This window comes from Homalodisca vitripennis, chromosome 2 (genome assembly GCF_021130785.1).
Source record: "Homalodisca vitripennis isolate AUS2020 chromosome 2, UT_GWSS_2.1, whole genome shotgun sequence".
In the NCBI taxonomy this organism is placed as follows: domain Eukaryota; kingdom Metazoa; phylum Arthropoda; class Insecta; order Hemiptera; family Cicadellidae; genus Homalodisca; species Homalodisca vitripennis.
Genome location: NC_060208.1, coordinates 152196180 through 152484537, shown reverse-complemented (window position 1 = coordinate 152484537; position 288358 = coordinate 152196180). Strand labels below are relative to the sequence as shown.

Genomic DNA, 288358 nt, shown 5'->3' with positions numbered 1-288358 from the left:
TTCAGTCCTACAATCTCACACTGGCTCTTTATGTATTGTTTAATGTTTTGACTGCCTAAGTGAGCCAGATAAGCTTGACACTAACTGGAAATGGAATGCTTTCAACTTGAGATTATATATATATATATATATATATATATATATATATATATATATATATATTACAACATTTTTGTTTATACAGCTCAAACGTGTAACCATGGATTTCGTATGTATTTTTGTACTTGATCTGTATAGCATATACCTTTAGTGTAAGCTTCATTTCGTCATGCGATTGTTAATTGGTTGTATAACGATACATGTACGTTTTTATTTATCTTATTCGATTCGTTTAACTCGAGAATTTGGTTAATCGAGGTACGGTTAAACGAGACTGGCCATCTTTCCTCCATTTTCCATACTTCAACGCTCCAGATTGTGAGAATGTTTTTCATTGCGATCTGCAGGACCGAGGACGCAAGAAGGAGTCGATGATTGTGGCCCCGGTTAATCGAGACTGACCACCTCTCCTCCACTCCCATAGTTGTACACCAGTGACTGTGAGAACTTTCTCCATTATGATCCTGAGGTCCGAGGACTCCGGAAGGAGTCAATGATTATGGCCGCGGTTAATCGAGACTGACCACCTCTCCTCCACTCCCATAGTTGTACACCAGTGACTGTGAGAACTTTCTCCATTATGATCCTGAGGACCGAGGACTCCGGAAGGAGTCAATGATTGTGGCCGCGGTTAATCGAGACTGACCACCTCTCCTCCACTCCCATAGTTGTACACCAGTGACTGTGAGAACTTTCTCCATTATGATCCTGAGGACCGAGGACTCCGGAAGGAGTCAATGATTGTGGCCACGGTTAATCGAGACTGACCACCTCTCCTCCACTCCCATAGTTGTACACCAGTGACTGTGAGAACTTTCTCCATTATGATCCTGAGGACCGAGGACTCCGGAAGGAGTCAATGATTGTGGCCGCGGTTAATCGAGACTGACCACCTCTCCTCCACTCCCATAGTTGTACGCCAGGGACTGTGAGAACTTTCTCCATTATGATCCTGAGGACCGAGGACTCCGGAAGGAGTCAATGATTGTGGCCGCGGTTAATCGAGACTGACCACCTCTCCTCCACTCCCATAGTTGTACGCCAGGGACTGTGAGAACTTTCTCCATTATGATCCTGAGGACCGAGGACTCCGGAGAGGGTCGATGATTGTGGCCGCGGTTAATCGAGACTGACCACCTCTCCTCCACTCCCATAGTTGTACGCCAGGGACTGTGAGAACTTTCTCCATTATGATCCTGAGGACCGAGGACTCCGGAGGGAGTCGATGATTGTGGCCGCGGTCAGACACGTGCCGCCTCACATCCGTCAGCGGCTGACAATTTGTCACGAGTAGCCGTGCGCCTCCCGCCGCCGGTCGCGTGCCGACCTCATGAATAACGGCCTCGGCTCCGTCCGACCTCACACAATTAGCTCGAACAATCCCAACTGTAATGATGCTATTGATATCTCCCTCTGTTTATCGCACTGTGCTACTTTCACCGTCCACCAGGATGTATAAAATAGCGACCTTTGCCACACGGAGTATTGTTGCGGTACGAGAGCGTGCGCCGCGCCGCATAGTGCGCAGTATATCGAACAAAGGCACTCGATACGGTTGTTTGTTGCGTTTTCTGAATAGACTGGCGGCGGTGAATGCCACTCGATACGGTTGTTTGTTGCGTTTTCTGAATAGACTGGCGGCGGTGAATGCCACTCGATACGGTTGTTTGTTGCGTTTTCTGAATAGACTGGCGGCGGTGAATGCCACTCGATACGGTTGTTTGTTGCGTTTTCTGAATAGACTGGCGGCGGTGAATGCCACTCGATACGGTTGTTTGTTGCGTTTTCTGAATAGACTGGCGGCGGTGAATGCCACTCGATACGGTTGTTTGTTGCGTTTTCTGAATAGACTGGCGGCGGTGAATGCCACTCGATACGCGGCAATGCCACTCGATACGGTTGTTTGTTGCGTTTTCTGAATAGACTGGCGGCGGTGAATGCCACTCGATACGGTTGTTTGTTGCGTTTTCTGAATAGACTGGCGGCGGTGAATGCCACTCGATACGGTTGTTTGTTGCGTTTTCTGAATAGACTGGCGGCGGTGAATGCCACTCGATACGGTTGTTTGTTGCGTTTTCTGAATAGACTGGCGGCGGTGAATGCCACTCGATACGGTTGTTTGTTGCGTTTTCTGAATAGACTGGCGGCGGTGAATGCCACTCGATACGGTTGTTTGTTGCGTTTTCTGAATAGACTGGCGGCGGTGAATGCCACTCGATACGGTTGTTTGTTGCGTTTTCTGAATAGACTGGCGGCGGTGAATGCCACTCGATACGGTTGTTTGTTGCGTTTTCTGAATAGACTGGCGGCGGTGAATGCCACTCGATACGGTTGTTTGTTGCGTTTTCTGAATAGACTGGCGGCGGTGAATGCCACTCGATACGGTTTGTTTGTTGCGTTTTCTGAATAGACTGGCGGCGGTGAATGCCACTCGATACGGTTGTTTGTTGCGTTTTCTGAATAGACTGGCGGCGGTGAATGCCACTCGATACGGTTGTTTGTTGCGTTTTCTGAATAGACTGGCGGCGGTGAATGCCACTCGATACGGTTGTTTGTTGCGTTTTCTGAATAGACTGGCGGCGGTGAATGCCACTCGATACGGTTGTTTGTTGCGTTTTCTGAATAGACTGGCGGCGGTGAATGCCACTCGATACGGTTGTTTGTTGCGTTTTCTGAATAGACTGGCGGCGGTGAATGCCACTCGATACGGTTGTTTGTTGCGTTTTCTGAATAGACTGGCGGCGGTGAATGCCACTCGATACGGTTGTTTGTTGCGTTTTCTGAATAGACTGGCGGCGGTGAATGCCACTCGATACGGTTGTTTGTTGCGTTTTCTGAATAGACTGGCGGCGGTGAATGCCACTCGATACGGTTGTTTGTTGCGTTTTCTGAATAGACTGGCGGCGGTGAATGCCACTCGATACGGTTGTTTGTTGCGTTTTCTGAATAGACTGGCGGCGGTGAATGCCACTCGATACGGTTGTTTGTTGCGTTTTCTGAATAGACTGGCGGCGGTGAATGCCACTCGAGCTTGTCATCCAAATAAAGTATGGGATGGATATTGACATATTCGAATATCAATAAATTGATATTCATAGATATCAGAATTATAAATAATATTCGTTTAAATTGTTATAATTATGATATCAAAGTTTTTTTTTACTTAACAGTGGGAAAAAGCTAATACATCTATCACATAATATTCCTATCATGATTAGAGGCAAACAGGTGTAAGTCTCAGAGATTTTACAATCTTCGAAGGACTCTTCGATAAGATTCTTCATTGTTTTCGTATCTCGAGTTACTTGACTCTCTGGCTTTTGTGTTTCTATGTTCTTGGTTCTGTCTCTCTCTAAGCCACTTACATTTCCTAGTCGCTATGTGAACACATAGTTAAAGAAGTGTTTATCTCTATTTCCCTGACTAGGTATCTAATTATGCACTGAATTTCAATCTCTACATCCATATTTTCGATTGTTTATATCTCTCAGATAATTACAACATTAATCGAATCTTTGCATCACCCGAGAGTTAGGACACAATCGCTCATTAAATCTCAAAGCTAAAGTTCTAATGTTATGGATCTATTGACTTGTCTTGTTCTTCTCTCTGAAACTTGCTTGCATATTATTCCTGTCCTGTTTGAAATGATGTATCAGTTTGATTGATGGACGTGATCACCTTGCTTCTTGTAGTTGGGATTCTTGTACTTCATTATTCTGTATCCATGACATTAGACATTTCAATGGGAACAACTTCATTTACCTTGACAATGAAACATTGTATATGTATTAGGTAACCAACAAAATATGATCAATTAGTCATTTTCTTCTGAATAGAAAATATTTAATACTTATATTGTAGCTTCTAGATGTAGCATATTCAATTCGTACAAGTGATAGTTTCAAAATCTCTAAAATTATACAAATTATGATTTAAAAAATTATTTTCAAATATTTTAAAGTAAGTAATATATTTTTGACATAATTAATTCAACTATATCGTTTGAAAAATTCCAATTTAGCCATTTAAACGAAAATACACAACCCAATATTTACCATTGCTTGTGAATGTTCAAAGGCCACAAAGGAAAATAAAACCGAAAAAGACATCTTCGTTTATCGAAACCGCCCTTTCAATCAGCAGGCGTTTGAATAATTAATTCAATCAGTAGCTGACCAGTGACGAGTATGGCACGTGGATGTCTATAGCGAATGGTGGGGGGGGGGGGGTAAGGTTCAGTTCCGCTTCTAGTCTCCTAGGGTCAAATAAGTTTAATACTTCTAGGGCTGTGTTGGTCAAAACCAACCAAATCCGACTCGAATTTGTTACATTAAAACTCAACTGTGTTTGGTTGTCACTGCAATAATAGATTAAGAGCAAATGTGGAAAAGTAGGAAAATGTGTTTTTAAATTTAAATATTGTAAGTTATTTTAAATATTACACAATTTAAAATATTACTAGCGTAACTTAATTTTCAATCTATATAAATTAAAATGTTAAAATAATTCTCAATAATTTAATTGCATTTTAAGTTTCCGTGAATGTTTTAATTTGCGAGGGGATCGCCATAGTATATCCTAAAGTACCTCCTCTAGAAAATGGTTTGAAAATGAAGAGAAGAAAAAACAAAATGTAAACTGGTGTTTGATGAAATTTTGAATACCATTCTTAACTCTGTAGAAACAAAACAGGGTTCCAGCATAGTAAGGAGTCTGTGTTTTATTATTAATCGACATTACACCACAGAAGTCTCTTTTAAGAACTCTATTACATGAACTTATTAATTGTTCATATTAAGTTCTATTATTAGAACTTAATACGAAGTAGTCATACAACTCCTACTTCAGACGCGTCGCTGGGGTCTACATGGTTACGTCTTTAAATATTGTAACAAAATTTGCTAAACACTAAAATGTAATTTACTTAGATCTTGATTGTTTCCCATTTTATAAAGTTGTGAAATCTCTCCCAATATTTGGGGGAGGGGGAGGGATTAAATGAAATGCTCTTTATTTTTTTTAAAACGAAGTTAGGGTTACATAATCCTTTACCTGAAGGTACACTTAACCTGAAGTACAAGTACAGGTATAAATACAAACCATTGGTAATCTGCTATACAAAATCACATTAAATTAAATAAACAGCATTTAAAGAATAAAATTAATATTGCTATGCATTCTCAAACTAAGAACAAAATGCTTAATAAAAACAAAGTGCACTCTTAAGTTTATAATGCAGGCTATATAACATTAATAGTATATTGCAAAATAAAATATTGATTATATTTTTATAAACAATAATGTTTAATTCGACATATAAAAATAAAATAAACATTTAAATAGGGGGGAAGACATGAGCTTGTTACGTTTTAAAATCCAAATTGATGGTTGTACCTGTTAATTGTGTAATTTTTACAATTTCTGTGCAGCATTAAAATACGAACAAACAATATATCCAGATTTTATAGTGGACAGCTTCTAAAACAACCCTATCTATCAGTGTTCCCAGTTCCACTTTCGTCTTAACCTGCTGTACGATTGCCCCACATGCCCTCCCCCCTCCCCACCATTACTACGGCCCTGCCAGAGGCGAAGCCAATCAGTACGGAGCAGTCACCGCACCGTACCACACCAGGGCAAACACTCACTCCGCAAACATTCTTGTGTTGATTTTCACTTTAATTGAATCATGTCGATTCTCGATTATAAAGCGACTGAGGCTGTTAGCAAACAATCCCTCCTCACCCCCTCCCCTCATACGTAACCGCACCCCTACAGGTCCTGGTTAGCTATGCGGCAATCGGTTGAGCGCAACAAAGGAAATTTGTTCAGAGTTGTCAGTTATGGATATGACTACTGAAGAGGATTTCTTGGTTTAATTTCCCTGTCCATCTCAACAACTGAGGTCTATTCTTACATTTGTGTCTCGGGTATTCTACTTTTAAACGTGCGATATAAATTACATTTACCGAATAAAAAAAAATTGGTAGGTTGTTTTAGAATAACTTATACTGTCCCAATACAGGATTTAAAAAGTTGACTACAGCAAAAATGTAATCATTAATTACATAACAATAGATACTGTAATAAGTTTAGCTATAATAAAAGTATAATATGCCTTATACAAAAATAATGATTGCCTTATTTGAAAATTGTTGTAAGTTTTTTTGTGGTAACTATAAGCTACTCCAAAACGAAACAGTTTCTCTTGTATGAGAAGTGTACCTACCATTTTTGTTTTGTGGGCACAATGCCACTTCAGAATTTTGTCCAATGGCCTAAAGATTGTGTACAATAATTCATCCATACAAGAAAATATGCAATAAACCAATCTTAAATAGTTGCGGACTTCGCATAGAACTAATAATTAAAAATACCCACAAGTCTGGCAGAAAATATGATGATAAATAGCTAATAAATGTGTCATAATTATGTTGCAAACTTATACGAGATAGGATAAATATCAAACTCGTCAACCCGAACCAAAATCCTCTGTTAGTGCGGTTGATAACAGCTTTATAACTTCCCCTCTTTTGGAGGTAAGAAAGTAATTGGAGCCTAAACTTGTTTGGTTGTACTGTTATGAAGGAATATGTATTAAACTTATAAATCCATTGATTTTGTTCAATTGGTGCTTTATATGATTGCAGGTTTTGTATTTTGCACTTTTTGATAGAATGGTGTTTGGGAATACAAAACAAAGATTAGCAAGATTAAAATCAGTAGTAGAAACACATTGAATTATGTTTAAGTCAACCAAATAATGACCAACTTAAAACTGTATTAACGAGTATAGAGTATACAAATTTTATGATCTTTTGATGAACGGAAATGTCTAGTATACAAAAACTCCTTTGTTAAGCGTTAGTTTAAAGTAACGTATATACACGTCATTTACATTAATTTTACATACACGCCCAATAAATGAAAGATTTTTTTGAACGTTTATACTTCACATGATGGAACTAAAAGCTCCTCTCCGATACAAATCTAATGCACTCACAATCTAAACATTATTATACATTTCATTACATCAAATGAATATAAACAGTCGTAACTTACCTCTATTCTTCTGCAGTTATATTACTTTTTCTGAGTATGTCGAATTAGATATCAGGAATATACAAAATGGAAACAATAGACACGGCAATAACGGTTTTGTACTACTTCCCTACCGTTATAAACTTCGACACTCACCATTGCAATGATGTGTTGTTGAGTCATGTTTGAAAAATAAAAACACATAGATCTATCGACCTACAGTACATATAAGGAATCTCTATATAAAATTTTACGATATTTCTCAATGAAACTAATGTTGTGATGCAGAAGAAATTCCAAACTCGTTGAAACAAATCAGAATAATTCAATTACAGGGAAATACCAAATGTGATACTTCTAGTTAAGCCCCCCGTGTTCAAAGTTCACGCTATCACGCTATGGAACTAAAAATGATGTTTTCTTGTGATGTTGCCTGATGGTGGAATCATTGAATCCGAAAGGCCTCTCAAGAATAAAATTAATATTGTAAATTGTGTACCGTATTCATTTACCAGTTATATTGAATTAAACTTTTTCCAATGCTCCAAGATTCTTCATCCTAAAGACCTTTCCATGTTTAAAAATGTGTAATACTTAAAACGGTAATACTTAATGTTAAATCATAGAAAAGGTAACATTTTGTGATCTTTTGTAAACTTAGCACTCATTATTCGGCACGTAACTTATTGCAGTTTTATTTATCAATGTAAACGTATAACTTTCATTTTCTACCGTATTACTGTACCCCTAAGTGACTGAAGCACTAATAGGTTAAGTGCCAGAGACGTGTCGCTGCAGAATACTATCGATTGATGAGGAGACAATGGATATCCCCTACACAGTAGTTGGACATAACTCTCAATGAGGGGGTGGGGGTGGTGGTGAGAGGGGTCGGACATCATAATCAGGTGGTTTGCTGAGGGTCGGGGGTCCCCAGGGGGTAGTCGCTGTGCTGCCGGCTGGGCTCATCCCCCCGCTGGGCTTGTTTAGCAGCTACACCAATAATTACATTTGCTAAGTGTATACTTTGGGGCTACGCGGAGACTTACCGCCAGCTGGGCAAGGATGATCTTAGTTGTTATGTGCTTTTTGGGGAATGTTGATAGCTCCCTTTACTCATGATAACGTTCATAAAGTTATACTGAGACCGTGCTACTCGTTCTACTCAGATGTTTTGGTGTTATGGAAATAGATATTTAAAATGTTGACCTTCGCCGCAATTTAAGGATAAGTTTGAGGCTCAACAGGTTGGCGGTCATGAGTTCAATTCCATGGGTAGTCAATCATAATTTTCAAATTGGTTAAGACAGCTTTGCTTTAAAACACTTAGTACTGATGAAACGTCATTGGCACGTGGTTACGAACGTCACTGATTCATGCATTTGAGCTTAAGTCCACAAGTTAACGACAATGCAGTTGAAATATTTTGAATGTAGCCTAAGACGTGAAAAATGTTTTAATTATTATTAAATCAACCTGGAGATTACATAAAAACAAGCAGACAATTTTTAATACAAACCGAAATAATCGATCTTAAAACAAAAGGAATATATAATAAACTTCTGTCACAAAATGCCACTGCAATTAATTGGTGTAGCGAGTTCAAGATTGGGTTCCAAGTTCTCCGGTTCAGAGTGTTTTGAGAACCTTTCCTTGAGCTTTATCTTGAGCTTTGCTTTTGTCTTGATGTTAGCAGACAGCCAGTTCAACAAATTTTGCCCTCATTTAGGATAGTTTCTCTTCAAATCAGGCTTTATGACATTCCAGTAGAAGCTAAATTTTGCATATCAAGTGTTTCTGCAGAAGGAAGTTGATCCATGTCCCCTAGTATAATGTTTCTCTTTTAATCGTATTTTATGTTTTCTTCCAGATTATTTTACTATGGTTTCTATTTATCATGTTCTCAGAGCCATATTGCATACAGCCATGTTGCAAAATATATTGTAAATTCAAGTCAATCTGTAGCATGTGTTTATCACTGAAAACAAGAATATAATACTATACAAAGTAATGATTTAATTATTCTCTTAGGTGAAGTAAAAGATCATTTGGTCCAGAAAAGAACCTTGAGGGGCACTGATGAACCTCATAGTCAAATAATACGATTTTCTGTAGGCGTATGTCTCCTTATAACCTGCCAAGTAGCAAGTAAATAACGTCAGACATGTGTCTGGTATACTTACAGCGATTGTTTTTGCGGTCAAGATAATCAAAGTCGAATAAATTGGACGTGATTGTGTTGCCGCTCTCACACTTTATTTGAATTAGTAACTGTTTAAGGTCGGAATTAATGATATTGGACGGTAATTGTTTTCCTCAAAAGTATGATAGCCCTCTGCTTCAAGACGTTTATCACTTTGGCGAATTTCAGTCGTGATGTTTTTTTTATTGACAATATTTTTGTTTGACAAGGTCCTACTGGCTACTCATTACGATTGTTTCTTTGAATAAAATTCGCCTAATTGTCGCTTCTGTTCTAAGGTAAGCTATAACAAGTTTTATCTCGTTAACTGTGACAAGTTCTAATATAAAATAATTAACATGTAAAATTTTAATCATTAATTTGATAAGAATATTAAAATAATTTACAAACAATATAGCGCTTTCTTCAAGTAAATATTGATGACAAAAAATGTCAAAATCCTGCAATAGGGGAACAGATGAAAACGTTAAATCAAAGCTGTAACCACGTTCGTTTCATTTGACCAAAGGCATAAAAGAACAAAGCAGGTAATTTTGCCGGGATGGCGGCCCTTCAAGCAGGGGTGATTCGGCTTTATGTTTCCGTAAATAAATAAAGAGTCCAACAAGCCGGCAGCTGCGCCTACGCGTAATCCGATTGTCGGCGCGCCACCGCCAAGTAGGCAGCGCTCCGGCTCCCATATTTTGCCGCGTAATGGCCGGATTTGCGCGCAACTTCACGCACTCTGTTTGTCTAAAATTAAGTGAGAGATTAAGAAATATCGGAAACTCGCAAAGAGGATTTCCCGCTGATTATGGGACCACCTGTTCTTGTCAGCCAGTAAAACAAACGTGGCAGTGATGAAAGCTAAACACAGAGCCTGTGGTTAGGCGTAGGCTTCGGTTAAGTGGTCCACGCGTATAAAAATGTTCTGGTGTCAAAAACATGGGGATATGGATCGGCCCAAAATTATCTTGCATATTTTAATCTTTGGTCATTTTCATTTACCTTTATAAACGTTTGCAAAATATAAGTGATAATTGTATACAGTTCGGGTCAATGGAACTTAAAGGAATTTTATGCAGTTTATAAAAGAGATTCTTTATTTAATACAGCGTTGTATTTAATTTGGTTGAATAAATGTTTATGCATAGATGTACACACCCATCTGCATAGACGACTTTTAATTCTAACTGAACTCTGAATACTATAACTACAAACCGACCTCAACACGTATAGAATCAAAATGATCAAAAAATCGACTCAATAGTTTCTAACAGGACCCGTTTACTTACAAAAACCTATTAGTGTCTGGATAATAACAATTCAAATTATTTTAGCTCTTAAATTAATCATTTCTTCCTTCATAAAATACTTCCAAATTCATTACAATACTACTATTTAGAAATAAAAATATTTTTAAAGAAATCTGTATAAGGCCTCAATTAAACTATTATTAGTAAATTCTCGGCGTTATTCCATTAAAAGTTGAATTTAAAGCGATTGGAACATGAAAATAGAAAGCAGTCGTGAGATTGACCGACACAAGTGACTACTTTTTATAACGGTCTGTGAATATATATCTAGAAAAAGTACGTTTCATAATTTTTAAATAGTTATTTTTACATTTTAAAAAATATGAGCCAAAAAATTCATTAACATAAAAATATTTTTATTTTCTATTATTTGTATACATATTTTGGTCATCCTTTTTACATTTCATTTATTATAATGATCACTGGCTTCTAAATATTAAAGTAATAAATATTTATACATTTTCTTTACTGACTCAAGAACTTTGTTCTTACGTACTTTTTAATAATTGTAATTTTTAATTTATTTATTTATGGATAGCTGCCTTTGTCCCCCATACGATATATATATATATATATATATATATATATATATATATATAAAACGTTAGACCTATATATATATATATATATATATATATATATATATATATATATATATATATATATTTTTTTTTCTTTACTATCGTTTATATCACTTTCTATAATTTTGTCAGTATCCTTTTTACTACAATATTGTATTTCCAAAATAATTACTTCATTTTCATTGTTTTATTTTATTGTTTTATATTTATATTCTAAAATGGAAGTTACAGGCTTATGATAACTGAAATAAGGAATAAAAATTCTTGATTAAAATCTTGCTAAATATATTGTAAGCACAGCATCTATTGTTGTTCCATACCTCGTTGTTTGTTAAATTGCGTTTATCTTTTAAAAAGTCAATTAAAGGTTTTGAAGTTTCTTCAGCAAAATTTGTATTAAAATCTGTTTTTACGTAATTTATTTTAAGTGAATGTAAGGTAAGGCCTAATGTCATTGAGTAAAGGATAAAATTTTTATCAATAGGAAGACTAATATTTTTCCAAGGATTAATTACATTAGGGCTTTGTTAGCTAGAAAAGATCTAATTAATTCATTTTTAATCCTTCAAACTTACATACATAGCCTGCCAAAAGAAGTAGTCACTTCAACAAGGAGCGACAGTAACCTCTCAGTAGCACGTCTGGAAAAGCCACTGAACGGATAAAGGCAATTACATTAAAATGGCCGCGATAGTCACGCCCCTAGCAGCTACAGAGCGAAGATGCGTGATGCGTGACGTTCCGTGACGCGAAACAAAGGTGGTTTCCTCGTGCAAAACATACATCCATAGAAGCAGTCACTTCAATAAACTATGAGTATTGTTGAAGCAGAGGTGGCATTTGAGAAGAAGTTCTCTTCTGAGATGTCAAATGTATAAGTTTTGTTTGTGTGGCATAAACTGCCTTTTACGAGTTGGCAGTAGCTGATCAACCACCAGTTGTTTCTTATTTTAAAATGAGACTTTAAGATATTCAGTTCCTTTGTTTATTAACAACTTATTTTCTTCTCCTGTTGCCTGTCATTTGTGAGCAAGTATGTATATATATATATATATATATATATATATATATATATATATATATATATAATATATATATATAATACATCTATACTTATTAAACAGTATCCATATTGTACTCTAAATGAAATAAACCGATACGCCGGAGTATCGATTAACGAAACAATTATAGCACATAAGGACAGACAGGTTGACTAACTGATTTGTCCTTATAAAATAAATAATCGATAGGATTCTTTCTTGGACCAAGAGAAATGTACGTACTAAACTTCAAATATATATTATTTTTTTATCTTACACATACACAGGCAGACGGACAAAGGCACCCCTAATAAAGGTGGAGACACGTTGTAGTGCGGTAATTATGGGGAAGTTTCCATATTTCAGAGTATGCAACACCTTTCTTCAAAAACTCTTCGTCATCCCTCGCAGTCTGCCTTCAGTCTGGACCCTTCAGTTATGTTACATACACCATTCACACACTCGAAGTCAATAATTCATTACCTGGCCGCCCACACGGCCCTACAAGGTTACTTCATAAGCGTACCTCCAAACACTTCATTTTATAAGGGAAAATAATTTGCACACGATGAAATTTTTTACGCCCTCTTTTGTGAACAACTTCGTTTGAAGCCTACCATGCAGCAGTATTAGACGTTTAAGATTAATTTATTTGCGGGTGCCGAGGGCCTATTAAAATCATAATTACGCCAGAATTTACTCACATTTTGAAAGTATTTGCATAAAGACCATTCTGTTGGGAATGAGTAAGTGGTCAAAGTTAATTATGAAAATGCCACCGTTAACAATGTGCTGTCCACGTTGCAAAGTTACATTTACATAAAGCAAATGCATTTACTCGCCTGTGTTTGAGGGTCACGCTCGTAGCAGAATGTTGTAATTCAATTGTGACTTCGGTATCATTAGTAAATGATTGTAATGTGAATTGTACATACGATGAGTGCTGTTAAGTACGTGGAAATATCTGTTCAGTTAACAAGCGTAAAGAGCTGTTTATTAGTAACTAGCAACTGAAAACAATTCCAACTAACAGTCGTAATTAACGTGATTGTGCAATATTTAGTGTCCCATCAATTAGATGATGCAATTTTGAGATGGCGTAAGTGCACTATAAAAGTATATATGAACAATAAGCACATATGGATTACTACCACTTACTTGAAATACGTAAAGATTAATTCATATATAACGCCTAATAAACACCTTTAATACAATAATTAAAATCTTTCAATATAAGTACAGTCAAGTACTTCGTTTGTACTTCAAGACGTATGTCATCTTTACATTCCTATACATTAATACTTCTTTATTAATCAATGTAGCCTAATCACTATAGTTAGTTATATTTCGTAAATAATCCCTCTATTCGGAAAAAGAGTAAAGAACCTCTTTTTCAATTTAGGCAATTCTCACAAATTTAATATAAAGTTAAATTTTGACCTCGTTGTCACTTCAAAGTCAACAACAATGCAACCCTGCCATCCCCATTTCTATTCCTAAAATCATCAGAGTAGCCTAATCACTACAGTCAGGAAGATTTCGTATTATTAATATCCCATCATCGGTAAGAAATACACAAAACCTTTTTTTGATTTCAGTAGTTCTAACAAATTAAATAGAAAGTTACAAATCGCTATTATTTTGCCTTATAAATAATAATGATGGGAGGGATGGAAACATGCAGAGTATGGGCAGTCAGATAAATTTCATATGATTTCCCATGCACAAACACAGCTGGGTGTTTATCACCACCCCTTGACTCGCGTCTGTTACCCAAACAAGCCGATCAGGAGGAAATCGACCGCAGATCTCCGAAGGGCTCTCGATGAAATCATGAATGGTAAGAGAAATATGGGCCCGTGCTGCGAGCCGCCCGCTAGGCTAATGTATGCTTTATACTTCCTGCGGTGATCATAAATATCACTTAGCCGGGAGAGGGAGGGATTCTCGTCAATCACGTATGACATCACACCCTCCCCGCCCCTCCCACAGTACAGCACCGTCCGCTAGACTGGGTACATCTGTGCTGACCGCACGGTCACGGGGATGGGCGGGTCGTTAAACTGATAGCCGTCACTGATAAGGTGGCAAGGGCGTGGAGGTTCCTATAATGGATTTTAAGTGAAATCCTTGCGTTGAGATGATTCTATAAAATGCTCTACGGCGGAACGGATTGGTGTGGTGAATGCCTTAGAATGTTATCCAGATTTATTGACAATACGACATTCCCAGATATGCGATCGATTGCGATCTGTACAACGAATATGTCATGTTCCACGGTTGAATGCATGAGTTTTATCAAATAAAAAGTCAAGGCCAATCAAATACTGAATACCATTAAAACAGACTTCCGTATTTTTGTTTATACATAGTAAACTTTTCAATACCTTTCAAAACAAGAATTTTTTGCTTTGATATATTATGTATTTTTATGACGACTTCGCTGAAAAGTAAATTTAGGAATATTGTTGTAAATTAGTTGCATACTATTTTACAATCCTTTCTTTATTTTTATTCATATTTCACTCTAAAGATTTAGCAAAACCCAATGTTGATTTGAAACGCGATGCACAAAGTACCATGTAAAGTTATTCCCAATAATGTTAAAGGTGCTTTAGCCAAATAGCTCACTAACCCTTAAAACTATATATAAACTCTATTTTCTCGCACATTCCATCCAATCACCCAATAAGGTTACATTAGCTCCGTTTAGCTTTTACCTCTGTAGAGTGCTTTATTTGGGAATGCTGCAGGGACATCTTTCAACTCCATTCCGCATTGCATTAACGTATTTCAGGTAAAGGTCCAAAAGTACATTTATAATGACTCTAGTGTAGGCCATCCATGCGCTCCAACAAAGTAATCTCAGTCTACACTGCTTCAACAGAGTATAATATAATAAAGTCTTGTTCCCTTAAGCAGTCTTACATAAGAAGTAAGCTGGAACTTCACCTCAAATTATACACTTAACTATAAAAAAATAAGTTTCATGTTTTTACGCCTTTTAATAAGCAGGTCTATGATTTATTTGATGAAGTTCTTGAAATTCTTTTGTTGTTAAGAAATATTATGATTATGTGTTGGGATTAAAAGAGACACCAACAGTTTTTCAATATTAGCAATTTCTTCTTTAGAAAGACTTCAAACAAACAGAAGAAACCCCAGAGGATTGCCCTTGTCTGCAGCTTGTAATGAACGAGAGGTTCTCAAATAAAGGTTTGATTGTGGCTCCAATAATTGGACAAGATCAAAACAGATGCCGCGACGTAACCGGGCAAATACGGGGTGTAGTGGGCCTACTGTGCTGAGCTAGTAGCCCTGGAGTCTGTGCTGATATTGACTGGGGCATGTCTCTACTACCCTCGTCCCTGGGGCATCAGTGTCAGTGTTGTCGGTGTGCACAACTATCGCATCAGAGCAGACAGCTTCAATGTTTGTGGAATATGTTAAAAAAACAGTCACACTATGTGGTGTAAATTGTATGTAAAAAAATATCTGTTGATTATCATTTTTCTTTGACATATTAGAAAGATTTTGTTTAGTTTGGAAAGACAATATTTTTTCAAACTCATATAAAAAAGAAACATTATAAAAAAAAAATTGATGGTTAGTATAATATTTGTGTTTTTTTAACAACCTCTTTATACCACCACCAAATATGTTAAACTGTATCATACCAATATCAACCAAACCAGAGGTTTCCTAATATTTCCTCTTGTCCAACAGAAATTGATGTTTTTATGCAAAGTATATAGTTTTTTAAAAGTGTCTGTGTAAAATTAGTCATTTCCTTAAACATTTAAACTATCCTCTTTATGTAGTAATATTTTCCCTTAATTATGTTTTAACGAGGTCCGACAAAAACAACTAGTAAGCTAGCACTAGCACTTTACTGAGCACACACATACACAAAAGTCACACCTTTAATGTCGCAGAATAAAACAACGTAATTTAACGGTTAGGGAGTTCTATTACTGGTCCTATATATGAAGGACTACTAATGTATGTCTAAGTTTCTATTGTCTTTGGTCTTGAGTTTGAAAAACTCTAAACTTTTACTCTTCCATGAGCTAGCAAAGATGCAAAAGTAGACTGTAGACACGTTTTGGATCCAACGGTTTGGTCCAACATAACCATAAAATTCCCGAGGATTAAAAACGTATCTGGGAAAAAAAGTTTTTTCCTATATGGACATGAAATGTAAAAATATAAATAATATTTGCATTTGTAAATTATTTGTACACACAAATATTTAACACATCTACTATCACTTGATCTGATTTATCCTGAATTTTACTACATTGTACACTTCGTAATTTAGATTATTTAGCAGGTGCTTGTTAATATTTTAAGTGAAGCCGACGTTTTCCAAACTATTACTGTCCACGTCGGGAATCGAACCTGTGATCTCTCGGTCACAGTTACAGTGAATGTATTATTTATGAAAATTGCAACCACCATTACATAATAACAATATACGCAATGCTTGTCTCGTTTGCAGTGACACAAAGAAAAAAAGGTCCAGCAATCCCTCCCCCTCTTTATATGGATAATCCACCTTTTTAATGAAGTTTGAAAATATACAGACTTCTTATATCAAAGCTTTGTTAGATTCAAGTTATTATATGGAATAAATTAAAGCGCAAACTTTGTTAAAATATACACATGTAAGTATTTTGTTCATACGTTCATCACATATATGTTCTGAGTGTATATGGTTAAGTTGGAACAGTTCTACTACATTCTAATTTCTCTCCATGTATAATTAAAAAGAAATTATTAAAGAGTAGGCCTATACAAGAAAGTTCAAAAATAATTTTGCTTTAAATGAAAATATTTGTTTTTCCCTTTCAAATGTATTTGTGTGTAGCATAAGCCAAAATTTGTATTCAATTTGTACCCACTACTATACATCTAAACTTCTGCCAAAGCTGAAATAACTTTTTTGTTATTTATAGTCGATTGGATTCATTGAGAAAATGACAAAACTAAATCTTTCCAATGATTTTCTGCCATATATTCAATATTAAATTTGGGCTTGTAACTAATTTATAAATAAAAAAATAAGAAGTGCTATAAAACAGGTTTTAATTGTAGTTTTTAAAATTCAATAAATAAGTGGTAGCCTAAGCGAAGACAAATTTTACTTTCAAAACATTTTATCTTTAATGCAGGAAAGTTTTAGTTATCTAGAGAAAATTAAATAGTTATAAATTATATATTATATTAACTATATTTCTCAGTTCTCACAAAAGACATTAAAGTAATTTTGTATAAAAAAATACCATATAAACTAATGTGATTCAATCCAAAAGTACTTAAAGTCTCTTTTAGTAGTGTGATTTGTTCTAGTTCAATCTGTTTTTTATTTTTTTAATAAGCTCTGATAAATGAGAAGGAAGCGGAAATCTGACAGTTTTTACTGCAGTAAGTGAACGAATCATTAGTTTTTAGAAATCACGTAAAATTAATTGCTTACGTGCAAATTCTAACGATATGTAATCAAATTTACGTTTGGTTAATTAAGCACTAATTTCTTAAATATATTAACATGACCAAAACTGTTATACAAGTGAAATTTAATACTTTAAATCGCACAAGTATTTATACTTGAATGTATTATCAACATTGGCTCCAACTTTTGAAACATTATGCACTAACATAATAATGTTAAACTCAGCAAAATAGAAACAAGCACTATCGTCAAAGTGTGAATAAATAAATTATGACTGATAGTTTTGATAAATGGAGCGCAGTTTAATCGCGGTAAACACATAATTATTTCTAGTTTTGCACATTACAATGTGTTTTACTAGTGCTAAGTGTTATTTTTTTATTACCATCCCAAAACATTCAATAGTTTGAATAAAATAAAATCATTGAAAATAATAATTATTCGATTTTAACTAAATAAAATAGTTTATTTGTATTAACGCACATATTAAATAAATATATTTTCTAACGCGATTTTTCTGTGGAATCTCAAGCCTGGAAACGTTAAAAATATTAATTCCGACTAGACTGAGGTGATTATTGTGACAATGGAGATCCCGGGTTCCTGGGAGTGATAAGCTGAGAGGCTGAACTCTTCAGAGTAAATAAATTGCCTCCATAGAGTAAGCAATACTACGTATGTCATACACCATACAACATTATAACAGTTAAATGTTCTTTTTCTGTTATGTTATTTATTTTATAATCTAACCGTTATAATTTTGACCGTGTGAAAAACTTTACTTACTCATAGAGCGTGCAAATACATTATTCCGATTACATGGCACAAATCTGTAAGAAGACATGTGGGACGATTTTCTCATAACTGGGTGATTATGTGAAGAAAATCGTGAAGGAAAAACTAAACGTGTTTGTGATATTAGTAGAAAGACTTGTGATCATTGGAATGATACCAATCAATAATCACCGAATATCGATACTCTTTAATCGTGAATGATCTAGCTGCCCTCCTCGCTGGATATAGGTCTGCTTGGTTTCTTTCGAAGTCATATGTTAAGTCTTGAGTATAATTGGTTTCATATAGTCAAGTAATCCAATAACTTGGCACATCGTATTTTGAGATGGTTCAAGACTGTAGTGTTTTGAAATTGATCCTAATTGCTTTCGAACGGAGTGTTGCTAATGGATCCCCAAACGCTGTCTTTTATGGGTCGGATATGTCATGTAGATGACATAATAATTTGGAGATGCTCTATTAGGAAATGTAAAAGTCTTTACCCCATATTCTTACCGAATTTATTCTTAACTGGTTCTTATCCTTTCAGCCTATGATGAGTTTGAGTTCCTTAAAATAACTATGAACATTTTCTTCGGTGATCTTTATTCGAAGATCGGTTTGGTGCTCTCTGTTAACAGGGACATCGATATTAGAGGAATAAGAATATTCTTCTCCTAAAGAAGAACTAAGTGAGTATGAGCTCTGTAGGGAGTTAGGTTTGATGGTGTGGGTAGTATGTTGCCTTTTAGATCGAAATCTAAGTGCAATCTGTATTAAATGATCTCGTACGTCGATATAGCAATTCGGGAACTTTCAGGATGCCTCTTTAGACATTTTTTCTCCATCATCATCATCCGATTGTTTTAGGAACTCGTTGTCGTCCCATCTCATATCCACCGAGCTATTTGATTGGAATGCATGTACAAGGATTGTTATAAGGTGTTTATTACTTTGACCATTCGTTTGCTGAATACTAAAATAAGAATTTATAAAGATAGAAATATTAAACGAAAAATTATAAAAAACCCCTTTATGAAGAGCTGTAAGAGAGGTAGGTAAGTTAATGGTGAAACCAGATATAAGGAAATTCCTCCTGTAGTTACCACTACGGAGGTATTGGTGTCCATTTAAATGATAATAACCACATCCTATGGATACCTTGAAAGTATGCATTATCCTTCGGATACGGGTTTTTGTGAGGATGTTGTTGTCGATAAAACCTCTCTTTCGACTATACCATGGCTCAGTACCGTTGCCTCTAAGCAGCAAATTGCAGTTCCAGCGCCTGACGTAGTTCTTTAATTGGACTTCTTTTATGTACACATAGGTGGTTTCCACGACAATCTTGGTTAATCAGCGCATTTCCATTGCTAAAGGCTATTCGATTCTGTTAAGCCTGTCGCCTTTCACCTATCAGTATTACTTCAACGGTAAACATGCTTATGCATTACATCTGCATAATACTTTTCGAATGTTAATATAACATTCTAGCATTGCTTTGATTAAGGCTATGCTGAAAATGTTTCAGACCTTATCAGAAGGTCAATGTTATGTCAGCTCTATAGTGCATCTCTAAATGTCGGTAAGGCATTTAGCATTATGCGCCACTTTCCCGGTATTAACGTGTTGATAAAGATGGGGGAGCTAAATAGATTCCACGAGTATGTAGCAAGCCTCTATGAGTGAACATTGTGTGGTGTTTGAACTGGCACTAAGACCTCGCAAGTTTATTATGCAAGTTCTGTCATGTATTCACAGGACGTCATAGATTCCATTGGCTTTATGGGAGTTATGCCTCAGCTGTGGAATGGGATTTAAGAAGTTAATAATCAGAGAACGCATGTGGAGACAGCAAAGGTATAGTGGGCTACAGTATAATAAGAGGCCACCACCACAATAGAATCATATTTATGATTACCTAAACTATAGAAAAAATGTTGACACGAATTACGTTATATAAAACCTATCTATGTTGTGTATCTATAAAATGCAATAAACAAAACAGTTTAACTTTTAGTTACTTTTTACTGTTTTTAGGGATATACTATGATTCTATTGTGGTGGTGGCCTCTTGATATACTGCAGCCGTATAGTGTTTAAAAGCGTTAACAAAATTATTTATGCCTTAAAAATTCGGAAAATTTACAAATACCTGTATGGTGGCAATATTTATGGTCATATTTGGAGAGAATGTTTTTATTCTCTTTTTTGGGGAGTAGTGGTGCGTAGTGGACCGAGGAAATTGGGTGAGAGGGTGTATTGAAAAGATCTGAGCACGGTTTCAAATTTTTGCAACCTTTAAAAACAAAGTAACAAAGTAAAAAAGCTGAAGTAATCACACTCTACCCGTTCTTGCTTTGGTTGAGTAATCGATGCTGCTCAAAGATGGGTCTAATAGGCCTTTGGTGTACTAAAGAGGGCTATCTATATATTGTCTATTTTGTTTTTTTCACTATCCCTGATTTTATAATCAGAACATTAACAACCATCCGAGGCATATCAATCAGATTACAATCATCCAATGTATGTCGTGCATATTGTATTTATCCCAGCATGTCAAGCAGAAGAAACGTCTGAGTTTGTTGCCGCAATATAACGCATAGCAGTATCACTCAGCGTCAGGAGTGATAGCAGTACACGAGTGTACGAGTCTACTCTCAATACGCTTGTTCGAAAGTAGAGGGACCCTATATTTTTCTGAAGATGCATTCAGATAGGAGGTTGTTTTCACATTGAGTGATTTGTACCAAGAGTATCCCGATAACCCAGTCACTGAGCCTGAGTGCATCCAGAGTTATACGGTATTAAAGCTCTGTTTTAACATATAGTTTCCGTAGTGCATGATTGTTTGAGGTGGTCATCTTCGATCGCAGAGTTCTCAATGTATTTGGGCTCTCATTTCAGCTTAAGAATATTTCCAACAGGATTTCTATGGCACCCGTATGAGATTTATTACATGGAAAAACAATTCCAGAACGGCAAGAGCGGTTCGAGGCCAGGTATTCTCTTACCTGTAGATGGATTATTTTAAAATAGGCAATACTATGTGAGTATCCACCGTCCTTCGTATGGTCAATTTCCTTGTTTATTTTTACCAACTATCCTGCTTATTTCCATCAATTTACTTGCTTGTTTTCATTCATTTATGTTTATTTCATATATGTGGCTGGCTAAAGAAAGGCCCTAAAAGGATTTCCTAGCCATATATTCAAGCACTAATATTCTTCCAGAATTGATATACCCTAATATAATTTTGCATTGAAATCTCATTTTAGTAGCAATTCAATACAGATAAGCTCAATTGTAATGGCTGGAAACACGTAATAATTTGTCTCAGGAATAATGTTTAATGGCGTTAAGGAACAATCAGTTATAAGTTGAAACAAGTGAACTCTTTTATTTTTTATTATTATTATTATATTATACTATGTAACAGGATTTCAGGTTTATTTCAGTTAAAATGTGTAGGACGGTATTTTAAGTTAAAATGTGTAGGACGGTATTTTAAGTTAAAATGTGTAGGACGGTATTTTAAGTTAAAATGTGTAGGACGGTATTTTAAGCTAAAATGTGTAGGACGGTATTTTAAGTTAAAATGTGTAGGACGGTATTTTAAGTTAAAATGTGTAGGACGGTATTTTAAGTTAAAATGTGTAGGACGGTATCACAAATATGATTCCCAGCTAATTTAGAGTTTTAAGATTTGAGTATTGGACTAAATTTCGTAAACCTTTTACTTGAGCTACATTACAATAGTCTATTAATAAAGATGAATAATTGTATTTAAAATTTTATTGTAATGGAATGAACAAACGAAAACCTAATGTTATCTAGTTTTACAATAACATAAATAAAATAAAGTTTATACTAAGTAGTTTATATATAGTACTTTGTTTATCAGTATGAAAATTTATTTTGATTTCAATGATTTCATTTGGTTCTTACAAAACAATGTAATCGCATTATTTCTTACAGAAACTCAATTCAAAACAAGCAAGAGGAAACGAGATAAAATCTTGTTCTCTTAAATCCTAACCTAAAGAGAATTTTGCACGGGTGGCCTGTATCCTCCCAAAAGAGTGAATCACAAACGCTTGTGCCCATAACGTTTTCTGAGAAACCTCGACAAAAAACCCACTTTGATATCCAAATGTAAGAGAATTGTTTGCTTGCGCCTTTGTGCATGAGGGATGGCCAGACGGAAGTCGTCTACTTCATTATGACAACCTGCTCATGTATTATGCCCCCTTGTCATTTATTGTTCCTCCCTTTGTCGAAAAGATTCACATATTTGCTTTACTCTCCTCTCCCGACTTTATTTTGTGGCCTCTCTAAATCCTTTTCGTCAAAGGACATAATCAAGTGCTTTACTAATATTCCATACCCTGAATTACCCACACTTTGAGCCCGTTTATTCCTAATGCTTGTTATTCTTAATGAATAAAAAATAAGAGATAAATAAATATATAAATGGCAACACAAGATTTTTCTTTGAACAGCCCTCTAATGCTGGTTGCTCTAAAAATGAAGCGAAGCAAGTTGTATTAGTATCTTGTTTTATATTTCGTTCCAAACATAAGACTAATGTATTAAAATGTGTATTATTGAATTGCTCTCAAATAAGTAATATTGACTGATTTGTTTCGAAAATACCAATTACATACTTTTCACTCCCCTGGGTTCTACACAAAAAAAGTAGTTTGTAGTTTCCGTTTCAGCTGAGTTCGTTAGGAATTTCATGATTCTTTCAAGATTGGAACCAAACATGTGATATATATTATAATTGGATACCATTGAATACTCTCATGTTGCGTATTCGTTCTACAACTGTTGTTTAATTTACAACAGATAACCTTTGAAGGTTTCGAAATACTCTTGAACTCTGAATTGAAAGGCAATTCCCTGTCTAAGAAGCTGGCCTTGGTCAGGACTTGTCTGGTTATATAGTCCTCAAACACCATATTTGGATACAGATTTAAAAAAGTTTCTTAACATAGTACCTTTCAGTATTTAATCAGGGAAGGGTTCTTTGTTCCTGTTGAAAGTATACTGTATTTTACTTCTCTAAAAATCAACAATGAATCCCTTTTGTCATTACTGAAGATACAAACAATTTATTCATGTTCTCCTTAGAGAAGCATATGGAAAAGATTATACTCTAGAATTCAAAAAAATATCTTGATAGAGATTGATTTTTATAGGAATATTTGATATAGAGTGATAAATTACAATATTAACTGTTAGACCTACATCCGGTAAAACAGTTGGCGTCCACATTGTCATCAGACAGGAAGTTATAAGTTTAGCTGAGTGCCTCACAGACATGGTTAAAAAGATTAAAAATTACAAGAAAACGGTAGTATTTAACAAATTAGGAAGCAAACCTCTTAGATCTATGTTAGATCTATTATAATCTCAATTTAAAATATTTTGATATGAAATTATATATTGCAATAATATAAGAAATCTATTAATCACATGATATAGATAATAAGCCATGGAAGATCCATAGTTTAAACTATGGATCTTCCATGGCTTATTATTTATACCCTTAGGGGTTCACGATTCTTTTAAATATATTAGAAGATTCAGGCTTCTAGATTACAAAAATAAATACTTAAGCATTTTGTGGCTTAGGAGTTGAGTAGCTTTTACTCGAAGCCCCCGCAAAAAAACAAAAACAAAAAACTTGTAATAACTTGTAACAATAATTTATAATAATAAACTTATAATAAACTTGTAATAAATATATTAATACTACCAGTGTTTGGAAATATATGCTACCCCCATGCTACCATCACTGTCATTGTATACTTTATTATGTTATTTGGTCAATTTGGAGCTCTAGTCTATTATAGTCTACCTGTACTTTTGGTAGTTGTTTCAACAATTATTGTTATTTCCATTGAAAAAAATACATTAAAATTAGCATCCCTTGCTAAGCTGAGCTGAATGACCGTGTTCAGCCAAATTGTATCTGTTTTATACATTTTAAATTTATATTTGTTCAGTTTAATTCAAATATACAGCTAGGCCTAGACGAATTTCAACACTGTGATATAGGACATTGCCAATTACAATATTATGTTTTAGAAAATGTGTCAGGCAATTTCTCATAATTTGATAGGGTTATATATATTTAGTGTAACTACTTACCCGATAAATGGAAATCTCAAGGGATAAGGTCAAGTGAGCGTGATGGACAAGCCTTCCACCACCTCTAAGTATCCAACTTCCAAGGAATTTCTTTTTTTTAATCACGAACAATTTTGCCATAGTGGGGAGACTCTATCGTTGTTACTGAAAAATCACATTTCAATTTTTAATTTGTGGAAGAGCCGTTTTCTAGTATATCAAACCACATCAATCTGTTAATACTATTTGTTACCAGCAAAGGAAAATATCCAATAGGAGTCTCAGAAAAGAACACAACAAACGTTTATGTTAGGTAAATCACACTGATGTTACAAAATACCTTAACCACACATTACTACTAGATGATGACAATCTCGAACTACTTCTTCTTTCTTCTTGTTTGCTGAGTTTCAGCAGGTTCTACTTTACTTTGAGCATGGAACCTCGATAAACATTCTTGTATGTAAACGTCACTTTCAAGACTTATGTTATGTTAGTTTGTGTTTATATTTTTGTTATATTACCTTATTTATAGATTTAAGAAAACTTACAATTTCCAATATTATTTCCATATCAAAGCTTGTTAAAAGATCTTTCAATATATAAGGTGGATCTATTTTCTTCGCTTTCAGTTTAGTGAGCAATTCATGTCTGAAGTCGTTATATTGCACACAATCAAAGATTAAATGTTGAAGACTTTCTATGGAACCTGCATTGCATTTGAGGCATAACGGAGTGAAAATAAAAATTTATCTTAAATAGGGTTTCATTAACCCAAGCATGTCCAATTCTAGTCTATTTATCGTTACTATTTTATTTCCACTCAGTTTTGTAATTATTATACCATGGGGAGGGGCTATCAGGGGCAAGTAGTGATTGTTTAATTGTGCCAACAAAATCTTCCAATGACACTTTAAAATCTGTTGGTTCTTCACCTGCTTGGGTTGCCTCTTTTGCCAGCCTATCTACATGTTCATTGGGACCTATCCCCCACATGACTTGGTACCCATTGAAAAGTGAAGTATTTATTACCTCTCATCATGCAGATTGTAATGCTGATGCCAGATTTTTCTTCATAATCTGCTGAACTTGCTGCCTTTATGGCTAGTATAGCAGCTTTTGAGTCAGAACATACTACAATGTTATCATAATTTTGTTCGTTTGCTATTTCAACAGCTTTCTTTATGGATACAGTTCTGCGGAATAGCTGGATGCCTGGGTTTGGAAGTTTATATTTGTATTCTATTTTTAAGTCCTGTATATACACGGCAGAGCCTGCGCCATCCTTGCTTCGTGAGCCATCAGTGTAAATTCTTAGATAGTTTTCATATATTTTTTCTCATTAATTCTAGAAATAATGCTTTAATGGCTTCTGGTGGGAGTAATGATTTTTTCCCAACTGTGTCATCAATCTGTAGTTCAAATGATATTTTTAAGTTCTTAAAGCAGTAGGGGGCTATCAACGAATTCCAAAAGATTTGAATCACTTACTGCAATATTGTTTAGATTCGCCAGATTATCTACTGTGTTCACCAGTTCCATGTATAGAGGTTTGGTTTTTTTGACCCAGTACTTATGATGATAAGCTACTGCATGTAAATATCTTATATTCACATAGCATGGGTGTTGTGGATTACTTAGTGTTTTAAACAATATTTTCTCTGTTAAGAATTCTCTCCTTATATGTAAGGGAGGTAATGCTGCCTCTGCATGCAGAGTATTAGTTGGGGAAGATTTCATAGCTCCGAGAATGCATCTTAAAGCATGGTTTTGGACTATTTGTAGGGCTTTTAAGGTTGACTTTTGGGGCATGACCAAAAATAAAGCAACCATAACTCCAGCTTAGATCTAATTACACTTTTATATACCTTTGTTAGAAGCTGCGGGTGGACACCTAGCCTCCCACAAGCCAGTGACCTCAAGATGTCAAGGGTCTTTTAGGGATTTGCTTACCAGTGATTGGATGTGCTCCTTAAAGTTTAATTTATTATCGATTATAATACCTAAGATCTTATGGCTATTGACTACAGGAATGACTTGATTGTCAACAGTCAATGTGGGATTTATGATTTCTCTTTCCTTCTACTTATTACGATAATTTTACACTTTCTTGGATTTATATTAAAGTGATACCTTTAACAGGTATTGTTCAAGGCTGGACAAGGCTTCTTGGATCCCAGCTGCACTAATGTCTAGCTCTTTATGACTATAGATTAGGGTTATGTCATCTGCGTACAGTAGAGGTTGTACCTGTTTTGGCATATACCTACCGATGTCTGCAGTATACAGTGAAAATAATATTGGACTGAGCACACACCCCTGGGGAAGGCCTCTATATGCAGTTCTGATGGAAGGTACCCCTGATTGCTGATGAAGGTCAACCTTCTACAACTAAAACCATTTAAAAATGTGCATTATAAATTTTGCTGGGATTCCTAAAACATATAACTTACTTACAAGTGTTGGTATGGAGACTGAGTCATAGGCGCTACTTAAGTAAGTCCAGGGATGCAACAACTGCAGTTCTATCGTTTGTAAGGCTTACCTGAGCTTCGGTTATCAGGGTCAGCAGGAAGTCATTGCTTCCACTCTTCTTTTTGAAACCAAATTGGTTGTCAGGAATAAGTTTGTTCTTAGTGGTAAAACCATTCTAGGCGGTATTTAATCATTAAATTGAATATTTTCATCAATACAGGATATTAATGAGATAGGCCTATATGAGTTTTCAGATGTTCTATCTTTTGTTGGTTTTAATATACCTATTACCTTTATGTTTTTCAGGTATTCCGGGATGCTCTTTCCCTGCCAAATGTTGTTAAGGACAATTAGCAGAAGGGTTTTGGCTGAAGGGGGCAACATTCTTAAGATTAAATAGTTAATACCATCCAATTCCAGGGGCGGTGGACTTGGACCTAGACTTGATGGCATGTTCCAGTTCGATTTCTTTGAATTTCTTGAATTCACCCTCAAGTTGGTGATTATTACTATTTTTCATGAAGATGGGGAGGTCAATTTTCTGATTTTTCTGGAACATAATCTGGGGAGATAGTTTTCATGAAATTTATAGCTTAGGGTCCTTGTCATTTGCTAAATACTTTTCAAAACTATTTGAAGCATTCTTTCCTTGCTTTAGTCCATTTATCATTTGCCATATTTGAGAGTTATTATTATAATTTAATCTTTCGCATAGTGAATGCCATGCAGATTGTTTAGCTTTGACTATGATTTGTTTTGCTTCATAATGAGCTTTTTTGTAGTGGCTATAGTTAACAGGTGTCATCTCCTTCGTAAATTGGCTAAAATACCTTCTTCTGATGGCAACTGCCCTGGAACACTCTGGTGTCCACCAGGATTTTGAGTTTAAAACCAATACCTTTTGGGCCATTGTGATATTTTGGCACTGCATTTATAATTGATTCTTTCAGAACTTTCATAAAATCCTCATATTCTATGTCACCTTTGGCCTTGACAGTTAGAATTTGTACAGAGGCTTTCTCGGCAGTATTGGAGAATGCACACCAGTCTGCTTTTTTGAAGTTTCTATCCTGGAAACTTGCCTGGTCTAAAAATGGTTGTGGGATTATTTTGGTTTTTGAACATTCATATCTATAACAATAGGGTAGTGGTCACTACCCATCGAGTCCTTCATCACTTTCCAAGAAAGGATCCTCTGTTTCAGTTGAAATGTTGCAAAGGTAAGATCAATGGTAGAGGGTCTCCTACCAGGGGATCCTACTGTGGTACTGGATTTATCATTGAGGAGAATATAATGTGAATCATAGTAAGTATTGAAAATTTGAATTCCCTCTATAATCCTTCCGCCCCATCACTGGACCAGTAGGGGTGTTTAGCGTTTAAAGTCCCCACATAAGATTGAGAATTCTTTTTGCAAAAGAAATAATTTGTTCCATAGAGTTTGATCTAATTTGTTTGGAGCGCAATAGCAGTTGTATATAAATAAGGATTTTTCTAAGTTTAATATTTCAATACCTGTAAACTGGATTGGATAGTTTTCCAGGCCTGGAACTGGTACCACTTTCCATTCTAGAGATTTGTTGTACTAGGATTGCTGTACCACCATACCCATCATATCTGTCATTCCTTACCGTGCTGAAGTTTTTTTAAAGGTAAAATTTTTCTTCTGGATATAACCAGGTCTCCTGAAGTACAATGAGTTTTATGTTATTAATTGTAACAAAATGTTCTAATTCAGCCCGTTTTGACTTAAGAGACTGAATATTCCATTGTATAATCCTAAGAGGTGGATTGTTTGTCATTACTGACGATGTCAATACCCACTGACAAGCCTACGAGAATCTGTTTAATATTTTTTCTAGAACTATATTGACAGCTTGCATCGGGTTGCCAGCATTATCGGCAGCTGCATTTATCATTAGCTTTTCAAAATATAATTTTGCCTGGGAATTCTCCATCGATTTTTTTGAGGTGGGCTCTTTCATCCTCAGTAAACTCACCTGACCTACTTTGCTTAGGACTAGGCCTATAACCTTCAGCAATTTTTCCTTTTGTAGGGATATTTGATGAGGGTTTTAAATTTCTGTTTCTAGACACAGTTGTGTTCTTGTTGTTAAAAGGTGCTCGTCTGTCCTTTGGCTTTCTAGTGAGATGTTGCCATCCACTTTCTTCCGTTATCTCACCCTCATCTTCGCTGCCAATTAAAGTGTTATAGTAATTATCTGCGAGAATCGGTTTTTGAATAGGCCTAATAGAGTTAAGTTGAGGGAAGTCTTTATGACTTGTGACGTTATGACTGACCACTGATGAGAAAGATTTGTGAGGTTTAACTTGTGTGCCTGGTGTGTGGCTCTTTGTATTAATTGCTTGAGAGGCAGTGAAGAAATCTACATTATATTCTGACATTCTGACCCTAATAGCTACTTGTTTCTTAAACTCTGGACATGACTTGGAAAAGCTGGGGTGTTTTCCCCTTTACAATTGACACATTTGGCAGCTTTCTGGCAGTGCTCACCATTAGATTCGCCATGGGCGGGTTCACCACAGTTGCCACATAGGTTGGTGTTCTTACATGGTGCGCTTGCAACATGATTTAAATGAATAACATCTGTAACACTGTCTTACAGGTTGTGTGTATTTTTCAACAGACATCATTACATAATCTAGTTTGATTTTATTTGGAAGCTCAGTACCTTCAAATATTACTTTCATAAAGTGAGTATTATACACTCCATCCTTCCCCTTTTTAGTGATACGGTAAGCCTCTAATATAGGGATGGGCTTAGGGCCCGCGTTACTAGCTCATTTGGGAGTACATCTGGTTCAACAAAAACTACTCCGGTTACCTGTACCCTATAACTAGGGATAAACACATGGTAGTTAACAAGGTTAGAAGGATTCTCACTTACGAGAGAGTTTGCTGCCTCGTGGTTTTTACAAAAGATGGAGACATTCTTACCCTTTCTAATAATATGGTCTATCTTACCTTCATACTTACAGAGGAGTTTACCAACAGCAAAAGGATTAACCCTTGTTTTATTTACAGAACTTACAACAACCTCATATGGCCCAGCTGAGTCTGCATTATACCATCTTTGTATGAATGATTTTTTGGGTAACTTGGCGGGATTCATTTGATCATTTTTTACTCCTTGATTCTGACTTTCTGTTCAGTAAACTTTCTTTTATGGCTAGCATTTGATTCTAATTTCTCATTATGGTGTAGCTCGTTCAGAGAAATTCTGTCTCCATAATACTCAAAACCGCTTTTTTTTCGGTTTCTAGAACATACTCTGGCGTGGCCATGGTGGCTGGATCCGTTATGACGGGTCCACCCCTACTAAACCTTACTTAGTTTCTTTGGATCGAGCCTGATAGTCTGAAAATAACTTAAACACTGACACAGATAACAAATAAATAAATAAATATAACAGCCCCAACATAAAATTACATTTGAGCAACAATGAACAAAAATTAACTAATTATTACCGACACCAAATGGAGAATAAGTTAGTTAAAATGGTAAGAGAGAGAGGTTAACTTTACAACACGCTGTCTGGTCAACAAAAATGTCCTATAAATGTTCTAACACAGTTCACGTTTGTACACCACAAAGTAAATAATGATGAAAACGAGTTTATAAATTTAAAAGACGATTTCCATCATAATACCAAATATGATTATGTAAACCAAATTCAAATAAGCGTACTAGTGTGTTGAACGTAAACAAACAATGTGTGATCTCGAACTAAATTGATGAAAACAAACCTTTATAAACAACTGATTAAATTTACATCTGTTTCATAGATCTGTGCTCTATAATTTAGTAGTTATAATTAATTAAACGTCTGACATGACTCTGTGGTGACGCTGTATTATAAAATGTTTCCAAGAATATAATTAAATCTATAAATTTAGAAAAGCTATAAATCTAGACGTGCTCACTGCTGGTTTCAGTACTACTTTAGCCATTTTCAACTAACCCGCTGACATTCCAAATAAAAAGTAAGGGTTTACTGACTAGAGTTCAATTTCTATGGCTTAATAGATTGTGTTTACAGAAAAATCTTACAAAGGGGTGGGTTGCTGTCCCTTATGGACAAAAATCAGGAACTGTTAAGGACATCAGATCTTATGGAGCGCTCCTTAAAACTTCGAATAGATCCATGTTTTGTATATTTTGAAGTAGGCTATAGATTTCTTGTTAACATTGATATTATTCTCGCTGTACTTTAATAAATCATTTCGTTTGTTATGCTATTATTGTCTACTACGACGTGACGGATTGCTCTAGTTGTCTATGACGACATGTCTCTTGGAGGTTGCTGACAGTGTGTAATTCTGCAGATGCGTCACGTGGTTTTTATTCTTGTCTCAACTGATTTTTAATTCATCATGTTAATAATTTAACTCCAAAATAGTAAAATAATTCACATACAAAACAAAGTTTCTTTGCCTTGGCGAGTTTTAAAATCGTACATTTTAAATTACACATACTGTAACTATAAAAATAACAAGAGACTCAGTTTAAACCCCGAGTGGATGTAAGAGGAAACCACACAAAGCAAGTTTTCTATTTCACAATCGTCCGTCTCTGAGTGCAGCTAGCTGCATTTCAACCCAAAGTTAAAGCACAAATCCTATTCAACATTCTTTCCAAAGCCCTTTGTTCGCGGTTGAGTGTCTCAACGTTCTTGATAAAGGGCAATTTGTGGCACAGTGGCCGATGTGAAGCAGTGCTCCCACAATGGAAAGCTCCACAATCGCGAGTCGTTGTATTGAGCACCAAACAAATTGTGCTCTCGGCTTTGTTTCGAGAGTCGAGGTTGCTTTCAGTCTTCGGCACGACTTTCAGATAAATGTGCAAATTGCTCTTCGAGAGGCCTCGTGTTACAATTAAAAAGAGGGTTGTTTATGGCAAATTGGGAACTTAAATCATGAGCACTTCATGAATCGCTAAAATGTCACGAAATATCGTAGACCATAAAGTGAAACCATTGATAATACATTTTGTAAGGCGTAGCTCAATCTAAAAAATCACTCCAACCGAGAACATTAAATATTTTGATTTAGTCCTCCTGTTAAAAAGATGTTTACCTGCTCAAAAAAAACGGACTGCATATCACAAGTATGTTAGAATTTATAAATGTATGTATAATCTAAACGTATTAATTGTAAATAGATAATGGCGAACTTATCCATTCCTAAACTGTAACGGAACTAGTTTCTATAAAAATTGTTTAAACAATGGCTCTTTCTATTATTAAATAAATCGACGTTATATTTTGTTTATGTTATTGTTTGTTTTTACGTGTAAGTCATAGGAATTTATAATTTTTTTGGAGTGTTAGAATATTTAATTTCATAGTGTTACTTTTAAACCCCTTTTTCCTTCAAGTTTTAGACAAAAAAGTTTATTTTTAAGGTCTCTCTGAAACTATAATAGACTACGAAATTCCACAAAGGTAAAAATACTTTTAAATTCTGATAAATAATGTAAACACGCTGTCGAGTTTTATGAATAATTAGGTCATAATAACTAATTATTTGTTTAAGATAAATGTCAACATAAATGAAAAAAGAAACATTTTTTTATACATGAAAAACATAGTTTATGACAATATTCCACTGGAAAATTACAATCTGGTGTCACTTTATGTTATTTCATTAAGAAAACAATTACAATGAAGGTCCTTTCGTGTCCATGAAGGATCGATAGATGAGTATAACCTGGCCAGTCTTGCTAAATCTTCACGAGGCTCCAATATAAGGAGCAGCTGGAAAACTACAAGTTAGAGTGTAAAGATTAGGAAGAAAACAATTAATATATTCTGGTTTTAAGGCCTTTGCTCTGTTATTATATTTTTTTAGAACTCGCTTTTCGCGATCTGGCATTTCGTCATCTTCTAGTTTCAAAACGATTACTTTTGACGTAATGATAGAACAATGCACTGTACTCCAGACGATGCATTGCTCTATGCTAAAGCTATGTTGTCCACGAAATAAACATTCACAAACAAAACTTGCGCTATCATTCAATACATTACTGGGGCTGTCTCATAAAGAGTTTAAATTAAATGTTTGTGTTATAAATCCATCGACAGTTCCTTTTGCCTGATTGATTTTTCTAATTGTGTATTAAATTTAAAAAATGTAATAGTGTAGATATGCTAAAATATATGATAAATGAATTGTTTGGAAGATTTTGATATTGTGTCTGCCTTGAAGTATGAAACGCATGAGTTTTTAAAGCGTATCATCGTTTAGACATTCACTCCATAAATTGCCCATTTAATAAAACATACACTATCATAAACTGAATTAATGAATTCATGTAACAATATATGATCATTGCTTAACGTCATATGTTAGTTATCCAGCAGTTTCTTTCAGCATAGTTATACAAATGAACAGCAGACTATTTTAAATGACTAGTTCTTCGTGGAATGATTTAATTCTTTTTTGTTTTCTCTGTCTTAAAGGAATGTATTTTGACAACTGTGATTATGAAATTAAGAAATAATAACTCAAAACCCATGTTGCATATCTGAGTTGTAAAACACTTAAAACAAAAAGAAAACACATTTTCTAAGTAATAAGAATATATGTAATACATAATATATGTTCTTTGTATTAATGTAGAATAAACCTCATCATATATAAGGTCTGTTTTGTATATTTATATTTATATTTGGTTTATTTCACTTTATTTAACATAAGTAATAAATAACAAAGTATAATATGTGTTAAGATATTTATTGTACATGTTAAACTGCCTTTGACATTTGACTTGCGCTTTTGACAAGTTTTTACAAAACGTGGAAATTGCATGTCAATTATGACTTTATGACTAATTTTCTCACTTATCTTCTTTTAAAACTCAAATTCCAATTTAAAACTATTTCAGTATCCGTGCTGTTTCGGACACTGGTTCATGATTATACACTAGTCGTTATGGTTTACATAAGTAGGAGTCTTACTATAAGTATATTAAATTCTCATTTGTAAAAAAGTTTATACATTAATGTTGTTCTCATTCTGTAAATATATTCATGTTCTTCTTAAAACAGATAGCCTAATCGGTTAAATCACTCGGAAATAAAATAATAATGAAATAATACCAATGAGAGCTAAACACGTACGGTATATTATTTTATTAAATATATGGAATTATACGTAACACGGGTTCTATGAAAGTACATTAAAAACAAAACTAAATAGTTTTGAACGGGTAGTCTATCGACATTTAGTATAGTTAGACGCTAGTTTTCGTATATATTGATATAGGCTATTACAGCCATATAACCCAATCACGTCTCTATTGGTGATATGATAGATTCGTTATCAGAAACTAGAAGAGCGAATACGGTGGGAGTGATTGCAGCTTCTACTATAGCATCTAGTATTATAATCTTAAAGTGTTTAAAAAAATCATTGTATTAAATGAGTAGTTTCTATAAATTGGAAATAATGAAACAAAATAATATGCTATTTGTATAGTGCAACCAGTGGTAAAATATTTTTAAACTGTTCGAACCCTAAATGAATAGAAGCGTTAATTCAAATGACAATCCAAATTTTTGTTGCACTTTGGTTTACTCTGACATCACAAGCAAGTTGATGAAATCCAGAAATAAAATTAAAAATCAAACACAACTGCTACATTTATACAAAATGAAAACAGTAAAGCACAAAACGCAAACAAGACGGTATCTGATCAACAATCGGAAATGGAAAGCCAATCACAAACAACCAACATGATTTGAATTGGTAATAATATTGAAAGCTACGAACAAACAGGGAGCAATATCGCGTCACAATATCATAATGCAAAACACAACAGAGCAAAGGCAGCCGGTAAATACATCAACACATCACAGGCTAATGGTGGACTAACAGAGCCCTTCCAAACCAAGCATCACTACAACTGCAATAATTACGTTACCAAACAAATCACTGATAGGAGTCGATTGTGCAGCCATTCGTCACATTTAATCTGCGGTAGATGGCGCGCTAATGGATTGATATTATTGGAATGTGAGAAATTGATCGAAAAATAATGTACGTTTGAGTGTGAAAGTGGCAGCTTATTTCTAATGGAATAATATATGTGTACTTACTAGTAATCTAAACATCATCGCATAAATAACTGTAACTCAACTTGAAGGCATTCCCTCTATCTTCCAAATAAGAAACAGTTTTTATTAAGAGACATGATTAACTGTTTCAAAAACTTTCCAGGAAGTCCATCTTCCCGGATGGAGAAAAATTAGATAACTTGCTACCGTTACCAAATACAGAAGACCAACTTTATTATTGCGCAATGAATCACATAATTAATTCACTTTTTCTGAGATATCATTACAGGCAGAAGATTAATCCTAATTTTGTTAATGAGGGAATTCTAAATCGACTCGAATCATTGGACTTCACTCAATAGTTTTAAATTTAGATATTGAATATACGTAGCATTTGAAGAAGAGACTACTTTTATCTCGTCTGTTGAGAGAAACCCACTTTTTCATACTATTGTTCATAACATATAAGTCTCACTGCATAGAAGTGTTCACAGCACCATCCGGCGACCAGACCTAGTAGTTACAATTGGCGGGACATTTAGCATTATTAGCGAGTTCTACTGACTGGCCTTAGCTACTAATCTCTGTGAGACGTTTGGGTTACGTGGTACGTTCCAATTTAACTTTCCTTGATGGAAAAAGGCTATAAACTGGCCTCGCCTCTCAGTGAGAGCCAATAACAAGAAACATTTCCTACGCGTAACATTTGTAACTATCCAAATTCTCTTTTAAGTAAAGAAGCTTATGGTCTAAAAATTAACTTTTGAGACCTATGATAGCAAGCAGTGTTTCAGGGTTATGTCTTAGAGAGCATTAAATAATTCATACACATATAGCAAGTAATTATCTTAGCTCAACCAAAGCATTAGAAGAACCAGAGATCAGGTTTACGAGGTTGGAGGCTGTCCTAAGTATTTACTTGATTTCATGCTTTTAAGAGACAGTTACATTAAGCTGAGGTAAAAATGAATCGTCATTCAATTCTCAATGCATTTCTTCTATGTACGTTAAGTAAAATTTATCGTTTTCCAAACTAAGTTTTTTCTAAACGCAATTATATTAAACAGCTCTTCAAGAAGAAGTCCACTTGAATTCTACTTGAAATCGTCTTACACATAACCTTATATAACAACATTAGACATTGTTTCTTAAACAAAAGCATTATTATTTAAAAAACAATATTGTTAATTAATATATAAGAAATTCGGTTATATTTTGTGCATAGATATAGGCAAAGTAAAATAATTTAATTTAACTAACACCGCATGTCCACTACCAATATCCCGTAAGCCTGCAGACGCACTCCTAGAATTGAATCATATGGACAACTCGATGCAGGAGGACGTTTCACGCTTGTGGCTGCCGCCAGAGAGGTCAAACAACCATATAAATAGAGTATTGCTATAAAGTCTTTCAAACCAACGAAATATTGAAAGGCTTGGGAATTTTCATTACTTCTGAATTATAATGATATGCCCCAGTTGTTACTTTGATCGAGGTTTGACATGGAATGTTCACATTGATTCAGTTTGTTCAAAATTAGCATCTGGCGTTTATGTTTTAAGATCTTTAGCCAAATACTGCCCAAGTCAGGTTCTGACGGCGGCGTATTATGGCCTGATCCACCCATATCTTTCCTACGGAGTGATTTTGTGGAGAGATTGTTTAAACAATCACATTTTGAGAGTTTTCAGGCTTCAAAAGAAAGGGATCAGAACAATCGCCAACATGAACTTCAGAGAGTCGTGCAGACCAGCTTTCATAAAATTGCAGCTGTTGACTCTGCCATCGCCATGTCTCTATGTCTAGGATGCAGTTTTATTCTATAAGTCAAAATGTGCCCTGACTAGGGGCCGAGACGTACATGAATATGAAACGAGAGGCAGAGACAACTACCGTTCTGGGCGACACAGAACGTTGGTTTATGAATACCTACCCTCGCAGGCAGGTGTCCGTTTCAACAACAGATTGCTAAATTCTATGAAAAACGTACTACAAACGCCCAAGGCGTTAAAAACTCGTCTGAAGCGCTTTTTAGCATCTAAAGCATTATATAGTGTCGACGAGTTTTTGGATTATAGTTGGGAGACCTCCAATCTAGAAGACTGACACTGGTGTTGGCAAGTGATTGGTATGGATCAATGTAAAGATTGTATATCTGAATGTAATATTATGAACGAATGTCAAAATTATAGATTTACTAGCTGTTACCCGCGGCTTCGCACGCAATTTTTAGAACCGAAGTCCTTCTAAAAAGCAATTATGATGTAATATGATGGAAGTCCTACAAACATTTTAAAATGTAAGTAGGCATACATCAGGTAGATATTATTAAGTTCATGGTAAATAGTATCAGAGTTTAACTTAATTATTATATCATGTTTGGCACGTGCAGGAGCGTTTCTGGTTCTAATTAATTATATACATAACGTCACAGCTGAATCTGCCTTGTAACCCCGATCAAGAAAACAGAAATCTCGGATCACACAGGTCTCGGAAACTTACTTTGGTTAAAAAGCGTATATTTCCAGTCCTTGTAACATATTTCAGGTCTAAGATATTTTCCAGTTCCATAGTAGAGTTTGCCTTGTTGTTCTGACGAAGAAAAAATATATATACTTACATAGGACCGAGATGCCTACTTGGTTAAAAAGTGCCTACTTCTTATGTACTTCCGGTATAAGGGGGAAATCCTTATTAAGGTTATGTAACATTCCAAAATAATCGTTATTAAAGTTTTGCATTACACTTGTTTTTTGGACTGTAGCCAGGGAAAGAATGAATCGTTAAGGTATGTTAGTATTCATTTCTCTGTTTTTCCGTAAGCCATTGTTAAAATGTAATATTATAATTTCAAGGAAGCCCACCAGTTTAAAGTAACTTATGTGAAAACATTCATAACTTTGTTCATTAAGGTTAGTTTTATAACAGTATTTAATGCATTAGATGATTTTAATTCGTCATTGGCGCAATCTGGAGTAGAATTTATATATTAATGTTTTATTTACTATCTGTATTACACTGCCGATCAAGCACTGTTTACTTATTATTGATAAAATTTAAATGTAAACATATGTTTCAGAAAGTTTGTCGAATTAATAGCTGTCAACAGCTGTTTAGTGCCAGTTTAATTTGAATTATGAAACGTTATTACGTTTCGTTCTTATCATAACATTCGAATGTAAACAAACTAATTTTTCAATTTGAATTCGACTTTATTTGGTGAAATGAATGTGTTATGGGTGGTAAAAATCACTCTAAATGTTAATTCAGACCAAAAGCTATACCTGTTCCAAATTTCAGCACAATCCGTATAGCAGTTTCATCGTGATTCGAGGACAAACCTCCAAACATCTAAACATCCAAAAATTCAAACTTTCGCATTTATAATATTAGTGGGATCCAGTATGACTTTTGCCATAATTTTTATATTGTACACGGCAATAAAAGGTTTGACTTTGCCTTTCCTTCTCGTATTCAGCACGAATACAGCTGAAGGAACACAATCCTTTGCACGCTTGCTGTGGTAAAATCAAAACATCGTTCTAATAATACAGAGAGGAACAATAACAGCAGAACCGGGTCGCTAAGACCGGAAGATTAGTTCCACCGGCTGATCTCTCCCCCGACCTCCAATACCGGAATTGGCTGCCGGGAGCACAGGAGAGGACAACACAGTAATCTTGAGATGAGGAAGATTGGACCCCCGGGGCGCCGCGCCGGAGTCAACCGTAGATTAACACTGCGAGTGACGACAATAGCACGGCAAACAATCGCTGAGCGTAGCGTCACCCGAACGTGCATTGTCCGCTGGCACCCCGGACACGGTCGATGGAGTGATTGACAGTTGAGGGGAGCTCTGATTAATTGTTCCTAACAGTTTTAATGACTTTTTAATCTTGCCAGTGCGCGTTAGGAGTTGCTTTACTAATTGGTGTCGTCCCCCGATTTGGCTGGGCTGAAGCGGTCGTAGGAATTTGGTAGCATGAGGGTATGGCATGGAAATATCTCACCAACTGGATTACACATTAGATAGTTGGTCTTAAACGTAAAATTTCTGGATGTCCTTTTATTATTATAACCAATACCTCAGTATAACAAGCCAATCATTATTTTATTCAAGTACATGTTCCTAACCAGAGCAGAATTATTTCATTCGACTTCATTTTTGTACTGACTACTGACACTTCAAACACATGTCTGAATGTGAACGTTTCTATAAACGTTCACATTCAGACATGTGTTCAATGAGTTCAAACGAGTTAACTGTTATTAAATAATTAGATTCTATTATTTAAATTTGATCTTAATGCGCAATTCCCTGCATTTTTAGGTCCCTTTATATTTTCCGAGATTGCTTTGTTTGCCGTTTTTAATGGGAAGTGTGTTGGAGTTTCTTAGTTTTTTTTTTTTTTTTTTTTTTTTTTTTTTAATAAAGTTACAAATTTTAAATTTTATCGAAATTTATTAAACCTTTAAACTGAAGTTAGGGAGAGCTGATTGCCAATTGGTCTAAGACGTCAGACTTTGGATCATATTTAGAGATAGGGCAGGTTGAAATCCTAGCTGTGATGTTGCGCTTTTTATCAGTACGATTGACTTTGCACTGCATCCCCCATATTCTGTTTTTGATAAGATCCTTACTAGGCCAGTGGCTCATGAGGACGGTCAGAAAAGGGCTAAAAGGGGGTCAGCCTAAAAGAAAGCCTTTGAGACATTTTGAAAACTCATGCAAACCGATATTACCGTATTATTATTTTTATCAACCAACCCATGACTAAGCTAAAAGAAAATATTTAATTATTTACTAAAATATAAAGACAAATCGCGTTGTGAGAGAAATAGTATCTACAATAACGATTACTACTAATATCATTTGGAGTTATTGCTGATTTTATTACTATTCATAGCAGTTTAAGTGTATAACAGTCATATTGCGCTGGAGGTTATGCATGCGCGGGCATGGTGCTCTTTCGTTACTCCATTATAGTGGAAGTGTGAAGAATCAGTGAACATAAGAAGTTGTAATAAACTGTACCAAAAACATAAAGCTTATTTTTAAATTAACGTTAGTTTTATAATGGTATAAGTTACAAATTTCATTCGCTCAAAGCTATAATCAAACGGTATAAAAAATTGAAATAAAGTTTTTGAATAAAGGGCTTTATAGCCCTTATGGATATAATACTTGCTGTTTTCAAAAGATACAAAACAGTTGTGAAATTCAAAAACAATAAACACACATTTCGCATAATGACATTTTACATTCTATCGTTTTTCAAAGTGTGTTGAATTAGGCTAATATGGCATGTATCAATCCATTCAGATTCTATCAACAACCAAGCTCCTACCCTCAGTACGGCACGGATTGGCCACCCTAAGCAAGAAGATTAAAAAGCAATGAGGCGGCCTAACCAAAGACAGCAGCAGGTGTGCGGATCGGCTTATCTTCGTCTATTGGCATATTAGTTTCCAATGGATGCGCCAGCGCTGGCGGGCAGGAGCTAGGGCTACGGCGTGTTTGCGGGGGCTACACCAGATAATGTCAACTCATCCCCTGATTGATTGGGAGCTGATAAGGGGACCATACGGTGCGCTACCAGCGCCATCTGCCACCCACCTGGTCAACTTGGCCTTGTTTTACGCCCGATAATAGGCTACAGGTAATCATCACATCGCATCGATCCGTTCCATCCCGCGGGCAGATGTCGCCACCGACCAACACTGTGAAATTACTCCGGCGGTAAATCAACTTGATGCCCAATTTACTAGAAGCTGACAGACAGTTAAAAAAACTCGTCTGTCTCGAAAGAATTTGCCAAAGGATTAAAAAGGTCCAAATTTTTCACATTTACATACGTTTCTTAATAACAATTATTCGGTATCATACTTCGTCCAAATAAAAGCTGACAGCAATAAAAAGCATACCAATTATATTTTTCCAGGAAATCGAGAATTGAAAAACATAATATATCTTTTATTGCAAACCATTTTCAACCCTTATGTTTGATGTGTATGAAGTGCTTTACGTAGTAGTTTTTCTATTTAAGTCATGAGGCATACAGTATATGTGCCAAATGTAAACTTTACGGAATATAGGAAAGTTGGAAAATTAGTGATGGGTGTGTGAGGGCTGTGCCTTTTATACAGAGTGAGTTTTATGTCCTGGCACACCTGGATATAATTTAAACGGCCAGAGATATCTATGTGAAACCTTGACTCTACCTATTATATTATATTTTTTTAATTTTTCAAGTTGTTGAAAATTTTGCCCACCTTTTATAAAGGGGGTAAAGGGGAGCAACTAAACATTTTCAATTACAAACCCCTATCATGTGACCCCTCATTTTAAAGGGAATAAAAAAAGAAATCAAATAATGCAAACTAGAGGTCTCTACGTTCATTTTAACAGATTTTATGACAAATTAAAATAATAAAATCAGTAACTGTCTTGTCCTGTTTATCATAACATGAGTCAACACTAACGCAAATTCTAAAAACAGTTAGGCCTACCTCTTTAATGTAGCAGGTGTTCAAACTGTTCACCTTCGGCTGTTTGACAGTGTGCTAGACGTGTGTAAAAACTTGAGACATGATAGGGGTTTGTATTTGAAAATGTTCAGTTGCCCCCCTTTACTCAATTGTAAATTTGTCATAAAATCTGTTAAAATAAACGTAGAGACCTCTAGTTTGCATTATTGGATTTCCTTTTTTATTCCCTTTAAAATGAGGGGTCACATGATATTGGTTTGTATTTGAAAATGTTTAGTTGCCCCCCTTTACCCCCCTTTAGAAAAGGGGGGCAAAATTTTCAACAACTTGAAAAAACATTTATGATAGGTAGGGTCAAGGTTTCACATAGATATCTTGGGCCGTTTAAATTATATCCAGGTGTGCCAGGACATAAAACTCACTCTGTATATAAAGATACTAGGTTTTTTTTACAAATATGTTTATCCTACTATTTTCTCTTGCCATTATGGTTATCCTTAGGAGAATGTAAAATTATTAGAATTTTGATTTTACCTTTAACTTCAACTTTTGGGCCAAAAAATAGAGTTCGTCCTTGGATAAAGAGGAACCTGTATAAACCAAGTTTCAAGTCTCTAGCGCCTTTTTATCAAGAGTTATTGCACGGGCGGAGAGTCGAATAGACACACAATTAAAAGAAAAGCCTTTGTAGTGTCCTGAAAAAATAACAGATTGTTCAGATTGTTGCCACCTTGCATAAATGCAAAAAATGGGAAAATAATGTAAATAGAAAGAAAAGAAATTCTGGCAAATATACTCATAATACTTGTCCTTTTAAATTAAGCAAACTCCTACATGTGATGTAGTATAGCCAGATAGAATGTGTGATACGACAAAATACAGCTTTTGGTGATAATGTTTTCCACCTAGTTATATTACGTTTTCTAGCTGGAACTAAAACATATGAAGGTATGGGAACTCAACTGGTTTATGTTGCCCATCCATTTGTCTCCCGTTTGGGTATATAGAACATTTGCATATTGTAAGTATGAGCGTCTTTCCAATCAATCCTTTACCGTACTATCCCCTTTCCTATTTGTTTCCATTTATGTTGCTGAAAATGTCAAAAAACTGGCTTCAGAGAATCCTAATAGTGATTTCGATTAACCCTTTCCGGGCCAGACGGCAATATATTGCCGCCATAGATCGTGTCTGAAAAGTGCCAGGCGGCAATATATTGATATTCGTCGTTTTCTTAAATAAATACGACGTCAAATGATTGAAATTTTATGTTTTTTTTATTCCCTGGTATATTTTTAGATAGTTAATATGAATATAATTTTTATTTTGGAGGTCTATGCATTTTTATTTCGTAATTGTCACGTGACATTATCAGGTGACTCGATCTATTGTTGTTAATTCTTTATGCTTTAGTGTAATCGTACTATTGTATGCTGGATTCTTCTTCATTATTTATTTTATTTTGTGGTTGTAAATATTAGTAGTGTTACCTGCTTAGCTATTGTAGTGTGTAGTAGTTACAATGACTGACAATTTGCGATCTCACGGGAGTGAAATTGTAAGTAGCATATTTGTAAATAGAAAAAGTGTAAATAAATTTCAAATAAAATTGTGTAAATATTTCTTGGTAAATAGTGTTTTTAACTGTATTGAAACTGCTTATGGATCCTACAATCATCTGTTTACCGGTACATCCATAATGTGAATAGTTATTTTAAGTTTCTTGCAGTGTAAGAGTCAGTTGCTTTATCACTTGTTGCGAAGTACAATTATGCGTATTTATACAAAATGTGTCATAAAAAATTTATTTATGAGAGGAATAACACAAAATTTTGTATGGTTGTTCCTTTATAAATTTAAAATATAATAACATAGCTTCCTACGGTAAAATTATTTTTCCTTTTTTAGTTATTTACAAAAAAAATAAAAAAATAAAATCTTTTTTATGTAATCCATTAAAACATTATTTTTTTTAAATTTTAAATTACTTAAAACTACATCCGTATATTTTTTTGTTGATAGTATATATCTATACGAGTATTTTGGTGCAACTTTTAGGTCATTCTCTAATGTTTATGAAAAAATTATAAATTTTAATCTAAGAGACTGCAAAATCGCCAATTTTAGCCTGGCACTTTTGACTAGTCACAAGGGGATATGATATGTGAAAAAAATTTTGCAACATCTCATATTTGGTCCTGGCCCTGAAAGGGTTAAGCAGAATTAATACTTATTAAGTACAAACTGCCATCACAGATATGTGACTTTTCTGTGTATTCTTACTCTTCAAACACATAAATGAGCTTGCCGTCATGAGGGTTAATAAATTATATACATTATAGTTAATATTCTTACAAATAAAACAATAACTGCCTCTGTACAAATAAGGACAACACAGTTACAAAACTCGATGATGCAAGTGCTGAGTTTAGCTCCATTTCACCTTCTGCTTAGTCCAGCGTCCGGGATGTGACGCTGTAAAAGGCATGAGTCCACGTCCAACTGAGGGGAACCAACAAGACTGAATCAGTACTTGGCAATACTACTTATACTTATACTTGCCATGATTTCAGTATTCAAAACGTTATCTCAGAAAACGATGAGTTTTTAGTTGTTTTCATGTTGTATAGTTTCGACCCTTCCCACCGTAGTTGTGTTAATGTACATTCGATGATAGTTCTGACCAATCAATATGTTTAAAACGAGAATATGTTACATACCCGATAACAATACATATGAAAAGTAGGTTTTATACAATAACTTATGATGTAACTTATATAAAATGTTTGAAAAAGTGCAACTGCCTTAATAAAATTTGAATTGAATACATTTAGTATTATTTACAAAATATTTTCGAAATTTTCGAATTTTCAGCAAGTTTCTTATGTTATATTAAAACAAATATAAATACAGGTATTTTAAAAGATATGCTCTTAGAATTACAAATTGTGAGAAGGATATTTTACTCGTCGAGGTATTACGGTGTTATCATGGTGTGTATGTAAAATTACAAATCAGTAACATAAATTCGTAGTTTATTATTGGTTATCTATGGTTTGAAAAAATAACAGTTTTTCGTACATTCTCAATCGTTACGCTCGTAAGTTAAAAAAATAGAACACTACTTTTAAAGTTTTACATCTTATATCTTCATCAAAAGTCAGAAATCTTAGAGACATTAATTTAAATATCGACAAAAACTGGAAAAATAATCAGAGTATGACGATGAACTATAATTAAATAGATCATATAATGTAACTTCATAAAATAATTAATAATACATACCTAACTTATGTAATTAATAAAAGTAAGTTATTAATTGATTTCAATCCCTGAAGTTTAATCGAAAGTAATTCATAAGTAATTTAAGACTATTCACCTCAATATACTGGTAAGTTTAATGGAATTCCTGTGTATCCAGAAGGTCGAGAAAATCGGTTATGATTTACGGGAATGAGTGATACAGGAGATTTACTCAGCTTGTGCTGATGATCAGGTGAATATTGTTTTTCAGACGATGTTCGTTTCTGCAAAAAATATAAACAATTCATTACAAAGGTTTTTTCAATAAATTAAAATTATTTTGTGTTCTAACGTTTTTGAGAAACAGAGAACAGAACAACTACTGATCCTACGGATTGACTGCAAAACGTTTGAGGAAAGGTTCTGCGTGGTTATCAGTCTCTCAAACTAGAGTTGTAGATAGTTACTTGTCCAGAGTAAATTTCTAGTAGGTTGAGACTGTGACTAACCTTGGCTTGGAAATATCTATGTTAAACCTAATAATGTTGTTGTAACTTAATTATCGGGCTAATGTGGCCTACATAATTGTAGTGGACTTGCTAAGTCGTTTAGCACGACTAAAGGTCAATTCACACACATCAAACAAGCCTGATGTATGTGAAAGAAATTACAATGTGAAGGTAACCCACTCATGGTTTCAGATTAATTTTCCGCCGAGTTAACGCATATCTTACATTCTCATCATCGTGTTATTGGTCTTTACGTAATCTTGGCCCACCATGTTCTTGAACCAAAAAAGCCTGTTGTTTTCAGGCAGTTAACGAAACCTTTAGCATTACCAACTGTGAGAAGTAAATGAAACCTTTTAACTCCATGTCATTAGGAAGTAATCAAAACATCTTGGCGTCAGCATCTTCTGGAAGGAAACAAAACTTTTTGGCATCAAGGTCTCGGGAAGGAAACGAACTCTTTTTGGCGTCAGCGTCTTCAGGAAGTAAACAAAACCATTGGCTCACCGTCTTTGGAAAGTAAACGAAACTTTTAGCTGAACGTGCTTGGGTAGTGCACGAAACCACGTGGAATCAGCGTTGAGTTTGATTATTGCTATTTCAAAGGCACGCTCGAGATAAACTATGTCATGTTTCCTTAGATGTTGCTGCGCCGTTTTGTGTATGCTACATTGGCATTGTTAGTATTTTGCTGAGTTACAAGTTCCAAATATGTTCTTATAGTCGTGTGTCAATTTTATAGTCAAGTTTCCATTTGCATCGCTTACAATGAGAAAATATTCTTCTTCCAAAGTATAAATTCTGGAAAACGAAACTGTTTACACTTTTATCAATTCTACCTTTGCCAGGGTATAGTTGTAAAGGGTTGATAGACCGAGATGGGGTGGTGCTAAGTAGGGGTAATCTCGCGCTCCCGCTGGGTGATTCACCGTGATTGATGACCGAGGTCGGTGTGCAGATGCCGCTGCCGCTGCCGCCACCTTGCCGCCCCCAGCACCCCTGCACCCCCCATCCACCTACTACAGATCATCGCACTCTGCTGTAAGGTCACGCTAGAACTGATATACTCATTTCTGGTTTCAGTTATGAGGTAGTAGTGATATATCGATACAATGAATTATGATTTATGTAAAAATATTCACACTTCATCAGTAGTTAGGTTTGATTTAAAGAAAGTATGAATTAATACTTAGCGTCTGTATAACGAATGTAAAGAGGCATCACAGCAGTAAGTGAAAATAGCATAGGAAATTAAGATTAATTTAGAGTCTCGCTCACTTAATCTCTCTTAGGAATTACTTCCCATTCAGGGAGAGGCTAAGCAAGTAACCAATCTCATTATGAGGACCGAAGAACCAAATCGGTTAATAAGTGTATTAACAAATGACGTTGGCTAAGAAGTATGAGACGCTAGCCGCATGGAACACAATATGGGCGAAATAATTTGATTCAATGACGCCGACAAACTCTATCAACAAATAAATAAAACACAAATCTTAACTGAATTATTGTGTAAATAGTTAATAAGTTTTATTAAAAGATTGCTAACAAAATGAACGGTTTCCTAACTGTATTTATCATTTTACATGCCACATAAAATCTTTAGAATGATAATTTTCAAGATCGTAAAACAATGTTGGCTGTTATTTTTTTAACTGCCTTTGAATAGCAAACATGTCCTAGCACCTGTATGTCACCCTAGTCAAATTAATCAAGTAAGCAACGACTAGAAGATATAAATCTACCTAGTCTTAGGATTAGCACATGGAGGTATTCTAATAATTACATGTAATAAATATGTGACTGCTTTGAGTTTAATCGAGAGCCGGTTTGCCTCACGGTCTAAGCCACTGGCTTTGGGTCTGAATTAGAGATAGCACAGGTTCAAATCTTGTGTGTGACCGTTGTACTTTTTTCAATACTGTCGACCTTTTACTGTACCAACTCCCCTCCTTATTCTGTTTGATAAGATCCTCGCACAGGCCACTAGTCTAAGAAGACGGGTAGAATAAGGCTGAATAAGGGATCGTTCTCACCTCTTTATAAAAACTATAATCGTTATAGACTGAGATCCCAGGCCCCCCAGACCTTACTGATTTTCTAACTCCCAAAATTTTGAGAAATGTGTAGGTAGGGTAATGTATGCTTAAGCACCTATGCATACTCGCTAGCTTCATTAACCGCCCGTTTACAGGTAATATGTAAGAAAGGTACATAAAAATAAAGCTTACTTTACTTAAATTCTAACAGCTGATTTTTTGGATATGTTTCACAAAATATTGTAAGAAATCATAATCCAATATTGCCAGACACCTCTTGTGGGCGGTAACTCCCGCCAGAACGCTTTAAATTGGCGTAAAAAATTACTGCACTTTACTTATATTCTAACTTCCAATTTTTATATATAACATTCATGTGGCTATTTTAATACCTTTTGTAGGCAGCCAGACCAACCCCATGGGCCAATCATCCCCCCAGAGACGCATTAAAGCTATCCTGTAAGTGTAAGCGCGACAGCATTATCTATGCGCTTGAGTGCGAGTGAGATGAATTCTGTAGATTGCTTTCTCACTCTTAAACACATGGTCAATTTTTTTTGTGTATACGCATGCTTGTAAGCATATATTTTTGCGTTTTTTTAGATTGAATTGCTATGTTATTTTTTTGGTTTTGATGAGTTTCGATATAATTATAAAATATTTTTATAAAAAATTAATTAATTATAAATTCGATGAAACTCAAATTATAAGAATTTGATCTCCTAACAAATTTTTTTTTTAAAATATAAATTGGGAAAAAGGAATGTATTTTGTAAATGCAGAAATGATACGCTTTTTTTTTAATTAATATTTATAATAAATTTTTTTCACAGCTATTAATTTTATCAAATGATATTTTATTTATGTTCTCTAACAATAACAATATAAAAATAATTATTACAAACATCTTTTATTTTTAAAGTATTTTTTATTTTTATTTTCAATATACTTTCATTATTTTTATTTCTAAACAATGAGGTGTAAAATTTACTGTCTGTCCTGCACCATTTTCTTCATCACTTTCTTCGAGCATCTGTATATAATGTTGATGAAGATAAGTAAAAAAATAACATCGTCCTTTTTTCAATCACATTCTCTATTATAAAAGCACACATATTATCGAAAACAATTTTATGATGCTCGCGTACATCATGCCACGAACTTTTAGCTTTTTTTATTCGGTGACATTTCATTAAAAAAAATCCAATTTACAAATATTATGATAAAAAACTTTTGAATGTGAAGTATTGTTTAATTTGTTAATTAGCTCATTAGAATTTTCAGTTTCTCCTTTTACTTTATCTAAAAACTTATTTTGTCAGAGGAAAGTAACGATTGTCTTTTTGATTGATGTTTTTTTAGTCTTTTGATCACAAATAATACATATATGGCATTTTTTGTCTCAATATTTACATCACATTCAATCAAAAACATTACTTTTTAGAGAGTGAATTTACATCATCTGACAGTAAATGTTTGTCCATTAACAGTTAATGCAACTTTATCTTCTAAATCACGTATAATAGCTGGCTCAATTGTGGATGATAAATTTGAAGATTCCGGTAAAGTAGATGTTGAAGTCGAAGGTTGTGGAGAAGATGGTTGTGAATTCACTACGCTGCGTAGGTAAATTGGGCATCGATGAAGATGTTGTACCTATATTCTCTGCAAACATTTGACAACTTGTCTGTAAAAGTATTAGATTCTGCTGTAGTTGTAGATTTTATCACATAATATTCTTTCATTAAGCCAGTGAATGATTTGTAGCAATGTCTGTGATAAGCACTTTCAAATAATTAATCTGGCAAAATAACATTTTTGTACTTGAGGTTATGTTCCTTCCTACATTTTAAAATTTGTTGACTCTTTTTTAAATGTTTCTTTAGTGAGCAATATTAAATTTACATCAGTTCCACCACAAAAAAAACAAATTTTAATAATACAGCCTTGGTATTGTACTGAACACTGCAAATAAATTTATTATATTCACTTACATTTTCAAAACAATAACATAGCAATTCAATCTAACAATTCCTGCGCGAATAAAAACACGAAAACATATGCTACAAGCATGCGTATACACAAAAAAATTGACCATGTGTTTAAGAGTGAGAAAGCAATCTACAGAATACATCTCACTCGCACTCAAGCGCATAGATAATGCTGTCGCGCTTACACTTACAGGATAGCTGTAATGTCGTCTGGGGGGATGATTGGCCCATGGGTTGGTCTGGCTGCCTACAAAAGGTATTAAAATAGCCACATGAATGTTATATATACAAATTGGAAGTTAGAATATAAGTAAAGTGCAGTAATTTTTTTACGCCAATTTAAAGCGTCTGGCGGGAGTTACCGCCCACAAGAGGTGTCTGGCAATATTGGATTATGATTTCTTACAATATTTTGTGAAACATATCCAAAAACCAGCTGTTAGAATTTAATTAAAGTAGGCTTTATTTTTATGTAGCTTTCTTACATATTACCTGTAAACGGGCCGGTTTAATGAAGCTAGCGAGTATGCATAGGTGCTTAAGCATACATTACCCCACACATTTCTCATAATTTTGGGAGTTAGAAAATAAGTAAGGTCTGGGGAGCCTGGGATCTTGGACTATAGTGAATTCCATCTAAATGACTACAATGGTTATACGTTTTACATGACCATGGTCGCACACTCATTTAACACACATTTTAATCCTATATATTTCTTGAGTTCTTCTTCTATAGTGAGGAAAAGTGGTGTATATTAGATATTCTATTTGAATAGTCTACAAAAAGTATATGAATTTTTTATGTAAATTTTATTGTTTCACTTTGTCTTAGCACTCGTAATAAATCGAAATGGATTTAACAAATGAAAAATAAATATTAAATGGTTTGCTTACCAATACCTATTGACCATGGGACTCGTATGCTCGTTAAAGTACCACAAGATGCAAATGTACTTTCAAAATTACCGGTATGTTCGTTTGTGAATTGTTAGTTAACGTGATTGCGCTTATTGTGCGCATTTGACTCTACGCTGAACTAAATATACTCTCCCAACAAGTTATTTTCTAATGAAGCTTTATATAAACCATTTTTAAATTTAGTAATATTCCAAAATATATCTTGAAAAATGTTTAACTATGTCTTAACTGAATTAATGTTCTAACTGCAGGGGATAATGTTTAGGGCTACTTAACACGAGGGTTCAATAGCAGCCAGAAATTGTGAAATAATCTGGCGTGACGTTTCTGCATATTTGACAAGATGTTGATATAAATATTTAAAGTGAGAGGATGAAAAGCTAGCGGAGGTTTGGATAAATCATTACACGCATGGCACGTTTGTTCTCTGTCGCTGTATTGTAATGGAACAGGTTTTATACACATTTTAACTCAGAGAATACTCGTTAGTGTTGACTGATTTGTAAGTTTGTAATAATAGTTTCACAACCTGGATGAGAAATTTAATATGACGTACATTTAAGAGGTATTCGGAACAGGTTAAAGATTTTTATTATTCTTCAAAGCAGTTCCCTCCTGATGCTACAAACTTCCACCAGCGTCGTTTCAATTTCTGGAAGCAGGCTTTGAAGCAGCTTTTTGAAACCACGAAAAGTTGCTGTTACATTTTGTTGGATCTCCCCTACACTTAATATCAGCATCTTTTCAGCTGATATTTTATCATTGGGAACAAAAAAATCAAGTCCTTCCAGATGACAGATTTTAGAAAAATTCATGTCATTTCAGAGCACTGGACAAGATCTTGAAAGGCCATGATGCGAGCTTCTTTTTATCGAGGATTCGAGGTAAAACCAATTTCGGGACAAACTTTGTGTGGCAAAATATGTTTAAAATCCAAGCAATCCGTCAAAATTTGTGAACTGAACTAACACTCATTCCTAAATCTTCTCTGATTTCTTCAACAATTTAATCTTTTGACTTCCGTCACATTCCTGTTCTTTTTTCAATGCTTTTATAACTTCGAGTCGATGCGTCGAGGGCATTTCCATCGCTCTTCACTTTCGATACTTTTACAACCTTTATTGAAACACGTTCAAACCACACAAAAACTTGTGTACTGCTCTTGCAGTTTATTACTAAAACCAAGTAATAACTTCTTGTGAGTTGGTTTACAAAACATCTTCAACGGTTTAACAAACGAATACAAACATTCTCCGATTGATTTTTTTCCGACAAATTAAAATATTTAGATAAAAACCTCAATAGCTTGAAAACAAACTTATACTGCCATGGAGATAATCAACGCAGATTCACCAAACCTTGTAAATGTCAGATAAAGCATAAAATTAAACTATGCTAAGTTTCAGTCTCCTATATTGCCTATCAACGAAGTTATGAGATATATTACCAATATGGATATATTTTCAGTGGACCTCGTATTCACGGCAAAGGTACGTTACAAAGATTAAAGAGACAGTATTTCAGTTAACAAATGAAAACCATAAAATTAAGCAATATTCAGGGTTGTCTAATACTGAGATTGGTGAAACATTGTGACTGCTCTATATGAAACAAATTAGGCTATATCAACTACATAACAATATAAGCTTATAAACTTACCCAGCGCTACATAGGTCTGTTAGTAAAGGAACTTATCAAACAGTAAAACCAAACATTAACACTCATGCCGAACCTGTAAAAATGAATATTCATTACTACGAGGCCGCGATGCCGATTACAGCAGGAATCAGTTCATTGTACCGGCTGTGAATAATTCGATTCCCTGCAGAATGTGTCTGTAAAAAGCAGAGGTGTCGGATAACACAATTAGCCTAATGGAAAGGTACCCTGTACACCTGGACTTGGGCCGGGCGCGGCGCAGCCGATGGTTATTTGTTGTAATCACCCCCCCCCCCCCGTCCCAGCACAGACTGCATTTGTAAAGAAAGGGATCAAATCCCCCCCCGGCCCGGGTTAAAAGCAGAAATTGTCTTGATCACAGTTTAATGAAGTCCAAATTAAATTAGTAGTCCTAAAATTACAATTTGGAGCTAAGTACAAGTGATTTTCCAAACATTTGAGTTAGACTTCAAATGTTTAACTTTTGTGTTCCATATCCTTTACAGTTAATCCTCTCTCCAGAGGTTGTCAGCCAGGACGTTATTACTGCAAGTGAACAGTATTTTTCAATGTTTTTTATTAATAACTAATTTTCAATATTTATGGAACATACATGTTGAGTTATCAACAACCAGTACCAAAGGAGAGGACATTAAACATAACACATGACTCCTCTAAGTTTGTTGAAGGACTGTTGAAAATCAGTGATAGTGATATGAACTTCAGCTGGAATAACCATCCACGGTGTAATAATCTTTTAAATACTAATAGTAGCTTATTGCAAGGTTCGACAGTATTTGTATGAGTTAACATTAAACTTGATATTTAAAAAATCTTTATTTTTATTTCAGAAAGTAAGATCTACGAGGATTGCGTTAATTTTTTTGTTTAAGATGAGTGAACACGTTCAAGATAAAAGCGCCAAGATGTGATTCAATAAACAGAGTCTACCTCTGTTTATTTTGTTTCATTTGTGTATCAAATTATTTATGCCATACGATTATGCATTGTGGAAAGTAATTATATATCTATACGCTCAAGCTTAACGTTTAAATGTCATATTCACCACTATGAGACTGACATATTTTAAAATTATACCTAGACTGTATGCTTTCTCTCTTTCTCTCTCTCATTACGGTTCCTTTTGCAAATTGTAAAAATTAAGCCATTTTACAACAAATAATGATCTACGTTAAGCTTTTGCTCAAAGAGTTCAGTACAGCCACGGAAATCTTGAAAGAGAGTGGAATGTGGAATTTAAAGCAATACAAAACATCTTGCAATCATACAAATTTTTACATGGACTGTGTCAAAGAGTAAGCAGAATTTAAGAGTGCAATAAATATATATAGAATGTTTTAGACAAGGTATTCCAAATCAGTTATCAGGGAGCAGCAGATTATACTGAAATAGTCAACTAAACGGTTATTTAACAAAATGAAGCCTTAATAATTTACTTTAAATTTAAACTTAACGAGTGTGCCAAAATCCGATCTATTGGAGCAGTGTGTAATTTAGTAACAGTAATTCAGAATAGTTATGATTTTTTTTGACACAGAGTATTTAGTCCTTCTGTCAAGTAGGACACACTCAATAACAGCCATATTGTTAAATTTTATAATTTTTACATAACACAAGCACAATTAATTATTGTTATAAAAGACATAATTAACTACACGTAGCTGAAAAAGATAACAATTATATCTTGTTATAGTTAATTTTATCTCGCATCTAAATAAAGCGCTATGAAACTATGTGACAATAAACCAAAGTAGATTTCCACTCATCAACTTGGTGTCGTCCAAATGTCGCCTTTATCTCAACATGCATAAGTCTGTTAATGGATGACAAACTGAACACAACGTCGTATTCAAGATTTCAAGAGAAACATAATCCACTCATACAGTTGAAGCAATGTCACCGGCGTAGAACTAAATTGTTTTGTTCATATCAGGACCTTAGTATTAAAATTTTCAAAAAATGTTAAAGATAAAAAAAAATCAATTCACTTCTCACAACTGGAGGTGCATGTGACTTGAAATTAAGAACGTCGTAGAACACTCTGCCACTAAAATCATAATTTTGCAATTATTTAATATTTATGTTTCACCTCACAGTGTATACATACTGAGTATGTACAAAGAGCATAACGTACCTTTTGAAAAAATATCTTGACAGTCATTACTGTCTCAATGACCGTATAATAAACCGTAACCAGCGTCAGCTGTTGGTAGCGTGTACAGCTCGACCACGTCATCTGTAACCACAACTAGATGCGATCTCATCTGATCTAGGAAGTCATGCGATGGGGTAATAATAATTGGTTACTGCAAATATAATTTGCAATATTAGTTCAGAGAGTTCCGTAGAAGGCCACATAATATTTGTACAGAGCTTGTTATTTTATTTTAATTTTTTGGGTGAGTAATTTTTAAGATTTTTTAATATACTAAACAAATTTAAACATGTCGTTTCAAGAAGTTAATTCTGTTTTATTTTGCAGTCACGAAATTCTAGATTAGGTTTCAGTATACTAGAAGGTTGCCAATAAATATATACCAACACGTGCCACCTTTACTGCTAAGCCATTTATTCTAAACCAAACAAGAGACAATACTTTGTGGTTTTATTTTGTGTTTTGTGAGCTTGAATTTTGTTTTTATTTAATATTTTCTTGCTTGATTCCAGATTAATGTTTTAGAAAACAAGTTACCTTTTGTTAGTTTTGACTAAATTCCATGTTTCTTTATTTGTTAACTCGCATCCCTAAACTGTAAGTTTAGGTTCATATCTGAAACAGAGAGCACATGACAGCTGTCGAATGTAGTGTTTAATTGTTTTAGTTTTTGTTACACACATAAATTGAAAAGCCCGTAATTGTTTCAGAAGGATTGTATTTGTATAAGCCTGAGAATGAAGTACAGCAAACATACTTGAAAAAATCATAGCATTTATATGTAATACATTAAATTGTGGTCTTAACAAATAGTACTACACGTGTAAATGTTTTGATGAAATAATTGAAACAATAAGCTCTGTATTGAACTCAATTTAAAGAACTGATTTGTAGGAAAAGCGTGGACATTATAAGGATTTTTGTTGTTTCTCTCATGGAGACAATGAAACGAGTTTTTTCCCACATATGGGTATATAGCATTTCTTCTTTAATAGCATAGCCATTAAGGTAGAAGAAGAAAGAAACATTTCTTCCATGAATTGCTTATCCCTTGTTTGATAAAGAATACGCTGCGAAAGAGTTGATTTAAATGAATATGAGCTTGCTGCGAGGAGAATGGATAGTCTCATTCAAAAAAGATAAAGAAACAACTAAGAAACACCATGAGTTTGAAAAAACAACAAATGATAAAAATGTCTAATGTGCCGGAAAAAATCTAACATTTGGAGAAGTACAAAATTGGATTTGTTAAAAAAGAAACTCCTAACATACCACACAGAGCTGTAGAAATGCACTTATTATAGGCTAGTAGAACAGGTAAAAAAGTGCACCACACTGCTGACCTGCTGACCTGAAAATAATTATAAAAAGTGGGGTGAAGTTATCATAGTATACAGGAGAGATAATTTTGACAGAATAGACTGAACAACCTCTATATTGTGTTAGTTCCTGTGTCCAGTTAATTTCCCAAAAACTGGTGATATGAGTTATAAAATTTACCTTGTTGGTCAAAATGGTGTATTTTGATCTGAATTAATTCTAGACAACAAGAATAGCAATAGCTCTCAAGTCAAAACAATACTTGTATTAATTAGCTCTGTTCCTTACTAAACAATTCGGATCATTGCACCTATCGTACTACTCTATTCTCTTCAATTACTTAATATTTTAGTTTTAACCACTTTTTTAGGGGACCACATCTGACAAGGAAAATGAATAGGTTATACAAACATTATTATTATAAATTCCATGCCGACCATTCAGTTGGGTATAATTATTCAGCCTCTACCAGACTGACCTATCACACTGCTTTTAATTAGCCCTTTTCTTCTTAATAAAAAAAGAATTAATAAAACAAATCAAATTACACTAAAACTGTAGAGAAACGTATGGAAGAATTCCTTGCTAATAATATTGATTCTTTTGAGTCATATATCTTCCCATTTCGTAATAGAATATTTGTAAATATTTCTAAGCCATTTTTGTAAATATTCAATAAACTTCTTCAAAATAGTTTTCTTAAACATAGATTTAATGATTTTTTTAATCCTCTTAGTCTACAAGTCAATTAAAAACTGTAATAAACTATATCGTTATAAAAATTTTTGATCAAACGAATAAAAAACATCGAATTTCAGGTTTGAGTAAAATCCAATTTGGGTCATAAATGAGATTAAAATGCCATCATTTATGCAATATTATATGATGTTGAACTAACGTTGTATAACTTAATAATTCAAGATTACCGCTGTATCCTCAATTCTGTGATGAGGTAGGCGAGATACTGTTTGATGTAGAAGCCTTCAAGACCACATGTCGTTAGAGTGTTGTAGTTGAAAAATTGAAAGTTGGTATTATTTCAAATTCATTATAGTAACATAGGTGAGAAAGGTCATTGGTGAATTTCCAATACTACGACGAAGCAAAAGTAATGTGACAAAGAAGCAGTGATGTGACAATGTGCTCGCAATAACTAATGCATTACAAACAATTATTTTGAGGATGTAAAAGGTTATTGAAGAATGTGTAATACTCTGCAGCACAACAGATATTGAATTACATGTTATTTTTAATGACTTATGTATTTTAAATGTTACTTTGTAACATTGTTTCAGCGAGGTCTAAAAACAACACAAATTATTTAAACTAAACTACATAATACTGGTCACAATAGATCTGCATTCCTCGACAAACCACCTACAACTGAGTTTTTTATTAAGTGCATGTTATATGGTTAGTGAAGTTGACACACACAACATGGCGAATCCTTACTTACGCATGTCACAACGCTCTGGTATGATTGGTTTATTTTAACCTAGTTTGTAATTATGTGTTGGATTAGTTATTTACCTAAAGAAGAGATCAGATTGCAGATATCGAAACGTAGTGTTACTGCTCTTTTGTATCACTGAACGATAGCAAGTGTCCGGAAAAAATGCTGTTTCCTTCGCAAACCTTCCATCGTCAAAAACAAACTTCAAACAAAATAAACGTAATGTTCGCATGTAGAATAGTAGACTTTGGTAAAGTTCTCCTCTTCCCGAGCCGAGGAAGCTCCCCCACAATCTGTGCTCGGCCATTAGAAGTAATAAAACAAAGTCAGGAAGTGTTCAGGAGTCGAACGTGTGCAGAGTGCGTGTGTGATTGCGTGCGTGCGTGCGTAATGGGCAGTGACACTCACGCGATACGTACCGGGGGATATCCACACGCTTGGCGCAACAGTCAGCTACATCCACGTACCTACCCGTCATTCTAGCCAGCCAAGGGTAGAAAAATAAGCGAATACTTTTTAATATGGTATTAATATTCTTTTTTCACTCAAGATTTATTTGTTCGAATTAACACTTCTTCAACGTATTAGAAGTATAATTTATTTAAGATATATTAATATGGAGATACGAGTATGTTATGAAAATATTAATAATAATGATTTCTTTATTGCAGTAAGACAATTGTACATTGTATTGCAAGCGTTATATTATAAATATAAAAATAACAGTCCCTGTTACATTCAGTCATACATGATACACTATCCGCTCAATCATTATGTCTTTATTGGATCCAGATTGTATGTCGACTTCTAACTGTCTCAGCAGCGTGTTAGGAACTCTTCAACAGAATAAAACACACCAAAAGGCGTTCTAAACGAGCTTTAAAATGAGAGAAATATTGAATTTTTTATGAATTTCAGGAAGCCCGTTTATTAGCTTGGCACCGAATCGTTTTGGGAGCCGAGAAAAAGCTGTTGTTCTGTGTTGCTATAGTAGAGAGTTGTTCCTACCCCTTCTCTAGTAATTGTGAACCTCCATACCCCACATCAAAGAACACTTCGAGAATCAGTACAGAATCATCTCGAGAATATATAGTCTGGGTAAAGTCAGCAACCGAGCTTTCTCAAAGCACCTCTAGACGGTTCTCTAAAATGTAATCTTGAAATGATTGTAATGGATTTCTTTTAGAAGTCTAAACACTCTCAATAACTGTTTTTGGGAACAACATTCCAAGAGGTGAATTCCATATGAGAAATGAGGTGAAATAAAGCCAAAATAGAATGTTTTTGAAAGATTCCTTAATGCGTGGATGCCTAATGTTACCTTTGTACAACCCTTGTCAATCTGGCTATTCCAGTTAAGAAAGGTGTTAATTCCCAAGAATGTATTATTTTAAGAAGTACATCGTCCACAAATATACAATATTCTACTATGTATTGTGCTGGTTCAGAAAGAATTTAATCACATTTGATTTTGTTTCGTTTGTTCTCAAATTTATTTCAGAAAATAACTGAACGCAGGTATTCAAAGCTAAGAAAGATTTCATTTCCAAATCTGTTTTTGAGGAAATATAGAGAGACGTGTCATCGCCATACTGGATTACTTGTCCATGAAAAGTGATAATGTGCGTAGGCCTATTACTTATCGAAGAATTAGCTTTTGTATCCTGTATTACAACACATTTTTCACTTTGAGCGGATAATGTGTAAAAGGTACAGAAATCATAATTTGTTTGAACACACATCCAACCACATTGAATTTAAGGCATATCAAGATGTTTGTACAAGTAAAAAATATACAAGAAAATCTGTTGACTTCAAAAAGTCAACAGGTCTAAGGACAGCACAGTTGCTATAATCCGGTATCTATAAAAATGTAGGAGTACCCACACCATGTTTCACGTAACAGGCTTCGCTAAAGTTGAATAAAAACTCAAGCCTATAGCTCATTTCATTGTCGAGATGTGCTGTTGTCAGTAGACAAACATGTATAATTTAGAACAGTGTAGCTTATCGGTAGGCAGAAAAAGAAATTATTTTAGGCTTCAATGACTGTTAGGCAAAATTCCATGGTTACACATGAATGAACCATGACAAAATAGACTATAGACGAAATTTCTCCATATATCTTGTCACATAATACGATCACATTTTTGTTCATTTAGGTTTAAATAATGAAAGCTACGGTGAGGTAGGCAGAGTACTGCAACACAAAACAGTGTGCTGAAATCAGATCTTGTCACCTACTTTTAATATGCACTTTCACTCTATTTATTTCCATTTTACTGTATGAATATAACCTACGATTGAAAATACGTCACATGTTAAAATGTCATGTGGTTGTACTCAGCTTGTTTATTTATCCTCTAGCAAATCAGCAAATTTATTTATTTATATAGCATCGTTGCCATCGATTTTACCCATAAGATCAATGTAAAAACATTTGCTAACAATCAGCCATTTCCATATTCATAAGATGAAGGAGTGACATACACCATCATCTTATTAATATCTAAAGGATGCTTCATGCAAAATTTCAATCTGTAGCTCAGTTCGTTAATGAGTTATCGCGCGGACAGACAGGCAGACAGACAGATATAAATTCCATTTTTCCAGCTTCACGAGTGAGAAGCTTCTTTAACGCTCAACCAAAAAGGTTAAAGTTAGTTCTGTGAAGAATCAATACGTTCTGTTTTGTCGGGTCCATCGACAATGCGCTCTATTGGTTTATTATTCGTGAAGGCACAATCTTAGTGTAAGATATATCGTTGTCATGGCAACAGACGCCGGTATTACCTGAGTGATGGGAACATTAAGGCAAAATGTCGCCGTGTCCCAGACAGTAATTGTTCCACAAATCACAAGAAATACATCTGACTCTTTCCTTTCGGGTTACTACTGCAGATTATCACTGTTACTTCAATTCTAACTCTGTTGGTAAGGTAGATGGTTGTTCATAGTATTTGCGATAAAATTAAAGTATGAAAATAATGCAATGTAGTTGTCTTAATCATGCATTTATGATCGGGATGAACACCAAACACAGTATAATTAAACATCCTAACCTCAATAGTGAAATAATTTACGATTCTATGTGGTAATCGTTGAACGTCTCAACGTTAGACAAAATCGACTGACAAAAGCAAATTGACTAGTTTTTTTCTCGCAATATTCTCCGATGCTTCAAATATACACACACTAAGATCTGGTGTTCTAATACTCAATAATTTCTTATACACCGAAAGCAGTGTAAAAGGTAGATGAGGAATATGAGTACAGTAAGCACCAGCAAAGAAGTCCATTGAGGGAGGAGACTGTCGGTGACGTGTTCTTCAACTAGCTAATAAGCATCATACGGCGTTGCCTTGTTGTTTCCTTGCTTTGAGGCATAGTCAATACCTACTAGAATAAGAGGTCGGAGTGCCGAATATATTATCATAGGAGGTAACCAAACAACATTCTTATATTCTGCAGTTCGACAGAAATCGTTAAAAATGCCGCGTGGTTCTTACTTTTAACAGATGTAGAATGTCAGCAATAAATATTTTGAAACAGTCCCTGATAAATGTAAACAAGCAATATAACAACTATTTAGAATTTATATCGAGTAATAGATTATTGAATACACTTGTGTGTACGACAAAGAGGAATACATATGTAACTAGCTTTAACAAAGAATATAATTTTTTTACACACACATCTTACCATTATGACGAAGATGGAATATTCTGTAACTATTATGAAGAGTCAATACATAGAGAATTTCCCTTGAAAATAATTGCATACCTTTTAAGATTATAATTTAATTATAAATATTGTTAGTGGTTTTAACGAAACAGGCTTATTTTGTGATATGATATAAAAAGCCTAATAACTATGAAACTGTAAATAAAATAAATTGTAAATCAATCTTCAGTAAACTTTAATGAGACATCGAAGTTCTCAGGTTTACATGGCAGTTGTCATAACTAATCATGTAAGTCTTTCGCTCCACACATCACATGGAAAGATAGCCAACAAAATATCTCAGGATTAGAAATGTGTTAATATTGCTTTAACGCTGTGTAAACAGGAAAACTTAGAATTCATAAATAACTGAAGTTCATTATTATCGAGCTAGGATCAAAATGTAACGATCGCAACTCAATATCCCAATCTGGAATCAAAACATCGCTTGAGCTTAGCTGAGATGAGTATAATTACAGCCTTAATTCTGATAGGTATTGTTTCTGAATTAAGTATTTTGAACATATTTTGACAGTAGTCATCAGCTGTTCCATGTCTTTGATGATTATTGATATAGGTAGTCATGATATAAAGGTGATAATACTCATAATACTACTGCCTTTTTCAAATCACCTGATTTCCAACAATGTGGTTGTTGGACGGACTATTGCCAGTGCATTTCTAGCTAACATCTCCCCCCCCCCCAACACCGAAATTACCACTGCTTCCACAAAGGACAATCGTGACTGTCCTAAGCAACGGAGATGAAAATCCAAAACACAAAAACAAATTCAATGTTCTGAGAGGATCATATCATGTGATGGAAGTTTTACATTAAGATATGATTATGTTACTGCTGCAGGTAATGTAGTATTGATACAGAACCAACCTTTTTGTCTTGTTATCTGGTTAAGTGGTTTTCTACTACCAATTTATTTAATATAGACGCACCAATGTCACAAAGGTCACAAAGGTGCCTATTTTACACAATATTTTGGATTTACCACATCCCTCCTCAGTGTTAAAGAAGTCAGGAAAGATATTTTGATTTATCACTGTTATGTTTAGACAAGGGTTTTAAATCTGAGCGCTGTTTATTAGTGAGGTTTTGTCGGAAAGTGTTGACTACTCAATTTGATACCTACTATACCAAATTGCCTAAGTTAATATGACATACTATGCTGTTTTTTTACGTAATCACGAATAAATATTATTATTATTTTTGCATTATTTAGTACGAAATAAACTTAACAGTGATAAGGGTACTTGTCTTATAACAGTGTAGCCTACTTATTTAAAGACCGAATATAATAAATGTTAATACCCTCGATTATACTACTCTGTATAAATAAATAGAGTACAAACTGTGGTACAACCGTTCTAACGTTACCACAGCAGAGCGCCCTACTTGTCAACTCTAAAGGGAAGTAGATCAGATCATTCCTGTTTTACATGCACTCTTCTATTTCTATATTATTCACTCGGTGGTTTAACTAAAGCTAAAAGAATTAATAACAGTAACTATGTACCTTCGTAGAACAGTTCAAACTGTAATCATACACTACTATAGTTACACCTTTTAATATGTCATCTTCTTGTGTCGGTGTCAATAAATATTAAAAGCGAGGATTATAGAGGATACTGTTCGACGAATGTTATTGTTGTTAGTCAATCCGCAGTTCAGAGCTATATGTATAATATGGAAATTACTAAAAGAATTGTATTCGTTGTCAGATATATTCGGAAAATGACATGTCAAACTATGGGGTCTTACATAAAGAAACATTTCTGAAATTCCAAGGAGTTTTGGACAATCAAATTGAATATTTCCACTGTCACTCGAGTGGTTGGCAAAATTAATTTATGTCTGTCTGTCCGTCTATGTGACTGAATGTCAACGAACAGATATACTTTATACTATATAATTTAAATGGTACATGAAGATATTTCTATATAAACAACATCAAGTTCGATGATAGTACATTTCATTACATAGGATTTCCTAGTGTTAGCGAACATTTTTATATTGGTCCATAACGGCAACAAAAAATCACAGAATAAATCAATTTGTTACCAAGCTGAGTAAAATCATTTGGTATTTTAACATTAGACATATTAACATATATAGCATGATGAAATGAGCTATAGACTTGAAATTTTGACAGTACTTTGTTATTTTCCGGAGACCACCATTTTTGGAAGAGTTTTCTTATTGAAGACCAAAATAAACTGGCGTATAAAAAATAACGGGCTTTATTTAAACTATTTTCAAATGTTTCAAGTCATTGTAACGAACGGTTATCGTATTCTGCTTTCTATCAGGAAGTGATGTCGACAAGAACTGAGTTAAATGCATCGCCACCAGTCATGGCTACTCCTGATTGCCGTGTATTCTACCAATAGAAAAACATTCCTCTTCGGTTCGAGGTAAACCCCTGAGGCGAAGATAATTTTTCATGATGAAAATTACAAGTTAATCAAGCGCACGACAATCGATGAAAACACAAAAATAAAAGAATAACAGGTAATGACAGGCGAATCACGTATCTAGGTCTACTTGAAGGGTTGCTCGTCTAGGCCTATTTGGAGACGATTTGGCGACAGGGAGCATGACTCATCGGGTAGGCCTATTTGTCGATTCATTGTGAAACAAGGAAAACACTAATAATATATAATTAAGTTTATTTTGGTCCCCGATAAAAAACTCGTCCAAAAATAATGGCCTTCAGATAATACTGAAGTACCTTTTTGACAAGAACCTCAGTAAAACCTGAAATGCGTGGTTTGGTGTACTCATAGATTTTTCATACCACGACGTTCAACCTAACGGAACAATTCAAATCGCGTCACTGTTAAAACGTGAAGCCCCCAAGAATGTCCATGATAAAAAAATGGTTTCGATACTAAAAGCAACTCTCACTCTTTGACCACATTCCAACAGTATATACTCACTTTTCCAACAATGCAATACACATAAGATACAGTAATTAACACACTGTCTTCATGGACAATTCCATCTCATCAGTCTCATTCCAAGATATATTGCTTTCTCGACCCCTCTGTGACACCATCCTCGGGACGTACTACATAGTGGACATACTGGATTCCGTGGTAACGTAATAGTATCAGTCTTGGTAGTAACAATGTGTCAGGCGTAGGACTTTAATATATCTGAGTTAGAGATGGTGCAGTTTCAAATCCTTTTTTTGACCCTTGACATTTTTAATAATTTTCCATTTTTAATTTTTTAATAAAGACCAGCCTTTCTTTTCACTTAAATATCCTTTTCCAACTTGTATATCACCAATACCAGAGGCATATACAATCTGCCTTCCTTGATAATCCTATCTTTCGTTCTGTATTGGAAACAAACTAGCGTTTCCAGGAACCTTATCTAACCAGTGGTTTTCGGGAGAAGAAATGTTATCTCCCTTGTCTTAATGCAATCATCAGGAATCAGCCAACAACGCCAAAAATTATTCCTCAATAGAATGAAAGTGGTATTGTTGCCACGTCTTACACAATTATTTTCTTAAAATATTCTGTTTAAACCCCTTCATGAAACTACACTCATTATAAGTAGTCAACGAAAGAACATTTGGGAGTAGAACACCGAACGTTGTTCACCTGGGCACTGAAATATATCCTTGTAATAGGTAACTATTAGGTATGTCTAGATATTTAAAGACTTTCTAGAGCATTGCTAAACAATTCATAGTATCAATATACCTGATATAAAAGATGTAGGAATTTAATATTTACTTAATGCATCTCCTAAATCCAAAACATTTTTTGACCAGCATAGTTAACTGTACTTATTACTGCAACTAGAAAACATTTTAAAAGCAACTAATGTCTATAATATAATGTAAAAAGGGTTTTCTATGGGCGTTGTCTTACTTTTGACCTTTTTTTGTCAGAGTTACGTTTCCAATCAGTTTGTATTTGACACTATCATCAACATGTAAATAAAGTCTGCAGTAGAAATCTATCCAAATCAGCAGATACCGTAAAAAATGCACGAGCCATCAACTAGAAAGCTGCACACGCCCTTTTAAAAACCCAGTTAATAAATCTGTGATCAGAAAAAACCTCCAACGAAGTTAATATTTATCGCCACTATCGCCGACTCAAATATGCAACAAACGGGGAACAAACCGGTGCGAATAGGTGGTAAAGCCGCCAGATCTATGCGATCACCGATCGAGCCTGCGAGTTGAACCCTATAAATTTACGCAAATGGCTGGACCAGTAATTGAGCGCATGGTCGCTGTATGGCCAGATGCGGCAATCACTCAATCTGCGGTGTTTACCTTGCGGCTTACGTCGGCTGACAGCCACAAATCAGCTGACGGATTATTGCCTTTGTCAGCCGGCATTGTTTGTCTCATGTAGCCCTACTGTACAATAAGTGGGGTGTTAACACTGCAACCTATCGAGTCAAAATTGTTGATTGTATTATCCGAACAGATTCTTATCCGACAGATAACATTAATAGCGTCACGGCCATTTAAATCTCATTAAAATGGTTGAGTGTATTTTAAACAAATAAATTACAAAAGAATGTATTTACTTTGAGATAGTTCTGTGTACGGATTTATTTAAAATTTTCTTTCGCAGACTGATGTTTTTATTGAACAGTTTTATAAATACGAGACGGTATTTTCTCAGTAAATATTTTTAAAATTATTCGAAACTGCGGTTTTACGAAGATCGTTTCCAACTTCTTCTGAACAATGGTGGATTCAAATTTTGTTTTTTAATGAGCAAGAAACCAAAATAAAAGAGCTTTTTAGTAAGTAAATTCCTCATTAAGATTTCTACCTCTTCAAGTTGAAAAGACATGGACCACAGAAGAAATTAATTCATATTTGTAAAAAACTAACAATAAATTTACAGCAAAATTTTTTGAAATAGTCGCTAGTTTTTGGATTTCTATCGTATTGATGGCTACTCGTATGGTTTTTGAATTAGCATCTGATTTTTACTTATTTCTAAAAATTGTTTACTGTACTAAAAACGCGTCGTTTTAAAAGATTTCAACATTTTTCAAATTTATATTCGATATACTTAATAACTATAGAATGTAACCTAAGAATGAACAAGAAACCAAAATAAAAGAGCTTTTTTAGTAAGTAAATTCATAATTCAGATTTTTACCTCTTCAAGTTGAAAAGACATGGACCACAGAAAAAATTAATTCATTTTTGAAAAAAAAAACTATCAATAAATTTACAGCATCATTTTTTGGAATATCTCTAGTTTTTGGATTTCTATCGTATTGATGGTTACTCGTATGGTTTTTGAATGAGCATCTTATTTCTACACATTTCTAAAAATTGTTTACTGTACTAAAAACTCGTCGTTTTAAAAGATTGAAATATTTTTCAAATGTTGTGTACTTAATAACTGGAGAATGTAAACTAAGATCCTATTATTGCACCAACACGCAGATTAGAATCAGTTCAGTTATGAAATACTCTCCTAAGCAAATTGTGATTGAACCGTGACAGACAGCCGCAGCCTAGCCCTGATTAGACCAGTTCTGCCCTGAGCAAACACCGGCTAATGAAATGATAACAGGGCCGACTGCCAATGTTGGACTATTCAAATTTGAATCAACAGCTGTCCACTTGATCTGTTGTGCTCTTCTAGCGCCCTCTATTGTTTTAGACCCGCCGCGATGCTGCGCTGCGTATCCGACGTTTGGCATCAAGTAGCCTACTGTAGTTGTCTCAACTCTAAATTCCAAATTTTTCCGGGTTAAACTATCACTAGCTTGTCAAGGGTCTTGCAGAACAGAATGCACTATAAATTCTGATGGGTGCAAACTCTAACATTTTGATACAATTCGGTACTATTTATTCTATAAGTATCAACTCATAAAGGATACACAGTATTAGTAAAGTAGGTTATTTCTAGCCTAAATTATAGTTCGTGAGATCAATGATAGAATGAGATTAGCTGACTTATACTGTATATCGATGAAAGGTGTGAATTCCTTTTTTCATTAAGTCTTTCTCTCCTATTATATTTTGGGGCGCTTGTGTGAGACAACATGAAGGAGGAGGGTTAACACCCGTGACCCCATCACCTTGGTTACGCTACTGCTTTGGATGAATATAATTAATTGGGCAGTGGTCACTAATTGGCCGTATCTTCTCAGCTGTTACCAATCCCGGGGTACGGTACAGTGCCCACTGCAAAGCAACCATATTTATAATACATAAATTACGTCACAATTACTTTTTAGATACGTTTAATAAAATCACATTTTAGGATTCTATTTATAAGTTATTATCACAGAGCAGTGTTTAAAATGGATCTTATTGACACCATAGCCTAATTGTGTTTCCTTTGTTCCAAAATACATTGATTAAGATTTAGTTTAGGAATCTATGGAACATAGATACAAAAGAAATCGTTTATTCACAAAAGATTACAATATGCATATATCGTATCATTATTGTTGAAAAAAGTACGGCATATCCCTACATGAGGCGTTATCTGAAAGAGTAAGTAGCTACAATAAGAACAAGAGCTGGAAGCATTAACATTCCTCTGTCAAGGTCCTGTTGATAGTAAACCTTCAGAGATATCCTAGGCTTTTCACATCTTTACAGGTTACAGGTATGCACGTTTAGAACAACCCTTAAGTAAGCCTGCTTATCGGTGATTTCAGATAAATCAGTCATAAAACATATGTCTCATTCGAGAAGAGAAGTGATTTGGAGAGATATAAAATAAAATACGACGACGAGGTTAGTAGGCCTACTGCCTATGCTACGTGTTAAAGTTATAATGGTTGACAAGTCACATTGCAATAAAACTGCAATGATTGATCGTATCTTTTTAAAAGGTATTCTAGTTTATAGTCAAATATCCATAAGTTTAGTCAGTTTGAACACATGTAAATTGTTCTACGTAAAATGTTTAGTGATCAAGTCACTCTTGAATGAAAATCGTTTTATTACGAATTGTGCTTTTAACGTTATATTACTTTCCCCATCTGGTATGTAATGTTAATATGTAATTTCCCTGTGCCTTGCTAAACAAGTAAAGTATGACTATTTCTGTTCATTATGACTACAATTATTTGCGCAAATATGGAAGTTTGCACTATGAGAATTGACGACTATCTGATGAGATTTTTGACTATATTCACAATTAAGCTAAATATAACGACAAAACTCGATATGGAAGAAACATTTCATATCTGGAATAATATAAATTCCAATTTGTAATCAATTGACAGTACTAGACAGTCTACAAAGAAAATCTAACTAGGCTACATTTAATTGATTCCACGTTTATTTCCCACTGGCTAAAAGTTGGCTAGCGAAATCGGAAGAATGAGCACAAATTCAAATGTTCAATTTTTATTACACTAAAAAAGAAAATTGAAAACTATTTTGACTCAACAATCTGGTATTCATGTTGGGATCAGTAACGCCTGTGGTCACAAGCCCAATTATGGTAAAAGATTCCAAGAATGTTGAAGAACGTAAACCCGAAGAGCCAATCAAACCCCACGCTTTTAACTAACAACCGTAATTCTTCCAGGGATTTTGACTTGAGCGCTTTTTGGAACGTCGAACCAGGTCCAGCGAGAGATGGGGACCATTGCCGCAAATTACAACCGTGATGATTACAGGCTGAGTCCATTTTGTGTGCGGCGGGCGGAGCGAGCTCCTCGGCCAATCGCTGCAGCCGGCGCGTCGTGTCTTGCCGTGATTATGTCGTTTTATGCCGCTCGCCGAGGATAAATTATCACCTGAGGCATGCCGTCGCCAGACCGCCAGGGCCGCAGCCACAGCACAGAGCCGCGAGTTAGGCTGTGTCTGCGGCGCACAGAATATCTTACTGTTCTGTGCGGATGAAGCAATGGGGACTACGAGGATACGAACAATCAAAGCACACGCTTTGTTGAAGATACTTTGATAATTGTAGCCTACTATCAGAATTGCAAATAAAAGAACAACTAGGATTTGCAAGATAAGGATTCGATCACTAAATCCTCCGCTCAGTTAACTGCCGCAGTCAGTGGATGAATGAATGACCTTCTCATGTTAAGGATGTGCAATTCGTGTTTTTAAGCATCTTATAATTAGGTCCACACAAATAATATTAGGATATTTTTACAGTAGTTTGTGTAATGTAATATGAAGTTAATTTCTTTATTGAAAATAATTAGTTAATTGAAAAAGTGTTTTCTTAAATTATATTTTATTAAAAAGCCATCTTCTTATGTTGTATCAATTATAAATGTGTATACATATACAAATATGTGTACATGTCACTCCCTAGGCTACATTGTAAAAAAATAATTTATATCTTCTGTTTTTACTTAGACATAGTTACAAAATGTCCTAATTAAAATCACTATAATTCCACGTGCATTAATCAATATTTATATTTTTTCTGTTTTAAAGAAAGTTATAGTAAAAGTTTTGACTTTTAATTTACAAAAAATAACCTAATTTGAAACCAACTTAATGTTTCAAAACTGGTGTGAAAATTATGATTCACTCAGTTCAGCCAACTAGAAAATAGCCAGGGTTATATTTGAATATTTGTTGTAAACATATTTATTTGCCTTACACAAGCAAAGAGTAAGTTTAAACTTTTAACCAGTTTTAATAGTTTAGTCTGTGGTACTGGACAATAAATGTAAATATTTTTTGTATTTTGTTGCGTTGTATTTTATGTTAAGTTTTAAGTCCAACATCGACACGATTTTAGTAGTCTACCTAATTTTATTATGACCGGGATAGTTTCAGTAGTAGGAGAGCAATTGGTTAACAATGCCAAACAAGGAATAAATAAGACAATTTTTGGGGAAGGATAAAATTGAGTAAATTTGCTTATTTTGAAAAAAAAAACTTGTACGTCCAACAATTGTATACGAAAAAAACACGTTTTTTGTTAATTATTTGCATTGACTCAAAAGCAATTAACAAATAACTCATATTAAAAAGAGCTACTAAATGTTTATGTTATGTACAGTAAGTTACTTGTATATTTGTAACAAAAGTTATTTTAAATTTCCTTACACACTTCTATTTACATAATAAGAGTGTTACAACATTAAAAAAACTACAAATTAATGTTGTGTAGTGAAGGTAGTTAGATGGTAAAATACTTGGAGATGTGAATTTTTCTTACAACATCGTATAGCTGGAATAATTTGTTATAAATCCAGAGAATTATTTTTACATCACAAAGCTTTCATCTACGACGTGTGTTGTAAAAATGTTTACGAAATCAAAAGGATGTCAGCACCACTTTCCATATTACATTTTTAAGCATTGATTTTTCGAACATCCTGTTACAAATTTACGAATATGGCACTATAAATGTATTGTAAGGTACTATCTAGTGGTATCTAAATTTGATCTAATTCACTGCAAACATGTTTCAGAGTTATATCAAATTTATACGTATAAATATTCAATTGTAAAGTAAAAAATCTTTGACTAGCGTACAATTGATTCTTGAATCAATATTTGCAGCTTAAATTAAAAATGGCCATTTAAAGTTAACAGTTGTACGTACCAAAATAATAATTAATTGAATAGGTAAAGCTTTGTTTCTGTATAATTTTCAAACGGTTAATCAAAGTAGTCAATTGATTATGATTAATGACATTTAAAGAGCGCTTTACATATTTTGTATTATGATTTTATTTTTTTAATTTCTCTAGTCAAAAAGCTTGTCATGCACATTTTTTTTTTTAATTCTACGTACTTATTTATAGCCACTCATTACAAATGTAACGTACTCGAATGTCCACAGCCATCGCTTTTACTACAGAAGTATAAAAAATTTTACTATTGGCCTACTTTACTTTATTTTTTACTTTCTACCAAAAAAGTCTTCCATAAGTTTTCCTGATCTCTTAATACGTAAGTTTAAGACAATTTCCATCAGATTTAACATTTACATGCTAATTTATCTAAGCACATATGATATTTATACATCATTGATATTTTACATTAGGCCTTTTCTTTTTTAAAGAGTAGGCCTACCAATGGGAAGACATTAAAAATTTGGCAATTTAAATCACACAAAACCACCATTCTACACTAAAATAGGAAAAATTAAGGAAAATGTTCGCGATCCACATAATTAAGTAACTTACAAGAAGTCAAGCCTGTTTCAATTTTAAACTTTATTGTCAGGTGGTTTCCAATCCCATACAATAATCTGATGTACGTTGCGATGTATATTCATTTTTAGAAACCCTGGGCTAGCCTCACCTGTATCCGCATCAGAAAATGTGGCAAACTGAAATATATAAATTCAAAATTCCAGTCCGAGGTACTGATGCATAATTTTTTCCATTGAATAATGAATAGGAAAAAATATGTTTATTTTATAAAAATTAGGATTTAATGCAACAAAACAGCTAAGAACATGTTATAAGTTCATATTTCAAGCGTAGTAGATTACTGTCCAATGAATAATGAATGTGAATAATATTTCAGTAAAATATGCCCGCATCTTTTGTACAACAGTTTACTATTGTATATTTGGACCACCACTTGTTTACATTTTATTCCTTTTTGGTGGGACTATAACATTTTCTCCCATTCGATCTTAATTCAACTTTGACATTAGTTGCTGTCTGTGGTTTATTTAGAATTTGAGTATAAACTTCATTAAGAGATTTAATGTATTTAGTTTGTAGCATTTTAAAATTAAATGTTAGAAGAGCCGTACTGAATATACTTTAGTAACGAATTTCTTATGGATTTTAAAAAAATCCGGGTGAAGTAAAGTGAATCTTATAATTAATAAGTAAAATATATTTTCTAACACCATACCACATTGTTTTCCATACATTCGTAAGGCAAAAGTGTTATTGATCACAATTTACCTTGATGTTAACATGTAACTAGAGTACACCCTTGTCCGCTTCACGAATGAAATCATACTTTTGCATTTTTAACGCATACAGGAGTGACAATTTGAATGAGGTTATTAGCATTTATGGCATTAGTTTCATTCCTGAATTTGCGAACTAGCCACAGAGTCGTATATGCAGTTGAGAACTTTCCTTGTCAATTACAAAAGATAAAAATAGCAATTGACTGGTTTTAGAGACATGTCAATGAAAAGTGGCAAATCTACTTGAGTTTCCCATAAGAACAACGTTAAAGCTAAAACATTTTCGTTCTGATTTATATTTATAGAATTGTGGGAGATTTAAAAATTATGATTAATAACCATCCAAACGCTGTTTAAGTTTTGTGTTAAATTTGTACTTTTTCAGTATCTAAACAATAGCAAAAAGTTTCCATTATTTTCCGAATATACAATTTTAAAATGGTTTTAATTTGAATGGCCCCCAGTCAATCAGGTTCTTAAAGTTAAAACGAACACAGCTTTGTATGTCAAGGTTAGCTTAATAGTTATGATCTACCTTAAAATAGTTTTAATTTGAATGGCCTCCAGTCAATCAGGTTCTTAAAGTTAAAACGAACACAGCTTTGTATGTCAAGGTTAGCTTAATAGTTATGATCTACCTTAAAATAGTTTTCATTTGAATGGCCTCCAGTCAATCAGGTTCTTAAAGTTAAAACGAACACAGCTTTGTATGTCAAGGTTAGCTTAATAGTTATGATCTACCTTAAAATAGTTTTAATTTGAATGGCCTCCAGTCAATCAGGTTCTTAAAGTTAAAACGAACACAGCTTTGTATGTCAAGGTTAGCTTAATAGTTATGATCTACCTTAAAATAGTTTTCATTTGAATGGCCCCCAGTCAATCAGGTTCTTAAAGTTAAAACGAACACAGCTTTGTATGTCAAGGTTAGCTTAATAGTTATGATCTACCTTAAAATAGTTTTAATTTGAATGGCCCCCAGTCAATCAGGTTCTTAAAGTTAAAACGAACACAGCTTTGTATGTCAAGGTTAGCTTAATAGTTATGATCTACCTTAAAATAGTTTTAATTTGAATGGCCTCCAGTCAATCAGGTTCTTAAAGTTAAAACGAACACAGCTTTGTATGTCAAGGTTAGCTTAATAGTTATGATCTACCTTAAAATAGTTTTCATTTGAATAAATGTATTTCAGAATTTATTACTGAGAAGTATGGGAGTCTGAATGTCTGAGGTTTGATTTTTACATAAAATCAACGAATGATGTTAACCGAGTAAACGGTTCTCCACAGTTATGTGGGAGTCGCTCAACGACTCGGTCGAGCAGACAGACTCAATTAATTGTGTTTTTTTACCTGGCCAGGATCAGGATGAGGTTGAGGATAGTGGCGGCTCGGACTGTTGTAATGGCGAAGATAAGACGAGCGCCGAGGTATGTGTCTCTGGCGCCAGGACCTCTTCCTGCGGCCCACTGAGAGTCTGGGGAACCCGCAAAGGTCATATAATTGTTGCTTTAATGATGCAATACGTATTTAATACTATCACTCGCTCATAAGCTTCTTGAGAGTATGTGGTTCTAAGGTACTCCAATCCTTTGTTTGAAGTCTATTTTTGACGATGGAAGGATTGTGAAGACAGGATTTTCCGGACATTTGCCATCGTTCAGTGAGACAAAAAATTTGTAACACTACGTTCGAGATCTGTAATCTAATCTCATCTTCAAGTAAATAACTAACACATACTCTAATCCATTATCAGTTGCGTTTTAAAAATGATATAGCCACAGTCCTTATATATACTATATTACTTTTTGTGATTCAATGTTTGAAATTATATATATATATATGTATATATATATATTATATTATATATGTCCATAAACAAAATCAGATAGAAAATTGCTACACCATCAAAGGCATAAATAAGATCCCTGAAGATTCAAACGAAAGCCCTAATAGATTTAAATTGAAAAAAGTGAAACTGCACACCAATTGATGCTTTAGACAAGACATCCAAGGGGTCTTAATTTAAGATAAATTTATTTTTCGTCAACTTATTCACACACGTCATGTCATGGCCCATCAGCTGCTTGTCTACTGTATTTATTTATAATGTTTGTTTTTCTTGTTTGAGTTCTAACCTAATTTTTTGTCACAATTTATGTAAATATTTATACATGTATATTTATCTGAAGAAGTGTACCTAGATACACGAAAATTTATAAATGTTTCAAACCAATATACCGTGGTTTATTTGTTAAGAAGAGAATAACCTGTTTCTGTAAATATATATATGTGAGTCAGAAATATGGTAAAATATTTTAAAACGTGATTGTAGAGATAAAAATAAGAAAAAACTGTTATATAAAGGTACAAATAAAACCACTCTAGAGGTTGTAGTGTAAACAGTTTTTGAGAAAAAGTATGAAATTTGCCAAAAATCTAATAACAAAAATTAAATGTTTGATGTCCAATAACATTGTTAAATGACCAATAAATAAATAGTTTTTCCTAATAGGGATTGTAAAAAATTTAATTCTGAAAACAACCGTAATAAGCAAAGTTAACTAAATGTGTAAAAAAGTCATGAAATTGACTCCTCATGTATTACACTACACACAGCAAACTTTTGCTGTTTTATAATAAGGAATGAGTATCTGATTGGTAACAGTTGGTAATAATTAATAATTTAAACAACAACTGTTTAAACATTTGTAAATAATAAATAATCAGCTGCGCATTTATTATTAGATGACATATGTCACCTCATTGTTGAACAAAACAACAAACTGTAAAGATACTGTGTGTTTGTGTTAAGTATTTTAACCAGTTATTTTCATCCATTTTATTAGTGATTTTGTGTGTATAGTTTGGGACGCTGCAATAGTACTGCAACAAGACGTCTGTATCAAGAGAACTTTCCTAACCGCAGGTGTCCAAGCGCTTTTATGCCACTTATCATCAACGGCTATCTGAAACAGGTTCTTTGAAGTCTTCGGAGCATAGTAATGCAGGCATCGCCCGATCATGTAGGACTGTTGAACTAGAGGTGTTGGTTCTTAATTAAATTTCTGATTATCCTGAAAAGAGCACTAGAGAATTGTCACTACAGTTCAATGTCAGCTAATCTAGTATTCGGAGAATACTACACGAGTACTTGTTACACCCATACTACTTCCAGCATGTCCAAGCAACTCCATGTTCCAGCAACTCTTTTGCCACAAGACTACGCTCCCCGTGTTGCTTTTTGTCGATGGCTTCTGGGAAAATGTGCTGATCAAAACTTTTTAAATACAATTTTGTTTACCGATGAGGCTCACTTTACGAGAACAGCTATCATTAACTTCCATAACAACCACACTTGGGCAGACAGAAATCCTCATGCTATCAAACCTAATCGCCCACAATATCAGTTTTCAGTAAATAGATCATTTAGTCGTATTCGTGCTTCCTCCCAGGCTTAATGGCGTGGTGTACTTGAACTTTTTAAGAGCTGCCTAACCTGCTTGATGGTGTACCTCTGCATTTGCGCCAAAACATGTGGTTTATGCATGACGGGGCACCTGCGCACTACTCTCTGGCTGTTCATGGACACCTAAATGAGAGTTTCACAAATCAATGGATAGGCCGAGGTGGACCAGTTTCATGGCCAGCAAGATCACCGACATAAATCCTTTGGACTTTTACCTTTGGGGACATTTAAAAACAATAGTTTACTCTTCCCCAATGGATACCATTGAAGAACTCCGATTAAACATTTCTAATGGAATAGAAACCATTAAGCAGACACCTGGAGGTTTTGAACGGGTCCAAAACTCAATGAGAAAAACGCCTAAACGCGTGCATTTTGAACAACGGACGTCGTTTTGAGCATCATATTTAATTTTCCGGTGAGACATAAAGCGATTATAGATATGTTTATTGTATTTAAAAATACAATTTTTAGCTAAAAATATGTTTGTTTTTCACCAGCTGTTACTTTTTTCACTAACTGTTCACACTACAACCTCTAGAGTGGTTTCATTTGATTTTTCAGGTGATTTTCCTTATAAATCCACCTTATTTGAGTTAAAAAGTAAGAACAAAACATTTCAGAATCACTTAATTTCACCAGGTAAACTGAAAACAAATCAAAATCTTTCGCCAGCCATTACTCACTAATAGAGCGTTTCCGGACCTACCTTTATACAACATTTTTTTCTTATTTTTAGATCTAAAATCACGTCTTAAAATATTTTACCATATTTCTGACTCACCCTGTATATATATATATATATATATATATATATATATATATATATATATATATATATATATATTCGATGATTTGATCATTCTATAAATGGTAGATTTTTAAGGAATTCATCTAAACCAATTTGAAATCAATCCTACGGGAACCTGCTAAAGATAACGATATAAGACTTTTGTATTATATTACTCATGGAATATGGCTGAAAGGAATTTTGTATACGTATACATCATTCTATAATTTTTAAACATAGCCTACTGTACTATCAAAATTCATATCTCACTGTAGCTATTTTATTTGGTTCTAGTTAAAAAATTGGCAACAATTTCAATTTTTTGTTTGGGAAATACATTATAAAGATTGTTTTCTGACATTAAAATAATAACACAGCAAAACCCGATCTTAAAGTAAATTTTTGGATCCAAAATAATAACGCTTATCAGATAAGAAATAAAAATCGCTTAAGAATGGCTGTGTTCAGTTCCTTAACATACTCCGCTGATTATAAAGTTTTCTAAGGTAAACGGGTTTGAAATATAACTAAAATGACTCAATTTTAAAATGTGTTCATTTTGAAGGCAACATGAGATTTTGCTATTCTGATAGATTTACTTTTTGTTAACACAAAACATATATCAAATAAACAAGAGTTTCATGAACGCATTGCACAATGTACAGAAAATTTATGAGTACAAAATTATATTACTTACAAAATCTCTAGGTAAATTTAAGAAATTTTCTTAAGTTGTTATTAGGATAATTATGAAGGCAGTAAAAAGACGAGATCTCACAACAGTAGAAGACTTTTGATAAAATGCAACAATTTTGTATTGAGAACATATTATGTATCACAATTTTACCCATTAAAACCCATAATGGATTTTTCATTTCTTATTTGTTTTTCTTTTGTTGAATAAAATAATATATATCCTAAAAATAATACAAACTGTAATAATACAAACAACAAATGTGTGGAAAATTTTGGTAGCTCCAACGTGCTTTGAGATCATGTCGGAAACATCGTATTGCACTCAATTGTGTACCCGATGAAACAATGAGACTGCCACTTGAGCTACAAGTAGGTGTTGCTGATGTAGAAGCGACTTAAAGGTTCGATTAGAGCTTCTTCGTCGCCGAATTTCTTTGGATCTCTTCAGGCTAATATGACTCCAGATTCCAGAAGTCAAGTTTGTGACAGCGTCATCAGATACCATACGCTGCAATAAAAGGAAGTAAAACTGGAGCTAAACTTATCATTCAAACTAAAATAGTTACCGGACTGAAAATCCTAATAGCCCTCTCTTTTACTTCAAGTAACGGAATACATTTAAATCTTAGCCGTAGTTTAGCCTTAATAAGAGGACATTTCATAATCGAAATATTTTGAAAGCACAAGTCTAGTTTCAATGTGTACAAGAGATGTTTAAAGTAGTTTTGTTGTATTCATCTTCTACAACCCAGAAAATGGCAGATTCTATAAACTAAAAGATTATTCGTATATTTATTTGAGCTTTACTAACAAGTAACCCTTTTGACTGAACATATTTCTAGACGGTCCCACGCCCTCGCCCTGGGCCAATATTGACGCCGCGTGGCCAGGTGTCCGGCCGGCATCAGACCAAACACGGAAGCCTCCACAATATCCGGTCGCACGACCGCGTCACAATTTAATTGTGGCGAGAAATTAGAATAGAAGTTGTCAACTCACCTGTTGGTCACGTGGCTGCCGATGTTTATCTGACGTCATGGCCCTCCCCTCCCCCTACCATGGTTTATGGCGCGGAAACAATCACAGTCGCAACAGCTGTTCCCGTAGCCACTGCCACACCGCGATCGCAACAGCTGTAAATCAGAAACGGCGATAAACGTCAGTAGTGCGGGATAATACTATAATCAGGTTAAATTTTCCGCAATGGCGGCTGTTAGACTGCATGTGTGTTTTTCCTGTTAAACATACGAAAGCGTTTGTTCAAACTCGAAAAACCTTTCGATTCTCCAGGAATGCACTACAAAATGTAATAGAGACAATGTGGGCTATACTTAGAGTTGCTTGTCTGAAATCCAAATTTCGTTTAGAAGTATCTCATTAAAACGATTCCTTGGCTTCTCCTGAGTTTTCGCATAGCTGCTCGCTGCTCCCTTGATATCACCTACACCGACCCTACACACTACATACCGTCGTGTCACTGATACACAGCACCGTGTACTAGCCTATGCAATGTTTGTCAGAAAAGAATTGTTAATACCTGCTCTATTGATTAAAAAATTTAATTCAAAGAGACAAATAATAGGTATTTAATATTTTTATTAGAAAGAAACAACGCGTCTTAATATACATTATAACCAAATTATTTAAACGTTTATACTTAAAAATACGAAATAATCATTGTGAAGAATTAAAGTGTGATCTCCATCAAACTAAATACAAAGTTGTGGTTCGTTTAGCCCCCACACCACGACTATGAGAATTGAAGTTCTTTTCTTGACTTAATTAAAAACAACTTAATGTTACTTATTAAATGATTTTGTCAGTATACACTACATAAATATAGTACAAAATAGTGTCTGCTAATGTTTCTGAAAATGTCATGTATTTTAAAAGGCATATTATAATAAATTAGAACAAAAATATTAATCCTCTTTTCCATAGACAATTAAAAGGATTTAATCATTTTACAGAGATTAATATACAACGTGATAGTATTACTGAAAAATTGAGAATTGGTGCTTTTTCTTCTCGTGTAACGATCAACATGCCTTCTTGGCCTAACAGTCACTCGTTATGTGTGTGGGGAGCCTTCAAATGTGAAGATTTTCAGACATTTACCTTCTGAGAATATATAAAAATAAAAAAAATTCTGAGACATTCAGATTTTGAGAGTGATGAAAAGAAATCAATAGATTTAATTTCAAGAACTTCCTAAGAGTGAAACGTTATTGTTCATATTAAAAAAATAAATATTAATTAATAACTGCAAAGAAAACCAAAATTTACTTATCACCTGCTTACTTTTGGACAACTGTTCGTCCCACACGCTCGTCTAACGCCCGTCAAGCAAACGATTTAAATTAAACTATTTTCAGATCAAAAAGTTTAGATACACTAGTTTAAATAGTAACCACAAACTAACCAGTATATTATTACGGGAGGTTCATGAAAATGTAGCAGGTTTATTTCAGAATTTATCCATATAAAGCAAATTATACTATTGACAATTAAATTGTTAAATTATAGTTTACAAAATTACAAGTTTTTAGACCGCGCCCACTCAGGAATAACACTTAAAATGATAATTTGATAACAACTTTTATTCACATAATAATAAGTTCTAAAATTATGTACTCCAAAACACTACACTTGTACCTATTTTGCATAAAAAGTGGTCTTAATAGTATCACAGGTTTCCTAGTTATGATATTTCAAAGTTGCAGTTCGGTTGCTAAAAACCGGTACGTTTATCGTTGTTACCGAAGTAACAATTTAAAGTTTTTAAGTGATATTATTTATATGTCTAAACGCAGAAATAAACAATCTAAATATTAATGTAAGTGTCGTAATTTCGGCTCTACTACTGATTAGTTCGTAGCTAATAGTAAAGCTCGGGGGTATTTATTTATAATTTACAGACAACCACACAGTGCACCTTATAGCTCACAAATGAATGATATTATCATGCAACTTTACTTGACTACTACACTAAAATTAAAGTTGACGACACAAGTACTCTATACTAATATACTGAGAATACACATATCATTATCATATGCTAGGTTTAAGATGTTACGTTAATAACTATTAAGAAAGATGTTATATTAAGTTTAAGCAAACTTAATATAAATGGTTTGATTTATTCTTTGGTAACGTGTAAATATTCTCGAATACGTATAATGCTCGATCTGGTTCTTGAAATTGCTTTTTCAAAGTTGTAATGGTGGGATTCATACGGATGTTTTGGTCATAGATTTTAATTCAAAGAGACAAATTTAATATTTTTATCAGAAAGAAACAACGCGTCTTAAAATACATAATGACCAAATTATTTAAACATTAGCAAGCACTTTTTTCAAAAACGGGATAATCATTGTGAAGTTTTACATTGAGATGTCCATAAAACGAAATACGAGGTTGTGTTTCGTTATGACCCACGCCCCGACAATGAGAGTTGATGTTTTTTTGGAAGACCCACTTAATATTTTAAAAATTAATGATTTTATCAGTATACACTACATAAACATAACATAAAATAGTGTGTGCTAATGTTTCTGTTTTATTTTAAAAGACATATTATAACAAATTAGAAGCACACATATTAATCCACTTTTCTGCTAACAGACCAAATGATTTAATCATTTTACAGAGATTATAAAATAAAAGTAGCTAATTGTTATTTCAAATTCTGAAGCATATACGCGAGATAGTTAATAATTAATATTAATTTAATAGTAGGTTTCAGACCATGGTTGCGTGCTTAGGCCGCGTAGCCTGGATGCTACCATTAAGGAGACATTAAGGGGAATTATTGTACATTACGACTCTGTGCACTATCTACCCCCTCACCCCCCAACCCTATGTCTGTCACTAAAATTGATCCGCACTTATGATCTGTTATGTAACACTACATACCTGGCACTTACACGATAAACACAAACACAGTCTTTACTGTGATTTTTTATCCCGAATGATTCTTACTCACTAAATTGTTGAGAATATTTCACATATTTCACATTTGTTATGTAACACTACATACCTGGCACTTACACGATAAACACAAACACAGTCTTTATTGTGATTTTTTATCCCGAATGATTCTTACTCACTAAATTGTTGAGAATATTTCACATTTGTTATGTAACACTCCATACGTGGCACTTACACGATAAACACAAACACAGTCTTTATTGTGATTTTTTATCCCGAATGATTCTTACTCACTAAATTGTTGAGAATATTTCACATTTGTTATGTAACACTACATACCTGGCACTTACACGATAAACACAAACACAGTCTTTATTGTGATTTTTTATCCCGAACGATTCTTACTCACTAAATTGTTGAGAATATTTCACATTTGTTATGTAACACTACATACCTGGCACTTACACGATAAACACAAGCACAGTATTTATTGTGATTTTTTATCCCGAATGATTCTTACTCACTAAATTGTTGAGAACATTTCACATTTGTATGAACTGTTTGTATGTTATTGTTAGCACTGTGCAAACATGTGCAGTGTGTAATGTAAATCATGTCTCACTCTTTGTAACTTGAATAGTTAACAAAGGCCTTTTTAATCCTCTGTACGGTAACACGGAGAATTAAAGTATACATTAAAAATAATCACGGAGTATTTATTTATTAACGTTGATAATATGAAATCGTCCAGTTTATTTGATCTACAATCGTTTTTTATAATCAATGTTTTCTATAACGTGCAGCGTGAACCCAAACAACCCAGATCATTGCTATTTGGTCTGAAATCGTTAAAATTAGTAATTATTTGGTTGTAAACGTCATCAAAAATGGATATTTTATAACCACTCTTTAAGGTTTAATGTGATTACGCTTTACATGTATACTAAAATGAAATGTATACTAAATTTATTTTATGATTGAATCCTACATTGTTACCATAAAATGTACACTGAATCGATAATTAAATCATAGTTTTAATTATATTAGCACCCACAAACTTGCAACGACAACTAAACCCGATGATTCGCAAACTCGCTACAGTGAAAAGATACCTTGGACCAATAAACCCCTTTTGAATTTTATTGAGCAATGGTGCACTGTTTTCATGACACCTGTCTAAATTAATAAAATCGGATTTAACCTCTCCTGGCCCAAAAAGCCAGACGATGTTAACGTATCCCGTCCACCTGTGTATTAATTAATGCCCCTGCCTATTTGCATGATACACAGTGTACGAATATGACAATCTTGTACACAATGCAAAGGAAAGTCCAAAGTCAAGTTCTCAAAGCATGGATATCCCTTGGTAAGGTGTATTCCTATCAACTTTACATTTCTGAGTTCATATATGATATTGTCCTTCAATGCAGCCACCGAGCTAAACTCACAAAGCACACTATTCGTTCTTAACAAATAAACGCAGTACGATTTCACACTATTAGTTTCTACGTTAATTTTTATAGGTTGCAGGCAAGAAGATAAATTTTCACATGGGCATTAAAGTGATTTTTTATATTTACCTTGGAAACACAGAATCATGTCATCCACATACTGAGGCAAACTTATTTTACCAGATGATTACGGTTGAAAATAATTAACATATATTTTCGTAAAAGTACATTAACAAGAATATTCATCACTGTAAAATTCCAATTTATATTCCCTTATTACTGAGGCTCTATGGGGCATGTTGAAAGCGGATGATGAGGTACAATGAGCTACATAAATGGAGTTTATCGTTTTTAACATATATGGAATATTTATATGAGTATTTTATGCGTGCAGACGACTGTCTTTGTCGGTTAAAGCAACTTGTCAAAGAAACTTGTCGGTTAAAGTATTTGATCGTTTGAAGCTTTCAAGACGATGTTTATTAAATGCGTGAATTTGTTCCATGTTGATTCTAGAAACGAAACTTTTCTTGAGTTTTTTTACTGAGTGTATTTTGAAACGAGGAAAAACACTCGGGAGAGTTCCATAAAACTCATTAAAGACTCTAACATTCGATTAAAAAACTGATTGATGAATCTACTCAGCTTTTAGTATAGGCCTTTTCCAACAAGGGATCTCTCTTTTTACTGAAGAAGATAATTTCAAGAAACACTTGCACACTTTAAAATTCACCACCGAAGAAATATACTCTGAGTAATCAGTCTGCGTGACTGCCGAACACATCATTGTGGATTGTGAGACTCTTGAGGTTCAGAGAAAGACGCTGTTTTGAAACTATATTGGTCCGAACCTGTAGACGTCATTTAAGGTATGGAGGTAAAAATGTCCTATTAACAATGTAGTGTTCGCAATAAGCATATGTTGAGGTGAGTAGGAACCCTTAGGTTTCCTTCTAAATATAATCTTCTGTGGACATTCAATTTCACAAAATAGGTGTTAGTTGGAGGTATCTGTAGTAGGGGAAATTTAGACCAGGATTGATCTTGAAGTTTCCAGTCATCTTGGAAGTTGCCCAATTCGAAATAGATATGCCAATGATGCCATGCTGATATTTCAGAATTATGTGAAAGCATTATTTGAGAAGTTATCTAGATATATTTATTAGTAGAATGCTAAAGCTTGAATACTCCCTTTAACTGCAATAAGCTTTCAATGTTATTCAGTACCTCAGCAGTCAAGGAATAGTGGGCTTCATCCATTCTCTAATACGCCTATAAATTTTATATTCAATTCGAATGCTTTAACTGATTTTAATACATTTGTAACTATCGACAAATGTTTAAAAATTGTCATTTGTTATTGGATCAAAAAAATATTGTTCGTATTCTTTAAATGTATGTTTTCTCTAAATTTTATAATTTCTGGATTTCGTGGCCGTTACGTCATCTGACATTAAATTCATCTTATAGTAATAAAAATATCCATTCTTGAGAAAATGGATCTGTAAGAGGTAGTTGTTTTGTTGATATGAAAATGATACGATTGTCGAAAGTGCTTTAAACAATTTACTATTAAAGTTATTTATTTATCTATTTTTTCGCTCTTATCAATATGCATAAAACATAATAATTAATTTGGAAATAATCTAAATTACACCTACTATCATATTTAATTCATTATTTTATGAAAAAGCAACATTTCCACACCATTAACTATTGGCATCAGGCAAAGTTAATGTTTTCCATCCACTTGTTTTCCAGGTAAATCTGGTGAATGATGTTGATATTGAAGTTATGGTAATTTTTATCATTTGGCTTTCAACTTCAATACTTAAAGTACCAATTTTATATCTTGTGGCGACCGGGATTCGGTGCAAATTAAAATATATCTCTATTTAATAGCCATTTGTTATTCTCAACTGAACATTTCCGAGATGGATTGTCTATAGTTGAATGACTTTTATGTCTAACTTTAAAATTTTGCCATCTAAAGTTTCTTGTATGGATGAAGAGGTTTTACGTCGATGGTAAACTGTAAGTCTCACTCAAGCCGGCTGTTATGGCATAGTGGCCGTCTTGTCTTTAGCCCCATAACAACGCTAAACCTCATAATATTTTACGACTTATCGAAATACATTTTTCTTTATTTCTAAAAACTTTTATTGGTCATTCAGAATAATCGTCAAACCTGTATTTATCATGCAAATATTAAAACATATCAACTTAACAAGAAAACTAAAAAGCATTTTGATGCGTATTAGTATAATTCTCTAAATGAGATAAGATAAAAAGGGACGTAAAATTACATGAGATTTAAGATTGTTCATAAGAGAAAAACTCAAGATCGTTTAAATACAGCCGCCTATTCATTTCTCCTTGGTCATGCTCCAAAGCCACCCTCTGCGGTGTGAACCGCCGGTATATGTACAAAGAGTATATTTTAATATATCTTTGTAAAAGGTCCTAATTCATGCGCCCTAATTGGTGGTGTTGGGTTCACTTGTATAAGGGGGGGGGGAATTGTATCACTTTAAAAACCAGCACTCGATGCGTCAGTCGCTTGTCCAGATTGACATATTGTTGAAGGTCCAATTTTATTTTTTAAATAAAATATTTGATTCTTACGAAGAAATTTATAATTCCCTCGTGTCATATTTCTAAACATATTATAAAAACTTATATTCTCTATTCAGCCGTTGCACTCTGCGTATAATGACAAGATGTCACTAAATTCTACTTTGAAACCAAAAACTCCTCATGGAATGAGCAGAAGAATTTTACTTTATATTTTTTTACCTAAAACAGCTGTGAAAACTAACAGTTCATGGAAAAGTGAAAGTACTTTTTACAGTATCGTTTTTCATTTTTTTACATTTTTCATTTGATAACACATATTTCAAGGTTAGTCTTAATACATATGTTTTGATTGTTTTCTAGAACCGCACTGCAGTCCAAAGAAAAGGACATTCAAGTGACAAGTTAATATCACCTAAATAGAATTAAAAAAATGCATCTCATAATTACTGGATTTAACAAAAAGTGTTAAAGTTTTAATTTAGTCGGATTGAATTTGTTAGCCTATCCAAGCGAATATACTAAATAGCATAATTAATTTACTTTGTATATTAAACAGATAGCCGGCAAATATATGTTGTGTTTGAAAAAATGTATATTGAAAACAATTTAAAACAATTGTATTGAACATTTTTTACCTTTTTGAAGGAATAACGCTTGTAATAATATTCAATTTAACTTATTTGATTAGCTACTTTAACTTTGATTGGTTTAAAACCTGTTATGAATATGACTTCGTATTAAACTTAAATAAAAGTTCCTAGTATAAAGGATAAAATAAGAGAACGATTCTAATTTACGTAGTTAGACACTAAAACTATAAACAATTAGGTGCGCCTTCAACAATTTAGTCGTAGAATTGCACCACGATAACGTACACCAATTGCATTTCTCAAGGGGTTCTGTCTGCACACCAAACACCGACTGTAATATAAACTAATAGATTTAGACTTAATTTTAAATTGGTGATAGTTAAAAACTTAAAATTTTAAAACTGTCCCGAAATACCCAAATATTCTTTTCAATAACCGAAATTCAATACTCAAAGTGCAATATTTTTGGATAACCATTCCTAACAGCTTTATCCTACTACATGGCTGCCGTTTAAAAGTTCAGTATTGATATTATTTCATCAGCTGTCATTTTTAAATTAATAAAAACTCATGACGTGTGGTTTACTGAATTATGTTCTGATCATAAATACCTTTTTAAATTATGTGCGTATTGACCTAGGCTTGTATTTAAGATCTCCATGATACTTGCCACACCCTCCCATGTAGGAATTTTAATATGTTAATGGTTATGGATACTATATACAAATTTTTAAATCGTTAATTATTTTAAAGTAATTTAATCGTTTGAAAGGTTTCATTTTAAAGTATATTTCTTGGTAAAGGAAATATTAGATTTTTATACTTAAAATAAATTACAAGAATACCTTTAAATAATTGCACAGAAAATATGTATATACGTTTATGGATAGGATATGTCTAGTAATATCATGATTTTCATCTTGCTAGGATTTAGCCTACACTCAATAAAAATTTATAAAACCGCATATTATCATCCATTTTCTCAATATATAGAACCCTCCACCGGAATCAAATGGCTTAGGTTGGTTTTCTGTAATTTGTTACTGACGAATGAGTGCCACAGCAGTTTAACACACTTCATAAAATATTCGTATTTGACGGATTAAAATTTGTATACTTTTCTTTTCATAAGTAGCTACACAGTTGTTTTATGAATATATTTTGTTTCTATCAGTCTCCTATAACTTTAAAATTTAGAATCATTAGTGACATTTAATCTTTTCAATAATTATGGTTTTAGTTTCAAAGTTAATATTTTGTTTTGCCAAACATTTAAATAATTTATGTAGTTTAACTATTTGAATATTTCAGGTAAATAATGTTAATTTAAGTAATTCATTGTTTTTAATTTGGATTATATGAGGCATTTTTGAGGCAAAAAGTTGGCCTCAACACATACATTTAATCAACACGTCTTGCTTGTTGAAAGATATCGTCTATGTCTATATTTTAGTTCAAGCATTCTACACTTTTTACTTCTGGTGTACTACCCAAGAATATATATTTAATGAGATTTTATTATGAAGACGGGTGATTAAAAAATCTGTTTTTTCCAATACATTGTACTTTAAGAATTATTGGATATATCTCTAAATTAAATAAATGTTTTGTATTTTATATTTTATTTAGTTACGTTATTAGTTAACTATAAATCACTTTATAGCTGCTGAAATACCTAATCATACTGTTAACCCACCTCAAAAGGTGAACGAAAAAGAACTGGGAGAATGTTTATTTTGTTGAGAGTGACAGTTGAGATCGTGATCGCGCGTGTCCAGCAGGCGACAGGCAGTGGTCAGCAGAACTATCAGCAACCCTATCAGTAGACACGACACTCAGATGTCCCCTGACCACACCTCCGCCTTGTCACTGGCTCTGATCAGACCTTCCAGGAAACTGATTTATTAATGTGTATCGCCATTACCGACCATGACGAGTCCATTAGTCACTTCGGACTTCTGCGTAAACTATTTTCGTGTACCTTAAGGCGTTACCAGTCTATATGGAATTTTTTTTATTTCATTCGTCAAGTAAAATTTCTTAAGGCAAATTTGGTTTGCAGGAAATAAAATTGTCTGATTTTTATGTAAAGAAGTAAATTCCCATTTTATATAATTTATTACAGAGTAATATAATTATATAGCACTTCTCCTCCAACTACATAGTAAACTGTGCAAACCCTTTCACTGCTACTAGTTGGTATTGTAAGTATGTATATAGTGTTCCTTCCACTGCTACGTAACAATCTACATTGGTGCTGAAATCTCTCTATAGAATATACAACGAATGTATTATATCTAAACACATTATGTATTAACTTCACAGTTGTTAGTAGCAGTGAATTTAAATACTAATTGCTAATTGTTTGTGTCTTACGCTTTATATTGTAAATCTTTACGCTAAAATTAAAATAACTTAAATAATGTTGATAAATAGTCTTAACTTATGTATTTTTAATTGGTTCTGAGCTTGATAGCAATTTCTAAAGTAAATAAACTTCTTTATTTTCGTTAAATTCTCAAACACACCACGTAAGACAAAAAAATTATAACTATCGTGTTAATTTTTCTTCAACAGGTTTGTCACGGTACAGTTATTTCTTATAAATATATTCCTATAACTAGTTTGTCGTTTGTCGAAACTAGTTCGTGTCACCAAATTAGCATCTCCAAATTTTATTTATTCAAGATTCAATACATAATTGTTTCTAAAAAGACCTTACCCCAGATGACTTGATGGGCTGATGTGATAACAATTTAATACACGTATACGAGGGTATACTTGTACATAAAACTCGTAATATAGGGTAGGTTGTGTCGCGATCACGGTGTAGGCTGGTGCGGTGGCCGACTTACGCTTGGTCCAAGATCTACAGCCGATATCATTATAGCCAAACTACACAGTTTTAAAAAATATATGAAAAAAAAAACAATATTTGTATTGTAACTTTCTTCCTGACAAAATCATCTGACCTATTTATTTAAATCTTTCACACTTCTCTCTTATAATACAATTTTGGTGCTTTGTATGTAATAGAAGTTTTGTGTTAATGTTTACAATTTGTCCTAATATAATTGAAAAACAAAAATGGACTTTCTATATTCCTTATCGCTATACCAACATATGTCTGTGAACGAGTTCAAAATTTCAGAATGTTAATACAACGTTACTGTACATGTGCTTTGTGGCAGTGTTAATAAAATATGGAGAATTAAAACCGGGCGCCAATTTTGGACATAGGTTCAATGAAGTCGCCAATCAGGGTGCGTACTTCGTCTTTAACTTCTGTAATGGTCCTTATATGAGAATGTTCGGTCTATTCTTTTCTTTAGTCTCACATGCCAATGACTTATGACTGACCAAGAAATGCTGGACCGGTTACCCGTACCATCTATATTTCTCAGTCACTTTTCTTTGTTACTTCGTAGTCGCACTGGGGAGTGATTTTACAACTGACTTCAGAAACCAGGTGCTCTGATCTCTAAAGTATAAACGTAAAATACTAATATCCATAATATCCAAGAAACTATCAAAAATACAAATATCACGTTTTGAACCATTGCGTGTAACCTCAATGTGGTCTCAAAAACGGACACTCTCTCTAGTTTCAGGCCTCGTTCTGCTAACCAATACAGTTTAATTAAAAACTCATAAAATACCAACATATTAGATTTTTTAATCTTATGAATATACATTTAAATGATATATGTTTATGCTTTTAATGCCAAAAACATATATTCTTGAAGGGATTTGTTTCCCAGTTTACAGTTGAAATGAATTGCCTGTAACAGTTTCAATATGGCGGAAAGTTAAGAATACACTAGGAATATGGGACTCAGTGGCCCAGTTTAAAGTTATTTTCAATCGGGTACTTCAAGAGAGAGTGTTTGCTGAGGGCGGGGCTTCACATTTCTTTGATATAGAAACTTTCCCTAAATTACATTGCTATATTTCTTTAAACTTTTGTTATCTTGTGTAATGAATCATTTTCTCCCAACATATTAAGCCATTTGAAATGGAGGAACAAACATAATCAAAATGTTAGCAAAAAGCGTAAATTTATGTGTTTTAAAAATAAAATAATAAAACTACTACTTTCTTAATCAGCAATAATCTTCTATTAAAATGTCGTCACACGACCACGTCACCAAGAGGTTCCTACTCTTGTACAATGAATATTTATAAAACATTAAATAGCCGTAACTAAATTAAAAATGATAATTTATAAATATATAATTACATACTTATTTGAAATATCTTTGAAAATGTAATGTTTGTTACGTTTTTAACTATGCTCATGTATAACGTTTTTGCGAAAAATCTTATTTTATTGTAGGAAAATAAAATGTGTACAGTATAGGGACTAAAAATCGTTACATTTTAAACTATTTCAAATGCATTTCAGTAGCAACAAATATTCAGAACAGAGACTGTGGTTTTGAGTTTTTTGTTTTTAAAAACAAATCAGGTTAATTTCTTTTGCATATGACGAGTATTTTTTGCCTTTAGTGCAATCATATATACTGAAGTGAAAAATGTATCTTGTGCAGAAAGTAGCGTTCTAGAAACATTTTCTTTAAGCCTTCTTCACGGAGTCCAGGTAAGTTAAATTTAAAGCTTAACCAGTTGGTGTAACCTCATCTGCCAGTCCATGTTGCACTAAATTATGTTGGTAGAATTTGATGAATGTCTATTACTATGACTTTTATGTGATGATAACATTCAAGATAAGTCAAGATATGATAAGCCGTGCTTTCGATAAGTTTTCATAAATGCTATTAAAGGTCTTCAAAATGAAAGAGTGCTAATTTAACAATTGTTATATTGTTAAAGTATATTTGTAATACTTATAACGGATGTAAAAATGTACGTTTGAACCCCAAAACAAGTTTGTTGGATTCAAAGACTGTGTCTTTCCACAGAAAAACAAATAGTAAAGTATTACTGCCCATGGAACATTGTACTAATGTGCAGTTATTAATGTTAACTGGTGTGTGTAATTTGAAATTGGTTTACGTGCTAAAAATCCAGTTGTTTTATTGGATAGACACAGATAACTAAAATATATTCTTGAAGCTCTTTTCTTATTGGAAATTATATATTAATTTGAACAAACTCTCCAATAATACAAGTTTTTATTTTTGTGAAGCTTTTCGTACTCAATGAGAACATCTTCGGACCCACTTTTTTCTTTTTTTTAATCGAGAAATGGTAGTTGATTGTCATTTTCTATTTTACAAGTGAATTTAATAGAAGGATAAAAGGTAATATCCACTTTTATCTAAGATAACGATTGTGTTAGTTTTATCTGTTTTTAAGTAGAAAACTTCTTTGATTTTTAATGATTTTATTATATTATTTTTATTTCTAAATGGTTCTTGAGGAAGTTTTGAAATGCTTTGTGTACATTGTTTCGTTTTAACTTTAAGAAGAGATGAATTTACGCAATTTCTAATAGCATGTCTTTGGTCATTATTTAAGAATTTGATGTTTGATTCAACATCAACAAATACATCTTACTGCTCATTAAATGGTTTTATGCTAAAGTTTAAACCTTTATTCAAGATGGATAACTCTGCAACTGAAAATGTGCATGAAGGATAAATTAATATATAAGTACAATATGTTTAGGTGCTTTACCTATAGCTAACAATTTAAAAAAATTTAAAAAAATTTGTACACCCATTTTGTATAGTTAATTAAATAAAATAAATAAATAAATAATGTCTTTATTTGGCAAGCGTTCATCAAAGTTGCAACTTTGCTTTTCATGACAACTCCTGTTAAATATACAAATTCAGGATATTAAAATTAGAAAATTTAATACATTTACAAATCAAAATAACTAAAATTTTACCTAGACAAACATTTTAAAACACTTTTTTTTTAAACCTAACAAGGCTGAGATTTTTCAACTCAGAGGGCAAAGCATTGTACTTAGCAGGTCCAAAATATCTAAACGCTTTTTTTCCCCGTCTCCAATCTTGTCCTTGGCAGGTGCAGTAGGCCATCCTGTCGAGTACTGCGCTTATTGACTTCATGTCTAAAAACCAGTTTTTTTTCTTAGATATTCAGGTTTTCCCGTCTGAATAGTTTTGTGCACCAGCTTGACCGTCTGCAGATTATAGTAATCTTGTTACTGATAGTACCTTAGCACGTAATCTGTGTTCACTGATATGATCAAATTTTTTTAGTCCGTAAACAAATCTTAGAGCCCTATTCTGCAGACGGGTAAGAACCATCACATTCTCTCTGCTTAAGCAACTAGCAAAAGTTGGAAGAGCATAATTTATTGAAGGGAAAATAACTGATCTGACGATTTCTAATTTTGAAGCAACCGGCAAAATTGTACACAGCTTAGACAGACACTTCAGTTTGAATATAAAACCTTTGCATATGGATTCTACATGGTAAGAAAAATCGAGTTGGGAGTCAAAAGTGACACCAAAGAATCCTTAGAGTACTGCATGCAGTCAAAACCCTACCGTTAACGAATATTCTATTATTTACACCACTACCTCTCAACTGACCATTCAAAGACGAGCTATTTAGATGCAAAAAAGAACATTTATCAGAGTTCAGTAGAAGGCCATGATCATCAGACCATATCTTAACTCTGTCTAAGTCATTATTGACTTTTTGAACCGCTTCGGCTATCTCAGATGGGCGGAAAGACAACAACAATCGTCAGCATAAGAATTCAATAAGCAGTGTCTCAACTGATCCTTCAAGTCTGCGGTGTATAAAAGGAAGAGAATCGGTCCCAGGCAGCTGCCCTGGGGAACTCCAACAGATCTAGGAAGAGCAGATGACAGCTGCCCGTTGACCCTAGTTCGCTGAGTTCGTCCAGACAAATACGATGAGAACCATCCAACTGAAGCTTCACTAAATCTATAAAACTGTAGCTTTGCCAGGAAGCAACTCAAAGTTTACCGAGTCAAAGGCCTGCGAGAAATCCAGCGCAGTCATCAAGCTCTTCAAACCCTTATCTTTAGCTGAAAGTATATCATCAGCCACATTGAGTAGGGCTGAACAAGTGCTAAACCCTTGCCGAAAACCTGACTGAGACTCCGGCAGCAATCCCTCATGCTCCAAAAACGAAACTAACTGTTCTGAAACGACTTTTTCCAAAATTTTGGAGATGACAGGTTAGGATTGATATTGGCCGGAAATTTGAGGTTGAAGAAGGATTCTGGGTTTTTGGAAGAGGAATAACAATGCCCTGCTTCCAGCCTGTTGGAAAAGTGCCAGTTCTCAACGACACATTAATCAGGTGAGTAATAGCACCAATGCAATAAGGACCAAGACCACGAACCATATTTATAGAGATTCCATCAACGCCAAATGCGGCACTTGTCACGCCATTCATCAACTCCTTGACTTTACCTTCTGACACAGGTGAGAAACTAAAGGGAGAACTTATTCCTCTGCATGTATTACTCTTGAAAAAATTCGGGTTTATCTGTGCTTACCTTCATGCTACCACCCATAGATGAAAATGTAGTTATTCAAATCTTCAGGCCCAAAAGAATGATTCTTTACTTCTTGTGGACCGATGACACCACCAGCTTTCAATATATCCCAGAATTTTTTAGGATTTTTCATATCTAAATTATCTCTAAAATACTTTCTCTTCGCTGCTCTTATCGCCACATTTAGTTCATTACGAGCCTTGCAGTAAGCGTTTTCTAGAGGTAGGAGTTTTGAAAGAGAGATAATCATTTCTGAGTTTGTTCTTTCTTCGTGTCAAGTGTTCAACATGTAAGTCCCTCCAAGGAGATTTCTTTTTTGTAAGCCTTTTCTTTACCATAGGCGCACATTCATCAAAGACATGGAGTATGTTAGCTGTTAATATATTGTTAATATCATCCACGTCATGGTGCATGACTACAGCATCCCAAGGTATATTTGAAGCGACCTTTATAAATTTCTCGCTGTCGAAATTCCTAAAATTTCTATACGAGATGAACTTTGCCTTTGCTTTTGGTTTTTCAATTGGCACATCACAGAAAGTAAGTTTGTGGTCAGTTATACCCTTTCCTTTATGATTGAGAATATCACAAGTATCAATTAGTCCAACCTCAAGATCCTGAGTTTTGGTCCACAACAATGACATCTATGAGAGAAGATGTAACTCTCAGTGATACGTGTAGGTTCTTGAATGATCTGTACAAGCCCAATTGACTGAAGAATTCTTTTAAAATATCTCACATCTGTCCTTTCTTGTTCTAACAGATTTAACATTCAGGTCGCCGAGTAAAATCGCAGTGTCCACTTTCGGCGACTCGTCAATGAATAAAGCTTGTATTAAGGAGCTTAGGATGGAATAGGGAACATCGGGAGGCCCTATAAGCGATGCAGACAAGCAACTTATATCCCCTTAGGTTGGCGACGCCGCAGATGTACTCAATACGACTATCAACATTGAGAAGATGAAGACGAACAAACCTAATCTCGTCCTTAACATACAGAGCAACGCCACCTCCACTCCTTCCCAGCTCCACAGGTCTGTCGCAACGAACAAGTGAATATGAGGGCACATTAAAAACTTGTGATGGAATATCTGGAGTGAGCCAAGATTCTGTGACTCCAATCAAGTCAAACTGGAAATCTCCTATAACAGAACACAGCTCCTCAAATCCAGTATTCAGTGATCTAAAATTCACATGTGCTACCCTACAACTTCCGGCAATACGTTGATCTCGTTTCCCGACTTATTATGAATTGAAGAACAACTCAACTCGATAAATTTAGCAACTGCGCTAACTGAGGACCAGGGCCATTGGCATCTGACTCCTCCGACAACTGAAGCCTAGGACTCACATTTGGTTCCTCTGTCACCCCGAGAGTGGGACAAACGACACTTGACTCTTCCAGCGCCTTGGAACATGGGCTCACAACAGTAGATTCCTCAGAAACCTGGAAACTGGGGGCACATAGCATTTGACACAGCCTCATTAATTATTCTCAATGAATGAAAAATAAGATTTCCAAACCACTCATTACCCTTTCGGTTCAAATGTGTCCCGTCTCGTGCAAGATGATAATGCCGTATTACGTCAGTGGTATCAAGAAATTCAGCGCTAAAGTTGTTACACATTAACATTAATTGTTCATTAAAATGAAAAAGAGCTTCCTTACTTATATCCTGCCTTGTGAGAACACTATTTACAACTATAACAGAGTTTGGGAAGATCTTCTTTGCCGTACTCAACAAGTCAGCCATACTGTGAAGCGCCTCCCGCTTCCCCCAACCCCCGTTATATCCAGGACCACCGTTGTAAACCACGGACAAGATTGTTAGTACCAACAAGAAGGTATATTATGTCCGGCTGGGCAGATTCATAATTGATTTTAAGTTTGTCCCTTAATGTGACAAATTTTTTGCCCCCCGGGTTTACGTCTACGACAGCTCCGCTTTTTTCCACTCTTTTTCCAGAGTGACGCAAGAGTGAGTCTCCAATTAAACAAGACATTCGACATCGAACTTGTCTGTGGTTCATTCAAAGACTGTTTCAGACACTTTGGACCGCTTTTGCCATTAGAAACCCTTCCTCTAACATTTGAATGCAACACATTGCTGTGAGAACGGGTTTCCTTGGCTTCCCTTGAGTCCCTTTGACCTGATATATTTACATTAGATCTAGGTCTGTTTGTTGAACGTTTGCATAACTTACTTTGCCATTTCCCTGATGCATTACATACAATGTTTAAGGTTATGCCACTCACTACTATACTAGGCGTCCAAAATAATATCAAAATAGCTCTATATGGAAGACACAGAAAGAAGACTTAATTGTACAGCAAAAATTAAACAGTTTTAAGCTGTAATCAAATCTTCACCTCCTATTAGGAGTATTAATATTAAACAAGAACATAGGTTAAAATACGCATAAACTTAAAGGTATTTTGATTAAAAAAACTTTAACTTTAACTTTGTCACACAAAATTTGATTCGCTCTAAAATAATGATTCGCTCAGTAATTGCAGCTGCTTAAAATGTTTTGTACATGATGGTAGCCATCAAATTATTCCGGAATCATTCCAAAAATTATAAATAGTTTTATTGCAGAAGTAACTGTGCACATAAACAATGTATGTGGAACCCTTTTTTATACCTTCAGAGATATTTTACCTTCTCAAAAGGACGGAATTAGATGAGTAAGAAGGAAGATCTTAGAAGTAAAATTCTAATTCCTTAACTGTATCTAATACATTTAAAGTTCTTGACGATGACATGGCATGAAATTAATTTTAATAATGCTGAGAACAATGGCAGTTATTTATTATTGTTGAAATCTGGTTATTAAATGCAATTTCGTGAAAAGCAAAAATGTTGGATCCTAATGGGCAACAAATCGTGTAAAAAATGGGTTTCCTTAAAAAATATAAAAAAAGAGTACAGTTTGTTAAATTTGACACAATACAAAAGATATGCTCATTTTAATGGCTTAGATCTATTTTTACTTTTTTTGCATAGTGATTTTCCAGATAACACAAAGTTATAGTTTCTTGTATTTATTTACTAGCTTGGGTGGCTATAGCGTATTTATACCTAATGACTTCCCTGTATTTACTGCATATTAAGATGATACACCTGCATCTAGATGATACAAAGAGTATTGTATGGCTGTATATTAATTGCAGGGGAGAGGGGTTTTGGATGGTGAGGGGAAGCGATATTCATCCAAGATCGAAGTCCCCTACACGGCTTTTTGGCCAAGGCCGTCATATCCATGTCTCTGCCCGCATCGTATTTCAATGTTAGTTATTTACAAACCTTCAATGTAATATTATTCTGACAATATATATACATTGGTAGGAATAATTTTGCAAATGTAACTAGTGATAAAATATTTGTAATTAAAAATGTCATTGTATAGAGAAATTCGAATGGTAGTTTTATTTTACTTTATAAAATTAAAATTGAGTATGTTTAGTTTAAATTGCAGTAAAATACATGTGAAGTGAAACTGAGTCAAATGTTTATCAGTATAACGTGAAAGGTCGTTTTTCAAACTCACAGTTAAAAGTTAACACGCAATCAATCCAGAAACAACAACTGCAACAGAGTTGCACCTATGTTAGCTTTTACTTATTTCCGCACATTACACATACATTTCTAATCTCAAAATTTGATTGGTTCAAGTGATTCTAATTTGAAAGAAAACTTTATCCATTTATGACAGTTTTATCCAAAATATAGACAATTTTCGACCTAAAATAAAATTTTAATGAATTTGAATGTGAATGTATTTTTTAAGAAATCTTGGGATTATTCTAAATAGATGTCTCACATGGAGTACACACAAACTATACTGGGAATAAATTACTATTGTGTGCAGAACGTTTTAAACCGTAAGTCTGGACGTTTTATGCCTAAGAATTTCAGTTACGAAAAACTGTAAAAAAATTTGAACACTATTAAACCCATCCAAAATCATTTTTGAAGATATTTTTATCTCGTTGGTTCATTACGGTAGACACATACGTAGATATTTTAGCTGCACAACATTGCAAATACTTGGATCTAGCAGACACCGAGACAGCCTTTTAGATAGAAAAGAAACTACTTTCTAGAGTACTCATTCTTGCAATAAAATTACCTTTGGCATTATTACTATACTAGTTAGTGTTTTTTTCACTCATGTTAGGTTTAACATAAATTAATCATTCTTAATGAATGCACCAAATGTGCTGATTGATTTGATTTGATGATGTGAAATTAAATCAAAGTATTTTACACATAATAAACTTGTTAAATGTACTTTAAGTTTTAAAGGATGAACAGTCACATATTATGTTTTAAAAGCATACATGCCCGAAAAACCACTATTGGAACTATTGTCACAAAATTAATTGTAAAACTGAGAGTGATTACCTGTATGAGAAACAGTTATTATGCCTTTTTTTTATAAAACTCGTTTACGCACTGTAATACTTATTACGCTCAACATATTGTACAAAATATAGCAATAAAATTAATTGGACATATTTGAAACATTTATTATATCAAAACTGGATTCTGCAAATTTTTTTATTTTTAACACATTTCAACACTACACAGATTTTGGCTTTATCATTATGAAGATACAAAGCCTTCCTATCTATAAGGGGGGGGGGGGAGGGTTGCTGTGTCTACTGTACATTGTCACATCAACTTGGATTACACGAATAAATTAGTACTTGTGGCAAGATACCACAAAAGTGATGATTGTCTCTTTGGGATCTCGACTGAAAGGAGATTCCGTAAGGCTCTGAGGGTGAGTAAAGCTAGCCAATTACCAAGAGACAATTGCTGACTGATGACTCCCCGACCGTATCCAATCGTCCGCCCAGACGAGGCGAGATTGGCCCCAATCGGCAGGTAATTAACAGCTAAGTCGGTTCCCCTGTAGCGGAAGTGTCCCTGAAGCTACAAGGGTTCGCCATTTCCGTCAAGACGGCTTGTTGCGTCACTGTCACAGTCAGACTCGGTGTGGGCGCCTCGGGTTCGAGACAACGGAGGATGCACTTTCGGTTAGTGATAACCGATACTGTCCCTACTTCCCATTGTGTTACGTACCGTACAGAATACGTAACGTTAATAAATACTGGACAGAAGGCACATTCACGCGTTTAATAATTCTATTGATTGAATCAATACAATGTTTTAATATCAACAAAATAGTTTATAAAACGTTGCCATTACCATTCTAGGATAGTTTAAGAATACGCAAATAATAAAACATTAAAATCTTAAACAATTAATGATAAAAATACCAGGTGTATGAGCAGTATATCAAAAATTCTTTCAGGAAATCAAAATAATGAAAAAATAAAATGAAACATATGTTCGACAATGCTTTATATTCTGTCTGCCTGAAGGAAGGGAAGAGGGGGCAGAAAAATATTTTTACTTTAGTAACTGTTTAAGCTCTATCACTGCAATTTTGTAACCAAGGTGTGAGTATCCTTAATTATAGTAGTGTGTAACAATAAAAGTTATTTACAATTTCATTTCGGTGTATACATAAGTTACATGTTTTATTTTTTCTCATTGGGTGAACGCTTTTACACCACGAGACTATGTACATTTTTTTAATAACACAGATAAAAATATCAATTTACTGCCTTAAAATTAAAGTTTGCTAGATAAAAATTATTGTCTAAGCCATAGCATGCCCTAATTATCAATTAGATGATAACGTATCGCCATTCGGTTATAATGTGGTCAACATTTAAAGATATTTAAACGTACATATCCATATAAAATAATAAAAGTATTTAACCTTGACATAATTTAAAAAATTTAGTGTTATTAATGATTATATAATTTCATTAATTTTTTATGTATTGGTACAAACCGTTAATTTCCATGAATAATTAATTTTTGAGAACAAAACACTTTCAAACTTTAATTTGATTTCTAATTTTGATGCCTTAAACCGATTTCTGAAATATTTGTCACTTGTTGTGGGACACTAACGAGATCCATAATCTAGTTGGGTTATAATAGTATAAAAGTGTTGAAGTGTTTTCTCTAAAGAGATTAATGTCACTTTTACAGTTTGTCCCCACTTACATCCATTTACAAACACTGTGTCAAACATGCAAAGTGTTACCTACCATAGTCATTTAACCTAAATAATTTTTTAATTAATTTAAGGTTAGATACTTTACATTCCTACATTCGCTTCTCAGTAATCTATTCCATTTAATTTTTGCATTGACTTTTATTATCTGGAGAATCGCTTCTTAGCCACTTTGACTTATTCACAACGTTGCATGAAATGTTAGGAAGGAATATACTAAGTGCTAGTATAGTCATGTAGCCTACATGTTGTTATATGTATTTCAAAGCACAAGAAAAGACAAGTAACTCATTCACGTAATATATATTACCAGTAACTCACCTCGTTCATATATTACGTGCTGCTAAATATGTTTTAATATCTATGCCGCATGTAAATGCAGTTTTGGAATGTTTTTGTATATTGCTTGAAATCACGGTTTTTGTTTTAGATTCTTTTTCGTTGTCCATTTTAAGAAGTAAATTAATAAATGTGAAATATTGTAAAACGTAAATGAAGAAATCAAAATAAACAATATTCTCGGAACCGAACATGCTACATTTGAATAAAACGTTTCCTTTAAAGAATCTCAGTGTGAGTTGGTAATTAATACTGAAATTAATGCTATGCCGACTCTTTTAAATCATATTTACAAAGTAAGCTGTGAGGTCCATAATCAAAAATTTTGCTTTTTCTACTTTTTGAGCTAATGAATTAATGGCATTTTCCTGTTAAGTTTAGCCTATCCGTTAGACAATAAATTAGACGTCTTACCCATATGTCTACAGGTTTGTCCCTGTTAATGTTGCGTAATTGGCAAAGGTAAAAAGCCGTAACCCAGCTTATAAGTTTTAAACCAGAACTATTAGTAAAAATTACTACTACGTTATATTGCTCTTCAGTTCAGTTAAATATTAAAATTTGACATCTGGCTTGTAAATGAGCGTTGCTAAAAGACCTTGATCCTTTTGGTGATGTAAATTTCTTTTATTTAGGTACATCAATATTTCTGCTTAGTGTCCATTCGTAGGTGAGTATTCATTCAAGAATATTGTATAATATTCTTGTAATATTCTGCATGTCCAGCTTTGACATTACGTCCGGATTAATGGAAGTCTCTGGACGACCAGAAAACTGAAGGAATCATACTAGTGCGTAAATTACTCCAAAGGAAATTTTAATGAGATATATTGACATTTAGCATTGAATTTTTAAGGGGATTCTTTCTGTACCAATGACGTTTTACTTTATTGCCCTAAACGTTTTTTTTTAAGAAAAATGGTGCAAATCGATTTTAAAAACTGTATTTACCTCCCTGAGTATACGCTCTGAACTCTCTGTTTTAAAGTTGAAGCGTTACCCGACACTATGGTGAGGGTAAAGTCACAACTATTCATCGATGCAGTATATTATTATTGAAGATCAGTGTGATGCAAATAGAACATTTTGTGAGCACTTAGATGGTGAAACTTCATTCAACTATTCAGACAGCCCTCTGTACTCCAGTAAGTACAGATAAGTACTTTATTCAGAAAATGTTTGGGAAAACCCAAATTGCTTTAAATTATTAAATGGGCTAATAGCCATGAAAATGGCTAAGATATCGTTAAGGTCAAACAAATTTTAGAACCCCTCGCGGGAGGCTAAATCTAAAAACAAATGGGGAATGGTTAAACAGACTAATTATTCTCCAGTCTACAACTATTTCTACTCTTCTTACGAGACTATTTTTCTTCTTCTTTAACAATTATATATTTAAATGTATTTCAGGGTTGTCGTAAAAATGTCATACTGTTAAATTCACTTCTACGGCCATAATTACTTCCAAACCACCCACACAAACGGTGTTCTAAAATCAAGAACTTGGCCTGTGATGCACCTTGGACTGTGTGTACTACACCTTTCTGCTACAAAGCCTTATCTGAAAGTACAGTACGGTACAACACTAATTATTCTAATTAGAACAGAAAAGCATTTGTTGTTAGCATAGCGGACAACAAGTTCAGGTAGTAAAGTTCGCGTGCTCTCGCTCCACTCTTTGTTACACGAGACACGGTATAATCTCACCTTCAGCATAATCCTACCCGTCAGGCGTCATTCCCCATTTGTTGTAAGCATAGCGGACGACAAGTTCAGGTAGTGTAGTTCGTGTGCTCTCGCTCCACTCTTTGTTACACGGGACACGGTATAATCTCACCTTCAGCATAATCCTACCCGTCAGGCGTCATTCCACATTTGTTGTAAGCATAGCGGACGACAAGTTCAGGTAGTGTAGTTCGTGTGCTCTCGCTCCACTCTTTGTTACACGGGACACGGTATAATCTCACCTGTAGCATAATCCTACCCGTCAGGCGTCATTCCACATTTGTTGTAAGCATAGCGGACGACAAGTTCAGGTAGTGTAGTTCGTGTGCTCTCGCTCCACTCTTTGTTACACGGGACACGGTATAATCTCACCTGTAGCATAATCCTACCCGTCAGGCGTCATTCCACATTTGTTGTTAGCATAGCGGACGACAAGTTCAGGTAGTGTAAGTTCGTGTGCTCTCGCTCCACTCTTTGTTACACGGGACACGGTATAATCTCACCTGTAGCATAATCCTACCCGTCAGGCGTCATTCCACATTTGTTGTTAGCATAGCGGACGACAAGTTCAGGTAGTGTAGTTCGTGTGCTCTCGCTCCACTCTTTGTTACACGGGACACGGTATAATCTCACCTGTAGCATAATCCTACCCGTCAGGCGTCATTCCACATTTGTTGTAAGCATAGCGGACGACAAGTTCAGGTAGTGTAGTTCGTGTGCTCTCGCTCCACTCTTTGTTACACGGGACACGGTATAATCTCGCCTGTAGCATAATCCTACCCGTCAGGCGTCATTCCACATTTGTTGTAAGCATAGCGGACGACAAGTTCAGGTAGTGTAGTTCGTGTGCTCTCGCTCCACTCTTTGTTACACGGGACACGGTATAATCTCGCCTGTAGCATAATCCTACCCGTCAGGCGTCATTCCACATTTGTTGTAAGCATAGCGGACGACAAGTTCAGGTAGTGTAGTTCGTGTGCTCTCGCTCCACTCTTTGTTACACGGGACACGGTATAATCTCGCCTGTAGCATAATCCTACCCGTCAGGCGTCATTCCACATTTGTTGTTAGCATAGCGGACGACAAGTTCAGGTAGTGTAGTTCGTGTGCTCTCGCTCCACTCTTTGTTACACGGGACACGGTATAATCTCACCTGTAGCATAATCCTACCCGTCAGGCGTCATTCCACATTTGTTGTTAGCATAGCGGACGACAAGTTCAGGTAGTGTAGTTCGTGTGCTCTCGCTCCACTCTTTGTTACACGGGACACGGTATAATCTCGCCTGTAGCATAATCCTACCCGTCAGGCGTCATTCCACATTTGTTGTTAGCATAGCGGACGACAAGTTCAGGTAGTGTAGTTCGTGTGCTCTCGCTCCACTCTTTGTTACACGGGACACGGTATAATCTCGCCTGTAGCATAATCCTACCCGTCAGGCGTCATTCCACATTTGTTGTAAGCATAGCGGACGACAAGTTCAGGTAGTGTAGTTCGTGTGCTCTCGCTCCACTCTTTGTTACACGGGACACGGTATAATCTCGCCTGTAGCATAATCCTACCCGTCAGGCGTCATTCCACATTTGTTGTAAGCATAGCGGACGACAAGTTCAGGTAGTGTAGTTCGTGTGCTCTCGCTCCACTCTTTGTTAGACGGGACACGGTATAATCTCGCCTGTAGCATAACCTGTAGCATAATCCTACCCGTCAGGCGTCATTCCACATTTGTTGTAAGCATAGCGGACGACAAGTTCAGGTAGTGTAGTTCGTGTGCTCTCGCTCCACTCTTTGTTACTCGGGACACGGTATAATCTCGCCTGTAGCATAATCCTACCCGTCAGGCGTCATTCCACATTTGTTGTAAGCATAGCGGACGACAAGTTCAGGTAGTGTAGTTCGTGTGCTCTCGCTCCACTCTTTGTTACACGGGACACGGTATAATCTCGCCTGTAGCATAATCCTACCCGTCAGGCGTCATTCCCCATTTGATATTCCGTTTTGTCGATATTTTTTGCCCTATCTCACTTTCAGCCATCAGTAAAGAAGATCAGGTGACGGCTTTACCTAATCTCCAGTAACGGGTATAGCCGGCTTTCCGCTCGGAAACAACTCTGTTTTACCTTTACACATTTACAGCGACACCAACACTAACGTACCGCACCGTGCCGGCTGGCAGAATTGTTAATTTTAATGGCCAAATCCCATTTCATCGCCATTACATCGCTAATAACAAAGAGGAAAAATCGGACTGGCAAAAAATTAATGAACGGATTAATCACAGCTCGCTCTTGTTCTCCTGTACGGGGATTACGGAGTAAAAATGCGCGTTTCATAAATATTTAAGCCGCCACTAATTTGACATTGCTAAGCTTCAATTTTTGGCAATTAAAGAGTAATCTTGGTGATTTTGTTTGTTTTTTCAAGTAGCCGACAATATCTCTCTGTAATATAATCGATGTGTGTAACAAAACAACATATCAATAATTACATATTTACATAGTTTTATTAATATTTTAGTTGTTTGATGTTTCTATTAACAAACTGAAGCTATCATGGCTATCGTGGTGTACTATTAAAGCTGGGAATAGCATATTTACAAGTTTACTACACAATTGTATAAAAACTAATATGTAATATAAATAACTTAACATAAAGCGAATTGTTTCATGATTGCTATATAGTTACTCTTGATAGGTCTTACTAAAAAACAAACTTTTAAACAGAATTTGTATGTACTTAATATAATAATAATAATATGTATTTAATATAATTTTTTATTGTTTTGGCTCGAAATATTATTTATTCACGAAAATCAATTTAAATTTTAATAACTTTTTAAATGCTAATTTATACATTATTTTGAGTACTGAACGCCTCACATACAATAACGGCTGGGTGAGAGTAGTTACGTGGTTATTGTCGCCTTCCGCTTGATATATCTCGGAAGTGGGCGTTCCTAGTTAATATTCTCGTTAATTGAATTGTAAAGTTTTAATTACATGCAGATTGATAAAAAAACTACTTTAAGTAGCAGTTCACTCTCTCATCCTTTTCACCATTATGTCTACAATAAAAATACTGAGAATCTTTCATAATTTTAAGCAAAATCTCGTACCTCAGGTGGATATTTAAATTATTTAAAAATTACCATAAAATTTGTTCTTAATTTACATTATATTTCTTCAATGACTGCTCTCCCTAAAAAATCCGCACCTTAAGTAAAATATAGTAACAAAATATATCAATATATATCTTAACATAAATATTTAAAAATTTACGTTATTACAAGAATAACTCAAAAGCGTACTAAGCATATCTTAAAAACGAGGCTACCTAACATAAGGCCTTAAAAATGTTTCAGGTTTAAAATTTATCTTATGAGTTTCACTACAGTCCACGAAAAATATATTATATTGAACTATACCGATATTGAGACAACACGAGGTTGTTTACGATCAGCTGATGTACAGTCGGTAAGCATGGTTGAACATGCTATTATTATGTCAAACAATATATTGTATGTACTCATATACGAAGCATATTATCATACAATTAAATTTCAGTTGAAGCTAAGAACAAGAAATGGGGTGATACGAGAACAAAATCAGTATTTTTTTCTTTGAAAGTGTACTTAATAGTAAACAAGATTTGTATTATGTAATCGTTAAAAAACCGCGAAATTCTTTCTAGAAGACTAGTGTCAATATAAAACACGAAAAGGCGTTTGGAGCGTATATGTTTCAAATGTAACATCTTCCATAATTCTATAGAAAAAAATAAAAAAAATTGTTTGAGATTTAATAATATTCTTATTGGGCTAAGAAACCGACTCTTCCTGCTCCACCTTCTTTAAAATAAAGGTGTGACTTTGCTATTTGGGTCTAAATATTGAGTTATTGATATCAAAGCCTCAAAAATGTAAGATAATGTAAAGGCTAAATATGCTAAATAAAATTACTACATTCTTAGACTTCTTAGTTGGCATTATAACTGTTTACAAATAAAAAAAATACTTTTGACCAAATAAAACCGTTTCGCAATTGATATTCAATATACTCACACTGTTGCCCAAGCATAATACAGAGATATTTCCTGAATATCATACAAACGTGTCCTGAACAAAGCTCAAACTTGATGTTTTGTTTAAATATGTTTATGATACTGGATTATTGTGAAACAGAGAAGAATAAATAGAGTTAAAGGAATTTCCCAAAAGACAATCTTTTGATTCGGGATGTCTCTAAGCGAATATTTCCCCTGAAAACAAAAATTACATTTGATTCACCATTACTATACTATATCAATCATTATGCATTACGATAGAAAAAAATAATCATTTTAGTTTACACTAATTGTGTCATTAAACTGCACTGGCGATGTAAATTGTTTTATTTTCGTCTTGTTTTTATTTAAAATTGGATCTCCTTCAATTTTTTAAACACTAAGTACATATTATTTAAGTGTGGATTGCGGCAGTGAATAAAACTTCAATACATAATTTCAAGACATAAACAAACCTTTAGACTTAACTGTCAGTTGCGTAAATCATACCTGTGGTACAGTTTGGCATCTATCAGCTTACTTCAGTTGTACACAAGGTATGAAAAAATCATAATTTATTTATTATAATACACTGTTTGCTGACCTTCAAATATTTTACGGTTATATACGTTCCAAAAGTGGAAGCCTCATTTTACCAGTTCAAGTTTGGGTACAGAAGCCCTCTCAACTACGCAGCTTAAATACAAATGGTTTAAAGTTAACATACGAACCTCCACCAACGTGGCTCAGGCCGGCTGTTTACTGTAGTACAGGATCGTTCAGCGGTCAGCCACCCAGAAAGCAGTCAGGGTCAATGTTTCTCTTTGAGATAACGACTATAACCATAGACCAAGCCATTGGCAATCATGATTCACGTAAATAGCAAATTTGCGTGCCTGTGTTCGTCTCGTATTGATGTCTACTACGAATAAATAAAGATTACCAACGATGGTTTTGCTGGAATATACGAGTTCCTGGAAAATTTCAGAGACGGCATTGAACACAAAATGGGTATTAGAGGAAGAATTGATTTCCAAGACCATCACTGACAAAGGAATACGTTGAAATGTTTTGCTTCCTAGCTGAATGAAAGAAAGAAAGAAAGAAATTTATTTCTCAAACAACACCTTACATACATACATTTAATAAGTATATCGTGAGAAATATTTAATCCTCCAAGGCTTAGCCTGATTGGAGGCTTTACTGCAATCCTAAATATCACCGTTCATATGGCAACTAAATTATATAAACAAAAATAAAGTAATTATACTTAAATCTATAATACACAATCAAATATACAATAAATACTACTCTTCTAAACTACTACAATTTATAATACGAACACTTACAAAATCATTAGACAAAACAACTTAAATACTTATTGAGAGAATTTATTATTTAATAACTATAATACTTATCATAACTATAATAATTATAATACACGGCAATATACAGTAAGTAAAGCAAAGTACAGTGGAGTAAAGTAGGAGGGAAAACTAAAACAGCTAATTACAAATATAAAACAATAAATCTTGCTGAAGTGATCGAATTAACTTTAATGCATTTTAAAATTCGTTTAAGAATTGTGTTTCTTCTGTTTACGTGGCCTCTAAGTTATCTGGTTCACATAGCGTCAAAACATTGCTATAACGCGAGACATATTAAAAAGCCTGGTTTTATTATTTAGTAATAAGGTAAAGAGATCTCAGTTAATAACTTCAATTCTAGTGTTATCGCAATAAATCAGTCTTCTATACCTATGCGTAGTTTAAACAAAATATGTCTGGCCTAAGTGCATTAAACAATAGTATATTAGCCACAATTCATGTGCATCTTTAGTCAAGTTGCTGGTTAGTTGCTCTACGTTTGAGTAGGTTTTTCTTTTAACTGAAGATGCCTTTCCACAGCGAAGTTGAAATATTTTATGAGTGTAATTATGTTAGCGATATTAAGACGCGGCATTGCGTGAACCGTGAAGAATAAGTAACGAACGTTAATTAAAATTCAGATTCGGTTTCATGCTACAAAATATCTACGGTACGATCTCTTGACAGTATAAAAATAGGACTTTTACAGGAGAACAAGCCGTGGAGCTCCAACACCACCTACGCTGCGGTATCAAGGTTTCGAGCACCTTGCATACACCACCTGCCCGTCCAAGGAGCTTTGACTTCTGGCGGAAGTTGTAATTAAAACAGCCCGTATCCGAGTTCCGGCTTCGGTTCTCACGATGCACGTGTACGTACCGGACAAATTGTAACGTAAAGTGTAATGTCGCCATTCCCATGGGTTTGGCTCTCCTTTCCGCCCAAGTGGCTAATTGCCGAACTGAACACTACCGAGGACGTGTAGCCGGCGAGGCGCTGCGATATAATCTGTAATGGAGTGAGAAATTAGGATATTATGCGGCTCATCGGAGAATAGCGGCACTAACAGCGATGTTATCGTTGCTATAATAAAGCCAATTGACACAGCGAAGTTGTTTCGCATAAACTTTTTTATTGTAGGAGGAAAATATTAACAATTAGGGCAATTAACATTGTTTTACTGTAGTATTGAAAACTGAACAAAATTTTTGCCAGAAATAGTTTTACTTCTCCTATTTATTAGTTATGGGGGTGCAGATGGCCGTCGAACTTTAGACCTTAATAAGACATAGCGGGGGTTCAAATCCTGTCTATGGCAATAGCACTTTTTATCAGTTCCATCGACCTCTTCTTATTTTATTTGGTAAGATTCTCACACAGGCCATTGGCCCATGAGGACGGGCAGAATAAGACAAAAAAGATAGTGTTTTGATTAATACTCAACGGATTAGTTGCTTTTTATTATAGATAGCAGAATTATTTTTATAAATTTAACTTTTGCTTGTATTGTCTATTTTTATAGATAAATAGCAATATATAAAGAAATTGCAAGAACATATAAATAAACAATATATAGAAGAAATTATTGAGCAAATGAGGAAAAAGGATAAATCGGAAGCAATAAACATCAACATCCTTATATGTTTATGCTATACTGATGCTATACTGCTATGCTATACATTTAATCTGAACAAATTTAATGCAGGAGTAAAATTAGTTTATAGTTAGACATTCGGACAAAGAGCCTATTTTGAAGTACATAGAAGGTACAGTATTTAAAATTAATACTACTGAAAAGTCAAAATAAGTAAAAAATGTACTTACAAAGTAAAACTTGAAATTCTTCTTTAATGTTTTATAGGAGTATGGTATTTTAATTTTTTTTGTATTGACTCAAAAGTAACATGTGACCACATATAATATACGATTTATTATTATCAAATTTGCATTCACAAAGCAAATACGATTAAGACTAAATTAAAAACGAATATCACTCATATTAAAAATAATATATAATGTTATATATCAAACACACAAATAAACGTAAAACTAACCATGTGTAATTATACTATGACATTTCGCATATGGTGTTTAGATATTTTGTTGTAAAAAATCATCTCACCAGATTTGGTTGAATGATTCGTGGACAGTCTGTATATATAATCTTTCCGAAACGTATCCACTGGGTAACACTGTACGTTAACCTAAATGAATGAAAAATATATATGTTAATATATCTTATTTCTTAAAATGTTACGCAAAATGATGTGAAAACATTAAAAAATAATCATTTATAAAAACATTTGCTAAAGGAATCCGAAACGGTAATTTTTTGCTGCAGACGGTATGATGTTATATAGGTTACGAAATTGCGTTAAAGTGTTCCACGTGCCTTATAAATAGAATTTATTAAATTATTTACTATATAAAATACATTTTTGGTAACTTTCCATTTACGTCACTAGGTATGGTTATCAAACACACACAGCCCAATAAAAGTGAGGCGATAACGAGTTACAGGAAGCAAAGATGACGGGGTAGTCACCAGGTGTTCGGTTATCACTATCAGTCCGTGTCTGTTATCAGCGATTAATTACTTATCTGCCGCCGTATGTCGTGTGATAGCGCCGCGTGCCGTCCCCACAATACACACGCGACTGTGCGGTAAATACAGGACACGGTCGTAAATTGACATCGATCACTGTGGCAAAAACATCACGAATACATGATTGTTATTTATGATTTTTTGTTTGATAATTTTTAGCTAATACTTACCTTTATAAATGTTAATGAACTAAAATATTAAGGTAAATATAACAACATATTAACACTATATAGCTATTTGCAGTTTTATATAATGTTTAAATCAGAGCAGTCCTAATTCTGGTGGTTTTTTGGGACGCAAGTACAATAGAGCGTTTACTGAAATCCTAATTAATTCGGACCCGACCCCGTTCGGACTTTTGAAGCACTCGGATTTTAGAAAAGAATCAAAAAAAGAGTTAATGACAAAAAGCTAATGAAAAGCTAAAGTGCAATTTATCATCAATCACGTTCTTGTTAACGTAAGTGGAGCGGATAGATATAACTCTATTCATTATAGTATTTTACAGAAAAAATACAGTAGGAATGTTTTGTGTAAGGTACATATAGGCTATATAAAACCAAAATATGTATACTCCGTACTCTGGGATAGCGAGTGTTTTAAACTGGTATTGTACATGTATAAAAATCATTTCGTCAGAATTGAATCAGGACTGTAATGGCGTCAAAAATTCGGATTTTTGACGCTCAACTGTAGTATAGTATAACCAGAGAGCGTTGTGATTTATCAATTCTTAATGTTAACAAGCTTATCGATCATTAATTAATTTAACTGAAGTTTTTAAAATGAGCTATATTTTACTATATTCTCAAGTGTTTTGCTTGCAAATTAAGCAATTTAGAGAGTAAGAGGTGAACAATAAAAAAAAGAAAACTGAAAAACTTATATTGTAGTGTAATCGTGGATAATTTTTGACATAGTCACACTAGATAGACAAGTTTACACGAAATGTATGTTACGCCAATTCTCCATAATTTTCTATTCATGGATCTGATGAGAAAATGAGAATACCTGTTCACCTAGATTACACTATTTTTGTAGTCAGGTGTCTCTGAAGTCGAAACGATGCACAGTTCGTGTTGAGCTACTTCGTCACCGCCATTTTTTGGATGTCTTCAGAACATGTCTCCATATTCTAAGAGTCAAGTCTGTGACAGCGTCAGATTACGGACGTTGCACTAAGAGGAATGTAAACTGGAGCTATAAACTTAAAATTCATATTGAATCAACCCTTCCAACCATAGCACTACGTTACGCGAAGTCAGGTTTAATATTATGACCACCAGTGTGCAATGGATTTATAACTTCTTGTTTAGTAATGGCTGGTATAGGAATCACAACACAAAAGTCTCTTCCACACTTAAATTGTAAAACCTTGATTTGTTGATATGTTCACACTGTTTGTAAGGATTCGAATGGACATCCAACCATAAAAAGATAAACTACCATCATATGCTAAACGCATTACTTCGTATAGTTTCATTTGTGTCACAAAATCACTGCACGATAACAATTAAACTCAATAATAAATCTGTAAAACCATCAAGAAATGAATTCAACAAAACAATCAGTGATTACCACTATCAAGTCAAGAAATCAACACACTATTCAGTCAGTAATAGTATCAAGATGATAAATCAATCATTATCATTATCAAACTTTCAGATCATCATAGTAATCCATCAGTACCAATGTAAACATGACAAATCATCACATTCTTCACTAATATCAACACGATGACCAAATAAAAATACTGCATTACAATTTAAAAACTGTTTTAAGTGAAGATCATCAGTTCTTGCGTTTCAAGCGGGTTATGCCAACGGTTGAGCTATATACTACGTCCATACTAACTCGCTAATACGTTGTAAAAACCCTTCATTACGTCACTGAGGTATACCAATGTATAAGAAGAGAAATAATGGCGGGATTTAATATTTCTGTAGTAATTATGGTTCTGTTTCTTTTCCTAACAAAATATGGACTCACTTCTCTTTTTCCTAACTCTCAATTAGAACCATAATTCATCCAATTACTGCCACTAATTGAAACGACTTGTGTTACTAATTACCATCAACACCCTATTGTATATTTTAACGTCATTGAAGGCTCAGTCTTTAACGAGTATTTTAACTGTCTCTCTGACCAAAACTAATGTGATAATTGGGTTTAGAAGGTATCAGGCAGATTTTTATCAAAGGATAAAAGGGAAGTCTATTTTGGCCGATATCACGCTCATCACAGAGGGGTACTCGGTTGTAGTAGACTGTATACAAACAAGCTGCGGCGCTGTGATTCCTGACAGTTCAGGAGGAATGTCCCAGCAGATGCCTGCTATCCTGTCCTGCTGTTTGTGCGGCTAAGTGGCGGCTGAGCCTTTACATCTCTAGACCTTCTGTGGTCCTGCCGCGCCACGCAAACATTCAACACCGGTCCTTCTGTGATCGACACGCCAACACGCGTCTGTCGAGAGCCGGCGAGAGCTGTTGGTCTGGCCCTAAAGGGCGTGGTACAACTGCAACAGTTTCAGCTATAACAAGACGTTACAAATCCTTGGTATTTATTTTAAATAATTTACAATCGATAACGTGTGGTTCAAAATAATTACAAGATTATTTTAGGCAAGGCTCACAAATTAATAACACGACTGATGATTTTACTTTGGGATTACCTTGAGTTTTGAACGTATTGTAAGATAGAAAAATATTCCAAAAGGGGAAAAAAAGAAAAGAAAGTGGAGAAGTAAAAATGTATAGTGCTAAATTTAAATGTGTGATACATTTTTACGTGTAGAATGATACATCGACTAATGCATAAAATTAAACTATAAAGTAAGAGTTTCTGGGAGGTGCATTAACGATAGTGCGTGAGGATGGGACAAAGTGAGAATAAAGCCATGGTAAAAATTTAGTACATTACGTCAGCTATACTTTTACAACCTGTTCAAGTAGGAAAGGTACGTAGCAGATTCACCCATCCCATTGGTATTATATTACATACTTGAATATTACATTAAACGCGCTTTTAAGGCATACAGAAATATATTATAATGTACATTTCAATATGAGAACTTTGTGGGACTCTAGAGATTTGAATAAAGGTAGGCTATCAGAAACAGCAGTTGAAAGCTTGAATATTATTGAACATCAATGAAAATATAAAATTTGAAAATATAACATAAATAGTGTAAAATCGCCGTTATATTTTGTACCACATAAAACGTTTACATAGTATTTCAAATTTTGTAGAACTGATGTGTCAGATTATGACGATAAGAAAAATAAAAATATGAAATTCAATTAAAACGTTATTTATTTCAAACGTTTTGAATTATGTAGTAAATGTAAAAGTACATTAAGTGATCACGTAATAGATATATTTGTTTAATGTTTGTGAATACGTTGTCCTAAAATCTTACAACTAAACTCTAAAATACTCCTGCTTAATTACATGTATATTTGACGTGCTTCAACTTTTTGCGATCTATATGAGACTGGACTTTAACTAGTCTACTCCTTATTTTACTCATAAGTGTAATAAAAATAATTTATACAATAATTGTAGGTTATTTGCACAGTAAGTAACCTTCATAATGAGCGTTTACGAGATAATTTGTCTTTCCAAACATCTTATAATTTTACTAGTTACTTTTCTGAAGCATTAATTACTGATTAGTTCTTTCTGAATGCATTATAATACGTTACCCAATGTAATGATAAGGGGAACTCCTTATATTCTAATTGGTTAATGCAATAATGCGACTTCCTGTATAAGTCACGCGATGGTGTGGACTCCAATTCGCTAGTCAACATCTCGAGAGGTCGTTTTTATTGTTAAATTTGTGTTAAATACAATTGTTTTTAAGTCATTGACTTCCCATATTCCGTGAAGTACACAATAAATAAAATGTAAAGGTTCTTATGCACAAAATTGTTTTTTATTAGATTGTCCTAACACAAGATTGTCCTAACTTAGGACCAAGTTTATGGTGTACAGGTATTAGGTGAGGTCATCTAACCCCTCACGAATTATGTTACAGTTGAAGTTCACGACCCATTTCACCATATATCTATTCAACTTTAATTGCAGTTCAAATTGGAGTCAAAGTAATGGGGACAACAACAGTTCGAGTGTGATAAGTTACTTAGTGAGTTACAGTTGAAGTTCACGACCCATTTCACCATATATCTATTCAACTTTAATTGCAGTTCAAATTGGAGTCAAAGTAATGGGGACAACAACAGTTCGAGTGTGATAAGTTACTTAGTGAGTTACAGTTGAAGTTCACGACCCATTTCACCATATATCTATTCAACTTTAATTGCAGTTCAAATTGGAGTCAAAGTAATGGGGACAACAACAGTTCGAGTGTGATAAGTTACTTAGTGAGTTACAGTTGAAGTTCACGACCCATTTCACCATATATCTATTCAACTTTAATTGCAGTTCAAATTGGAGTCAAAGTAATGGGGACAACAACAGTTCGAGTGTGATAAGTTACTTAGTGAGTTTATATTGTTAAAGCAATCATCCGGAACACCAGAGAAGTGATTATATTTAAATTATCTATTTATTTCAAGAAAGATTTTCATGAAGAATATGGGCAATAAGTTAGAGGTTAGGAAGTTGAGTATAAGTTTGTCTATGCCCTATGAAATTGTATTGCAAATTTCAGGCTAAAACTCATTAAGAGCTTTGATCAACTAAACTTGTTCACTGATTTAAAACCCTTTAAACTTATAGCCATACGATAATTACATTTAATAAAATGTATTTCAAAACAAAAATAATCTTAGCTTTAATCTTTTTTCAGTCCAATTGTTACGCTTTATACTTTGTTCTCCAACTGACATATTGACTATGACAGACAAAATATAGGTTAAATTATTTCCAATAAGCGTTATTGTTACTATTAATTACTTTATTTGATACTAGCAGGAACGTAGGGCGTCGTACGCATAACAGGAACTCCTTATGCGTACCCTTTTGAAATAACATAATACACACCTAACAAGTGTTGGTCAATTAATGATATTCAAACCTTATGTTAGACTAGTGGGAAGGAATTAAAAAGTCGAAGCCCGGAGTTTTTGTTTGTTTGTATTTATGATGTAATATGATGAAGCCCTATGATTATATTCGGAAGTAGGAATATTTAAGACACATGATATGTCAGTGCTCATGGTAAAACAGTTATTAAAGTTTAAAAAAAAATTATTGGCACTTAATTTTCTGTTTTTCGCGTCTATGAGTACTTCTGGTTTGAATTAATTATATTTCAGACACCATATTAACTTGTCATGATCAAAATAATATATCTATGTAGGTCTAAGAAGCGTACTTGGACAATTTTGGGCACATAATTCTAGTCCAAGGTATTTCCGGTGCAGTAGTATTGTTTGCTAACAATACTTTATTTAACATGATATATCTAACAAGATAATTTCGGTAAAAAAGCGTCTGCATCTCTCTTACGATTATAATCAATTTTCTTTCATTATACCATAAAGTTATGATATAACTTGTGTTAAAATATAATAATAATAATTAATCAGTAAGATTAGATTTGTTTAATTTTCTTGTTGTAGGAATATTCAAACACAAATATTTAATTTTTCTAGGAGTTGCACTCTATTCAACCCCTATTGATTTTTCATTTAAACGAAAAAACTATGTTGCTATCTAAGTCATGAGACAAATATCATTATTTATATGATATCGGGATGTTAAAAACTAATGTCTGGGAATATATCTCCCCTAAGAGCTGAATGGAACACACACGTTAACTCCTCCATAGCAATAGAATACCATTCAAGTATTCTGCAGACATCTTCAAACTAGTGACTAACGTCAGTTCCTACATCTGCTAATAGATATGCAACTGTATTTGGAGACAAGCTGAGTGAAGTTGGAGGACATAACTCCTCAGTGCAAGGTTTTGCTAACTCATTGTAATAAAAATACATTAATATTATATTTAGGAATATTCTCGAGCAGTCTTGTTTTGATGTTTACTCTAAGTAAAAATTTCCCATTGAGACAGCATATATTTTTTAAACATGCCACTTTTACTCTCGAGAGTGGCGTATAATGTTAGGATACAATCTTGTTTTGTAATGTCTACAAATATTATACTACTGCACCATGGTTTTTTTTTCAACAATGGTGTATATACCGTTTTCAATCACGAACCATATTCCACTTATCATTAAATGCATTAACGTTTCTCTTCTGGAACAAAAACGTAACTGAACTGAGTATTACAAACCACACGCTTAACATTGAAGATTAGGCGCTTAGTCACCGTTAACATCTAAGTCAAAACCTATAATAAGTGTGAGAAAGTAAAGCTAGGATACAACATCGGTGTTTATTTGTCGCCAATAACTTACTCGTTCTACTAACGAACCACCTAGCTCAAACCACCTAGCGCATGCATCCCCACTCTTCCTTCTCCACGGCACATTCCACATTACAGCATGTAGTACAGCCCCTGCCAAACGTAATATTGTCACTTTCCTACGCTTTTTCAAGGCACTGTATTGTTCAGTGACGCTTCTACTGTGGAGTAGCTTACACTCTCTTGAGCCACGAGAGGAGTAGACAGATTATCCCTCTTCAGATTTTACGCTGTCTGGTGTGGTCTGTACAAGGAACGTTGGGTGCGTGCGGGAACAGGAATTTCGTTTCCTAACCTAGCGCTCTGATAGGCTTTAGAATCTAATCATTACACTGCTTTCATTCTTTTACATGAATGGAGCCCAATTTCTCACCATAACGCTGTGAACCAGTTGCACGTGAAACTAAATACTAAGAAGGCTTAATTTTGCAAGTTTGAGCATTTGGCCTTGACCAATATTTAATTGAAATATACTTTTATAATTTCATAATATAATAACGTATTTAAGAAATATTGTTATAAATATTATACTAAAAAATAAGCTCATACTTGCAAAGTGTTGTCAGCCCAGCTGGCACGAATCTCTCACTGGAGTACTGGAGAACTATCGCGGGTCAAATTTGGGCCTAGGGCCGTCAGTAGATCGGAGACCACTGGTCTATATAGCATTGGGCATGCTATAGAACAGCCAACATTCATGTAGGTAATAATATTTATTTTTATACAAGATGTTTCACAATTAACCATACATTATTTTCTCATTCAGCAGTTATTTTTATTTCTGCTTTTCATCGAACAATTCTATCTTTGGTCACATTACTCTATATAATGTATAATTTTCTCCTTTGGAAATAGCACTAGAATTTCGAGAATGTGCTAGCTCTAGGAATAATTACAAAAATGAGGCGCTTCAAGGTTGACGTCCCACTTAGACAAGAGTGCCTTTACAGTAGTACAGTAACTCTCTAATTTCCAACCTCCATATCAGCTGCCACGTAATGCCTGTAATCAGCTGTTCTCTCGATGTCATTGGTCCACTCCAGTCAGCTGATGTGCCACTCAGGCTACTCCATATAATAGCCTGTGCCTGCAGCTAATAACACCACCTGTAATCCTGCCACCGCTGCCGCCAAATTGGCCACTCCAATCTTCCTTCAATGTCTATTAGGCTGCCATTGCTACCGGCCAGTCCTGGTGCTGGAATTCTGATAGAAGTAGCATGGATTAGATTCCAGTTTAAAGTAAAATACCTTCATGCGATTACTTCAAACAGTAATGTGATAATACAAGTTTAGTTTTTTAAAACATAATTTTGTCATGTCAAGAATTCATTATGTAAAATCCACAAAAATCATTATATTTTATGATACACTGTTAAACCCGATCCCCTTTTTGGCCTTATTCCACCGTCCTCATGGGCCACTATTTGTACGAAAATCGTATCAAGCAGAATGAAGAGAGAATTCGCTGCAATTAAAGTGCTGGGCACATACAGGACTTCAACCTGCACTACTTGTAACTTAGATCCAAAGTCTGAAGTCTTAGACCGTTGTGAACTGAATTTGTTTCAGGCGTAAAGTAACAGAAGTAGAAATGCATCTTGAGTATTCAAAATAAATTCGACACCGACTAAATAAATGATTCTTCAATTTGGTTCTCTCTGGTACTCGTGGGTTTCAGCCTGTGCGAGGATCTTCTTAAATGGAATAAGTACAACATCTATCCAAAACACAACTGGGGTAGTTGGTATAAATAAAAATAATTTCTTGTAGACCAAAAACTATATTTTTATAAAGTTGTTTCGAAAGGGAAATTCATATTTCTAGTAATGCCAGAAATTTTGGAAAAGCGATTTATAAGTGAAATGGTGAACAGGCCGACGATGTAGCAGGATGTGGCATCTCTAACAAGGAGAAAGAGCCTTAAACTAAGTTAAATAAGTGAAATCATTTAGGTTTAAATATTTGTAAGTATAAGTGATAATGTATTACCAAGTTAAAATACAAACAAAGGAATTTCCTTTGAGAGTAGAAAAATATACTTGCGGGTCTACATAACGTAAGTATATGTTTTACAAACATTAAGTTTATTCATAAATAGAGTTAGATAATAAAAGTTTCCAATAACCATGAACTATTTCACTCCTATGAATAAACCTGTCATGAAAAATAGTTTTTTATCTTTCAAATTATGAAATACCACACTGACTTTTCTGTGGTATGCTTTAAAGGAATATAAAGGCATTAAACGCCATATTTATAGTTATTTATAAATAAACTAATACACATATTTTCTAAGCATTAGTTTTGTAAGAAAAATCCATGGAAGATATTTTTCTCTTTCAAACGTCCAGAGTTGGTATGAACTGACATATAACTCAAAGTAACACTGATTAATCCAGTGCTGCCAACCGACACCGCTCATTTCTCCCATCCGTGACTGACCCAATCATACTGACATCCGCTCGGTGTAAAACTGGTTATGGCGTTGTTCGGTGTAACAATTATCTTTATTTGTTTGTACCTTTCCAATTACTTTGGAAAGGCCGCCATAAATCACAATTACTGCCGCGTCGCGTCTGTTGTCCGACACCTCTCCTCGTCGCATTCATTTGTACCATTAAATTTGAATGTGAGCACGAGTCAGATGGTATCGTGTGTGGGGGTGCGGCGCGGTGTGGCGGGGTGCGTTACGCTAGGGCACGCGTCCGCACGCACGCGACCTACGCACATCACATAATTATCGTATTCAAAGTTTGAAAACGCCCAGTGGAGCGGACAACGCGAAAATAAAATTCATCGTCGTCTATGAAGCCCGTTCTCATGAACTCCACCCTCCTCACCCTACCTGGGGTCGGGGGTGTCCCTAGCAGGATCGGTTACACGGGGTTAATGTTTTATGTAAAACCCGCCGAGATGTTCCGACCCGGCAAGATCTTGTTACCTCTGTTTTATAAACAGACGTTGCTGTTTTTACATTCGCGGCAGGGCGGGGGAGGAGTTCTTCAATTCCTACCTCCACTTCTCTTGGAGTTATATTTATTCTATTAGCTGCTGCACGGAGGAAATACATGCTGTTTTACGTTCAAATACATCGTTTAGAGTGAGTTTATCAACACTAGTATATACTTATAATTATGTTTACTGCACCTCAATAAAATAAAATAAAATTTTTGTTTGTTGAGAACCAATTTCGTTCTATTCATTTAAAACCCATTACGTATGTTCTGGAAATAATTACTTAATATTTCCGTTCCCATAATTTTATTCATAAACATATATTTTGAATTTACTACATACTGATTGTCTTGTGTACCTTTGTAAGTTAATTATGAATTGGAAACAGTTTTTAAGTTATATACGTAAAACTTAGTAGTTCTCTGTTACAAAATTCTTAATACATTCCTCCTGGATTTATTTTTACATGTTCACAACGATTGGCAACTCATTCCCAGTTTTCGACAGGGATGAATAAGGAATTCCCGTTTATGAACGTGGACTGGAGGGTTTCAAATTTATAGTTTGAAAATACACAATCATTGCGGCATTTCAGGATTCTCAGAATTACTTAGAGAAATGTCCCTCTGAGGCTTTTACCTTAAAAGGAATCTAAGTGAAATTTTGGAAAGCGGTGTTTCGCAGGGTATAATTTTGCGACTCCGGGACATTAGCGTGGATGTGTTCATCCCCTTTTAACCGCGGGGTGGTGGCGAGACGAGGAGAGGCGAGAAGCGCGGCACGGTGAGCAGACTGCCGGGACACTATCGGCCCATCTCCGCCTAAAAGCCCCAGATATGTATCGACAAATTAGCTTGTCAGAGTGAGGGCAACAATACTGGCAGCTTCCTCGTCATCGCCAAGGTCATCTCAGGATAAACAAGGTTCACTTCTACTGACAATCTTCCACGCACATTCTAGTCATTCCCCGAGTGGTGTTGGTCTTTCGGTTCAGTTGACATGATGAAAAATATGTCAGGTGACATTCATGAGTTGCTGCGCCATATGCATTGATTGATTTATTCCAAATGTATTCATCTTCAAATCTAGGTTACAATCATTTTAGAATTATTTTGAGAATGCAACTTCTGTAGTATTCTAAGAGCTTTCTTTTCCAGGAAAACATTTCCTAAAATCTTGGGCTATAGTTTCCTGGTATCTCGGCCCTCCTCCACATTTCCCGGATGACACGAGATCTGCAATGATGGATGTTAAGTTTGTTTTCACTACTATCCTCTTTAATATATATATATATATATATATATATATATATATCTTCAATAAGAATAGAAAAGAATAGAAGAAAAGAACATAAAAATTCTCTATATTTCGTCATAAGACATTTTCAAGAGATATACAGAAGGTAAATAAGCAAATATATCAACAAAAAATAATAAACAAAAGAAACATCATATGTTAATAAAACTAATTTTGAATTACGTACAAAGAGTAAATAATTTTGCTTATTACAAGGAATATAAAGTTATAAATTAAAATTGTAACATGTAATTTATACATACTGCTATCCGTATCTCAAATTTAGACCATCCGGATGTTTAGTTTGTAGCACCCTCTGATGAGCTATTTCTAAATAATTTATTTTAAGTTTATGGGGGTTCTGAATTTTGTTAATACTTTTTAGAGAAAAGCATTCATCAATTTTTTTTTTTTTTTTTTTTTTTTTTTTTTTTTTTTTTTTTCCAGGATTTTGATTTAATTTCAAGATTTGTATCGCTGCGATTTTTGTTCATTCTAATGTGCAATGGAGTTATAGTCTGACCAATGTAGTCCTTCGGACAGTCTTTACATGACAATTGGTAAATAACATTGCTGGATTCACAAGTCATTTTACCAATTATCGGATAATTCCTTTTCGTTGTGCTGCTACAGAAATGTTTTGAACTTATTATTAAATTACATGTTTTGCAGCGAGGCTTAAAACAGGGTTGACAGCCAAAAGGTTTGTTTAAATTTTGAGTTAGCTCATCAGAGGGTAGTTTTGGTCTTACTAATATGTTTTTCAAATTTTGAGGCTTTTTAAAAATTACTTTAGGTGGATTAGTGAATATATTTTTGGTTACAGGTGAAGCCTGTAGAATATTGTGTGCAGTTTTTATTATACCATTAATTTTATATAGCCCTGGATGATAGGTGGTAATAAATTTTCCTTGGTTTTTATAATTCCTAGGAGTAGAGTTTTTTAATTTTTGCATGTTATCATTTACAATTTTGTTAGGATACCCTCTATTTCTAAAAACATTTTTTAATTTTTCAGTGTGACAATAATAATCATGTTTATTAGAGCAGAGTCTGTTTGCTCTAATAGTTAGACTTTTTGGAATAGATTTTTTAACGTAACCAGGATGGCAGCTTGAGTAGTGTAAATATTGCATTGGATTTGTATCTTTGACATGGATTTTTGTTTTTAGGTGTCCCTGGTCTAAAAACACATCGACATCTAAAAACGTAACAAGATTTTTAGAAATATTGAAAGTGAATTTTAAAACTGAAAATGAATTTAATTGTTGAATAAAATGTGTTAAACTATCCATGCCATGTTGCCAAATAATAAAAAATGTCGTCAATAAATCGGAACCAAACTAACGGTTTTAAATTTTGAGATGTTAAAAATGATGAATATATATATATATATATATATATATAATATATATATATATTCATCCACCGTACAATTTCTATTTCTATTTCAATGTCTCTACAAGTGACCAGATTGCTTGTTTTTTCCGCCTAGATTGCCTTTTCTTCCAGTTACATTTTTCCTTTAATTTTCAGTTCATCATTATTTATCAACAACATGCTACTATCGAAAACCAACGTTTGTTATTTTAATCTTTTAGTTGTTGAAGCTCTCCCAGTCTTTATAATAAACGTTTTAGAAAAGATGAGTCATTAGTTAATTATAATGGGTTACTGTATATATTGATTGTTTGTATGATTTTGATAATATCAGTATAAAACATTGGTGTTACGACACGACATGACATTGTAAAAAAGTAATTTAAAAGCATTTGTTTGGAGGCATAGTCTAGGATAATTTTAATACGTTTCTGCCGTGGAAAGAGATAAATTCAACAAGCTTCAGAGGAAATACCACAATTTTGAATAATGTAAATAAAAGGAACGAGTTCTATGTGGATGTAACATATAATTAATGGTGATGTATGTAGTAGTAGTATAACAACAAACTAAAAGCCAGTTTCATTCAATTTTTTCCATTTTTAGATATAGTTACCGTAATAGATGCAAAGAAACGCCATAAACTAACTTTTTGTAAACCATAGCAGCCCTCGAGCTCAAAGATATCAGATACGGTACCTTCAAAACTAATAATAACCAATAAATAATTTTGTTATGTTAATTAAATATTATTATGCCAAGTATTAAGAAAGATTAGAGAAATATTACTAAAAATCAGTAAAGACTAAATGGTTTATGAAGATTTTTGGAGCATTGGAAATATTTTCATTGAATACCACATATTCCAACATTAGTTTAATTTTGCGAGGCCTTCACAGAATCGAGAATTCCATCGTCATTCTGACGCAAAATTAACCTAATATTGGAATATTTAATACTATTCACTAGTGATATGATATAGTTTATGTTTCGGTGATACGAGTTGACGCGAATCAATGAATTATTTTTATAATGAAATCATCCTTCTAGTTTACAGAATCTGTTATTGTGATTCATTCAAGTGGACAGCGTCAAGCGTCAGCGCATATGACAACGGTTGCAGAGCAAATATCAAACAGGTACAACGAAGTATCGAAGGATTGTACAGAACGCAACGAAAGAGTTGGCGCACTGTGACAGGATCTTCCCTTTGGTGGATGGACTATCTCTTAACTATTTGGTCCCGAAATCTATAGAGCCCTCGATCTTCCATGAACCAAGAGCAACCTCACACACACACACACACACACACACACACACACACACACACACACACACTTTAATAAACAGGCAGACTGTCCTATGATATATTGACTTTAAAGTCAATAACATTTTTCCTTGGTCGAAAAGGAACCTATGTTGCAAATTTCAAGTCTCTAGGATCTTTCTATCAATAGTTATCGCATAAACGGACAGAACGACACGATTTCAAAAAGGCCTTACCGAGTGGCTGTCTAGTTGGGTGTAGCAAACTCCCTTCGTCCACTACTGAGCAACGTGAGAAGATATTGCGACACTACAATTAAGTGCGTAGCATTACGATAAATTGCTTTCATTGTTGGGAAGAAACATGCAAAATGTATTTATAAAGCTATTTATAATATTACATATAAATATAATCGTAATAAGTATATAATTATATATTATTTGTAATGATTTAAAATGTACATTCTGTACATTTGCGTCCAAAGGTGCACGAAATATGCCTAATTAGTTTCAAGAGCACTCTGTCATGAATTGTTATGTGTAGCATTTGAGAATCTGACAATATGGAAAACTGTTTCGAAATTTTGCCATATGAGAGATTAGAATAAACCTCTTTCTTTGACATCTAAAATAGTCTGGTATTAATGTGTCTAACACATGTGTAATCCTATTATCAATACAACTTATTAGTAAGCAGATGAACTTACTAAATAGCTTATATTTGCATGTTTCCTACGTTTTAAAACTATCAGCGTTTTAAAAAGTCTGCATATACATATCATTTACTTAGCTTCACTTTTAGAGCTTTACTTGATAATTTTAGTTCTTTGTCACTAAGAATTACCTTTCAAGTTTAATGTAAATTTGAAATAGGTTGTCATAATTTAGTGTAATTAAAATAAAATCCTACTACTTTTGCTGCTTTTTCACTGAGCTAATAAAACGTGTAAAACTTATATACAAAGAACAAAAGTAGGCATATTAAGTATGCCAATATTATTAAAAACACCAATATGCATAGCAAGCAGAAAATTTCCAATTTCACGCTTGACTTGACGCTTAGAAATAACCTAGTATATGGTAATGGTGCCGGACATGTGTGCGAAAACAACAAAACATTGCCAGCAGTTGCTGTGTTACAGGGAGCCATTGAGTATGGAAGCAGCTATCCGGGTCTTCCGCACGATTAATCGTTCACCACGGCCACTAGGGGCGGTAGTGTCGGCGATAATGTTCCTCTCAGCAGCTCGGCGCGGGCTCTCCTCGTTTTAGTACTTTGCGCTGTCGTTAAAACACCCGAGAAAGTGTGAAGTACCATCACGACGCGCATCTAGCACCGACTTGAATGTTGTATGTAAAATTGTCTGTGTACGAAATGGAGTAAAACATATAACTTAAACAATTATCTAATATAAAATAATTGTCAAACCCAATCACAAGGTAGTCGGAAACGACGTTAAGTGAACGATTGTCGCGCAGGAAAGCTCAGCATTTCACTCTACAAGAGAACAGACCTCGCATTCTTGCGTGAACCTCAAAACGTGACAAAATCTAGAGGCAGCTCAACATACACACTTAACCGATCGAGTACTGATACACTTCACACCAAACAGAGATCCGATCATAAGGAACTGTAAACATGACAGAGATAGAATCCCGATACATTGCACACCAGACAGAGATAGAATCCCGATACACTGCACACCAGACAGAGATCCGATCATGAGGAACTGTACACTTGACAGAAATAGAATCCCGATACACTGCACACCAGGCAGGGATCCGATCAAGAGGAACTGTACACTTGACAGAGATAGAACCCCGATACACTGCACACCAGACAGAGATTCGATCATGAGGAACTGTACACTTGACAGAGATAGAATCCCGATACACTGCACACCAGACAGAGATAGAATCCCGATACACTGCACACCAGACAGAGATCCGATCATGAGGAACTGTACACTTGACAGAAATAGAATCCCGATACACTGCACACCAGGCAGAGATCCGATCAAGAGGAACTGTACACTTGACAGAGATAGAACCCCGATACACTGCACACCAGACAGAGATTCGATCATAAGGAACTGTAAACATGACAGAGATAGAATCCCGATACATTGCACACCAGACAGAGATAGAATCCCGATACACTGCACACCAGACAGAGATCCGATCATGAGGAACTGTAAACATGACAGAGATAGAATCCCGATACATTGCACACCAGACAGAGATAGAATCCCGATACACTGCACACCAGACAGAGATTCGATCATAAGGAACTGTAAACATGACAGAGATAGAATCCCGATACATTGCACACCAGACAGAGATAGAATCCCGATACACTGCACACCAGACAGAGATCCGATCATAAGGAACTGTAAACATGACAGAGATAGAATCCCGATACATTGCACACCAGACAGAGATATAATCCCGATACACTGCACACCAGACAGAGATTCGATCATAAGGAACTGTAAACATGACAGAGATAGAATCCCGATACATTGCACACCAGACAGAGATAGAATCCCGATACACTGCACACCAGACAGAGATCCGATCATGAGGAACTGTACACTTGACAGAAATAGAATCCCGATACACTGCACACCAGGCAGGGATCCGATCAAGAGGAACTGTACACTTGACAGAGATAGAACCCCGATACACTGCACACCAGACAGAGATTCGATCATGAGGAACTGTACACTTGACAGAGATAGAATCCCGATACACTGCACACCAGACAGAGATAGAATCCCGATACACTGCACACCAGACAGAGATCCGATCATGAGGAACTGTACACTTGACAGAAATCGAATCCCGATACACTGCACACCAGGCAGAGATCCGATCATGAGGAACTGTACGCTTGACAGAGATAGAATCCCGATACACTGCACACCAGACAGAGATCCGATCATGAGGAACTGTACACTTGACAGAGATAGAACCCCGATACATTGCACACCAGACAGAGATCCGATCATGAAGAACTGTACACTTGACAGAGATAGAATCCCGATACATTGCACACCAGGCAGAGATCCGATCATGAGGAACTGTACGCTTGACAGAGATAGAATCCCGATACACTGCACACCAGACAGAGATTCGATCATGAGGAACTGTACACTTGACAGAGATAGAACCCCGATACACTGCACACCAGACAGAGATTCGATCATGAGGAACTGTACACTTGACAGAGATAGAACCCCGATACACTGCACACCAGACAGAGATCCGATCATGAGGAACTGTACACTTGACAGAGATATAATCCCGATACACTGCACACCAGACAGATATAGAATCCCGATACACTGCACACCAGACAGAGATTCGATCATGAGGAACTGTACACTTGACAGAGATAGAACCCCGATACACTGCACACCAGACAGAGATTCGATCATGAGGAACTGTACACTTGACAGAAATCGAATCCCGATACACTGCACACCAGGCAGAGATCCGATCATGAGGAACTGTACGCCTGACAGAGATAGAATCCCGATACACTGCACACCAGGCAGGGATCCGATCAAGAGGAACTGTACACTTGACAGAGATAGAACCCCGATACACTGCACACCAGACAGAGATTCGATCATGAGGAACTGTACACTTGACAGGAATAAAACCCCGATACACTGCACACCAGACAGAGATCCGATCATGAGGAACTGTACACTTGACAGAGATAGAATCCCGATACACTGCACACCAGACAGAGATTCGATCATGAGGAACTGTACACTTGACAGAGATAGAACCCCGATACACTGCACACCAGACAGAGATTCGATCATGAGGAACTGTACACTTGACAGAGAATAGAACCCCGATACACTGCACACCAGACAGAGATCCGATCATGAGGAACTGTACACTTGACAGAGATAGAATCCCGATACACTGCACACCAGACAGAGATAGAATCCCGATACACTGCACACCAGACAGAGATTCGATCATGAGGAACTGTACACTTGACAGAGATAGAACCCCGATACACTGCACACCAGACAGAGATTCGATCATGAGGAACTGTACACTTGACAGAGATAGAACCCGATACACTGCACACCAGACAGAGATTCGATCATGAGGAACTGTACACTTGACAGAGATAGAACCCCGATACACTGCACACCAGACAGAGATCCGATCATGAGGAACTGTACACTTGACAGAGATAGAATCCCGATACACTGCACACCAGACAGAGATCCGATCATGAGGAACTGTACACTTGACAGAGATAGAATCCCGATACACTGCACACCAGACAGAGATTCGATCATGAGGAACTGTACACTTGACAGAGATAGAACCCCCGATACACTGCACACCAGACAGAGATTCGATCATGAGGAACTGTACACTTGACAGGAATAAAACCCGATACACTGCACACCAGACAGAGATCCGATCATGAGGAACTGTACACTTGACAGAGATAGAATCCCGATACACTGCACATCAGACAGAGATTCGATCATGAGTAACTGTACTCTTGACAGAGAGAGATACTGTATGTCTACATTGTGAAACTATCCTTCTTTGTCACTTGTATACCTTCACAGTGAAATAATCCTTTTATACTGATACTTGGGAATCCAACATCACTCATTGAAAATATTGTTCAAATCATAATTTACGTATTATATAAAACTATGTAAGTAAACCCCTGATAAAATAAAGTACACTTATTGGGGAATTTTAAAAAAGTCATCAATTATTATTCACTTTTATGCGAAATAGTAGTGACTTCATAGCAATATACGAATAGAAATTATTATGAGATATTATTGACAGTACATCACAGGCAAAGAATAAGGAAGTGGTACATAAGGGAAATATGTAAGTGTAAACACACGGAAGAAGAGTGTATACGTCTCCCAATTACTGCTACTGGCCGTATAACGATATCAAGGGTAAACTTACTGGATTATAAAGCCCTTAAGGAATACATTCACTTAATGATAATTACTGTCTGCGTAGGTGACTGGAATATCTAGGTATGCCTAATCACAACCCTGTAAAAAGTTAGGAACTTTCAGTCGTATTGTAATGGAACGGTATTACACCACATCTCGTACTAACCTATTACCATCTCATAATAATCTAAGTTGACTGATAATCGAAAAGTTTTGCATTAAAATGCGTATTAAAACTATTACATCATTTATTTATCATCACATGTGTCTATTTTCTCTTTGTCTGCCTGATTTTGGTAACTAAACTCTTCTTAAAAGAAAAGAAATTAAATATTTTTAATTGTAATGTTTTAATTTCTGCATTTGAATCGAAGAATACAACTTTATTTAAACGTTATGTTTCATAGTACAAAACATAACAAGAGTAGAAAATATCACATGAGGAGTTAATACTAACAATATTGAATAAAACCACAATACACTTGAGTAAATTAATTATATGTTTTATAGTGATTGAGATGTAACAGACAGCTAATGTAACCTGTTAACTACAAATGCATTGGTAAACAAAATAATATTTTAACGAAGAAAATTAAAGCTAATATTTTCCATTATGAGCTGACAAAACGAAAAATCAACCAAATTGTACAAGAACAGTTATGTATATATACACAACATAAAAATAACAAAAAGAAAATACTGTATAAAAAAGGTGCAAACATTCGCAGTTCATCCAACAAATAAATAACATTAGTTGTAGTACAGGTTTATATCCATACCAGTAACTTAAACATACTAGAGAATACAATGTTTTAACATACTATGGTAGAAATTCTCTGAAATTCAACTTACAATGAATAATGACGGGCTAAGTGAAAATCATGAACATAATTAACTTACTACTTCAATTACGTTTATGTCAAGCATTATACCAAATCGCATGTTCGCTATTAACGAGAAATATGGAGAATACAACACGTCCTAACTTTATTAATCAAATCATTCAATATATTTCACAACTTGCAGCTTTTTGGCAATTTGGCAAGCGAACAAAACATATCTTTGACAACGCGCAAGTAAGTAAAGAGAAGAGAAGGTTTTAAAAAAAATCACATACCAGCACACTGACGCCTTGACAAAATATGTATCATTCTATACACATAAAATGAATACAACAATGTGATTAGTTTTAAACTGTGCTACTTTCTAAATATAACTTAACTCAGAAACAAATCGATGTTTTTCATAACTAGACAACCACAGGTCACATATTTTTGCTCCTTCCGGAAAAAAACAGTTCGTCTGTATATTCAGTAGCAAATATACTAAAAATTTGTATTGTATACATCACTTAGTAACTTTTTACAATGCCTTAATATTGCAATCGAGTTAGACGTCAAAAGTTTCTGTTTAATATTTTTTTGATATCGTGGGCATTAGTCGTATCAACGGTAAATAATCTATATACGTCAGTAAACCAATTTTAAAATCCTGTTATACTGTTTCTTTGTTTAAAGTTTGTTATTGACGATGGAAGGTTTGACAGGATAACAGGACTTTGGACATCTGCCATTGTTAAGGTTACAAAAGGTATAACACAACGTTTCGAGGATTGGAATCTATCCTCTTCATCAGGTGGGGTAGGTATTAGTACATACAAAAATAAAGAACAGAAAGAAGAAGAGAAGGGAAAGTAAAGGACGCAAACATACACAAAAGCTGATGGAGTCTAGTCCAGGCGTTGTCACTTCAGAGAATGCAAGTCCCGAGCACAAGTCACGAGTACGAGAAACACAATCGTACATTTCTTTCCCTTCTTTCTGTTCTTTATTTTTGTATGTACTAATACCTACCCCACCTGACGAAGAGGATAGATTCCAATCCTCGAATCGTTGTGTTATACCTTTTGTAACCATAACGATGGCAAATGCCCGAAATCCTGTTATCCTATCCTGTTTCAAAGACGCTCTTTTCTATCAATTAACCTTCGCATTTGTCCTGCTTTGACCTATACGGTATATGTGCGTCCTTTAAATTAAGGAGTATAATAAATGCAAGTGAGTTAAAATATAAAATATTTTCGCCAAATAATGTACATAATTATAAATAGTGAATAATGAAGACGATCGACTGATGTATTACAAATTAGTGGTTACTTCTGTGCAACTGAATATTCTTAAACTACTCAAATACCTCGAGCAATGAGACAATCTTTACAATAAAACTTAAAAGTATTTTATATACGGGCATTACTCAAAAGCTTACTAGTGGAAGTACGTGTAGCGTATTGATAACAACTATAATGTTTGGTACTTTCCTACATTTTTATAAGATTATTTGAAATTAAGGCATTTTCTTGTTTTAATAAAAATGCCGTCCCTCTAGTCCCAAAAACTCCACACGTTAAAAATGGTTTACATATTTCAGCCAAATGTGAGCTGTAATATGTAACACGTTTTGCAAAAATCTGTCTTTGCAATAGTCAAGATACTACGAATAGTTTCCTTGGAATTTGGAAAAAGAAGCACTGGTTTACTTGGTGTGAAGAAGACGTTGCTGAGACAACCGCGGAGGGGGCGTGTTGTACAATCTAGGTCAGAGGAAATTTTGTACATCTTTTGATACAAGACTATTATTCGGGGCGCGTCACAAGGCGTAATCGTAATATGCGATAAATTTTGAATGACGAATATAAGCACCTCTAAGGTAACATATGATCTATTAGAAGAACCCGATTCTTAGTTATAAAGTACAAAAGGAAAAGTGTGTGTGTGTGTGTGTGTGTGTGTGTGTGTGTGTGTGTGTGTGTGTGTGTGTGTGTGTGTGTGTGTGTGTGTGTGTGTGTGTGTGTGTGTGTGTGTGTGTGTGTGTGTGTGTGTGTGTGTGTGTGTGTGTGTGTGTGTGTGTGTGTGTGTGTGTGTGTGTGTGTGTGTGTGTGTGTGTGTGTGTGTGTGTGTGTGTGTGTGTGTGTGTGTGTGTGTGTGTGTGTGTGTGTGTGTGTGTGTGTGTGTGTGTGTGTGTGTGTGTGTGTGTGTGTGTGTGTGTGTGTGTGTGTGTGTGTGTGTGTGTGTGTGTGTGTGTGTGTGTGAAAAACTTTACGAGATTTTTGAAGTTTATGAGAGTTCAACAGTTGCTATTGAACCTTTTAAGATAATAATGGGGAAGTCGTAAAGTCTTAAAAGATAAAATATTTTTAAGTTAATCTTTAGTCGTTTTTGAATCATATAAATCGAAACACCACACAAAAATTAACAGAACTATTTAATATTTTTGAAGGATACATGCAACATATTAATTTTTGTGCATTTGTTACTCGAAAAAGTGTTATTATATATAAAAACATTGATTTCTACACTGTTTGAAATATACAAATGAATATAGAAACGAAAGTTAGGAATTCCTACGAATGAACATGCATTTAAGATAAATTTTAAACTATTGTGTTTTTTTAGGGACGATTTCAAATGTTGGTAGACTAATAATAAAGAAAATATTACAATTGACATTATTTTAAATAATGTTTGTGAAAATAATCACACACCGCTTAGTTTAATGGAATGGCTTTCACGCGGAAGCAGAACGGTGCAATATAGAGCGTAGCGTAGGGTGTACTCCAGGACATAGGGCAAGGGTCTGTGAGGCACGAGAGAGGGAGCCACGCTCCACTGCAGTCTGGAGGACCTGGGAACCCTCACAACACTTCGACAGCCGTCATATGAATTTCAAAATGTGCTCTGGACCAGTAAATTTGCCACTGTTTTGACCAACATATTAACTGGAGGGGTTGCCAGATACTTTTGTCGAGTCTGACCTGTTTTGTGCGCTTGGGAACTGGATTGACTGACGGGCTTATGTAGTTTCACTCTAGCAATCAGCGGTCAAGAGGTCGAGATTGTTTCTTGCCCGACGATCAAGGAACATGGAATGACTGGTTAACCGACCGTGCAGCTGTTATTGTTATTGGTTTGTGAACTCACGGAGTGACAGAGTCGCAAGACTGTTTAAAGGTGTAGTGGTAATTGTGCCATACCGATATTAAAGTACTTCAGAAACTAGAATAGGTAGTTCTAGAGGGACAGATTTAGTTAGGTGTTGTTACTAGGTGTGTTTTAGCAAATAAATAAGTAATTGTTAGTAAAAATTAAGTTTTCAAAGGGTGACAATGACTTATCATCTAAAGAAATGTCATTTCCTCCGAAGTTTTAGTCTATGACTACCCAGTATAGTTGTTATTTCACGGTATTTCAAGGAGACGAGTGTACCCGTCACTGGAATTAAACCCATTATACTTTCAATAAACCATTATCCTTATAAAAGTAGAACACATCCAGTAATCTACTGTCCTTGACGATGGATACAAGTAGGAATGGTGTAGGGCCTACAGTTGGAGTATCTACGAGTACCTTAACCCGTCACAGCCTCGTTTAACCATAATATGGATACAGGGATTTTATGAGTTCTCGCACAGAGTGATCATTTCTCTCTTCATTATCCGGCCTGATACGGGTAAAAGTCAAAATCTGTACTACATTGTAGTCTAATGTTTTCACCCTGAAATACTCTTGATAATATTTTACCGGACAGCGAGTTACTTTAAAATACTTATAGAAACCTACTTGGCCTTGGTCAATTTCCATTCCACTGAACATCACCCGTATAACATCAATGGATTCTTCAGTATGCCACGTTGCAGGTGCTATAAAATGTCTCCAGTTTAAAAGAACAGGAAATCCTGTAACTGACCGGATGAGCAAATACTATAGGGGTCCCTGACTTAGAATTATAAACTGTGGACCCGCATGTCATGTGTAAAATGACAGATGTATATCCTTTAGACATTTCAACAAGGTATATTTTAGGAGGTGTAAAAATATTGTTCTCGTCCACTAATAATACCATCGTTTTACTGACTTATTCGAGTTTGATATCATCTACCATACCTTTAAAGAGATGACGAAATAGAACGAAATTCAATAGTAATGTAACTGACTGAACGTTAGGGTTGGTTCTTTGATTATTCGAATTCTACCATCAAGTCAAGAACTCACCAATTTTCCCACACTACAGCATCCAGATTCTTACCAGACACACTAGTTATGACTGATCGATGCCGTTCTCCCACTATCAGAGCTCGGCTCTCGGCCACACTGAGGTCGATTTATCATGCCAGAACTTACCAATGTTCCCACACCACAGCATCTAGACCCTTGCCAGACACACTAGTTACGACTGATCGATGCCGTTCTCCCGCTATCAGAGCTCGGCTCTCGGCCACACTGAGGTCGATTTATCATGCCAGAACTTACCAATGTTCCCACACCACAGCATCTAGACCCTTGCCAGACACACTAGTTACGACTGATTGATGCCGTTCTCCCACTATCAGAGCTCGGCTCTCGGCCACACTGAGGTCGATTTATCATGCCAGAACTTACCAATGTTTCCCACACCACAGCATCTAGACCCTTGCCAGATACACTAGTTACGACTGATCGATGCCGTTCTCCCGCTATCAGTTCTCGGCCACACTGAGGTCGATTTATCATGCCAGAACTTACCAATGTTCCCACACCACAGCATCTAGACCCTTGCCAGACACACTAGTTACGACTGATCGATGCCGTTCTCCCGCTATCAGAGCTCGGTTCTCAGACACACAGAGGTCGGTTTTCCATGCTAGAACTCACCAATGTTTCCACACCACAGGATCTAGACCCTTGCCAGACACACTAGTTACGACTGATCGATGCCTTTCTCCCGCTATTAGAGCTTGGTTCTCGGCCACACAGAGGTCGGTTTACCATGCCAGAACTCACCAATGTTCCCACACCACAGCATCCAGACCCCTGCCAGACACACTAGTTACGACTGATCGATGCTGTTTCTCCCCCGCTATCAGAGCTCGGCTCTCGGCCGCACAGCCCATTACTCTGATAGATCATCGTCTCTCCGTGCCCAAACTCCTGATTTATGTCCCACATTTGGAGACCGCGGTCGTGAAATGTCGCCAGATAGTAGACAGATCATGACGTCACCCGCCGGTTCTTACAAGCCTTCCGTCACGATTTTGGCCCTTACCTTGACTGTCACAGGGTCACCTTCACTGCCGGATATTGTTTATCCGTTGTTCACTGTTAAAAGCCAGCTGAGTAAAATGACCTTTAGTGTTTCCCCTTACAAGAACAATGTTAAACCTCATCTAGTTTTATACTCTTATTTTTTATCGTAGCGTTGAGGAATATGTCTCAGTTTAAAATTATATTTAAAAAACATCTAAACTCTTTTTACTTTTTTGTAAAGAGAATGTATTTTAATATTTAAATGATAAAGTACAAAAAGGTTTGAATTTATTTTATGAATAACCCTTGAAAATATAAAAAAACACCCAAATTATTCAAATTTGTATATTACATTGTTAAAGTGAAAACATCTCCCATGATTTTACAACTAAAAAAGAGGTCGTAAAAGTGCGTGAACTTTGTTCTTGTCGTGCTAAAATCAAGATGGCCGTCAATACAGCTGGCTCCTACACGTTAAAGTGGTTCCTAAAATTAGTTCAACAATAATGGTACAATTGATACAGCGAATATGTGTCTAACTATGAATGCTAAAATCGTTTTGGTCCAAATATAAAACAACTGTAGGCTATATTGGTATATTATGTTACGGATGCAACATGAATTCGTGTTGATAATAAAAGCACTTTACATTTTTGCCAAAGAAGTGCCCACAACTTGATGGAGCTTTTAAAGCCACATTTGTAGTGCAAATGCAATACATCTTCACATCATACTCTGAAATTTGACGACGATGTTAAACAAAATACTTTGTTGGATTATTGACTATAAACCAAATACCTTCTACAAAAATGATCACTAATCAAGTCAATTGTTAAAATTTTAAGCCCTAAATTGAAAAAAAATACTATTCTTGAATAAAACATTTTTAAGTAATTAAGTATACAATCATATTTTAACACATAAATTACGCTTATTGTCTTAAAGTCGTGCATTACTTTTCTTCGCAACGATAATTCAATTGTTCACTCTGAAAATTTGTCCAAATGAGATTTGCAGCAACCAGGCCTGGCGGCCACCACCAGGACAGTAACTCGCCATCTGCCACTCCACTGGCTGTCCTGTCACACCCTCGCTTTTTAATCAGCACTCCCAGGCCAAGGACGCGATTGTCGAGTGTTTTGGTAGCGCCAGATTGCCGCTGCTCGCGCGCGCTCTGCCGGAAACATCGCTATTCATTGGCTCTCATCTGGCCCGTGACTGGTCCCGCAATTGTGTCATTATTGGAGTGCGCCAGCCCGAAATGTGCCGGTCATGTTTTCATCGCGCCGCGCCGCACCGCGCCGATTGATTCCGGCTCGGAATCGACAAATGTTTGATGGAATTAATTACACGGGGGATGTAATTACAGTATATACGCAGGAAATCATTTCTAGCCCGGTCGTAATTTCAAATCATTCTAAAAACTCAACACCTGTCATGATATTTAAAAGCGTGAAACGGAATAATTATTTCAAAACTGGAAAGCCAAAAAATGTTAGTGCATGTCATTTTGTCCATATGTATTTATTTATTTACGACAATATATCGTGTCACAAACTAGTTACAATACAGTACCTACATATTGTTTGCACGTACTCTGTATATTGTACCATGTGTATAAATCTGGTGGTGAAATATAATTCTACTACGGTGAAATTGAATATTTTGACGTCTCTACTATAATAATTTGAGTAATAGAACCTTTCATTTACACATCAGAACAGTAAGCGAAGGCACCCTCTCATTGTACTTACTCCTAAGTAGACATTTACACTGCTCCCGGAGAGGTAGGATATTCAGGACAAGCACGGGCCACTACCTGCTTAGATTCCTGTTTCCTGCGCGGAGAAGGGGTTGCAGCCTCTATCTAGTCATGTGGAAAAGCACGGGCCACTACTTGCTTAGATTCATGTTTCCTGGGCGGAGAAGGGGCTGCAGCCTCTATCTAGTCATGTGGACAAACACGGGCCACTACCTGCTTAGATTCCTGTTTCCTGCGCGGAGAAGGGGTTGCAGCCTTTATCTAGTCATGTGGAAAAGCACGGGCCACTACCTGCTTAGATTCCTGTTTCCTCCGCGGAGAAGGGGTTGCAGCCTCTATCTAGTCATGTGGACAAACACGGGCCACTACCTGCTTAGATTCCTGTTTCCTGCGCGGAGAAGGGGTTGCAGCCTCTATCTAGTCATGTGGAAAAACACGGGCCACTACCTGCTTAGATTCCTGTTTCCTGCGCGGAGAAGGGGTTGCAGCCTTTATCTAGTCATGTGGAAAAGCACGGGCCACTACCTGCTTAGATTCCTGTTTCCTCCGCGGAGAAGGGGTTGCAGCCTCTATCTAGTCATGTGGACAAACACGGGCCACTACCTGCTTAGATTCCTGTTTCCTGCGCGGAGAAGGGGTTGCAGCCTCTATCTAGTCATGTGGACAAACACGGGCCACTACCTGCTTAGATTCCTGTTTCCTGCGCGGAGAAGGGGTTGCAGCCTTTATCTAGTCATGTGGAAAAGCACGGGCCACTACCTGCTTAGATTCCTGTTTCCTCCGCGGAGAAGGGGTTGCAGCCTCTATCTAGTCATGTGGACAAACACGGGCCACTACCTGCTTAGATTCCTGTTTCCTGCGCGGAGAAGGGGTTGCAGGTTTTATCTAGTCATGTGGAAAAGCACGGGCCACTACCTACTTGGATTCCTGTTTCTCCGCGGAGAAGGGGTTGCAGCCTCTATCTAGTCTAGTCATGTGGACAAACACGGGCCACTACCTGCTTAGATTCCTGTTTCCTGCGCGGAGAAGGGGTTGCAGCCTTTATCTAGTTATGTGGAAAAGCACGGGCCACTACCTGCTTGGATTCCTGTTTCTCCGCGGAGAAGGGGTTGCAGCCTCTATCTAGTCATGTGGACAAACACGGGCCACTACCTGTTTAGATTCCTGTTTCCTGCGCGGAGAAGGGGTTGCAGCCTTTATCTAGTCATGTGGACAAACACGGGCCACTACCTGCTTAGATTCCTGTTTCCTGCGCGGAGAAGGGGTTGCAGCCTTTATCTAGTCATGTGGAAAAGCACGGGCCACTACCTGCTTAGATTCCTGTTTCCTCCGCGGAGAAGGGGTTGCAGCCTTTATCTAGTCATGTGGAAAAGCACGGGCCACCACCTGTTTAGATTCCTGTTTCCTGCGCGGAGAAGGGGTTGCAGCCTCTATCTAGTCATGACATCTTAGAATATACCTCAGAAGATGAGGTTAAAAAACTGTTCGAACCAGTCAAAAGAGGCTTTAGGGTAATTCTCCCTCATGTTTACGACTACACATCCGTTTTACAGTAACAATTGAAGACTCAGCTAGCAGGTTTAAAGCAGCCTGAAGCAACCCTTTTCCCCAATGTCTGCATATTTGCAGTGTGTGAACAGCCGCTCTTGAACATCCCATTCGACTCCCCAGACGTAATTGACATAAATCGGTTTTTGCTGTATTAAATGTAGACTCAAATGGCTGCCTGTAGATGTAAACCAGCCATGAAGTAAACCTTCCTGAATAATTGTAATACATTCGCAAACGGAACCAATCGGGAAAAAGTATAGAAATAGAAGATTATATAATTTGATTACAGGGCATCTACAACGCCAGCCCATTTTACTCAACAACTTTTACTCATATAGTGGAAATGTAAAAGTCCTGGTATTGTTTTTGTACCCTCACATGTGTGTAAATCTCTCTGCAGTGTAGTATAGTATCGAAATCATGGATGTAGCCAGCGAGAGGGTTTAGGGGTCCGGATCCCCCCAAATGGTTTTGTTTCTTAGTTACATTTTTAGCAAACCATTATTACTGTTTAAATAATTCAGTATTACTGATATATACTACTGAAAGATCGTTCTCAACATTTAAACTTTTTAAGGAACAACATGGGGAATGAGCGGTGTGCGCATTTGGCTTACTTACTGTCTGTCCACTACAGAAATTTTTTTCTGATCCAGACCCTAAGATATCAACCTGTCATGTTTCTAAGGCTCTGAATTTTGATACTCATTCTGAATGGTACACTTGTTATGCATGTCATTTAGCGGATTAGAAGAATCTTCGTATTTACGGCTTGATGGCAAACCATCTACAATACTTTGTTTGAAGGTTATTTTTGAGGTTATTTTTTATGTCCGGAAAATCCTGTTTCCTTAATCTACAATAGATACATCCAGTTCCTTGCCTACAACAATAACAGAACAGATAAAATTGATTCAGTATTAAATTTAGTTTTTTCCCAAATCATATTATTGTTGTCTATTTGATAATTTATAAGTAGATTGATAATTACTACGTTACACGTTGAAGACCCGATAAAAAACTAAGTAGGTTGTTTCCAATTCATTAATTGGAATTTGTTCCAGTTTAATTGGAAGAGTGCGCAAGGCTCGGTTACTACTCAATCATGACATACGTATAATGGACTATTATACACAGCGTATACATATGGAAAATATACATGGTAAATACATAAAATCAATTAGGTTTATTGATGCTCTTCCTTGTGTAATTTTCTAGACTTTTTAAAGCCTAGTGTATGTTATAAATGTATTTATATTTAAACTGTTACATTTGTATAACACGTGACATCACTTAGGGAAATCGTTTCGTGTATTTTTGTGTTATATATAAAGTTCGTATAAATATTTCTTAAAAATAATTACAGTGTATAGAAACAAAAAATATGTGGAATACTAAATATTAAAAATTGTAATGAGCCGTTGTGTTGGTACCTGTGTTGCCAGTGAAGGGACAGACTCGGATTTCCCTAACAGCGTAGAAACACGTACGGGCGTGAGCGAAGGGCTTCCTAATCCGTCAGCCTTACCTGGCCTTAAGCAAATAATATCTTTCTCTAGGCCTACATCGCTGACTCATCACGACAAGGGTACTTCTGAACAATAAGTTCCTTCTGAATCACTAGGCCTCTGAACATGTAACTCAAAATCAGAGTTTACGAGTTAACTAAAATAAAAGATTATTAGAGTGATCTCGTTGTAGTAAAGACAGAAAACTATTTCCAAAATATCAATGTTTGTAAATAAATTACTTAGGACTTCCCTTACCCTAATTGAAGTTAAATAGTGATAGGCTACTATCCAAAGTAATCGGAGAGAAAATGCACCGGATTCGAATGATATCAAATGAAAAAAGGTTTCTAGAATGAATTAATATATATTTATATACACATAGATATATACACTTATTTTTTAATGGGTTTAGGATTACTAAGAACTACTGTGTTGTTTACCTGTAGTACCTCAATTTCACCATGGAAATTCGGCAGCATTTTTTCAATTTCAAATTATTGACAGTTATTTTTTTGAATATTTCATTATTTTTACCTTAAATATTAAATGTTAATTGTTCAGGATTATTTTTTTTATTATTCGTTATTTTTGCCTTAAATATATGTGAGTCTACCATTAAAAAAGATTAAATGTGTTTCCCTTTGATAACTTCCCTTTGACACAAAAAAACTTATCGAGGTGTACAGTAACCTTTACACTTTTGTATCCCAAAGTATGATTTAGATTTACTTTATTTCTTATCAGGTGTGAAATGGAGACCATCTAGATCAGCTGGAATGTGATGCAATCCTTGGAAGCAAGACTATTTATATTTTCGTATGAATTTATGGGTAACATTTTGTTGTATAGGCCTTTTTTACCTTAGCTTAGTCACACAATTAATTATCCTGAGTGTGTTGAGTGACAAAAGTAGCAGTTCATTATGTGTATTTCAAGTGGTATAAATCTTACGACCAGGTTGGCAAAAAAATACCTTAACTTCTACAAAAGAATTCGCCGGAAACCGAAACCTTGACAATCGCGGGGACACACAAGGATCCAAACAACTGTATCCATTCCTTCCTCACCGCTCCTGTTAAATTGAAACCTCCTACACGCATCTTTCACAGTCGGGCCCTTGAAATGCGATCTGTATTGTGACAATTCCGCGACAAATGCGGAGTGCCGACATCGATACATCGACAGCGACAATCGATAGTGGGACCGTCAGTGGATTAGCGCTACAACAGTGGCCGCGGGGAGTGGACAAAGAGAGCAAACAGTCGGGATAAAAGGCCTGGAGCACAAAGGGACAACAGCCACTTACACACGTAGTCTACTAGGTAGAGTTACCGGGCTTGTGGAGACAGACCAACGAGTGCCTGGTATTTGCTGTTATGTTGGCACAACTGATTGCCACCTCTGTCTAGTTGTGGCATTTTCACTATATTTCTGCAATTTGTCAGTTTTCAGTACTGTTCTGTTTATAAATTAAGAGTGTACCTAATACCTCATAGCAGATGTAGAAATTTCGTTTGAAAAAAGTCACATGCGTTTGATTTACACAAATATATATATTTCGGCATTTATATGGAGTCAGATTGTTATCTAAAAACATGCACATAATTTAGAAGCTTCACACGAACTGAAATCGTATTAAAATGGCCTGAACGTTCATAATATGTGTAAATCATTTGACTATACTAGGTTGTGACTACTAGGTGTATGATCTGACAGAGAAAATTATGTAAAATTATTTATTTTCATTAAAAAATGAAATGTTCAAAATTTAAGCTATTTTATTCAAGTTTTTAACATTTTGTATCCCAATAATAAGTACTTGTAATTTAATGTAAGTAATTTGTACTTATTAGAGCTAATGCCTTCTGAAAACCTTGAATAAATCTAATTAATTCCAATGCACATGGGCCTTAATACGTCTGTATTTTCACATTCGGTAACGATCGAAAAATGTCAGTTAAATACATAAGTAATTGTTCTTAGATTAAACACTACATGTTTATTGCACTTATACCAAGCATAATATTTATAAATAAATATGTATATATATATATATAATATATATATATATATATATATAATATATATATATATATATATATATATATATATATAACATTATATATTACAATATATTGTATATACATATAATATATTTATGTTATATTTATATTTTGTTATTAAAATTAAAAATTTGATTTTCTTCTATTCCTGAAAACTATATCCCTCAAATTATATTCGAAACGCGAAGTTGCTGTTTACAACAGTCACAACAGAAATTTCTAGGCTACTTCAAAACATACCAGAACGTTTATCGTTTACACTCTTCATTTATTTCGGATCTAAGCTTACTTTATGTTAAACAACCTTTTCTCCACTCTTTATTTACTAACTTTTGTTACTAAATTATTACTTTTTCCTGAGCATACTATTTGAACATAACTTTTTGATGACAATGTGGTCGTGTATTGTACTCTCTTATTCCATTCGATAAGTTGATGTTTTGATACTTTGCTACAACGGTAGGTAAAAAAGAGCCCAGAACGCTATGTGCTGTAACAACTTACATTTACAGGTTGCTCTTGGATGAGTATGCAGCAGGCTACTAGGTTACATACAGTAAGAAGCCTCACATATACTTAGTCACTGTTCAAAAAATGTTCCATACAGGCAAAATAGTACTTTATAAACACGTGATTTTTATTTGATGCTTTTGTATGTTGATCTAGATACCACCATATATAGTAAATCTCATATGTACACAGGGTGTAAATTAAGTCCTGATACGCCTGGATATATTCCAAACGGATTGAGATATCGATGTTATACAACCTTCACCATACTTATTAAAATACTTTTTTGCATTTTTTGAAGGATAAAAAATCCCCCCTTTTCGAAGAGGGTTACAGGAACTATACAATTAATTTAAAGGGGGTAACTTTAAATTTTCAAATTGCTATCCCTATTTTGCGATATATCACTTTAATGGTCTATTTAATAGAAACACAATGGCATGAATAAAACATTTCTACAACGTTCATAGCAGTAGTTATGGACAAATAATCTCTTTACATTTTAGGTTTTCACTTCCTCCTTTATCTTTTCAGTTGCATTTGAGCTGTTGTCTACAAAACATTTTACTCACGTTTACTTTATCGCAGTTCCTAAACCAACGATTTAAATACACCGGAATATCAATTGGTAACGACATTTATTCAATACCACTTTGAAACACAACACATTACAAAAAGATTGCAATCGCAAGCACTGCCAACGTACGCTCTGCTGTGCAACAATGTTTAGCTGTTTATATTAGCTGCCTCGATCGAGCTGCCAATAAACGCTCAGCTGTCCAACAATTCTCACCTCTTTATATTACACATTACAACACAACAACAAGTTTTGGATCCTAATAATAACGTACCTACGTCAATTTAGGCCTATTTATTGTACGTGTTGTTTTTTTTTCTATCAACATGGAACTATCAAAGTTTGATAGGTTAAATGTTTTGATGATGAGAAATTATGGCGATCGTTTAAGATCATACAGTGATGTAAACCTATTCAATGATGAGTTTCCAGACCGCATCAATCCTATTATGTCGAGGATAGTACAACGCTACAATGAGATACATGGTGTAAAGAACGGGCCAAGGTCAAGTAGCTCTCCCCCCACAATTGATGAAAATAAAAGATTAGATGTAATGGAATATTTCGAAAAAAAACACCATTTACCTTTGAGAACAGCTGCTTTGCAGCATAACATTGCCCATACCTCAAAAAAAGTATTCGTTTAGAATAAACACAAACCTTTTTAAGTTCAATTAGTAGTATAAGAGCTTTGTAACATCATGATGAGTAAGTACCATTACTACTAGACACGGAACCGGAACTACTAAAAAATAATTTATCGAGAGTCAATTTCTAGTGCTGTCTCAGCCAAAAGGCTAGCCCAATGCCAGACTGCTGAAGGTCAACTATTTCAGCACTTATTACATTGAAGCAGGTAACAGGTGCATAGCTCATCCCTTTACTTAGTAGCTATAGTTTTAATAAGAGGTGTTCTATGTGTATAGAGGTACTATGGACGTGAAACCTGGCACATAGGGTACTATTCAGCGACCAAAGAAGAACAGAATGTCGCTGGTACTATTGCCCTATTATTTTGGAATATCTCTTGGAATAACGCTCAAGTCCAATAAAGTTATAATAGACACACCTGAAAGCGTATGGGTATTTAGTTCCATATTTGAATATAGTTTGATTTTATCCAACCTTGCAGTACTCTGCTATATTTATGTATTATCGTTAACATTGAAGCTATGGTCCTATAAAGCATAGACCATTGTCCAGAGTAATCAAACCTCTATTTACAAGTATCAGCTACCAGACATCTGTCGGTGGTGGCGCGGCGCGGCGGTCCCGGGTGACAATCAGTTTGTTTGCGGCCGCGGAAGGGCTTGAGTCGCTAATCCCGCGACAAAAGGATCTCTACTTAGGCTACCGTTGCGTAAGACAAAATCCGATGATGAGACCGGCTGGTGCTCAGTTGCCCGGAAACGTGTCAGAGCAAATGTTTATACACGCGACAATGCTCTGTCACGGCCTAGTAGGCAGCAATGGTTGGTCTTCCTCGCGGACTCGGCAGGTCAGCCTTCTCCTGTCTTATATACAACAGTTATATTTTTAAATAATTAAAACGCATTTTTTCTATCTTGCAATTGATTTTTTAGTTTAAAATTCACTCTGGTATCATATCCATCTTACTAAGAATTATTATACACTAGAGCGTAGGATGAAATAGTCTATTACACTAATAGTAGGCCTAGTAGTACTGCGGTTTGACACGCAAATTAATTTGGAAAAATAGTGAAACCATGAGAATATTCTTTTTAAATTGCATTCAAAACTGTTTTGAGATAAGTGATAAGAAATACATTCCAATTTCTTAATCCTGAAAATCGGAGAGTGAAGCTGATTTTATAAGCCACTCTGAAATTTCTGGAATGTCTCTCCAATACTACATAATATTTTAAATAGCGCCAACGTTTCAGTATCGATTGAACTATTTTACGAAATAATGGATAAATCCAAATTCTAAAAAGAGACTAAAGTCGCGGTCCCTAGTTTTTCTGATGTAATAAATTATGGCATTTTAATGTAGTTTATTAAAATACCAATAAAAATAAACCCATACAAAGAAAAGTTCTGCATGTTAAAATGATTATTTTATAAGCGTAACTGACTTTTCCAGATGAATAACAACAAACATTTACTCCCACCTGTGTAAATGTGTGTATTATACTTATTATTCTTGAGTCTGACAGGTGATTAAAAACACCCTTACTATCTGCTGCTACAGCCCAGTTTTTAAATATAATGGATAAAGAAGTGTTAAGACAGTTTTCAAGATTAGTGGGGCGTAGCCAAGAGGGGTTTTGAAATAGGAGTAAGCCTATATATTAACCAGGGACCCTAAGAATGTCCATATAAAATTTCCAAAACAATCAACCCAGTAGTTTATACATGATGAACACATACAAGAAAACATACACAGACACCATTAGATGTTTATATAACAGAATAGATTACTACTTCCTGTTTAATGCCTAATGAGGGATTGCCGGAATTTAATTACAGGAGAAACACTGTGGGTGACACTACGACCAGTAAACAACACAAAGCCAAAGTGTTTTTGAATGCTAGTAATAAGATTATTAAGTTTAAAACAAATTAATACAAAATTTCCTATAAATAAGTAGTGAGATGTCTCGTTATTTACTTTGTGTGTGTGTGTGTGTGTGTGTGTGTGTGTGTGTGTGTGTGTGTGTGTGTGTGTGTGTGTGTGTGTGTGTGTGTGTGTGTGTGTGTGTTTGTGTGTGCGCGCGTGTGTGGGTAATGTTATCTATCCGTAATACGAATATTATAAACTGATTTTCTGTTATATTATATTAATACTCAAGGGAATTTTTATGTAGAAAAATACTCTGATTTCTTAATCGATTCAATGTTAGATGTGTCACTTAAAAGAGCTTACAAAGAACAAGTGCCATTTTTAATAAACATTAGGGCTCCGCTCGACTAACTTTAAATCTCGTGTATGGCAAAGTGAACAATAACACTAGCAATAGCTTCAAATAAATACAAAAATCACTAAAGCCAGTTGAATAACAAAGAGTACTTTATATGTCACTTATGCTGTGGAATGTGTAGTAGCGTAAAAAAACTAATGCAAGTGTTTACAATACTTTTTGGAGTAACTTAAAATGATAAGATGTGTATGTAAACGTATACATACTTTTAACCATCATTAACCAAGAAAAAATTTTCTGTGATGAAAAATTACTATTTTTAACCCAAAAAGAATATTTCTCCCCTTTTAGAGAAGCATTGTGGGGCAGAAAACAGGGAGAGTGATGGCAGCAATTACCAAGTGAAATCATTTAATGCATTAAACTTACATGAGATTTAAAAAAACGTACTGTACATGTTGGAATAGAAGGCTTGGAAAAAGCCAGGAAAAATTTGGGGGGAGGGGATAAAAAACTGATATTTTCCAGAAGTGAACTGAGTAAGGCCAGTACTAAGGCCACATTATTTTCTTTTAAAAACCTTGACCCGTTTATTTGTTGAGAACTGCCAGCAGTACATTTCAGTAATAGTGAATTATTTAAATAATAATAATAATTTACTATTAAAGTAACTAAATAATAGAACATTTGGGGGGAGGGGGATGAGCACCCCTTGTACTCTCGCTGCCTACGTCCTAGGACTGAATTGACACACAAAATGTACAAATGGTATTATAACAGTCACAACGAACCTGTTTTCATTGCTAATACAATATACAGATTTTGATCAGTATTGTACTACAAATAATAATTATAAAGTACTGTATAACTTGTATTACAGATGGTGCTAATTAGGAAATAAAATGATTTAATGAATTAAGAATACTATATAAACATATAAACATAAATTATATTCGACAAAAAACTGTGCATGTGCTTAAGACACTATAAATTGGCTTGTCCACGGTTTAATAAACACTGTTACTTATTTTGTTCGTTGCTTTATTTTACGTACTGATTACGTGGGTGTATACTATTGTATTAAGCTATTTACTGTACTTCATCTTATATATGTATATTTAGAAAAATTGGAGTTTGGGGAAACTAGTTTCAGATTTACTGAAAATTGCGGGTCATCTAAGTCTCTATAAAGTGGTAAAAGATTGCTCGCAATTTTTAAAATTAAAATACATACCCTAGTTTAGTCACAGCACTTATGATGTACTTAATATGATAGTTCCGTATGCTATTTATGTTCAAACGTAAGTAGGCATACGATCAGGTAGTATTATTTCAGTGTTAATGGTTGGAAGATCAGAGGTTGAGCGACAAACTCTTTATTGAATTTAGCGCGTATAGGAGCGTTTCTCATTCAAATATATTATATTTGCGATGCCAAACCTTGATTGTTTGTTTCCCCAATAAATATCATGTATGCGTAGGTCTCAATAACCTATTTTGGTAAAAAAATAGTTTTGCAGCTTTTGTGATCTACATCCGGCTTTAATATATTTTCAGTTGTCATCGTTGAGTTTGCCTCTAAATCTACTTCGGCCAAAAGGAGTCTACTTAAGGTAGTTTAATTTAACTACCGATCTAATGTATTGACGTTGTCAAATTTGAGTTTTTTATTGTTCCGACCAAGAAAATATATGCATATATATAGGTCTCAGGTAGTATGATTTCAGTGTTAATGGTTGGAAGATCAGAGGTTGAGCGACTAACTCTTTATTGAATTTTGCGCGTATAGGAGCGTTTCTCATTCAAATATATTATATTTGCGATGCCAAACCTTGATTTGTCTTGTTTCCCCAATAAATATCATGTATGCGTAGATCTCAATAACCTATTTTGGTAAAAAAATAGTTTTGCAGCTTTTGTGATCTACATCCGGTTTAATATATTTTCAGTTGTCATCGTTGAGTTTGCCTCTAAATCTACTTCGGCCAAAAGGAAAAGGAGTCTACTTAAGGTCGTTTAATTTAACTACCGATCTAATGTATTGACGTTGTCAAATTTGAGTTTTTTATTGTTCCGACCAAGAAAATATATGCATATATATAGGTCTCAGAAACCTACTTCTGTTAAAAAGGGTCTACTTTCGTATCTTGCAATCTCCTTTGGGTCTAAGATATTTTCAGTGCCATAGTTGAGTTTCCCTTATCACAAACAAGAAAATATACACAGACATTTAGGACTGAGAATTATACTATGGCTATGAAAAATTTACTCCCGGTGTAAAGGGATATCCTTAAGAAATGTATGCAACATTTCAGTAATAATTTATTAAAGTTTTTCTGAGTGTAGAAGTCCTTTTTTCGGACTATAGTCTGGGAAAGAATGGCTCGTTGAAGCATGATTCTATACTTCTATGACAATTCTCGGTTAATTATGGTAGTGTGAAAATAAGTTTAAAAGTTTGTAGTAGTTTTTGTTTAGAAGTATTATTTTGGACTATAGTTTAGGAAATAGTAGCTTGTTGAAGAATGTCAGTTGACACATCACAATGTCAAGGAAGCCAATCAGTCTTGAATATGTAGACGGTCTTGCACAAAAACATTTACAGTTTTTTTTCATTAAGGTGGGTCTTATAATAGTGTTTTAATAGTATTTTTCAACTAACTTTAATCTAAGTATTCCCAAATTCATTACATGTTTTTATTTGTGTATAGGCAGCACTGAGTTCGACAAGGGTGAATGTCCCTCATGGAATTTCGCTGAGCGTTAGTGAATACATACATTTCGCAAAAAATCTCAAAAACTAGCTGAGCTAAAAACTTAACATTCTGTCTATTTTGCTACTGCAAGAGTTCTGGCTATCTGCCTATATGTTTGTTTCCCCCTAAATATCTCAATAATAAGTTGAGCTACGGACTTGAAATGTTGCATGTAACTTCATGTGTACATAGGTAATACCCGTTTGATGATGGGCAATGTTCCTGTATGAGATTTGGCTGAGTGCTCACGTAGTCTAAATAGCCATACGATATCTCGAGAATGATTTCATATAGAGACGTTCAATTCTGCATGAAACTTCATTTGTCTGTAGACAAGAATGAGTTTGATGATGGCTCCATTGTATTTTACTGAGCGTCATTAAAGGGTATCCACTCAATAGTACACATCTGCCTGGGCGCTGTAAAATTTATTTTCTCACTGATTGTCTGTCTTGAGGACATCTAAAGAAGTAAAATAGCTATAGAACTTTTGCATTCAACTGTAATATATCGTAGGCCTTAACTGTAATATGTGTTCAAAGTGTGCATATACATTCTATTGAAGCCTATAGGTTTCTTTTGATTAAATAAAAATGAGAAAATAAAAATTTGCATAGTCTTGGCGATTGAATTAACCTCTTAGTACACCTTACCATAATTTCAGGAAGACCTCGTTTTACATGGTGACCTGAAATCCGGACGAAATCTTTTGCTAGCCTAACTCGCCAACGAAGCATTTCCGGACGCATGTTTATATAAACTGTTTACATTATTTTTACATTTGGACTGAGCTTACATAGTTTCTGTATATCTTAGTGAATCATAAACAATAGAACAATACGCCCAAGGATTAGCAATGTTTTAACCAGATATTTGTGTGTTTATATTGTTCAGGAATATGTTTAAGTGTGACTGAGTTTTATATTACACTAATTCTTCAGTTTACTTTCTGGCTGTAGATATAGTTACGACAATTTGTGATGGACTTAAATAATAAAAACATTGATATATAACCAGTTATTAAACTAGACTTGTTTGCTGTTCTGTTAGAGTATAAACAATACCAAGAAGTTCTACCTGACCTTAATGTCAATAGTTTGAAAGTGCCAGAGTTCCGAAGCCAGGACTCCAGGCCTGAGGCTCGGGTATCAAGGCTGCACGGTAGCGCGAGGGTAAGGGCTGGGGATGTTACGCCCCGTCACCCCCGGCTCTCTAAGCTTCACATTCGCTAATCTCTTAATGCCTTCCACATCGGTCTGGTCCAGCGTTCTTGGAGACACAAGCTTTCGAACTCTTGGATAGACGTTTTCAACCTTTTTGGACTTGAAAAACTATTCGTAGTTTCAAAAACTGAAAACAGTACCTAAAGTAAATTACATGATTGAAAACAAATAGAAGCCTGAAGTAAGTGACATTGTTATTGTAGTACGCCGATTGGTCAAACCTACAATAATAATAAAATAATAAAATTGTCACGAGAACTATATATTTCAATCAAGTGCAAATATTTAATATAAAATCAGGACTCTTGCAAAAATTATTTTATCCAAAGCCTGTAAAAATACAAAAAGCGTAGATTTAAAATCATTTTAAAACGTTTATTTTAAGTTGACTCTTATTAGAAAACGCTATTTCAATTTTAACATAGTGTCTTATAAGATCTTACGTTGAAAGGAAATATATATAACAATGAAAATAAATTTGAGATGTTCTGATTACTTTAAATTAAAAGGTGGATTTAGGCTCCGCTAAGATTCCACCTAAAATTTCAAGGTTATAGCACATTTCATTTAGATACTTAGTGATTGTATTCATTTTTTTCCAATTTTTTTTATGTTTTCAATTTTCTTGTTGCCATCAAGGTTACTCATAAGACCAATGTAAAAATGTTCGCTATTGTCCAGCCTAATCCCATGGAGTAACATGCGCCACCACCGAACTCGATATTTGCTATTTATAAACAAGGTTGAAAATATAAGTAACACGAGTCCGAGTAACAGACTTCTCTGAGGTTGCTTGAAAAGTTTCAAATCTAAATCTCATTGCCTTCTCAAGATGTCCTGCGGACAAATAGACTGTCGTACAGAAAATAAATGTTGACTACTGATTGATGGACTTCAATACCGCTCAGCCAAATTCCATGGTTGGATGTGCACCATCAGAGAACTCATTCTTGTCTATGTAGAAATGAAGTTTCGTCCAAAATTTAAAGTTTACAGATGACATCTCGAGATACCTTGCCACATGATAAATTCGCATTTTTGTTCATTAAGTTATGTCTCAAAGTAGTGTTCGAACAATAAACGATCTGTTGAACTAAGGAGAGTAATATAACACACGACTGAGCTGAAATAAAATTTTGTCACTTACTTTATACAATGATTTTTCACTTTGTTATTGTTTTACTCTATGAATACAAATGTCACACCTTAAAATCTCATATGATCGCACTCAGTTTGTTTCAACATTTATTTATTCTGTAATGTCTCGTTGCCTTCGTGGTTACCTGTCAGACTAAAGTAAAAATATTCTCTGACGTTCAGGCAAATCCTATTGAGTGAAATACACCATCATCTATGTCAGTATTGACTATATAGAAGAGAAGCTTCATGCAAAGTTTCAAATCTGTGCACCAGTTCGTTCTCAAGATATCAAACGGATATATCCGTCTTATGGGTTCGCTGAGACGAGAAGACAGACATAAATTAAACTTTTCAAAACCCTCGAGTGAAATGATTCGCTAACGCTCAGCCAATGAAAACAAATATATTAAAATGGATTTCCAAACAAGTTATAATTAAAATTTATAATACTGCACATTTTTATTTAACACAGCTATCACTAATAATTTAACTTTAAATTTAAAAAATTTTCGAATATTTTCCATTGTTATATAGTAACAAAATTTAAAACATACTTTTTGTTCAGGATAGGTACTTGTCCACTTCTTCAGGTATCAAAAACCCAAGATATATGAGCTTAAAATAGCAAACAAGAGGTTTTTGTAACCCACAAGTTTGTGGCAACCTGACTCTTTTGTGGGATATAAAAATGCATTGTTCACTACATACACGACATGCGATGACTTTTGTTAAACAACATAAACAATGAGTGAAAATGAGGGTTATTCTCGTGATAAATACGATCCTTAGAGGCAGCAACGGCTAGAATTCTCGGAATGGCAGAGAACATTGGAAGTTTGAAGATGCGGTTCCTTTTGAGGTCACTACAATTCATGAGTCGTTAATTACTAGAAGTTTGAAGATGAGGTCCTCGTGTGATCAATATGATACTTAGACGAAGAATACTAGAAATCTAAAGATGTGATTCCTTTCCATATCAGTACGATCCATGAGGCGGTAAGGATTGGAAGACAGGATGATGTAATCCTTACTATCTTTAAAGTTCCTCGTTATCCACATAAGTATATATATAATAAAGTTTTTTCAGAATAAAAGTACAAACCGCTCTCTAAAGAGAAGCGAGAATTGTGCTGTTACTTTCAACACTCCGAAGCTTTACATCTTACACAAACATTTACGTTCATTCATACGAGCTCGTAAAGAAAATGTTGTTTTCTCCATGCGTCATAATAATTTATGTCATACCGTAGTTTTCAGTTACAAATTCTTTAAATTTCAATTTTATTTGATCTAATGTAAGTCAGAACCTAATGCTATGGAAAACTATCTCAGATATTCATAATCTTCGTTCTCACGCCATTGACCTCGTAAGTTTAAACGTTTAATACTAACTAGGTAGGTAATTTACGATACTTTTTGAGACGGTACTCACTACAAAACTGGGTTCTTCACATTCCAAACAAACATCCTTAAATTCAGTAATTATAAATTGGAAGTAGTTCCAAAAACGAAAATATATTCAAATGACCTCAGTAAGCTTAAATCCATTTAAAACAGATTACACCAACACCCGTATTATAAGTACTGTGGGTAAAAACATCCGAAGTGGCGGGAAAACTAGTAAATGTTTAAAAAAACGTTAAGACATGATTCTGCACACATATTCATGATTAGTACGAATTATAGTCCTCAGATTTGTTGCATGTATATCATATGTAACTACCAATACATTTCTTGATAATTTTCTTTAATATAATCTTTCTCTCGGTTCGTAACTTATGTAGAGGGTCTTAATTGAAAATGTACTTTGTAAAGATTGTAACGCTATACTTTATTCATATATATTTAGCGGTGTCCTTACGATAAAACTTTATAGTTACCTCGAGAATCTGCTGCGGTCCTTACACTGTGCACAATATTATATTTTACTATTGTTAATAACTACAAGCAAGTCTATATCTAGATATCGCTACACTGTTATTGCAGTAACCTATTTGAACCATATCACGCTGAAGGGTTGCACTATTTGTCACCATGACATTAATTGGACCAAAGAACGCAGACGTTGTGGTGTTATCGTGGCCAGGTCGTTACTACTATCTAGGGACAGACCGAGGCGCCAGCACACCTTTGTCCGGTCATTTCACCCGTCTCCGTCGTGCGTCGTCCGGACCAGGATAATATGTTCTTTTAAGCAGACCTGTGTAATGTAACTCCAGGAGTATAAAAACCTACACAATTAGTAGCCTGTTTTAGTAATTCCAAACGATTATAGTAAACAACGATTTGCTTTAAATGGTCATATTCAATAAATAGTTTTGTTTCCAATAGTAATATTAGAGTTCACTTCTTTTTGGATAGGTTTCATCGTACATCGGCTGTATAAATAATTCTGTATGAATGGCTTAAAAAGTGTTTTAAACATATTTCCGTTTTTTTTATTTTATCTTAAAATGGTATTAAAATTTATTACGATGGATCGTAATTAACATTAGATAGGTTAATATCAATATTACTAGTTTTATGTTAAAAATATATATTTTTATATATGCGGATTTCACCTACCTCTAAGGTAGGTGAATCTTGGAAAATCTGTCATTAATAAATTTTTTTTTACAATTAAAGTCCTTTCCACGAAAGCACATCATTCAATACTGAAAATATGCGGGCTGTATTGTACAAATCTTAGCACGATTTTATGACCGGTTCAATATGATCTATCCTCTTGTTTTCCAAAAAGAGTCACGAATAAAATTCCTTACTTCCTGCAAACAGCAATTATTTATTTATTGTGTTAGCAATTAAACAATTCTAACGAATAAACAGCTTCATTCTAAAATCCAAAGTAAATATACAATAACTATAAAGTTTGAGCCCATTATTAGCATTTTCTGTGTTTAAACTTCTTTAATAATCCTTTAGTCTTACTAAAGAAGGATTAGAAGTTTCCTTGAGTAACAACGTCGGTATTAAAACAAACTAAATTAAACACGCTAATACATGCAACACGTTGTACGTAACACTTGAAACATTTCTAGGAAATTATCAGTAAAAGTAGTGTAAACATGCAATTTTTAGATTAACTTAGTCATATCATTATATTTTCTTATTGTTGTGTAGATCAGTATGATACTTAGACCTATGGACTGAACTGTCCCTGTATGGCATGACGTTCATATTATCTACTAAGCTATCACTTATTATCCAGCAATAATCTTGGTTGTTTGACTGTTACATTAATAATAACATTTTTATTATATAAGAATAATAGAGGTAGCCTACCTAATGGAATAATTCATAATATGTAATAATTCATATCTATGTAAATAATTCTAACCTTCTTTCCACAACGAGGCTACAGTGTTCTGTTTTATGATATTTAAATTGGTCCCTACATCACTCATTTAATGTGTTATGTGACACATTGCCAACTCTAAAAAAGCCGTGAATAATTAATTACATTACTTTTTTCAACAAATTGGTTTCAGTGTGCCAATACCTACATGTATTAGACAACTTTTTCAAACATATCCGGCTTTGCGGGCAGTTCGGTGATTTCGTGATCGCATTGTTCGATAAATGAATACTGTGATATACACACTTTCACTGTCAAATACATAAAATGGCCGCCCAATATTATTGAGATAAATAATGATCTCTGGAAACACTTCAGCACCATTGAATACCTAATTTTAAATGCCAATAGTTCAGAATTCTAAAGATTGAGAGCTAAACAATAACGTAGTGAACACTTGGAAACAAGTTTCTGAATGCAAAATATCATGGAGATTTATAAAACTAGTTATTAAGATACTACTAATTGTTATTGATATATTTAAGGCCAGAGGAGGCCACTGAATTCGGAAACCACATCCACTTCCATTTCTTAATCCGCAATTCTAGGATATCACGAACTGCTTTGAACATTTTCACAAATTTATGAGAATTCAGAAACTTATAACTTTAGTTTCCAAAGGAACAGAGACACGAAATCGCAAGCAAAGCGGGCGGAGTTACTGTGTTACTAGTAAGAGGTAACGTGGTGTCTACGAAACATCCATTTTGAATAGTAGTTTTACTACAGGGTAAGTTAAGTTCTAATACGCCTGGATATATTCCAAACAGATTGATATATCGATGTACAACCTTCACTATACTTATTAAATTAGGTACTTTTTTGGAATGTATAAAAATTTAACCCCCCTTTTAAAGACGGTTAAAGGGGGATAACTTTAGATTTTCAAATTGCAACCCCTTTCTTGTGACATGTCATTTTAAAGGTCCATTAAATGGATAAACAATGTCATAAACAAAATATCTCTACGACAATCCTAGCAAAATTTGTGTGTAAATAACCCCTTACATTGTAATGCCACCTAGAAAAAGACACCTCTTACCAAAACTATGCACACCAGAAACATTAGCTACTACGTAAAGGGATAAGCTGGGCACCTCAAAGTCTTGCTTTAAGATATCACGCATGTATTTTGTTGATTATGTGCAAGACATTGGCATTGTCTTTACAGATTAATGGCTTTTTGCCCATAACTTCTGCTAGAAACGGCGTATAGGTTGTCTTCTTCGTGCCATTGTGTTTCTTTTCAGTTTACCTTTCAATATTCCATAACAATACATACTGAATAGATCATAGACATTTAAATTCCTTTCTCAAAAAATATGTGTAGGGCCTATAACAGCGTAAAATGTATCGATATTCACCTATCTATTGAATACGGTAGGCTATAAATGTTGGAATGTGTCCATATCGGTATTGCACTACAAGAATAGACGAACAATTTATTATTTTCGTCAACATTTTCTTTAGTTTTAATTTTGACACTTAATCCTACTGACACATAAAAAACAATGACACCAACCTATTTGGTTTGTACGAATGCATGAGTAATTAAGGAATGTTTTTGTAAATTTCAATAAACATATAGACGTAGTAGATGTGGAATTCCACACCAAATATTTTTCATCTTTATTAATTCATTCGAAACTCATGGTGCATACAGACAGATACAGACACAAAAATACAGAAATCAGATTTCACTGACCACTAGTTACTACAGGGTAAGTTAAGTTCTAATACGCCTGGATATATTCCAAACAGATTCCAAACAGAAGATCCATGATCTTTCCATTCCTTTTTTCAATCACTCTATTAGATTAAATCCACTTACAGTTTATCTTGGTACAAAGGTGACATTGCAGGTATATTTTTGTATGAAACCACCCGATCAACAAAACTTCATAAGTTACTGAAATGTCATATAGTCTAGTTAAACCTTCGTGCTATAATCTGTTTTTGTTGTTTTATTTGATTAATCTGAAATGTTCTTGTTGCCAACACGGCTCGCCATAAGAACAATATGGTCAGAATTCTTTGGACGACATGAATCGGAACTCTTAGTACACTGATATTCACCATTTTTAATATTTACATAAAAGTGGTGAGATGAAGTTTCAAACAAATATAAACCCTCTAGGTCAAGTTGTTTGACAATTATCGTACGTACTGGCAGAAATTGGATTTCGTCCATCAGCAACTGATTGGAGAGGCTTCGCTAAATGCTCCGGCAAAAGTGGTAATACAGACAATGTATGCATCAAATGTCAATTCACTGACAACTTCTATGTGTACTTCCTTTGTTATAAAACATTTCACTGCTTGTACACTTTTAGTTGTAATCATTTAACAATAAATAGACCAGCATAATAAGTGCCGCAATTAACGAATACGAACAGGTTTAAAACGACTATGAGGTAAGTCGCCCATCAGAGGAATGTTAAATGCTGGCTTTGCTTTAAAACACTTCATACATTTAAAAACTCTTGTCCTTATAAAACCTAACCGATAAAATCCGACTATGCCGGGAAATTTGGTAGATGAGAGCCGTAGTGTTTTTTTGGATTTTGGAAGGATGATCGGGCTGTTTTTCCTCATACGAATGCTCACTATGTCTCAACTTACCCCCTACTCTCAATATGTCCTTTTCATCAATGAAAGGTCAAAGTGTGGTTAACCACATACCACAGGGCGTATTATATTTTATGATGTGACAGTTCGTTTGGGATTGGGCTAATTGACATATCTTTTTGGTGGAAGTATCTTTAAGTGAATTTTTTGGTTTCATATTAAAAACTGTCTGAAGTAACTTTGCCCATTTATAGAGTAATTGTTGAATATTTGCCAATAATCTTCTAATGAGATACCTAAATTAGTTTAAGAAAACTTCATCACATCAGATATGGTTTCTTTATCTATAACTCTGAGTCCGACATAGGCCACCGTTTCAACCAGTCAAGACCAGTCCACCATAGAATGTGGTCTTTCAGAGTTGAGATAAAACACCTTGCGAGTCTGCGGGTCTATCATGAGGTCTTACGTGTCTCTAGAGAAAAGGTGACGTTAGTTCTTGGATTTGAGAAACTCTGTTAGCAACATAAACTTTTAATCTGCAGGGATGTGTTTGTAACCAAGAAAGAATGGTAGTTGAGTTAGACCAGAGACCTTCATTGTCTATTTTAACATGAGGTGGGAGTATTTTTAAAGAATGATTGACACGTTTAGACAGTAAATAGGTTGCACATAGTTCTAGTCTGGCAATGAAATACATTTCAGATTAGCAAGTTCTGTCTTAGCTAACAGCTGTGTTATTTTAGAGTCACAAGTCTTGTGTTCTGTCTTTAAATAGACACAAGCAGCAAAACCACTATCAGTAGCGTCGCAGAATCCAAGGAGTTAAACAGATGCAGCTTTTGATGTTTTTAAGAGTCAGCATTTAATGTTTTCAACTATATTAGAGCTGTTTTACAACGTTGTAAGTTGCTTTTCTTCGGTAGTGTGATGGGTGGGATGAATCAAAGTTTTAGTCCAAAATGCCAAGCGTAAAACCCATTCACATGGGTCATAGATACTAGCAATACAGGGCAAAATAGAACGTTGTGGTGCCTTTTCTAAGGGAGGCTGCTCTGAATTAAAGAACTCCTCATGTTCTGGTTGCCACTTTAAGCCAAGCATGCTGAAAAGAGGATGTTGTGTTGAACTGAGAGTTAAAGGTGTCCCCTATCTGCTAATAATATCCTTTTTAATAATTCTTCATGATTGGATGGCCATTTTCTCAAGAAAATCCTCCTTTACTGAAAAATTTGATTAAATCTTCTCGAAGGTCTAAGGTTTAATAAGGTTAGTTGTCGGCACCCAGAAAAATATCGTCAACATATATTTGATCTTGCAATGAAGCAGTAGAAAATCCGTTTGATGAGACCGTAAAATGTGTTAAGTTGTTGCACATTCGTTTGGTATGGTAGGGAGAGCAAGTCGTTTAATAAGTAACAGTTGCTGGATAATATGTTTTGTGAGGTAGAGAGGGATCGTCTCGCCAATATATCAATTGATATTTTTGGTCATCAGGATGAACCAAGAATTATTTCGAAACATTTTACGTATTTCATATGTGAACACAAAATCATGTCTGTGAAAATTTAAAATTATATCAACTTTATTATTCTGTAATGTTGGGCTTACGTGCTGGTTAAGAGATACAAGAAAAGTATTAGAGAAACTAACATTAAAAACAACACATACTTTGTTTTGTTTAAATACTCCATGATGAGACAGATAGCAATTTTATTAAGTGTCATGTGCCCTGATGTAAGATAATTTTCAATATACATTATGTATGATCTATATTTGTAAATTTGATTTGGTTTAAGTTGAGCAAGTAGTTTTCTTTCAATAGTAGCAAACAAACGTCTGGCAGCCAATCATCAGTCACATAGTTCATTAGGAGAATTTACCTGAATAATCTCTAGTAATAGTAGAGGAGAAGAATGTTTTAGATTTTCCCTCTACTCTTGTCAGTTTGGATTGATAAGGGGGTTCTTCTGAGGTCCAGAATTTCTGAAAAGAATCATGCAGACTGATATCATTCGTTGATAGAAGTACTAACAGTGCATTAGAGAGAGTTTCCATAAGTTGACAACTGCAATTGTCGGATACAGGAGAGCTGTCCATTAGAAAAAACCCCAAAATAGTATTTATTGTTCTTGACTTATTTTGTCTCCGAATCATATTTTTCATATATTAATTAAATATTAATTAAGCACATATTAAGCAAATAATTCAGCACCAAGTAACATATCAATAAGGCCAGGTAAATCAAATGAGGGATCAGTCGAAATCTAAAATGTTGACCTTAGTTTTTTACTTCAGGAGATAGGGCTGTATGGGGAACTCAGAGTTAATACGGTCAAGCACTATGGCAGGGTGAGACGTAACTAAAGAAGTATCATTAATAAAACTTATATTAACCTTGTTTTGTTTTGTTTCTGGTATTAGTTCAAACTTGTTTCATAATATCCCTTTTAAGTTGTAAAACCTGACAAGCATTGCTAGGAAAATAAATAACGCTAAAGCACAACTATCCAAGAGGGCCCGAAGAATAACGGACTGGCCTTGTGGAGAAATTTCTTTAATTTAGTTGGTTGCCAGAATAATTGTTTTATCTTGTTGGCGTGAAGTCCAACAAAATTTCACTGGATTAATGGGTTTTGTGCTATTTTGAGACTAGGTGTTACCCAGATAAAAATACGTGATTTTGTCTATTTAAATACATAAAGTGTGGTGTTCCTTGTCACAGAGAGACCAAACATGGTTGGAACTTCAGTTCTTCAATGTGGTACCCAAACAGTTTACACAATGTTGTTGGAATTTAATATATTTAAACCTGTCATCAGGTGACATTTTGTGTAATTTTTCATTTTAATATTATGGTACGGTTTTTTGCAGCAGGAACGTACTAACACAATTTGAGAAGTAGACGCAAGTCAAATCATGTTATTAACTTACAGACAGATACTCAGTGGATTTGCACTAGAACTGTGTTTAAGTTGATTGTGCACTTCAGGGTAGGCTCTATGTGAGTGAAGATAACGTATTGGCAGCTTCCATCTGAGAGCACTCTTCATCCAGGAAGTTTATAGAGGGTATAGTATCAATCATGAGTATCATGAGCTGAAGGACTGGATTGTTCAAAGTGTTTTCCCATATCTACGTCTACCTTACGTAGCATTAGTGCAACAAGGACAGCACTTTCCTTGGCAACATCAGTCCTCAACAGAATAAGAGCTTGCGCTTGTTGGTTATATGCTGAGATGAAGCTTCTTAGCGTCTTAACTGGCATGTTGGAAATGGTAGGGAGATCAATTATCTGATTAATAACGGTGAGAAACCGACCTTCTTTTGTTGTGTTATTTTTTAAATCATTTATTTCAAATAATAACATATTTTTCATTAGCCTATATATTGGTAATGATTTGATTTAATTTAAAACATCAAATTATATGCCAGACAACAAAAATTGTAACTTTATTACGTTAGTCAGAGAAGTTTTGTTATGTATCTTGGTCTCAAATAAATTGTGAAATCTTACCTAATTACTAATATTACCACTGAATTAATGGAGAGATATCTTAGGTAATTTAAGAGTACAACTAGCGTTAGATGTAAGAACGTTCAAGTTTACTATTAATTTATTTCTAAGTTTAGATGTAAGCCTCACCACTTAGACATTATAGATCTCTGTATTGAAATATACAAATCCGAAATTGTTTCTTCAATATTAACAGCCGCTTCTTCGTTTAATGCTTCAGGATCTACACTATTTAAAGTACTTGGTTTGTTTGTTAAAGTCATCGTGTTCAATGGTTATTTGCCTCCTTGAATAAAAGACAGGCAGTACATGTCTGTGTAGTATTTACGTCGGAGATTTCTTCAAGGGTAGTTAGCTGTGTCTACTCGTATTTAGTCATTACTAGAAAACCTATTGATTATTACAGTACTAGATCTTCTGAAACTTGAAATTTGAATTATGTAAATTAATATTTCATATTAAACAGCTTACAGTATAATATGAAAATATTGATATACTGAAAACCCAAGTAACAAATTATCATCATAGTTGATATGGTATAAAACATAAAGTACCGGTACCTTAGACTTGTTACAAAGGTTTACTGTGAATATTAATACATAGGGATGTGTAAAATTTTCGTTTCAGGTGGTTTCAATTGAACTGTTCTCCAAATCGCGGTTCTAGCATCACACTGACACCGGCCTGACATCCGGCCCGGAGGACTATCTTGAGGGTTAAGATGAGAATGTATTTACAATTAAGTTTATTAGAATAAACTATTAAGTTTTTCACAACGGATACCTATAAATGGGCACAAACACTAGTTGAGAAGTTGGCTTTATTTACATGGAGAAACTATGGGCAACAATACAACAATAAGAGTTTGTTTAACAATATTGATTTTGTTGAAACATATATTAATTATTAGTGTGCACACATTTGCATCCATTTTTAACATTGTAGATGTTAAAATTATTATCATTAGGCCTATATGTTTTATCTGTATAGTGTAATAGAAATCTATAATATTACAAATTATACAGTGAGCAAAATTAATTAATAATTATTAACAATAAGGAAATAAAAGGAGACAAGAAATACTGAACATACTTGATGAATAAAAATATCTAATGTTAAAGTCTTAAATGATTGTACTCAGTGTATTTACAAATTTATTTATTCTGCTATTTTCTCGTTGCTATCATGGTATCCATGAGAAAGACCAACGAAAAAATTCCTATAGAATGGCATGCATCATCGATTTTAGTATTGCTTATATAAATGAAGCTGCATGAAAACGCTCAAGACAAAGTATTGGTCAGTCAGACAGATAGACAGGCAGAAGTGAAATTTTTTCAGCCCCTCCTGTGATAGGCTTCACTAACGCCCATGGCATCAATATTTGAGTTTAATGTTATGTGTGTGTATTATTAGTTTCTAAATATAACAGACCCTACTAAAATAAAATGTGAGAGCGTTTTGGAAATTAGAGTAAGTAAATACAGGTTAGACGAAAACGGCCCAGGGATTCTAGCAAAAATCATTTTGAGAAAATAATACTTAACCTTTACCATAGTATAGTTGTTCTTAATATCTTCCAAATCAAATCTTAAATTTAAAGCATTTCCGGTTTTAAACATTCAAATACTGACAGAAATATTGGCTTCGGAGTGATAATTTTAACAGTTACTTTTGATCCCTTAGGATCACGTCTGGGACGAAAACTCCAGATGGACTTAGGGAAAGTTCAACCGAATTCACCAGACAATTCAAGTGTCAAATTGTGATACTTTGAAGCCGATTGCAACGAATTATAATAGTTTATTATTTATAAATAAAATATCGCATGGAATATATTTAGCGTATATAAATCTAAAGGTCTAAACAAAGTAATTTGGCACGATTTTAAAATTTATGAAAATCGAACTTTAAACTAAAATATACACTCTTACAAGTAATATACTCGACATAATATGAAAAATGTTTCGAGCTAGCATAAGTCTCTGAAATACGCACTGAGCAATACTTTTTATTACTTTTAAAGCCTTTAAGGTTCCTTTAAAAGTTCAGGTCTCGCAATGTCCTATTGGCCCGGACAACTATACAACCACCGTCTAAGGTATCTCGATATCTTGGATCAGGCGAGAGTTTTTGTGCCTAATATCACATCTATCTGACATTATAATCTGAACCACTTGGCAGATCGCTGAAATTTAACACACAATACTATATGAAATAGAAAATGGAGTGGAGTAATAACAATAACAGCAATTCGGTAGGAAAAACATTTCACACCAGCCCAACCCACAAATAATAATATTCTTTATTGCAGGAAACCTGTGGCTGACTATCTTTGGATATCAGAAAGTAGTCAGAAAAGTTAATTTTCAATTGTTACTGAAGACTATCTCAGCGACCCAACGCAAACTAACCGAGGAAAATGCCCTAGACACCAAGAAGTGTTTTAGTCCAGATTTAAATTGTTTGGGTTCATTTCTACGTCTGAACTCTCCAGGGAGCTTATTGATTAGCCTTACACCTGCTTGAGTCGCCAAGTACTATAAGCAGGAGTTCTGTGCTGTGCCAGGCGAAAGTTGTTCCGGTCCCTAGTTCCGTATTGGTGTACGTCGCTACCCCGAAGTGAGACATTCTTGAATAGGCAGTATAGCACGACGTCGGCAGTATAGAAGATAGGCAAAGTCAGCAATCCTAGGCCTAAGTAAGCCGTCTTCAGAATGTCCAATGAGCAGAATTTTGCTAAATTGCGTAGGACATAAATGCCTGAACCAATCTTTGAACAGACACTATCAATGTGGTCGTTCTATGTCAGCCCTCGAAAGGTGCATCCCAAGAAACTTGGTGGATTCTTCTTCCTATATTTATTTGAGCAGCGTGTGTCTAATTTCAACACCCTTTCAAGTGAAACTTTGAAGCGGATACCCAGCAGATAATGATTATATAATTCAAAAGAGGATAAAACTAGCTAAAGTGCAGAACTAGTAGATATATCAAGTAGAAAGGCAGCTGAAACAATGTATTTGTGGTTTCAACTGGGATTGAAATTACACACTCACAAAACTAATTATATTCGGCTGCATGTTCCCCAGCCTAACATGTTCCAGTGGATGAAAGCTTTCAGAATTCAAGACATTTAAGTTTCAAGAACATCCAAAAGCCGGAAGTTGCTATAATTCGGAAGGCGAATGTTCTGAGAAGTTCAATGGGATTCGTCAAAGTAAAGACCATGAACATACCATGTTAATATAGCCTAATCATACGCAGCTCTAAGCGCTAGGTATATCAAGAGTGTCGGGTCACTGTAATGGCCACTATACTAGTTTTAGAGATATAGAGGCTTTTTGGAATCAGGTTCTTTAGTTCCTGGAGTTACGGGAGTCACAAGGTCGAAATATGACGGTAATTTGTCTTAATCTTTCGCCCGGGGGGGGCCAAAAATGACAAGATTTTGTTTTTCTTTTAGTAAATAATTGATTTTACCTAAAATCTTACTTATACAGAACACTTCTATTTATATTTAAAACTCTTTCCTACTAAAAGAGAGTAAATCGTAGCATTTAAGTATTCAGTTCGATTGCCACAAATTATTCACAAAGAGTTGTCCAGTAGACTTCAAAACGACAAGTTCCACTAAAGGTTTCAACAATGATTTAGCCGCAGCTCACAAACAGTCATTATCAGCACATCAGCAAGACGTTATCGTTATCAGCAATCAGCAGTAGACTGTTCTGCGCATGTGCGTGGGAGGGGAAGGGTTGACCGGCGCATGTCCTTCACAGCCCTTCCATTGACTGGAGGGAGGCATTTGGATTCTCATGATAGACTCCTTCCATGCAGTATCTTCACCTAGAAGTCTATACGATCTGTAATCTTTCATTATATATAAAATCCAATAGCATGTGCTATTAAGCCGTAGGAAGATAATGAAGATGTTTGACAGATTGAGCTAATCAATATTTAACTCTAATTATGCTTTAATTAACTAGAAGTTCCGAACTTCGATAGCTAAGCTAACAAATAGGGCTAACTCTCCACAAGTCCTATAACAACGTGATACTGGGAACTTCAAAACAATATAAAACTCGTTTCCAAATTTAACTCAAAGTTTTACACATTTGTTCTGTAATAGTATTATTTAATTTTAATAATAGAGATATGCGGTTCAAATTATAATTAATTAATAGTTCAATGATATGCTGTTAATTAAAAAACCAAAACAGTTTTTGAAATGTTTTCGTGTTTATCAGAATAATTGTAATAACTTATCAAAGGCAATTAGGATAGTATATACTGAATGGCAGTATAACAAACAATGTAATGCTTTTATGAGTTTCAATACAAAATTGTTTAAAATTGCAATTGTATGTGCACTTGACATGATACTAACGGGATTCTAATCGTCATTCTTACCAGACATTTTACAATGCTTAATACGAGTGATGTAGTAACATCATTTTAAATGAAAATGTAGAAGTGCCTGCGAGGATTGTTGTAGTAGGCTATGTACATGCCAATATTAGAATGTTTTCCTTAGATGTAAAAGCAGCACGAAAATTAATGTTACAATAAATAGAAGACTTTCGAGGCACATTTTAAAACAATGCAGGAAAGTTGAACCTTATTAGTTGTATACGTTATTAAAAGTGTCTGGGATGTCTTTAAGATAGTGAAAGTTAATATGATTGATTTCTATTAGGGATATTATTAAGTAAATAAGATTATCTTATTTAGTATAGAATTAAAATTGTATTTACAGTAATTAATTAGGATATATATTTTAGAATGAATGAAAACAAAAGACTAGAAACGATGAGAACAGATTACGTAGTAGCATGATGCATTTTGAGATTATTTGTTGCGATCATGATTTTGTTTTGGTGAAGTTGTTTTGTTTTTTGTACAATGAGTGGCTAGTTACTTAATAAAAAAAGCGTGCTATGTCTCATACCTCATGTTCATAAGATTGCAGAAAGATTATATTAATTATGTGGTGCAAGGTTAAAAAACATTATATATTATATTATATATATATATATATATATATATATATACATATATGTATATATACATATACATATATAGACATATAGACATACATATATGTTTACTATATATATATATATACATATAGGTCTACCATAATTTTCCTCTGGGGATTAGGCCTATAGACTACAATAAATCCCAGAACTCATGGAATATTCTTCACATCACTCATGAAGAATCTATTTTGTGTATGTTTTATCTATCAATTTCTAACTCATTATAGAACTTCGTCTTAATGTCTGATACAAAATTACTGTCTAAGGCTTGAACCTATAACAAAAACTGTAATGTTCTTTGTGAATAAGTTAGCCAATAGGCCTATATAAAATACATGTATTTGTTTATTAATGTAAAACTCTCTCAAACGCCTTTTGGCGTCCAAAGCGTTTTACTCTGATGATGAATTCATGATGAGCCGGTGGGATAGTGAAAGAGTTGGATCTGAAGCCCGTGCGACTGTGAATGAATAGGTAGACTAAGGCTACAATTGTAAGTATGAATGCGTGTGAAAGTCTCGATAAGGCGCTAACCTAGCTACTAATTTCAGAAAATACTATTTATACTGAAAATATAAAGGAATACAATTATGATTATAATCATTATTGTTATTGTAATCGTATCTCTTAGGCCTACTCTTTAACTACGTGGTTTTAGCCAAATGTGTATATAACAACACTGATAAAATAAGTAGATGAGGTCAAATGCACATAAAACTACAAGTTGAGGTATTGAAGAACAATATTGGTATTGGGCTTTAAACGAAAACAATTCATTATTGTTGTGTAACTTCACAAATGGGTAGCCTACTGATTAATGATTTATGTTCTTTAGTCATAAATCATCATTAGGCCTAGTGTCAGAAACGGATCTTTTACTAAAAATAGAAATGTGTAAATGTAGAAATGATTATATTCCGTATTAAAGTGTTGGAGTTTTTTTACTTGAATTATAAATTTCCAAAATTTGATTATTTTACCATAGTTAAAAAGATTTTATTTCAAACTGTCTGTGCATCGTGCATATAAAAACTTAAAAAAGGAACTAACAACTACGGTATATTCATTTTTACGTAATATAGAACTGACAGTATTATCTAGTAACTAACGCCTAAACATGTCTGTGCGGAGCTGCAGTTGCATCGCTGCCTGAAAATTATTTTTCGAATGGAATTGCGAGGAGTTTTATTTTATTTTTCTAAAAACATCCCGTGCAGCTAGTGCGGACCAGTTATTATCACTGTAGTACACGGCCCAATCGATCCGAGAGGGGCAGCCATTTTCCTCCCCCTCCAGCGGCGGATTGATCTGCGCTAGCGGTCGACCAATGGTGAACGAGTAGGCGTGGCCTTCTGTGCGCATGCGCGAAGGTCCAGCAGCCCACGAGCTCAGTTGCTCGCGAAGAGTGGACTTGTGCGGACGTGTGGTGCGCATGGTGGAGCGAGAGCGAGGTACCCGGTGCGTCGGCCATTGTTGGGCCCGCTCTGAGATCTGTAACTGTTGTCCTCCAGCCTTCAACCTGGCGGCCGATCACCTCCACCACCGCGTGGTGCCATCCCTCGTGGTCAACCTCAACCCCAGGAGTCTGAAGATCTCCCCCGTCAAGGCGGAGCTCCAGGATATGTCAGAACAGCCGCAGAGTGAGTACTTGAAGTTCCTCCTGTCCACTTCGATTATCGCATATGTTAGTGATAAGGGGAGGAATCGTCATAACTGTAGGATAAGACAGTAGACCACCTATTGGCTTAATGTTTATAACATATTTAGGAATTGAAAGTTATTCTAATGTTTTATAGTTCAATCTAACTTTACTTCAAAAATTATCTGTACCGGACAGTTCATTTTTGATATTCCCACTGGCCTTAAAAATTAAAGTAGGAATTATAATGCAACTAGGTTTCTCGCATATGTCAATAGTAGGCTATATCAATACATAATTTAATCTTTATTTAAACACAATTTAATCAGGATCGGTTTAAGGGATGGGACTATTCATTGAGTTCTTTAATAATATAAATCTAATTTCCATGTTTAAGACGGAAATAATAAAAATCAAAAAAACTATTAGCCTATAATACTATTAAATAAGGGTATAAATTCCTAAATTTAGACCCATTAATTAGATGCAGTGGAGCGAAGTAATTAGTCCAGAATTATTTGTATCCATTTAGAATTTAAATTTAAATAAACTAAAGAGCAACTAAACATTATAAACCAAAATTGGCTAACTTGATTACCGCAAAACAAACAACATAGGCCTACACTGAAAGAACTTGTACTTATTTAACCCCAGACCACTCTGAACGAAAAGAAATATTTATTGAAGTAAGATAATAGGCTATAACTATTACAACTTTTAATTTACTATAGACTCAAATTTTGTCCAGGTTCCTTAGTAGTAAACATTTGAGTTACATTTTTGTAACTAATTATGATCTCATATAAAAATATTTAAAATATGAATATAGAAAATAGTGTATCAAATTCGAGTTGAAATTAAACTCATAGTTTGATTTTTAATTAGGCACATAAGATTAACCCAATTTTGAATGGTCTTGAAATTTATATAAATTATTATTAAGTAATAGCTGAACTATCATGTACACAAATTTGGCTAATATTGTATTTAATTGTATGAGTTTTATATGCATTACTTAATAGTTTCCTAAAAGATTACCTAATTCTCTTGGTATAAAAACAATACTACAACAACTGTTGCAATTTTGTAGTGTTCTGATATAGACTAGAATTCGATGTAATCTCATTGGGTATAAAGGGAAAATATAATTATAACATTAAGTTTCCATGTCTTTTCGGTTTCATCCCTATTTGATATTTAACAATAGGTGTAGATATGTGCTAGGCAATTAATAACACTGTGAACTATAATATTTATTACGAACGTGTACGTAATGAAATATAAAGCACATAAATATGATTATCACTTCACAGAGTATCAGGCCTATTCAGCTATTGTTATTACATGTCCCAAAACTGGACATATGAAAGCTATATAGGCCCTACTGGATAATAAATTAGAAAAATACAATGATATAAAAATATTTAGTGTTACACAATAATTGTCTTGTCTGATTTGTGTTTACATGTTTCTAAACCTATTGAATGTGTGTGTGGTAAACAAAATAAAATTGTAAATGGCATTAAAAGAATTTTAAAAATACTAACGTTAAAAGATTTAATTTTATCAGGTTTATAAATCACAAGTTGAAAGTTAAAATCACTAAAAATATAATCGAATTTTAAGCTGTAAAACACGAGTTTATATAACGTAGACCTATCAAGATGAACAACAGAAATAAAATAATAAAGTCGTTCAGAATAATTTACAATCCACACATGCATCAATGCACATGAATTATGTGTGTAGACTATGTAATTAATATTAATTCATAACATTCATAAACATTTATTAACAAAACTTTAGAATAATAATCGACTTACTTTATTGGTATTATAAATATTAAAAATTCCGTTAGAAATTGTATTTTTTCACCCACCCATTTTTTTCAATGAAACATTGTTAATCCAATATTGGATTATTAACAATGTTTCATTGGCTAACAATGCTATTATAAGGGGGAAAAAATAAGCTAGATCTAACCAAAAATGGGCATGAATAGGTTTTTAAACTAATTTTAAAATTCAATATAAATTGAAAATCTTGGCTTGAACTTATGCTTCTATTAGGCTAATCTCAATAATTCAGGTGGAAGTTTTTGCGCAAAGTGCCAATCCACAATTTACCTAGTCAACTCAAGTCATTTGCTTTATTTACAAGTTTACCACAACATTAAGTTGAGCTGAGTTTTGGCACTCTAATAAACTTTGAACATTAAATAAATATAAGTTACATAAGCTAGGTGAAATTAAATAAATATTACTAATACCAAATGCAAATGAATTCTGATAATTCCAATGTTGCAATGCTTACTTACATCATGTTGAAATATAAATATCATATTGTAGGGCTGACCTTTGAGCAATCATATGAACTAGAGGGATTTCTTTTAGACGATTTAAAACATAACTCTTAATTTAAAAACGCAATTGAAACTGTGTTCCAAATGCCATTGCAACTGGTACTAAAGTGGATACGGCAAAACGTAACTTCTGGTACGTAAAGACCTGGTTTTCTAACATATGGCGCAATATATTTATGTTATATAGGGTATGTGTACTAAAATGAATATCAGTTCGTGAACCACAAATCAGTTATTACGAGGTAAAACGTTTTAATATGTAAAAGCATTCAATAAAGAACGAAAGAAAACTATTGAATTAAGTTTTGTTTGTCATAAAAATATTTAAAATAAACCTAATACCTAAATTTATTCATTACTAAAAACATTTAATGTTTAGAAAACATTATTCGTCACGATCTGAACCATTCGCAAATTTATGACAATAACTTTTATACCCGTATGTTTACAGATAAACCTTATAGAATAATGTGTCTTTAGTATATAGTTTTGTACACAATAAAACAGTAGCCTACCCAGTTTAATATGCAGCTTGTACTTCATCAATTGATCACTTAGGCCTAATTAGCGCATAAAACGCCAGTTTACGACCAAGTTGTGTAAATACCGATTCTTTATATTAATAGGTGTGCAGCTTTAATAAAGGAAACCGGTCAGGAAGAATTCTAATTTAAACCCTAGTAAACGATACAAGAACTTCATTCTATAACGGGCGCGAATACCCAGACCTGTTAGCCTTTATACGGTATAAGAGGCAGTCTACCCGTGTAGCCACCGGACATAGGACACGGGCTATTTAGAAATGAGAATTCTCATAAATCAGTTGCTCTTCTTAATAAACTGAATTGTTGGGCGCAGTAACACTAGACCTGTCATTAAAGCTATATGAGTGAGTGACCTGTAGCTCCTTTCTAATTGCGATAATTTTACAAGTAAAAATATATTTCCTAATAAATCCGTTATGCCATAGTATAAGCTGATAATGCACGTATATACATACATTTATTGCGGCCTATCAGTTAAACTGTAGAAAAGTAATGTATGGTAATGTGTGATGATGTAATTGCAAGCAGTTTTATGTCATAAATAATTTGCATTTAGAAATTTTGATTTCCTTAATTTTTCTTTTTAATTATACAGTTTTTAACAAACGCTTACATTTTTAAATTGTATATGCCTAAATATGGCTATTGTTCAATGTTAAGATAAACATCGTTTTAATAATTTGTTCACTGTAGACCTAGCTTCTTTCTCAGAAAAGTGCAAATATTTTTTTAGTTTTTACAAAATTGTTTGGTTTTACAAAATTTGCTGTAATTGTGTCTTGCTGTACTTATAAATCAAATCGAATTTATTTGTATGGTGTTAATTTCATAGAATGTCAAATGCGACGAATTGCATATAAGCTGTTTAAGTACCTGTATTGATTAAGTACCACTGAGGTTTTGTCACGACGAATGTAAAATTATTCAGATACAAAATAACATTTGATATGGGATTAAGGTAATGTTTAAGTACAATAAGTGTCCATTCAGCAGATATTAACTTCAGTGTTTGTACAAAAGCTTATTTCATTACTTTTCAGTTCTTTTATGGCTTTTACAGTAGGCTATATTCAAGATTTGTGTAAATCTGTTAAAGTGTATATTGTACAATTTAAATAAATATTACACTCTATAATGATCAAAACTAGTTATTCATCCTTAGTATTTTGTCAGTAGTTTGATATAAAGCATACACCCATCATTCTTGCTTTAAGAAAAAGAGCACAAATAAGTTTCACAACTATAATTATTATAGTTTCACACTTAATAGCCTAATAATCCAATGTAATTAGCCTAACTGTTTAAAAACCCAAGGAATGTGTTTGGCCATTTTCACTCAAGAATTTTCATATGAATCAATGCAACATGTGTTCATATTTCTTTTGTTAAAACAATTACAAAAAGAATGAGTACGTATAAATAAGTTTGAATGGAATTTTCTTCCAATAATGTTATGCTTTTGCAAACGCTTCACATTGTTTGTCGTTTGTTTACGTCAGATAAATGTGTAAATACCTGTCAATTATAGGACCCATAAGTCGTCTGATAATTATCACTTTCTCCAGGGCCTAGAATTGTGTCAATGCAAAATAAATATGTTTTCAAGCAGACTTTCATTCCGTAATTGTGCCAGAAGGACATTAGAAATAAAAAGAAAATTGGTAGTCCCAGTGCAAGACCTTGTGGATTGTAGGCTAACTGCTTTAATGACGTAGATTTACAGACTGAATAAAACAACAAAATATGGAAGAGGTAGTTCAAATGGATAAATATTTATAGAAATAAATATGGATGGAAATAAACATTACATTCTTATTAAATTCTTATTAAAGCGGCCCATTTAGTTTTCAGATGACATCATTAGTTTATTTACTTCTTTTAATTAACACTAACGTTTGCTTTTTACAGCATGGTTACAACAGATAGCGAGGCTAAACATTATCTCAGGATCTTGTCTAATTAGACGTTTATCTCGTATTTATTAAATCAACTACTGAAGTTGTTTGTTCCCATTAAATTTGTATGAGAAAGTTAGTTAACTTTTGTTTGCTTTGTGTTATTCCATCTCCTTTTATTCATCCTCGTGTAAATTATGACGCAAATTGCGAACATTTATCTATAAATAAAAATAGCGTACAGAAAGGTTCATAATAATATGAGTGGACCTCATTTAATTGTTTTTCAATCCCTTGGATATTCATCTCTGACGTAGGCTATTGCATTGTAAGATGTTTTACAAGCAATGATGTCAATTATCCAAGATTTAGTCTATAATATAAAATTGTATTTTATTTAAAACGTGTGAGATTATGTTCTGTACTAAAGTGGGTGTTTTACATTTAAATTTACTTATCACTCTTTACAATTATATCAAGTTTGCAATAAATAAACAATAAGTTCAAACATTAGGTAAGAGTTATAAATATTGCACTAGCAAACCAAAAATGTCAAAATTCAAAGTAACCTGTTAAGAAAGAAATCTAGAAATTCTTTTTAAAGTCACACCATAATAATTGGTAAAACTTACAACTGAATAATCTGTCACTCGGAAAAAAATAACACTGATTTTATAACTGCCTGATTCTAGAAGTTATTATTCTCTTGACAATGTAGAATAAATTGGAAATCCTAAGGTTCTTAAAACGAGTTGTAGTTTGATTTTGGTTGCTTGAATTTTTAATCCTTTCGGGGAGCTTACTAGTTAGCCTAAAAACAATGATTTTGAGATAGCCTGTTGCGTTTTATAAATTTATTCGAGATAAACTGTTAAAGAGGGCGTTTATAAACCTGAGTTTTTAGGCGTATTGCAGAAAATCCTAGTCACGTACCACTAACACATTATTAGCACACACATTACCATACTATTGTCGGTTACACCTTATTTTAAGTTTTTAACAAATTAATTTGTTACATTAAAATTATTTTCATCTGTTTCTTGTATTAAAATACAAAGCCATAAATTTCTTTATTATGAAAAGTTTTTCAATTATTAGATTTTATTACAATTGTAACCTTAGGTTATTTTTATTTAATCAACTTGCATATATTTTTGCTTAACAAAACAATGAACAGTTATAGTAGGTTAAGAATGGGGTACCAATGAGCAAACGAGTAACTAGTAAATAACTTTGTTAGAACCTTTAATTTGCACACAAAGTATAAAAATAAAAGGCCCACAATATAAAAAATGTAAATATCGTATGTTTGTTAATTTTACTCTGTCATGTTGAATATTTTTGCTTTATCCGAGTGATACTTGGGTGTGTTGTTTATCCCAATAACTCTTCCTACTATTAACTACATAACACATTAAAATGTGTATGTAGGAACCTAAGCAAATCAATCCGTCTAATTTAAATTTAGTTTATTATTGTTCAAATTGTAACACTTTTGTATACAGTTATAGTTATAGGACTATTCATTCTTAAATCGTCTAAAGCAAAACCTAGCGCATCTTATTCTATAACAATTTAATTAAACTTAGCCTACCATTTGTATCTAGTCGAATCTTTAACTTAAACACATGTTTATGATTATTCGCAAGTTGGAACACATTGATAGTTCAAACATTCAGGTTGTAATTCTGACTTATAAGCCTAAAACATTATCAAAATTCACTTACCGTATATATAGTTACTGTTTCGTTACTTGAAGGGAACAAATTTTTGCTCTAGCTTGTATTCATTTGCCAGTCTTGCCATAATGGTTAAACAGCTAAAGTTGGTAATTTTACGCCGTTCAATATTTTCATACATCTTTCTATAGAGCATTTGTTGACTGAAAACCTGCAGAAATTAGAATCCTACGCATTGACAAACATACGCATATATAAAAAACATAAATAAATAAATAATTCGGCATTATATAAAAAACCCAAGTATTATTGTGTCTGTTATACATGTATAATACACTATACTCTTTATATTAACATGTTTCTAAACACTGATATTTTTTATAATGCTTAGCAAAAGATGAATGTGTTGATTACACAGATAAATTGTTTATCAGTTTAAGATCAATTGTTTCAATTACGCCAAAATGTTTAATTTATAACTAACGTTATTTGCTACAAAATAATAGGTATTTTATTAGCTATATATCAGAATCATTTCACTCTTTTCCTGTATGATGACATTATATCACCGTACTGTTAATAATTCTCTTGCAGATTAAAGATGTAATATTTTAACTTTTATTCCTTTTTATTTGGGTATGTATTTTGTTTTGAAACGTTTAACTGTTATATATATATATATATATATATATATATATATATATATATATATATTTCCTGTTATTGGCTAATTTTTACATTTTGTGCGTAAAAAATATATGAAATCATTATCTGAAGTTATGTATAAAACATATAAAATTAAGCTTTTTCGTGGACCCACATTACCTCTAGAACAAACTGCGACTGATCTAGTCTCACTAACATTATTTAATGCTTACGTCACAATCTTTTTATACAAACTAAATTTTCGTACTAATATTAAAAACATGAAATCTTGTATTTTAATAGTATCCTGTTTTGTCATTTTGCATGTTTTTTGTATTATGGTGCAGTGTTGTAATTGTCCGTTAATGCTGAAGATGCTTGTTCTATGTACAGTGATGATCTATGTACAGTGTTAGCAACGCAGTTTTCATAATTTCCTTGAAAGTAGTAAACGTATCCGATTTAATTTGTTATTGCAGTAGAGTACTGGCCGTAATATCGATGGGGGCAGAGATCAAATCAAGTTGATCGATTTAAATGGAATAAAAAATAACAATATTCTAAAACCATTATGGGTGATAGTCTACCAAAACATGATTTGTTTTGGTAGACTATCTACTATGTATGGTAGACTAATAGTCTACCATACAATATCTGTTTAATTATTAATTTCCATATCAGTCAATTTATTATTTTTGGTCAGTCAATAACACAAAATCAAGGATAACTAAGAAAATTTTCGTATTATAATGTGTTTATAATTTTCCGAATTTCTGAATTTACATATAGACTACCTATAAATTATATTGCATAACAAGTTTATTTTGTTTGCTTGTTGAATAGAAGCATTTACGGTTCAAAAATATGAGTATTTAAAATAAAATAGCATTTAAAATCTAAAATAATACTAATATTTATAGACTTCTTAACTATAAAAGATTTATGTAGAGGAATGTTCTATTTGGTATAAAATACTATCTTTTTTATTTTGGGCTTTACTTTTATATGTCTATTTAAAAATACATCCAAAGAAAGCATGTGACTTTCGATTTCCGAGCTAAAGTTGTGTAACAATCAGAACCATTTCTTCAGTTAAGCTTGTTGATGGTCTTATTAATCAATTGAACCTGAATTATATCTCCCTGTGTTAAATATAATTAAAGTCTTTTTAATATCAATACATATTCCTTTCCTTTAAAATCCTTCTATATTACTATCGCATTCTGCTGGTGATTGAACTAGTAAGTTTAGTCTGACCTCTACTGGTGCTGAGTAGGTTCGACCATGTAGAAGGTTAGGTTCACATTCCAACCTTGTTTCATAACAACACAGACGAAACTATTACAAAGATCCGCCGACGATAACACACGTCGTTATCTAGTTATTGATAAGAGTAACAACAGTGCAACATTGAACATTCCCATGTAGTCTAATCCGCACTGCCCTTGGCGTACAAACCCATGGAATGTTAGTTTAAAGTAGGTATTGGGAAGCGTTTTAAAATACAATCAACGTAACCTAAAGAATAGTTTAGTAAGAGCTGCTCTGAAATGTTCGGTAAATTTGTTTACAGTATGTACTGAGGGACATTGGAGACCCGGTGGAAATGTACTAACTGGTTTGTTGGTATGACATACAACTGTCATATGTGTGATGTATGCTTGTTTCATTTTTTTACTAGTGTGTTAAAATATTACATTCACTCACAGGATAAATCCTAGAAAATGGTATCTATAAATATTATATTTATGGCCGTGTTTTCATTTTCCATTAATTATAGAATTGGAACCAGTGCAAGTTGTCTAGAGGCAATGCCGCGCGACAGAGCTGAGTACGAAGCTTTCTGTCACTCACCCTTATCACCGTTATCAGCGCACATTAGTTATCACCTGTTTACACGTCGTATTTAGATAAACACTTGTGTTCGGCCGTTCCGCCATGTCATCGGCTGTCACTCATTGGAATAACTGTCACCAGTTCAAAGTTGCCGACTTTTATCTATATTAAATGTCAAATCCATGTGAATGTTTATAAACAGTTGAAACTTTTCATTTCTTTTTGTCTTTAAGAGGGGTTTCTCAGAAGAACTTATTGTATTATTAATTGGAATTTGCTTTATTGTTCGTGAGTGAAATGTGTTTTAATTTGTATATTAGGTTGTTTTTGGTAATGTTGGCGAACTAGAGAACTGTTTTCCATAAATATTGAGATTGAACTTGATGCTCAAAGAGCACGTCGGTTGAGGGTATCCCCTCAATAACAATACTCGTACAATGCAGTAACGAAGGATCCGGACTGAACGTAACGAAATCCTAGCAACCGACAACGAAGTAACTTCGTTACGTGTGTTATTAAGTTGCCACCATGGGTAACTTAAGTATAATGTAAAACTGTTAAAATTGTATGTTTCCTTTTTAATTTTGATATTTAGTTCAGTTAAGTCTTTTCTGGGATCATCAAGAGTAATCATACAGACAGACAGACATACAGACGGACAGACAATGACACGATTCAAAAACACCCTGTCGGCTCATAGTAGCCTATTTGTTATTATATTATTATTAGACATTTATTTCAGAACCTTTATATTGAAATTTATTTAAAAAAATCGACAATATCACATTTTGAACAATGCGTGTTCCGTGACTATTTTTGCTTGATGAAAGTTTTGTAAAACTAGTCTGGGAAGATTTTATCTTAGATCCGAAAAACTTTAAGTCCAGAGTTGAACGGAGATGGGCCGCCAGATAACACACCACTGCGGCTACCGTGTCTCCAGCGAGTTGTCACAATGACAAACGATCTGATGGTCAGTCTGTCCGTCGTGCGTACAACCCAGTAGCAAGCTCGCTAGCTCAAGCCACCTTTGTTCTGGGTATAGACGTTATAGTATGTTATTTAGTCTCCTTTATAACATGTCTCATAGCTGGCTGAGCTGTCACAATGACACACGACCTGATGGTAAGTCTGTCCGTCGTGCATGCAACCCAGTAGCTAGCTCGCTCAGCTCACACCATCTTCGTTCTGGGTATAGACGTTATAGAACGTTATTTAGTCACATTCATTTATAACATGTCTCATTGCTGGCTGAGCTGTCACAATGACATACGACCTGATGGTCAGTATGGTCAGTCTGTCCGTCGTGCGTACAACCCAGTAGCAAGCTCGCTAGCTCAAGCCACCTTTGTTCTGGGTATAGACGTTATAGAACGTTATTTAGTCACATTAATTTATAACATGTCTCATTGCTGGCTGAGCTGTCACAATGACATACGACCTGATGGTAAGTCTGTCCGTCGTGCATGCAACCCAGTAGCTAGCTCGCTCAGCTCACACCATCTTCGTTCTGGGTATAGACGTTATAGAACGTTATTTAGTCACATTCATTTATAACATGTCTCATTGCTGGCTGAGCTGTCACAATGACACACGACCTGATGGTCAGTCTGTCCGTCGTGCATACAACCCAGTAGCTAGCTCGCTAGCTCACGCCACCTCCGTTCTGGGTATAAGACGTTATAGAACGTTATTTAGTCACATTAATTTATATATAACATGTCTCATTGCTGGCTGAGCTGTCACAATGACACACGACCTGATGGTAAGTCTGTCCGTCGTGCATGCAACCCAGTAGCTAGCTCGCTCAGCTCACGCCACCTTCGTTCTGGGTATAGACGTTATAGAACGTTATTTAGTCTCATTTTTAACATGTCTCATAGCTGGCTGAGCTGTCACAATGACACACGACCTGATGGTCAGTCTGTCCGTCGTGCATACAACCCAGTAGCTAGCTCGCTAGCTCAAGCCACCTTTCCGTTCTGGGTATAGACGTTATAGTATGTTATTTCGTCTCATTTATAACATGTCTCATAGCTGGCTGAGCTGTCACAATGACACACGACCTGATGGTCAGTCTGTCCGTCGTGCATACAACCCAGTAGCTAGCTCGCTAGCTCACGCCACCTCCGTTCTGGGTATAAGACGTTATAGTATGTTATTTCGTCTCATTTATAACATGTCTCATAGCTGGCTGAGCTGTCGCAATGACACACGACCTGATGGTCAGTCTGTCCGTCGTGCATACAACCCAGTAGCTAGCTCGCTAGCTCACGCCACCTCCGTTCTGGGTATAAGACGTTATAGTAACGTTATTTCGTCTCATTTATAACATGTCTCATTGCTGGCTGAGCTGTCACAATGACACACGACCTGATGGTCAGTCTGTCCGTCGTGCATACAACCCAGTAGCTAGCTCGCTAGCTCACGCCACCTCTGTTCTGGGTATAAGACGTTATAGTATGTTATTTCGTCTCATTTATAACATGTCTCATAGCTGGCTGAGCTGTCACAATGACACACGACCTGATGGTCAGTCTGTCCGTCGTGCATACAACCCAGTAGCTAGCTTGCTCTGCTCACAACATATCCATTTTTGAGTATAGACGTTATAGTACGTTATTTGGTCTCATTCATAACAGGACTCGTTAAACTGTAAATGATGGAAATGTATTGTAAGAAGTTTTTTATTTGTCAGTGAAGAATTTAAAACATATATTTATTGCCAAGAAAAATATAAAATTTTTAAGTACTAAATTAATTTTAAATAGGTGTTTGATAAAGCCAGTTTGTTTTAAATTCATTGTCCTTTAAAAGGAAATCAACAATGTTTTATTTTATATCACTAATACTTCTTTTTATCGGTAAAAAACTCCAGTTCTAATAGGACACAATACACATTTACTACAAATGACTAAAATTGAGCGAATAACAAGGAGGAATCTTGTATTTCCTGCTGTTGTAGTTCTTACTAGTTTATGTTGTATATCGAATATATGTTTATGTTGTATTGATCTTTGCCAATATTGTGATATACTTGAGATGTTACTTAAACCTGATGAAGGACGTAGTCCAAATGGAATTTTCGTTGGGAAAGATTTGTATTTGATTATTATTATTTGCTTATTCCAGTGCCAGGTATTCTTACCAACATAATTAAAAATCCCTTTTAATATGATACTTTGGAAATTACAACATTTTCCTAGGTGTTTCTAAGAATTTATCAGTAGTAGAGTTTTCAGAATGTGTTTTAAAAGTTGCTAATATAAGGGTCTGGTATATCCTTCCTTCTCAGGTTTTTGTACATATGAAACTCCAGTTTAACCGGTTGCTCATAAGATTTTTATGAGTCAAATCTTACACAACTAGTGTAATTTATGAGAAGATTCCATTTTTCAAATCAATGTCAAAGAAAATATGTAATTATAATCACATTACGGGCGTATTGAAAGGATGCTATAAAATTCCTTTATGTAGAAGTATATCGAGAACTATATCTTACTTTATGCTGTTAGCATCGGTAAACATTTTCACTATAAGAATACGCTTTACTACAGGGTTGCACAGCCCTCTTAATTCGAAATGCTCACTAGGTGCAGGAAAACTCCTTTGGGACATTAGTAAAATGTTACATATGATAGAGGTTTTTTAATTTATTTGTATATATTTTGTCACAACATTTATATCTACTTAATTGGTTCTCAGTTTTAAATTCGTAAAGCCAAGAAGTAAAGAATGAAAGCAAATACCTAGAAAGCAATTTTAGTGACCTTTTTCACCCATGGACTTTGATTTCGCACGCTATTTCGCACGCTATTTTCAATTTAGACAGATAGAAAGAATACTCCTAACATCCGAGGCAAACTTATTATTTCCAATATTCTCAATAACTGGTCCTGGTACATACAACGTACTAGGTGGAATATTATTATCTGGAGTTTATGTCGCTTTAAAATACAAAAACGAGTACATCAAAATATCATTCCTCCATTGTGAATAAGATTTATGTCAAAACAGTTGCACGTACTGGAAAGGGTTTCAAATATTAATATAATCATGCAATCATATGTAATCACAACGTAGAATTTTAAATAGTTTAACAGTTTTTAACGTGAACTGCTAAAATTCTATTAAAATCTAGATTACAAAATTTAAAATGGAATTACAGTTTATTAAGTTTACACATTGTTGCCTAATTAACAATAATACCAATTGGTGTCCTTTTTTCGGTAGAGAACCCTCTACAAGACTGAGGAAAATGTAAGTATTGTGTCAGGTTAGCTTCATTCACCACTGTCATATATTTAGTCGTGAGCGAAAAATATAGTGTCCTACATTGGTATAGTGATGTCTTTGAGTAGCGATAATTTCCCTGAAGACGTTATAAATATGTTTACATGTTTTTGTTATTGTAGTGTAGGCCATAATTTATTTTATTTTATTCTTATTTGCCTAATTTCAAAATAAAATATAAAATGGTTTTTATTAATATAAGTTCATGCATAACATTTTTCACGAAGCAAAGTTAAATTGAAATGAGTTAAGTTGAAGAAATGAAGGTTTTTGATCAGATGTGGCAGCAGATCGCCGAGCTCTACCACCCACACTGGTGGACTGGCCGACCGGTTGACTTTTGTTTGCTGACCTAAAAAGTTAAACTGAGCATCGCAATGAGGCTGTAAGCCTTGGAATTCTCTTGATTCAGGACCTTGAGTCGAATAGAAAACATCTTGTGACAACTTGCCCGCCGCCGCCGGCCCGCTTCCAGCATTACACAGAGCCACATTTCAAACTTTTTGTGACCTGTGAATGATAACACTGTGGAACACCTAATGACAACTTATGGTGAAAGCTAACGCACCCCCATCATTCAAATGATTTTCTTCAATTAGGCAATTTTCTCAATGGGCTTCATATTATACCAAAACCAATTAGTCCAAAATACCATCATCTTCAGAGTACTTTCAACTATGAAATACATATTCCAGTAAATAATATGTACTCAACTGGAATACATTTTATAACATTAAATACACACGTTATTTGAAGTTTATTTTTGACGATGGAAGGATTGTGAAGGAAGCAGGAAGTATTCCGGACATTTACTAGGTCAGTCGTAGGTGGTTGGTCAACGAATGCAGACGTATTGTGACATGTATTATGTAGTTCTGTTTTAATGATTAGTGTTGTGTATAGTTTTGTATTAACTGCATGTTTTAGAGTTAGTGAAGTTGACACAAAACATGTTGGTTGTAATTCCTGACAGGCGTGTCACAACGCTCTGGTGTGATTTGTTTAGTTTAACCTAGTTTGTAACTGTGTGTTAGGTTAGTTATTTACCTGAAGAAGAGATCAGATTTCAGATCTCGTAAACGTTGTGTTACTTATTTTTTGTTTCACTGAACGATGGCAAATGTCCGGAAAAAATCCTGTTTCCTTTACACACGTAGTTCCCTACGTATTACGAATTGTTTCTTATACATTTTAATGTGTTGATATTTGCCATTGCTTTATACTTTGTACCTCTTCGTACTTCATTCTGGAACCTACATTCATCGTCATATAAATATTTGGTCGAATTACACAAAAAAATTATTTCATAAATTGAATATATAAGGTATATACCTAATATATTTTTTTAGATTACTTAATTGGTTGTGAATGGGATTTACTTCGTGATTGTGGAAAATATACCAGTAGTACAGTTTACAAATACAATAAAATATATTCAAAACTCCTTTTTAGTTCTTAATCTGCGATGATATCTTGAGCTTAAAACGTTGTAAAAATTTCAAAAGTCAAACAAAATTTTTTTTTAATAATAATAATTTTTTGAAGGACATGAATAACAAATTATTGTTACGGGGCTGCAATTAAGATAGCTTTCAATATCGAGCCGACCAAATCAAACGGTTGACCAGAGTTTGGCCAATAGAACAATTCACGAGGAAGTTGAGGGAAGATTTGGTGTGCCGGAGGGTTAGATTGACAGAGCCTACGTGAATACATTTTTTCAGAGAAAGGTTTACCGGAAATTAAATAATAGTGTAAGGGTTGGTGTGTTTGCTAGTTAAAAATTCCAATAGATCTATACTACAGATATGTCTAACAGGTATACCAACATACCGAACGTTAAAGTCCCCGATGAATACGTAGCATAACGTTGTACTTTTTATAATTACAGCGCCATTAGTAACAAGATTATTGCAAGATAATAATTTTTCCATCATTATATCACTGAAAAATTGAATAGCTAATTTTAACGGAAATATAATTATTTTCTTTTTAAATTAGTTAATTAATAAAATGCACTTAGTAATATCATCCAAATTTAATCCAATAGTATTCAAATATTGGAATAATGCAATTAAGACAGAGTTTGTGTTGATTTAAAAGAAATCATAAAACATCGCAATGAGTGAAGCAATCAAGCATAGTGTGCTTCATTGTCTGCTAAAACAGAGAGATTAATTTATACCCTCGCCGTCGTCATGTAGTAAAAAACCCGTCCTCTTATTTAACATTTCACGTAGGCTGTCACAAAGCAATGGCATTCCATCGCAATAAAATAGCAAAGCTGAGTCTGCGTATGTTACAGAAGAAAATAAAATTAAACCCATTGTAGCCACTTTTTATATGAGTTTCAATACTACTTCATATCATACTGAATATATTAAACGATAACTTTCAAAGACAGTGATCATGTTTTCAGTAATGAAATAACCTCAGTAGTATTGAGTGATTTAGTCTTCAAATAGCAACTATAAAAGCAACCCCCGACCACCGTTCAACCACTATAGCGCTGAACCTCACGTGCTGAGTGAAGGACGCGTTTGTAGAATGTGTACTCGTTTAGTGTCCAAGGCCGACAAGTATGTGTTATAAAAATACAAGCAATTATTAAAATAGTAGACTGCTATGTAGATTTAAATCATTTAATTCTTTTTAAATGCATTTCAATTCAATTCTAATTTGTATCATATTTATCAAAAGGGCGAATTTAGGGCCATAAGGCCCTGTCTTACAATTAACCCTAAATTATGCATTTCATAGTACAAGATACAAGTAATACGGGAAGAATGACCATAAAGGATATCTGAATGTTTTTTGTTGTTTTACGAAGTTTTTCTAGTGCTTATTTAGGCTGACGCCTTCGATTCAGGAATATAGTAATGAAATTCTTTTGAAGTGTTTATATGTTTCTGTGTCGGGAGCACTCCCTAATTTGCTCACTTGATACTCCTTATTTAAACATACTTTTAACTAATCATAAACATAAGTACTATTTAATTTAGAAGTACAACTTACACACACCCAATCGAACCTATATGCCATAGAAATGCAGGAAGGACTGTCGTATGATGTAGCCAATTATAACAAAATAATTAAAAATGAGAACTGTAATTAAAAAGATAAACATTGAAAGGTTTGTTATTTTGACGGAGATCCATTAAAACAATGCAATTCACGTAATATTATACTTATGAATAGTACAAACCTTATATTGTAAAACATAACAAACATTGTTATATTGTTCGAGAATTAAAAGAAAACTCAGATACGTTCTACTAATTCTTACACCACGATTTAATTTATGATTTATTATTTACATAATGTATTTTATTTTTATTATTTAATATGCTCATATAAGTTTTATTTTGTTGAACATTATTTTTATCCTTTCTTATATGCCTTGAGATATCCCTAATAGAAATCTGGCTTTCTTTATACCACAAAATGTATGAATTAGCCTGAACATTTTGCTGTCATTAATAACGGTAATGTTTATTCAGGATTTATTCAAATATGTTGAACTTACCATTGTCCCATTGAAGACAAATTTAACTGAATAGAACTGGAATGATTTTGATTTCTCAAATTTACGATAAGCTTGTTTGCCTTCCCACAGATCAGGCTCGCTCAAACCACAAGATAAACAACGCCTAAGTAAGTAATCTTATCATGTTCCCTTAATTGACAAATAAAGACCTGCCTATAAATAGTTGTAGGTAATGCTTAGTTGTAGCCCATTGAGTATACTGCTATCTACATCTTCAAATATCTAGGAAGTGAACTGTAACATATAAGTTATCTACTAAACTTTTAACAGAAAATCTAAGTTTTGGTCAATTCCTAAAAACAATCTATGGCCACATGACTATGCAAGTATAAGCTATTTTAAACTGTAAAGAAACCTTTAACATTTTTTAGGTACGGTTTAATTTTGGTCAATGATAAGTATGTTGAGAAGTCAAAAAGAAATAATGTCAAAAACTACACAAAACACCTTTAATCGATGTTTTGTTTTTGATCTGCCACAGTGACCCATGCTATTGTGGGACATTATTATGAAACTAATTTTAAGAAATACTCGTATCTGAGCAAGCATTCACTGAGCATTTCTAGTTTCAAAGCATGCAGAATCAAGTAATAAAGAAGGGAACAGTTCTTATATTTGAAATGGCATCTTTGAACTTTACGATATCCATAAAATAAATCTAATTTGTATGAACACTTTAATTAAACACCTATGTGTCGCTGGAAACAGAGATGCGAAAGTACTGTGACATGTTCTGGTAAATTGGAACATTTTTCATGATCGGCAAAGTATTTTAATTAGAACTATTCTTGATAACCTAATCACACAAGACATGCAGCGTGCGGCTATTACGACAGAGCGATTACTGAAAGCGACGTCCACCGTGTAGTCCACCGGGGTTATTAATCGTGTGAGGTGTCCGTGTCCTGTATTGGCGCAAGGACGTGAGTGTCCTCGGGTCTCTTGAGTTATAGCGGGCCGTCAGGACACGCCGAGATGACGGGCGGCTGCTTTGGATCCTGGAGAACACGGTGGCGGTCCTGCGACCGCTCTGTGGTCCCTGCACTGGACAAATTTGAAACTGTGTGCTGGTACCTTTTACAGGAAACCACTACAGGAACGTTCACTAGTTCAACAATAGGAATAAGTAACTATTAATTACCCGACAAATACTTCTTACTGTCGCGTCTTAGTCTGTCAGATTGTACAAGAAAGCTTCTAGAGACATGACAAATAGGTTCCTCTTGGGCCTATGGAAAATCTCCATTTTAGGGTCTAAAAATCACAAGACAGCAAGAAGTAAACATGCGCCTTGTGTGCCAAATATTTATTTTGTAGTGATAAGTTTCCATCTCTCATCACTGAATGAGACTGAACTTGGGCCCAGCCATAAACACGTGGATATACAACTAGTTCCTGAAGCCGTATCTTCCTCTTAGAAAAGAGAAATAATTTACAAAATCTACTACTGAAACTGTATGTGATCTTTTCAGTAAGTTTCACTGGAATCCATCGCCCATGTGTGGTTTAATAAGAAACATATTGGAATGTTATGGTTTAAACAATCTATATATAAACACGTGGATATACAACTAGTTCCTGAAGCCGTATCTTCCTCTTAGAAAAGAGAAATAATTTACAAAATCTACTACTGAAACTGTATGTGATCTTTTCAGTAAGTTTCACTGGAATCCATCGCCCATGTGTGGTTTAATAAGAAACATATTGGAATGTTATGGTTTAAACAATCTATATATAAACACGTGGATATACAACTAGTTCCTGAAGCCGTGTCTTCCTCTTAGAAAAGAGAAATAATTTACAAAATCTACTACTGAAACTGTATGTGATCTTTTCAGTAAGTTTCACTGGAATCCATCGCCCATGTGTGGTTTAATAAGAAACATATTGGAATGTTATGGTTTAAACAATCTATATATAAACATATTTGTTGCATTTCCTATTAAGTTAGATGTGATTGACAAGTTGAAATCTCACAAATGAAGCAAAATATCGATTCATACAGTAGCATCAGCAGAATGGTAACATTTCGCAGTTCATACTCTCAAATTCGGCAAGCCGGCTGTGGTCGAGGGACGAGGTCGATGTCGGCGTGATCACACAGCTTCCCTTCCCCTCCTCGCCGGGGATAGCCGTGTTCCGCCAAACCGCGATAGCGACAATTAGAGGCATCCGCCGCTCACATTACGATACCAGTCGGCGCGAGCGTGGGTAGAACCGATAGAGGTACAAGTACCCGGCGCGCGGCGCGGCCTGGCGGTCAACTAACTGAACCTTCAATACAGGCTTATTGATGTGTGCCATGTGCCAGACAACTCTTACAGAGTATATAATAGATGGATTCGCAATCTCTGGCTATGACAATTTGTTTAGACACAACCTTTTACTACGTTTGTTGATGGTAGAGTAAAACATTATTTCTAAATGAAGTTGAACGAAAATGTTTGATTAAACCTTTAACGGTAAGTCTTAGTAAATGTAGTGGATGTAGATATCAGATTCGTTAAACGTTGTCGTGTAATCATTACTCTTGCAATTGTGTGATTCTTCATTCCAATCCAATAAAAAGGTGAAGAGATCTAAATGTTCGAAGATTATACAAAATTAGTGTTACACGTATTCCACATGTTTCAACGGTGAAATTCTCAATAAAATAATGACTGTTGCCGCTTCCCATTCCTGATCGTGAGTGAAGCAGGAAAGTCGCCCGGTACAGGGCGAGGTCGACTGCGGAAACTGATGGAAACCAAACGGTCCCGGCCTGATGAATGGGCAGGTTGTAAATGTCCGAGGTCGAGAGGGCAGAGCTGCGGAAGGAAGAAAGGACAGACGAGAGGCGCCGGTCGGGAAAGTGCCACCCTGACAATGAACAGGTCTCACAATAAGGGAGGTTCCCATGTCGCCGGCCCGGGAGTCGCACTTGTTCTCGCTTTGCCAATTAGTGATTACACTGAGCGTTATTTTGATTACATACATTTTAATAGCATCAACAGTGCTGAATTCAATTTCGATTTTAGGTTTCATGCAACACTGAACGTATCCTGAGTCCCTAAGACTTGAGTTATTCTTACAAGAAAATTAACAAACCAAATTATTTTATGGTATGAATGAATAAAAGGATTTCCAACATTTCAAGGATTGGTAATCCAATCCTCGAAACGTGCTATTACCTTTTAAAACCTATAACGATGCCAAATGTCGGAAATCCTGTCATCCTTTCAAACCTTCCATCGTCAATAATACTTGAAACTTGAAACAAAGAATAGATGGTATATTGTTACGGATGTCTTTATAATATCGATATTCGGACCTAATAATATTGATTCGACTGTAAATCTAATACCAAACTAAGTTTACCTATTTTTATTTTCTTTCTCCGCTTACATTATTTATTATGTCCAAGAAGAAGGTGCCAAAGAGGTCTTGGCGAGTTTGCCACTTAGAACCCTAGCTTTGTGACCATAACCATCTTGAATAAATCTATCAGTTCATCATATTAAAATGAGATTTAAACTTAAAATATGTAATAACAAACGTTTAAATTAGACTTTATTCAAACAGAAGGGGTAAATAAAGCTGACAAGGTATAGTAGTAGTTGCCTGGATAGTAGATTGTGCTGTCAATAATGAGTATAATGGTACAAATAAAGTATTTATTTTCTAAGAAAACTCATTGCCTAACAGAAACTCATGAGTAGTGTTATAAATAAATAAACTGCTCTCTGATGGCTAAAGGAAAAGCAAATTAAATTTAGTTTATGTATATTATAAGTTTTTAACAAACCCATTAGAGGGTAGATGACCAAAATAGGCTATTATGAATAAAAGTCTGCATAGGCCATTGTTCTGCCCATTACTGGCAGGTATAGGGTGAGCCAGACCTACGGTGAGTATAGGCATCGGTTGACCTGTGTGCAAGACCAATTCTTGCGAAAAATACTGGGAATCAGATAGGTATGGCCACATTTGAGAGGCAGATAGAAAAGTAGACCCAATTCATAGAGAAATGTGTCACACATTGTGTTGATGACTATGGCTTGAAATATTCTTAGTCTAGTAAAATAAGAGTAAGTGAATTTGAACTATAGTTGGTCTTTAGTTCTTGTACGGCCAGCGCCTTCTTCTATGTTTTGCTGATCACTTCGGATCAAACTTTACGCTTCAGAAATATTTTGTCATTGTTGCGGAGGAACATCTTAAGTTAAGAAATACTCAAATGTTGCGAAACGTGGTGTGAACCACAAAAATTATAAAATACATTATTGTAATACAACTGTATTCTGGATATAATTAAGAAAAATGATTAAATATTTGGGTAACGGAAGGACCAGGTTGGAGCTGTCCAGCCAGTAGGCGCCTCACCGCCCGACCGGTCAACAACTCCACGATCCGATTTTTGATGTCCCGGTTTACATTACAATGTCTCTCAATCCTCTTAGTGCAAGCCGATTTGCCAGATTTTGTCACATTGTGATCACGATTTCGATGTCTCTTCGTCGCAAATCCTCCCTCCCCATGTCGGGGCCACAAGTCTTATGTGAGGTTTAAAGCCATCTAGGCCGTATAACGAAAACATGTATTCGCGTTGTAGATGTCCCTCAATGATGTACAACCTCCGAAAGGGTTTCTAATAAATATTGCAACCGAAAGAATATCCCTTCCGGCTCACACAGAAGAAACGAAGATTTCACATGTGATCGTTGTCTCTTAATCTCAGATTGAAGATTTTAAATTGTTTAAACGACAAACAACCTCCTCTGCTATCAATTGTGGAGGTGGATTTTTAAATTTAATTCACTATAACATAGTAAGAACACGATGTTTAGATGGCCAGATTTCCAGCATAGACCATTCTCACCTGTAGCTTTCCGTGTATGACCTGTTTTCTTTAAAAATGTTTATATAAATAATTTGTTAATTTTGTATTAAAACATACTTTAGTCTGGCTGCCACCAAGGAAATAATAAGACATAAATAACTTTTAGGTTAAAGTCAAGAAAACATTGCTAACAAAAGTAAATTGTTGAGATTTTCGATTTCGTTGTGGAGACCCAACTTCAATAACCAAAATTGAATGTTAACCCGAGAAACTTAAATGATGGGCAATCCAAAATCTGTTTTCACAAAAGAGATATATTACTAATATGTCTAAAGCTTTCCAATACAAATATTAAATCGATTCTGTACTTCCTAGGCTGACATACCCAATGCGCCGTTTTTGGACGACTCAGGCGATTGATATAATGTCATAGGATGCACAACTTCATCGTAGTTTTGTGGCCTTACATAAAATAATAGTTTACGCATTCTATGGTCACATGTGGACAATAAACAAGACACCGGCCGTATAAATCTAGTACAATTTTCGGTTTTAAAGAGACGCTTCATATTCATGATCCACTTTTGACTTGCAACTAATGTAGATAAACTAATTCACTCGCACTAAGAGAATCGGAAGGTTTGGATTATAACCCATGATACTACTAACAGTTGTAGCGTATCCCCTTGGACAGTCTAGTAATATTTGTAAAACCCGAACTATACTGTCAGATCGTAACTAAGTGTAAGATATTCTGGCTGTTTAAAGCTGCGTACGTCTAATAAAGAGAAATTTGAATAATTTATGTTGCAAGATGACTAGACTGACTATGAAGCCTCGTCTGTTTTTATCTCTCTTTTCTCAATCACACTTCGCGTTCCTTGTTTTGTACTGTATCGTGCGACGTCCCACGTGTGATCTGCCGCCATCCCGCCAACCGGTGGTGTCAGAGAGCGTGTCTTGTCTTGTCGGTTCGAGTTAGCACGCTCGACTCAGGGCCCTTGACTGTGTGTCTAGCCGTTTAGACCTCTCCTGGCGCCACAGGTGCCACAAAACCCTCCTGTAACTTTCTCACACTGCCTTCTTTTGCTATTTTCTTTTCTACGACCTGTAGTCTATCTTTTCGGTCGTCGAATTCCTTACAGTTAGTCATGCATTCTTCCGGAAACAGGAGGACCGACGCCTGTAAGGTAGAGTTCCGAGAATGGGAAACAGTGTAGATTATCTTGAGCCGCAGACATTTCCTTGTTTATCCACAGACCCTTGAAAGGAGTAAAAATTTGATGAAAGGAGATGGCGGTTGTTCAAAGTCTCGAAATAGAATGAGTACTCAGCTATTGAGTGTCGTACACCAATCTTGTAGGATTTCTAAATTGTGATCGAACAAAGATTTGAGGACGGAGCTGCAATAATATTGAACACAGCAACTTCCAAAAACTGATTTAAACCTAAGTCAGTACTACTTGTTTGATATGTTTTAAAATCAACTTTAAAAGCTATAATCGTTTAATTGTTTATTATGGTACCATTTCCATGAATGTAGCCTATAGAACATGCTTTCTCGTTCATTTAACAATATAGCTTATTCAATTCAATAAACTAATGTGGTGTGATTTTAAAATTCATATACGTTTGTTTATAGCCTAGGCCACATACGTATAGAGTAAAAATAATAGTATTTCACACTTTGTGTAGTATGTTTAAAAACAAAGTACGATTTTTTACTTAAATTACTTATATGTCTTTGTAAGGATTCATGTTGATGGGCCTCGAGCATTTTTGATAACTTTTAGGCCGATAAAGCAACATAAGTTAATTGAACAAATGTACTGTTATTGTGTCTAGTACTAGCTGTTCCCCGCGGCTTCGCACGCTTTTTGTAAACTTTGCTCGTGTATGAGCACTTCTGGTTCAAGTGAATTATATTTTCAACGCCGATGTAGAGTTTACCTTGTTGACACTATCAAGAAAATCCGCCAAAAGTGTATGTTTATAGCCATTGTACACGTACATTACTTAATAATAAAGTGGTCTAACATTCAAGCTATAAGGCCAAACAGAAATTCATTTGAAGGACAAATATCCATAAAAACTTAGCGCCTTCACATAGTGTGTGGTTATTATACACAACTATCTCGTAATTGTAGTTTACAATGTGCAGGCGCTTTGATAACTTATATATTTTGCAGCGCCTCCTGGTGATGAGTTACACCAATGGGCATAGCATATAAACCTTCTACTTGGAAAAATACATATACATACAAATTTTCATAATTATCGGTTAAATAGTTTCTGAGTCTATAAAGGACAAACACACAAACATTCATTTTTATGTAGATTTGATCCTTCCAAGTAAGATTTACGCAACTGTACCTTTCATGTGATTGTACCGGAAGGTATGTTGTAGAGGATAAAAACTAGCTGATACAAAGAAAGACAAATACATGTGAATGCATAAATTACTAACAGCAATCAACAAATATCATGTGAGGGTGAAGGGGAACGAACATTGCTTAGTCAAAACTAACCAGCATAAATATCACGGATTAGTTTCAATTACGCTAAAACTCTTAGTATCGAGTTAATGGTTAATACTACAACAGGAATGTAATTAATTTATAAATTACGACATAGTAATAGGTAGGCTACATAAAAAAGAAACTGTGACGAGGAAAATATTTGTATTAGTGATTTCTTTTAAGATTGGTGGTAACTTCATGAGGAATTGCTTCGTTGATTGAATAACTGTTTCTGATTTTGCTTATTTGATAGGTAGGGTCCATACAATTTGCATTACCTAACACTACCGGTTAACTTGGACAGATACTAAAACATAGTAATGTTGAGACTTTTCTTGAATAAAGTTGAACCAATTGATCAGAGGCTATGAAGTAGAAGAGAGGTTCCAACAAGACGGTGCTTCACCTTATATGTGTGGTCAGTATCTGGAAACTTTGCGAACATTGTTTCGTAACAGTTCACTTTCATTATGGGGTCTGGCCACCAAGTTCGATGGACTTACACTTTATGTGATTTTTTCATTGGGGCTAACTGAAAGCTCAAGTTTACAAATAGTATCTCGTCCTAGAATTTTAGGTTATATAAAGTAAGCATTGACTCAAGAACCTATTGATGTTCCTCCATCAATGCTACAAAAGACTTTTGCAAACATCCCAGAAAGGCTGTGTCAGTGTATCAATTTTAGTGCGCGTCATTTACTAGGCGTGGTTTTAAAAAAAGGAACCTGGAAACTTGAACAGTATTTTTCAAATATTTTTATTAAACTTAAAAAAAATACTTTTATGTTTATTATTTGAACTGTCATTCTATAATACGAAAGGTATTTTAGCCGCAGCCTATATTTGGACTATTCCCTTTACCATGTGCCCCATTTGTCAATAGAGGATTTACATTTATAGTATATAGGAACTTAATGATGAAATTAATATATATATAATAATAATTATTTATAATATATCTACTCTAATACTCGCGAAATCTAAATAATTTTATTTGTTTTTGGTGTATTCATGTACGTGTAATGAACATGGAAATTATGAAATATGAGACAAAAATATGGGTACAGATTGACCAAATTTAATGTAATTGGTGCAGTGAATCTCCATAGCACAAGAAAATAATATTCTTCTTTAATTGTAAGAAAATATATAAATTATTTTATATTCTTATTACCATCTTCTGAAAACGAATAGTTTAATTCTAGTTTTACATATAAAAATTACGTAATAGCAATGTCTCCTAAGCTCCAGTGTACGGTTTAACTAACCCTTTAACTAACAACGTTATACTCGTATCTCGTCCTCGACACCTATGATTACTATGTGTAGCAATACTGCCGCTTTTAGTACCAGAGGAGGTGTCAGTGAAATTTGTTCAATGTTTTAGGCATGTTCGATATGTCTTTAAATAATACGATTTAACCAATTATTGGTGAAATAAACAACTCGTTTCACACATTATGAATCATTTGCTGTAAGTAATAATTATAAATTTGCTGAACACTGTTAATTGTCACAGAATGAGGGTATCCGTTCGTCATTCTTTTTTACGGATTTGTTGTAAGTAATGTGTCTAGTGTTAAGGTCAGGTCTCTCGTTTCCTCTGGTGTTGACGATTTCCACAAATCCGGGTACCGCAGCGCGATGTTCCCGGTGTCGGGCCGCTGTTTGCCCATATTAATAGGCATGTCTGGCCGCTAATGGAGAGGGTTCGGGTAATTTGGTATTCACACCGGCGGGTAATGAACTCGGGCCCGATAGTCGTCCCTTTGAAGCCGAAAGGAAGACTACACGGTGTTTGATAAGCCTGGCGCCAGCGCCCGCCACGACCGGTCCAGTCTGATACGACACCTCTCGCTCGCCGTCCCGTCTCTCGCTCGCTCCGCTCTGCTCACTTTATTGCCGTCCCGAGCCCAGGTGAGTGTGCCGACACTTCATCAATTATTCTCACTAATCCTCCGCATCAAGTATTTATCGGGTGTAATAACAATACAGTGTTGCCAACAGCATGACTTTCTGACAATATTCAAAAACTTTATTATAACAGGCACGTCCATGAATGATCAAAAGAGGAATAAGTTAGTCTTATGTTATTTTAATTCATGCCAGTCATGTTTAAAAGGTTTTATTGAATTAAAGTACAAGTTTTAGCAGGTGTGAGAATTTATCAACAAGCTTCCACTCGCGGCTTGGTGTACTAGTATTTTCCTAGCTAAGTATATTTAGTATAGTTAATAAAACAAATAAATTAATACTCTGAAAAGAATAATTTTATTTTCGAAAAAAAATCATTAGCCTACAGAACACTTAACATGGCAGAATCTAAACAAACCCATATCCACTTTGTAATATTCTCGTTTTAATATTCAACTAAGTATTTATTTATATGAATATAATACGATTTAATATTGCTTTAATTTTTTTTAATAAAAAATTATGTCTTTTAGTGAATATTTATAACATATGTACCCAAAATACAGTTGTATCAGATTAAAAATTCACAAGATTGTCTTGATAATGTCAGTTTCATAAACAAAATTTGTTTTACAAATTTAATGTTTAAGTGTAAATTTAAACCATTACACAATCAAAACATTTTACCTGAATCATGAACATTTTTATAGTAGAAATATTATAGATGAAAGATTGTGTTATTTTTTCGGGGAGATTAAATAATATGCTAGGCAAAAAGAGTTAATGTACTTTGCATAATATGTAGCACCTTTTTAATAAAAAATAATTCCTTTAAAATCTATTAGTTAAACTAATAACTACTGTTATGGTAATAACATTCTGTTATATTAGAAAAAAGGTATTATACTGGAACTTCTCCTTTGAGTTAGTACATTGAATTGCTTTTTCATTTATTCATATACCTCAATTTTAATCAATCGAATCTTTACAAGATATATAAGAAAGTACCATACAACAAGAAAGTATATGCATTACTAATGTAATTTTGTGAAATTGTTTGACAAGGCTACATGTTTTTACATTTTGTGTACGTCAAGGCAATTAAAATAATCTGAAATTAGAATATAACATAAGTATGTGTATAATCCTAGTTGCCGAGGACCAATTTGCACTTTCTTATATTATAGTTTTGTAAGTTTGATAAACATAAAGCCAACCCGTCAAACACATAAATAATAGTTATGTTAATGTCAGACCACGACATAAAAAGTGAAAGTCTGAAAGTACTATTAGTGGATACTAGTAGGTCTAGTCTTAAACGCCTTAGTAAAAAAAATTTAATACTGTACGGAAGAAAATTATCGTATCATGTTGTTATCTCTTTAGCCTACATACACTCATTTCGACCTCCATCAAAATTAACGCGATGACAATAAATTTCTTTCTTTAAAAAAATCTTTATTGATAGCAATAAAAATCAGCTTGTGTGCCTTATATTCTTGATATGCAAAATGTGATATTATGTAGGTTTACGATTAGTTAGTTAAAACTATATTTGATTTTGGATTTATTATTCTGTACGATCTGAAGTTACATTATCACTATTCCTTAAACAATTAAAATTCAATGTAAGCCTTCTAAATTTATATTGATTATATATTTATAAATAAATAAATTGTTTATTTATTTTCTTCTTTCAATATAAATAAGTAAACCATTTAAGTATCGTTAGTTGCATTGTACGATTTTTCCTTATCTCAAACGATGACGAACATAAACTGCAGGTTGTTGTATAACATACTCGTACGGACTTGGAAGTAAACGTGATGTAAATACGAGTATGTTGTAATCACTAAATAAGCGTTTTGCATCGCCCATACAGTATTACAGTTTCAACCGTTTCAGATCTTACATTTTTGTCTTAAAGTAGTATGATTTCGTATATAATAGTAAGTGTTCTGTAACTATCAAGCATAGGGAAAATAACTAAACGAATTTGGTGAATTGTATCAGTTATTCATGATTCCAGAGCATATGAATCTAAGCATTCTGTAGAATCAACACAAATGGTTACTTAAAACCTTTTAAGAAAGTCATAGTGCGTAATATAAATTTCAGTAGTTTTTATAAACGAAGCTACATTATGAAAACACAAAATGTAATTTTGCAACAGATTTTTAAAACTCTACAACGTATGACAGTAAACTAACTACAAGCATAGAGGTAGAATTCATAACTGTTGACGGTTTGCAATAATAAAAGTACAATTTCAAAGTATTTGCTTTCCCTCTGTTTATTCAGTAACATTTCCTATGTTCTTTCTTTTAACCGACTTCAGAAAGGAGGAGGTCAAAAATTATGTTTCTACGTTCTTGTTTTATGTAGACGTACCTATTGAAATGAAACCGTTTTTGAAACGAAAGCCGCCTGCCCATCACATATTTTGGTTTGGGCAGGTATCTGACCAGGAAATCACTTTGGAAGTTTTACATATAAAAACTGTATATGGATAAACCAAGCAATTTGCGTAGATGTTGTTTTCTTACAATTATGACTTGCCTTATAATTGCTGGGAAACATCACCTTTCGTGTTTGGCTTCGGAATTACATCCACATTGGAGGCAATGTACAAAAACGCCCTGAAGTAAAGGGGCAGGATTGATGTAAGGAGTCATTTAAATAAAACATGATATGTAGCAACGGACGGGATAAGATGCAGAGATGTAGTTTTCTTCCAATCCCACACCTTACATCAGACATGCTAGGGAACGTACCATTGTTCATTGGTAATGGTCCGAGTGACTCCCTTTTGGAGGCAATGTTGAATTGTTGTTGGAGCAATGAGGCAGGATTGAGTGAGGACATTGTACTTTTTTGGATCACCACGTATTATCTCAAAAGTGTTGTAAGAAGGTTCCTAGTCCATATTAGTGTTCCAGATAATGGGGAGTCCTTTAAAATATGATATGGAGCAACAAGCCTAAATTAGTAGCCGAGATGTAGTTTTCTTCCGCTGACCATAATCTACCTCACAAATGCTAGGGAACCTATCTTTGTTCAGAGAGCGGTTTGAGTCTTGTGACTGCTAGAGCTAGTTTAAAATCTGTCTGGAGCAATGAGAGAGGGTGAAGTGCTGAGATTGGATTTTTAAAATCACCATTTCATACTTCAGAGCTGCTGTGGGAAGCTACTCAGGTTCCACCAGGATTCCAAATGACTTCCTCTAGTAATCCTTTGAATCATAGCATGGAGCAACGAACTGGAAAAGTTGCTGAGATATATATTTATTTTATACAACCATAACCTAACTCACAGATGGTAGAGAATACAGTCGTCTTTGCATACTAATCCAAATGTTGAGTTCAGCTCCAGAACACTTTCTTCTTAGCACAACGTTTGGAATCCGACGCTGTCACAGTCTTGATTCCTGGAATCTGGAGTCATTTTCGCTTGAAGAGGTCAAATAAAGTCGGTGACGAAGAAGCTGGACTCAAACTCTTTACATCGTTTAGACATCAGAGACACCTAGATTACAAAATATAAAAATATAGTGTAATCTAGGTGAAGAGGTATTCACATTGCCTCATCAGCCGCGCAATTATTCTGCATTCCAGACGCTGAGATAAGAGAAAGGTGAACTGGAGCTAAACTCAACATTCGCTTTGAATCAACCCTTCCCACCATAGCTCTGAGTGACATTTATATTAAAATCAATGTGGAATATGTCTTAGAAAAGTAATAGGAGAGAGTCCAGTTGAGTGTTTTTTTTTTTGAAGTGAAAACTTCTTTAGGCGCGTTGAGCGTTTTGGTAGAGGGTAAAATCCTCAGTTCGCGTCACCGACATGCTAATGATACTAACCTGCATGAAAAAGTCAGTCTCGATGTGTTAAAACTGTCCCGGCGGAGTATGAAAACAGACTGCGAAAATCAGTGACATTTACGGCTTCCTCTCGCGATTTAAAAGTGAAGCCAATGTCGTACAATTCTGTAAGATGAGTCAAATTAAAGCTCTTAATATTGGCAATCTATTGGTTACATTTTTAAATATTAAACAAATTTCGAAATAATTTTGATTATTGTTTACATTTTACATAGCGTTTACAATGACAAGAAAAAAGTAGTAAGCGAGGATTTTTTTTATTTTTTGGTCAGACAAAATTTGTCAGCGAGATAGTTGTGTGAAAATAGATGAATATTTTTTTTGTAATTTATCATTTTTTTATTGGAAGTTTAGTTTAGCCTGTAGTAGCGTATGAAGCGATGAGTGAACGTTTCTGCCGGAACTGTAGTTGGCGCATTGGCTCACTGATACCGTATTAACTCAATAAATTAGTTTATTGTGCAATAAAAATACCTTTACGAAAGAACCAAGTTAATTTAACTAATTTATTAGTTTTTAAAAATATTGTGGGTTTAATTGTTATTGCAATTATATACTTTATCCGTAGCAATAACTGTATTATTTACAACGGTGTTCAACTCACTGTTGTTCACACGGTGTTTACTCACTTGTATTCTATGTTTAACTAACTATTAATATTGAGCAATTACAACATATTTTTTATACAGATAAATGAATAATGAAAACAACGAATATATTGTTAAACATTTTTAATATTTGTACGAATATTTGTATTTAAAATTTAGCATTATTCATTTTAATTATGTTTTTAATATTTAACCTCTTCATCATGAAATGAGTATTATTACGGTATAAGATTTATCTTACTAGCGTGGTAAAATAGATTTCTAGTTATTTGATAATATTTTTTCGTGGATTTTAAAATTGGAAAATTAAAAACGCGTCACATTTACAATTACAGATGTACTGCTACTATAACGTATTGTTAATTACTCTCAACTTAATAGTTCCGTTTTCACTTCTATCGGCAGTCCCACGACTGCTACTATTTTTTTTTTTTTTTCAAACAAATATTTACCCCACATATACGTATTTCTTTTTGTATAAGAATTTTTCCAAGAGGTCTTTGAAACATGACAAAGACCAACGGGATAGAATATTTTTCCGAGATGTACTTTTCTAGCTATTACTATCATGTACCTTATGTATGCCAACAAATTTTTCAGTAGAATAGTACCGAATAAGTTGAGATTCTTAGCCTTGATTAAATTGATATCCCTTGAGGAATCGGCAAGTTCTCTTTCAGAATAAAATATCTACTAAATAGGGTAAAAAATGCTGCTTTGTAGTCTCAGAATATCGTCATTTGTATTCCTACATCTTACAAGAGAAACACAACATTCATCACTAAAAATTAATTACAAAATAATAACAATTTTATAATTGAATAAACCCGCTTCAATACTTGTACTAAAATCAAGAAAAATAATTTTAATGGGACAAAATAAGAGTTACAACATACGTTTTGAAGGCAAATTGTAAATATACTACAAGGTTATTGTGTGATATAACAGATACAATTTGAAGATAGAACGAGGTAATTTAAAACAAGTTTAAAAAATAAGATAGTTGTCTTAGGACATGGTCTTATGAGTTAAATGATATCATTGAATTACTTCCCTGACAAGGCCGATTAAATACTTGTCCTTATAATTCATACTTCCATACAGGATACAACCTCTTCTATACATAAACACATAGTATTACAATACGACATTTTATATTGACGGCAAATGCAGTGTACCTGTCAATATTCAACTATCGAATGTATAAATTACTATGGTGTCAAGTTCTAAACCTCAAAGTTTGTTATCGTTGCTTATGAATAATCACAATTATTTTTGGAGTGACATGTTTGTAACGTGTAACTATATATCTAGTTATCTATTAAATGTGTTCCTTAAAATGTTGTACTGCTTTTAAAATTTGTAAGCCATTGGTTTTGAGTATTTTTTTTTTTGTGAAATTAAAATTATTTAACTATTTAGTTTCTTTATTTTAGTATAAGTACTGAATTCAGTTTATTTTAAAAATTATATTATTTTGATCGTTTCTGAATGTCATCTAATCGCCACAATTGCACGCGTGGAGAAATGTTGCCAAAATATTTTCGTTTCCCCAGTTACGGGAGAAATACGTGCGTAAAAGTTCATATACGGTACGTATGACGTCAAATGCTATTTATAACATTTATTTTTGGGAGTAAGGTGTTTCACAATTGAATTCGGTGAATTGCCAGTCACGACAATCTAATGACCTCTTAGTATTTGCGTGGGGTTAGATAGTACAATTGGTTTCCGGTTAGGATATTTTTTTTAATTCAGTCTTTTACCAAATTTACTATAATTCATCTAACAAATACAGACGGAATCTAAGGGTTATTTATAAGTAAATATGACCTAAAACTATGGGAACCAAAACATTTTAAGTGTTACTTAAAAGTTAAATGATTAATCATTTACCTTTATTTTTCATTTCTAAAATTTCTTTCTTTTACTTCTAAAAGTCTAACTCAAATGGAATTGAAATCTCACAGTGTTTATAGAGTTTTATGTTTATTTTATACTCTTATAAGATTGTAATGCCATGGTTTTGCAAGACGAATAGTTTTGTAAAATTGTTAAAAAAATCTACGCAAACTACTACAATTTTCATAAAATTAAATTTTATGTTATGTTGTATTTGGGGAAACAACACATCATCTTGTCTTGACCACGTGATTACGAAATAATCGTGATGATAAATTAATGATACATTCGTGACGTCTGAAAATTAATGACGTTACGTTAAAATTTATACTAATTTATTCATATATCTTGAATTACTTTTGTTTTTAGTGGTCAGTTAACAAAATAGGTTTTATCACAGTATAAGTTAAAAACTCCTGTTTTTGCTTAATTCTGTTGGGTGTAAATAAAGAAAAATTGTATCGTATGTAAGAGATACGGCAATATTTTCAATTCAATCCGTTTTTATAGTTAACAATCTTCATTTGCACCTGTGGTGAGGTAAGGCCCTTTTCATTTTAGAAGCTAAAGCTATTTACTGTGAGCAATAAGAGAAACGGTCCAGTAAATAAATCACGTGTTTCATACAGTATAAAGTACATATCAATGAATTCTGTGCTCTGTTATTACATGGTTGGAAGAGATTCACACCAACTGATGCATGTAATGGGTGATTACTAAAGGCCACCTTGATCAATACTGAGGTGGTAGGGTTGTCGCCGTGTCGCGCCACTGCCGCACCGGCTCGACAAAGGGTTATTTTTTCAAGGTGTTTTGGGCAGTTTAGGACCAATTGAGCCGGAGTTTAGGAGCGGCGGCATCGTTAGACCCCATTACCGCTTCACCCTTAATTAATAGCCCATCCCGTGCTCTGTTTTAACGCAGTTAGGTAGACATTTCCGGTGGCTCTATGGGCAGAGGATCTGGCCGGGCTTTGACAAATTGTGGAGGCCGTTCGGTGACGCCCGTCATCAAATTAGGGCGTGTCGCTTGCCCGTCTATTTTCGAAGTCACCCCAACAAAAGGTGGCGACTAATTGGCAAGATCCTATCGGTTTGTGGAAAGCCAAACACGGTCCTGACGGAAACCATGAATCACTCTTGTCTAGGGTCCTGCGACTGTCATGACTCGAGGGCTTTACTATACTGATCCTAGTATCAAGGCTTCTTTCTCTATGACGCATTCATGAAAAAAGAACTAAAAAATTGGTACTTTGGGATTATACCGACCACACCAGTATGAAGAACACAAAAATATAAATTTATAGAAACAAACATGATAGAACGAAAAAACAACTCTTTAATTACAAAATTACAAACTTACAAGCGTTTCCAGGTATTGTGATCGGTATTGTTGTCGCTGTTATCTTATTTTTCTCGAGAATCCCGATTACGGCAGGCCGCACGGCATCACATGATTATTTAAGTTTTTTGCACGGTACATAATTGCCTTTCCATTACAATTTAATTTATCGGTGCTGCCCCGCGCTGATGGCCGGAGGCACTTGCATTTTGGGTGGCGGAGTGTGATCAAGAATAAAAACAAGATTTGAGTGTTTTTTTCAATAAAGAGTTTAGTTTTTGTTTGGTAATGTTTGTTTTTGTTGATTTTTTGTGTTTGGAGAAATGTAGGGGTAAAACACGGAAGTACAAGAAAGCGAAGCACCAGCTGAACGGGCGGCGAGACTCTGCAATCACGTTATCTACTAGACCGCTTGACTTTGACCTCTGTCTGAGGATGGGGAGGGGTTTGCGATAAGACAATTCCTGTTTTATATTGACGAAATATTGTTCTACGCTAATCTAGTAATCAGTAGAAGCAAAATGTCAAATAACGATTCATGTCTGGGTGTGGTCGGTATATCCCAAAGTACCAATAAATTAAATGTTTAGAAAATTACTTCAAAAAATCGATCATTGTACTTGTTTTTGCCTCTGAAGAAAATTTTTTTTTATTTCAAATTCTATAATAATTAATGAGAATACAAATTGTATGTTTGAAAAAAAAACATAAGTGGGCCTATCTTCTATATAAAATATTTGTATCTAATTTAATTAATTTGGATTTCCATCACTTTATTGGAAATGGAAAATTAGGAAGCCCAATGTGCTTTGTTGTGTAAAATGAAGAACAAGAATTGTATGTCTTGAAATCTGATACTATTTATCTTAATTCCTGTAGAACATCCATCGCCACAATTCGTGTTCAGTTATGTTTAATTTTGGTTATACTTTCACTACTTATATTGGAGTTGAGGAAGCATTTTAAAACAACTGAAGGCATTTAAGAAAGTATCGATCCTAGTATAGTTTGATTAACTCATTGAATAGTAGGATAAAATCCGAGCTTCTGTTTAAGCTGGATCTATTTGTCAGTCAGACTTCTCTAGTTCAAAAAGCACACAATGTGTTATATAATAAAACAGAAATAAAAATTTGGTTTGGTTGATTAAGAGCATAAAATTGAGTACTAGGTTCGTTTTTGTAACACTTAGTATATATATGTAATGACTGGCTCAGAGCAAGTGTCTTAATAATACCAAGAATACTTATAAGTTATGAGTATTTCATACCCAACAGTGGTATGATAACGCCATAATCCTCTCTCAAAACAAATCCTACACCCCTTCGATAGTACCTAAACCCCTTCCCATTTCCAATCCCAGTTCGTGAAAATCACAAAACCGCCTGGTAGCTCCCCATCACGTCGTAGCCAGACCGTCCAGCTCAGCGTCGCTGCCGCCCCTAATTCCGGTAAAAGCAGCGGCACCCCTCTGTAATGAAATTATTGGCCGATAGAAGTGGAAGTACCAAACAAACCATGACACCCGCCTTGCATGCTGCCCCTGCATTAAATAAAATTAATTCACATAACAAAGACCTCCCCTTTTTACTTAGTTTTGGATGGGAGGGGGGGTCACCGCTGTAACGGCAAGGGTTGGTTATTCTAAAAGAGATCCTTCAGCGAGATTATGTTGCAGCTTTCCATTCGTCAGCTTCGACAATTCGTTAGTAATAATGATGTTAGACTATGAATAGGTAAATGTAGGAATACCAGACTAGGCTGCTATATTTTGTGTAGAGTCCTGGAATGTCTCTCATTGATCACGGTGCTGAGAGAGTTCCTTTATTTAAAAAAATAAAAGATGTTTTGTACTTTTTATCAGGGAAGCCGTATCACAATCACCTTTTGTGAATTGATATTTATTTATCAGGCTATTATCGTTTATACAAATTTGATGAATATAAAAGTCGTTAGATAAGTAGGTTTGTGTTTTAATCTTTTGTTACTTTGGTTATTTAAAAACATATCAGGGGTGATCGAGTACAAACTAATAATATGTAGCTTACATAGACTATGTGTGCATACATGTATAAAATATTGAGAAGCTTTCAACTTACTTAATTTTATTGTTACAGAATTAACAATATAGGTAAAAATATATAACCCTCTAAATTAACAACAAACAATAGTAATAAACGATTTAAGATTGAGTTGAAACAGATGCTAAACAACATGCAGTAATAATATTTATTTAGTATTGAGATAACGTTGTTGATTTCAGATTGAGTTAGTAATTCATCTGTTTTGTACATAATGTAATTTCTTTGAATAATTAGTTTTCTAAACCGTCAAATTTTACTTCTCTTGTTGCTTTGGATTTATGAAAGTTTTCAAAAATGTTCATTATGTTCCGAATAGTGGTAAAATCTTTTAAGTTTATCGATTCTTGTGATATCGATGGCCAGTGTATATAGTGTGTGTGTTTTATATATATATATATATATATATATATATATATATATATATATATACATATATATTATATAATATAGTACAGATAATGAATACGTAATCACAGTAACTCACATAAAATGTCTTAAAAACTTCTTTAGATAGGCCTACGTATGTCTTCTTTTCCTTTAATTTTATAAAATGTCAGTCTCGTTAAGATAATTATTCATTTAGATTATTCTTAGAGGATTCTTAATAGTACTTTAAATAATACGTGTCAAGCATATAGTATGAGTATTTTTATTGTTTTAAATTGTATAAGTTTACTTACATTCTAATTTATTATAAAAATACCAAAATAATGTATGTGTACGGTAATAAAATAAATAACAATACCCTAAAATTTTTATACTCACATTATTAATTACATTTTTTAATTGTGGCGACTAAATCAAATATGGGACAATTCAATCAATACCTTTAACTATGAAACTTCAGTAGGGTAAATGATTGCAATGTCGGGACGAACTGTGTAGAAAGGATGTAGAAATGTTTAGATGTTTTACCCTCAAAACCTACATCCTGAAGCTTGGAATACGTCGGAACAGAGAATATCAGTTAAATAAATGAAGTGAACTGTTTACCCGATCAAAGACTCGCGGCGGAGGTGGCGCTAGCACGCGGCCACCCACCGGCTGTTTGTATATCCTCACATTTAGCCTGGTTTGCTTGTCCAGTCGCCTACACATCGCTACACACTGTTTAGTTTTTGGTAAACCGCTGTGGCTTCTGTGTGTACCACGTTACAATATTCTCTACCGCCGTCTTTATACAAAGCAATATAAACTATTAACGAGGTGGCGCTAGCACGCGGCCACCCACCGGCTGTTTGTATGTCCTCATATTTAGCCTGGTTTGCTTGTCCAGTCGCCCACACACATCGCTACACACTGTTTAGTTCTAGTAAACCGCTGTGGCTTCTGTGTGTACCACGTTACAATATTCTCTACCGCCGTCTTTATACAAAGCAATAGAAACTATTAACGAGGTGGCGCTAGCACGCGGTCACCCACCGGCTGTTTGTATATCCTCACATTTAGCCTGGTTTGTTTGTCCAGTCGCCCACACATTTAGTACATAGTAAACTCTTATTGCTTGTATATCCTCCTTTTGCATCATTGTCTTTGTGTCTTTCACGGTGCAATTCTTTTGTCTTTATGCAGAGCAACGAATACCATTTTAGAGGTATCGCCTCTGCTGCGACTACAACGACCTCAATTCCACGGCTCAGTAGTGAAACTTACACAACTTATGTGATTAAACTCTTAAGGTTTACCTTTCACTTGATGCACGTATTGCTCAATGAGTGTATGTAAGTATTTATGTGTTTAAGTAAACGGTATTACCATTGTAATCTGTTTAAACAAGGTTGGACTCATGCCCGGCTTTTTATCAGCGTAGTGTGGGTGGCTTCCGCTTCATAGTGCACTTCCATCTGCTGCAACTCGGAAATAGATACAACTGCACGTCTACAACACTGCAGTAGACTCGTTTTGCTGTTTGAAGCGTGCGTTTCTATTTTTAATGTAGTTGTAGCATTACATTACGATAGTCACATATCGAAAAATATTAAACCTTTTATAACTTAACTCTGATCCAAAATATAACTCTTTGTTCATTCTTAGAGATAATTTTCCCTTCATTTTAAAAATTAAGAATAAATATGAGAATAAAAAACATTACAGTCCGTTATGGTACAATTAGTTTCAGACTAAGGTAATAAAATATAACTAGGCCCTACTTGTTTTTCTCCCCCATTAAGAAATGTATGCAAAATTAAATGTGTTTTCTGTCATTTGGACTGGACTTGTTCAGGACAGAGGGTCTTTGTTACCCTCTATTGTAAATAAAGCTTTTTGAGTAATTTATATATTAGTAAAATAATGTTTAATCTTAAATAATATTTGTTTGTTTTAAATAATGGCGGCCCATATTACTAAAGCTTATACTTTTTTACATGTATACAAGTTAGATAATTGTTAGGGAAAATATTGAAATATAGTGGTTTAAATTTGATAATTACTTTTATGCATTAATATTTACCTCAAAAGTGTGCGTTTTTCTTTGTACAGCGTTCATCGAATTCAATTTACGTTTTTTCTCGAAGAACTACTAGCCTGCAAAGTGTTAAGGTTGTGGGTCTAACAATACAAACAAACCAAAATGTGATGTTCCGACCAATCTGCAGACTTCACTTACATTGATTAAAATTTAAAGATGAAGTTGAATGTTTTAAATGCACAATCTTTTAAAATGAGAGTTTTATTAGACTAAATAAACTCTATTATTCAATGGGGATACGTTTTTGTAGTATACATTCATAGTAACAAAAGTGGGTAAAAAATAATTAACTTTTATATATGTCCTCGAACGATAAGGTATTCTTTACGCATTCTCCTAATTATAAAAGATATATCAACTGATATGATTGTGAAAGATAGTCCTTCTCATCGATAATGGAACGAACGTAGTTTGACCCCTCTCCAAATTGAAATTTACTTTCAAAGTCTGAGATTTAAAATACCTGTTTAATGTTTGTCAATTGCAGTGCTTAAATTATTATAGTTTCCCACCCAAAGTTTATAAACGTTGGGGAGGGAGGGTACGAACTAAACCTCCCCAACTCCCTTGGTAAAGCTCTCCCTAGCGATACAGTAGTGAAACTCAATATTTCAAATTTTCGAAAAGACTCGTTCTATGTTTTTAGATTATGTTGAGTAAGTAAACCGGCTGATTTCCTAATCTAAGAAGAGTTAATGTTTTTTTATAAGTACACACTTCGTTTTGAAATTATAAAGCCCGCTACAAAAATGTTTTAAAACTGATATAGCAATTTAGATCCGAGAGACCCTTCTTAAAATCGTATAACTCTTGATAAAACACCCCTAGAGATTTGAAACTTGGTACATAAAGTCCTCTTGGTTGAAGGAAGATTAATTTAATTTTAAATGTTTAGGAAATTAATGTATTAAATTATTTTTAGTAAGGATTTATTAGTAATTTAAAATAAATATTTATTGTGTCTGCCACTCTCAATAATATTGGGTACGTCGTAAACAACTAGCTTTGATTTTGAGTCGCAAAGGTCAAAGGGTCCGTCTGTCTATCTGTCAGTGCTATAATTCCTTTAGTAATGTTTTATCGAGATCTTCGATATTCCATTGCATCGGTTTATTTTACCCGAACGCACTTAACCGAGATCAGTTTGACCCCTGGTTAACCCATATCCCTGTATGTCAACTTAACTCACTATCCCCGTGAATCTAACACACCGTTGTATTAATTCTGGACAAAAGAGTAGCCCGCCCATATAACATATAACAGTGTTGAGACATTACGTTCTGTCTGGTCCTTCAACACTGTTTTATGGATTTACTGATTTTTTTAAGCGTTAAAAATATCCCACAAGTAATTCTTTTGTCAGGCCAAGAATAAGGAAAAGGTAGAGGAAACGACTTGGTGACCATCCGCAGGTGAAGAGGATTGTAACCACGTCTAGAACAACTATAGAACACACGGTCCCCACTTGTCAGGTGTCAACTCCTCTTCGTCAGATCCTCAGAGATAATCTCGGGGAATTGGCATTTAGCACAGGTGGACTGGCCGCGTCCTGCGGCTTAGGTGGGTCCCGTCACCGCGCATTGTCCAGCTCTAGTCTCGGAAACTGAGGATTACCGGAGTATTTTATCTTAATCATATTCCGAGTTGTGACAGGTCGGATAAACATACATTAATACCGCATCCTGCGACCGGGACCGGCTGATAACCCGGGGGAGGGGGGATAATTAGTGATAAGGGGAGGTCTGAGTGGATAACCGCTTTGCCTGCTTCAGGTAATCCCCGAAACGTTGACGCGGGATCTGCATACATAACAGATAATAAGCTAATACGAATCAACAATGTACAAACAGAACATTTTCAAACCGAACTTAATGGTGCGTTTTGTTTATGCGAGTATGTACCTCGTTCCTCGTTCATTAATCTGAATCGACACGTAATAATTGGAAACCCAAGTATAGAATTTTAATTCTTATACAGTTGGTCACCATGAAAAGTTCGGGGCTTAGGTTTTAGGTTGCAGCACTTGTTCATATTTGATTTGATATCTTCAGTTAGAAAAAAAACGAACTTGTTATCCCAATTAATTGGTGTAAATGTTCAATGAATTAAAAGGAATGATTCCAGATTAGACAGTTCAGTCACTGTTATATCATTGGATCAAATCTAATTGATTTTAGGAGAATCATCAACCATGTTTTGATATTAAGTACAAATTAACACAAATTAAGACATGCCATGTCAACACCTCTGTGGGCATTGGGCAGGCCTGTATATAGTGTTCTGAAAAAAGGTGCCCATAAGTCAGGGCGTGATTCCTCACATCAAAATAAGAAAAAAAAGGTCTAATTAACATAGGTCCGAAAATGCTTAGTTACCAAGTTATACAGGGTGAAAGATTTCGTCTGAATTTCAGTTCCCCTGCTGCAACGAAGCCCTACGGGGTATTTGTTGGCTGTTAATTAAGATGTACAATTTAGCGTACTTTATGTAAAATGAACTGAAAAAATTGAATAAAACCGTTTCCAGACCTGTAGCTACAGTAATTTTTAAGATATGTGACGAAATACGCGAAACTTGGTCCCGAAAAACAAGTTACATTTAGGTTTGAAGCAGATTTACTATGTTAAATGTACAATAAACACAAATTATTTTTTTCACGGTACTTGTAGAAAATTTAATTTCGAAGAGAAAGATGTAAAAATAAGTCTATAATAGACAAACGCAAACTTTAAAAAATAATCCTTAATTACATACAAAACGCATGAAAAATAGACAAAATCTGTTAAGCTCTCTACAAATGTAATATTGAAATTAAAACAGCTGTTTTTATTAAAACAAATTAATGAGTTACTATTATTTTTTATCAAGTAAATATTTTTAACAATCATACATTATCATACATAAAAAAGTTATCTGAATTATCATTCAACAAAAAAGTTACACTTGTCCTAAAAAACTAACCACGTCACAGTAGATGTTCAAAATGTTTCCCCTCATTCAAAATACAAGCATCCAGCCGTCTTCTCATAGACTGCCGAACTCTTTCGAAGATCCCAGGCGTCTCACGTATCCTTTGAATCCCGTTAACAATCCTTATTCGCAACTCTTCTATGGTATCCACAGGCGAGTCGTAGACAAGCGTCTTTAAATGTCCCCATAAGAAAAAGTCTAGAGGATTGAGGTCAGGTGACCTTGCAGGCCATGCTACTAGGGCTCCTCGACCAATCCATCTGTTTGGATATGCTTCATTTAAAAATTCTCTTACTTGTAATGTGTAATGAGCTGGAGCTCCATCCTGCATGAACCACATGTTGTTGCGTGTGTATAGTGGCACATCTTCGAGTAACTTATTCAGATTAGTCGTCAAGAAATGTAAATAATTTTCACCATTGAGCGTATCAGGTGAAAAACTAATAAAAATTTTATCACCCAGAATAGCAGCCCATACGTTTATAGAAAACTGATATTGGTGACGGTTCTATGAAATAGCACGTGGATTTTCAATTGCCCACATGTGAGTATTGTGGGTGTTAAGAATAGCCATTCTTGAAAGATTTGCTTCATCAGTAAAGATAATGTAATTTAAAAAGTGTGGATTTCTGCACCTTTGGATAAGCCATTGGCATAGCTGAACACGAGGAAAGTAATCTCGAGGCAAAAAGAGCCTGGACCCTTTGATAGTGATAAGAATGCAACTGCTGCTCGTGTAAAATCTTCCAGACAATTGAATTACTAACACCGAAATCCAAGGCTAGTTCTCTAGTACTTCTTCCAGGATGATTCTCTATTTCGTCCAACACGCCCTACTCCAATTCAGCTGTACACGTTGTACGTGGCCGTCCTGATCTACCAACTTTTTCCAGATTTAAAGGTTTCCCGTCTCGCTTAGCCTTCTATGAATGGAAGAAAACATTTTATGAGTCGGTAACTGTCTATGAGGAAAAATGTTCCTGATAGAGTCGTCTAGCCTGACGACTGTTGCAATGTGCAAGACCGTACATTAAATGCATGTCTGCCATTTCACCATTAGTGTACATAATATTCATATTACCTGCCATGATGAATAAGATATTATTAGCTATCAAAAAATTAACTTCAACGGCACTCGCACTAACTTGTATTAAAGTACAGATCAACACACGCACTTAATGAGCAATGAAAAAATAGCTGCTTGTAATGTTTATTTAAATTATTATAAACAATGTTACATTGTTAAAACATATGTTTTAAATAGAAATTATTTTGTTTCTCAAATCAAATATTTTTAATAAAACAGCTGTTTTAATTTCAATATTACATTTGTAGATAACAGATTTTGTCTATTTTTTCATGCGTTTTGTATGTAATTAAGGATTATTTTTTAAAGTTTGCGTTTGTCTATTATAGACTTATTTTACATCTTTCTCTTTCGAAATTAAATTTTCTACAAGTACCGTGAAAAAATATTTTGTGTTTATTGTACATTTAACATAGTAAATCTGCTTCAAACCTAAATGTAACTTGTTTTTTCGGGACCAAGTTTCGCGTATTTCGTCACATATCTTAAAAAATTACTGTAGCTACAGGTCTGGAAACGGTTTTATTCAATTTTTCAGTTCATTTTACATAAAGTACGCTAAATTGTACATCTTAATTAACAGCCAACAAATACCCGTAGGGCTTCGTTGCAGCAGGGGAACTGAAATTCCAGACGAAATCTTTCAACCCTGTAATAACTTGGTAACTAAGCATTTTCGGACCTATGTTAATTAGACCTTTTTTTCTTATTTTGATGTGAGGAATCACGCCCTGACTTATGGGCACCTTTTTTCAGAACACCCTGTATATATAGTAGTATGTTAACTCTTCGCGGTTACAATGATACTGAAGTTGCTCTGCGATAACTCCATCATAATACAGTATGTTTGTTCAAGGATGGATATCAAGCTCTCTAGCGTAAGACATCGTGCTAATGCTACTCAGTATTTTACGTGATACGTAATTATTATCACTGATTTGAAAAAAACCCTCTGGCACGCCAATATAGGCCCTACATTATTTTATCCTTCCTCAATACCTTTCAGTAAGATATTATCAGTTATATGACAAATATAAATATATTTGTACAAAATGTGTTTATGAAATCACTCGAAAACAGATATATCCATATTTTTAAAACTAAATGAAATAAAAATCAAACTTACAAACCACTATATATTATTTGATTTATTCCTCAAGAAAAAGAGCATTTTCAGCGTATAATGCGGAATGGGAACAATCGTGATCCTCCTGAGTATCCTACTTGTAATTTCTAATGTAAGTGTATTAGTATTTAATATTTGTAATGTAATTGTAATGCAATTGTAATGCAATTATAATGCAATTGTAATGTAAATGTAAAGTAAAAAGTGCCAACTTTATAACTAATGCTCGTATAGGGAACACTCGTACGGTATCTACTTCGCGTGGTAATTCCGGACATCAGTTTCCTAATAAATCAGAAAAGGACTGATGAACAGTTTTGGTTTTCAAATTTTAAGAGAGCATTTCAGAGTGCGATTAACAGCACTAACACGGTTAGCTCATATAAACCTGATAATTATCTACATGATTTTACAATCCGCCGCCAACTTCTTGTCCAAGTCCTTTCTGTATGCTACCAAAATCGACTATGGCACTATGAGTTAAAAGACAGAATTTCTTTTAGATTCACAATTAAATTGCAAGATTTCTAAGTTGTCCGGTTAACAGTTGTGTACTAAATATAAGATTATGGTTTAAAACATGCTTATATTGTTAAAGAAGTAAAAACATATTCAATAACATACCTTATATTGAGACACTCAGGTTATCCGGAGAAGGATCTTCGTCAAGGTTTAAATTGTACAGCCAATAACAATCTCGAGTTTCTTTCACAGCTTTACTATCACAATATGTAGATCTACTATGTTTCCTCTTGGATCAGAAACATTTTGCGTTTGTTTGTATTGTTATTAATATTTTAAAAAGAAAATATGAATCTCATTTTTTTAGATGGCTATCAGGTAAAAACTGAGTAGAAACTTATGGTCTATACTAACATAATCTACAACAAACAATCTATTTTCATTTATTAGTTGTATTTGTTTAACATCAGCGCTGTACATCCCCTAAAGGCTCACAGCAGCCAAAGAAATGACGAAGTGCGAACGAAGGTCGGTATTTATGTAGTGTAGAAACGTGATCGCGCATGCGCGGGGAGTATTTAGCACCCGGGTGCCGTCCGTGGCGGTATTATCGCCATAAAAATTATAGCCCAATCTCGCTCCTATAATACCCTGCTGAACCTATCTATTGTTATTTTGTCCAACTGGGGAGGACGGTTACTAGGCAAACCCGAACGTTACATTGCGGTAGGGTATTAACATTGAAACCTTTCATACAAAATTGGGTTTTCACTAAATTCAAGTACAAGATACAATTTGATAAATAAACATTGCATCCATAAATTAATAACAAATAAAAGTAGTAAATAAACTATTATTATATTCACTTACATACACAAGAAAAATAAAAACATGGAAATTTATATTAGCCTACATATATTATTTTTCTAATATAACGGTCATTTAAAAAGGGTGTTAAATGTGTTCTATTTCGTTTTTGTATTAATATACGTGCTTAATATAAAATACTAAACATTTAATGAGTTTCGTGGCTCAAATAATCAAATGACGATGCAACCTGAGTTATATCATAAAGTACATCGTATTATTAGCAGAGAATTTGGTGGAGAGTATCATTTTAATGGGCTCCCAAGCCCAAAAAGATTTGCTGCCCCAAACCTAAACATTTGTCCATCAGTTTTATTAGAACTTTTCCGGCGATTTGTTGATAAAAAGAAGTTGAGTCCATATTCACATTGCAGTTGAAGAGCTTGTTGATAGAAAGGATTTGTAGACAAACAGAATAAATGATATTTTTATTGAATTTGAAGCACTGTACAAGAAAATCTGTAATATTTTGATTATCATTTTGAAAATTATTTTTGCATTGCACTTTAAAAGTACAATTCCCTACAAATTAACTTACTTTTGACACAAATTCACTAGTAATTGAGTTGAAATGAGTCAGGCATAATAATATAGCATTTATAATCGAATTGCATAGATAGATTTTTACACTTTTTGAGATATTGAATGTATTTTCACTAAAGGCATTTGTTTAAATAAAAATAAATATTTTACAAGCTAGTCAATGCTATAGAAAAGAGCCTAATTGTAATAATAAATTCCTATTATTACAATTAGAAATTTATTCTGTTTGTCTACAAAATCTTTTTATAGACAAGATCCTTAACTTCATCATTTTGCGCCACTTGCATCCCAGGTCTAGCGGGTTATTGGCCAATCTTCTCCTGAGTGAATGTAATTTTGTGTGGCTTTTTGGAAAATGCATGTTTTATTTTATTACATATAATATAACAAATTCAGTTTCATGTCCTTCGTTTATCTCAAAAAGAACTACGTGAACTCTCATCAAACAGGAATAACGAAATGAAACAGGAACTTTTCATCATAGATCATAATGGATTGTAGTTTTTTCCGAGTATTTTCTTTGTAGTTTGAGAAATCTCTTAGTCATTCATCATTTTTGGCGCGTGATATTGTTTAGGCCTACGTTAATTTTTTAAATTCATCCGAATGAAACCATCGGAGACAGATAATATCAGAAATCCAGCTCCAGTGTATTAATGGAGAGCGGTTTACCGAGCTAGCGTGCGTCGTGATGTTATGTGGTTTGGTGGATATAGGCTCAGCACATAGGTAAGTGGTTAAACCACCATAGTACTAGCGGGAGTAGGACTTCCATTGACTTCTCCCCTGCAGCTATGGCCTAAAAGCATTGATAGAATAATAGCCATTGGCTTTTGCCATTGTCGAGAACATAGCAGATGACCGGGCTATCCAATGTAGCAAAGTACTATTATAATTCAAATCTAAAACATGCAACAATTAAAATGAACTAATGGATATAATCACCAGAGTGAAAGCTCGTCTGTTATACTACATACAGTACAGTTTAAGTTAACGTGTTAAATTGAGGAATCCTTACTTATTGATCAATTTATTATTAACTTTTTATCTCATTTCAGCGTTATCGTCAGCTATGCCGGCTTCGAATTGCACTGGATTTTTTAATAAAGTACATGATTAGACCTCCCCGGGATTTGAACCCGTGATCTCTGGGTTAGAGAGTCGAGACTATAACCATTAGTCTATGGAGGAGGACTACTGAAGAATTAAATATTACTTTCTAAATAACTTTGTAGGAATTGCTGTGTATTACAAAAAGTTGAGAAATGCGGCAGAAGAGTAAAAAGTGATCATATTATAATAATTAGTTACGGTATGTATTTTATATTTTGATCATCGCTTTATGTTTTGTTGGCGATAGATATATTTGTCCCCATATTCTGAAGAAATCTTCAAAAAAGGCTTCTCTATCTTCTAAAATCTGAGAAAACTTGGTATCCTGAGATTCTAATTCAGTGGGCCCTATACATCTTTACGTTATCAATGAAAAAAGGCCAACTGAGGGAATATTGCTCCCTGTTGTCGGCGGACGCGGACAGATCTACTAGCTCTAATTGCTCTGTTTGTTCTTGCTCAAGCATTGGTCGTTCGTTAGTTACATTCTTGTGAAGGTCATGTAGCCTAATCGTCATGAACATAAAAGAGAAATTTATATTCTACACTACCCTACTTATATAATATAAAACAGTAGTTTACAATCACAGTTATCTTAAATATACACACATAATTTACGTTTGGATTGAAATAGGCCAATCGTATGTATAGGGATTTATAACCTAATCTACTTTATTACTTTATCCTTGGAGGCAAATGGAAACAAATTTACCTTTTAATTATAGTAGACTTCTTTACAGTTCTATGCTTTGCTACGTGTTTTCTTCCACGATAGGCCTACTTGATTTCCAAAGTAAGATAACAATCTGGCAGGCACACAACCCTCATTTACTTTTACTGAAATGGTTGAACGCATCTGTCTAGCAACTTGGTTACAATGCATTGGCTATTATTCACATTTCATTATCCTAATATATGGAGACATATCACAAAAATAATCAACAAAGCCTATTTTAAATGCAATACGAATGAAGCTGAAGGTGTATGATAGTTATAAATATAAACTGCCAGATATAATTAGCAAGTAGGCTAATGTGTTTTCCAATTTTAAATCGAGGGGAATACGAAAAGATCTTTCGTGTTAAAGCTTGGGCTAATTCACTTTATGTCATTCTTAAGCACAGTTAATTTGTTTATTTCTTCTAAGAAGGTACGATCCTAAAAATTGAAGTAATGCTCGGACGCGAGGTTAAAAACATTATATATATATATTCTTGTAATTTATCGTACTTAATTTTATTTCATTGGTACTTACAAAGTTTGTAAGTGGGATTCACGGGATTAATATAGGATTAAGCCATCAATGTAAGCTTGAAAGCATTACGATGGTTTTTTTAACAAAAAAATATTAAACTGTGTTTTCCAATTAGGCTAATATTACAATATTTTACTAACAAGATTATACTGCATATTATAAACATCATTCAAATACAAAATTGAGCAAATGCTTTAAAAATAGTTCCTTGCGCTAAAGGATAAATATCCGATATAAGGTAAATGTTGTAGCAACCCGATCAACAATACCGTACAAGGAACGAGGGACTCTGGTCATCTTCAAGAACAGGAACAGGCGCTCCTGTTACCGGTGTTCCTCCGCGGCCCTGAAGTGTTGTTGACACCCGCATTGGTGGGGATAGAGGGGCGGTAGGGCGGGAGGGGAGGGGACAGCGGCCACGCTATTGGTCCGCTCCCCGCCCCGCCTCCCGCGCGCCGTCAGCTGATTACCCTTATATTTCCAACACTATTATAAATAGGCGCCAGAGTGAGCATTCTCGTTACAGACTCGCAGGACCGGTCGGTGACGTCATAAGTCTGCCTAGTTCATGACGTCATCACCGCTGTCGGACAGAGTTGCCGACCGGTGTTTCCGTTGTTGTATAAAGATTGTAAGTGGCATTGAACATAACTAAGGACATTATGAGTCTTTTTCATGTTTCAAGGACGCTGGCATGTCGTGTCTTAATGTTCATGATGCACTCATGAACATTCTGTAGTATAGCGATCATAATTGCATTGTAACGCAAATTGTCAGGACATGACATCAGGATGCATTAGACAATTATATAGGTAGGAACATTACACTTTGAGTTATTAGTCTACATATTTTAAAACTATTCGCTCGTCCATTCTGTTTTCCAGAGTTGCTCAGTATCTGTTGCTACTAAGATCGAAACAAATCAGGCATACATTAGATCTTCGCAATAATATTCTACCTTTACAATAAGTTGAACCTACTAAATAAAATATTTTGTAAATTTTATTAGTATAGGTCTACATATATTAATACCTCACTGGTTGCTGTATGAGGCAGTTATGTGCATGAGTAATCGACGAATCGAAAACTTAAACTTGAGATTACCCACTGGATTCGTACCAAATATGTATATTATTTCATTTAGTTTACTCAGTGCACATAAAACAACTGAATTCTTGCAGTATCTGTACTCAAACGTACCTATAGCTAAATGTCGCTAGTTAAAATTGCGAAAACTTAAACTTGAGATTACCCACTGGATTCGTACCAAATATGTATATTATTTCATTTAGTTTACTCAGTGCACATAAAACAACTGAATTCTTGCAGTATCTGTACTCAAACGTACCTATAGCTAAATGTCGCTAGTTAAAATTGCGAAAACTTAAACTTGAGATTACCCACTGGATTCGTACCAAATATGTATATTATTTCATTTAGTTTACTCAGTGCACATAAAACAACTGAATTCTTGCAGTATCTGTACTCAAACGTACCTATAGCTAAATGTCGCTAGTTAAAATTGCGAAAACTTAAACTTGAGATTACCCACTGGATTCGTACCAAATATGTATATTATTTCATTTAGTTTACTCAGTGCACATAAAACAACTGAATTCTTGCAGTATCTGTACTCAAACGTACCTATAGCTAAATGTCGCTAGTTAAAATTGCGAAAACTTAAACTTGAGATTACCCACTGGATTCGTACCAAATATGTATATTATTTCATTTAGTTTACTCAGTGCACATAAAACAACTGAATTCTTGCAGTATCTGTACTCAAACGTACCTATAGCTAAATGTCGCTAGTTAAAATTGCGAAAACTTAAACTTGAGATTACCCACTGGGTTTGTACCAAATATGTATATTATTTCATTTAGTTTACTCAGTGCACATAAAACAACTGAATTCTTGCAGTATCTGTACTCAAACGTACCTATAGCTAAATGTCGCTAGTTAAAATTGCGTTATTATAGACCTACTATTTAAATTGTATAGTATTAAATGCTAGTACATTTCAAAATATACAATAAGTCATGTTTTGGTAATAAATAATATTGTGAATAAGTTTAATATGTTCTTAATCTTTGATAGTCTATAATTATATTCAGAGATCATACATCACTTTTTCTATTCATTGCCATATTTTTAAAATTTCCTAATGCATAGCAGTAAATATAAAAACAAAATTATCTCAGTCAACAGTCAATCTTAACAAGACAATATATTATAGTATTAGCAAATAAGGATTGCGGCTGAATCGCTAGGTAGTCGCCATGCACGTACGCACCCTCACATGCATGAGCGCAGAGGATTAGGGCAGCCCGGCATCTGTAGTTTTCCTTTAGCGGTATGTGTTAATGTAAATGTAACCTAGGTCCTAGCCAAAGTCACTATTTGCCAATACTATAAATAAGGAGTGTTTTCAATCTAAACAATAAACGAAAAAAAAAGAAACATAACTAAACCCCAATAAATAATGGTTTTCAATTAGTAGCATGTGCGACTACCATATTTTTCGTTTAGAAAACTATCGAAGTTTAACACTCTGCAATATAGTAGGCCTTTTCAATATCTTTCTGAACTGCTAGATTTAGAAGAATTGCCTCTAACTGTCTTCGATTACTGGAATGACCCTAGAAGTACACGAAACAATGTTAGAATGAACAAGTAAAGCAGGAAATGAAATATCTATAGATTAAATTGATGCGTGTGTATTCTACCCTATGTAAGTTATGTGTAAGGATCAATATTACTTTTCTATATTGCAAAATTTTCACTCTAGAAACGAAATCTGTTTGTGCTAGATTAGAGAAAAGAAAAAAAAATAATATTTTCTTGTCAATCGAGAAAATTGAGGCCAACTACAACCCTCTGGCACCCCAAGTGTGAATCATCATAATCTTCCCGAAATAAGTACCATATGATGTTTCACGGATGACAAGCAAACATTTCCATGACGCCGGCCTGAGCGTGAAGAAACTGAATTAGCGTAAATAAGGTTGTGACCGGTAGCGGGGAGGGGGGCGCGATTGGTGTCGGTTCATTAGATTTTTTGTCCACGCGTCAGTGTAATGCGGCGTATGGATATTCATTGGATAAGAAAATGACAGCGTGAAGAATGGGTGGATGGGCGACAACAGCGAAGGGGTGACGCTGCACCATATGTGAGTGTCATCTGTGTACTGCTTGCTGCATACTGGCATATCTGGTCCGACGGATAGCTGTTTTTAAGCAAGAGGTTAGTTTATGTGTCGCTTAAAATAAGAGGTTTTAATTTTTTTATTGCCTCTATCCCTTTTAACGCCAGCTTTGTGTCGTAACAAGACTATTGAAATCTTAATTTAGAGATTCCTCAGGCGTACAATATAACCTAGCTGCTACTGTACTGTTAAACAATTAGGTTCAAGTTATAATCAACTCATTTTTTTAAACCAATGTCATTTTTTTTAAACCAAGTGTCATAAATTTAAACCAATGTTAAATAAAATTAATTTATTTTTATAAATGCTCATTTAGCTGACTCGTAGCCATCTTTAAAGCCAAACGCATTCATTCAGTCAATATGTCTTATTTAGACCCATGAAGCTACAGAGGATATAATACTTGTTTTACTCTCAAAACACGTATATTGTATGTAAAGTGTTATGGAGTATAAATGAGAGGTAAAGTCAGAGCAATTATTTCGTGTTGTCAGTTTGACCCTTGTTTTAAGTATAGTTACACGTAGTCTAATAATATGGAAATAATCAGTACTATTACATGCAGTAGCCAAATATACATGGCACTCGCTCAAATATAGATATAATTACTGATATGGATATGGAATAAAGAAATGGTACGAGTACCAAAGTAACTAATGACAAGTGAAGTAACATGCAATCATTTCATGTAACATTTTGTAACTCTTCCCTCAAATATAGTTACAAATAGTACCGTAATATGAATAGTGAGTGATGCTCCTACAGAAGTCATGCTCCTCTTGCTTCAAGGGAGACTTGAAGTACAAAGTTAAAGAGCGGTTGGTTTAATAGGAAGATCATAGAGGCATAGAACTTGGGTTTTCATCATCCATTGAAAAATTGTATTGATTTTAGTGTAAAACTATCAAAGTCAGTCACAGTTTGTATTGTAAGCGAAATCTCTTGATAGAAACCTCCTAGAAAATTGAGTCTTGGGAAATAGGTTACTCTTGGTTCAATGAAGAACTTTAACGATTTTGATACAAAAAGGTTAAAGACAAGGTATATATGTCAGTCCGTCTGTCTATCTGTCTATAAGTACGTCTATGCTGTAATTCTTTTATTGTAGTTTATCAGACCCTTTGATATTCCATTGAGTCTGTTTATTTTATTACTATTAATTATTCTATATTTGTACGCAAAAACTGGCATATTTAACCCGAGACTAACTTGATACCCTTGTTAACCTACATCACTCCAGGTCAACCTAACTAATTGGTCCCTGAATCTAAAGTACTGTGAACGTGCCATATAAAAACATTTTATGTTGAAGTAGTGGTTTTTAAACCCAACCAATCAATATTGGTTTAACTAAAAAAGACAGTCTAAATCATTTTTTCTATTGACCAATTGTCTCTGAGTCTCATGCGTATCTATCTACAGGAAATGCAATATGTAAGTCTGTTTGAAGCTGTTAATCTCTGTTCTCTGTTCACCAAGCTAACTGACAGGTCTATTGTTGCAGAAAAGAGAAGACTGAGCTTGTGTGTGGGGTGCGGGGCGCAGATTCACGACCAGTACATCCTGAGGGTAGCGCCGGACCTGGAGTGGCATGCCGCATGCCTCAAGTGTGCGGAGTGCCATCAGTTTCTGGATGAGACCTGCACCTGCTTCGTCCGTGACGGCAAGACCTACTGCAAGCGGGACTATGTTAGGTGAGTAATAGAGCTTTTATATTCTTTCAGACTCCATTTTGTTGTTCCCGCTGTGAAAGATCCGTAACTGCCCTAAGAGTTCGTAACTTCATGTTATTTGGAACAATTACAACTACGTATTTTTTCGATGTAAGACTTTTTAAGGTAAAAATGTGGGTTGATCAAAGTACACCCTCACGTCAGGTAAAAAAAAAAAACAAAATCGTAGCGTTCGCTTCTTATCTGAATATATTTTGGAAAACATTTCTATGCATCCAAATTAGTTTAGTTATAAAGCTTGCATGGACCTCTCACTATCTTAGTGAAATTGTAATAAACTGAACGTCCTCTTCCCAAATGGTGTAATCGTTAACATTGACATTGATCATCTTGCCTTCATAATCAAATTTAAAGTCTTATAAATTTAAAAAAAAGAAACAGGAGGCGTATGCCTGTATAAATTAGTATAAATGGGTTTCCTTTGAAAATGCTCAAGTTATTATTATTTCTTAATTGACCTAGCGAAATCATTCCGTCATCAAATTAATTAATACAAATTGCTAAAATTATGTTTGGTAAGAAGGCCATATAGTCTAACTCCGTATTTTCTGATTTTAACAACTGCGCTGTACTTCAATTATTTGCACATGTTGGTATGGAATCGCGAACAATTTATGATATGAACTTTACAAATATCCGACGTACATTTCTGTAATATATAACTTACATGTAAGACAATATTTTGTTTTATGCTTTAAGTAGGTTTCAATACAAATAATCAAAAATTGTTAAAAATATTTTTTACAAACCTCAAACGTAATTTTATTTCAGTTACATGTTTACTTTCAATTTAGCATTCACTTTTGTTATCTCGGTTTAAGGTGAAGAATATCAATGATAAATCGTTTTGAAACATCGATAATATATCTTAAATAGACATGTTTGTTAAATTTAAATTATTGATTTGCATTTATATTAACAGTAAATTGAATTACTTATGTGCATATATATATATATATATATATATATATATATATACATATATATATATATATATATATATATTGATAAATTATTTAACTACCAAAACAATAGTTTTAGTAACGTTTCACAATTGGATGTTGCGAAAAAGAGCGAGACCCTTACAGGGCGTGAGTGGGAACTGGTGTTTGTTTGGGACAGGGGGGAGGGGAGGGCGAGTTGTCTAAACAAGAAAAGTAAACAGGAGATGTCAGAACTGGAACAATTGGCATTGTACGTCTTGGCACAGGAACTTGGCACTTGGCACGACGTTTGGCGCTTGGCAGAGGCGCCTCTCTGACATATTGTCATTGCATTATTTTTATTCTAATTCTTAACAAAATAGTAAATTATTGTGGTAAAAGTGTCATCAGTGGTATAAATAGATGGTACTACCTTTAGACGGTGAATGCGATATCAGTTTCCAACAGTACGCCGATCAGATACCGAGCCGGAGTGATTGATTAGATAATTGACTACATACATCATAATTTCAATACAGATTATTCACAAAAACGATTCCATAGGGAAGAGTTAGGTACCGTTAAGGTCTAAGACAAAATAAACAAGAGGAACTTTTGAAATACTTTTGAATACTTTTCTATAAGATTTTCATGTTAGATATGAGGGGGCTGAGGTTAGATTGAAATATGTTCTTATATTTTTAAACCAATAAAATTTAATAGCAAAAATAGATAAACTAGGTCTAAAGGTTGCTAGTAAACTCCATCTTGAAATTGTTATGAGTCTTCGTTTAAAGTGATTGCACAACTTTAGTGTATATAAGCTGGATTAATGAGTTTTTGAAAATAAACTTAATTGTATCCTCCTTGAAGAAGGTTATTCAAGACTATCTAAATTATCACCCCTACCCCACAATACACTTACAGCAATACTCGAAAAATATAACGTCCGTATAAAAATGTATTGACCAAGAACTTCGGAAAGTCATTTTTCTGTCTAAAACCGTTCAAAATTAGGAGGTTGAGAATTTACGATCATCTCATGTGTGTCTGTCAACATACTGACTAATTACATTTTCCTGCAGGATTAAGTAGGTACCACAAGAATAAACGCGAGATATTAGGTCTAAATTAAGCTCGCAATATAAATTACACTGAACACACTGTAGGTCTACAGCCTACAGGTTCGACTGTGCGATTACATTAGAAGGGGGAAAGTGTCTGAACCACGAATCTAGGATATTATCTTTAGGTAAGATTTGTATTTTAACATCTTTAATTATTCGTGATCAGGCCCTCTGGAATTTAGATCTGTTTCCGGTAGGTACCATCTTAAAGGATGTTTCTCGTACGTCGCCTTTGGCGATACCTCGCTGGTGGTTGGTTTATCGAGTTTTATGTTCGATTTTGGAATTTTCCACGCATTAACTTAACTTTCTAAGCATTTTCCACTTGTAAAACAACAAAAAGTGTGAAGTGGTTAAAATAAATATTTACCAAATAACCTACTTTAGTATGGTAAAAAATTAAATAAAGATAATATTTTGTGTTAAAAGTACTCTCTGCAAGTAAACGTTAAGAACAACGAAAGGTGCCCTCGGAAATACTAATGTCCTACAAACGACCGGGCTGCTTAAGATAGCATAGCCAAGCTCTCGTTGCTGAATCGGATCTGTGATAATCCCTGTATCCTCAAACTACATCATTTGGCTATTATTCGTAAATATAATAAACACAAAAATAGGTGGAAAGTATGTAACACATTCTGTGTAACTAAACAAATTATATATTTGACAAAAGTCTAACACTCACATTACCATAGAACACGAGTATTATTACTGTATACGGACTAGTTGTGAGTGTGCTGAAAAAGGTTTAACATAAAACGTGCTCATATTGGTGTGCTTGGTTTATGCACAAATTGTATTCCTCGACGTCAGGAATGGAGTGTCGTTCAGTTTGATCGTCTGACTGTCGTGTAGAAGAGTGTCACATCTCACTTCACGTCAGCGGTAGACGTGTGTGGTCCTCGAGAACGGAAGCATATTTCCGTCCGTAGGTTGACGAGCTGCAGCCTGTACCTCCGTTGTTTGATCGGTCTACAGTTGCCGGTAACTCAACGCTCTGCGCCCCGCGCCGCCCCGCGTCACTAGACACCCCCGCGCTGACATCCCCGTGTTTGAACACGCCGGACGTACATGACGTGTTTACTCGAGGGGCGGAGGTCGAGATCGAGGTCGGGGCTGTTTGACTTGGTGAAAGGTGGGAGGAGGATTCGGGCATTTGGCGGTCGAGATTCGATTTCAGTTCTTTGGCTCGAACAAAATAATGCTTGGCTTTGATTCCATTTAATGATGCTAATCACATTTAAGCACAATGTGGAATTTATTCAGGACTCCAACTTTAGGATATTATTGTCTTCGAATGCGTCAAAGTATTTAAATTTCTTTAGGGTGTGCTATCAGTCAAATCTGCATAGTTTTGGCTATGAGCTGTATCTACCAGTTATTAACTGGGCCTGAGCTAATAATATGAGTCATCAAATCTTGAATATAAAATGGATACGTATATAAAATAAGTACATGTACAAATAATTTTCAACAACAAATGTTATCAATATCGATATGTAAATGCGTGAGACCGTTACAGATAATAAATGAGAAATCTTAAATTCTTTTGATACCCTACTACCTTATTCAATTTCTACTTAGAGGATCATTACGTTTAGCCAGAAAACAATGTATCTTGAAGCTGGTTAGACAAAATTAATAAAAAATAACCTACCACCACCATAGGAGGTTTTAGTGATTAGGCCTACAACCTCTCGTTATAAAATATTATATGAAGACCCAAAAGTATAATCGGATGTAAAAAATATTGGAACAAATTGTCCGCGATATGGCAAATAAACATTTGCCAACAAATTGTACTTGAGGTTGGTTTATTGTGCATATATAAACGTCTGATAAACCCCTTTCCTTTATCATACTAAGTACGTCACTGTAGTATACATTTTATCTACATTTTTCGACACATTTTCTGGCAAAGTATACCACGAAGAATATAAGAATCCCTTTTTAAATACCATCCAAACTATTATTTAGACGGGTTTTAATATTGTAAGATATTCACATATACGGAAAGTTGCCGACTCGTTGAATTTCTAACTTTAATTCACAGTGGATATGGGCCATGTAGTTGTTAATGACACAGTTACATTGTTTATGAATAACATAGAGCGAATGTAAAATAGAATCGTATTTATTTATTAACTAATTTCCAATTTTAGACATCGGAGACGGAATGTGTTAAACCAGTCACATTTCATAGAGTTCAAAATCTGAAACAATAACAAAATTAATTGAAGTAACATTAATGGTTGTATAACGTTTTAGCAATAAAAAAAATATTAGATACTTAATTCGCGATGCCTCATTTGATTCAATACTTATTACTAGACTACTTCCTGAAATCCAATATTGGAATCTTGCATATCAAACGCAATGTTATGTCTTACGTCTTTTTTCCAACTCGAAAGTACGAGATTGGTTTTCACTGTTATTTTACATATTTTGTGATTTATAAGCTCTTAAAATACAACTAATCTATACATAAAAGGCAAATCAATCACTGTCTCTCTCATTTACTAATCACTAATTTTAAAACTTCCAGATATCACAGAATGTTGAAATTTGACACATGTGAGCCTGATGGCTAAATAGATAAACCAAAGTATTTTCGTAAATATTAAACATCCATTGAGGTTGAAATGGGGTGCTAACCCCTTGAAGAACTATATTTTGTTTTCCAGTTTCCGGCTGCCATAAAAAGACGAAATTTTACAAAGGTAGCCTATGTATTATGCAATCCACAGATTATTGGTACCGGAAATTCATTAAACAAGAAGTTGATTATAATGACTGGACATATTTACTTTCTAACCGATGTAAAGTTTTCAGACCAACGTATGGATTGGGATAACAACAGCGGTAGAAATATCTTACTTAGAATATAAGTAGATTACTATGAAGGGTAGTGAGCGCTTTTTGACCAAATAATACCTCTTATACCTATTTATAAATATTATTTCTTGAAAGGGCAAGACTTTTCGATTAAAGTAAGCTTTTTTGTCAGAACAATTATGAATATAATTTTTTATCGTGACAACAAACCTACGTCTACTATAGCGTGTGAAATACAAATGATTTCAGCTAGACATGCTTCTTTTTGTGCATAAAAACTGGTTCAATCTTCGACTTCAGGGCTTCAAAATATTGCTATGTAAACTTAAAGTCCAAACGGATCGAGAGATCGGAGGCTATACGTTCGTTCATTCATATTATCACAAATCGGGTAGAGACAGCTGTTGCTGTGTGTTCTGCTGGTTGCATAGTGTTAAAAATATTGAAGGGAAAGCAACATTTGGGGAAAGAAAATAAAATATGGTCAAAGCAAAGAAAAGTAACAACCATTTAAAGTATGTGAGTGGTCGAAATAGTCTAAATAAACATTTTAAAGCAAGCAAATATCAAAATAGTTTGACGAGAATCTTAATACTTAATATACACAATTTAAGGCATTCAACTAAGAACTCGACGACCGACAGATTTCTAAGAAATTTAAGAGGTATTTATATGTTTTGTTTTTATTTTAATTTTATATTTTACTAAAAATGTTTCTTTAGCGAGGACATTTTAAACACACCCCCGTCATTAATAAATAATATAGCAAAAATCGATATTGATAGCTTTAAAAGCGTGTCTCTAAAACTGTACCTAAACAAATATATGTTTTGATTTATATAAAAGGAAGATAAGGCGCCTACTGGTGCAAGGAGCGTAAGGGTTAATCAATTCTGTTGGGTTGGGGCGCCGTTATGTGTAGCACTTCAGCTTTTGAAGACTTTTTACATTCTTTGTTTACAGTTATAAGAATAATACAATAGAATTTTATATTTTTAAGGATATTTATTTGTTAATTTTATTAATTTTACGTATATTCCTATATACTTTTAATCGATTTAACACATGCCATACAATGTTGTAATTGTCTACGCCAATAAAGCTAATATTATTATTAGCTGGTGAAAAACGTTACTTACTGCTAATACTTTTGTACTAGCATGTTAGAAAAATGTAAATGATGATGGAAGGCTTCCACATCGTAAAGATGACATCTTTTGAATTAATGCAAATCAAGACTGTCTATTCCATTACTGAATACTTGGATCGCGATAAGTTTACTTGCCTTGCCTTGGATCTTATTCAAATGATTCTTCCGTTTCACAGAGAGAGGATCTCGCTAATAGTGAGTGCTCTAGTCTTGACCTTCTTCCCACGGCTGCCTGTCTGTCTGTCTGTCTGTCAGTACACGGTCAGTAGTCTGCTGGCTGTGCAGTCTATTGATAGATGTGTGGGTGATGGCCAGACAAAGGATAATCTTCGTACGAGATCATCTAAATCTATGCTAATGAAGGAAATTATGTTAATTGTTATTAATTGAGGACTGCGAATTTGAATTTTGCGTTTGCGATTTTCACAGCAAGGACTTGTTATTTTTTGGGAATATTATGCCTGGTATTGATCTGCTAATATTTTAATTTAAAATTAATTGGTTTTCAAACTGAGAAATCGTTATAATCTTGTTTAATAAATTTTTAGTCATAAGTGGTCTTACCACACCAAGGTTTATAGCAAGTTTTATTACAGTTAGTTCTTCTGTTCAAATTGAGTTGTTTGTCATGCCATATTTATACTTTGACCATTGTACTAGTATTCGATAAAATGTATAAAATATAACCTTTTGCATTAAACTGAAGATAAAAGTTGGTTGCATAAAAATGAGCAACCTTTTTATCTCGTAAAAGTTCCATTGTGTTTTTAGACAATACTTTGTGTTTTTAGTCATATAACAAGTTTATAAAATGTTGCTATTTCGTTGTTTTGTAACTTAAGCAAAATGTGTTTTCGGTGTAAAGGACATTTATTACCTTCCTCGAAATTTAAAAAGTTCAACTGGAATGTTTAGAGCAATGTCAACACCACTTGATAAAAGAGGCCGCCCCACTCGTATTCCAAATCCGATTGGGGGCCGACATAACCTAATAGTGAGGCGCGCAAACAGGCTGAAGCGCCGCGACGCGTCTATCAGCTGTTTTATCGCCGGCAAGTCGGGGAGATAATCACATCAGCGGAAGTGTCGGTCCGGGCCATCAGTTTTGGCGGGAGTGACAGTTTTTATTGAATAAGGTCCGGTGAGTAACGCGCGGGGGCGATCAGGCCCTAATCACGACGAGGGCATAATTGTAGTGTAATGGGCAGGACGCACCCTAATGGCGGTGTTTGTTTTCTAGCCTTGGGTCGCGTCACCGCCCCCGCCCCGGTCAATAAGATGATCGCTCTTTTATTGCGCGTTTTTTCATCCCTTATACAACGGGAGAGGGCGGATCACTTTCCAGTTGTGATTAGCCAACTTGATGTTCAATCATACCTGGAGAGATATTTTGGGTGTGTTGTTGCACATTTTCTCTGCAAAACATTGAAGTAAAATGATTGAGTGATTCGTGTTCAGTCGTACAAGTCAGATCAATAATAAAAGATCCTGCGGTTTGATCCTTCAGTTGGGCCAATACCCGAGTGCATTACAGATTATGATGGTGCAACCGTTTTTCTGTTAGAATATTGTTTTAAGAAAGTTTAGTTACAGCGTGTTATTATTTTGTCTGAAGACAAAAAAGAAAACAAATATGTTGATGATTTCACGAGGACTGCTACGATTTAAGTTACCCACCTTAAAGTTATAACCAAAGAAAACTCTTGAAGATCATTAAACATAGAATACCTTATAGTATGTACATAAAAGATGCCTAGAGGGAATTACGTTATTATATTTATAAAAATTAATTTTCTTTAGGAACAATTATTAAAAACATATATTTTCAAATTAATAAGTCATGAATGAATAATAAAAACCTGTTACTCCCTGAAGCTATAACTCAAGAATATACTGTAAATAGTTAACAATTTTATCTTCAGCCATTCCCATTTATGTCTGATTGTAAAATTGCCTAAATTTCCTACTTTAAAAGCACCTGTACTTTCTCGTAGAGTGATAAAAATTTCTGCAACCAAGAAAATGGTTTAAAGGGCAGTCAATAAAAAAATATAAAATGTTGGTGTATGAATGTTGGTTGGATATTTCTTATAGTCGCTCAAAAGAGCCAGTGTAACATTTTTACAGATACGTCAAATTTAATCGAGAGATTAATTAATTTGTAGGCTACTGTTTTTAAGAATTCTGAAGGAGATAGCGATTTTGAACAATGTGGTTTGTACGTGTCTCGGAGTTCTTAGCAACCGAGATAAACACAGGAAGTGAACAAATATTTATACGACGAACACAGCTGTTATTGTCGGTTCCTTCCAATCACTTTAAATCTTGGAGTAATCCGAGACATCTCAGGTGTTAATCCGCTGTTGTTGAGGGCAGACACTCGCGGAGCCTCTAGCTGTGGAAATAATTTCGCGAGAGCTTTTGCGAAATTGATGAGCGTCTTAAAAGGGCTTTACAAGTATATGTGGTTGTTTGTCATCTCGGGAACGAGCTGAGGGAAGGGTGGACAAGGAAAGAGGGAAAGCAGACACGTTTTCCCCTTTTCCACAGAACTCACCCCAGATATTGCTAGGGATTTATGGCACTGCTCGCTGGATTACTTCCTCGCAGGGTTTCCTGTCCTGTAGTCGTTGTAGACAAATTTGTGTTTCCTGTTGTTTTCTATGAACTGTGTACAATTTTAAACTCCTAACTCACGATTCGAATGATTATAAATTTATTAACTGTATAATTAATTAACTTGAGTTTCGAGTTAACTGTTGTTATCCGTGTGTATGTTTGTATATATAGACATATACAACTAAATGGAGTGGGTAATAATAAATCCCTTTCAATTTAAAGCACTTTTCAAAATGTTTTTGTTGTTGTTTCAAAGTATATGCAGATAAAGCAATCGTGGCTGTTAAATGTTTCATATTTAATATGAAATATACCATATTGGCTTGAACAATATAATCTTTTGAACTGTGTTTCAGTTTAACTGATCTGTAATATTGGTCAAGTGTTGCGTTAAATTGCGGTTATTCGCTTGTTAGTGAACGACTTATATTATTTATAAGTGCTACATCTTTGATACATAGTCCTCTTCAATCGTAGTTAGTTCATGAAACCCTCTAAAGTACAGGTTTCATAAGGTATATAATTTGGGATGCATGAACCTCAATAATACAAAGTTTTGTGTACTTATCTTCCGTAACATAGATATTACATCTCAAATATTTTTTATATAGAGAATATGCTTCTTGAGATTCGTGTTACTCGGTTTATGTACTGAAATATTATATTGTTAGTGACTAAAGTAACCGGAAACCAATTCTGTTCCAGGTTATTCGGGACCAAATGCGACAAGTGCAACCAGAGTTTTAGCAAGAACGACTTTGTGATGAGGGCGAAGACGAAGATTTACCACATCGAGTGCTTCCGGTGTAGCGCGTGTGAAAGACAACTGATTCCGGGCGACGAATTCGCGCTGCGGGAAGACGGTCTGTTCTGCAAGGAGGATCACGAGGTACTGGAGAAGGCGACAAACGGAGAGAACAACAACAACAACACCAACCTCAGCAACAACAACAGTTTACATCACAACGAGGGCTCCAACTCTGGTGAGTCTTTTTCGTGTTCTATATGAGTTGTTGGCCTGTGTGAAAGTCTGATCCAGAATGGAAGGACAGAAGGGCAAGTACAGAACTTACTGTTCCATGTTAGGCACATTTCTGATTGGTAAGTACAGAACTTACTGTTCCATGTTAGGCACATTTCTAGTTGGTAAGTACACGGGAAAACACCAGAACTTATTCTAATATTATATTAAAGAATGTAATTATAGTAAAGTTTAATTCAGCAGTTATCATAATTACTCCGGATTATAAGTATGGGTATATTATAAGTATTTCAGAATACACAGCTAATACTAATGTTTACCATTGAGTAATCTTTACACCAAACACAGTATTTTTATACAAGTAAAAATACCAACATTAATACGTGCTAAAACCGATAGTCCAATGTTTCAAAACATGTGAGACTATTGGTTCGAAGAGTCAATGACAACGAAACAATATCGAACACCTCAGGCAAAGTTCTACCCATCTCTTCTACCAAAGTTCTGTTTTGCTATCATGGATAGTAAATACAAAATTCAGGACAGTGTGCAATGTTAAAAATAAATAAATTATAACAATTGAAATGGTGGATGGTGCTTTCAAATAGACTTCATTGACATCTATTTTAAGATCCGGCGATTGTTGATTTAGCCCAAGTGAAATATATATTAAAAAGAGTAAACGATGCGAGAAAATCTATTTTGGTCAATGGTGTAGGCTTTATAGTTATAATATTTAAATTGATCTGAAACCTTTTGGTTGATTCAGGTTTATTGCAAGTCTGAGGATAAATAGGTGGAATATAATTTATGAACCAATAAAACTATTTAATTAAGCGCAAAACTCACAATTTTGAATTGATGTTGGATATTTAAATGGTTTATATATCTGCATAAAACAGCCATTACATTATTTTAACGATCTGTGAATGAACTTCGCAGCATCATACGGGCTCTCTTACCACAATAATCTTAACTATTAAAGTATAAACCGGTTTGATCGTAAACTCGCTATAGGTATCTCCTATACCACATCGAGATGTGGCAAATACACAACGGAAAATAGTCTATTAGACGAGAATAATAGTTATGGGTACACCTAATTCTTATATAGCTACAGAGGGAAGCAAAGGTTGAAGTATATACGTGTATTAAGCAAACCTGTTAATATAGAAAGACTAATACAGGAACCAGAAAAAATACCTAAATCTGTTTGAGCTATTACAATTTTATTCTTGCGCGTTGAAAGCTCGTGTGAAATTCCAATAAAGTTCGAAGTTCCATCAAACCAAACAAATCTGTCTGTCCTCCACAGCTGAAGATTTATAACCTCCACACCGCACCGCGCCGTATACCCAGTCGGAGGCTGGCAGCCCCCACTGTTTGACGATCTGTCCTCTGTTCCAACAAAGATGTAGTTTTTATCATCCCCGAAGTCAATATTGGTGGTACAAACAGTCACGGCAGAGGCAGCCTTTGATTGGCCCGGCCGCCCGCGTCCCAGCTGTCAAAACACGTGATAACACAGTGATAACAGCGGCGGTCTCTTATCACTCCGCTTCGGCCTCGGCACTTGTACCAGCGCGGGAACGGACCTGAAAGATAACTGATAACGGCCGCGACAATTCGTTTACAAGAACGTGATTTAATTATGATAAACTACTCCGCCGTGTTAATTACGCCGTCTTTCGGAGTTGCCGAAACGTGAAACAAACAAACGTGTCAATTAATATTCATAGGTGCCGAGATGGGATCTTTGTGAAAACGTGGAATTTTTCATTACGCCTTTTGTTTCTCTACTGGTCGTATCTCATTGTCGTGAGATTTACGCTCTGCAGACTTATTTTAATTAACACGAATAATCTCGGAATATTTCTGAATGTAAATCTTGAATTAGCCCTTTCTTCATTCATGGATCTTAATAATTTAACCACAATTGTATTGGATTACATGGTTAGTTTGTATAGCAAAAAAATTTCCTAAAATGATGACAACCTTCGATCTTGATGTTAATTCTCACTGTCAATTATAAAATAACCGGAGCATTAAAATGATTTTTAGATCATTGTTTAAAAGCGAATTATGGCCAAGACATTTAAAAGTAGGGAACTAGACTAAATGATTTGAAAGAGTGAGTTTTGGTAACGTCAACTGGAATGTGGAACATCACGCGGTACCGCCTGCTGTTGCTGTGACCGTGCTGGCGCTCTGGTATCGACCCTGCTAGAGCAATCAGGTTAAAAGCTCACCTTCGCGCTAGACATCCCCTTCCCCCAACCATCCCTGTCCCCTGCCATCCCTACTACACAATATTATTTTTAACTTATTGATGAGTAGGGGACACCCTAAGTACTTTGTTCGGATCTGTTTCGATTAAAGTCTCGCCAAAACTATCAAATGGACGTAATAACCATCAAACGGAATTAACTGTCTTCAAATTCTAAAAATTGATAAAAAGTAAAATTCAATAAAAGCACTCATGACACCCCATAGTGATATCAATAGTCCAATTCAGTACTAAGCTTTAATCATTGCTAGATTCTGTTGATGTCCTAGCCTCAGAGTTCTTATTGCTAGGATACCCCACTATTTATGTAGTTTCATGTTCTTCTTGCTGCTGGGTAAGTTTCTCATATACTGTATGTACTCTATGTACTCGTATTTATTGTATCATCTTTCGAGAATCTAAGTTCTAACTCAATTCCTTTCAAGCATTTTAATTACAATTTTCTAATTATTCAAACTATTCTGACCCTTGGTCTCGCAACCTCCTACCGTAGTGCCTCTGAGTTAAAAATCATTGGATTTGTAGACGAATGGCCTGTGATCATAGAGGAACATTATTTTGTGCCAAAAAAAGTAGACCTTATGATTCAAGCGCTGGCTCGCCTTTCCCTCTCAGAATCTTCTTTCAGTTGGATTTAAAATCAAGAAGCATCGAAGAATACGCTCCTGCGAATCACGAACATGTTCCTTAGCCTAGACCACGAGTTTCCTGAGCATATGAATCTCTTTAATTCTGAACATTTTCGTCACGACATTGATACATTTTCTTAAGACACAGGATAATTTAATTATGTGCTCTCATTGATTTTTTAGCATTAGCACCCTCTCGAACTTAGCTTTAAAAAGTCATTTTATCTGTCCCTCAAGCTTATTTTTTGTTGTACAAAAGTGGTATTGCTAAAATCATATATTTAAGTAGTAATCACAGTTCATTCTTGAAGCTCTTTTCTTATTTGAAATTATATATTAATTTAAACAAACTCTCCAATAATATAAGTTTTTATTATTGTGAGGCCATTCGTACTCAATGAGAACATCTTCGGACCCACACCTGAATAAAAGTAATAATAACAATAAGCAAAACAAAATAACAAAAATAAAAACTTATATTATTGGAGAGTTTGTTTAAATTAATCACAGTTCAGTTTAGAGTATTTTTTGTAACGTTAACAGTCAATATTGCTTTTAATTATGTTACAAAGACAGATGACATAAGTAGACTGCATCTACTAATTTTTTAAATAATCTAAGTATTAATACTGGCTACAAAAAATCAATTATTAATTTCAATCTTTTAGGTTAGTTCCAAAAATTGCTTTCTATTGTGGTCTGTCTCCGTGCAATGAATATGAGAATAAACTCAATTGTTTACTAACAATAGCTGTTGTCTTTACACATATAGTTCTCACTGTTACCTTAATTTGTATATATAATGAAAATAATTGTTTTTGGTTTTTTTAACAAAAATGCTGATTGTTGGACGTGAATGCGACCCTTTTTTATTTTGTTCATAATATTTTTATTAAATTGGCGGGTATGTACTTGAATATTTATATTTTTCTGTAATTCCAAGTGAGTGTAAGTTTTGATATTCTTCATTTCCATGATACCGCAGAAAAATAAATTTCCAAATAACTTACAACTTACATTGCTTGAAACCAATTTGTCTAGGAAACTAGAGCCTCTATTTCAAATACTCGTGTTTAACACAGAGATATACGTGTTTAACACTGCATACCGGGACGTTCTTGTAAAGAACCTTACTTTGTTTCCTATGTGGATTGTGAATAAAGGATCATTATCCTCGAGCATTTCAATTTGTCAAAACAACCTCGGGCTGGAAGTCTTAGGGCCTTGTACAGTTGATAATTGTTTGTGTTTGATAGCTAACTCTGATATATTCTATTTTATGGCGCAATTAAGCAGACTAATTGCTTCTATGTTCATTCCAAACTTGTATCCAGTGTTATCTTTAAAAGCGGCACTATATTTAAATCTTGCCAACAGAGAAGAAATAATTATACTTTTTAGGAATAATTTTTAAATAATCAAATTTATTGCGTATTATTTATCATTGAACTCCACTCTTAAACATTCAAACTCGAAATTCACGCAAATAACCAACTTTGCAAAGTCCTTTCCAAGTTAATTGTGCGTTTTGAAGGAAAAACTGACCAAATCCATTTCCAAATTTGCATTAGGTCCCCGGGAATCGAATCCATGCGCTGCGTCCTTACGGTGAAGCTCTATATTTATTTATCAGAATGTAGGACTCACATAATCCGCGGTTTTATTATTTTGATTTATTAAACGGTACTAAACCATTAAGTCGTAAGAACTACAAAACACAAACATTATCACAATTTTGTCCGTATCAAACTGTCAAAACTATTTGTTTTGTTATTAATAACATTAATGTTGATTCTCTTACAATTAAATTGTTACGAATCTGTTACAAAACTATTTCGGGTAGGCACACAATTTAAAGGGTTGTTTAAACATGTTCATGACGTAGTAACACACGAAGGGAGGACTGCCGTGTGGGAGGTTGTCAGCAAGGTGTTCTCGACACCACACATGGATATGGCCACCCACAGCCGAAGAAAAAGTTGAATAAACAGACTGAAACTCTAGACGAGCTCATGTCAAACTCCTTTTTATATAATCAGGGGTCGTCAAGACAGTATAGACAACTCTAAGTAAAAATAAATTAGTCTGTGATTCCAAAAATCGTTTTGCAGAAAGATACAGTCAGTGTGATTAATGGACATTTCAACGTAAAACAAATATACTCCTCTAAATTTCCAAGGGGTTTTGAAAAATTATTACTTACATACCAGTTAAACAGGATTTTTAAACTCCTTATTGTTTTGAGGTGCGTATTCTCTCCCATGTCTCTAAATGTTTTATTGAGATAGATATTGGATTGTTAATGTTAGGAAGAATTTATCATTGGGCTCTGGGAAAGCTATCGAACTTAAAGATGACCTAATTGATTTTGGGTTTGGTATAATTTGGTATTTTATGTTAAATTCACAGTCCTTTAAACTAACTTCCCTGGATACAGAGAATAGAATAGAACATTCCTTTATGACTCCTTGTGAAATTACAGGTATTCAAAGTAATAGATTTAGCAAATCTGTAACCGGGTCCAAATAAAAACAGCTGAAGATAAAATATCGAACGTTTTTTATTATGTACACAAGTTAAAGCTTCAGAGAGTGACCTGTTTTAGGTATAACAAATTTAATTTCGTTAAGAACAAATATTTAAAACATGTCATTTTCAATTATATTTAATTTAAAAGTCATAAATGAATTAATAAAACCATGTCAGTATTTGAAGCTATCAGTCATATACATACTGCAAACATTTCTACTCCAAGTGCCCGTATTGTCAGGAAAGGGTGTTTCTGTATTTAGAGAAGTTATCTAAAGGATCTTAAACGTAATATTACTAATATATTCTAAACCCAAAACCAGTTGTAACTCCTTAAGTGTGAATTAGAGACAGTAGAAATTCAAACCCTATCTGTGAGCAAATCACTGTCAATGATATCCATCTCGAACTATACCGATTTCCTCCAATTCGGATTCGAATAAGATAAAAATGAGTTTTTTGTCATTTTATCTAAACATAAACTTTGAATAACAGTGTCTAACGATCAAAAAAATTCTTAGACAATCAATACAATAAACTAGTCCGTGGTTTTTTGTATTAATATGATGCAGAACCGTTACATTGATAAAACGAATTGCAAACAATTTATGAATAGACGTTCTTGCGCTTTTACCAAATATTGAGTCGTGTGGCAAATGATGGCTCAGGCGACTCGTAGCGTAGTATATCAGTGAAGTTATAGCCGTGTTCACCACAGGTGGCACGAGTACAGCCAGTTTCCAGTTTCGCGAGTCTCACCTCGCCTCGCCCAGCGTAGCACAGCGTCAGAGGCTAGCGGCAGGTCGGCTTGGTAACGATGGCCCAGGCGACTCGTAGCGTAGTATAGCAGTGAAGTTATAGCCGTGTTCACCACAGGTGGCACGAGTACAGCCAGTTTCCAGTTTCGCGAGTCTCACCTCGCCTGACCAGCGTAGCATAGCGTCAGAGGCTAGCGGCAGGTCGGCTTGGTAACGATGGCCCAGGCGACACGTAGCGTAGTATAGCAGTGAAGTTATAGCCGTGTTCACCACAGGTGGCACGAGTACAGCCAGTTTCCAGTTTCGCGAGTCTCACCTCGCCTCGCCCAGCGTAGCACAGCGTCAGCGGCTAGCGGCAGGCCGGCTTGGCTTTGATCTGCATTCCGCCAGCATGCATCTTAATTCTCACCAATTAACACGCGGCCCCGCCGTGCGCAGCATACATAAGTGTGCGTATAGGTGCGTGCCCCGCAGCCACGTCATCCCTCAGACAGCTGATTGACTGACTTATCGCCCATCGACCGCTGTCCGAGATGCTGTGTAACGCCCCGAGACGTGGGTATTCGGTATCTCCAGCCAAAGGTTCCAAAAAGAAGAAAAATCAAACAATCAAGATGGTTGCTAATGTGGTGTTCCACAAGGTGGTGTTTTTTGCTCCACATTATATCTTTTAGAGGATATATATATTTCTGTCCAGATCCGCAACACACAACAAACTGGCTTAAAATTTAAATACATATGTGGAATTTGAAATATCACGTCATTGTGTATAATAATTAAAATCGCACAAAATAAAATGTGTAATTACCACCATTTTATTTTACCACCAATTGTGCAACTTAACCCAATCTGTTATTTATAAGCATTACGTGTTTGTACCAGGTTTCGTTTGGAATATTAAAAAATCTCGTTAAAATACCAATTTTCCTTTATACTACTATTGTGACCCCTGAGGATAATCGAGAAATATTTTGTGAAATATTTAGCTATGAATTATACTGCTGTATTGTTAACCATTTTCGTTAACTGGGCTTAATTAAAATGCCTTAGAATTTATCTATAAACCTATTCAGCTTATAAAGAAAAGTAGCAACTTCAAAGTATTATCAAAAGGTTTTAATTTGATAATTATATTAATAATAGTAAATTGTGTAGGGAGGACTTCAATAACTCAGATTAATATGATGAAATACAAGTGTACCTTGATTAGAGTACGATTTGGTGAAGTGTATTCTCAGAGTTTTGTACATATCCTCAAGTTCCAATCTGGAACTTCTATTTTCCTTCTCTTATCTTACATTTAATCTGTAGCGTTCAATTGTGTTAATAATCTAAAACCTCACACCTGGGGTTGTAAACTATTTAGCTCTGTATTCAGTCATTGATTCGACTGTAAGGTAGCCGTAATAAACCACGCATTTCTCTGAATCTAAACATAATTGTTGTAATTAGTCTTAAAACTATTCATTTGTTCTTTTGTATGAGATTTGGATCAACAGGGAAATAAATTGAGTAGGGTATTGATATTATTACAGATTTTAGGTTAAACTTCCCTGGGCACTTAGCCAGTCTTGAAAACTATGAAGACTTCGGTCTTTTTATATAGCAAGGATCGTTGTGATCCGAAACTTGAGAGTGCAACAGCAGTGCCAAAGTGTACATGTAACACTCGAAGCTGTGCGTAGGAAATTCCTTTCATTCGAAGATACTCTGGATGTTTCAAGATCTGTTTAGAATATATGTGACACAGCTTTAACTGCCTGCTGTATACGATGGTAGACCTCTCTGTTTGATACCGATCTGTCGGGTAAAAATATCATCCAAAGAGTTCCGTGATATATCATTCCCTGCTCCGTTCGTAGGACTCTGTACATGAGATCCTATTATTGGAGTTGGTGGTATCCTAAACATCTTTACCAGTTCAGAGTGTTTTCGTTGAGAAATTTGGCAATCTTCATGGTGTGTAAAACAAGCACGTGGGCTACTATTGTTTTACATATTCTCTTATTCAGTCTATTTGAAGTAAGTCTCGATTCTCGCAATGTTTACTACAAAGTAGCAAAAATGGCACTTCACTTTGTATTACTCCTGGACAAAACACTCACCACTAATATAAATTTAAATGTTGTTTTATATTATTATCCTTCCAAAATTGGAGAGGTATATTTACGCTTCCACCTTTTCATTTTCTCCTATCTTGAAAGAGTTCAAAGTCCACACACCAAATCTAATCTTGATTTGCACCTGTTGCATTCCATTAGCTTTAATTGTAAACACAACCTTTAACATTTATTGTATTTGTATATTGTGTTTTACTTTTTTTTCAAATCTTACGAACATTGCTCTTAATCTAACAGCCCGAGATTCTACGAAATTGCAAGAACTTTGGGGTCAATGATACAACCATTGGAAAAGTGATTAGGCGATTCTTGGTGGTGGTAGATAAATGGAGGATCGGGTCGGAAGAGAGTCACGATTCAGATGGATACGTTGTATACTGATGAATACTCTCAGGAAGAGGTCAGTAACGAGTACTGGGGTGCAAGATTTGCTAGCAAGATTACGAAATGTACGGGAGTCAACTAGAATTATTCGAAGGCCTACGGTAGCCTAATTTAAGAATCAGAGAACCAATGACAGGATCACTGCTCACCGTAGAATATCAGATAGCTCGGCTAAGATCTGCGCGAGAGCACGTCACGTAGACTTTGGACGACTGGATTGGAGTTTCTTTTACAGAAACTAGAATAAGTGTAAATACTCCAGATTGACGCCAACGTGTGTAAATGCGAAATAAGAGATACGCTCAAACCTGCATTTCTTCTAAAGCGCCATTTGTGATGGATGTCTCATGTTTTGGGCAGGTATTAATTTTAAAGCACGTACATATTTACATTACCGTGCCAAGGCCAGCTCTTAACGCTGAGAATGTGGTACCGTTTGCACCTTCATAGGTCCAGATTTAATCTTAATGCATGGCAATTCCCGCCCGCACTCTGCAGCTGCAGTGACAGACTACCTCTATGATGTGGGTATGGAAGCATTAGATTGGCCACCTGCGAGCTCGGATTTAAATGTTATTGAACACATCTGCCCGGAGACAACCTGGAGAAGCCCATTAGAGCCCGGAGACAATCTCTAAAAAACATTGCAGAGCTGGACGTAAATTCACAAAAATAATGGCAAAACATACCACAGGAAGACATCCAACACCTGATCTCAGGGATGAAGAGAAGGCTAATTTCTGTTATTAGAACAGGAGAGGTAACGCAGGATATTTAAAAAAATTCTATTCCTAAAGGTGTCTGGTGTAGCTAAAATTTTCTTATTAATCGAAAATTTCCCAAAAAGTTCATCTTCCGTTCCATACGATTAAAACCTGGATTAAAGCACATGTGTTACTTACATTATTTTTCACTTTATTTAACACAAACCAAGGTAAGGAATAAATTTAAAAATATAAGTAGTAAAATTTAAAAATATCTTTAAAATAAATTGATACATATAAGCAGTCCGTTTTTTGTCCAGGAGTTTACATTATAGTGTCTTCTCTGTCTAAATATTCACAGTTGTTTTAGGTTGTTCGTAAGAAAATATCAGGCTTTTTTAATACATTCCTAAGTTTAATGAATCTGTATATAAGCCTTTCCGAATCTGTCGGACACTTGTTCATCTTATACTTCTTAACCCAAGAATTTAAATCACTTTTAAAACACTAGAATGTTTTAGGCAGATAATTAAAAAAGAAATTAATATAATTTACATTCCAACTACACAAAGGTTCGTAGGTCGTTAATTATTTTCACCATTAGCGATGATTAGCTTCCTTTGACAACACTCTCCCTTCCAACCGGGCGACAAAGCTTCCATTTCTGTTTCCAATTAATAAATGCTCCACATTGCGCCATGTCGCGCAGAACAAGTCCACAAAGGGTTGTCCAGCCCGAGGTCCTAATCACGTAATGTAGGGCTAAGCCCAGACTAAAGGGATCACACCGGCAAACAAAGGGTTATTACCGGGCTTTGGTCAAGAAGGTAGCCTACTGTACATTAGTTGATGATGCGGCTTACACGGGTCAACTCCAACGGCTTACCCTCTGTCTACCCCGGTTATAATTACCCTTGGAAGAGCGATTTTTATTTTCCCTCCCTGTTGAGTAAGTAAGTTCGTTTCGCTGCAACTATTTCTCCAGTGAAAATTATTTTATGGATTAATTTTGTATAGTATTTGTCATAAATTTGTCATAACTCCAAAAGCTTTTATAGCTTACACAATTGACAACCTTGTTTTGGTCTTTTCTAATTATGAGAGTAATTAACATAATTGAATGTTTTTCAAATTAATTTACAAAATTAAGAAAACACTGTTAATTTCCTGTCTTTTGCAAAAGAAGAACTCCTTGTTATTTAATTTAGTTCAAGCCTGGTGATGTTTACCTTGTATTTCGTATTTGCATTTACACAACAATTTTCTGTTTCCTGTTTAAATGTAGTCGTAATTCGAACCTTTAATTAATTCCGTTAAATGTTAATTCCGTGTACGTTAATACATCATAGTCCCTATATATAATAAAACTATTTATGTATGTGTTTTAGTCCTATATAATTAAAATATCCACTTGCAGCTCTTGTCATGATCATGACCATGTTAAATTTATTCGCTTCAAAGATAATACGACTGACAGTCCAAGTGAAAGAAGAGTTCTGAGCTTCCGAAATCTACAAATGATGATTTCTCGTGATTTCTGTGATACGAGATATTCCATTATGTGGTTGAATAACTTAGAGTCGTTTCTGTGGATTCTGACACTACTGCCCAAGTACTTCAATGAATACCAATTTATGCCTTTTTCAATCACAAAAGATCATCCAGGTTATAATGACTAATTCTTCGAAATCCTTTGGTAGTATTCAAAAAGATGTGATATAGTTTGATTCGCTTAAGAGAACACCGACCTGAAGACCTTTGTCAATGAGATGATAGTCTGTCTTACTCCTAGCGGTTGTTCCAATTGATTGGTCAAAGCTTCAGATTAATTCAAATCCCTCACGAAGAAAATTGAAAAAAATCGCGTCATTGCTGTTGAGGGTCCTTCAAAAAATATTGGCGCCATTAATAGCAGCTGAAAGCCAAATTCCTATGAATATAGTACTTTCACCATTCTCTGGCAAAATAGTGTAAAAATTGCAACGAAACGTGAAAGTGATATGCATTATAACTTAATAGTGAGTAAGGTGAAACATATGTATGTCACAGAAGAGCCCCAGTGGTTATTGGTGGAAGTGAGGATAGTTCTAAATAAAAATTGTTTAAAACACTACAAACATAGCATCCTTTATAAAGGACGGACAATTTTCAAAATTGAAGCCATATGAAGTGGACGGCCGGACGATCGCACAATAGAGACAACAGTTGGGTGACAGCTGGATGGAGACGTCGTCACGCATCTCGCCCTCATTCATCCCTCCCCCACCCATCACTCCCAGTCCCTCCCCATTGTAACATCCCTGCACTAATTATCTATTCATGCGTTTCTCTGTCTACAATTATAAATCGTGGTTTCGATTGTGATTCGATTTTAATTACTGTATTGTATTCAATAAAGTGGGCACGATTTGGTGCCGGTTTCAAAGGGGTGTCGGAGGCCGGAGGCGCGCGAAATTAATTCGCCTGCGGCGGGCACGAGCACTTCATAAGTGAGCCACTTGGGGAGGGAAAAGTTGCCCGACTTTGACTTTAATCGACTCATGTGGTGGGCGGTTTTAAGTTTATTACATCATTAATTTCCCATTTGTGAGAAATACATTTTCTATCGTTTTAACTGACTTCCTGTGTACCTCATGGAAAAGTTCATTTGAAAGGAAATGTTGAAATGAGTACGAACTGACTTGCAATTTTGCAAAAAGTTTTATGTCTGTATAATCGAGTTTTATACTGATTCACGTCACTCCATGCGATTTGGCTGAGCGTTAGCGAATATTTTTACATTGATCTTATGGGTAACCATTATTAACGATAACGGGAAATCAGTGGATACATATACCTATTTGTAACAAACTGAGTACAATTTAATCGCATTTTAATATGTGACAGTAACATATTTAGCCTAATGAAATGAGATATAGACTTCAAATTTGTTATGCAACCATAGCGAAACCTGTTACACGACACGTAGAGAGGCGTACTTATACCTCGTATAACAATATGAGGGAAATCAAAGGGAAAATTCATTTCACAATTTAGTTAACGTTGAACACAACATTTCCCCTAAATACGTTCTCATACTCGTCAATCTTCACTAAATATATATCCATATGATATTTTGAACACAATTATACCACTTGCCTCATTAATCTGGAAACAAATCGAATAACGCGTTGACAACTGTGTTGATTCGATTCAGTGAATTATTGTCGTCGGAACTCGGATCAGAAATGCCCGAGGCCCTCGTGAGTACACTGTAAATCCCGCGGATGCACACACTAAAGCGGTTGCCCAGGAATAGATGAGTCGTAACTTTTAGGCCCTTTGTGCCCCAGCCAGCCCGGACCAGACATATCTTAACCGCGGATTAACCGGCCTTGGACGTCTCTCGCCATTAGTCAATCGCAAACAGCGGCTGACGAGAGTTTAGGGCCATTAAGCGGACGGCCGGCGGCGCAAAGGACACGCTGTTCGGTGTAAACAGTCAACAGATTAAAGGACATCAATCGTAAAGGTCAGCCGTTCTTGTCTGACGGATTAGTAACTTCCGTAGTGTCCATTAAACAACAAGAATTTAATGTAACGCCCTCCACTCTCCGATAGTTTGTGTCTCCGGTATTTAGTAGTCCGATAGCTTTGTGACTTTTATTGATTATTAACTTAAATTTAAGTTATTTTGTACAAGTATTGTTATGTAACTTTATATTAGGCTTCATTTCTTCTAGGTTTTACCAATAATTTATTTAACTTCATTAGTAATAATTTCTGTATACAGTAATTATATATTAATCACACATCTAGTTTTTTTCTGTTAAATCAATTATTCTTAGTTATAATTGTAAAGTTGTATGGTATTTAATTCTCAGTTTTCAATCTTAATATATCAGTACTTAATTAATCCACAATGAAATAACTTATACAATTTATGCTACCATCTATTATGATTGTTAAAAAGTAAAAGTAAAATAAAGATGTCTTATTTTACCAGGCGAATTTAGGGCTAAGAAGCCCTCTCTAACACTTAACCTAGGGACCCACGACTTAAAGGTGACTGGGGATAGTTACTAGGTTATATAATGTTATCTGGTCTGTATGTCTAAATTCTTTTTCGTTTATGTTTAAGTTTATTAATAATATTAATATGTTATTTATTAATTAGCTGTAAGAGAATTATAAAGTGTGCTTCGTAAGGTGTATGCAAATTTGGAAAATCAATAAATATCGTAAAGTAGTTCTACACGCACGGTTTAAAGTTAGTATGCCAACAATATATTTTTGGTCGAATTCAAAGCTTTTGTTGATCGATATTGTTGAATTTCGTTGATGTCCCAAATTAGTACTGACATTGCAAGTACACTATGCCTTATTATTCATGTGCCAGCAGCCTTGCTGTTGGAATTTAAGAATCAAAATAAGAAATTTCATTACACATGCTTCTATGCCCCGTGATATAATGTTATATGGAGGTACTCATTAATATACAAATTTGTTTATTCTGTTATTTGCTCCTTTCCATCATGGCGTTAAGACTAATTAAAAATCATTAGAATCTAAGTTTTACAGTTTTATCCTAAAATCAATAGAATCAATAGATGTTTTTCTTGGACCAAGAGAAACGTATGTAATAAGTTTCAGGTCTCCCGGACCTTCTTTTATTAAAATTTATTGCACTGAAAGAAAGACAATAAGTTACATATTATATGTGAGCTCCATTAGATGAGTAAATGAGCTCCACGCCACGTAATAAAACACAACAGTTTATTTAACATTAAAAATATTTAATTTTAGAAATGAATACTATACAATTATTTGTATGGTGTTTCCAAACTGCTAAACGCATTACTTTCGCTTTGTGAAGGACATCAGGAAATTCTTGTCATCTAGAATATTTTTCCTTCTGCCTGTATATAACCATTATAACACCAATAATAAGATATTATGAAGATTTTCTATAGTTCATATCTATATGGGTTTCTCTCCCGACACCGCTGGAAACCACCTGAACTAGCGTAGTTCCGGCAGAGGACGGACAACCTGCAGATGCAAACAGGTTGTTCAGCAAGAAAAATACTCTACCGGTCGTCGACAAAAAAGGCAATTAATTAAAATACTCGCTCAGCTAAAAAGTAATTAATACAAACACTCGGGAAGCCAACAGACAAGAAAGCGGTACAGTGAACCGCAGCCACGGTTGTAAGCCAGAGAGAGAGCGAGAGAGAAGATTTTATATTTCCTGCAAACCAGAAAGTCATCGCAGTCATTCCCCGTCTAAATACATTATAGCAGTGCCGACTATTGATTCAGAGCGGGCGGTGGATGGGGTAGTCTGAGGGGGGGGAGGGGCTGAGCAAACAGAGCGTTCTCTTTCCTACTGTAATTATATTTTTTAACTCCGACGTTGCGAAAGATAATCAAGTTGGAAATTGAAAGAAATATCTTCCTTCTATCGCAAGAGCAAATAGTTCTGCGCCCGTTGGCTTTCGTACCGAAATAATTTACTTCCTTTTCTCGATTAAATCTTTTTTTAAAAGTAGTCTTCTTTGCCCCTCCCCCTCCCAAGAATCCACTTTTTATAAGACTCGTTTGGGATTTTTTAAATTCTTGTAATAATGAAACGAGCTCTGTTTGACTTCAAAGATTTCCTTAACTCGCTGTGTCCCGTCCTGTTCCCCGTTTATTTCTCTGCTTCCTCCGGGAGCGTTTCTTCCCTCGGATTTATCCGCTTATTAAGAGTTCTTTGAAAAATTATTTCCATCTTAAAAACTGCTGCGTCTGAAGTGCTCGATCTTTTATATCCCTTCAACTTTATCCCCCTCCTCGGAGTCGTACAAATGTACGTCATTATCGTAATGTATTTTAAAGGTTTCTAAAGGGTCGAGAGTATACACGATTGTACTATGTTAGTATCTGTCCTCAGTCTGTATACTGTAGTCTTGTATCCTCGATAAATTATTAAAATAACGTTTTTATACTTTACAGAAAATTATTTAATTTAATATTTAAAAGGGTTACAATATTTTTTCAATTCAAAGTATGAAATTTAAAAGTTGTTTTCCTTAAAACGGCTACTTTAAAATTTCCAAAAATTATAGAAACAAAAACTTGCTTAAGAGTTCTGAATAGCATGAACTACGTGTATAACATTTGTCTATGTAAAGAGACCACGAGTTCTTATTTTTCAAGACACCAGCGTCAGTCTTTGTTAAGACTTCACCATATATCGAGTTTTCATATATCATCGTCTTCAATACTTTCCGGGCACCACACAGTAAAATGAAACAAGACTATCATTAAGAATGTGCTATCATCTAAATTCTATGGTATCTTTTTTTCGGAAACTTTGGTAGTGAACACTGTAAAATGTATCAATTGCCATACATCTTTTTATGTACAAGTATTCGGATTGATTGATTGAATGTCTTAGCATATTTGGACACGGTTTTAGTTTTTTCGTTAACTTAAAGACTAATAATTTTAGAGGTTTGCCCTATTTTGGCTCAAAAAGAGCTATTTGCTTCTATATTGAATTATATGGGAAAAATCAAATATTGTGGCATTTCGTGCAGTAATCCCCCTCCCCAGTGTTAATACCTACGGTACTATTTTAATTCAGCATGTTGTTCGTACTTTGGTTTTATAGTGCCAGGTTAAGCCTAGAAGAATTGTACAAAAATATGTAAACGTATTGTAAAAAGATGTGGTATTTCTTCTTGTTCCCATTCTTCGTGCCCCATCGCTGAAATCTTTCATCCTCCATTACGGTCCGTATACATTTATTGGAATTACCACAAATTTATGCTTATGATATCGTGAAATTCCATAATATATTAAATATATCTCAAGTTTACATATATACCATATATTAAATTTAGATGGGCCCGTAGGGCATTTTTAGTATTAGTTTTGGGAATTTGGATTGTTATTATTATTATATATAGTTAATTTTAAAATAGTAGAAATCAAATGTGTGAGTACATGTGCTACAGATTATACACCTTGTAACCCGCATTATACATTCTTTCACACTGCAGGTCGCAAAACTTTTATATTACTAGGGGAAAGTTTGATTGTTTGTTGTACTGTAAGACGTAATCATTTCAAACCTAACTTGTGCTTTGAATGTTTGAATGTATCTTGTATCATGTATCTCGGATTGCTTAATCTTGAAGAACTATTTTTCTCCGATATTTGCGATATTTCTTTGTTACTTGTTTTACGGTTTTCTTTTACGAATACTATTCTTTTATACAAATAGAAAGTTTTATTTTTGTAGGCATAGTTTTTATAAATTGTTATTTTTTAATTAAGGTTTTTATACCTAACCCACTTCATGTTTGAGTAATAAAACCACAAAACCGAAGCATAAATTACCAGGGAATATAACTTATTTACTTACTACATGGAGTAAGCAATGTCTGTATTTATTTTTATTTCTATTTACTCTAGTTGTACTTGACAACAGAAGACCGTTGTTGCTTGTTTATTGATGGTTTTAAAATAATTGTTTCTTGTACTTATACAGTGAAATTAATATTATGACGAGTGGAAAAGCGAAAATTTAACATGTCCTTGCATTGAATCCAACATTTTGAATAGACATTGAATTATATTTGTATACATTATAAATTAGGACTTTCTAAAAGTCCTAGTAGGCAGTTATTTCTCATTACATTTCCTTCACTATTAAGTGATTGGTAGCGGTAAAACAGATTACTTATTTAATTACTGCCGTGGCCATTGGTTCTCAAGGCGAAATTGTTTCGCTCACACACTGTCTCCAGATGTCTCTGCATATTGCATCCTCTTTCCTTCTTACCAAACTTCTCAGGTTCTTTCTCACCTGGCCCCACCACCTTCCCGGCCTTCTACCTTCCAGGTGGTTCTCCAGAATTGTCTATCATGGTGCTGTCCCCTTTCCTTAAGATGACCTTTGGTCGTCTACTTTGTAACTAAGCTACATTACCCGTTCTGTATGCAATTCTCTAAATTCCCGATTGTCATTGATTGCCCATTGTCAAAAATCAGTCCGTACAATTTTCCCATAATTTTGTTTTCATAAACTATTATGTTAAAAACGTCATATAAAAAATAAACTGTCTGTTGTAATTAACATTTACTTTCCATAGAAACTTACACGTGACGTAGTAAAAAGGTGTACAAATTTTAATTTTTCTTGTTTAAAGCATTAGCTTGATTTATCAATCATGCATCTTTTTGTCATTTAAGTTTTAATACTTTAAATATCGTACTACTATCTAAACACGTCATAATTTCAGTAATAACTTACGTACTTAAATGCCTGATGCACGAATCTGTGAACATTTATGTGTTAGTGTTGTCATAATAATTTTATCTTCTAAATTTCTTTAAATTACGATCCTGGCGGCTGGTTGTTGGCAACCGTAATCTCTGCTAAGCGAGACGCTCGTAACTCGTAACTCATGCTAGTCACTGTGCCCCCGGGGCCTCGTACGGTTGTTTGTCGCCTTGTTTATCACACCCTGTGACCGGCTTCCCGACTATTCTTAGCCAGTTCGCCCCATCCTCCGAAGGCCGTTTTGCTTAATGCCCGCCCCTTTACGACCCATGCCTGCTATTAATTAGTCCTCCTTCAAAGGGGTCACACTGTAGATTATAGTGATTGTAACGAACGTGAAACTATTGTTTGCGTAACACCATTAGCGTAGTTTATCTACTGGAAAATCAACTCAACCCTTTACTATTTTTAATATTGTACATTAAAGAATCGTATTATTGATAACCTTTTACGATTGTGTACTTTATAATTAATTATTGCCTCGATAAACATAAATATAATGTAATGATTTACAAAATAAGATTTTCACGAATGGAAGGTATTTACGTACTTAATTTTATGTTAATGCCAGATGCATCTCATGTACTCGACTGGATCACAAATTTATATCTATTAGGGTACATAAAAATGTAATTCAAGAACAATTTTACATGTCGCATAGCACACAACCTCAATGTGTGTGAACCACTCACACCACTGACATTAGGAGTGAAAGTATTCTGCTTGACCCTGCTTTAGGTAGAATTGTAAACTACATAGTCGCATAGCACACAACCTCAATGTGTGTGAACCACTCACACCACTGACATTAGGAGTGAAAGTATTCTGCTTGACCCTGCTTTAGGTAGAATTGTAAACTACATAGTCGCATAGCACACAACCTCAATGTGTGTGAACCACTCACACCACTGACATTAGGAGTGAAAGTATTCTGCTTGACCCTGCTTTAGGTAGAATTGTAAACTACATAGCACACAACCTCAATGTGTGTGAACCACTCACACCACTGACATTAGGAGTGAAAGTATTCTGCTTGACCCTGCTTTAGGTAGAATTGTAAACTACATAGTCGCATAGCACACAACCTCAATGTGTGTGAACCACTCACACCACTGACATTAGGAGTGAAAGTATTCTGCTTGACCCTGCTTTAGGTAGAATTGTAAACTACATAGTCGCATAGCACACAACCTCAATGTGTGTGAACCACTCACACCACTGACATTAGGAGTGAAAGTATTCTGCTTGACCCTGCTTTAGGTAGAATTGTAAACTACATAGTCGCATAGCACACAACCTCAATGTGTGTGAACCACTCACACCACTGACATTAGGAGTGAAAGTATTCTGCTTGACCCTGCTTTAGGTAGAATTGTAAACTACATAGTCGCATAGCACACAACCTCAATGTGTGTGAACCACTCACACCACTGACATTAGGAGTGAAAGTATTCTGCTTGACCCTGCTTTAGGTAGAATTGTAAACTACATAGTCGCATAGCACACAACCTCAATGTGTGTGAACCACTCACACCACTGACATTAGGAGTGAAAGTATTCTGCTTGACCCTGCTTTAGGTAGAATTGTAAACTACATAGTCGCATAGCACACAACCTCAATGTGTGTGAACCACTCACACCACTGACATTAGGAGTGAAAGTATTCTGCTTGACCCTGCTTTAGGTAGAATTGTAAACTACATAGTCGCATAGCACACAACCTCAATGTGTGTGAACCACTCACACCACTGACATTAGGAGTGAAAGTATTCTGCTTGACCCTGCTTTAGGTAGAATTGTAAACTACATAGTCGCATAGCACACAACCTCAATGTGTGTGAACCACTCACACCACTGACATTAGGAGTGAAAGTATTCTGCTTGACCCTGCTTTAGGTAGAATTGTAAACTACATAGTCGCATAGCACACAACCTCAATGTGTGTGAACCACTCACACCACTGACATTAGGAGTGAAAGTATTCTGCTTGACCCTGCTTTAGGTAGAATTGTAAACTACATAGTCGCATAGCACACAACCTCAATGTGTGTGAACCACTCACACCACTGACATTAGGAGTGAAAGTATTCTGCTTGACCCTGCTTTAGGTAGAATTGTAAACTACATAGTCGCATAGCACACAACCTCAATGTGTGTGAACCACTCACACCACTGACATTAGGAGTGAAAGTATTCTGCTTGACCCTGCTTTAGGTAGAATTGTAAACTACATAGTCGCATAGCACACAACCTCAATGTGTGTGAACCACTCACACCACTGACATTAGGAGTGAAAGTATTCTGCTTGACCCTGCTTTAGGTAGAATTGTAAACTACATAGTCGCATAGCACACAACCTCAATGTGTGTGAACCACTCACACCACTGACATTAGGAGTGAAAGTATTCTGCTTGACCCTGCTTTAGGTAGAATTGTAAACTACATAGTCGCATAGCACACAACCTCAATGTGTGTGAACCACTCACACCACTGACATTAGGAGTGAAAGTATTCTGCTTGACCCTGCTTTAGGTAGAATTGTAAACTACATAGTCGCATAGCACACAACCTCAATGTGTGTGAACCACTCACACCACTGACATTAGGAGTGAAAGTATTCTGCTTGACCCTGCTTTAGGTAGAATTGTAAACTACATAGTCGCATAGCACACAACCTCAATGTGTGTGAACCACTCACACCACTGACATTAGGAGTGAAAGTATTCTGCTTGACCCTGCTTTAGGTAGAATTGTAAACTACATAGTCGCATAGCACACAACCTCAATGTGTGTGAACCACTCACACCACTGACATTAGGAGTGAAAGTATTCTGCTTGACCCTGCTTTAGGTAGAATTGTAAACTACATAGTCGCATAGCACACAACCTCAATGTGTGTGAACCACTCACACCACTGACATTAGGAGTGAAAGTATTCTGCTTGACCCTGCTTTAGGTAGAATTGTAAACTACATAGTCGCATAGCACACAACCTCAATGTGTGTGAACCACTCACACCACTGACATTAGGAGTGAAAGTATTCTGCTTGACCCTGCTTTAGGTAGAATTGTAAACTACATAGTCGCATAGCACACAACCTCAATGTGTGTGAACCACTCACACCACTGACATTAGGAGTGAAAGTATTCTGCTTGACCCTGCTTTAGGTAGAATTGTAAACTACATAGTCGCATAGCACACAACCTCAATGTGTGTGAACCACTCACACCACTGACATTAGGAGTGAAAGTATTCTGCTTGACCCTGCTTTAGGTAGAATTGTAAACTACATAGTCGCATAGCACACAACCTCAATGTGTGTGAACCACTCACACCACTGACATTAGGAGTGAAAGTATTCTGCTTGACCCTGCTTTAGGTAGAATTGTAAACTACATAGTCGCATAGCACACAACCTCAATGTGTGTGAACCACTCACACCACTGACATTAGGAGTGAAAGTATTCTGCTTGACCCTGCTTTAGGTAGAATTGTAAACTACATAGTCGCATAGCACACAACCTCAATGTGTGTGAACCACTCACACCACTGACATTAGGAGTGAAAGTATTCTGCTTGACCCTGCTTTAGGTAGAATTGTAAACTACATAGTCGCATAGCACACAACCTCAATGTGTGTGAACCACTCACACCACTGACATTAGGAGTGAAAGTATTCTGCTTGACCCTGCTTTAGGTAGAATTGTAAACAACATAGTTAACTTTGGATCAATGATATCTATTAAAATGTATAGCATTACAAATACCCTATGGATCCTTCATAGGCTACGTCCTCCCCAATATTAGGCCCAAAACAATATGTTTAAGGCGGACGGCTTTGGTTTCTTTCGTATTGGTTCTTTGTTATTTAATTTTAACCCTTAAAATTAGAAGTGCTTAAAATCGCTTCGGTGGAATATGTGGTAGTAAAACCAGGGTTAACATTATAGTGCGGTTTTTGGTCTCTTTGATTGTGGGTTCTTTTCTACTTTTTAAGGAAAAGATATGAAACCCCCCTCAGGATTGCTGAAGGAATAGGCAGCCAGTCTATCTTCTATATAGGGTATTCCTACTTATACATAAGACTACGGTGTAAGGGTGGTGCAATCGATGTAGGGTTTGTATATTCCCTGAACACATAAGAATTATTTAAAACAGTTTTTAACTTTCCACATGAAATTAGAGGGATTCCAAGTTGGACATGTAGGAAAATGTGAAATTTGTACAGCATGTAATGAGTAGTCTACTGCTATAGGGAGTATGATTTAGATCATATACATATATACCTATATAGAAATTAATTTCGTTAAGAAAAAATGTTTAACATTTGGAGCTCATGTAAAAATGTCTTTTTATTACGACTTGATTAAAAAATTGCCTAAATATCTTACTTCATTTATATTTAATTTGACGTGGAATGATATAAAACCTATTTTTATTTATTCATGGAAATTATCTGAAATATCTATTAATAAAAAATATATTTACCCAAACCAAAATCGAACGCAACATTTTAAACAGGGGTACCAGCGGTTATTCTTTACTCCACTTCCTTTTCTGCTTATTCCATCCCCCCCCCTTTTGTCTCCTTGTGCTGTTGGAAATTTATACAATGACTTAATGAAAATAATAACCTGTTGTCACATTATGTGACATTTTTAAAAGTCAAGCCGGTTTTCGTAAAACAATTTCTCATTCGTTATGAAACTTATAGACTTCAGAAATACACAAACACCCCAATACTCTTTTAAAATATTATGGGTGGATACCACACTCATTTCTGTTTCTCAAATTGTCTTTTTTATTAAATTGAACCTGTTTCACATCTAACCCTTTTCACTAGTTAAATTATTAATTTTATTGTTAATATTTAAAATATTTTTCTAAACTGTAACTGAAGTACTACAAATGTAATAAGATGACTCTTTGGCCTGCACTCGTACGTGCGGGAACAAATCGTAGGTATGGCAGGATTCCAGGAAGTTAACGGCACGGATGTGTCATACTTTTTAAACTGTAATTGAAGTCATGCAACTGTAAAGAAAAGACACTTTGGTCTCAGCCTAGCCGTACAAGAACCAATTGAAGAAGGTATGACATGATTCCAGGAAGTTAACGGCACGGTGGGTTCTTATTTTTTAAACTGTAATTGAGGTCATTCAACTGTAATGAGAAGACACTTTGACCTCTGCCCAGACTTGCAAGAGACCAACGAAGAAGGTATGGCAGGATTCCAAGAAGTTAACGGCACGGTGGGTTCTTACTTTTTAAACTGTAATTGAGGTCATTCAACTTTAATGAGAAGACACTTTGGCCTTTGCCCGGACGTACAAGAACCCATCGAAGAAAGTATGACATGATTCCAGAAAGCTAGTGGCACGGTGATGTCGTATTCTTCTAAATTGTAATTGAAGTACTGCACCTGTAATGAAAAGACATTTTGACCTCTGCCCAGACTTGCAAGAGACCAACGAAGAAGGTATGGCAGGATTCCAGGAAGGTAGTGGCACGGCGGTGGCGTACTATTCTAAAATGTAATTGAAGTACTGCAACTGTAATAAGAAGACACTTTGGCCTCTGCCCAGACTTGCAAGAGCCCATCGCAGAAGGTATGGCAGGATTCCAGGAAGGTAGCGGCACGGCGGTGTCTACTCTCATCAACCGCACTTTCTCCCACAAAATTTTACAACTCGTACAACTACCCAATTAGCCAAAACTGTCCCCAATTCCTGTGACTGGTATATATTTGTTGTAGAAGAATGTTCGGAGCCCGTGAACGTTTAGTGAGTGCAGCTCAAGATGTCGGGTTTTATGTACTTCTCAATCGTATCAAGTGTTGGGCTTTAATTAACAACAATCAATTTATGTAATCCTCTTTGACTTCGCAAGTACCTCATATTGTTAGATCTATATTAGAGATAGCTCGGCATAAAAATTATATCTTTTGCCATTTCCCTTTTTATAGTTGCCCTGTCGAGCTTGTAGACTGATTTACCGACTCTCCCCCGTATTCATTGCGATACGCCACTCGCACAGGTCAATGGCTCATGGGAAGGCGCAGGATAAGGTCAACAGGAGACTAGCTTTTCCTTTAATAAAATCTTCTATTTATTAGTATACACAATTAGGAATATATTTTAAGGTAACCACGACAAACACTTGTGTCTGGAAATCTTGCATTGAACAAATGCATGTAATAATTGTTAAAATAATAATTATATATATATATATATATATATATATATATGTATATTATATATATATATATATGTATATATGTATATGTGTTTATATACATATTTGGAAATTTTTTGAGAAATCTCTTTCTTTTTTCAAACTCAAATAAAACCTATTTTAATAGTTTGAAATATATGGTTGTAACCCCACCTCCACCCTGACTGCCTCAGTATGTGACGCCGCATATATGAACGCCTGTGTCAACATGCCCGAGTCTCAACGTGCCCTACCCTGCCCGTGCACATGTGGGTTCCCACTCGGACTTAGTCACGGGATTAGCGCCTGGGAAGGCGTCAACTGTCACTGCCCAGATTCACGCCACCGCCTACCCGATCTCGCGGCTGTTGTTGCTTAATCAGCTGTGTTATTCACTGCACATATTGGGTCGCCCACGGTGCCGAGGGGTCTCTGCTTGATCCGGAGCGACGGGGATCCGTGTTTTGACTGTTAAATAGGTTTAGGATAATCTGGATCAGTCTACAATGGAGTGAAACTTGGTCGATTACTCCCCGAGCGGTTATAACTGAAGTTTACATTGTAGGGAGAAATGTTATTCATACTGGGTACAAAAAAAATGAGTTGAAACAATATTTCACTTATGCACGAATGAATTACAATTATATACCTTTCTTTCTTAATTATAGGCTATTTAAAATTTTTTACCTGTTACTAACAGACATATTGTGTGTAGTGAATGCTGTGTACTTAATTTAGTTATTATAATCCTAATCGAGTGCGTTAAAATATGGCATAACCATAGAATTTTTTGTTTACTTTCAGATTCGATGCATTATGGTCATATATTTCAGCTGATAAGTCCTTATTGCTGAAAGAAAGGTTGAAAGAGTAAGTTTATTGTGCTTCCTAAGAGGTACTTCCTAAAAGATATCTTATTAAACCTCCACTTCTACACACCTTTAAATTGCATGAAACGGTGTCGTGCGTCTATATTCAGCTGAAAAACCAATATAGCTATAATGAGGATATAGAATCATCGGGTTTGCTTGTTGGGTTTTAATGGAAACACTTTCGTTGTTCTTCCGAAAACTAACTTGACCGTATCGGATGAATGTTTCAGATTCGTCAGAGTCAGGCTCCAAGTCAGGGAGGGACGGAGGCAGGGGCGGCGGGTCGACCAAGGTGTCTTCGGACGGCAAGCCGACCAGGGTGCGCACCGTTCTGAACGAGAAGCAACTGCACACCCTCCGCACCTGCTACAACGCCAACCCGCGGCCCGACGCTCTCATGAAGGAGCAACTGGTGGAGATGACGGGACTTAGTCCACGGGTCATCAGGGTCTGGTTCCAGAACAAACGGTGTAAGGATAAGAAACGAGCCATAGCGATGAAGCAGCAGCTACAGCAGGAGAAGGTGAGTGTGTTGTTCTTTAAGCACTCATTCTGGAGCATGACTGATTACTGACATATTGTTACTCTAAGTATAGTGTAAAGATATAAGAATTTTCAGTATTTGGTTAACCATTTATTTTGTTATGACATTCTTATTCGTATTCTATTAATTAATATTTTCAGTGGTAAGCAGTACATGTTGAAGACCATATTCACACGTAACGTAGCTATTGTTGACAGGGGCAGGGGTGGTGAGTAGCTGACGCTGTTTCAGACTTGACTCCTGAAATCTTGAGGGTTGAAAAAAGCTCCTTTTTTAGTTAAAAAAACTATTTCCCCCCTCGAAATCTAGAATAAGGATTACTTTTTGAGTTCGTTCACATTTTAATCAACCGTTTCCGACAAGGACACAAAAGACACGAGGAAGGGGAACTTAATTGTGGTTGTCTGAACTATAATGAGGTTTTATATGACACTGAGCGTGTGGCATTATCAGACGCCATAGCATAGAACCAGTTGATCGACAATGAAGGATACACCAACAGTATAACAGAATAGCAAATAATAACTTTGTTAATATTGGATGGTAAATCCTATACTAAGAGGAAAAAAGAAAAGGACCCAATATTGAGCCTTGAGGAATTTTCTAAGCAGCTCATGCAATTTTGAAGGAATCAGAGGGATAATTAATTGGAATCAGGTTTGATTTTCAATTTAACATTATGGAACTGAACGTTCTCTGTAACATTCTGATACATTGATGCACTGTTTAAGCCCGGTATGTAGTAAGTGGTGACGACGTGTATTATTGTCAAGCGTCTAACTCTACTTCTTAATTAATTATGAACTTCATTAGATGGAAAAAATTAACACCAGAGCTTTAGGGGCTGTACGGGATCACGTGATCAGTCCACTTCTCCTACAAGTGAAAGTCAAGTGTACTCGTACTCCACAGCAGTCACAGCTATGGTTACCAGTCAGTTCCATACTTATTTCTTTTCGTTAATTAATACGCTGGCAATGTTGGATTTGGCGAGTTTTGAACATCGAGCGACCACGCTTTGTTGTAGGGAATTCTAAATCTAAAGGCATACTAAACACCAAGAGGTTGCACACAATCCAAAGGTTTTACTATCCACACCCCACTCTCAGGATTCTTGAAATATTTAGTAAGGTTTCGGCCAATCACGTATCAACTCACTTTTACTAGCGATGTGTATTATTGGTAGTTTCTATTTAGTATGTGGCTCCGAGATATGTCAAGTATTTATTTGAACGTGTGATCAATATTTCGACGCTGTACGATCCGGAAAACAATGTTAGATGGCACTGGCCGCGTAAGCCTGAAAACGAAGGATGTACTTAGTGTGTCCATAAATTGTTGAGCTTTATTGCAGCAAATCAGTTAAGTTCTCCAAAATTTAACATTTTATGCTTATTCGTAATTTTTTCAGTGCCTCAAAGTTTACAACTACTTTAAACTTAGATCACATTATAGAGCATATATATGTCCTGCTGGTCCAGAGTTCGCCAGATTCCCCGCACACGATCTCCTAGGCGAGCCGGCCCGGCCAGAGCTATGTTTAGTCCCCGCTGAGTGGCAATGTTTTTGCCGGGGGCGGCGCCGGCGCTTGATTAATAGCCCAGCTCCCTTCGCTCTCCTCAGTTCGCGACCGCGACGTCGGTTTTTGCACCACTTCTTACAACGAGCCATGTACTAAGACCAACGTCTGGTTGACGTCTCGCCGAGTCTCCGCCTGGGGGGGCGTTCAAGGTTACAACTGACGCTATATTCTCATATTATGTTTAAATCATAAAATGAAATCACTGGTATGTTACAAAAATGTAAAATACGTAATTTATTGCTTTTTTCTCAGACATTTTCTTCTAAATGCTAACCATTGCTTGAATAAATAGACCCATTTCGCCAACTGTAACTTCTTATATAATTATTCGTTTGGTTGAATCATAATATAATAAGATTTAACGATAGAAACAGGTATATTTTAATTTTTAAACTGTAAAACTCAGACGTGGTACCGCAAAACCCAATAACATTCTTCTACATATTATAATGTAACTACGGTGAGAAGGGTTAATTCAATGTGAATATTGAGTTAAGCCTACTTCACCTTCATCTCTCTAGTGCAACATCTGAAATATGCCATTGGTGAAGATTGACTCCTGTAAATCTGGAGTCCACGTTTGTCTGGAAAGATCCATAAAAAGTCGCGAACGAAGACGTTCCAAACGAACTCGTTGCATCGTTTTGACATCAGATACACCCAATCTACAATGGAGTTCAGTCCCGTTACCCAGCAGCTATCCAGTGTAGTCTAGATAGAGAAGTATTATCATAACTCGACTCTACCCACCATAGCTACGTTGTATGAAGAAAACTCGGTTACTCCGCCGTGCTTTGAGTTCGCTTTGTAAAACCTCGTAGTGCACTCAGTTGTTCACCTGATGATGCATTGAGAATACCTGTTCATCCTAAAAACTGTTATCTCTCGCTCTAAAAATAAGGGAAAAGTTTAAGTACGAGTAGTTTCAAAATGGCTGACATTAACAAAATTTACATCAAATTACACAAAACAGAAGTAGCAGCACGAGCACCTAAAAAGTATGCCATAAAACGACAGAAAATATGGTACTTATTTATTAAATTGGATCAAAGCTAACTAAATGAACTGAACTGATGAAATACATTTTTACTGTACTCGTATTTATCACGGTTAATTGTGTTTGTAAATGTTTCATGTTTGTTTGAGTACGAAATTATTGATTTATAGAGAAGAATAATTGTACCATAACATATTATGGTTTATTGTAATAAAAAAATTAAACCAAAGCAAGTGTAAAATAAACATTTATTTTTCTCGGTTGCCTTTTACCGATTTTACTAAATAAGTTATGAAACACATTGTTACTTTATGGCGTACATTCTATACCTCTTTGCTTCTACTTCTGTTTTTGTTATATTGGTGTAAATTGTTTAAAACAGCCATTATTTCTACGTTGTCTGTCTCGTTCATTTATCTATAGTAAATAAGTTTTATTAAGGCAAATAAGTATACAAAATAACAATGCTAATACTCAAAATGTTATGTAATAAATTTTAAAAGTTAAAATATACATACGTTCAGACATAAAAGGCGGAAACAAGTTGGCTACTTGTCATATGGTCAGGCATAGGAACATTTTTTACTTCTTTTTGTGTAAGGAATCCTCCTGAAGTTTAGTGCAATGTCATGAGAACACCCAATCTCTTTCTTACGGATACGGATAGTTAAGAAATAACTCGCAAATTTGCTTAATGATCTGGCAGATTTGCTTAAAATGCCCAAACACAAATGGTTGACATTTAAAACCATACTGACAGTCCTTAATTTTTAATAGTCATGGTATTGTTAAAGTAAGATTTTTATATCAATTTTCATTTTTTTTCCAGTGGACAAACTTAAATCTTAAATTGTGTACATATATCAGAGATGAATTATAAAAGTAATCAATGTCGTCATTACAAGGAACCAAAATGATGTAATATCATCGCTTAGAATATGCAGAATATATTCTTAAATGATAACAGAAAACATCGTGGATTTTTAAATATTTACAACAGTACTGTCACTCCAAACGAGTACATTTCTGCTGAGGTTTGTAAAGTATATTATATTATATATAAAATTATATTATATCCTATTTAATGTAAATGGCCAAAGAAGGTAATATTAATCTTGCTCGTTTTTAAGCGGAGTTGAAATAATTTTCAGTCCGAGCCTTTAACTTTAAGTGGTTTCTTAAAGAGGGCTTCTTGGTTTCAATGCAAAGGTCCACACTATGAATATCTATTTCATATTTTTTGTAACACTAATAGATCCCGAATCAGAAGGTCTACAAGCAGTTGTATTGGTCTAGAGTAGGGTAACTCGCATATTGGATAACACTGATACTTGTGAGACTTGACCACATCTTCTATCTGGTGCTACAAATATTGTAATGTCAAAACTAATAAGAAGCAAATTCTTACTATATACATATTGAAATCTCCAATAATCGCTGGTTTTACGATAATCTAGACTTCACTACATCGTTTCTTTACATTATGAACAACATCAAAAGTACCTACAAGGTCTACAGTAATTCCGATATGTCTGGACACAAAAACATGCAAACATAACCTGTATGAGAGTGAAGTGCTATTTTAAGTGATTTTTAAACAGATGTCCAAAAGACACGGGTGTAAATTTGTGGCGATGTGGCTGGACCTATTCCAGGCGCAGAGCGGCGGCATCCGGTGGTTCAGAGTGCGAGCGGTGATGACAGGCCACCTATAAAACTGGCCGAGGCCTTGGCGCCTCCGACATGTTCAGAGGCAGGTTTATCACCCGAGTCGTCTCGCGATGGGGGGAGAGGGTGTAAATCACGTCGTGACCTTGGCTGATAACGCGTGGAGGGGGGGAGGCGGGACTGACCACCCCCCTCCTCCTCGTGGCCGCCATCTTCCCACCAGTACATGCAAACAACGCAGCGGGGAGACAGTTTGTTCATATGGACAACTGAACATACATTAATGTACAGGAACAGTGTATTCAACGTGTCTTTTGTGGACGGAGCACATTCATTGCCCACGCAAGATCTTACCAAATTCATTGGCTTGACAAAGTCTATGGTAAATTTAATCTTTGCATTAAACACGTGTTTAACGTTAGCCGATATAAGACAGAAAAATCCAAAAAGCGTTAGTGCGTGTTAAGTATATGTTATCTTTAGAACGAGACCCTAATTCGAAATTAAATAAAATTAAAAATAAATATCCACCATAACTTTAGGACAAAAAATAAGAGAATAAAAATTATTCAAAATAACTAATTTAAGATGGCCACTAGTGCAGCTGGCTCTTAACAGTATATTGCATAGCACTTAAAGTGTTTAAAAAAATATCTCATTTGTATTAGTTGCATTTTTTAATGTTACTATTTTGGACTATATATAATGTTGTAACGAAAACAAAATATATATATAACTCTGATACAGAAATAAATTAACAGTATATAAGCACAGTATCACTACACAAACATTTTCATTTATCGAGGTGTTGATTCTTTTGTCAACTAATGTTTTTTGTTTTGTTAAAACTTTTATATAGGAGATGTACTTTTAAGGATTAAGTAACCCGCTACATGGAATAAGCATCTAAGAGCGGACATTTATGTTCGCGTCTCATACACAAGAGTAATACAGAAGATCTAGAGTGTGTAAGCTGCGAGACACGTGTAAGGTGATCACGTTGGCGGTGGGGAAACTAAAAGCGGCCCGAAATCCAGTACAAAGGGCATAAAAAACAAACAAACGTGGGACAACAAGAGGTTAGTCGAAGTGGCGGGCGAGCGGGCGGCGGTGCCGGGATGACCGTGTTTGTCAACACCCAAACATCGAGTCAACACGGCCTCTTTTCCATGGAGATGTGGTCGCGCCGTCCCTCAGGAACATCTGCAAACACACATCAATGCCCTTTACAGCCAAGTTCCCTTGAAGGCCAAAGTTATTGTTGCCTTCTTTACCCAGGCGTTTATTCTAAAAACATACAATTCCTGAAAAAATCTCAGTTAAGTTTTTGTCATAAAAGTGATTTAAACAAAACTAAAAACTATTTAGAAAAATATAATTTAAAGATTCTTTTATTATACAAATTTGATGCGGCATACAAAGTAGTTCTTTAAAAATACAAGTTAAAATTTAATTATATTCAAATTATAATTATGATCAAATTTAAAAAGTATCATTTGACAAAAATCAAAACTCCAAGCGGCCTCAATCAATCCATAAGGCCTCCTTATATTTTTGTAAATATTTGTATTATAAAGATTTGCGATTACTGATTAAGAAATTTCGTACTGACGCAACAAGCCAACTTTTATAACTGCTAAATAATACCATGGTGTCAAATGTGTAAAAACCTGTTAAAGACTTTTAATATATCGTTAATTTCAGTAACAAACCTGTTTTATAACGGGTAATTGCTTTAATAATCGTAAAAATGGCATAAAAACCGAGAAGACACGCATTATAGTCATTTTACTAATAATAATTACATTCCATTTAAGCAAGATTTAAATTAAAACTAATAATTGAATGTAATTTTTCAGAACAATAGTTTGTAAAACACAAGCTGTCAACATTTCTGCAGCGCCTTACAAAGGGGTGCAATGCAACCCGCGAGAAGTATCTCAATTGCCTACAGCGCCGTTACATTTTAATTGACATAAATTCTATTTATGTAAATGTGCGTAAGAGTGAATACTGCAGAATAGGGTAACAATAATTATTTTAATTATTAAAGAGCAGGCTGTACTTAAACCACCTTGAGTACTACTCTATAAGTAGAACCAAACACTGTTTTATTTAGTTTAGTTCTTTAGTTTTCTTTTTATGTGTTTACTTTGCGTATACCTAACAATGACGTACAAGAAAATTTACATTAAATTTTGTTTCTTAGTAACTGATATAATTTATAATAATAACTGATTAATTTATAATATTATTCAGATTAACAATAGTTTGGATGCGTATTCAGCAAATAAGTAACTTTCCATAATCCTACAGCTAAACGGAAAGTTCGTAAAAGTGTGAGAAGTTTAACATTATTCTTATGAAGCTAAAACTAAAATTGTCTCAAGCCTGTCTGGCTCTGTCACATAATTACATATTAACGTTGTACATGGCGAAGATAAAGCGTGTATTGGTATTTTTTACTTTAATTCTTGTAACTTTTTATTTTAAAGGCTAGATAATCGTTGATCAAGGTAGTCGCTCAAACTCTAATCCCGGGTTTATCAAGTGAAAAGTACATGTGAATATTACCTATCATTTTAGAACTCACATGATTATTGTTTGGTTTTATTATAATCAGGAGGTGAGTGTCCTTAAATGAGCAACTCGGAACAGAACAGCTCATGTTCACTTGTATATATTGTACATATTACAAATAAAGGCATGTTTTATAAAATATTATCATTCTATGGACATACGATATCAAATAAATTAGAAATAATTAAAAATTTTACCACACCAAGATATTTTAACGCATGGGAATTATATTATATAAATCAAATAAACACAATATAACATTTATAAAATCTAGAAGATTTATCGTTACAACCTCTTATATTGCTTTCGCGAAGATAAGAAAATATATATTTAAAACTGTACATTGTATAGAATAACTCCAAATTATTACAGACTAAACAGCTAAGAGCATGTTAGTACTAAAATCACATACATATTTCTAAAAATTATTATAAAATTAAAAAGAAACTTTTTGTATATACTCTTTGTAAAGTATCTGACAAAGACACCTTGATAGTCAATAGGCCTCAAAAATAAGAAGTATTTAAAGTATTTATTTGTTTTGATTGATTTAATTTATTGATTACAAACTTTATTCATAACCAACACATATGTAAGGTAATACGTTTCGGTTATGATTATACAAAACGTGCAAAAATAAAAGATCAATTTGTTAAAAGTGTTTGAAATGGGTTTCTGACTATGGGAGATTAATAGATTTTGACGCACCAAATTAATCAATAATAAATATTTAACAGTCACTTTCTATTTGTAAATAATAGTTATAATGTATAGTTAATAGGTTACGTTAGTCTATTAGTAAGAAAATGATCATTAACGCGTTTAAAGTATTTAGCAATTAATCATTAATAAATATTTAAGAATCGCTTTTTATTCGTCAATAATAGTTAGTAACGTCTAGTTATTATGCTTCGTTAGTCTATTAGTATGAAAAGTATCATTAAAGCGTTTAAAGTATTTCGCAAATAATTTAAAATTGTTTAAAATTTTTGTAATTTATAATTTCAAAATTAGTATAGATGGTTTAAATTTAATACTGTACTAACGAGCATAAAACATTTTTCAAATACAGAATTTTTAATATTGAAATTAAAGCCGGAGAATGATAAGAAAGAGGTGAGTTAAATCAGAAGTTGAAAGCGATTTCCAACAAAGACCACAGAGAATCTCGGCCACAATGTGTTCTGGATAAATAAAATCGCTAAAATATGAGTTGTTGAAAATAGGGAGCTGAAAGCCACATAGGACTTGGAGATAAGGACGTAAAGCTTGGAGGCAATCTGTGTCCGGGGGGCGATAGAGAGGGCGGGCCGGCGCTTTTATAGTTTACTATATTTATTCCACTCCAATTTGACCAGAATTCTATAGAAAGCGAGTTTTATACAACAGTCCAAACCTTCGTAAGTCATTGCCGCGGCTGCCTGCTCCATCGTGATCAGAATATGTCACCTTAAATCTACATATTTGTTATGCGTTTCTTTTACCAAAATAATCATAAATTATTATGTTTTAAATATTTTACCGAAACATATAAAATTTACTGAAATAAGTTAACAAGGTAGAAGTACGACACAAAACGTGTCGCGTAACATACTTCACTGAGGCTGTATGCAAAATTTCAAGTCTATAGCTACATGTTAAAATGTTACATCAATATACTTAGTTTGTTTGTAGATTTATTTATTCTACAATTTTCTCGTTACCATTGCGGTTAACCATAATGCCAATATACAAATTTTCGCTTCAGCCAAATTCACTGGAGTGGCATGTGTTATAAATGAACTCTAAGTTGTCTAAGCCATATGGAAATGAAGATTCTTGCAAATATTTCAAGACTCTAGGTCAGTTCGAGATATTGTCGGACATACCGAAGGCTAGCATTAACAGTTTTTAATTTTATCTAATAATGTTCTTTAAAAAGAAACTTAATATCAGTAGTGTTTAACATTAAGAAATCCATCAAAAATCTCATCCAAATATTTAGAAATTGGTATTTCCTAGCATTAACGCGTATTAATCTTAGCTTTAGTGAGGATTGCAGCAGACTACTTGACTCCCGAGACGTCACCAGCTCCTCCATTGTGACAAGTATTTAATTAACAGTCGCTTATCTATAATCAAACATTGCACCAGACTGAAGGTGATAATGTTGATTAAAGTAGGGCAAATAGCATCTCAAGACCGACTGATTGTTAATTACTAGACAAACAGAGCATTGTTTATCACCTGACCTGTTCTCGTTATCATCACAGATAGGACAACACGAGGATAGAGTGGATGAGTCAGATAGTCGTATCTCGAGAGCTCTCCACCTGAGAGTTTCGCGATTTTGGCAACAATCTATGCTAAAGTGTAAAAATCTGTTTTGGTACCTGAGCTCTACGAGTCTTTGTTACAATATTAAAACTGCATTTAATCAAGGATGTGTTTTCGGGACAAATATATTTTTTTATGCTAGATAAAAACTAGACAAACAGAGTTTTTGAGAATATTTCCGTTTACGTGTGTCCGTGCATTTTTAAGTTGTGTGTGTATTTTCACATAATCAATCAAAACTAGTTTCTTAACCCGCATAGGCAAGAAAAAGTTATTAGACACATATTTCAGAATTATTATTAAAAGGATTAAATATTGTACTGTGTAAAATGCAGTATAAAACGTTATAATTAATATCAAACCTCAAGTAAGTGGAAAAGTTAAAGAAAAATTGTACCTATACTTTTTAAAGGTTAATTGTGATTTTTATCATATTCTCCTATATAGCTCAGTAAGAAACTAAGTACCCATAACCAGGATAAAATTTATCTTGGTTAGGTATCGATTAAAAATATAAAAAATCGATAAAAAGTATCGAATAGTTATGTCAATGAAGGTTATTCTTTAAAAAAATTACACATTCATAAAGCTCTAGTTCTCTCACATGCATTAATTTAAAAAAATATTCAAATAAAAAAACAACGGCTCCAAGTAGGTACCCAGAGGCCGCCCCCACTGAGGAGTTAAACCGCTGTGATATCTGCCACTTCATTGCCATGAGCCCACTTGAGCCAATTACTTCAGGAGGGTAGCTGCGCCCAAACCCTTATTGTGAAATCAGGTACTTAAAGCCATAAGGGCAATTCACGGCCCCCACTTGAGACGCGACATCGCGCCGACTAATACGCTGTCATCTCCGCTCATTTCACCGGATAATCGCCCACTCTCCCGGTCCCGGCTGACTCAAGTGTGAAACTTAGTTTTTACACGAACGTACAGAACGGAAGCGGTTCTAAATGCGTTTCAAAGGACACTTTTATGCGTCCGTAATTATCACACAGAGAATGTATACGCCGCACATAAATAATGTAACCACTGCAATTGTCATTACTTTGTCACAGTTGCGCACAAAATGACGCCGGTAATACGTAGGGGCTAATCCGGCTGATGAATCGTTAATTTATTTCGCTATCCGACCACAAAGCAATTTGTATCTTCACTGAGCCGAGTTTTGCGGCGGTTTGTGAAACTATTTGCAATAATAATGCCGGTTCCAATAAGCGAAATGATGGTTCGCTGTTTTAATCTTACAATCCTGCTGATGCGTTCGTTCCATATTCAAACAAATCATAGCTTTATTCGATCGTTTTCGATGATCTCACGTCGATTACGTATGATAGTTCCGTATTGTGTTTACAGATAGTGCGAACAAGCAATCAAGAACTACATTCAGTACTTAACATTTCGTAAAATAAGTTAATTAAACCTCAATTAAAGTACGATGCGATGGTGAAGAAATGTAATACCACATTGATTGCAATAGTGTAACAAATTAAAATATAAAATCAAAGGGAACATTGTATTTTAGCGCCTTTTTCGCTCAAAACAGAGAAAGTTAATAATTTTATTACGTAACAACATAAAATATATCGATGTTACACATAATTTTTAATATTTTCAACAAAAATAATGAAATATCGTGAACTGGTTCGCTTGTTTTAGTGTATAGGTCAAATATTTATCTAAGTATATTTAAGTATTATAGAGTTTTAATCTGTTACTTTTTTAAGGTGCTATTTTATCATTTTACCATATACATTTAGGTATTGTATTTCTGTAATTATTTAGTTTTAATGCCTTACAAATATATAATAAATAATTAGTTTGATTAGTTTGTTTTCTTTCCTCTTTTCACTATTTTGAAGGCGGATGCTTATTAACATCATACTCTTATATATAAATCCTTGTATATGAATTATATTTTACATTCGTCATCTTTTTTCATATACATTCGTCTATTATTTTTTAGTATACATGTGTTAATACAATATGATATTTTTATTTTTGTGACATTTTATACGTTTTAAAAACTATTTAAATTCTTGAGTTTCTTGCTGCATTATTATGTTGCGTTGAGATTTTGATCCAGTTTTTAATTTCGATTGATTTCCAACGGCCTCGCTAAAACCGCTTTATTGAAATCATTGATACAACCTCACCTAATTAAACACTATTAGGTGGCACACCGTCTTTCTGTCTTACCTATGGACATTTTAAATGACTTTTGATCTAATGCATGTTATGATTATACACCTGGAAGGAAAGTAAGCATATTGGGGAAGAGTTGTCTCTTCTTATGCACAATTTATTTATTCACAACTGCTGTCTAATTCGTATTTATTAGCATAAGATGAAACCCAGGCAGTTACCAATGCTCAATATTTTGTATAAATTATTGTTAATATTTTGTATAAATTAATGTATGTAAAAAGTACGAAACTATTAATCTGTGACTTGTTAGATATATACCCACCTCATCCCTTACAGACCTTGTTCCAATGATCTGTTAACCCCCCCCCCCTCTGATAACAGACACCCAGTGTGTTAGAAGGTGTAATCGTTTTCACGGTGTCCAGGACGGTCGGAAGATGGGCTACGGCAGCATGCAAGGGATCCCTATGGTGGCCTCGAGTCCTGTACGCCATGAGAGTCCCCTGGGAATGAACCCCATAGAAGTTACCTCGTACCAACCTCCGTGGAAAGCGCTCTCAGACTTCGCTCTCCACACCGACCTCGAGCGTATGGACGCGGGGGCTCCGCCCTTCCAACATCTGGTAAGTCAGGTGAGTTCCCAATGTCCATCCTTATAACAATTCTATATGCTTCATTTTTATGTTTTTTTTTTTTTCAAATTTACCTTAAACTTTCCTTGATATTTTTACTTATAAAAACTGCAGTTTCGGAAATGTATTGTTTTGAATTTGTGCTTCTTATAAGAGTAAACACTCCAAATTTTTAACTGAGCAATCATTGTTTAGTTTGAACAGCTATCCGGATAATTGTAATTAAATTTTAAAAGCGTAGACAAAAGAATTGCTCAATTATATTTCGAACAGCAGCTCTTCAAACAAATCTTGGATGTTAATGGACTTGTTAGCGTATGTTAGGGTGTCAGCTCCATTCACATAAACGCATTTTATACTACTGAAAGTTTAAAAAAATTCCAAAATTATTTTAGAGGTTCTTGTAGCTCGAAGTTTGCCTTCCTCTTGAGCATGAGGGTTGGGTATCAAAAGACCCTAAGGGGATCACAGCTCGATTAGTACAAATCCTTGTTCACCCGAAAACGAACTAGTAGGCAACTAATTTACTACTGTGGCGTAATACAAACCACTCTTGGAAGTCCGATAAAAAAAACACACGAAAATGAATTATTAAGAGTTTTTATAGAATGCGATTCAATTTCCGGCACATTTATAATGTTGTCCATCTTAGAAACTAAAATATCTATTCTATTGGGTATCAGTTGTTTAAACATTTAATTTTTCTTCTTATTGCCTAAGAAAGATATTATACATTATAACATCCTGTATTTATGCCTACATGTAAATGGAATATAAAGTACGCCTATATTATGATCACGTCAACTATCCGTAATTCTTAGCCAATTGTAGTCAAACTTTATAGTTAGCCTGTCCTTTTCCTAAATAGTTCTGTAAGCTGAATAATTGATCGTATACGGAGAGTAAGGTGGCAAATGAGGTTTTTGCAACTGTTCAATAAGTAATGAGATCATTAAAATTAAAATTCATATCTCAGTTGTTGTCTATAGCAGAAACAAAGCAGATTGTTTAAGTATTTTGATATCTTTTAGTTTTACAATAGAATATATACGAGTATTTTAGAAACTTCGAAAATTTAATTACTGGCGTTATTTTCTTCTCGTGTAAAATTATAAATAAATTCAAAGACTTTCGTGTTATTTATATACATGAAGTTTTTTTTATTGAGAACATTTGATCTTAAACCTACAAATCTAGGAATAGTTTTTTATCGCGAGTAATATTCCTCTAATGTCAGATAACAACTGTTTATCAACTCTGATCATGCAGGTTGCATGAGCTCTCTATCAGTTACTCATAATTGGGTGCATCCGCATGATCCGAGCTTGGCAATTTATTATTAAATTGCTTAAGAATTATTAATGTTTTAACTATTACTATATTTCTGCAAAATGCCTAATTCGGAAGAATCCATGTAGGCATACCATAGGAGCAATCACAACTTAAAGTTCATGAAAACGTAAAATTTTTTAAGGCTTTACCATAAAACACCATTTTAGAATATTTAGTAAATACAACAGTTTTATCTTAAATCCTTTAAGTGGCACTGGCATTAATATTGGTGCTAATCTCGAGGAGGAAACCGTTCTAAATTTACAATTTTTATAGTTCGCGATGTGTTGAAACAGTATGAAAACTACAATGGAACAAACTAAGACAAGCTTCAATCATTTTGTCTTTGTGAATCGTTGCAGTAGGTCGCTGTTGTGCACAGTAAACTACCTCAGTTAACTGCTTTAAGCAATTCAGGTTCGATACCCTTCCATACAGTCTGCAGCCAGATCAAAGTGAATTCGGGATTAGACGTGATTTGTTTGTGGCCAACCTAAACCTTCCCCCCCTCCCGCCGTCAGGTCCCTAGGGACCTCTCTCAAACAGACAGACAGTCAGACACATGTTTTGTTAGGCAACCCAATTTGAATCCTTCCAGTGGAAAATTGCCATGAAAGATTGATTAAATGTAAGAGCGAGTAGGCGTGTAGTTAGGAGGATAAACGCTTCAAGCTTATTCTAATCACGTGACTTTTTATATATCTATGCCCAGTGATCCTATAACCAACTCAGTTCTCGTATTAGATTACCTTATGGAACTGTAACAATAAAATTATGGAAATTTGTCGAACTTAATGCACTATAACATATTATTGGTCACTAGAAATATGTAGAGAGAAATTAGTTTTATTTTTATCCTATTCCATGTATTATAAAAATTCTGAAAATTATAAAATCTTTTTCTTAATTTGTATATAAACCTTTTATTATTATAGTGTCAAGACTTATATTGAAAACGGTGTAATTTTTTAAAATTGTATTTAAATTTAATCCGCAAAAGTAAATACATATACGGTGTAACTGTAATTTGACTCCAAATTTTATTATAAGTACGGCCATTACTGTAACATTATTGGTTGACACAATATTATTGTGTTATGTCGACATAGAGGCGTGTAGTAATTAGTTATTATAGAATATGAATTCATTCATAATTTAATTCTTTAATTATAGCGAACGTGATTAAATTGATTTTGCAATACAAGAATATTAATTATTAACAGTGTGTTATCGTATTATCTTTGAACTGCATTACGTCATTTACTTTTAACAATAATTGGAGAATCGTAATTTAATGACAGTAAAAAAATAATAAAAGCACTGAGAGGGTTAATTTCAAATGGCATTGTTAATTGTATTAATATAAAGTAAAAGAGCATCAATAAAATTTTAGATCGCCTATTGAAATGACACAATTTTATCAAATATTTTAAGTTTATCATAATACACTATTTTACCTTTTCACTTGCAATTTTCTTTTCAGTCAGCATTTGTATTTGCAATTTGAATGTGATAATTAAGAACTTGACATAAACTATTACAAATATTTGTAAATATAAATAATTATTCGTAATCCGTGATATTTGGCAATCTCTAAAACTAGTAGGCCTACAGTAGTTAATTGTTTTTATTAAGTTTTGAAATATATCAGTTCTTCAAACTAGAGAGTCTGAACATTCAGTCGTTGATATTTTACCTTGTTTGTGTCTTACGCATGTAGATGTTACCCTCCGGACCAATACAGTTCTAAATTACATAAATACGAGTTCAATTTATCGGTACAGTATTATATAAATTGTAAGATTCATTTTGTTAATCGTGTATGAATACACTTTACTCACACAAAAAGAGGGATAAACAAGGAACATTACGTATCACGTGTGTTGTTTTACTCGATATTTATCAATATACCCGTATTACGTGTACTAGTGTACGTGTGCGCGTGAGTGCGCGTGTGTGCGCCCTGCCTGGCAGGGTGGGGGTGGCGAGCAGCTCTACCCGGCCGAATACATTTGCATAATGCTGCCCATGTCCGAATGATTGGTACGCTCGCTACAGCACATAGTCCGGCTCTGTCCCGTAATCCATTGATTTAGAGCGACATTCATACTGTAATTACGCAAAACGGGAGAGGCACGGGCTGGCTTTTCGCCCGTGGATTATTTTATTACCCAGTTCACCCTCTGACATCCCGAGCCGCGTCCCGCCCACTCCCGCTAATGTAACATCCGATACACGGGAGTTTCGGGCGGATTAGAGTTACCCGCGTCCCTCAGCTACGTATTAACAAATATGAAATCATTTTCACGAGACACTCTTTCACTGGGCAAAATCCGATAATGTTTATTTTGTCTCCTTGTAGATGTGAGTGAACATTTAATGTTTCGTTGTCACGCTAACTCGCCTAATCTGCATGAAATATGATTTGAAAATTATTTAGTGTATCGCATCAATGTTTAGTGATAAATCCTTTTTATAATCTTTAAATATTTATAATCCGCTAAATATCTTACTTACAATCTTACTTTTGCAGTCTTCTTTCATAGGTTGGGCAAATTTGATAATGTGTATTTTATGCTGTTTTGGCAGCATTTAACGTTAACTATGTGGATTAACTGGGTTAATGTCGTCACTTTCTTTTTTATTTACGTTTGTAATTCGAGTCACCACCAGTTGCAGATATGGTTTAATACTAGGTAAGTAGTTGTACAACTGTATATTTGGGAATATGAACTTCAGTGCTGATAATGAGAGAATTTGAAATTAATCGATGCTTTGTCTGTTCCTACCATAACCTAATGATACCAAATACCGTAATAACAAATTCGTCACATTTTGCTCAAGATTCACAAAGTGAGCACAGTATGTTAAACAATTTTGTGTCTCGACTACAAGTTACAATTGGTTCTTATCCACCCCCATATTGAACACGAATGTTTCTGTCACCAATGTTGGCCCCCCTGTGTCATCGTAGCTCCGGTATTTGCTGCTGTCAGCCACAGACCCGGTACAATGGCTGCGGCGATGATGTCGTGTTTAATTTGGCAACGAAGGTGGACTTCCGGGCTCTGATTGACGTGGAGTGCATTAGCGCTGTCACTGGCACACGGGCGTAAACACAACGTCAACACGCCGTTCCGCCCGCCTTGTTTATCGTGTCAGCTGCTCCACAATGGACCAGTGATACCAACCACGGAAACTGTAAAATATAGCGCTTCCCGTGATACGTATGAAAGTTTTAAACCAAGATAAGTTGGTGTCTCGTTCTAATTTCCATTAAGTAATTGATTAAACACTAAAGGAGGACGAATTTAATTAAAGATCTAATACAGTACATAGATAATATTGGTACATTAAATTTGCTTTAATATATACATATTATGTAATTATATATTTCATGTTTGGATCTACTTTTTTGAGAAAAAAACTATGACAACTTAATTGAACTTTTATAATGATTACAATTGTTTAAATAAGGTATATTTTACAGATCGCAATCAATTGCATACCTTGATTTAAAGCAGAATTTTTTGTATACAAGTTGTTCTTGTATTGGAACATACAGTTAAATAGAATCTTAGCGTTTACCATTAACTAAAGTTCAGCATACTAGAATATTTACAAATTGAAATGTCTTAAAAAATTGAGGTGTAAAACTTTTAACCTGCTTACATTAGAACATTTGAGAAGTTTGTTTTACTTCTCCACAGGATTGGACATATCTCACCGGGAATGCAATTAGAAGAATTTAAAAGTGCCTATCCACTGTTAAGAACCTTTCTCAGACGAAAACAAAGCTAAGATTTAAACGTATCTCTTACTTGGAAGGAAAATCAATCGTGAACCCTCTAAGGGTGTTTTATTGTGGGTCATCTTTTTATCTAAATAGCCCTAAAAGCCCGGTTGGGATCAGGGCCCGTAATCCAAAAAGGTGTCAGACGGGTTAAACCCCGTGGCGCCTGTCGCGGCGGCATCAACTTGGCTACTCGCTCCTAATTGCCCACAACCAACTTTAAGTTGCCATCCAAGTTTTGTTATCACTGAACTTTTAATGTAAAACTTTGTGGTGTAATGGTGGTTTCTCAAGTTCTATATCATTCACGTTCCGCCATCGTTCTTAGTTTTTGCACTTACTGTAGTTGTATGTAATGCAATTTGTTCTATAATTTTACTTAAGCACTCTGCGCGGATATCTTTGACAATAAACGACCTAAGATAACTCTGAAATGATTTTAAAATTATAATTTAAGTTTAAAGTGTATGCATTTAATGTAGAACAAAACTTCTTTCAATGACATTATCTCATTTTGCAAACTTAATAAAGATTTAAATGGATCGTTCTGGTTTAAACCAGAAGATCCATGGCAATGTTATTATGATTTTTTAATAATTTATTAAAAACATGCCTTCCTAAAATTGATTCGACGTTGTCCGTCCGTCTTCCGTGTGCTCTCGGACCGCGTGCTTTATCTGTGCTCTCGACCGAAAGGTCCTAGAGACATAGTTTTCTCTTGATCTAAGGAAGAACCCTACTGATTTAGGGTCAAGACTTCAAATGCTAGTCTGCCCATATATCTGTCCGTCTATCTAATAACTCTTGGTAGAAAGGTCCTAGAGACTTGAAACTTGGACATAATTTTCTCTTGATCCAAGGAAGTACCCTTGATTTTGAGATCAAAAGATCGAAGGATAGTCCACCCGTCTGCCGCCTGAGCGATAAATCATGATAAAAAGAGATTTTTAAATTGTTAATTAGGTTCCCCTTGGTCCAAGAAAGAGCTCTATTCATTTAGTGGTCAAAAGGTACAAACAGTACGGCTGTCTGTCTGTGCGATGACATATTCCTTATGTTCCGTCGAGTCCTTCGATTTGCACGGGTTTATCTTTGAAACCTGCTATCAGAGATATGTTCAATGCAGTGTTCATCATTTATGCTTGGTATTGGTTAAGACTTTGCATGTACTTGTTGTCCATACCAGCTAAAGACCCTTGTCTGGACCTCGCCAAATCTGTGCCCGAAGAGAGGCCGGTGAAGAGTTAACCAGTCGCGGCCATCTCAGTGATGGATGCCCCGGATAAAGGGTTGACAGGTCCCTACTATCTGAGCCATTAGAGAGCTAATGGTGGGGGCCCAGCCCGGCGCGGCGCCACTCTCAATAATTATTGGGCATACCGACACGGGTCTCCCACTCGCCAATCGCCCAGTGACAGATCGTCTTCTGTTGTTCAAGTACTGGATGCTGACGGAGTCTCGATGTAATCTCGCCCTGTGTGTACACATTGTAATGGTGGGGGCCCAGCCCGGCGCGGCGTCACTCTCAATAATTATTGGGCATACATACCGACACGGGTCTCCCACTCGCCAATCGCCCAGTGACAGATCGTCTTCTGTTGTTCAAGTACTGGATGCTGACGGAGTCTCGATGTAATCTCGCCCTGTGTGTACACATTGTAATGGTGGGGGCCAGCCCGGCGCGGCGTCACTCTCAATAATTATTGGGCATACCGACACGGGTCTCCCACTCGCCAATCGCCCAGTGACAGATCGTCTTCTGTTGTTCAAGTACTGGATGCTGACGGAGTCTCGATGTAAACTCGCCCTGTGTGTACACATTGTAATGGTGGGGGCCAGCCCGGCGCGGCGTCACTCTCAATAATTATTGGGCATACCGACACGTTTCTCCCACTCGCCAATCGCCCAGTGACAGATCGTCTTCTGTTGTTCAAGTACTGGATGCTGACGGAGTCTCGATGTAATCTCGCCCTGTGTGTACACATTGTAATGGTGGGGGCCAGCCCGGCGCGGCGTCACTCTCAATAATTATTGGGCATACCGACACGGGTCTCCCACTCGCCAATCGCCCAGTGACAGATCGTCTTCTGTTGTTCAAGTACTGGATGCTGACGGAGTCTCGATGTAATCTCGCCCTGTGTGTGTACACATTGTAATGGTGGGGGCCCAGCCCGGCACGGCGCCACTCTCAATAATTATTGGGCATACCGACACGGGTCTCCCACTCGCCAATCGCCCAGTGACAGATCGTCTTCTGTTGTTCAAGTACTGGATGCTGACGGAGTCTCGATGTAATCTCGCCCTGTGTGTACACATTGTAATGGTGGGGGCCAGCCCGGCGCGGCGTCACTCTCAATAATTATTGGGCATACCGACACGGGTCTCCCACTCGCCAATCGCCCAGTGACAGATCGTCTTCTGTTGTTCAAGTACTGGATGCTGACGGAGTCTCGATGTAATCTCGCCCTGTGTGTACACATTGTAATGGTGGGGGCCCAGCCCGGCACGGCGCCACTCTCAATAATTATTGGGCATACCGACACGGGTCTCCCACTCGCCAATCGCCCAGTGACAGATCGTCTTCTGTTGTTCAAGTACTGGATGCTGACGGAGTCTCAATGTAATCTCGCCCTGTGTGTACACATTGTAATGGTGGGGGCCCAGCCCGGCACGGTGCCACTCTCAATAATTATTGGGCATACCGACACGGGTCTCCCACTCGCCAATCGCCCAGTGACAGATCGTCTTCTGTTGTTCAAGTACTGGATGCTGACGGAGTCTCGATGTAATCTCGCCCTGTGTGTACACATTGTAATGGTGGGGGCCCAGCCCGGCGCGGCGCCACTCTCAATAATTATTGGGCATACCGACACGGGTCTCCCACTCGCCAATCGCCCAGTGACAGATCGTCTTCTGTTGTTCAAGTACTGGATGCTGACGGAGTCTCGATGTAATCTCGCCCTGTGTGTACACATTGTAATGGTGGGGGCCAGCCCGGCGCGGCGTCACTCTCAATAATTATTGGGCATACCGACACGGGTCTCCCACTCGCCAATCGCCCAGTGACAGATCGTCTTCTGTTGTTCAAGTACTGGATGCTGACGGAGTCTCGATGTAATCTCGCCCTGTGTGTACACATTGTAATGTGATAGTAATCCTCTTACACCGGCTTACACAGCTCCTGCAGACTACATTACAGCGGAGGCTGCGGGCTTTACGGTTCTACCCGAGCCTCTGAGCCCGATAGTGTAAGATTGCGATAAACAGTGATCCAGTGATAATCAGCGTCTACTAACACCGATTGTAGATGGGGGTTTGTTTGTACAAGACAAATCTGACCGTAATCCATTAGAGAACGTAGTGATCATCAGATAAATAAAATTAAAATGGAAAATTTAATACAAAACGTAAGCAAAATCGTTTAAAGGGTTGGAATCTGGTGTAAAATATTACTTAATCAGCATCTAATTGAATTAAATATTAATTTACTAATCATACATAAATTTTAATACTAAAACTATTATTATTAGTAGTAATATTATTTGACTAGTCATTTATAAAAAGGTATCCTAAATGTATGAAACAGTTTTATCATCTGTTTTACCTAAAGTAATATTCGTTATGAAATATGAAAAATAACAGTTAGTAACTACTCAGCCAATTAAGGGGGAGAGGGGAGGGGGAGTTCTTATCAATCTCTGTCAATAAAATCATTGAAATTATGATATTTGCTATTTTTAATATATTAGAAACTTTTAAACAACGTAGCGGATCATCCATGTTGTATTTACTAGTGAATTCCGGACTAAGAGCCTAAATCTGTCTGTTCGAGTCCTGATGCCTCGTCAAAATTTGAGGGGTCGGACTAAGAGCCCAAATTTACCAACTCGGATCCAACGCTCTATGCATTGTTTATCCTATCCGAAAACATAAACTTATTCATCGACTAAAGTTTTAAAAGTGTTATACATTGATCAAATAAATAATATAATCAACAATGATAATACATGTACGACTTCACAATTGATTGATAACTCGGTAATGAAACAATCTGTAGCTTCTACAAGTTATTCGATGACTTAGATTTTTATTCCAAAATAAAACTTAAGTGATGTAGTTCTTTCTCATATATCTTACATAAGTTACAATTATATTTCAACAAGATTTAGGAACCCATGAAGCATACTAACTAGGCTATATAGTTGTATTTTTCCATAAGTAGATTATAAATATCAAAGAAGAAAAAATCCAAATAATTCATACGCTTCATAAACCAAGTATTATTACAATGCCTTACCTAGTCCAAAAAGCCAAAACAGAAAATTAGAGAATGCATGTCTTTTTTCAATCATTCATCTTATTAACATATTATATCACTTATAGGTTAACGATACCACATTGTAATCAGTTGTGTGGATCATAAGAAGGATCATATTGAAAGAAGACTATTGCTCAAGAGGCTCACAAATGTCATTTCTGTCAATCTGCTTGTCCATAAAAAATCTCGAAAATTTAGGATCTTTAGACTAGACCAGAATGGTTATAGTCATATGATATTTTAATATGTGATATAGTAACACATCTAGCCTAACTATCCGCAAGTCGAACAATTTTTTCATCTGTAGACTTTAAATTTCCATGAAACTTAATTTCTACATAGACAAGAATGAGTTATATGAAAGTGCGTCTATCCATGGGACTGGGCACAGTGTCATCACTCAATAGGCTGGCACAATTTCTCTTTGGTCTGCTGCGGGGATGTACATTTTTTGTGTCTGGTTGTATGTCTGTCTACAGACCATCTCAAGAATTAAATGAGCTATAGAGTTAAGATACCCCGCGGACTGAGGGGATGTACATTTTTTGTGTCTGGTTGTATGTCTGTCTACAGACCATCTCAAGAATTAAATGAGCTATAGAGTTAAGATACCCCGCGGACTGAGGGGATGTACATTTTTTGTGTCTGGTTGTATGTCTGTCTACAGACCATCTCAAGAATTAAATGAGCTATAGAGTTAAGATACCCCGCGGACTGAGGGGATGTACATTTTTTGTGTCTGGTTGTATGTCTGTCTGCAGAACATCTCAAGAATTAAATGAGCTATAAATGACTTCTCACGAAATTTTGTCACGCTAATGAGTGATTAGCTTCAATAACGTCCAACCAAATTCCAACATTTCAAGGTTGCATATTCCTCATCATATACCTCTTTCTTTTCTATGTAGAAACGAGGTTTAAAGCAAAATTTAAACTCTACAGACGATCTTTCTACAGATAGTTTGACACATGATACATTCAAGTTTTATTTCATTGGTTTAGTTTTCGTAGCAGTGTTTAAATAATAAAAGTTCCTGGAAGGTAGAGAGGGTAAAACAACGCATGAGTACGCTGAAATCGAATTTTTCACCGATTTGTAACATTGACTTTTTACTTTTTACTTGTTATTTATCTTTTTACTGTATAAATAAACAACATGTGAAATATGTCGCATGTTAAATTATCATACGAATAATTATACCTACTCAATTGTTCACAAATGTATTTACCTGAGATTTTCTCGTTCGCATTACAGTAACTTATAGGACCAGTGTAAAAATGTTCACTAACGTTTAGTCAAATCCCAAGGAGTGACATGTACTATTGTCAAATTGGATATTGCCTATAGAAATGCTTCTTGTGAAATTTGAAGTCTACAGGCCTGGTATATCTAAACTACGAACGAAAAACTACATATCTTTATTTATCTATTCTCTCTTTTTACTTACTCGACAGTGACAATAATCCAGAACAAACACACAAGGCATCTAATGAAATTAGTTATTCTGGAATTTAATTAAAAATTATTTAATTAACTGGATTTTTTGAAGTTACAGTTTGAATATCCTTTACTTTAGGAATTAATTAGTGCTCCATTTTGTCCTAAAATGCACTCTTCATCTATCTTCAGGAGTAAACCATATGAGACTTGCATACCCTTTGCTCTATTTTTGGTTAACCTTCTAAGGAAGGGTTGTAAACCTATACAGACTGTCAGACCCTTGTCAAAATGTAGGAGGTTTTCCGTGAGTTTTGCAATCTGTCTCGCCCTTTTGTGCATGGTCGGACATAGAATCCATCGGGCTCTCCGTCCGATGGGATAAAATGCAAGGAAAATAAATGTTGACAGTTTTACGACATATGCCTTTAATCGGATCCTATTTACTTGCACAGAATAAATGTTTAGCTCGTATTATTAATTCTACTTATATATAACTATTAGGTTTCAATTTTGTTGTTGAAGAAAAATAAAAATTGTACCAAATACAATAAAGTTTTCTTTCTCTTATTTTTGAAACATAATGGGAACAATTCTTCAGCCACATAAATATTGACAACTACAAATTCCCGCAAATACGCTTTCGAATTCTAACCGAATTTCTTTCTTAATTCCTTATTATTGAGGTGGAAGGAATCATAATTTGGTAATATCAGTGGCAATGCCCTAATTTCGTATAATAACGTAAAATGCTTCTTTGTTGCCTCTATTACCAACACTTAATTTAGTGCTGAGAAAATTAAAATTTAAGGAAAACATTTTGCTGGAAAAAACTTTGTTGGTATTATGTACTACAATTTCACTTTGCCAAAAAATTGTGATTAGCAAAAAACATTTTTAGTTTGATAAATTTCGTCGATTACTTTACAAATGTTTGTAATTTAATGAAAAAACATTATAAATTTAATATCAAACTAAAGTGTGTATTTAATTTATATTCTTTTATACGCATATCACTTTTTATAAACTCCCTTTACTGATTTTTTTATTGTTTCTAGTTACAGAAAAGATACATTGGCTTTGATTTCTTATAATATATATATATATATATATATATATATATATATATATATATATAAAATAAAAAATAAAATATATATAAAATGTTTTTGCTTTGAAAGATTACTGTTATAATTTTACACTGAGCCACCTTAATTTGTGGGTTTCTCAGTCAATGGGATCACCCGAATTTGTTAATTCAAAGTTTACTGAACATCCCCGACCTTTTGAGCTTTGTGATATCCCGACTTTTGCACAATTGTACTTAATTAAGGGAGCCACTGGTCGATAAACGCTTTGGCCTCTAGAATATAAAGACATCCCACATAATCTAGGATTTTCTATTATTCTTGGAATCATCCAGCCTGCGACATGCCCAGGCTTAAATGGCTTCATAAAATCGTTAATCAATGAATTTTACCCACATTTTAGTCCATCTGGTCTTTGAGACGACTCTATCGAAGGAAGCTCTGAACTTTTGAATCCTCTGGCCTCCAAAATAATCGTCCTCTACCCACAGGAATCGTCAAACCCAAACCTGTATAATCTCCCAGACACTGGAAAATTCTAACTGGGTTTCTAAGTCTTTAAAGTAATTATTTTGGGCAAAAGCTTCAAACTGAAAGAATCATATTTTTATAAAGAAAGTATCGTCCGATTGAGCTGAAATGTTGCTGTTCAAGTACCTGAGTGGAGAGCATCACCAAAACAGTTATATGGCTTAAACAAAGGTACCAGTTTCGAATATCTTCATTCCAAATTGGAATGTCCTCTACTCATTATTAACTGGGATCTAAGTGAAGCATGTGGCATGAATTGACAGTTATTTTATCTGTGAATTTACAATTCACAGATAAAATAACTTTGTCAAAATATATTTAAAAAAATTTAAACACCGAAAAAGAGGGAAAACAAAACACCATATCATATAGCACGTATAAGTACACCGGTGAGTTTTCAAATCATTAAATTTCGAAGAGTTGTCAAAGTACCTAAACATAGGGTCCTAAACGTCTAATATTTATCTATTTTTTTTCTTTTTTTACATTTAATTAGCGATTTTACCGATTATTGTCACATATTTGTTTATAATTTTTAAATATTGCGTGGCACTTTTGATCCCAGGTCTTATTATCGAGTTACAGTAATTTAGAGTCGCGTGTTAGAGATTAGCCCATAGATAACTGAGTTGTGGTGGCGGGCGTGGAGCCGAGGGAGGGTTGTTGACTTAAGCTAATCCCCCACTGAGTGGCGCGGGCCTCTCCACCCCGTCACCGTCACCGTCTAGCTCATCACGGCCACTTTTTGTGCTATCAGACCACCGTGTGAGATCTGTCCTGTGCAAGAATGTCCTGGTTCAACTATAGGGGCAAGTACATTTACGTGTGTTTAAAACTGGATTACTGGATTACACTGTCAGTCTTTTTATTCACGCTGACTGTGATACAACGCTTGTTTACGTGTCTGACAGTTAGTCGTAAGCGTGTCAGAGTAAAACAATATTATCTGAGAACAAATAAAAAAAAATGATAACCCCCTCCATTTTGACCCCCTTCCCAATCAAAAGATCCCCCCTTTCTTAGAGGAAAATGCATCTATTAATATCAAGAAAAACTATACTATGTGTTTATACAATGCAAACTGTCTCTCGACTCGTAGATTAAAAGATTTGCAGTCCATAAAGCATAAATTTACGCTATCATGTAACCGGCGAGTTTTAATTTTATTATAATATTATGACTGGGCAATTTAATGCAGATAATACCTAGAGCTGTTGCATTGTGAAGCCATATATATTGCCATTAAAATAACAGTGAATATTCGTGCAAACTAATGTTTAAAGTGATAGTTGAAAGAATTGATTGATTTACTAATATGCCCACCAGATTCGGGCCTATGGACCCCCAACTAGTCAGTTTACCAAATTATAATATATCTGACAAAATAGACTTTGATGACATTGTTAGAGAATTATATAAATTTAAAAAGTGATTTTGTAAATCGTCTACTTTGCTACACAATAATAATTTTCTCATCCTTTCATTAGTCAAAAATTAATAAATTTTATTTTCAGAGCGCTTCAAATTCAATAAAAGTATTTTTCCTCAGTATTACAAATTGTTACCGCTGTGGAGGCTAAAATTAATTCGTTTAGTGGTAAAAAGCAATCTGAAGCTTCGAAAAGAAAGCCACGTGATGAACAGGACGATCGGACCAGGTAAAATAAGACTTCAACTGTTTGTAAACTTCTATAAATAAGGTAAACTTGAAGTTAGTGTGTAAAAGCAATGCCACGAGTTTGTCCTGCAACTTTGGCCAAGTTTGTTACAATGACGCGAGGAAGTGTGAGGGGCTAGATAACCACTTAGCGCAGCCCGTGATTTAATATTATGGGGTAAAATACGGCGGATTTTGTTTTTCTTTCTTCCCTTATGCTATTGGGGTGGTATTTTCCAACTGCTTTCTATCTTCCCTAAGTTCTTTCCAGAAACACAGATGGTTGAAGAAAACACACAGTAATTAACAACTTGTATTTTACTCTGGCCACCGGTATTCTAAACTATATACTTCTATCCCTGAACTAGATGCTTCAATACAAGATCAATTAAGTATAGTAATTGACTTTTTACAACATCTGATTTTCATATCATTCAAATATTTCGCATGATTTTCGTCTGAACGTAAAGAAACGCATAAACGTATTTACTTGACAGATTAATACAAACGCGGGGATTTTTACTACAGAAGGGAGTGTTTTTTTGCCAGATCAAATAAATATATTCTTCTTCATCTATATATTAACAGTGATCAGTCTTTTACTATTCTATATATGTAAACAATACTTTGCAGGATAATACCACTCGGTGGAGCAAATATTATTAGTACACAAAATAAGATGTACTTAATCGAGTATTGGGTGTTAGGACTCAGTTTTATTTCTTTATTACAATTCATTTATCGGGCCATTCATTAGCCAAATCAGTCCAACAGTTTTTTTTTTTAATTTCCTCGTAAAACAAATACACGTAACTGAGACTCTATTTGTTATGTTCAGAATAGTCAACTTGATGACAGTATAATAGGTTGTTATGAATTCTCTGGCAATATTTTAAGAATATAAACATAAAGATCAGAAATGCTTAGTTCACTGTATGTCTGTTTGTATGTGTTTCTTAGTTTTATTGATTATTTTTTATTTCATAAACCAGTAAAGGTAAAAAACTCAAATTTATCATAATTAATTTTATTGTTATTATATCATAAATTTATTATTAGTGTAATATCAAGAGAAAATTAATACGATAATAAAATATCACGTTTCAAAATGGTGGACGTTTGAAGTTTCTAAGGCTTGATACCATACAAATTAAGAAAATTTTTAAAATTTTGAATAATAATCAAAGTTGCTGAACCTAACAGCAAATAAGGGGAACATTGTTTATTTCATTGTTTATATTATTATCCTTGTAATGCACTGACTTAAAAAAAGAAAGAAGAATAAACTAAAAAGTAAATTAATATAGACATTAATCTAAGCATTTCTGACTCATGTTTATACTGCTATTTTTGTTTGTTTTGATAGAAAGAACATATCCTCAAAATATTACCGGACATTTCGTAAACATCCTGTATATTTATAACTAAAAGATGATGTGTTTTGATGGAAATGCCGATTGATTTATAGAACATAAGCTTTCCTTTTTCTTGCCATAGTCCTGAAGTATTTGCCTTAAACCGAATCATAGAAAGAGAATAGTACACAGTATTTATGTAAATTTAGACAGCTTAAATAATCACGATTAATGTGTGTTCTAATTTACTCGATTTCATTTCTCATTTCTGTATTTATGTATTGAATGCGGTTTCAAGTGTACAGGAACTCGGTATGGAGACGGTGTCGCCTAGCAACGGTAGTTCCTCATCCTCATTGGTGGAGGGTGGGCGTACTATAGCCTCGGACCGCGCACCCTTCGCATACCACCAGAGTAGTGATGAGGGTGATTTTCCCTCCTGAAACTGTAAATAAACTTTACAATTCTATTAACAATTAAATAAAACCTGTAAGATTGAAGATATGATTGGGCATTTTACTCTAAACGATATGATGGTCATAAAATTATATTTAGAAATTAACTTCAGAAACTTTTATCATTATAGAATTAATCATTAATTATGTAATAGCAGCTTGAACTTTATTTTGAGTTGCCAATAACAAATTCAATTTGAGTATCTTTAAAATATCATGACTATGTCCTTTTGGGGCGCAATTGTAACGAATTACTTAAGGTTTTTATGAAAATGTATGAACAATATTTTACTGATTAAACTACAAATTGCGCTTATAAAACAATTTTAATACAAAAATATCCTTCAGCGGGCACAACATTAAGAATAGAATTGGACTCACAACGTTTAAGAATAAATTTTGATAACGATTGGTGATTTATATAACTCCTTATATATTCCTAAAACTTTTGTATAACACAGCTTTTATACATTCTCTTACTTGTCGTTGTAGAGTGAAACTTATTTCTTTAACACGACTGCGACAGACGCCCCAATACATACTGGACGGCTAAAAGTTCAAAGTATCAATGGCTCAGAATAGACCAGCAGTGAAGTTGTTAAGTATTACGATCTTTTTGTTGTTTTTCTTTTAACTCCCCGATAGTCCTGTAGAACCTGGAGGTAGAGGTACAACAATGCCGGTTCGGTTTAGGGCCAATTAATTCCTTAGATGCAGCTTTTCGTAGACAATTACAAAATATTGCATCTCGCTCATTTGCACTGTTCATTCCAATTCACCTTAAATATTGGTGGAACTCAAAAGCGGGTTTGTCTATTTCAGTAGAGGTAGTTGTCCTTTTCCACCCTCTTTTTCTTTTGTTTGTTTCTTATTGTTTTCTATTTTGAACTCAGAGCCCAGCTGACCCGTATCTTCAGTCGGAGACAATTAATGTTGCTTGATATGAAATTCGCATAGATATGTGTCTGCTAAATAATCATTATTCGTCATCATCTCATCCTTTTATTACGTACATTCCATCTCATTATCAAAGCTTGCTGCGACCTTTATCGTTGTCAGCTGTAACGACCTCGCTGTTCAGACAGACACAGAAGCATTTCACTTGTACGGACTGATTGGCGCCTGCTCAGTAATTGAGACAGTAGCGGGCTGAGACGTGTCAGGCTGTAGGTGGGCCGACCAGATCAAACGTGCGTTACCGCTCGCGTCGTGCGCGTCCAGCCTGTCACTGTCGGCCAGAGATCTGATCGCGCGTCCACGACGTGACGGTGGGTCTGCCGGGCGTTGATAATTCCTCTACAGATAAGTACGTCAATCGTTTCACCTCTGATGCAGATTTGATTCGGTTCTTTTCGATACCGGTAGGTTTCCAGTTCATTGTTTTCCATATAGAATTGAGTGTTGGGTATTTGATTAGGAATTACCGGAAGGTTTGAAGCGATTCAGTCTCGTGGCGAGATTTTCGTGTTGGATGGAAGGACGCGTACTATCTAGGGCCAGATATCCTAGAGTTGGATCGATTAACCGACTCCGTGATCTGTGGTGTCAATTCTTTTTGAAAACTCTTCTTTATTCTGACTTGCAATGACTGCCTATGAGCGTCGTGCTTTATTACCCCACTTTCCCACGAATACCACATCCCGGATGGGTGCAGTAACTAAACAGCCCGAATACATTCCAAACTGCGTGTTTGCGACCTCGCTCAGTGTAATCTGTCTGGAACCGAGACGTAATATAAACTTATGGAACGAATGAGATCATAAATCAATACAAGCAGAGCGTGCTGTAATGTCGTTTGTTCCATTACTCCACCTCCACACGTTCAGGGCAATTCGTTTCGCTTTGAAAACCTAACCAAAGATTGCACAGCTGGGCCGCAACAGTAAATATCAATCTTCCGTTTTAATGAACCATTAAACGGGCCAAGTGCTTTTAATATAGTGTGTAGAATCGAGTATAAATCCAACGTGACATGAATGCGGTAGGCTTATTTGTTAACAACAGCAATGTTCTAGTAATGCCGATTTGCCCATATTTCCAGTTGTTAGAGAAATGGTTAAATTTTTAATTGATTTTGGTAATACCTGTTGTTTTGTGGTGGCAGTAGTGCATTTGTTTATTTAAATTCAACTGTAGTTCATTTAAAACCTTTCCAAAGATGCAATTACTTTAATATGCATTATAAATAATTTTACAATTTGAATGCTATTGGAGTAATTTGTTTGGTACTTAATATAATCTTTTAAGTAAACTATCAGTGATTTTTTTTATCATTGTACAGTGCTAATTTTGAGATTGATAAAGGTATTATTTTGGAATAATCATAATTTTACTATTGACATTTAAATTTAAAAATAATATTTGTTTTACAAATGTAGGTTATGAGATTACCGAAAAGCATGAGTCTATAGTTATAACCTGTTATCATTGGTATCAATGAGTATCATTTGTAGTTTTTACCTATTAGTTAATCCACAATTGTTTCTTCTAGATCTACGTCCGTTAAAGTATTTTATATACATTCCTAATGTCCAAGATATAGAAAACGTGTGTCTATTCGTAACTTGTCGGACACAATAATGTTATGTCAGATGTCGATGTTCCAGATGCACGGGTTCGAGCTGCACGGCGGCGGCCACCCTCCCCCGCCCCCCGCCCATGACCAAGGGCTCGGCCCCCCGCCCGGGGACATGATCCACCCGGACTCCGCCGACTCTTACGTCACCTACCTAGAGAGCGACGACAGCCTCCATCACGACGGCTCCAGCCCATAACGGTAAGTCACTGGAGAAAATCGGAAACATTTCTTGCCTCTTAAGAGTACATTGTAATAAAAGGTTGAGCATTCGTTTCACACATCGTAGGAGGTTATTTATACGCGTTCTCAAGAAAATCGCAGCTGTTGATGCTAACGGCTACGAGACTCTCCAGCTGCAATGTCAGATCGTAGAATCTCAGGTACTGGGGAAAATGCAGAAAAGTTTGAGACAGAGCAGGATATAACGTGTTGTATCATATTTTATATTTTAAGTTTTCCCGTTACTAAAATGATATAACTTGTTGCTATCAAAGATTAAGGCAGTAAATCTAAAAATAAGTCATTGATAACTTTGAAATCGTCCGTATTTGATAAAAAAGAGTGTGTGGCATTAAGTGTTTGTAACAAAGAAGGTGCGACATCTAAAACTATCACATACTCATAATTATTTAAATTAAATATTACTTTTCTCAAATAGAAAACAAGTTATACGAGTACATTGTAGTTCTCGGAAAGGTTTCCTAAAACGTATATTTAATGCAATCTCAAATATAATTAAAAATATATTTTAACAAGTCTGCAAGTTGAAACATTGAGGTTCATGACATAAAAATTACAAGTAAAACAATATATTAGTGCAACAATCAATGATTTTCTCTAGTGAACTTGTTTTTAAGAGGCGGAGATAAATATTGTAGACCTGGTTTTGTATCAGTATTAACACCTTAAAATGCATTTATAACTCTAATTTCAGCAAAGCCATTTATAAAAATTTAATTAATGTATAAGCCCGTAACTGTTATATATTCAATAAATTATTTTCGCATCAGCTGAGCATTAAATTAATTTCATACGCTTTCTTTAAGTTAGTCACTTGCATAGACTAATGAGTTATTTATTTTATAATATTTGTTCCACCCAGTAATTTATTTTTGCACTTCTTTGTTTCAGGTCGGAACCGTGACGGCCTGCGCATGTACAAAATCGTCTGTATATACGGCCTGATTGTACATAATCTCTGTAAATAGCGTGATATAGTGTAACTAATGTATCGATACGGTCTCCACGTTAAGATTTGGCTTCGGCATCCGAATGCCCACAACTACAAGCGGAAATGAGCTTTATTAGTTTTACTCTATGTAAATATCCTGTAATTTCATAATTCTGTTGTAAATCTAGGAGCTGTAAGAGTACGCGTTTATAATTTTCAACATTTGAAAGTTAATTAGCAATTCAAGTGCAATCAAAATTTGTGTCGTTGTAAATTTAACATAAATTATTTGACAATTAAAGGTTTTACATTATTGTACGAGTTTATACTAATCCTGCTGACTTTTACTTAGTTGTTTTGAAATATTTATATTTAAAAATTCAAATTTTTTTTATTTTTATTTGTTACTTGGTGTGATTTTGGCCTATGTAACCAATTATGCACTCAAAACCAACTATATCCACGATACTGTAGTCTTGTAAGTTTGAGTGCAAGCTTCTTTTCATCTAAACATTCGAAATAGAACCCTATTATAATTTGTAGCTGAAAGTTACAAAAGTACACTATCCTATGTTAGGGCAAGGAAATCGAAGCCAAAGCGTAACGTATACATTGTAACATTGAAACATCGATATTTAAATTATTCTGAAAGAGACACCGTTCTAGTATCATTTGATGGGGCAGTGTTTCATCTGTATTTCGACGTTGAAAACGTTTGTTTCACTTGTCCAGGAGTAGTGGAATGGTTGTAATTCGAGTTTTTCAAATTTTTTAACTTTAAACGTAACGTAGTCTATAGAAATTTGATATCGACTCGTCTTGTTTTAAGTGTTTATGCGCCACATTGTGATTGTTTTCATTACAAATATTATTATTGTTGGTGATAGTTCTTACTATAAAAATGTTTGGAATTGTACGAACCAAACGAGTCCAACCCCTTACTTTTAATTTATTGTAAGATTATATTAAGTTAATTATGCCATTAAAAGGCCGTTTTAATCAAAATTACAATAGTAGAACCTTCTTAAGTATTCATTTATACTGGTTATAAAACTAAAATTGTAAAGATTGTAAGTTGTAGATAAAACAACGAAATAGACTATGTTCCTAAACAATATATGTACTGACATTCAGTACTAGCAAGTCTGCTAATAATATTTATTTTAGTTTTAGAAACTAATTATACCTAATATATACATTATTATGGCCTAACAGAATAAATTGTTAAATTTTATTTTGCTAATTGATAAAAAAACGAACGCAAAGAATGTTCCATTGTATTTTTTATTATTTTTGAAATAACTGTATCGTCAATGTTTTTGAAATAGAGTTGTTAAAATTTTGTCTCTATGTGTCATCAAATTGGTTTTCATAGATACAAAAATAGTGTTGATGTTTGTTAACGATAAATATTAACTTTATGTCATTGTTCATAAATTAAAATGACCGATCTTGTAACTTCTGTACCAATTTTCACTTTTCTCCATTAAGAGCCTGTTATTTTCGTTCGGCCTTTTCTGTTGTTCATTTGCTCAGCTTTCACATTGCATTGTGATTTGACAGTTGTAGATACAGTTGTTGATACGTGTTGTACATTGTTCTGTACATATGGTTTGTACTTGAGTTGTTGTAGCACCTCTAGAGTGCCTGCCCGAGTCAATGTCGTCAACAAATAAATCAATATTAGTTGATTCACTTGCTGTACATTATTTATTTACCATTTACTCGATCCAAACGAGTGTCTGTTAACAGAAAATATGAATAGTCTCTCGTATGGATTACGTTGAACACGATGTTTTAACTATTGTCATTACGAATACATGTCATTGTTTGTTCTACGTTATAAATTAACATTTAACAATTTGTCTACCACATAGCGCAGTGTCCAATATTGTAAGCCTCCCCCTACATACTATTTATTACCTTTTCATAGTGAATACGTTTTATGTCAAAACTGCTCTAGTGTTAGTATATGTTCACCTTTTCATTACCATTTAAATGATGTAGTATTGAAATATAAATTGTTTTAGTGAACAAAAGTTAAGCACAGTTATCACACAGAGAAATTTGGAAAACTTTCAAAACGAATTTGTAATATAAAGCGTAAAAAGCTAACAGACCCAAAAATAAAATATTATCCATCTCACCGGCACACTAGTTTGCAACATAAGAAATAAATGTAATTAACTATTTATTTTCAATTAGCATCATACGAGTATGTGACTGTTATTGGGTACCTTATTTCCGTTTAAAAATAAAAAAAAACAATGGCTTAATTAAAAGCGGGGTTCGGACTATAAAATACTCTCACCACTTAACCTCGTGAAAAGATTAAAATAACATAATTACATTCAAAACTAAACATAATTTTATTTATTTAAAACATTTCGAAATGTTGAAAAGTTTTACGTCTCTTCAATAATATTCAGCATTACTCATAACGTTTCCCATTTGCCTTTACCAGTGTACGTATTCATTGGCCAAGCGTAGGGAGATCCTTCCCACAATAGGCTGTAAAAGGTACATTGTGTATGTGAATTGTTGAGTTCTTATGTTAAGTAATTTACATATAAATGGATACGCTCAAATTCCCAGTAGGGATTTGTTCAGTTCAAAAGCTTGAAGAGATAATCCAGTTTCGAAGCCTTAATGGAGGCAGTATGAAACTTATCTTGGAGCACCAAGAATTTTCTGGTCGCGGAGATGAGAGATTGTCCCATTTGCAATATCACGTGTTAACGATAATTCACCATAAGCATAAGAATACAAGATTACTCCCCTGATGGAGACTCCATTAAATTTGTCATAGAGCACCTTCAAGACACGAATAAGAGAATTTCTCGCATTTACGTATAACGACTGATTTTATTGAAACCTGAAGACGTTTTACTTTACATGCAAGATTTCCAGGCGATTTCCTGCTGAAGATACATGAAATATATCGTTGAGCATCTATATGGTGTGGAGATGAGAATTTCTCCCATTTACAATATCAATATGACTTTAACTTACAATAGTAACTGGTAGTATTTCAAGATAACTCTCCAGATCGAGGTAGCACGAAACTTGTCCTGAAGCAACTAGGATGAGAAGGGATTTGTCCATTGACAACTTGTTCCGTGTAATGCCCACATTGTAGACCAAGTGATACCTATTTTGATAAAGCACGAAAAATATATAAAGTACACAGAAAAGAATATCTTCCAGTAACTTACTTCCATTAATGGTTCCAAAAAAAGTATTGAAGTTGTTTTCATTTTCCTAAGTTAACCTCTTCTTGGAACATACGATAGCTATTTCTTGTAATAACGAAACGGGACCTATTTCTTAGACGGTAATCTCCATAACTATGATTGGCTCTAGTGTCACAAGTAATATATTCCTAAGAGGTAATGTTGGAGCTCACAAATGTTAAATCAGAGTCGCCAAACAAATAGAAATCGAAACCGAGTATCTGGCTGGAAATCGAGAGTTAAATTATATTTATATACTTAACTGGTGGTTGTATAACTGTTATTTACGGTCTGACTGTTGATTTTATTTCTGTTACGCTCTTTAGCCAACCATATCATCCATAATATGGTCAGAAAAAAGTATTGTTTTTTTACCCTTACGAATCATGTCCTTTTCGAATCCAACCAAAACCAGTTTAGCTGAAGATCTATTATTTTCTTAGTGTAAATCGATTACACGAAAAACTAAACTGTGTGTTTATACAATGTAAACTCTGCCACGCCATCTTTTGGGAGTTCCTTGGCTCTTGCCCTCTGGAAACATTTGAAACATGAGAACTCCTCAAACCTGTGAGCTTCCGGGCTCCGGATTTGGGGAGGTCCGAACCCCGCAGTGTTCTCAGAGTATG

The 288358-nt window shown here is 34.8% G+C and overlaps 2 protein-coding genes across 6 annotated transcripts; one reads left to right on the top strand and one right to left on the bottom strand.

Annotated features, from left to right (window-relative positions):
• Positions 1–1458: 1458 nt before the first annotated feature.
• LOC124355854 (extensin-2-like) lies at positions 1459–3195 on the bottom strand. Its single transcript, XM_046807009.1, has one exon. It carries the CDS (start codon positions 3193–3195, stop codon positions 1459–1461), a length of 1737 nt encoding a protein of 578 aa, XP_046662965.1.
• Positions 3196–164925: 161730 nt separating this feature from the next.
• On the top strand, positions 164926–286191 carry LOC124354917 (insulin gene enhancer protein isl-1). Of its 5 annotated transcripts, none has more exons than XM_046805724.1 (7): positions 164926–165162; positions 217635–217824; positions 227223–227500; positions 252541–252833; positions 264586–264780; positions 283339–283523; positions 284457–286191. In XM_046805724.1, exons 1-6 carry the CDS (start codon positions 164955–164957, stop codon positions 283519–283521), a joined length of 1347 nt encoding a protein of 448 aa, XP_046661680.1. In that variant the 5' UTR covers positions 164926–164954; the 3' UTR covers positions 283522–283523; positions 284457–286191. The 5 variants fall into 5 exon arrangements, with proteins under 5 accessions (XP_046661680.1, XP_046661682.1, XP_046661679.1 ...); XM_046805726.1 differs by having other exon boundaries at positions 264574–264771; positions 283354–283523; XM_046805723.1 differs by having other exon boundaries at positions 264574–264771.
• Positions 286192–288358: the final 2167 nt, after the last annotated feature.

What these genes read in the sequence shown, in the direction of transcription:
- LOC124354917 (XM_046805722.1), top strand. Translation starts at nt 164,955, where the DNA reads ATGGTGGAGCGAGAGCGAGGTACCCGGTGCGTCGGCCATTGTTGGGCC. An exon ending in TGCAAGCGGGACTATGTTAG is followed by an intron (nt 217,825 to 227,222) that starts GTGAGTAATAGA and finishes ATTCTGTTCCAG; the next exon opens with GTTATTCGGGACCAAATGCG. An exon ending in AGCAGCTACAGCAGGAGAAG is followed by an intron (nt 252,834 to 264,573) that starts GTGAGTGTGTTG and finishes CACGGTGTCCAG; the next exon opens with GACGGTCGGAAGATGGGCTA.
- LOC124355854 (XM_046807009.1), bottom strand. Translation starts at nt 3,195, where the DNA reads ATGAATATCAATTTATTGATATTCGAATATGTCAATATCCATCCCATA.